The following is a 255,099-nucleotide window of genomic DNA, read 5'->3' as shown; positions in this document are numbered from 1 at the left end:
CCTTCATTTGAAGGTTTCTAAACAAATGCCTGACAGCTATATATCAGGACTGCTTGGATGGCGTCTTCCTGTCTGGCAGGGGGGCTAGACTGGTGGCTGACTTAATTTCAGGATAAATACAACTCTTACAATTATATGAAATAAGAATTTAGCATTTCTTAAATCCTTTGCATAATTACATTTAAGCAAATATATTTAATACATAACATAGGTAGCCTTTTAAAAGGAATAAGGCCTTTGTAAAGTAGAAAAGGAACTCAGTAAAAGGAACACAGTAAAAAACCGCTTTAAAAGAAGCCTCTTCAGTTTACACACACCCCCTTCAGCCAGCTGCTTTTCCCAACATTTATTGCCCTCTAACTCTCTCAGTTTAAGAAAGAAACAGCTTTTAAAAAGGACTTCCCAAAAATGCTCTCTTTCTGCCAGCTAAATGCTTCTCCATTTGGTCTTTAACCTTAGAAAGAAGATCTGGCTCATTTTACTGGGAGGCACATTGGTATTATTTTACTATTTACCAACTATTAATTATGTTTATCTCTGCCTTTTTTATCTTCTGTAACATGTAGGGTCAGTGTCCTCACTCAGTCTGTAATTCCAGCTTTTACGACTTTGAGAATTGTTTTCTGCTATAAATCAAGGGGCCCCTTGTCTAGGAGGAAAGCATTGCCTGTGTTCTTTAAACAGCTAGTCTTCTTGCCTGGCATGAAACATTTGAAAATCTAAGCCCATTTAATTTAGGAACCTGATCAAGATATAAGCCAATATAAGCCTTGATTAAAAATGCAGTCTATATTCAGATGCCACATTCCCCCCTTTCAAGCTCAAGGACCTTCATCCCAAGTGTCCTTGATAGCTTGACCTTCATCATATTCCTGAGGTAAAGCTCTGTATAGGGCCATGATATGAGGTAGAGTTTCATTCGAAATCATTTTGCTAATTGTACTTCTAAAACATGAAATGATACATGGCATCATACATAAAACCATTACCACTACTGTCAAGAAAAACAAGCAAGACAATAGTATCCCTTTGAGTCCTGTGACATTAGGTAACCAATTGGTGAGCCATCCCATATCCCATCCTTCCCATGTTTGTACTGGGACATGTGCTATATTCTCCATCTTTGTGGCCAACACACGGATTGCCTCACCATTATCTGAAATGTTAAAGCAACAGGCATTCCCTGTCAAGTTCAAGACTCCACATAGGCCTCCCTGCTTGGCAAGTACATAATCCATTCCCATTTTCAGCTGCAAAATGGCGGCTCTACTTTCATCCAACTGTTGTGCAATAAGTCTCAAACTCTGGGCCGTTGCATTGGTTACAAGTTCCACTACTGCTTGCAATCGAATTATTCTGTTTAGATTATAAATAGGATCCCGTGCCCCTTGTATGAGCTCACCAGGATTCCAGGAGGCGGGATCATAATAGGCTATAATGCGCTCTGGTGGCCAATCATCAGTATCGCTCCAACTTTGGGTACTTCCTCCTGCTATACGAGAAATATCAGCGTTTCTTCGTGTACGCTTGGCCAAATTAGTGGGCATAATCCACATTGGTGGTAATACCCATCCCAGGAAACAAGTCCCACTCCATTTGGAGGGGAGTTTCTTGTATGCCCATTCTCCACATATCCACCACAACCATCGGGTCCGAGGTTTTTGGTACGTGGAGTACAGAAGGCGAAATATCAAAAGAGGTAGAGAGTTCACAGTGCAGTATGTTAGATTGCCTTTTTCTGTCACAGTTATGTTCCATACCACTTTCCATGCATGAATAAAAGGAGGTGCACAGGGCAAGGTATTCCGAGTTCGATAGGTAGTACCGTGTGCCCAGGTATGACTATTCTTAATATAATCCCAAGTATAGTGACAATGAGAAGAGCCTATCATGGTAGAATCAGCTGCATCTGATGATTTATGTACACAGAATTCCCCTTGTACAGGTATAACTCGTAATGGTTTAGTTGAGTTCCATCCGGGGAAATTCTGTATTTCTGTTTGGTGTGGCATTTCGCTTACCATACCAATGGCATCTAATGGTATCGGTAATAAGGGCATACCTCCCTCTGAATCATCTGGCCCAAGAGAGCAAACAAGGCAATTGGTCCTATTTGCAACATTGGCTACCATTTCAGCTAAACCTACCCACATATTGTGGTCATGGCGGAATCCATATTTAGCAAATTTGGTCAGATTCAAGGACCCTTCCCCTTCCCAAGGGATCAGGATTAATAATAAAATCATGTTGATGTCTAGCATATGCATTCCTTCCACAAAAGATTACCTTATTGTGATAGCAAATAAATATTAGTCCCAATATAATTCCCCCAGTGACAGAAATGGGGAACCACCAAGACCAAAACATATATCCCGAGGATCCCCAATGAGTAATATCTCTGTTAATTGTTCCACAAGGGGGGGCAGTCAATTAATTGTATAAGAGAATCTTTCCTTTCACAATCGCTGGTTCAGATGCTCCTCAAGCTTCAGGCGTGCGCAGGTCAGCCAGCTTCCAGGTTGTGGCTGCAGCAGGCCGGTCGTCTAATGTTGCCCGTGACCTAGCCCGTTCCCGGTAGGGCTAGATACAGGGGTTTTTGGAGAGAGTCAGTTTAAGAGGATTAGAGGGGTCACCTTTGCACGTCCAACTGCCTTCGGACTTCTTCAAACGGGAGTGATGAATCCAGGGGGTCACCTCAGCTACCTTCACCGCTGTTGGAGTAGAGAGCAAGACGGTGTAAGGTCCACGCCACTTAGGTGCAAGTGGATCACGTTTCCACTCTTTCACCCATACGCTATCGCCAGCCTGGAACTGATGAATCGGCTCGGCAATGCTGCACGGCGTGCGCTCGAGGGCCCACCTGTTAAGAGAAACAAAAACACGGGAGAGAGATTGCACTTGTCCCTGTGTCACATGGTCTCCTATCTGTTTGAGATCAGCTGAAATATCCTGAACAAAGGAGGGCGGTCTCCCATACAGGAGCTCAAAAGGTGACAACTTAAGACTTTTTGTGGGTGCACACCGAACACGAAACAGTGTTATGGGTAACACATCTACCCATCCCAATCCCGTTTCCTGGGTTAATTTTGCCAATTGGGTTTTCAGAGTCCGATTCATTCTTTCAGTTTTCCCTGAACTCTGAGGCCTATAGGCTGCATGCAGTCTCCATTTCACTTGTAGGACTCGACATACTTCTTGTACTACTTGATCAATGAACGCTGGCCCATTATCACTTCCAATGCATCTAGGTAATCCAAACCTCGGGATCAATTCAGTGAGGAGTCTCTTAGTTACCTCTCGTGCCTTTTCAGTTCGGGTGGGAAAAGCTTCAACCCATCCGGTAAGAGTATCTACAAACACAAGGAGATACTTGAATCCCTTAGAAGGGACCAGCTCTGTGAAGTCCACAATTAGGCTTTCCATGGGGACATATCCCACATGTTGGATTCCAGGAGGTTGTACCGGTCCCTGCCTGGGATTATTTTTAGCACAAAGAACACATTTCTGTGAAATGCAAGTTGCTAATTGTGATAGATTAATAATATACAACTTCCGACTGAGACTCTCTCTGGTTGCAGTACCGCCAAGGTGAGTAGATTCATGATAATTTCTTACAATTGTGCCTGCTAGATGATGAGGTACATAAATCCTATTGTCCGGCAGGATCATCCAACCGTCCTTCACAACCGCTCCTTCCTGTTCAGCCCACTTCCTCTCTTCTGGGGTATAGTGAGGTTTAACTTCTTCTGGAACTACCTCTGGTATGAGGGCTGCTATAAATCCTCCCACAGGCTTTTGGGCTGCCTCTCGGGCTGCTTTGTCAGCAGCATGATTTCCTCTGGTTATTGGATCCCTTCCTCGTCCATGACCTTTGCAGTGCATTACAGCAATCTGTTCTGGAGCCCATACTGCTTCTAACAGGATTTCTACTTCAGGTCCATATTTCAAGGCCTTCCCATGGGCTCCTATTAGACCTCTTTCTTTCCATAGAGCACCATGTGCATGCAGGGTTAAGAAGGCATATTTAGAATCAGTATAGATGTTTGCCTTACATCCGGCTGCCAATTGCAGAGCTCTAGTTAAACCTATAAGTTCAGCTTTTTGTGCTGAGGTGCCAGCAGGCAAAGCTTCAGCTTCCACAACTTCCTCATTGGTGACCACAGCATATCCTGCTCGTCTGGCACCTTCATGCAGGTAACTGCTACCATCAGTATAATATACAACATCTGGATTTTTCAATGGTTCATCTTTCAGATCGGGTCTACTGGAATAAACTTCATCCATTACTTGGAGACAATCATGTGATTCCTCATCATCTACCTCTGGTAGGGGCAGCAAAGTCGCTGGATTGAGCATATTCACTACTCGTAGATGAATCCTGGGATTTTCACACAATAGGCCTTGGTACCTAGCCATCCTTGGGTTCGTTAGCCAATAACTACCCTTATATTCCATGAGCGTCAGAACAGCATGAGGTACATTCACATACATCGTCTGGCCGAAGGTAAATTTATCAGCTTCTTTGACAAGGCTTGCAGTGGCCGCTACTGCCCTTAGGCATGGAGGCCATCCTTTTGCTACTGAGTCCAATTGTTTTGACAAATAAGCTACTGGACGGTTCCAACTTCCTAATCTCTGGGTCAGGACTGCCGCTGCAATCCCATTCTGTTCATGTACATACAGCTAAAAGGGTTTTTCCGAATTAGGCAGTCCAAGGGCTGGGGCCTCCATAAGTCGTTGTTTGATAACTAAAAAGGCTTGTTGCTGCTCAGGTCCCCATACGAATGGGTCCTTTTCTGCACCTCGAGTGCTTTCATGTAAGGGCTTGGCCAGACTGCTGAAATCAGGTATCCATAGTCTACAAAACCCTGCTGTTCCCAGGAATCCTCTGAGTTGTTTCCTTGTGGTAGGTTCCTTGATAAGGCAAATAGCTTCTTTCCTCTCTGGCCTCAATGCTCATTGTTGGTGTGAGATGTCAAAGCCCAAATATTTGACCTTTTCTAAACATAACTGTGCCTTTTTCTGGGAAACTCGGTAGCCAGCTTCCCAGAGCAAGTGGAGCAGTTCCTCTGTCCCTTCTTTACAGGTATCAAAATCCTTTGCTGCTAGTATAAGGTCATCTACATATTGCAGAACCACCTTTTCTCCAGGTATTGAGGGGTAACTTGTTAGATCCTTCGCCAAGGCAGTGCCAAATAAAGTTGGGGAATTTTTGAATCCCTGGGGCAATCTCGTCCAGGTTAGCTGGCCTTTTGTTCCTGTTAAAGGGTCTTCCCACTGGAAGGCAAATATAGGTTGGCTCTGTGGTGCCAGCCGGCAACAGAAGAATGCATCTTTCAAGTCCAATACAGTAAAAAATGTTGCTTCTGGTGGGATCAAACTCAGCAAGGTATATGGGTTTGGTACATTTGGGTGCAAGGTCTCAATAGCCTGGTTTACGAGCCTCAAGTCCTGCACTGGCCTGTATTCATCTGTCCCAGGTTTTCGAACAGGCAATAGAGGTGTGTTCCATTCTGATTGGCAGGGCTTAAGCAGACCATATTTTAATAGGCGGTCCAAATGTTTCTGGATGCCCTCTGCTGCTCGCCGGGGTAAAGGATATTGCTTTACAGATACAGGGGTAGCCATAGGTTTTAAGGTTACTACAATTGGAGCTATATTCTTGGCCATTCCTGGTGGGCTATTTTCGGCCCATACTCCTGGTGGCACCTGTAGAGTTCGGAGGAGCTTGTTTAACTCTGTATCCAATGTGGGTTGGACTTGCAGGGCTGACATTAGGCGCCATGATTGTTCCTTAGGTACTGAGAGGGAAATTATTCCTGCTGCCTTTGATGGCAGTTTCATTTCTGGACCTCGAGGAGTGAAGGTGATTTGGGCCTGCAATTTGGACAGCATATCTCTACCTAAGAGAGGTATTGGACACTCAGGTATATACAAAAACTGATGGGTTAAACGATGTCCCCCAATCTGGCATTCCAAAGGTTGGAGGAAAGACCTCTTAGCTGACTGACCAGTGGCACTTTTAATGACTACACTTTTGGATGCCTTTTTCTGCAATAGTTCTGGGAGTACTGAGTATTCAGCCCCAGTATCAATCATAAAGTCTATTAAATGGCTTCCTAATTGAATCGTGACCGTGGGCTCCTGGAAGCCTAACTTTATGGAGTCCGGTCGTTCCTAGTCTTGGGTAAAATCCTCCTCTGCCAGTCCAATGACATTGTCCCTACTCCGTACTTGTCCAGGTCTCTGATATCTTCCATCTCGGATCATTCCCCGTCCCCGTCCCTGGTTTCTTGGGCCGGAGCCTGGGCCTGGGCCTGGGCCTGGGCGTACTTCTTCCAACCTCAGGGGTTCAGGACATTCCCGCTTCCAATGACCCTCCTTCTTGCAATTCGCACATTGATTCCTTCCCAGTGGTGGATTCCTTCCCCGCCCTCTTCCTCCATTTAAGGGGCGGTAGTCTTGCTTCACTGCTGTGGCTAGCATTACCATCTTTTCCTTCTGCCACTTCTTCTTCTCTTGCTTCTCAGCCTCATCCCTATTCCGATAAACTCGGCGTGCAATGGCCATAATTTGGCTCATCAGCATCCCTTCCCATCCTTCTGATTTCTGAATTTTCTTACGAATGTCAGAAGCGCACTGGGCCACAAATGTAGCAGTAATCATTCTGCTGTTTTCAGGGGCTTCAGGGTCAAAAGGAGTCCATATACGATAGACTTCTTGCAGCCTCTCTAAAAAGTCTCCTGGACTCTCATTTGGTTTCTGTTCTACTTCTGAGACTTTAGACATATTAGTGGGCTTCTGGCATGCCCTGCGGATACCTTGCACAAGCGTCTGGCGGTAGGTGGTAAGTCTGGCCAGGTGAATTGCATTGTTTGGATCCCAATTAGGATCTTCCAAGGGAAAGTTGTCTTGGAGATGACGGTCAATATTAAAAATATTTCCCACTCTGGCCTGCTCACGCAAATATATCTGTGCCTTTTCAATTATGTCTCTCCTTTCCTCAGTGGTGAACAGAGTATTCAGGAGCTGGCGGCAATCTGTCCAAGTAGGACTATGAGTATTTATTATTGAAGTCACCAAGTCCATCATAGCCTGAGGTTTTTCTGCGAAAGATGGGGTGTGTGTTTTCCAATTCATCAGATCCGTAGTTGTGAATGGAATGTACTGGAGGGTCGAAGTTCGAGGTGGCCGTGGTCCGAGTTGCCCGTTAACCAGCACAGGCTCCTCAAGTGCATCAAATACTCTTCTGAGAGGGGCTACTACGTGATCTTTCTCTTCGCTTTGCTCTAGGGGCCTCAAATCATAGGGGATGGTATTTGTCCCAAGGCGTTCTTTTAGCAGCCTTATACGCCTGGCTGTATTGCTTGCTGACCGATTAAGGTCTCCCTGTAACTTCTGTAATAATTCTCTAGGACTTGGATGTACAGGAGTTTGGGGTAGGCAATCAGTTGTTCCACTAAAAGAGACTGTAGATGGAGTTCTACTGGGACTCACAGGTGGAATAACCGCTTCTGCTTGGGCTTTATTATAGGCCTCCAATGCCTCCTGAAGATATTTATCATAATCTATCAAGGAATCAAGTTCTGTGACTCCAGCCCCATTATTCATTCCACTTTCTTGCCTTGGGGTTACAACTGGTGGAGTGTTTGGATTAGGCTCCCTTCGATGTGGAGCATAGGGTGGAGGTGGAAGCAGCTCTTCCTCTGGTCCCTCAAAAATGGGTTTGAGTTTATTTGGCAAGATTCCTTTCCTAGCTTCGGCTTTTACAGCCAATAATTTGCATCGTTGGACTTTGCATTCCCTTATCCATGGAGGATTTTTATTTAATGTGCTCAGCCAGGAATCTATATATGAAAATTGTTCTGGGCACCCTCCAGTTTCTTTGGCGATGTTAGACCAAAGTTTGCTTACTAAATTTATATCAAAGGTTCCTTGAGATGGCCATTCAGTATTTTGCTTCGGCCACTCTAATTCACATAACGTTCTCAGGCGCTCTGGCGTCATTTTGACTCCATACGCCCCTGAGAAGGCTTTCTTAAAATTATTTAACATACATTCAAGAGGTGTATTTTCCCCTTTTGAACCCCCAACTCCCATTGTATGGCCCTGTGAAGTATCCACTCAGTCACTCACACACACACTTCGTGGGTTTCCTTGCCTAGTGAAGTCGCCTTACTAGGAACCGAAGTACTGCCCACTCCACACTCAGGTCAGCTACAGATTGCTCTGTACTTTCTCACACATACAATGCGCTAGATACTTCACCACACACTACCTCCCATTCTTCCCTTTCCCTACACCAGATCACCATCTGATGTACCCAACCACCTAGCGTACTCAGTTCCCACTTACTGAGACGCAGAAGTTTGATCAAGACTTCTCTTCCTCCCAATTAATTGGAGGGCCAAAAATCCCTTTGTGCACTTACCCTTGGTTGGTTCCGTTTCCCCCCGGTCCGTCGCCGCCAGTGAGCAGGGTATCAGACAGACGAGACTTCTGCGTTCCCCCTGGAAAAATTTACCAGTGCGCGCTGGGTAAGCAGTTTAGAGATCCTCTCTCTTGTACCCTGCCCATTAGGGCGAAGGGGCTGCGTTCCAGCAGACCACTTATCCGAGTCACAGGAGCACCATAAAATGTAGCACCCTGCTTGTGGTTAACGCTTAGCTGGAATGAAATATTCAACGCAGCAATAGAGAAATTAAAATAATTATTTATTTGTCAGACAAATAAATGAGAGGCACAGTGGTATATGGTTACCAAGCTCTGGCCTGGCCTCCTGCCATGATGGCCAGCACTTATATTCCCTTAATCCAGCCCCCTTTGCTCCTCCTGTGGCTGCCTCTGTCCAATCAGCCTGGTTGGATTTCCTATTGGCTGATTGCTATAACCAATCCTAAAAGATACACCCATATCCTCCTGTCCTTATATGGAACACAAAGAGCTATATATTGTTACATCTATAAATGACAAATAAGTAGTAATATATCTTACATGTGTCTCAACAAGGAATCTTAATTACCAGCTCACCTCTTGCCCTCCTTGCCCTATTGCCTTCTAAAACAAATGGTTAATCTTAAATTTTTATCTTAAACATATGTCAAGGATCTTGAGTTTCACATCAACATTGAAAGATCTCCTTCATTTGAAGGTTTCTAAACAAATGCCTGACAGCTATATATCAGGACTGCTTGGATGGCGTCTTCCTGTCTGGCAGGGGGGCTAGACTGGTGGCTGACTTAATTTCAGGATAAATACAACTCTTACAATTATATGAAATAAGAATTTAGCATTTCTTAAATCCTTTGCATAATTACATTTAAGCAAATATATTTAATACATAACATAGGTAGCCTTTTAAAAGGAATAAGGCCTTTGTAAAGTAGAAAAGGAACTCAGTAAAAGGAACACAGTAAAAAACCGCTTTAAAAGAAGCCTCTTCAGTTTACACCCCCCCCCTTCAGCCAGCTGCTTTTCCCAACATTTATTGCCCTCTAACTCTCTCAGTTTAAGAAAGAAACAGCTTTTAAAAAGGACTTCCCAAAAATGCTCTCTTTCTGCCAGCTAAATGCTTCTCCATTTGGTCTTTAACCTTAGAAAGAAGATCTGGCTCATTTTACTGGGAGGCACATTGGTATTATTTTACTATTTACCAACTATTAATTATGTTTATCTCTGCCTTTTTTATCTTCTGTAACATGTAGGGTCAGTGTCCTCACTCAGTCTGTAATTCCAGCTTTTACGACTTTGAGAATTGTTTTCTGCTATAAATCAAGGGGCCCCTTGTCTAGGAGGAAAGCATTGCCTGTGTTCTTTAAACAGCTAGTCTTCTTGCCTGGCATGAAACATTTGAAAATCTAAGCCCATTTAATTTAGGAACCTGATCAAGATATAAGCCAATATAAGCCTTGATTAAAAATGCAGTCTATATTCAGATGCCACATTAGCATTGCCCAATTGTGGGGCCACTGCCAAAAAGGCTCTGGCCGATGTGTATGTCAGCTGAACTCCCTTTGCTGGTGGGCATCAGAACAAGGCTTTGGATACAGGTCTGGAGTTAGGGGCAGGCGTCTATGGATATAGGTGAGCCTTTAATTTCAAGGTCACTGCCAGTATTTAAAAATGGGCCCGAAAGTGCACCAGTAACCAGTGCAACTGGTACAATATTAGTGTAATATGCCTTGCCTGCCTGGTTCAGGGTATTAACTTGGTACTGCAGTATCTTCAAGTTAATGTTTTGGGGGGCGTATTTTTTGTTTTAAAACACCGTATTTACTTGAATGTCATGCACACCTTTTTTTTTTTTGCCAAATTACGTTGCGAAAATTAGGGTGCACATTAGATTTGATGGCACCAGCCAGCAAATACTTTTCTTGTTTCAAGGTTTTTGAAAATTCGATGGCGCGTTCAATTTGCGTAAATACAGTAGATGTGATTGGGTAGGATATGGAAGATCCATAAACTGGATTGTGTTCCACTGAAATACATAGACTAACAATCTTACGGTACATAATTGTAGAGTTTGAAGGGACCCTAAGGGTCATCCAGCCCACCCCACCCCCTGTAATACAGGAATCCTGCCTCCTGCTGTCCCTAGGTGAGCTCGAATTCAGTGGCGCTTGCTCCCAAGTAGGGATGGGGGAAGAAATTTGGTTCGGTTTCCATTCAAAGATGGATTTATCAAAATCACAGTTTCCGAAGCAATACAAAATGTATGCATTGTATTCAGGGAAACTGATTGCAAAAATGTGTGGCTTAGTCAAACCCACATAGGAACAAAAAGCGGTATTTTTAGGAGAAATTTGCACTAAAATACTTAAGTGTTTTGGTGTGGTTTCTTTTAAATAAAAAGTTGCTGTAGATATAAGGGGAACTGAAGATTGGGGAAATGGGCAATGGAGAGAATCGAAAGCGACAACCGAAATGGGCATGTCGTTCCATTCCTACATGGTTTTGCAGTTCGTGTTATGTTTAGTTCACCGTCTTTCGCTCTTCTCCCCATTGAAAACGCGTGGTTTTTGTCTAGGCAATGAATGGGCTGATATGCATGTCAGGCCTGTTTTAGAACAGCGAGAGCTGCGAGACAGAACAGTATTTTCAGTCCCCGGGGGGAAACGACGAAATAAAAAGCGAAGTATAAAGGGAATTTCACCCCGCAGCCTTGCGAGTGTGGGTCTCCCAGCCGCATTCCTTAAGGGCATTGCAGAGATCGCAATTTCATTACAAACGGCAGCTCATCACGATCCCGAAACCCGGGATTTTGGAGAGCAGCAAAATCTTTCAAGATCACCTTTCCAATCAACGGGGAGCAAATTACAGTACCGAGATTTCGGGTGGAAGAGCGAGAAGGGAAAAAATAAAAAAAATGTATCTTGGCAGCGGTGGGATTCGAACCCACGCCATCGAAATGACTGGAGCCTAAATCCAGCGCCTTAGACCACTCGGCCACGCTACCATCCGATTGCAGAGAGGCTCTGAACAGCATATAAGGGACGTCGGGAAATTCTTGCAGCGCTATTTCCGGTTTGCTTGCTTTTTTTCCCCTTCCCCGTTCATTGCAAAAGGGAAGGAGCTTCGCAGCAAATATTCCCCTGCAATTCTCTGTTGTTCGCCGCCGCCCTTCCTGCCAGATAAGATGGTTTCCCCGCTGCTCCGAGCAGAAAAAAAAGGAACCACCGTGCAGACTCATTGCACTGCCAGGCTGTGAATTTATTTAAATAAGTGAGCAAGGAAATAAAATGCGAGCTCTCCGACACGGTTTGCTCCCTGCTCCGAAAGATCTCCAGACTAGGATTGCTCTGCGTTAACTGCGCTCTAGAAGGCAACCCCAGACGCCCCAAACTGCAGTAAATAATGGCGTCCGTCGCACCGAACTGCAAACGTGGACCTGATTATTGCAAGGGTTGCTGTTGTTGCACATTGTGGGCACGGGGTGGCGCTGGTGCCCCAGCATTTTCCTCCCGGGTCGCAGAGTTAAGAGAAAAACGTCCACTTGAGACTTTGCTTCATCCTATTTTCTTGCCCTAGTTAGTTAACTTGCCACAAGTCCCAGAAGCTTTCATGCTGATTTCTAAAGGAAGCTGGCCGTGTGTAGATAAAGTGGGAACCGAGGAAAGGACAGTGCTGCTCTTATTTCCCCCCACCCTCTTCTCAAAATATGCAAGCAAGCGTATTGCAGTTTGCATTTGCTCCCATACAAATGAATAGGTCTTTATTCGTTTTTTCCCCCAAATAAATTTTTTCCTGGGGTGGATGAGGGTGAACAATTGAGGCTATATGTCATGGGTAGGCAAACTAAGGCCTGGGGGCCCGGATCCGGCCCAATCAACTTCTAAATCCGGCCTGCGGACGGTCCGGGAGTCAGCGAGTTTTTACATGAGTAGAATGTGTCCTTTTATTTAAAATGCATCTCTGGGTTATTTGTGGGGCATAGGAATTCGTTCATTTATTTCCCCCCCAAAATATAGTCTGCCCCCCCCAAGGTCTGAGGGACAGTGGACCGGCCCTTCTGAAAAGGTTTCCTGACCCTTGCTATATCTCCAGATAATAACAGTTGTACTAGCATGTATTAATAAATTGTTGGTTTGCTACAGTCACAGACCAACAGGATTAAATGCACAATTAAAACCATCCATCTCCTTAAAACAGTTTAAAACAGATATATGAAAATATGCTCGCTTGCTCTTTCTTAAATGAAGCCGGCAAGACAAAATTATCTTCATCTGCACTGAAGTCAGAAACTTATTTGTTTATTTATGGCAAACCTTAAGCAAAACAACACCGATCTACAGAATAAGATATGCCTGGGAGATTTCTTAATGGGGGAGAATCAGCACATTATACACTGAAAGCACTCAGAACCAAAAATACTGTAGAGTTGGAAGGGTCCCAATGGTCATCTAGTCCAACCCCCTGCAATGCTGGAATCACAGCTAAACAATTCCTGATAGATGATGGCCATTCAACTTCTGTTTAAAATCCTCCAATGAAACCCTTGCGCCCAACAATAAAATACTTCTGGGAACTGTAGGCTTTCTGGGTGCTGGAAATTGTAGCTCTGGGGAGGAGTAAACTACAGTTCCCTAGGATTCCTTGGGCGGGAATGTTTTTCAAAGGCACCTTTCTATACCCAAGTATTAAGGACATGGTCAACAGACTCTATTGCTCCACATTTGTAGCAAATTTGCTCCCTCAAATAATTCTGGGCGCTGTCGTTTGTTAAGGCTTGGTGAGGGGGGAAACTACAGTTCCCATAATTCTTTGAAAGAATGTGCTCTGAATGTGCTTTAAAGGTGTGGTGTATACACAACAACAGATAGGAAACGGACATTAGTCAATCAGAAGAGAGTGAGGGTGATAAAGGAAGAATATGACAGTTTAACTGGCAGATAGGGCCTGGTTAGCAAAAGAGCAAGAGGTGCTTAGGGGTCTGTCTGGCAGGATAAAGCTGTTTATAATTCCCTGAGGAAAATGACCTAGAGGCAAATTAACAGCAGATAGCCATTCTATTATTATTATTATTATTATTATTATTATTATTATTATTAATCATCTGTTTTCCCCTGACGGACTCAAAGCGGCTAGGAAGCAATAGATTTAACAGCAGCCGTTCAGTTGTGGGGAATTATAAGTGAAACTCTTGTTTAAACTCAAAACAGTGTTTCTGACAGAAAATGGCCACGCATTCACGAAACTATTTTTGGCCGCTATCTCATGAAGAACATCAAAGCGGTTTACAACAAAAGCACACGAAAACCGCACAGTAGAAAAAATATGTCTGAAAGTGTGTGTGGTGGGGGAAACCCACATCAGTCAACCATTGTGGAAAAGATGTACGTATCCTTAATTTCCTGACTAGGCCTGGTGGAATCATGCCTTTAAAAGTGAGGCTGTCTAGTTTTATCCCTCACCGGGTGTTAATAAAATACAATTGTCATAAAATAATCCATTTTTAAGGCAGTTCTTGTTGCCATCTGTGCCTCAGCTTCAATTTGCACCTGGTTCAAGGAATAAGTGGTCACTGGGAACTTCAACATCAAAGAATCTTCGCTGCGGATTTATAGCCTGCTCTACCACATAAACTTATTTAATAGTGTACATTTACGTCCCACCTTTCTTTCAGGGACCTCAAGGGGGCCTACATACTCCCCCCTCCCCGTTTGACCCTCACAACAGCCTTGTGAGGCATGGGCATAGCCAAAGGGGGGAGCAGGGGGCAGTTGCACCCCTAAATCAATACAAAGCAATGCAAATCTTAGGTTTCCCCCCCCCAAAAAAAAATCCTGGCTATGCCCCTGCTGTGAGGTAGGCTAGGCTGAGCTACAGTGACTGTCCCAAGGTTTCCCAAGCAAACATCACAGCCCAGCAGGGACTTGAACCAGGCCCAAGTCCAGCGCTCTAACCATTATGCCACACTGGAATCCTGTTTCTTGGTCGCTACAGACACAGTGTGGTGACCAGGGCTGCAACCAATGCCAGATTTATGTATAAACTAAACAAGCTATAGCTTAGGGCTCCACTCTGTTAGAATTCTTGCTCCATGATTGCAGTCATGGGATTGTTGTCTTTCACATGACAGTACAGTGGTACCTCGGGTTAAGTACAGTGGTACTTCAGGTTAAGTACTTAATTCGTTCCGGAGGTCCGTACTTAACCTGAAACTGTTCTTAACCTGAAGCACCACTTTAGCTAATGGGGCCTCCTGCTGCTGCCACACCGCCGGAGCACGATTTCTGTTCTCATCCTGAAGCAAAGTACTTAACCTGAAGCACTATTTCTGGGTTAGCGGAGTCTGTAACCTGAAGCGTATGTAACCCAAGGTACCACTGTATATGTTTTGACCCCACAGAGTGGGAAGTGACGGAGACAGGATGTTTGTGTTACTGTGTCCTTTGTTCTTTTTCTCTTTGCTGTCTGATGTTAGAGAGAGAGAGGGAGCCATGTTGCAGTGCTCCGTGTTTATATATAAATAAGTAGATTAGCCAAAATGCTGAGTTGCTGAGGTCTGTCACGCAAGGTGCGCAAACTCTGCGGATCCCTAAGTGTGTCGGTGTCGGTTGGCATTGGTCACTGTGATGTTTGGGCTGAAGAAAGCTTATGAAGCTCCCGAACGATCGACCAGGAAGGAGAGAACATGCCAGTCAGGCATGTGTCTCTGCCAGAGTCCTACTCGAGTGTAGGCTGAACTCCTGACACTCTCTTGGGAGCCCCCAAAAAATTTAAAGGGGAAAAAAACTGGATGTACATTTCCAAAATATAAGATAAAAAAACAAATAAAATAAAACCTACATACAGCAACAGTGTTTTGTGTTGTGTAATTAGGTCCATAAATTACTATATAGCATATATTCAACGCAAAAAAACATTTGATGTTGACAAAGGACAGCTGGACATATAAAGGGCCCCATTAACTTCAGTAGCTTAGGGCCTCATCAAATCTAAATCCGGCCCTGGCTGCAACCACCCTAGACTGTGCTGCCTGCTACCCAGCTCCGACAAGGAACCTCGTCTCGCACTTTAAACGCGCGCTCGATGCGCTTTAAACCCGGTCTGCATGCGGACGCCCAGAAGCCCCGCCTGGCTCTGCTTCTCGGCTTGGAGAGCCGCCTCTTCCCTCCCTCCTGCTCCAGCTCCTCCTCCTGCTCCAGCCCGGGGTGAGAACGAGGCGTGTCGTCGGATCCCTAGCTGCGTAGGGCGAGTTCAGCAGGGAGGCTGCAGGCGCCGCGCTCCGGAACGTGCTCGGTGCGCCCCAGTCCCGTCCCCGGGGGAAGCAGCAAAGCAGCAGCAGCCGGCGCGCGCGGCTCTTGTACGTCGCCTCTGCTCCTGGCACGCTTGCAAAAGCCTGGCCCGCCTCCCTGGAGGCGACTAGCTGGGCCGTCCTTCTGCAGAAAAGAGAGCGAGAGGGGTTGGCGAGGTGGAAAGCAAGCAGGGACCTTTGCTGTTTTGCAAAGGTGTGGATCTACGTGGAAAGGTAGGCCCGGGGCTTGCAACTGATCCTGTCGTTTGTTTGGGGCGAGCAAAGCAAGGGGAAGCATTGGCATTGGCCTCGTGTCTATTTGTGTGGGTTTAGGTCAGCTTGGGTGCATAGGGGACGGTTGTGTTTGCAAGGCCGCCTTAGCTGCCTTTGCAGACGGCCCAAAGCTCTGGCTAGCGGCAATCGTGGCAGCCCGGGGAGGTTTCTCTTCCTGCCCCTCCTTAGGAGCGGGTAGATGCAAGCAGCGCCCGGCCTGACCCTCCTGCCATCCTCCCCTCCCGCCTTCTTTCGCTGACACGTCTGAATTCGAGAGCTTTCCTGGGAGCGTCCGCGCTGCTGACCTCAGTGCTGGCGACTGGGGTGTAGGTAGGGTTGCATCAACACACAACTGTGCTCTGTGTGACTGTGGGGGTTGCGAGCGGCCGTGTGGACAGAAACAACCGTCTATTGTGTTCCTGGCTGCACAGTGGGCATTTTGTTTTATTTGCCTCTCGTGATTCGTTCTGTCAATCATCGGGATCAGGAAGGGTTTGGTGAGTTTGCGCATGTGTGGGTTGGGTTTTTTCATTTTCTCAAAACCAGGATCATGATCAGCTGAGTGTTTTTATGAACCGATCTCCAAATGCATTGTCATTTAATGAGAACAGATGGGGGGGGGGAGGACAGCTCCTCCAGAGTATCTGTTGGTTGAATATGTCTCCTGATTTGTTTGCAGGGAGGTTAGACGAAGTTGGCCGTTTGTTGAGGGTTTGTCCTCATCTGTTTGCGGGGAGGTCTGATGACAGTGCATCAAGCCTTATCCCACGCTTTCCAGTGAACCTAAAAAGCTGCCTTCTACTGAGTCTTTAGAAAATTGATCTATCTAGTTCAGTATTCTCTCCACTGACAGGCAAGGGATACCCCTTGCTCTCCTTATTGGAGAAACTAATCTTTTGGGGAAGCTGATTTCTCTTGTACGAGATCTCCATTTTTAATTGCACAATTCAAATTTGCTGCAAAGTGATTGAATTACACCCGAAAATAGCACGAGTTTGGAAACACCTTTGGTTGCATGTGTCCTTCTGTAGCGTTGTTGGGTTCTCTTTCCCTTTGGATCTGACTGAACACCATATTTGGGTGGCGGAAGGAATTCTGTCTCCGATTAGACCGCAGTCCTATGCACAACAACTAGGAAGTAAGACCCATCAAATTAGGAATTAGTTATATGATTGCCACTTTACAGCACAATCCTAGGCATGGCTACTTAAAAACAAGTCCCGGTGTGTTCAGTAGGGCTTAGTCCCAGGTAAGTGTGAGCAGGATTGCAGCCTTAGTTACTTTGTTTTGAAATTAATATACTGTATACTGCTTTATTCAACTATGGTTGACTGGTGATCCTCGACTACTTGTTCTGTTTAAAGGAAGGGATTTTCTCTTGTGGCAGAGAATGTGCTTTGCATATGGAAGGTCCCAAGATTTTACCCTCAGCCTTTCTAGGTAGGAATGGGAGTGAGCCTGGACAGCTGTTGGCAATTGGTTTAGACAGCACCGAGTTAGATGCAACCGTCTTCAGATTTGGTACCCTGGACTGATCTGTGAGGAAGGCTGATACTTTTCTTCAGGGATGGGCCCAGTTCTCACGTATCACCAAACCATGGCTAAGCGTGAACCGGTGAGTGTGTGAATGCACAAAGCAAAAACTGTTGCTGCTTTCAGTGTCTGCCTCCTGCCGCTGCTACACTACCTGTAGATAAGGCATGGTTTGGTATAGCGTTGTATGCAAACCTCGGCTTGTGGGTTGTCTCGCTCCCAACAAACCACAAACTCTGACCAAGATTTGTTCTTGGGGGAGACAAACCATGATCCTGGGTTTGCATGTAATCAATCATAAGCCAAACTATGGCTGAGTTCCACGTAATGCAGCAACAGCATCCCCGGGGGAGTGAAGCAGGCAGGATTTCTCCCAACTACGTGGGCGTTATCCCTCGTTCATGCCTGGCCATGTGTTGCGTTTCTGCTTCATGTGAACAGGGCTATGGACTCTCCATTTCCCCTTCGCTCTGTAACATCTGTGTTAAAACCACTGTGATGTTGACAGTCCCTAGCTGTAGCTGCAGCAAATTAGGAAAAGGCTGAGCAGGCAGAAAGTCATTTTGTTCAAGATTCAGCTATCCCAGTGTAAATGCTCCCAAAGGACAGGACATTTGGTGCCTAAATGATGGGGTAGCGTTCTGCTAGGGTGCTTTGCAATAAGGAAGCAGCCATGATCTTTTAAGGAACGATTCCCTTCATGCTGCTATTTTCCAAAAGTGCTGTGTTGTGAAGCCTTGTCTTCTAGTACAGACACTAACCAGCTTGGAAACTTGTTTCTGTGGGAGCACATTTGAAAGTACAGTGGTACCTCGGGTTACATACGCTTCAGGTTACAGACTCCGCTAACCCAGAAATAGTGCTTCAGGTTAAGAACTTTGCTTCAGGATAACAGAAATCGTGCTCCGACAGCGTGGCGGCAGCAGGAGGCCCCATTAGCTAAAGTGGTGCTTCAGGTTAAGAACAGTTTCAGGTTAAGAATGGACCTCCGGAACGAACGCACGTAGTTTTTAGAGGAGGAAAATCCGTAGGCATGCCACCCGCAGGCATTCCCTCCATAACACGCACAGACATTTCCCCTTACTTTTTAGGAGGAAAAAAGTGAGTGTTATGGTGCAAAAAATACGGTAAGTACTTAATCCTAGGTACCACTGTAATGGAGAACAAGAAGGCTTCATAATTGCTTGAGGAAGGAGAATGGGCGAAGGGTTTGGAGTTGTGCTGGAAATAAGGAGAATGAATGCTGGTATCCCCCACAATGCCAGCACCGTAAATTAACACAGAACATGGTTGGGAAACCCAAATGAGGCCTTCCAGGCCTCTCCCCCCACCCCCAGCCCTTGAAATTATCCCCAGGCCAAACTCCACATTTTTACCCCCATGTAACGTGTGTCAGTGGATTCTGGTGATGCCTCTTGCTTGTCTAGAGAGAGAATAGGGGAGCTAGCCTGCTGTTAGGCTGGCCAAATCAGGAACACTCCAGATCCCGAGATTTCAGAGTACAAACCTGAGACCTAGGGGTGGCCCTGGCCCCTGGTGATGTCAGAGGAGTAGGGCCTGGAGACAGAGGTTAATTGGGAGAAAGGAGTGGAGGAAGTGCTTGCGCTGCAATTTGCAGCTGACTCTTGGTGGGTTGAAGCTTGCAAGTTGCATCCACAATCTGATAGGTAAAGGTAAAGGGACCCCTGACCATTAGGTCCAATTGTGATCGACTCTGGGGTTGCAGCACTCATCTCGCTTTATTGGCCGAGGGAGCTGGCATACAGCTTCTGGGTCATGTGGCCAGCATGACTAAGCCGCTTCTGGAGAACCAGAGCAGCGCACGGAAACGCCGTTTACCTTCCCGCTGGAGCAGTACCTATTTATTTACTTGCACTTTAACATGCTTTCGAACTGCTAGGTGGGCAGGAGCAGGGACCGAGCAATGGGCGCTCACCCCGTCGTGGGGATTCGAACCGCTGACCTTCTGATCAGCAAGTCCTAGGCTCTGTGGTTTAACCCACAGCACCACCCGCATCCCATACACAATCTGATAGATGGGTAATTAAAGACACTCTGCTGGACCTGGAGATTTAAGCTTTCCACCTGGAGGGGGGCCAGGCAAACCTGGAGACATCAGGTCTGACCTGCAGGTCTGGCAACCCTGCTTACTGTACCAGGTTATTTGTCTGAGGGGCATCACTGTAGGACACCAGAGTGTGTCATTAGTATGGTGTTTGTGTAGTGGAAGAGCATTTTAGAAACTGCAGCATCATAGTCCTGTACATGTTTACTTGAAAATAAGTCTGGCTGAGCTTTCTCCCTGGTGAGTGTGTCCCACTGAACACACTGGGACTTCTCCTGTGAGTAAACATGCTTAAGCTCGCAGTGCGAAAGAGCATTTACAGTAGGACATTGCTGGGTTTTAATGCACCCAGTGTTACGTAATGGAATTAAACATTCTGTAGTAGAACAAAGGCAGGGATGATTCTGATACCCAGGAATAGCCATTTGTGTTTTTCCAAAAGTAGGCTTCTGCTCACCGGCATAAATGACAACGAGATTGCAGCCTGCTTCCTTTTCTAAGCAGAGAATGTTCCTGGACTGTTTGATTGCAGGTTGTTGATGTAATGTCATGGCAATCAAAGGCACTCAGTCAGCAGGTCTGCTTATTGACAAGCTTGGATATGTTCACATAGTTATGGGGATCTGAACATGGAACAGATGGAGGAAGAGGGTATACTTCCCCCCCCCAAAAAAAAATGGCTGCAGAACCAACCTCCTGCTCAGTTAAATGTTATGCAATCGTTGCCGTGCCAACGCACCAAAGTGTTGCAAAAATAAATTAGTAAATAAACATTTAACTCCATATGTAGATACCTGATCATGTCCCACATTACTTGATCAGATTATAGCTTCATTGGGACCGAATTAACATACCTATCTGGGTTTTAATTCAAAGAAAACCATACTGTGGGCTTACTAGTTATGACCTGCATCACATACAAAGATGAATACGAATTTGAATTTTCTGCATGGTTTGTGCAGAGTCTGCATTCAGATGCTGCATAATTCCTTCACTTTCTGGGTGATACAACCCAAGAAGAGATTGTTGTGTTTCCTAAAGCTCGTTGCACACTGGGTACAAGCCCTAAAGAAGAAGTAAAAATAAATTTCCAAGATACAAAATGGGTGGGGAATTGTTTCCGACAGTATTTGTTGGAATGCTGTGTAAAAATAACTGCTGCTGTTTTCAACATAAGGTAGCAGGCTCTGGAAACCTCGCGGGACAAAGACAGCGTTCTGACTTACACTGTGAGCGCAGGCAAGAAGAAATGGAAATGACGGCCATAATCATCATTATAATAATTGATTCTGTGGTTTGGGAGAGAAAGCAGTTGTTGTCTCTGCATATTTACTACTGAATAAATTTTGAAAGTAGCATTAAAAGTATACTGTAACGCTGTTTCCCTCCCTGCTAGTAATTCAATCAGTCAGTCAATCTTTATTATTACAAGTAATGATTATTTTGTTGCTATTGTAATGCTGAATTTAGAGCCCTGTTGCACTGTTCAGGGTGCAGATTTCTACACACCTAACCTGGGCACAAGCCCCTGAGTGCACAGGCAGAAGATAGCAGTCTTGCATGCTTTTCTGTACTCTGTTAGATAGGGGTGTTTTACTGCGTTGCATTCCTGCGTTGCTGGGGGTTGGAATAGATGGCTTTTGGGGGTCCCTTGCATTTCTTTAGCACAATTACAGCTTTGCAGCTCTGATCCTGGCAAGTAACAAAATGCACTTTCTAAATTCCATACTGAATCGGTAACCCATTGAGGCGGCAATCCTAGGCACCTTGGAGTAAGTCCTAGTGGACTCGATACAACTTTTTTTCCTGAGCAGACATGCCTAGGGTTGTCCCGAGCCGCTGGGTCTTGTGCCATTCCCAATTCTCAAGATCGCAGGCAACATTTGGAGATTACACAGTGTTCCCAGAGAGTGCTGAGAAACAGTTTTGGACAAGACAGTTCTGGGAACCAATGCTTCTGGTCGGGTGGGGGTTTTTAATATGTAGGCAAAAGGTGTTATTTTAATGCAGTGATGGTGAAGCCATGGCTATCCAGACATTATTGAACTCCAGATCCCTTCAGTTCTAGCCAGCATGACCAACAGTCATGGATGATGAGCCATGTTGTGTATGTTACATGTTGTATGATAGTCTACCATACATCTGGAAGACCATAGGTTCCTGTAATGTGTATGGGTTGCTCGTGCGTAAGTTGCCGCCTCTCCAGGCTTTGTTGCCTTGCTAAACCTTTCAGTCTGGGCAGCCCTTCACTTCGTGGCTGCCTCAGTCGCTAGCAGAATCTGTCAGTGGGCGTTTCTTAAATCTTTTCCAACATAAAAGTTGTTTGACACCCAGTCTCCTCCTACTCTCTCTGTGCGGAAGTCTTCTGCGCAGGGTGGGCGTGGGTAGCGGAGGACCCGTGCTCTCCCCCCTGGTGTCCAGTGAAGAGTCCTGGAGCCCTCTCGCCGATTCCCCCATCAGCCCCTCTATATCCCTGGTGTTGCGCTGATTTGCTTCCCCATCTGCGGAGCTGCCTCTCTCCCTGCTGGGCCCTTCTCCAGCATCATTTGAGAGCCTTCCCTCCGCCTCTAGCTCCGATGTCAGTTCCCTGACAGTTCCCTATGCTGATTCTAAAGAAATGTGGGTTTTGAGTTAGAGGAGAAGCTGCATAAATCCCACTTGCTTTCAGCCTGATCCCTAGATGTGTCTGGGTTTGTTTATATATATATATATATAAAATCATAGAGTTGGAAAGGTACCCCATGCAATACAGGAATCGCAGCTAAGGTTGTTTTGATTATGTTTATTGTAATTGGTTTTAGGATTTATGCTGTCTTTGTAAGTTGTATTGAGTCACTTCCATGAGTAAAGCGATGGGAAAAAAGATAGTCTCACCTTTGCTTATTTGGAAGTAGGAACGGGGTAGAATTCAGTTCACACTTACACGTATTTACAGGCAAAATTGTAACTCTGAAGGGTAAACTATGGAGCCCAGAATGACACCTGCAGAATGGCAAAAGCAGGAAGTGTACAATTTCCAAATATCATATCAGGAAACCTAGTTGTTGGTCATGGCCCTCAAAACCTAATTCGGGCTTATCAGCTGACAGTCTAGAGGACTTGTCCCAGAACACCTTCCTCAGTTCTGAGATGCAATTTGGCAAAAAAGTGGTATATAAATGTAGTCAGTAAATAAATAGGCTGTGTGTACACAACGGGCAGAAACTGATAACGGGAGCAGAAGTCAGCATTCTAAGAATTTCACCTTTTACTATTCAAGTTTCTAGTCCTTATGCTTTTTGAAATTCAGGAAAGGGACAAAAATGTTGCAAAAAGGAGACTATTCAGTTAAGTTTCATCTCTCATCTGTATCTCTTGGAGAATTCACAGAATTTGGGGGAAGCAGAATTTGGATTATCTTATTTTGCGGGACAAGGGAAGCACAGAATTATATACATAGCACCATGATGAAATATCAGGTTGACCATCAACAATAAGAACCTTCTTGGAGCTGCCAAAACAACTCCAGCTTGAGCACAGGGCAAGTTGCCATCCTTATAGATGAACCTTTTAAATAAAAGGTCTCTGGCACAAGGTAGTGAGACTGGCCTCATTGCACAGGCTCATTGAGGTCTCGAGCAGCAGAATGACGGGGGGTGGCAGGAAAAGAGTCTGCTCATTTGGCACCTGCACATGGCTGCCTCCTTAAAACAGAGAAAGCACAGGATGTTCTCCTGGAAGCAAACAGCTCTCTGCTCCTGCATGCCAGGAAGATAAGGCCAGGAATTGGATCTGTTTCAGAAGCATGTTCAGTACTGCTGATGGTGCAGCATTAGTGCTCAAGCTTAGAGCAGAAGAGAAGTGCATTTGAATACAGTGGTACCTCGGGTTACAGGCGCTTCAGGTTACAGATGCTTCAGGTTACAGACTCCGCTAACCCAGAAATAATACCTCGGGTTAAGAACTTTGCTTCAGGATGAGAACAAAAAACGCATGGTTGTGGTGCGGTGGCAGCGGGAGGCCCCATTAGCTAAAGTGGTGCTTCAGGTTAAGAACAGTTTCAGGTTAAGAACGGGCCTCCAGAACGAATTGAGTTCTTAACCCAAGGTACCACTGTATTCTCTGCATGAGATTTCCAGTTTTAAATAATAAAAATAAAAATATTGGTCTCCACAGTTGTTGTTGTTGGGGTGTGTGTGTGTGTTCTCCAAATCTTGTTTAGTCGTTTAATCGTGTCCGACTCTTTGTGACCCCATGGACCAGAGCATGCCAGGCACTCCTGTCTTCCACTGCCTCCCACAGCTTGGTCAGACTCATGCTGGTAGCTTCGACAACACTGTCCAACCATCTCGTCCTCTGTCGTCCCCTTCTCCTTGTGCCCTCCATCTTTCCCAGCAACAGGGTCTTTTCCAGGGAGTCTTCTCTTCTCATGAGGCGTCCAAAGTATTGGAGCCTCAGCTTCAGGATCTGTCCTTCCAGTGAGCACTCAGGGCTGATTTCCTTAAGAATGGAGAGGTTTGATCTTCTTGCAGTCCATGGGACTCTCAAGTGTCTCCTCCAGCACCATAATTCAAAAGGATCAATTCTTTGGCGATCAGCCTTCTTTATGATCCAGCTCTCACTTCCATACATCACTACTGGGAAAACCATATCTTTAATTATATGGACCTTTGACTGCAAAAAAAACCACCCCAAAAAAACCAACGCTCTGAAGAATTCTCGCCCTGGTTTTCGTAATCTTTCATCATTCATGTAGTTCTGTGGCTTGGTTTAAGGCCAGAAATCAAACCAAACAAACTTGTTCCTGTGGAAACAAGGAATGCCCAGAAAGTTACTTATTACTTTATTGTTTAGTGACAGTTACTTATTAGGGAATTCTGGCCCAGGCTTAAGGAGGTGCCATTTATACAATTAGCAATTGCATGGGCGATTTTTTAACAGTAAGCAGGGGAGGCTGGAAAGGATTAAAACCCCTTTGTGCTTCCCGCCCCTGCCAGGAACCTCCTGGTTAGTATTGGGCCCCGTGCCTGCTACTTATTTTGTAAAATGAAAAAGTAGTTGTGGTGTGAGAGCCAATATGGTGTAGTCATTAGCGTGTTGGACTAGGACCTGGGAGACCAGGGTTCGAATCCTCCCTCCGTCATGAAGCTCACTGGGTTACCTTGGGCCAGTCAGTCTCTCAGCCTAACCTACTTCACAGGGTTGTTTGTAAGGATAGGCCACCTTGAGCTCTTTGGCAGAAAGGTGGGGCAGAAATGAATAAATACATATAAATCCATCCATGCAATTGCTAATTGTCTTCTCTATGTGTTCAATGCTGCGGTCCTTCATTGGAGCAGGATCAGTCCAGCCCAGCCGTGGAGGCAAACAAGGCAGCTGTCTAGGTGGCTCCACGCTTTTAAGAAGTTGGCGGGGGGGAATACATTGGTGCCATCGGTTGTTTCTTTTAGCTTGATATTTTCTGCTCAGATTGAACAGCCTCATTGAAAGTTGTGCTGCTTTTCTGCAGAGAATCACATATGCACTTGCCTTTCACTGGGAAAATACCATTTCTAATTTTAGCTTGTGTCTTTAGAAGAGGTCAGAGGAGCATTGCACTGTGCCTGACGGTGAGATTTATGGCAGGCCAGCTCTTAGCAGTAGTGGTGGCTAACGGGGCATTTTTCTCCTTTACCTACAGGGTTATTGTTTTTACAACTGCTGGTACTTCTGTGTGGCCTTCTGCCCCACTCCATTCCTGCCACGTGAGGAGGCTTGCGTTCAACTTCTGCTGCCGGAAGTTGATCCACCATAGGTAAGTGCCTTTCCTTCTTATTGACTTTAACTGTAGGGTGAATTCACTGCGTGGATCTTCAGCAAATTAGTCTCTGTTCCTGCGTTTCCACATCTGAGATAAAACGGAAAGGTCTCTTTAAGGCAGTACCTTGCTTTTGCACCAAGCAACCTGAGAGTCATTGATGATTTGTTATTTAGTGTGGCAGCACTTTGGAACTCCCTGAGATCAAGCAGCGTCATTCACTGTGCTCTTTTTGGCGCCTCCTAAAAAAATTCTTGTAATTCTAATCTGTTTTAGTATTTTAACTTTTGTATGCCTTAAAGTATGGTTATGTGTGCAAGAGCATTAAGGTATAAGAACATAAAAATAAGATAATAATTAAGCAGAAGCAGTAAATAATTAAAGAACCAGAAGGGGAAGTTGAGGGAAGTCACGAGGGGGGGGGCGCTTCTTTTTTCTTTTATATGATAAATGTTACATTGTGTTATCTGATTGAATATAAAACTGCAAACATTCAGTAAAATTTCATAAAAAAATAAAATAAATTATGGTTGTGGATTTTTCTCCCTGTTACCACTTTATCTTTTTGTAAACCATTTTTAGGTTGTTGTTTTTTTACATCCGAGCACTGTGTAAATGTTACAAAGCAAGTTAGTAAACAGATAGATTAGAAGAATGAATAATTCCGCCTTTCATTTCTAGAAGAAATACCAATTGCTAATCAAAGACGCAGTATAGAATCAGTTTGAGGCTGTGTCTTTGTTGTTTGTTCAGATATGTTTCATATGTTGAGTACTGATGGCCTTCAACAAAATGTGCTTCTGTAGCCAGCCAGCCAGCTATAACCCCCTCCACAATACTCCATTGATTCCATTCCCTTTTCCACCTAGTGTTCCATTCACCACTCAAGACAGTTTTCTGTACCCACTGAGCATGATCAGCCCTCATCCGACAGTTTGGGGAAGTCACCCTCCTGTTAGATTCCTCCCCTACCTCCCCCCCCCCGGCTAAGAATTTATTGTACTTCTGAAAATCTTGGGGTTCCCACCTAGGGGTTCTTTTATGTCTGTAGGTGGTGGCATTTTGGCTGTGCAAATTTTGGCATGTGCAGCCTGGGCATGGGAAATAGAGGGAGCGATTTACCCTCAGTCTAGGTTTGATGAGCTTGAAATGTCTTGGATAAACACCCACCAAAGTGCTGGCACTAATTGGACCAGTGGCTCAGCTGGAAAGTGTTGCGGCGAGATCCCTTCCCAAGAGAGTTGGATTGGGAAATTTCTGGATGCATTGCACAATTTAGCCTTTTGCAAGTAAGCGTTTAAGCTCCACCCGCCCACCCCAAATCTTCCCCTACATTTTTACAAATGAGTCCCGCTCAGAAAGAAAGATGATGAGATGTATTATTTACCAGGTGCCATACAGAAGGTAGAATTACATCGCCCTGCCCTCAGGCTTGCAATCTCATAAAAGGAGAGTGAAATAAAGGCATGGAACCGGAGGGAGAGGAAAGCAGATCAAAAGTTAGCTGGAAAATAGGCTAAGGGAACTCTCGTGTTTTTAAACGATGGAAGCACGCCTCTACGGTATATGTGGAATTCATCTAAGACACGACTATAGCCATAGAGAAGGATTGTGGCTCAGCCGTGGGTCATTGCTTTTGTACCAGGAAGTCCCAGGTATGTCCAGTTAAGGGGCTGGGAGAGGATCCTGCCTGATGCCCTGGAAAGCCACTACCAGATGGTGTGTAGAGCATGGGTAGGCAAACTAAGACCCAGGGGCTGGATCCTGCCCAATTGCCTTCTAAATCCGGCCTGCGGACGGTCCAGGAATCAGCATGTTTTTACATGAGTAGAATGTGTGCTCTTATTTAAAATGCATCTCTGGGTTATTTGTGGGGCCTGCCTGGTATTTTTACAGGTAAGCAGCCACCGGGGCTCATCCGGTGCTGTGGAGAAGGGAGGGGAGAGTCGGTTGAGGGGGTGGCTTACAGTCCGGCCCCCCACAAGGTCTGAGGGACAGTGGATCAGCCCTCTGCTGAAAAAGTGTGCTGACCCCTGCTTTAGGGGAAGCTGTGACAGTTTAAAGTCGTATAACACTGCTTTAAATTAATAATGTGGGTGTGGCCAGGGTGCTATTTTCAAGCCAGGAGGTAGGAGACAAATTCCATGCATACGGCCTGCATCGTCTCTGGTTGGTGGGTGAGGCAAGGCATGTCTTCTCCATTGCTGAGAAGACCTCTGCTTCAGCCTTCTCTGCCTCCCAGGAAGGTGAACTGCTACTCCACCTGGGAATACAGGCCTCAACAAGAAGACACTTCATATTTATCCAGGATCTGGCATATTTCTCCAGGTTAGGATGGAGCGCCACAAGCCTGAGCTTGCAGGTAACTTCACCTGTTCTCCCCCACATCATGAATGAAGAAACGGCAGCAAAGAGAAACGAGAGATCTCCGTTGGCTCAGGAACTGCACTCTGCGATAAAAGCAACATTCAAACCGTCTCATCGTTTTATTAACCACCACGGGAACCGCCCAAATCTTTAAAGGAACGCCACAAACAGAATGCAGCTGTTTTCACACACTAGGCTGATTTCACTAACTCCTGTCCTCAGCGTAATTTTTAAAAGGCATATATTGATTTTTTTTTTTTGCAAACCGCTTTCAGGTTTATTCAGGGTTTGTTTTGTTTTTACAACCAAGCGGCATGTAACTTTTATTAAATGAACAAATGTAAAGCCTAAAGATTCCTACATACTGACCCATCCCCCCCCCCCGTTAATTCAGATATTGATCTCCCGCCTTTCTTTTCTTTAGGTTCCTTCATTTGTAATACTGGCTACTTCAACCCCCACACGAGCAAAGCCACTCTCCCACCAGTATGGCGGAAGAAGACCTTATCTTTCACATGGAATGCTTCGATAACAGCAAGCCAGCGAAAGCAGCCTCTGGGAATTACCACGACACCGATAGCGAGGATGAAGATAATTACTATATCTGCCCGATAACAGATGACCCTGTTGCAAACAAGGCAGCTGGTGACAAAGTCAGCAACTATTACACCAACTTGATGAAAAATGAGCTGTATTCATCCAGCGTTTCTCCTAGGAGTTCTTTTGACATCAAGGTTAGTCCACACCAGTCTCTCTCTTTCCTGGCTTTTCCTGGGCTGGCATGAGGTCAAAACTTTCTTCCCCTGCTTTGTTTCTTGTAACTAACTACCGTGATGTACAACTTGCGTGCATTTTGCCCAGAACTGTAGCTGCTCTCAGGACAATGGCCCACCCCTTTAGACCAATTTGCAGTTTGCTCATTTCCTGTGCGTAGACCGAAGTGTGAAGCCGTAAACATTCGGCACAGAGCTGGCTTGTGTGTTTGTAAATACGCAGAAGACACAGGTTGTGGAGCTGCAAATGATCATGGCCACAAATGTTGGCAAAGTCTGTTAAATAACCCAGACGGAGTCCAAAGAGAAAATAAATCCTGGTAGTACTTTGCTGAGGAAACTGAATGGAAGGCAATGTATAATTTGAAGAGAAAGGAACAGACATGTGCTGTCTTTCTCTCTCTCCAGGCCTTGTACATAGCAGGGAGGCGTCCAAGCAAGCATACAAAGGAAAACTCCCTCAGAACTACACAGCTTATCAAGGCTGTGTGCCACCTCAGCAAAACATCATTCCGCCTGAACTGCAGCCCTTGTTGAGCTGTCTTTGGTCCTAAGGCCTCCATCATTATAATAATTATTGGCAACTCTCCATTTTCAATTATAATTACTTTCTGTGATAGCAATGTATTACGTACTCTTCAGCCATTGCTCTCTGTGTGGAATGCGAGACAACAAAAAGCTACAAGATTCACAATAAATAAAAGCATAACTAGTTGCAGCAAGCTGTTTCATAAAAGCAGCATAAACGAAAGGTAGAGCCAAAAGATATTGGCAGGTAAAATGGGTTTTCACCTGGTGCACCTGGCAAACCTCTCAGGGAAGCTGTTTTCCCAGCTAGGGTGCCATAGCTGAAAAGGCCCTGCCTCCCTCCACCATCTCTCTTCCTTCTGATGTCAAAGGGACATGGACAAATTTAGTGTGTTTACCTCTGAATGACACCACTCTGTGTGCAGCAAACATAATTGCCGTGTGACTCATTTGAAAACTCTGGCCCTTGCCGTTAGCTTCCATATATGGGATGTTGTCACTGATGTTTCTTAAGAAGTATCACTCTGGGCCAGAAGTTAGATGTCTGTCAGTGAAAGGCTGTTGGGAAGCAGAGGAGAGGAACACCAGTTGAAAGAGAAGTGAGCAGGACTGTATTCTAGATGATCATAGAATTGTAGAGTTGGAATGGATTCCAAAGGTCATCTGGTCACAATCCCCTGCAGTGCAGGAAAGCATAGAAAAACTGGCTTTCAAAAACGTTCACCAAGCACAATGGATGTGTTGATTGTCTTGAAAAGTGACTTTCATTTAAATGCTATTTTGCTCTGTTCTACGTGTCTTCTGCTTAATTGTTTCTCATGTATGTCCTTTAGAATGGCACTCAGCAGCATTCTAGGCATGGCTCTGCTGTTGACCATAGCCGGGTAGGTCAAAAATGAATGCGGCAACATTTTAAAATAAATTTCTTGTTTGAGGTGGGCAAGTGGTTTAAAACCCAGATCCCACCATTTCCAGAAAAATCATATGCAGTTTTGTGCACACTTCTCTTAATAAACACAGTTTTGTATGCAGTTTCCCCTCACATAAGCATTTTCACTAATACGCACATTTTGTGCACAGGATTGGGCTGAGTGTCTTGGAGAATGAAACAGCCATTTGTCTGGAGTTGTAATATTCATCTGCATCCTTTACATACTAACATGCCTTTTGCTGGGATTTTTGGTTCATTTTCAAGCGGCTTTTGCTTCTCAGTTTGATTATATGTAGCTTGTTTTGTGTGTTCCCCCCTTACTTTTTCCTCAAGAGCATGTTTGAGTTTGACTGTATCACTGGGACATTAAAAAATAAGAAGAGGAATGCATGAGCAGATCCAAAGAAAGAATACGTCTGGCTGAGATTAGCGGTCAAGGGGCTCCCACCAGCTGAGACAGGGACGTACTCCCAAAATATTTTGTTGTAAAAGAAAATAACTCTGCTTTAAAAGAAAAACACGAGTTCAGTCTTGGCTCTCGTGTTGATTATCATTTGTTGAGCAAATTAAGTTAATTTGGATAGGCAGAAAATATTAAAAATACATTTAAGGAACCACACAAAGAGGGGGAAGGAAGTCAAGTTTTGAAATGTTGAAAGGACTGTAAAATTATTGAAATTTATAAAATTGAAAATCATAAATAAAATATGTTTTTTAAAAAGAAAATTTTAAAAGCAAAATGCATCCAGCGGAGGGCCGGTGGCCTGAACCAGTAAATCCTTACACATATTTACCTCCCCACTCCTTGATGATATATACATACATATATATATATATACATACATATATATATATATATATATATATATATATATGGTGTCAGTGTAGTGCAGGTAGGTGTGGTTTTTCCAAAACAGGTCCAAATGTAGAGGCAGGCCCACGAGACTTGTGTCCGCAGACAAATATCCTTTATCCTGCACTGTTTTCGGGCTCTCTCTGTGTGCTTCCCTTTGCAAGACTGAGGTCCAAAAGTACGATGGGAGATCAGTGATTGTGCATTATCTCTGACGGCCTTTTGTGAATAACTCGACACTTTCCAACTTCTGCAGCAAGCCTGGAAGCACGCCATTGAGAAAGCCAAGCACATGCCTGACCCATGGGCAGAATTTCATCTGGAGGACATTGAAACGGAAAACGCAACACGTTACAGGTTTGTAGGCACTTCTGCTTCTAGTACTGATGTTCCATATGTGTCCCTCTGGGCTTAGGTGAGGGGCAGGGGCACATCCACCAATGGTGGCACAGATTTCATACAAGATCTTGCCTATTTTGGGTGAGATCTTGCCCCAAATCCCATGAGATTTATTTTTATTTTTTTGCTCTACAAAATTTTGTGCGATTTCGGGCAAGATCTTGCCCCAAACGGGCACAATGTTGCCCGAAATTGGTGCCGATTTGCAGCATCACTTCTCTGCTGTTGGCAGAGGTCGCAGGCCAGGCGGGAGACCTGCAGGCGGGCAGCCTGAGGCAGTGACTTCATCCTGCCCAACGGCTGAGCCGGCACTGGCAGGGCAGGGCAGGGCTATGTGTCAAAGGGGTTTGTTTCTTTTTCAAAATAGTCCATCTTGAAGCAGAGGCAAATATTAATCTCTCTCTCTCCCCCTGAATATGGACTTTTTAGTGGCACCCTAGGAGGAAAAATATGTGATCAGGAAGATGTTAAGAGGCTTGCTGCTGATTGATGTGCAAATAGGTTAAACAAAATGGGCAATAACCACATTACTCCTTTTAATTAGTTGTTGTATTTATGGCTCTTGCCTGTATGCCCTGATAGGTTCTTGCTTCCGGGTGTTCTGTTCTATTTCACCTATTAACTTCCATTGCAGGTTTTTAAAATAAATACCAACCAACAATTTAGGTAACCTTTATCTGAACCGGAGTTAAGCTGGTAATCCAGAGTCCGTGTGGCTTGTCCATTACTGCCCTCTGCCTCGCCCCTTGTAAACATGTCTTGCACGTATCCTGATTTTTGATTCTCTTTCTCTTCTTTGTCGCAAGCTACAATTGTGAGCTCATTGGCGTTGTCTTAGGAATTAAATCTTCATAAGGAAGAAAGCTTCCAACATGCTTTTATGCAAAGCTATAAATAGTTGGGCCTCTTAGAAACGCGCTGTGCCGTTCTTAAAATAGTGTTTGCTTTCTCTCGGGTGTGCGTGCTCCTCTGCTACGCACAGCCAGAATGTAAACCTTTAAAAAAGGACCGGTGCAGGCGTGCGCAGAGCACAACTGACCTCTGACTTGTGTGCGTTCCTGCTGGGCAGACAAGCTCATCGGAACATGCTGTACATGATGCACATCTGAAGTGTGCATTCGCTGGGTGTGAAATGAGTTCAGCTAAGCATCTTATGGCAGGATTACATGAGGAAAGGTGGAAGAAAACTGACAGAAATAGATTGTTGCCCAACACATTTCAATTATTACAGTGGTACCTCGGGTTAAGAACTTAATTCGTTCTGAAGGTCTGTTCTTAACCTGAAACTGTTCTTAACTTGAAGCACCACTTTAGCTAACGGGGCCTGCTGCTGCACGATTTCTGTTCTCATCCCGAAGCAAAGTTCTTAACCCGAGGTAATATTTCTGGGTTAGCAGAGTCTGTAACCTGAAGTGTATGTAACCTGAAGCGTATGTAACCCGAGGTACCACTCTCTTTTCCTATTAAAAAGATCTTGAATCGCAGTCTCTGCAGAAAAAGACAGATAACATTTGAAATACATTGACTGATAAATGGTCTCCTGTGCGACTTTTAAGGGAAATGTTGGACACACCCTTCTTCCCAGGTCATGTCAGTCCTTTGCTTAATCTGAAACCCCCTTTCCATTATAAACAAAAACCTCAGGAAAACCAGTCATGGAGCTATATGGAAATCTGTAATTCCTCCATAAAATATTTTAACAACATGAAAACACTTTTGTTTCGACAAGGTTTTCCAGCTGGATGAAAAAGTATCCATCTTAGGTGTTTATTCTGAATTGTTTTTCAAACTTCCATTGTTTCATACTGTATTTTAAACTACTTTATGTTGCAGCCCTCAATGCCACCTCCCCTGCTGCCACCAAATGCTGTCCCAAGATTTTCCCCAAACCTTGGATCAGATTTGGGAATGGGGGCAAGGGCTGTGGAAGGAAGGGGGAATAATAGAAAATTGCCTCCTAGTGCCCCTTCATGGAGGCCTCCACAGGATCAAGGAGCTTCTATGAATGGTTGCAATTGGGGGGGATGGCTAAAATGTTTTGATTTGAAAGACAGTTAAATTGATCTTTTAATCGACGGTACCTGATGGGTGCTTATTTTTATATGTTTTATTACAAATATTGTGCATGTGTGTTTTAAATTCTATTTTCCTTCTCTGGTATTTGGGGGGTTGTTGTTCTTGGGTTGTTCTTGCTTTTATTTTGATTATATGTTTTGTGTTTTTATATTGTGATTTTACCCTGTGAACCTCCATGAGACCTGTGGGCATGGGGCGGTATATAAATGTTAATAATAATAAATTTGTGGTATGAGACTCACATGAAAGGCAATTCACAAGATAATGACACAGACCAGTTCTTCCAGTTTCACATGAGCTTCATGTGTGTTGCATACCATGTAGTGATAAACAACATGTGAATCCACATGTACAGAATTGCACATAAGCCAGATTGTGGCTGCCTCCACACCATACATTTAAAAGCTAATTTAAAGCGCGCGCACGCGCACACACACATCCTTGAAACTATAGTTTTTACCCTTCACAGAGCTACAATTCTCAGCTCCCTTAACAAACCAGTTTCCAGGATTCTTAAGGGGGTGGGAATGTGCTGTGAATGTGCTCATAGATGCCTAGTCTCAGCATGTCTGATGGTGTTTGCTGTGCTGATCCTTTAAAGGAAAAAATAATCCACATTCTTGTACTTACAAGGGAAAGTAGAAACTATTTCAAGTATTGTGTAGTGCGCGCTCCCAAACCCTTATGCACAGTCACATGTGGCTCTGCAGAAATTTTAAGGACAGAAAGAGACAGCATTTCTCCCTAGCTGGTGCCAAAGATATGCAGATGATGGCTATCTGTCTCTGGCAACTTGCTGTTTCAGCTGAAAGTAAAACCCGCAGTGAAACAATCACACAACTAAAGCAAGGATGTTGTTCTCCCCTTCACAGTCGGAGGGAAGGTGGGGGGGGGGAGGGAACTCCTAAAACCTTTGTTTCTTGTTCAGCCAAACAGTGATTAAGGGTATTGAAACTGGGCAGTGGTTTGTATAGCCAAATATTGTTTTCTCTCTCAGCTTCCATCCGTTGAATTTTATTTCACTGAGAGGAAAACAGAATTGCATTCTTCCCTTCAGAGTTGTTGTTACATATATTTAGTAGCTGATTTACTCGCAAAAATGAGTCAAATTGATTTACAAACACAACAAGAATACTAAAACCAATTATGATAAACAGAATCAACAAAAATCTAACAAACACGTCTATTTGTTTTATCCTGTTCCAACCAAAGAGGCCACAAATACTTACAAATGCCTCAAACGAGGGGGTGGAAACCTGGGTAAAACTCCCCCCCCCCGCTCCTAAAACTAGCTAAAGAGGGTTCAAGGCAAACCCCGGTGGGGGGTGGCATTCCACAAGCAGGGAGCCACCACCGAGAAGCCCCTTCTTGTGTTGCCATAAATCTCCTTTGAAGGGGGAACATGGAGAAGGGCCTCAAATGATGATCACAAATATTTTTCTGTCACTTTAAAAAAACTGATGTTTTTCATTTTTAATGTTGTGTATGTGTGTGTTTAAATTGCTTAATGTTGTTTCTGTGAGGCTCCTTGAAAGGGCTTGTTTTTTGTCTTGAAATAGAGCGTAAGTGTATCGTAATAAACAAACTGTGAACGATTCGTTATTACTTCTACTTTGACCCCTACCTCCAGAAGGTTATCTTCCAAAGTATATATGTATATATTAATACGTAAACACGCATAACTCCCTTGGGTGGGGTACACAGATAATATCCCAATAGGCCAAACGACTTGGTAGGAAGTGAAATAGCAGTTTTGCTAGGCAGCCTGCCAAGGAAAAATTGCTGCTCCTGCCCTTAAAACAGTGGCATGTGGCTGTACCTAAGGACATGTCTGAATTATTTGCCCCTTGTATACTTAGTCCCATTTTCATTTGTCCCTCTTTGTTTCTGTACTGGTCTTGCTTATTCACACTAGCAGGCCAGCCGCCAGCAGACAACACTCTCAGGGAATTGCTAGGACTCCAGCCACTAGGCTAACCCACTGCTGACTCATGTCTTTAGCATTCTTTTCTCTCTCCCAGACCTTCCAGCCAGCTTTGTTTGGGAGACGTGAGACAAGAGCAGGGACATTTCTCTTCCACTCTCTGTGGGTTTCCCAAGAAGTGTCTGGCTGGACACTGTAGAAAGTAGGATACCGGATTCTGTCAGCCATCAATCAGACCCATGAGGGCTCTTCTTGTGTTCTTAATTTTTGTTGACTACTGTAATTCGCTCTACGTGGGGCTGCCCTTGAAACTGTCCCACAAACTCCAGCGGGTGCAGAATGCTGCAGCGAGGCTCCTCACGGGGTCCCTGCCATGGGAGCATATTCACCCAGTGCTTTACCAGTTGCACTGGCTCCCGGTGGAGTATAGGGTCAGGTTCAAGGTGCTGGTCTTGACCTTTAAAGCCTTTTGTGGCTTAGGGCCCTCGTATCTACGGGACCGCCTCTCCTGGTATGCCCCGCAGAGGACCTTAAGATCCATGAATAACCATAGTTTAGAGGTCCCGGGTCCTAAGGAAGTCAGACTATCCTCCACCAGGGCCAGGGCCTTTTCAGTGATGGCTCCGACCTGGTGGAATGCTCAGTCCCCTTAGACTAGGGCCCTTCAGGATTTAACCTCCTTCCGTCAGGCCTGTAAGACAGAGCTATTCCGCCTGGCCTTTAATTTGAATTCAGCCTGATCTTTTATTTCCCTTCTCTTCCCTCCCCCTCCTCTTTTATGAAGATCACCCACTCTGAGACCCCACAGCTAATTCTCCACTGACCTCCTCGCTGGCCCAAGTAGGACCAATTCAGCCAGCTAGCCCTGGGGATTATCTAATTGATTTTTGATTTTTATTGTTATTCATGTTTTTATACCCTATTTTATGCTGCTTTTAGAATTAAGTGTTTTAAAGTGTTTTAAATTTGTTGTTAGCGACCCTAGCCCGGTTTTTGAACTGGGAAGGGCGGAGTATAAATAAAAATTTATTATTATTATTATTATTATTATTATTATTATTATTATTATTATTATTATTATTATTATTAATTTCCCACAATGCCCCTGATGTGGCATCACACTGGGGCACTGTGGGAAATTCAAAAGCGAAAAGCAGACCTTCTCCATTTAAAGCCTGGCAGTGTGGTTAAAATAAATAATAGTTTCTTTTTCTTCCTTGGTGATTTTTAACTATCAGACCCATGTTGTTTCTTACTTGGCAGATACAATGCTGTTACTGGAGAGTGGGTCGAGGATGAGGTTCTGATCAAAATGGCTTCACAGGTGAGGACTTTGCGAATTCTTGGCTTCCGGTCCCACCTGCCTTAATGGAGGCAGCCCCAAGACGGGGGATTGTCGGCGAGTTTATTTATTTATGGCATTTTAAAAGTCCTGCTCTTCCTCCAGGATACATATTAGCCCCCCTGCTTTATCCTCAAAACAGCCCTGCAAGGTTAGATTGGGCGAAGAGTTAGTGATTGGCCCAAGGTTACCTGGTGAGCATTACGGCTGAGTGAAGACACATGGCTGAGTCTCCCCTACTCCTTTTCTAGCCATTTAACCTCCACAGTGTTGTGTAATGGTTAGAGTGTTGGACTAGGATCAGGGAGACCCAGGTTCGAATTCCCTCTTGGCCATACGGAGCTTGGGCCAGTCACTATCTCTTAGCTAGCTCACAGGGTTGTGAGGATAACATGGGAAGGAAGAGAAATGTGTATACCGCTTTGAGCTCCTTGGAGGAAAAGTGTGGAATAAATCCAATAAATAAATAAATGGGAGTTTGTACTGAGCCTGTTGTTGCTTCAGACTGCTCCATTCTGAAAATACTTTCCCACAGAAAACATTTATATTCAACAGGGAGTTTGCCCCTTTTTGGCCGGGGAGGGCAGTAGTCTCCTGTCTCTCACCTGCCAAGTCTATTTCAGAGTCTCAGTACTGAATCTGCACATTACCTGTTTTGACTGGGATGCTTAACCCTTCCCACACCGGCTAATTTTCTCAAGCAAATAAATGCCTTCCCATGATTTTTCCTCTCAGATCATCTTCCCATCTCAGAGCCCAGTTAAGGGTGAAAGTGAATTAATCACATCTGGGAATTAATAGCATCTTGAAGGGGAAACTTGCTGAGAAGAATTGGATGGGGGACACTCATTGCTTCCTTCCCACCAATTCTAGCCTGCAGCTCAACCTCCAAAGCAATTATAAAGCTTCTGTTTGTGAGCTATGATAAAAAATAAGTGTACCCCTTCTAGGGCTTAACTCACACTTAAGATAAAAGGCGCTGTCTACATATTACAGAATGCTATGAAAAGAGGCCATTAACTCCCACTTTAGCTTTTTCTCGCCCTCTCAGTAAATTTAAAATACAGTAAAGTAACCTAGTTCCTGGTTTTTTTCCCCGCTTGATGAGCGTGTTTTAACATCGTTTGATTTTTATATTGCTCTTTAATTATGAGCTGGGCTGTTCTTTACTGTTGCAAATGGCCGCTCTGAGTAATATGAGTGCATTAGAGGGCAAGAATCAGGATATAAATATTTGAATACACATGTAAGGAAAACATGGACTTGGAGAGCGTATTTCCAGTACGGATGCTTTAGCTGTTGTGACAGTTCTCCGCATTCTCAAAAGGATGCCTGCAGCTCGTAGGATTTTCTTTCAGTTACTGGGAGTACAGGCAGAATTTTTCAAATACAAATAACCTTTGGATGAGTAACGATTGATCATATTTATATTGATTTTCAGCCTTTTGGCCGTGGAGCAATGCGGGAATGCTTCAGAACGTAAGTGTATCTCTGCTTATAAATATTCTTGGGCTGTATTTTGCAGGATGGGAGATTGAGCCTAAAAGCCATGAAAAGAAAACAATCAGGGCCAGAGAGAGAGAGAGAGAGTGAGATGTGGGGCCACATTTGGCCCTAGATCTGAGATTCCGCATTCTTGCCCTACAGGCTATGGGGTGAGAACCCAACAAATATAATAATGTCCCCATATTGCAGAAATTATCCTGGCTCCCATGCTATCATGTTTTCAAAGAGCATTAAGTTCAATTTCCCCCCCCCCCCTATTCCTTGTTCTCTCTTGGTCTTTGGTCTTGCAGGAAAAAGTTATCTAATTTTTTACACACTCATAACTGGAAAGGTGCCTTCAACTATGTTGCCAAGAGATACATAGAAACCGTCAACCGGGATGTCTACTTTGAGGACGTGCGACTCCAAATGGAGGCCAAGCTGTGGGGAGAAGAGTATAACCGTCACAAGCCCCCCAAGCAGGTACCTTGTTCTAAGTCGGTGAGCAAAACACCACCCCCACCACTCAGGGGAGGCAAAGAGTTCATTGAGTTTCTGAATTAATGTCGGTTTATTACGACGAATAAATCCATGACCATTTCACTGGCAGCTTAATGTAAGTTGAATTCTGTGGCGATCACACAGGGCCCCCGGACGTTTGACGGTCTATTGACCCTGTGCCGCCACTGCGATTGCTTTTTCCGCTGCCACCACCCCATATCTCACGGGGACACACGGAGTCCAGTCAGTTGTTAACATAAACAAATAATCAAGTTTATTTTTAGATGCAGGAACAAGCTTATGGTTTCAGTTAGTTTTTCTTGACAGTTTCTTCATCTTAGTTCCTAACAACTCCAAACTGATTATTCCATCTACCTATCTGACTCCACCTAATAATTCCTCTCACACTCTCACAATACAACTCTACCAACCCACTTCCTATTCCTCCCTCTTCCTTCTTCAACACCCAAACCTCAACTCTCAACTCAACTAACCCAACTGACTCAACTGACTTTCAAAACCTCCCACTCTAACTTTTATTCCCCCCTTGCATTCTCACTGGCCAATCACATCACACCTATTTTAACCCTTTCCTTATGACCCATCCAAGGAGGCAAACACCTCAAATTCCAAAAAATGCAGTCAGTGGAACTTGCTGTGATTCGTCTTACACAATGGAGTGTGTAACACGGGCAACGTTCCTGATGGACTGGGCGCAAAGAGTAATTTATAACTGGCTGCAATTTCCTCTGTTCTTTAAATAGAAACTTGAATTGTTTTTAAGTGAAGGCACTTAGCTGTGTGTCACGCCCTTCTGCCCAAATGCCATGAAGCACACCAGCAATTCTAGTCTGATTTCAGGAAACGGATCCTCAGCATTTACCTGCATACGTTTATTCTGGGAACTATAAGTCCCGTCAGGGGAAAAGGCAGGGTATAAATAAATACCGGTATATAATAACAACAACAACAACAACAACAACAACAACAACAACAACAATAATAGCAAGTTTGCCCCTCACAGAACTACAGTTCCCAACACCCACAACAAACTTCAGTTCCTACAATTCTTGGGGGGGGGGGAGTGTGCTTTGAATATACTTTGGAAATATGGTTTGTATGTTGCAGCCCGTGTTCCTTTATAGGCTCCTTTTTTGGTCAGAGTTTACCATTTGACGGGAATTGTGTGGGGAGGGGCACCCTCACTGTTTCTTCTAAACTCCCTTGCTTGCTTCCTCAGGTGGACATAGTCCAGACCTGTATCATTGAAATGAAGAACAGACCTGGCAAGCCCCTGTTCCACCTGGAACATTACATCGAGGGCAAATACATCAAGTACAACTCAAACTCAGGATTTGTGCGAGACGACAACATCCGCCTCACCCCGCAGGTGAGACTTTCTTGATAACTGGATTAGTTTTAGTGAGCTAGCTGCGGGCCTTTCCGGCCTGAGCTGGCTGTCACCAGAGGCAGTCCAGAAGCAGACGCCCCAAGTGCCCAGGCAGGGGGTCAAGATTTGAGGCAGTGATTGGAAAAGTTGAGCAGCAGCTTAGGCTCTGTCCTCAAAAAAGAAGACCAATGTCACTCTGAGATAAGGGCTTTACAGGGACCAAAGGACAGGGATTGGCCACACTGAGGTCACCTCACTGAGTGACCCGGCAAGCTGCTCCTACAGCGTAGATGGCGCTCACACTTTTATGGCTATCCCTGCTTTGACTTCCTGTCTCTGAACTGGAGACTATCTACATGAACACTCCCTGATGCTTGATAGGCCTGGGAGTTGGGGCTCTGTGACATTGCTGCCCTTGTAATGTTTCTTTGCTGAGTTATTCTAGCTTGCCAATCTAATGCCCCTTAAGCTTTTATGGTTCGAGCTTTCAAGGTTCCGTTACTTTTTAGTTAGGAAAAGCGAAAGTAGAGAGAGAACACCTACACTGTAGGAGCAGCTTGCCGGGTCACTCAGTGAGGTGACCTCTGAATTCCTGCAGAGCCCCCTCTATTCACCATAGATTAGGTGTTCCCAAACAGAGGTCCACAGACAAGCTTCATTCAGGTGGTTCACGGCGTGTCCGTGAATTTGTGGCTGAAGGCGGGAAACAGCGCATCCATCCCTTGAAATATTCCTCTTAGCTTCCAATTGCATTTTTATTGCTCCTTCTGTTTCCTGTATTGTATCTTACTGTATTTCAATTTGCGTTCTGCAGAACCCAAATTGAAACACAGTAAAATGCAATGCGTGAGAAATAAACGAAGCAATGAAAATGCAATTACAAATCACATGGCATCTAGCACAGAGCATTGCAATTGCTGCAGCCAGGCAGAAAATCAGTAAGTGGTCCATCAAGAACCTCCGTGATTCTCAAGTGGTTGGGGGGGGGTGCGTGTGTGGAAGTGGGAACTTTGAGAACACCTGGGGTAGACAATGCTGAACTAAATGGACCAGTTGGTCTGACTAGATATAAGGCAGCTTCCTATGTTGCTAAGCTTACAATTTCCTGCAGGCTTTTAGCCATTTCACGTTTGAACGCTCGGGACACCAGCTGATTGTCGTTGACATCCAAGGAGTCGGAGATCTTTACACAGACCCTCAGATCCACACAGAGAGTGGCACAGACTTTGGCGATGGCAACCTAGGTAAAACCTGGCCTGTCGTTTTTGTAGCCTTGGTAGTTCGTTAGTGAAGCGATTCATAGAATCATGGAATCGTAGATTTGGAAGGGATCCTGAGGGTCATCTAGTCCAACCCCGAAGTGCTGACGGGCTTTGGGGCCAATGCCGAGGCAAACTGCCCCTTACGTTGCAGCCATTGGTCAAGGAGCCCTAATAATGTGGTTCCTTGTGGCATATTTCCCTTAAATAAAATACCATAACCCTGTTTAAACGTGGCATTATTCATGTGCAACATTTTGAAGTCCCAAGGTGTTTTGACAACAGTGAGAGATGCCTGTTTCTGCACAATATCAGGGGGAGGATTTAGAACTTTGCGTGCTGAAATTCTTCTTTTGGTACCCTCAGGTGTGCGAGGGATGGCCTTGTTCTTTCATTCTCATTCCTGCAACAAGATTTGCAAAAGCATGGGACTGACACCTTTTGACCTCTCCACCAAAGAGAAAGATGCCTTATTTCGAAGTAATAAATTGCTTGTAAGTGCTCCCTCTTGTACCGCTAAACTGTGACCCATTTTGCTATCATATCCAGGTCTGCTTCTACATCTAAACAGCTAAGCAGCATCTAATCACTGCTGTTCCATTTGAGCTGGAAATGGAGCGTATAAATTAAAATGATGCCTCTGGTTATTCAAGAAGCAGTTTTGTTCCCCCCCCCCCCCGCCTCTGCCATGGTCCTGGCTCTGCTGTTCGCATTGGAAGGAAAGATCTCGTTTCCACCAGTGCAGTCTTTCTTCCCAAAGCATATAGCACCCAACTGAGATTGGGACAATTTTACCCCTTTGTCCTTAAGGGGTAAAATTCCTCTTACTCCAGGCACAGAACTTGCTATTTTCTATTTTCTAACCCATTCTCACAATTTCTAATTGAATAAATGACATCCACATCATATGTGGCTTTCCCAAAATAATCCCCAAACACTGTGGTTTGTTAAAGGTGCTGGGAATCCTAGCTCCGTGGGAAAGGAACTACAGCTCCCAGGATTCTTTTGGGGGGAACCATGTGTTTTAAGTATATTGTGTGGATGTAACGCATCGAGTCTAGTTTGGACCCTGGGTCTGTTTCAGATGTTTTCCTTCATTGTCCCCAGTCTACATCTTCCCTTGAAATGGCTGGTGAAGACAGGGCAGCTCTTTATGACTGCATAACAGCAGCATTTCCCATTCTGACTGGGGCTGATGGGAGTTGTAGTCCACAATACCCAGAGGGCACCAAGTTGGAAAAGGCTGCATCGGGCCCGCCATGCCTGGAACGTGTCACTGGATTGTGGCTTGTCTCTTCAAATGCTGTGAAGAGAAAACGGGAACCTGATATCTGAGGCACTTCATGTGGAGTTTTGTTTTGTTTTGCCAAGGAAAATGCTCAGACCGTTCTGCGAGGCACAGAAGAAAAATGTGGCAGCAGCCGTGTCAGAACCGTCTCTGGCAGCCGGCCTCCTCTGCTTTTCCGTTTGTCCGAAAACTCTGGAGATGAGAGCATGAGTGATGTGGCCTTCGACTCGTTGCCCTCTTCACCTTCTTCAGCGACACCCCACAGCCACAAAACTGAACATCTGCGTAAGTGATATATAGGGTTGTCGGAGGATTCTGGCTCACTCGGCATATAGGGATGGGCCTGCCCATTTTGGCCACCCCAGACCATGCACAGATCGGAACAAATGCATGTGGATTTCCCCCCTATATTCTACGAACTGATACATGCATGTGTTGCAAAAACACAACTGATATACCTACAAGCTGTGCTTCCTTTATTTTTAAAACATTTTACAGCTGCTTGGAGCAGTTGGTAGCTTCAGTGTATTCACATGGTAAAACAATCTTTTATAATGCTCCCAGGAAGGCAGTGTATGTCTTAAACAAAGGGAAGGTTCTATATTTCATAGAATCATAGAACTGTAGAATTCAAAGGGCCATCTAGTCCAAACCTGCAATGCAGGAATCTCTTTTTTTAGACACCTTGCTGCTGATTTTCCCTCACTTTACTTTTTAATTTGTATTTTATTATGTATTTCCAACTGTTCTAATTGTATTTATGTAAGTTTTTTGTTTTTACCTTGTGCAGATAGCATTGATATTTGTGTTCGGTGTTGTAAACTGCAGGCTCTTCCACACTTGAGTTTGCCCTGCTGCTTCCCTGCAGAAACCCACAATTTAGTGCTGAATCGGAATAAACCTGCAAGCAGGTTTTCCACAGAAAATAGTTGGTTTTCTGAGGGTGAGCAGCGGGGCAAAGGCAGAACCGCCCAGCTCTGTGCTTTCTAGGCATGGGACAAGCAGAAGTGCGGTCTTTTGACAAATGGCAGTATATAATTTTTTAAAATTTATTTCTAAAGTGCAGGGGAAGTGTATGAAGAAAAAGATGGCTGCCCTCTGTGTACCTTTGGGGGCTGACATCTTTTTCCCCCTGTACCAGATCCCTGGTAGCCTTATTGGAACACTGAAAATGAAAAAACACCACCACCAATGACTGCTCCTTTTTGTGGGGAGTTTAATTTGAGCCTAAACAGGCTTTGTGCATATTCCCTTTTCCATCGGTGATGCACAGCGCAGGTTGCCAATCAGTTGTACCTTGGTCCTGTTTTAGGTCTAGTTGTTCTGGCCCTGAGATATTTTGTGAATCGAGACTATTGCCATTGAGTTAATGCGTAACATTTTGCCCCCTAGACTGGCCGGTATTCAATGAAGTGGATAACTTGGTTCATGATGGCCTTGACAATCAGCGGGTAAGTGCCAAAGTAGATGTGATTGTGGCAGTTGTGTGTGTGTGTTTAAGTTTAAGTGTGGAACGTCACATAGACACCTTGTGGGCCTCTATGAGACCAGGATGCTGGTTTAGATAGGCTTTTGAACTGATCTAGCAGGGATGCTCTGATGTGCTTAAGAGCTGCCCCAGCCACACAGAAAGATTGAGATAGGAATCTGATTTTAAAAGCAAACAGGCCTGTACCTGAGGAGTGCAGTATCCTCATCTCACCTTTCATTTTGTCCCCCCAGCTCCTCTCCCCAAGTGCTTTTCTTCCAACCAGAGCTACTGTTTCTGTGGCAGTTAATTTCACTGCTGGAGACAGTAGAAACAATGTATCTCCTCTTATGCTACCTGTCAACACGATCCAAGCACTGTCAATAAACGTCTCACCAAAACGTCGGACCTTCTAGCAGCCCGTTCCCAGGGTCCGAGCGGTGGTGTTTTACCTCTCTTGGTCTCTTCCGCAGGCAAACTCAGTGCACAACTTCCCTTCCCCCTCTTCTCCTGCCTCCAAGGGGGGGGGGGATTATATTCTTTACTTATGGAAATTTAGTCTTTTACAAAAGGCTTTCCAAGACTTCAGCTTGCAGCCTCAATTGCTTCAATCTATTTACAAAAGGGGAAGGCGGACTTCCTGTATTGAACCTTCCCCGTTTCGATACCAAATTAGACGTTTTTTTAAAAAAAATCCAATTTTCCCAATTAAGCTCTACTCACGGGTAGTTACTTTAGAGTCAAATTGTCCACAGGAAAAAGTCAGCGCTCTCCGACAACAGCTATGCAGCTTCGTTCCATGGAAGAAGCAGATGATTCGAAGCACCGCGCCGCTCACCCCACGTTGCTCCGGATCCCCGAAACTGGGTTTCCCCGCGAGTGGGGGAGGCGCAAAGGGTGCCCGCCGAATCCCACGCTCACAAGCTTCTCCTGCCTGTGATTTTTAACGGGTCTCCGCCTTCGCCGTGGCGGCCAGACCCAGATTTCCATGGAGCTGATTCCTCCTGATCAGAGGAATCCAGCCGTTGCCGGAGGCGCCTCCCCGGAAGTCCAGTGTGGAATGGAAAATAAAGCCATCTTGCATCCCTGCTCTAGAGCAAACATCGTATCTCTGGTGGGCATTCATTTCAGTATAGACTTAGCAATCTATAGTATAGACAAGCAGGATCTTTATTACCTGCTGCTGCTTCTACACAAACACACACTTTCCCAGTAATCTTGATTTTCCATCATTGTGCCACTAGTTCCGTGAGCTAGTTAGGAATAATCTTTTCATGTCTAGTTTGTTGTGTTGAGAAAACAAGGTACAAAGCTGCTATGTGACTGTCCTGGAAGGAAATACAGTGGTACCTTGGGTTAAGTACTTTATTCGTTCCGGAGGTCCATACTTAACCTGAAACTGTTCTTAACCTGAAGCACCACTTAGCTAATGGGGCCTCCTGCTGCTGCCGCGCCGCCGGAGGACGATTTCTGTTCTCATCCTGAAGCAATGTTCTTAACCCAAGGTACTATTTCTGGGTTAGCGGAGTCTGTAACCTGAAGTGTATGTAACCTGAAGCGTATGTAACCTGAGGTACCACTGTAGCTGAATTTATAAAGCAGGGGTATTTGTACTGCCTTTGCACATTGAGAGTTCAGAGAAAGTACTGGCATTGTATCCTGTTTTTTCTCCGTAGGACTCTGAAAATGGAGGTGACAGTGGATACCCCAGCGAAAAGAGGAGTGAACAAGAAGACATGGATCACCGAGAAAAAGTAACGCCTTTTCCCTCCAGAGTGAATAAGCCTTCCCCTTGCCCCCTCATTTTTGTATTATATAACCCATATATAATTTGCTGCTTGTTTTTCATTCTATGAATTTGAATTGTGAGCAGAAGCTCACAGCAGGCAACTGGGAGGGTATCAAGCTGTAATGTAAGGGCACCGTGACTTGTAGGTCTGGAAAAGGTAAACTGAAGTTCCCAGGATTCTTTGTGGGAAGTCAAGTGTGTTTAAATGCATAGTGTGATTGCAGCCTACATGAAAGAAACGCCATGTTGTGACAGGTGCCTGTCTCCTCTATCCACCTCTCTTTTTCCTGACCTTAACATCAGAGGAAAGAGGACAGGAGGAGTGTGGCAAAAAGGAGGGGGCAGACTTCTCTGCTCACCTATGGGCAACTGCTAGTCACCCCAGGTGAGGTAGGAAGGGACACACTTCATGTCTCTTCCAGCTATCGTTATAAGAACCAGTGCTTTCCCCCCTAGAAAAATAGGTCAGTACCATGAAGTTGTTACAGTAAGTGCCCCACTTTTTAACAACATAAAAGAGGTGCCAGTACTTCATACCCTTGAGTAACCCCTGAAAAAAAGCACTGATAAGAACTTAACATCATTTTTACTCATTTTCTGCTTCCATATTTGAAATATTTAACTTTACTCATATTGAAATGAATGCATCACTCCAAAATCTTGGGAAAGGGGATTGTTTCCTAACGCTGCAAAGGTTCCTAGCAAAATGTGAGTCATATTCTGCACCTTTCTTTTCTTTTAACATCAATGTAGGGGCATTCCAATTGCAACCGGAGACATGAACCTGACGAAGACAGTTTGGGCAGCTCTGCACGGGTAAGTACAACGTAAAATGTCTTCAGGCAATAGCTGATTGCTGTGGTTTGGTCCTTAAATATCATATGCATATTAATGCACTTAGCTTTTCTTGGAGTAATATTTCACCCTGACTTTTTAATTTCTTTTCCTCCCTAATTAGAGAAATGCTGTTGTAAATAAATCCTCTGTGACCACTAAAACCAGTCTTCAGAGCAAACTGGTGATTCTGCATGAATATTTCAGTTACATGCTGTTATTTGCTTTAACTTTTCCCCCTCTGTTTGGTTTTGTTTTCATTCTGTTCTGCTGTTGCTGCTCTGTCCACACTATTTGAATGTTTCTCTACAAAAGGCTCCAGATCTTGGAGTACTCAAAAATCTCTCATTACTGCTGCTCTTTTTATTCCATATTTCCTTCTATTATTATTGTTAATTCAAATGAAACTTCTTTTGATGCGTTCATTCATTCATTCATTCATACTTACTCATGATTTTCAACAGCAATTTTTAAAACAACCTACCAGCTCATTCTAAACTAGAAGAAAGATAAGCTAGCTGAAGCCTAGGGTTGCCATATTTCAAAAAGTACATTTCCTGACACCCGCAAAGTTTTTAGCTTTTGGGGGGGAACCTCCCCCCAAAATAGTGATTTTAAGAGTCTGGAACTGTTTCTGCTGCTTTTTTCCATCACGTTGCCATACTTCTGGGTTTTCCCTGACATTTTGCTGATTTGGCGAAATTCTCCCATGACATCATTTATACACCCCCTAACAAGGACGTGTCAGGAATTTTCCTGACGTATAGCAAGCCTAGCTGAAGAGTTCTTGTTAGCTGCAAATCTCTCTGAAACAAAGGTATTGTTTCTAGCTGTACGAAGCAGCTAGAGGATGCTAGCAAAAGAGAAGTCTTAATTAAAATACAGATTCGTTTGTTTTTAACTGCCAGAAGAATTGTGAACAACTTAAAATGGCTGAAAATAGGCATTTGCAATTCATTGGCGGAAGTTTCCAGGCATCTGTACTGATGGGGACAGATGGACACATTGAAATTACCATGTTATTGCCAAGCCGCAGTCTGAGACTTGAAGAGAACAGCATGCTGTTATCTAGCCTGCCTGTGCCTACTTATCTGTAGCATTTCAAGAGAGATTGTTTCAATTGTTACTGTCCTGTTTCTGCTTTCCTCAACCTGGTTCCCTTCAGGTGCTTTTGACTGCAATTTCCACCAGCCCTAGGCAGCATGGCCTTCAATGGTGGCGGTTGTATTCCAAAACATCCAGAGGGTGGGAACGTTTGGGGAAGGCTGATCAGAGGGCTTAAGCATGTGCCTTGGTGTGTCCTCTCAAATTTCTACATAATGCATTTCCTGCATTGCAGGGTATTGGTCTAGATGACGCTTGGGATCTCTTCCTGGAAATGGTTCCTTGCCTTTCAGGCTGCTGTGGTTTTAAGGCTATTATTTATTCCAATTATTATTATTTATTTCTCACTATTCCTGACCCAGGACGTGGGTGGCACTGTGGGTTAAACCACAGAGCCTAGGACTTGCCAATCAGAAGGTCGGCGGTTCGAATCCCCGTGACGGGGTGAGCTCCCGTTGCTCGGTCCCTGCTCCTGCCAACCTAGTAGTTCGAAAGCACACCAGTGCAAGTAGATAAATAGGTACTGCTCCAGCGGGAAGGTAAACGGCATTTCCGTGTGCTGCTCTGGTTCACCAGAAGCGGCTTAGTCATGCTGGCCACATGACCCAGAAGCTGTACACTGGCTCCCTTGGCCAATAAAGCGATATGAGCGCCACAACCCCAGAGTCAGTCACGACTGGACCTAATGGTCAGGGGTCCCTTTACCTTTTTTATTCCTGAGCCACCTGTGTTTTAGTCGGTTTTCACTAGGGACCGAGCCTTTAATGAGGCAAACCCTGCATTCTTGAACTCCCTGCTAGTGAAGCTTGGCAGGAACCATCCCTCCCATCCTTTAGACATCTTTTGGAAACTTTTTTGTGCGCAGACAGGCATTTACAACATTTTTTCTTTCAACCAATCAGTATATTTTTAATGCTGTTGAACCGCCCTGAAATCTATGGATGGAGGGCAGTAGACAAATCCAAACAACAACAATAAAAATAGAGATAATTATTTATTTTATTTTATTTTAAAAAAAGATTCTTAATGGCTCTTTTGTTGATACTATCCTTGTACATAACCTTGCAACGCTTTTATGCAAGTGTGGGTTATGAATTCAGAAAGAAGAAAGACCACAAAGTTGCCTAGGGTACTGGTGGCGAAAGCTTCTCAGGACACTTTCCAGGCCTCTGATTGTGTAGTGCAGCATTAAACCAGGAGTTTGTGGGTGTGACCTGCCTGTTCTCCAAAGTAGCCTGAAATTCTGGTTGTGGGCAGAGAGTTGGGTGTTGATGTTGTTTTCACCCCTTTGCTGCTGTTCACATTTCTGTTTTGAAAAAGCCCAACTATAAAGATTTGCTGATCCAAACTCATGGCACAAGAGGGATATATCCGTTGGCACTGTTTGTTTAGACAAGGCAGCCCGCTCTCTCTCTTTTTCCTTTTCTTTTTCTTCCTTCTTTTTCTTTTTACGTTTCAAACTCAAGTCACGATGCATTCGCCCTGTTCTAGGTCAGTGTGGAGAAATGGAATCTCTACAACGCTTCCAGAGTTCACATTCACAGACCCTCCTGTGTGGCGGTGGAAGTGCAGAGACTCAATGCCTTGGAGCTTGAGAAGAAAATTGGGAAGTCCATCCTTGGGAAGGTTTGATCACCACACAGTCTCTTGCATCCGGCAGGCACCAAGTATCACCTGAGCCCGATGGCTCACTCTGCAGAAAGAACGAGGGTTTTCACATAAATTGCTTGTCTCCTTAAGTAAAGAGGACCAGCCTGGTTCTAGGGCCAGAAAAAGGAATAAACTTGTAGTCTGTGCATCAACTAATACTTAATTTTCCATTGACAATGCATTTAAACTTACTGGGTGACTATGGAGTTGTCAGCGTTGCCAGGGATAGGACAATTTAGATTAGAGAAAGGGCATCAGAGAAAGGAGTTAAACACCTCCCTCTTAGAGCCGCAGTCTTCCAAACTGCTCAGTGAGACTAAAGATTTGTAAAGCAAAACAAAAAAAAGTTTATTTTGGCCTTAATTTCAGGGATGAGCTGCTGATATTTCCTCAGGGGCAGCAAATGGCTAGGAGATTTATTTTTCCCCTGGGGAGTGCTTCATAGTACCGTATTCTTTGCTCTATAAGACTCACTTTTTCCCTCCTAAAAAGTAAGGGAAAATGTGTGCGCGTCTTATGGAGCGAATGCAGGCTGCGCAGCTATCCCAGAAGCCAGAACAGCAAGAGGGATTGCTGCTTTCACTGTGCAGTGATCCCTCTTGCTGTTCTGGCTTCTGAGATTCAGAATATTTTTTCTTGTTTTCCTCCTCCAAAAACTAGGTGCGTCTTGTGGTCTGGTGCGTCTTATAGAGCGAAAAATGCGGTATTTTTGAGGAGGCTTAGTATTGGCACCCGGCACCCATGGGCAGCTGTTTATCCATATTACAGCCTTTTGAGGACTGCATTCAAGGGGACCCGCAAGAGGATCTGTGCAGGGCACCATGAAGCCGTGTCTGTCCGTACAGCCTCAGTTACAGTGCAGAAGTGACTTTGAAAGCATTCAAAATGTGCTGTTCCTTCCTCTGGTTAGCATGGGTGTTCCTCTGAGACAAGCTAAATACATGGTGGCGTTAGGTGAGATAGAGCATGCATTTGGAGCCCGCTCCACACATCACTCTTTTCTCCAGCTTGAATAGGAGGGAGGGGGGAAACATTATCCCAGGCAGTACTAAGATAGTCCTGTGAATCCACTTCCAGGAATTTCCCTTGCTGGCTTTTAAGGTTAAGAAATTGCTTCAGGGTTTCACGGAACAATGCCCAGTGTTCGTTCTAGGTGCTTCTGGTGTGGCGGCATTGCTAACACTAAACATGGTGTGGATGTGCTCAGCCCCCTAGATGGGAGACCACTATCAGTTCCATGTAAGAGCAGACATAACGTACATAATCATAAAATGATTCCTTGAAAATGTTTTGCAGAACTGAACAGGCCATCGGGCTATTCTTCATTGGGCCATCTTCCTTTCTGATTTCTTCCGTTCTCTTGATGTCTCTCTGTCTCACAGGTGCACTTGGCCATGGTTCGTTATCACGAAGCGGGCCGTTTCTGTGAGAAAGACCAGGAGTGGGATGAGGAATCGGCCATTTTTCACCTGGAGCATGCAGCTGACTGTGGAGAGCTGGAAGCCATTGTTGGCTTAGGGCTCATGTACTCCCAGCTGCCCCATCACATTCTCTCTGAGGTCACACTAGAGGTAAGCAAGGCAGTGCTTAAAGTTGCCAAAACCTGGAGAGGAAACGGGGCTCCTGCATGACCATTCCCGCACCTCTGGATTCGTGTTTGAACACAGAAACAAGTCAGGGATGTTGGCTATTGTAGCAGCGGATTTTTGTAGCAGGGGATTGAAGCAGATCACCTTTGGGGACGCTTCTGACTCTTGTGAATCACATTTGTCTGTACACTTTAAAATGTGAAGTGTTAATGAGACCAACACACGTACTGTGGTACATTTGAGTGAATGAATGAATTTTATTATTACGGTCGCAGACCAGTTCTGCCTCACTGACAATATCAGGAAAATCATAAAACACAACAGGAATACATTGAATTGCAACTGGGTATAACAGAGACAATTCAGATCTAGTGACAGTTAAAAATATATATTAAATCTTGATCACTAAAATATAACCTAAAATTATCATTTAAAACCTTAATCATGATGATAGCACAGCTTGTTCCCTAAGTTTTATAGCAATTGCACATATTTTGGCCACCCTTAGCATGATCTCTAGATCCTTGTCCTCTACCAGGAATTTTAGAATTGAAGTTCAGACCCATTTAGAGATTTTTGTATAACACGAGTGATAAATACAGTGGTTCCTCGCAAGACGAAATTAATACATTCCGCGAGTCTCTTTGTCTTGCGGTTTTTTCGTCTTGCGAAGCACGGCTATTAGCGGCTTAGCGGCTATTAACGGCTTAGCGGCTTTAAGAAAAAGGAAACAAACTCGCAAGACGTTTCGTCTTGCGAAGCAAGCCCATAGGGAAATTCGTCTTGCAGAACGACTAAAAAAACGGAAAACTCTTTCGTCTAGCGAGTTTTTTGTCTTGCGAGGCATTCGTCTTGCGGGGCAGCACTATACCAAGGGTATATCCCCATAGAAACAGCAGCGTAAAAAGACATGAGAGACAGTTTCTACCTCCATCAAGCCGCAGGGACAGACTCGTTCCACATATGGTTTACCCTCGAATCTGCCCTGTAATAAGGCAGATGACGGCACGTTGAATCTAGCGAGGGTAAATGACCGTCTGTGGTAATTTTAGAGGATCTAAAGAGGGGAGGGGCTCTTTAGATGCTAATGTATCCTACTGCATTTATTTCAAAATATTGTTGAGGGGACCCTTGTGCTCATTCTGTTGAGCTGGGCTCTGGACGTTGCTCTAGAGTCTGACCCTGGCAGAGGCACTGCCCATGTATCTTACAAATATTGTTGTTGAGCCCTGATTTGCTGCCCAGGAGGCAGTTTGCTCTGCATTGTGTGCGGAAGGCTCCCTGTCCCCTTGAAAGGGAACGATGCCAACATCTTTCCTCACGTTAGCTGTCACATTCAGCATTCCACAAATGCAGCATCTCTTCCTGGCAACCTGATAGCCAGCTGCAGTACAGTAAGACAGACCCCCCTCCCCAAATCTCTTATTTATCTGTGGTACACACAGAGGACATTTGGTGAGGTGGGGCTTGAGCTGGGAAGAGGGCTTGTGGGGAGGAGCTAGGAGTAAGAAACTGGTTGAGCTTTTCCCTGAGCCTTCTGCACGTTCCTACCACTCCAGGGTGGAGAAAACTTTATGGGCTCCTGACCTTACAGGTCCTGCAGTTGCCCACTCTGTCCCTTCACCACCCATCCGTTCTATATCTTTAATTAAGATGATAATACACAAAGTTCCAAGGGATGCGGGTGGCGCTTTGGGTTAAACCACAGAGCCTAGGACTTGCCGATCAAAAGGTAGGCAGTTCGAATCCCCGCAACGGGGTGAGCTCCCATTGCTCGGTCCCTGCTCCTGCCAACCTAGCAGTTCAAAAGCACGTCAACACGTAAGTAGATAAATAGGTACCGCTCCAGCGGGAAGGTAAACGGCATTTCTGTGCGCTGCTCTGGTTCGCCAGAAGTGGCTTAGTCGTGCTGGCCACATGACCCGGAAGCTGTACGCAGGCTCCCTTGGCCAGTAAAGCGAGATGAGCGCCACAACCCCAGAGTCGGCCACGACTAGACCTTATGGTCAGGCGTCCCTTTACCTTACACAATGTTCCAGTAGATTAAGATCCCATACAAAAATCTCTTGACCCTAGTTCAGCTTTTTCTACAAGCAGATATGACAACTATGATAATTGCTGGTTATCCTCTTTTTGCTTTTACAGGACATCAAGGAAAATAGAAGCAAAGGGTTTGATTATTTACGCAGAGCATCAGAAGCAGGAGACCGTCCTTCCATGATTCTTGTTGCTAGAGCATTCGATACAGGCATGAACCTTCCTCCTGACAGGTACTATTTTGTTAAGGGTCTCTGACAAGTGGCAGGTAGGTGTGTGTGTGTGTGTGTGTGTGTGTGTGTGTGTGTGTGTGTGTGTGTTGATTCTTAAATCACTTTAGGAATTGTAGCTTTTAAGGGGAATAGTGGTCTCCTAACAACTCTCAGCACCCTTAACAAACTACAGGTCCCATCATTCTTTGGGGGAAGCCATGACAGTTTAAAGTGGTACCATAGTGCTTTAAATGTATGCTGCCATTTCTTTTCTCACTCTCATTCTGCCACGTTTTTCTCCTTTTGGCCACCGCTTATTTTCCGTCTCTCTTATTGCCACATTCCTCCCTTTCTCTCTGTGCCATCTCCGTTTTAACCCACATGAAATAGGCCGAAGCCTGCATGAAATTAGGGCACTTTCCTGTGGCCAGATTGCCCACCCCTGTTGCAGAGTTTGACGGATCGAATAACAAGACTCAGCAGGATGCAAGATCAAATCTTTAAGCAGCTCCAAATGTATACCCCCCCCCCAATTATCCTTGGAGTTTTCCATGATTGATTTGTTGTTTAATTACTCAGATGCCGGGACTGGAAGGAAGCCATACATTGGTACAATTCGGCATTGAACATGACAGATTACGACGAAGGAGGGGAATACGATGGGACCCAGGATGAGCCCCGGTATCTACTCCTGGCAAGGGAAGCCGAGATGTTGATGACTGGAGGGTTTCATCTAGACAAGGACCCACAGAAATCAGGTACAGTTCTGGCTTTCTTTTTTTCTTTTTTAACTTTCTGTGTTTCCTCTGTGCGTGCCTTTATTTTTATAAGCTGCCTTGAATCCAATCGTTCAAGACTTACACTTCTCTGAATTCTGCACTGCAATTCTCCAGTGAGGGAATGTGTACAAAAATTGCATATACTGGGGAGGCGTTTGCATGGAAATGCACATGTCAGTGAAAATGATATACAAAAATGCTTTCGTATTTGTTTTGTAAAAATGTGTGTGTTAGGCAAAATTGCATGCATGTGAACATTAGGAGAAATTTGCATTCATTTGCATTCATTCCAATTTCAAGAGGATTTTTGTTAAAATCATGAACTGATGTGGAAACGGAGAGAAGAAAGCTTCGGATTGAAAAAAATGAAAAACAGAGACAACCCGTAACTGACAGATCCATGCATTCCTATTTGGAACTGCCTTTCATGTGATCCTTCATCCTGTTTTCTTTAAAAATAATAATTTTATAATAGTACAGAAGGAACATTAAAACAAACAAACTGATATAAACATACAAAACAAAGATCACATTGAGAAAAAATACACAGGTGAACCACACATCCTCATTACACACTTTGAAAAGTGTACATTTATAAATGCCAAATGTGTAGCATCAATTGCAACAGTGAAGTTAACAACAACCTTCTTTAAACCTTGGAGAAATTCTGGGACGTGATATCTAAATAAAGAAAATCTAGAGTTTTGAGATAACATACCTCTCTGAAAAGAAAAGTGAACAGGAGGTTCTTCTGTTGAGGAATTAATGAAAGAAATAGAAACCACTCATCATAAAATTTATCTCAGCTACAGTTGTCTCTGACTACTCAGCAATGTGGTGTTAATTTGCCTACAAGCGCAGCCTTCCAAAGCCTATCATACCAGTTTTGCATAGTTAACAAACGATGGCTTCTCCATAACAGTGGGATCTCCACCTAGGCTCCTTCCAGGAAACACATTATTGATGACTTAAATTGACAGATCCATCCATCTCTTAACTGGAGACATCCTTCATGTGATCCTCCATCCATTTTTCTTAGGTGAGCTGTTTACTGAAGCTGCGGAAGCTGCTATGCAAGCCATGAAGGGAAGATTGGCCAACAAGTACTACCAGAAAGCAGAAGAGGCCTGGGCCATGATGGAGGAATGAAACTTGAACCAAGGCTGTTTCCGTGTGTGTGTGTGTGTGCGCGCGTGCATATCAGTATAGATGCTTTTTTAAAAGACTCTTATTTTGTGCAAGGTGCACGGGGGGTGGGAGGAAATTTCAAAAAAGGTTTTTTTATGTGGTGTTAACTGATAATTGTGTTTTTCATATGACGATTTTTCTAACTCTGTTGGAACAGAAATACAAAGCAGGGGCGGTGAAATGTACTGTTACTGACATTCAGAGATGCAATATCAGTTGCTGTCGATAATTTTGTACAAATGGTCCAACCAGGGAAGCCTGTCTCTTCATTTGGAAGAAATAAAGCAGACATCCACTTTTATGGTAGGCACAATAGAAAGTTGCTTCATGTTTTACTTCCCTCTTCTGTCTCTGCCTCCCTCTATTAGGAAATGCAGATATTTTTGCATTTGGGTCTCTTTTGTTAGAAATGCATGCTTGTTATTGGTTCAAGATTTGATCCTCCAGTCTAGGACATAATAGATGTGAGGAACTGGGGAAGGTGGACCTTCTATCCCCACAGTTCTTGACTCTATGGTGATGGGCAGGAAAGCAGTCTGGAACCTCCTACCTTTGAACTTGGAAGAAGCTGTAAATTAGGAATACATCCAAGGGTGATACTTTCTTCATCGTACAACCACTGTTGCCTGTTAATCATGGAGCCAGGATGGTGGTAGACTCCTTGCCACAGGGAGCAAACCTTTCCCAATTTCCTGCAGTCTGCTGATTTTGTCCCCCCCCCCCTCTCAAGCTTTTAAAATTCTTTGAAAAGAAAAACCCTGATAAGTGATTCTCTCCAATCTCATCCTGTTCTGTGGTTTAGGAGCCAATTCAAATATTCAAGAGGTCTGTGAGGAACAGTCCTCTTACAGAAATGTTCCACCTCAGTGTTTACATTTGAAAGTGCTGTGTAAGTCTCCCTGCAAACTGAGCTAGAAGCTTTCAGCCTGGTTCATAATCCTTTCATGACTTTGAAGAGTAAGGAGATTTTGATGTGATGTTTTGATCAATTAGGCAAATTATATTCCACATTTTGTTTTGAGGTAATGCAGCCTTGTGAGAGAGAACCTGTACCATATGCCTTTCTGTATGTTTGAATAAGTTCTTAATGAACAATGGAAAGACACTGAAGAACTGGAAGGAGAAACAAAATTCTGCTCATGACATGTTGTTGCCAGATTGCTGTTTTTGTTCATTGTAATAACTCATCTATTGTGAGAAAGGGACCTGGTAAAAATGAAATCCTGGGGTTTCATGCCTTAGTGCAATTTAACACAATGGCTTTCTTGACTCTCAGCCTTTACATTAAAACTGGGATACTGTTCAAGTCAAGCTGTCCAAAAAAACAAACTTTGATGGCAGGTGTCGCCTAATAATCCTTGGAGGTATACAGTGCAGAAAAGAACTGATGCCTCCTTATATTCCTCAATTGGCTTTCCAGCACAGATGACAAGGACACCAAAATAAAGTAGATATAAATCAAGGGTGGGAAACCTTTTCAGACCAAGGGCTTCCATTTCCTCATGGGCAACCTTTGGGTGTCTGCATGGCAGTGCTGGGCAGAGTCAGAGGTGAAAGTGGGAGTAGCAACAGGTGTGGCACTTACCTGTTGTACAGGAGACTACATTTCAGCCACACAAAATCCAGCTATATACATAGACACACACACACACCCCCAAACACATTTCTCCATCCAGGCAAGCAAGGCACATATTATCACAGTTGAAGGACACATTCTAGCAAGGCAAAAGCACTAAATGGTGTGGAGAAGAACATGAGGTGGGTGTATCCTGGGGGGTGAGAGAATTCAGAGGACCAGGCAAAGCAATCCAGATGGTCACATTTGGCCCCTAGTTCCAGGATTCCCCACTCCTGATATAAATGAATGCAATGGTAGAAAATAAGGGGCTATTTTTGCATATCCTGATGGAAATGAAAGTGTACGGACATGGTTCCTCATTAGAGCCCTTTCAGGGGAATTGCTTTTCTACAATTAGCTGGAAGTGAAAAGGAGATCCAGTACAGTGGTACCTCGGGTTAAGTACTTGGTTAATGCCGGAGGACCGTTCTTAACCTGAAACTGTTCTTAACCTGAAGCACCACTTTAGCTAATGGGGCCTCCTTCTGTCACGCCGCCGGAGCACGATTTCTGTTCTCATCCTGAAGCAAAGTTCTTAACCTGAGGTACTATTTCTGGGTTAGCGGAGTCTGTAACCTGAAGCGTATGTAACCCGAGGTACCACTGTATAGCAATTAATAAGCACTATTATTGTATAGCAATGTCCTTCTCCATAGTCAAGAGCCACCTAATGTTTACTCACAAGTGAGTCCCTTTTCAGCAAAAGGCCTTCTGAAGTGTTAATTAAAAGCTCTTCACAGGTTTAGCCCATCTTACTGCTTCATATTCCGTGAACAGGAATTAGTAATGAATTTCCCCTTTAATCAGCTTCTCTGGGAGTGAGCTTCAATTAATAGTTTTCTCCTATTTTGTGTGTGATTTTATAGCATAATAGCACTTTAATATCAATGAGATCACTTTGCTATGTTAGCTACCACTGCCACCCTCCACAGAACACATCTGGCTAAATGAGGAACAATGGGGTACAGTTCGTTACTAATCCATCAGTTGTGCTGAACAGGATGTAATAAAACAGGCAGAGCCTGCACAACTTCCAGTTAAATACACATTTGTCCTTAAAATGCATTGCTTGTGCACACTTGGACAGGGTTTTATTAGTAATATATATCTCAAAAACAGTAAATACAGTGAACTCCCCATGAAAAAGTAAGTGAAGAAGGGATGGCTATTTCAGAGAAAAGTTTGGAAGCAACCAAAAATGATCCTAATGTCTCCAAGATTGCAATTTTATGTGGGCTTTCTTGGAAGTAAACCCCACTGAACTTGGAGGGATTTACTTCCCAGTAAGCATAGACGCGGGTGGCACTGCGGTCTAAACCACAGAGCCTAGGGCTTGCCGATCAGAAGGTTGGTGGTTTGAATCCCCGTGACGGGGTGAGCTCCCGTTGTTCGGTCCCAGCTCCTGCCCACCTAGCAGTTCGAAAGCACATCAAAGTGCAAGTAGATAAATAGATACCACTCTGGTGGGAAGGTAAACGGTGTTTCTGTGTGCTGCTCTGGTTCGCCAGAAGTGGCTTAGTCATGCTGGCCACATGAACCAGAAGCTGTCTGTGGATGAACGCTGGCTCCCTCGGCCTATAGACCACACTGCAGTACAGTCCTTGCTTATTTGTCTATGCAAATAATGGTTTTGTGCTTTCTTCCATGGTAGCATCACTTTTCCTGCCTGCTTCATTATAATTAGTGACATCTCCATTCCCAGTGAAGTTCCCAGAAGCCTCTAGCCTAATTCTGAAACGCAGCAGATTTGATGGTGAATCTCTATCTAGACTACATGCTTTAATGTTCATGCATTTATTTATTTTTTAAAAAACCCCTACATATAGAAAACTAGATATCAGGGAGAAGGCTAGAACTAGGACCTAGCATCTAGATTTCTACATGCAGAGTAATTTTTTATTTTGTATAGAGGAGCACTCAGTCATGTGATCCCGCACCTGCAATCCAAAGTTGCAGACTCCTTACTGCATCTACTGCATGTAACTATTGGGCCTCTGACTCCCCATTCCTTAAGAAAACACTTTTGATGTGACAGCCAGACTTTCAATTAAGTAGCAGACTGTTAATCATTAGTTAATTAACTTCGTCGCCTTTGTACTAAGCCACTTAAGAGATGAAAGCAATTTCTAATAACATCTGCTACTTCACTGCAGAAATATAAGACCTATTAGTAAGTCCCTTACAATGTTCATTCATCTCAGATTTTCATTACGCACCTTAATTTGCCATGTCCACTCTCTTTGGAGATTTCACTTGTTTCCTGAATCACTAACCTAAAAATCCTGAAATCACCTTCCAGCTGCCACCAGCGCTTCACTTTTGAGATATTCTCCTTCTGGGTTTGATCTTCTTTGGGGCATATTCCACAGCAAGAGGGTACTTGATGGTTACAGACAAGTACTCAGAACTTGTTAAAGATTTTGCTGAGCTTGTTGCTAAAGATAAGAGGCTTGAGTTCCTGTATCATGTTTACATTGCCTGACGGAAAGGAAGAAGCACAAAAATGTTGTGATAGGTACATTTTCAATAAATTTATGAGGAAGAATCTTATCCAAAGCTTGTGTCTTTATTTCGGGACTCTTGTGTCAGGAATGTCGACTTCATTATTGATCCCATGTGTAATTGAATATACACAATAAAAACCATATAAGGATTTGAAATTACGGACCATCAGCTATCTATTACAGAAAATATTTTTATTGTCCTCATTATGGCATGGAAAAGTTTTCAGCAAACATTTAAAGGTGAATATGGAAGGTGCCTGCTGTATCACTTAACCGGAAGAGCATTCTACAAGACTGGGCCAAAGAAATGAAAGGTTGGTGTTGCCAAATGAACCTCATCAACTCAAAAAAAAAATCAGTGATGCTCCTGCAAATGATCTTGATGGCTGTGCTGGGATATTTGGGTTCAGATGGTGCCTAACGTACTTCTGTCGTTCAGGGTTTTGTAAACCTTGAACCTTGCTTAGGGGTAAATGGATAGCCACTGTAGATGTTTCAACAAAGGTGTTGGCCGTGTGCCTCCATCAGCAGTCTGGCTTCCACATTCTGCACCAGCTAGAGCTTCTGGACCAGGTCCAAGGGCAGCTCCATGTAGAGTGCATGGCAGTGCGATGCTCATGCCCTCCGTGAGTTTTCCCACAGGAATCTGGTTGGCTTTTGTGAGAAGAGAATGCTGGACACAACAGTCCATTGAATTGCCCCAGCAGGGTGCTATTTCATTCATTCAAGTTAGTATATTTCTAATCTGCCAGTTTCTGGGCAGGATACAATATAGTTAAAAACCACAGGATATTGTTGTGGGGTGGCTAGGAGTTGGGGAGAAGTTAGAGTAAGGCAAACATACCAAATCCTTGCTTTCCAAAACAACACAAACTAAAACGGCCATCCTTTGAAGTTTGCACTTCACTGAATTCTGCAATGCAGTTCTCCAGCCAAATAATGTGTACAAAAATGCTTATACTGGAGTAAAGTATAGCATTACTGGTTTAACTTCTTCATCCTTGGTACAAGAAAGAAGATTCCACCTAAACATTAGGAAGAACTTCTTGACAGTAAGAGCTGTTCGACAGTGGAATTTGCTGCCAAGGAGTGTGGTGGAGTCTCCTTCTTTGGAGGTCTTTAAGCAGAGGCTTGACAACCATATGTCAGGAGTGCTCTCATGGTGTTTCCTGCTTGGCAGGGGGTTGGACTCGATGGCCCTTGTGGTCTCTTCCAACTCTATGATTCTATGAAAGTGTCCATAAAAATGCATATAAGAAATGTACAAAAGTGCATTGTATTAGGGGAAATTCCTTTGCCAAAAATTGAATATATGAGAAGAAATTAGCACTAACGTTTGCATTTTCATGTGGACTTTTAAAAATTGTAAACTTCCATGGAAATGTGGAGAACTGAAAACCGTAAAAAAAAGAGAACAAAATTGGCAGATTAACCCATCCTTAAGGTCCCCTAAAAGGCCCTGTCACGGGTCTCTGCCAACTGGGCAGCCCTGGTGGTAGCACAACCAAGGCCTCACCTGTTGTTGTTGTTGTATGTGTATAATGCCCCATAATTCCAGGATTCAGGAAAGAAACACTTCGACCGTTCCAACCTACTTTGTCATCTCGCTTGAGCAATAAATGCAAGTCACTATGTAGCATGGATTTTCATTTGTCAACCCTTCATCAAATCAAATGAACTGGGCTGCCACAGGGCTGAAAGCACTTTCTGAAGAAAACGTGATCTTCATGCTTCGAATCATAGAATTGTAGAGTTGGAAGGGACCCCAAGGGTCATCTAGACCAGTGTTTCCCAACCGGTGTTCCGCGGCACACGAGTGTGCCGTGAGACATCGGCTGGTGTGCCGCGAGATGCCTGGAGGGAGGCGGGCGAGTCGGGCGGCGAGAGGCGGGGCGGCGAGGAGAGGCCGCGCCTCCTGCTGCTGCCTGGCGCTCCTCCTCGCAGCCGGCAGCGCTGCCTGGGCGCCTCCGTGCGACTCTGCCTCGCTGGGTTTGGTCTCCCAGCAGAGACGGGTCACACGCGCACCTTCCTCCCTCCCTCAGCCTGCGCGGAGGGAGAGCCAGAGAGAGGCATCGCTCCTGCGCGGCGGGAGAGGGAGCAGCCGGAGCGATGCCCCAAACGAAGGCATGGGACCGGAGGGGAAATCCTCTCCGAGGAGGATTGAGCGCAGCTGAGAGAAGCCTTTCGAGGAGCTGCCGTGTCCCCTGGAAACCCCCTTCCCAGCTCTGCCTGCCTGCCTGCCCAAAGCTTGGAGGTTCCCCGGCAAGGGGGAGGGGAAAAACTTTCACTTTTGTGCGTCCCTCCCGGCGTGACGCTGCGCGCTGACGTCACGGGGCGGGGCTTTAATGGTGGTGTGCCGCGAGATTTTTTTTCAGTAAACAGGTGTGCCGTTGCCCAAAAACGTTTGGGAAACACTGATCTAGACCAACCCCCAGCAATGTAGAAATCTCAGCTAAAGCAGTCATGACAAATGGCATGTACCCAGATGAAATGCGCCCAGAATCTTTTACAATTTTCTAGAAATTAACATTTTAAAATTGTGTGAGAACCCTGGAAATTATTTATTTATTAGACTTTTAAAGTCGCTAGTTACCTGAAGTTCTTCAAGCAACTAACAACACATTAAAAATATAAATATGCTAAACCAGGGGCCAGCAAACTTTTTCAGCAGGGGGCCAGTCCACTGTCCCTCAGACCTTGTGAGGGGCCGGACTATATTTTGGCGGGGGGGGGGGGCTGAACAAATTCCTATGCCCCACAAATAACCCAGAGATGCATTTTAAATAAAAGGGCACATTCTACTCCTGTAAAAACACGCTGATTCCCGGACCATCCGTGGGCTGGATTTAGAAGGCGATTGGGCCTTAGTTTGCTAAAAAACCATCAAAACAAAAATTACCCTGTAACAGCTGTTATAAGAATTTTAAGGTCTTATATAGCTATAAAGAAGGGAGCAGGTGGCGCTGTGGGTAAAACCTCAGTGCCTAGGACTTGCTGATCGTAAGGTCGGCGGTTCGAATCCCCGCAGCGGGGTGAGCTCCCGTCGTTCGGTCCCAGCTCCTGCCCACCTAGCAGTTCGAAAGCACCCCTAAGTGCAAGTAGATAAATAGGTACCGCTTTATAGCGGGAAGGTAAACGGCGTTTCCGTGTGCGGCACTGGTGCTGGCTCGCCATTTGCAGCTTCGTCACGCTGGCCACGTGACCCGGAAGTGTCTTCGGATGGCGCCAGCTCCCGGCCTCTTGAGCGAGATGAGCGCGCAACCCTAGAGTCGGTCACGACTGGCCCGTACGGGCAGGGGTACCTTTACCTTTACTATAGATATAAAATAGATGTTCATAAATGTACCAAGCAAACACATACAAATATGTAAACCACATGTCTGAAACCCACAGAAAAGTCCTGAAACCATTTTCTCTCTCCCAAAATAACCTCAAATATTTCTTTGCAAGGTCCAAGGAAATGGGGAAAAACCTCCCCATTGTCTCTGCGCTCACCAAATCCTGCCTTAAGGGCACATTTAAGGTGTGAATAGGGTGAACCTGTGACCTGGATTCAGGAATTAAGGAGTTATAATAGCAAGAGAGTGGCCAAAACCCAGATACAGTACTGCAATCAGGTAACCTGCCAGGCAGGAGATAAAACAACACACTCAGGATTCTGTTTTAGAGGACCGCCTCCTGTGATGTATGATACATTGGAGGAGGTGGTGAGAGCCAGTGTGGTGTAGTGGTTAAGAGCTGTAGTCTCGTAATCTGGGGAACCAGGTTCGCGTCTCCGCTCCTCCACATGCAGCTGCTGGGTGACCTTGGGCCAGTCACACTTCTTTGAAGTCTCTCAGCCCCACTCACCTCACAGAGTGTTTGTTGTGGGGGAGGAAGGGAAAGGAGAATGTGAGCCGCTTTGAGACTCCTTAAAGGGAGTGAAAGGCGGGATATCAAATCCAAACTCCTCCTCCTCCTCCTCTTCTTCTTCTTCTTCTTCTTCTTCTTCTTCTTCTTCTCTTCTGTGATGTATGTATGATGTTTCTGGGGGTGGTCCAGAGTTTGAGGGTGGGCAATTAAAAAAGTCTATATAAGGGTGGGCACACCTATGTTTTGGGTTCCTCCTCCTTTCCTGTGTGTGAGGGGAGCACCCTGTTGCAACAGTTCAATAAAGATCAGGCTTACTAGCTGCTTTGCTTCTCAATATTCTCTGGTTAGTCTCTGTTATTTTATCCTACAGATAGGGAACCTACAAAAGGACTCTACTGTATATGGGTTCTTGGGTACCCCATAAGGGAAAAGGAGCAGTTTTTTTCTCATAACACAGCCATGGGAAGTTTGGGCAGCACCCTAGTAACAAAACATCATAACTGTAGTCTATCGAAAGCCTGGTGAAAACGTTAAGTCTTTTACCTGGTGCTGAAAAGATGTCAACAAAGGCACTAGGCACACACTGCTGTAAGATTTATGGCTCAAAAAATATTTTTTGCCTGGCATTGAACCAATGGAATTAATTCTTTGTTCAGAACTCATACATTTCTGCTGTCTCATGGCCCAGAAGTCATGTTTTCTCAGTATGCTTGCACAACACCAGGCCACAATATCTTTCCTCAATGTTCTGAAAGTCTGCTAACCTTGCCGTTTTATTTTTTCCTGCACTTATGTGTAATTTTCTGCACAATCTGCAGCCTCTCTCTGTTTCACAGGGCTGTAGCCATAAAGAAACAAGGCAGAATCCTGGCTCCCTCAGAGATTCTCTAGGCCTCCTTGAAGAATTTTCAGCTTTCAGTGTTAAAATAGCATGTTTTTAGATCTTTTACCTGAGAGGTATAAGAGAAACCATGTGCACAGTATTCTATGTGATCCCTCATTAAGATAGGGGTGGATAATGTTTTTGTCAAACAGAGGGCCGCATTCCCTTTTGGCAACCTGCTGAGGGCCACATGGCTGTAGCCAGTGGAGCAACAAATGAAAATTTCTACACACAGACCTTTTTATCTTCCATTCAATACCCAGGGCGGAGAAGCAAAGCAGTGAGGCAGAGGAGGAGATGACTTGGGGAACATTCTGAGAGCCAAGTAGAGGGGCCTGGAGGGCCGCTTTTGTTAAGTTGTGGGTGAACATATCAGACAACACATCGATTCTTCAAACAGCTCTTATTTATTCACAGGCCAGAACAGAACTGAACTGAAGGGTTCAGCCAGCCTGCTTATATAGAGCTCCAGTACAACGTAACTGTAACAACTTTCTGTAACTATCCAATCACTGAACGTCACTTTTGATCCCTTATTTGCATATGTGGACCTGAACTATCTACAGTATCCCCCTGCTAGCCCAGGGTGAGAACTTCAGTACATAACAGCTTTCGGTCCCTCGGCCTGAGAATCCCCCAGGCTCCACTAAGTAGCAATCCTTCCATGTCTACTTAGAAATAGGTCCCATTCATTTCAATGGAGATTACGCCCTGGTACCTGGGCATAGGATTGCAGCCTTTAAAGACCTTTAAACATTTTAGGTTAACTGTTATTGAAATACTCACTGTTCTTTAGTCACACCTTCTCCCTTAAGCTGGCCCTCACCGCAACATGGAGACTACGGCCTTCTTGCGTCTCTATGACAACAGTGGCGGACAGGATCTTCCCCATCTGTAGAAACAAAATTGTGGGGGTTTGTTTTTTTTAGACATGGAGTGAGGCGTGCAGGATCCCCTCTGCACCTTAATTCCCTGAAATCACTCTCCTTAGTGCTTTTCTTCTGAGCCAAACTGCAAACCAAGGAGTGATGTTGGCTGATGGGGCAAAAAAAGCTTGCAGAGAGGGGCTGTGGCATTGCCAGATTGCCAAATAGGCAGAATAGGCACCAGTCTATGGGTCCCATGCCTTTTAGGGGCCCCGCAACAACGGACCAAAATAATATTGATTTGATCTTGAAATAAAATTACAATCATGCTTTCTTAGTTCACTGTTATCCCACTAGAGCATCACCCCCCCCCCCCAGATTTCGACTGCCATGGGGCCTCCACAGGGTTTAACCCGGGACTGGGCTGTGGCGAGAAAAAAAGTGGCATAGGGAGGTGCCTAGAGAATACCGGGAACTATAGTTTACCCCCTCACAGAGCTACATTCCACAGCACCCTCAGCAAACTACAGTTCCCAGAATTCTTTGGAGTATTCCAAAGAATCCTGGGATTCAATGTGCATTTAAAGCCAATGTGCATTTAAAACCTTTCTGGCAACCAGATGTTCCCCAGGAAGACCCTCAAGGTGAGGATGAAGACAAGATATTTGCTCCCACCGTCAACTGGTATTCCAAGGTACGCTGCCTCTGAATCTGCAGGTTCTATTTAGCGACCGGGCTGATGAGAACATTGGGTGCTGGGTCAGAGCCGAGGACCAGCTGAGTCAGGATCCTGCCTCTCACAAATGCCTTTGGGAAGTCCACACAAGCAGGGGAATGAAGGCAATTGTTGCTCTCCTCATCAACTGGTATTCAGAGATATACTGCCTCTGAATATGGACGCTTCATTTAGCCTTCATGATGAATAATTGGCAGAATCTTTCCCCAAAGAGTTAGCTGGTAGCCTAATTCTGATTATAGAGTTGCTTTCCCTCCTGCAAGCTGACCAGCCACACAAAATAATAATAATAATAACAATAATAATAATAATAGATTTCCATAGCATAACCGTTAATTTCAATGCACCTATTGTTATTTCATGCACTGTGCTATCTGCACAAATACAGCTCTGTCTCGTTTCAGACCTTGATGGGGAAGGATAATAAAATAATAATAATAATAATAATAATAATAATAATTATTATTATTATTATTATTTAAACAGGGCCAGGTAAGATATGGAAGGTGAACTTGGGATCTGGATGGAGAAGGAAAATTAAATTACAGTATTAAGGTAAAGGTAAAGGGACCCTGACCAGTATGATAATTATGATGGCAATTATTTAAACAGGGATGTCTAAAGCATGGAAGGTTGACAGATCTTGATGGGAGAAATAAAAGTATGATTATTCTTAAAACAGGGCCAAGTATATGGAAGGCCGACTCAGATTCTAATGGGGAAGAAAAATTAAATCAAAGCATTAGTATTATGGTGATTATTGTCATTTAAACAGGGAAGAATAAAATATGGAAAGTCGAGCTGTACACCTTGATGGAGAAGGAAAACAAAGCCATAAACTTTTAGTATTATTCAAACAGGGATGAGTAAGAAGATATGGAAGCCGGTTTCTCCCATCTCGGTAGCGTGGCCGAGCGGTCTAAGGCGCTGGATTAAGGCTCCAGTCTCTTCGGGGGCGTGGGTTCGAATCCCACCGCTGCCAGTACGCTTTTGCTCGCTTCCTTTTATTCAAGGGAGCCTCTCTGTGACGAGGCGGCGGCGGCGGCGAAGAAGCCTGCGCACATAGCGCCCCCTGGCTCCCGCGTCCTAGCAGGCCGCTTCCCCGGCGAGCATTATGGGTAATAGGAGGAGCCGAGGTGTGTTTCCCCACCCCTCCCACGTGCCTGCCGGAGTTACACCAACATGGCTGCTGGCTGAGATTTCCCCCCGCCGGACCTGCAGGCACGTTGCCGCGAGGAGGAGGAGGAGGGGGCCGGGAAAGGCAGCCTCTCCCCTCCACCCCTTGGAGCCACGAGGTAGGAGAAACAGCAGCGGCGGCGAATTGCCTCCCCGTTCCCGGACTTTTGCAAGCTTCTGGTGTTGGTTGCATGCTGCTCTTTTTTGCAAGGCCCGGGTCGTGTGGATCCTCCTCCCCCCACCTCTCTCTCTCTCCCTGTTGCAAATCTTGGGAGTGGGGGGAGCAGGAGGGGAAAGTAAGGGGGAGGGAAGACACGCGCCAGCCCCGCAATCTTTGCCTAGCAAAGTGGGTGGGCCCTATAATCTAAGGGGGCATTTCAAGGGGGGGGGTGAATTGCATATGTGGCGAGGGAGCCTTCACGCTCCTTTTCCTTCTCTCCAGCAAAAGTTACAAGGCCAGGGGTTCGAGATCCGAGCGCTCCCCATCTCTCTCCGCACCCCCCCCAACCCCCTCCCAAAAAGCAACCTCCCTGAATATGTGTGAGCTCTGCAAAGCTTTCCCGTTGCTGCATAGTTACATCAGCCACGCTCCTTCCCGGCAAGGAGCCTTCAGGAAAATATAAAATAAAATAAATAATGAATGCTTTGAGTGAGTTTTTCAGGCTCTCCTTCCTGAAGTCTTCCCTGGGAATATTCTCTCCTGATCAGGGAGAGAGTTGCTTCGGCTGGGGCAAAAATCCGTTTCCTCTTTCTCTGCTGTATGGTTACATCAGGGTGACTTGACTTGGGAGGTTTAGTCACTGCCAAGAAAAGGAGTTTGTTTTGGTTTTTTTATATGAGCAGGTGCCAATGGACACCTTGCTTCTTTTCCCCAGACCAGCGGGGTGGGGGGAGTTATTAGTAAAATAGAATAACCTCAGTTTCCCTCAGCCACAAGTTCTATCTTACATTGCAAACTTATTGAGATCTCCTGATAGCTCTGAGAGAAAATAATTGTCGTCCAGTTCAGCTTGAGCTTTGCAGTCATGGCAGGTGATTTATATATGTGGAAGGGTTCTTAGATAAATGACATTGGGGTGGCTGTTCTTCATCTTATCCTTGGCTGCTGCTCTTTTACCTTTAGGAGTTGAATGTGGGTTTTGAGTGTTCAATGCTAAATTACTTTAGAGCAGGGAGTGGCACTCTGTACTTGGGCCCAGCCTTGCAAAGCAGTTGCACTGACAATGAATGAGCTTTACCAGGGAGTTCTTGGTGACTCACTGACCACCTGACCTGCCCTGCCTCCTGAGTTGGCTTCTATTTATTACGCTGCCCTAACACAATATTGGATGATGGCTGTCCAAATAGATTCCTCTGCTAGGGTTGCCAACTCTCCCCACCCCTTACAGTCCCTGGTTGCTTCTGTGCCTGTAGCAGCACTTCGCTCAGCAGAGCTTTGTGGGCATTAACATTTCACAGGCTGCTGCCAAGAAATTAATCCACTCTGAATTCTGCAGATTGAGCAGCTGACCTTAGCAGGTAATTAATACACACACACACACACACACACATTATTTTCATAAGAATACAAGGACTGAATAAAAAACAACAGCCCTGTCCCTACCGATGTGTCTTACCTCAACCTAATAATATTTATTATTTTTTATGCGTTTATCCCACCTTTTCTCCAGGTGGTATCCATGGTTCTCTTCCTAATTTATCCCACAACAACCCTGTGAGGTTGGTTAGGCTGCGAAACTGTGACTGGTCCAAGGTCACCCAATGGGTTTCATGGCTGTGCAGACATTTGAACCCTAGTCTCCCAGGTCCAACACTCTAACCACTACACCACTTTGCCAGGGGTTGGGGGAGGTGTTGCTGGGTAGTCTGCCATGTTCATATACATGAAAAAAAAACCCCATTCCTCTCCCCAAGTCATTGTCCTATCCTCTTGCATCTCTGAACTGACTTCTCAGTTCTTCTGCTGTGACAGCTCATTAGCAGGTAAATATTGTTATCATTTGTTTACATCATGGAGACAAACTTTACCACTCATGAAGTTCTGCACATCAAGCTGCTGTTATGCCAAGTTTGCTAACAAATGAGAAAAGAGAGTCCTGGCTTAACCAAATTTTGTTGATTTCTCTTTCTTTTCTAGTTCTCTCGAAACAATACTAGCAACACCACTTTTCTTTCCATGCTACTATGGCAAATGAAGAAGATGACCCAATTATACAGGAGGTAAATAGATACATGTCTTCCATTTGCATTGGCTTCAGGACAGATTAAAGAGCATTGTATGTGTAAGGGTACCAGGGGGTTGCTGGAGAGCAATCAGGCAAATGCCTCCCTGGTCGGCTGTAAAGCCTTGTTATTGGTGCCAAAAAAAACCCCTCACCATGCAGAGCGCCACTATTCCGTGGCTGGCTCATTCACTGGCAGAATCTGAGAGTGGGCGGTCCTTAAACCTTCCCCAGCAGAGTAGTTTCTTGACACCCAGCCTGCGCTTCCCCTCTCTGCGCGGAAGCCTAATGCGCAAGAATGGCGTGGGTAACGGAGGACCTCTCTCTTCCCTGCTTTGCCCAGGCAAGGTGTCCTGGCACCGCCTCGCCTCCTCCGAGCCCTGCAGCTCCTCTCCGCTGGAGGCCTGGTTACTCTCCTCCGCTGAGGAGGTGCTGCTTCCCACGATCTTTGGGGGCTCTCTCTAATCCATCCGGCTTTTCCCCTCTCGCCCCTGAGCTGATGGCAGTTCCCTGACAGTATGTTTTGGGGTTTTCAGCTTTGTGGTAGTTTTGGCCATGGAAATCGGTGGCGAGTAATTGGTTCAGGTTGGGCTCCATGATGAAGCACTCTAAATATGGTGCTGAGCCTGAGTGGCTGCCAGAGAGGGTTGTATCGTTCTTTGGGATGATTTTGTAAACTTCTGTGTGCTAAATATAATGTCTTTTTTTTAACCCCCCCTCCTCCTTTTGTTAGATTGATGTGTACCTGGCCAAAAGTCTGTCAGAGAAGCTGTATCTGTTCCAGGTATGTTAGTTGTCGAATTAACCTGTTTAAAGGGGAAATGAACTAAAGCAGGGGGCAAGGAATCTGTTCTCCTTCAGGGCTGCCTCATTGGGGGGCAGAGGCAGTGGTGTCTTCCCAGCAACAGCAGTGCTGGATTTGCTAGGATGGAGCGAGGCGAGGCAGCAGCGTTGAAGTCAGGGGAACTTCAGGGCAGTAGCCTCACAGGTGCGCAGACATCTGTGGGAGCCCCGGTGACAGCCTGGAGCTTCCCCAAGCTTCCTGTGACTTTACCTGACCTCCACTTACCCCCACACAGTGAGTCACTCCTGACTCCCAACCCTTGTCACTTGTCCAAGCATGGCCAAGTGATCAGAGTCGAGTTGTAATTCAACATCTGGAGAGTGAGAGATACAGGTGGGGTCCGGGCAGCAAGACCAAATACTCCCAACTAAAGATATAAAGGCTAGTTTCTAACAGTGAGGAGAAGGGTGCCAGCACATCTCAAATCCTACAAATATAGGGTTGTACCCATTGTGGCTGTTGTGCTCACTCAACAGGACTTCTCCCTCTGCTCATCTTCCATGCAGGCAAAATTTGCTCCAGAAGGTCAAGGGGAACCCCCAAAACGAAATTAGTGAGAGAATGGGGAAGCCCCCTTATGAAGCATTGGATTTCAGCTGGAAATCAGGGTTCACTGGGCGGAGGCTGCATCTTCTCACCCCCACCCCCATGTGAATGTCCCCAGTGACAGGTTTCCCCCATTCTTGCACCAAAAGTGGTGGTTTGTTTTAGCCTTAACAGCAGCAACATCTTTGTGTTTTCATAGTATCCCGTTCGCCCAGCTTCGATGACATATGATGACGTAACTCATCTTTCGGCAAAGATAAAACCAAAGCAGCAAAAGGTTTGGGCCTATTCTCTTTTTTTGGAAATAGTTGTTTAATAACCATATTGAGTTATTTTCAAAAGGTTATGGCTTAGTAGAGCCACTGCAGTCACTGTAGCAGACCTAGGACAGCCGGGGTGGGGCATCACTGGGTAAGGCTGGGGACATTCTTTATCCTCAACCCTGGAAGGCTGCTGCCAGTAAATGGAGACTGTGTTGGGCTAGCTGTACAAAGTGGTCTGGCTATTTATTTCTTATTTCATAGAATTTGTGTACCTCTTGGTCATAGGAAAAAACCTCAAAGCGATCTACGAAAAGGATAAAGCAGTAAAATGATCACTAAAATATTTGCAGCGATAATGAAGAGCACAATAAACCACAGTAGAATAGACTTAAAACAAATTACAAACTTCCTAAGCACCTGAGAAGGGTTGTCTAAATAGAAATGGGTTCAGCAGGCGCCAGAAATAATACGGTGACAGCGCCTGCCTAGTATCAATAAGCAGGGAGTTCCGAAGTGTTGGTGCTGCCACACTAAACAACTGAGTTGCTACAGATGCAGTGAGAGCACTGGCAGAGGAAGAGGCGTGCGGGGGGAGCACACCGCAGCACGATCCTGGCAGGGTGCCATCGCGGCTGCCCCCCTGCCCACGCTGGGCGCCACGCCCCCAGGACACACGTCAGCTCCGCCCCCCAGGGCCAGAGCATGAAGCTCTGCCACTAAGTGAGAGTATTATGTGGCACCTGTAAATGTGCCAGTTCCACCGATCGAAACCGTCAGCCATTCCCATCAGGCTTGTTTTCCAGACCCTCGATCATCTTGGTTACCCTCCTCTGCACACGTTCCAGCTTGCCAACATCCTTCTTAAATTGTGGTACCCAGAATTGGACACAGTATTCCAGGTGTGGTCTGACCTGGGCAGAATAGAGCGGTACACTTAACGTATTTTTCCGTCTATAAGACGGGGGAACTCAGATTTAAGAAAATGGGGGGAGATGGCCCCATGTATAAGACACCCCCTAATTTTTGACATTTTTAAGGTTAAAAATCCTAGTCTTATACATGGAAAAATACGGTACTTCCGTTGAACTGGACACTATACTTCGGCTGATGCAGCCTAGAATAGCATTAGCTTTTGTATGTTGTCGCTCTTGAAAACCTAATGCATTTTTCAAAAAAGGAGAAAAAAAAGATTTAAACACTTTTTTTTCTTTTCCTTTTTTTTTAAAAAAAGATCCCTCACTCCTAATTACAGGCTAACAGTTACTGTTACAGATTTTAATCAGACACTTTGCGTTTTGGTTCATCTTTCCCTAATTATTCTATTCTCCTTATTAATTGTCAATGTACTGTTGATCTACCGGTGCTTAGGTTGAGCTGGAAATGGCCATTGACACTTTGAACCCCAATTACTGCCGCAGCAAAGGAGAGCAGATTGCGCTCAACGTCGATGGCACGTGTACAGATGAAACCAGCACGTATTCCTCGTAAGTACCGTTTTTGCTATAGATCAAGGAACTGGGTTTTGACTCCACTATTTCTTGGCCAGCAGAGTGAGGCAGTGGAGATGTGCTGGGCCTGTAACCGAGACCCCAAAGCCCTAAAGCGTCCATCGCTGGCATCTCCTAGGAGAGACTCCTTGTCTGCAAAACCTGGGCACCAGTTGCATGCCAGTGTTGGTGATATTGAGGTAGATGAACCCCTGGGTCTGGCTTTTGGCATAAAGCTGCTTCCTGAATATAAGATCCTGAGTGTTCTGCGGGACGGCAGAGGATCTGCTTTGCAGGTGCAATCCCTGGTGCCTCCAGAGAAGGTTGTGGAGAGCTCCTGCCTGAAACCCTGGAGAGTGGCTGCCAGTCAGAGTAGACAACACTGAGCTGTATGGACCAATGGCCTGACCCATACTAAGGCTGATTTCCGTGTTAAAATCGAAATATGCATATAGCCTGAAAGCTGAGCAATGGAGCAATTTGTGTTTCAGCTGCTCAACCTGTGGCTCTTTTATCACGTCTAAAAATATACGCCTGTGTTCTTTCCCTCTTCTGAACACAGACCATCCTTCCACCCATTCTACACATCATTGTTTTCTCTAGTAGAGTTGCTTTCAATTGTCATCCTCTACTTGAATCTTTGGATCCAAACTTAATTACTTAAACGTAGGTCTCTCTTTCTCCTCCTCTTCCCTTTTCTCTCTCTGTCTTGGGAGTGCATTTCCATAGTAGACATACTAGTTTAGCGCCCATCCCTCTTCCCTAAAAGAACTCTTCTTATTGTTTGTGTATGTGTGATAGAGATCCCCAAATGGCAGCTGGCATTGACAACCCCCCAGATTTCAAGGGTGGAGAAGCCAGGTTTAGATATAAAGATCTTGATTGTGTCTGCTCTCCCTTGTCCCCGAACTTGACTTCATATTCTGGTTTGAAGTTGGGAATTTAAACCACAGTTTCTTGGTTCAAGTTTCAATGTAAACGATGGATTGAGAAACTGAGGAAGCATAGAATTGCGATACTCGGGGAGAAAGTCCATGGGCCAATGCTCATTCCCAATCTGAAAGACCATGGCTTATCGGTTATGTCAGAGCTTTCCAAACTTTTCATGTCAGCGACACACTTTTTAGGTGTACATCATTTTGTGACACAGTAATTCAGTTTTACTAGCAAACTAACCCCTTTCCAGCCACGGGAGGGGAATGGGTTCACGTGACACAGCTACACACTGCAGCCATCACACTAATGTGTGGCGACACACAGTTTGGAAAGCTCTGAGTTATATACAGTGGTACCTTGGGTTACATACGCTTCAGGTTACAGACTCCGCTAACCCAGAAATAGTGCTTCAGGTTAAGAACTTTGCTTCAGGATGAGAACAGAAATCGGGCTCTGGCGGCGCAGTGGCAGCTGGAGGCCCCATTAGCTAAAGTGGTGCTTCAGGTTAAGAACAGTTTCAGGTTAAGTACAGACCTCCGGAAGAAATTAAATACTTAACCCGAGGTACCACTGTAATTTACAGGTTGTTATAACATCTGAACTGGGCCTTGGATTACAATCCTGCGCATGTTTTGGGGACAGATTCCGCAGGCCTTCCTTCTGAGCAGACATGCAGTGCATAACTAGAATGTATACATTTGTACTGCGGGCATTTCCCCTGTTTCTCCTAAAAAAGCAGTGAATGGGGTCTGATCCTGGGCTGTGACCTGCTAGTAGAATACCACTGCTCTGGTAGATATAATTGAGGCAACTTCCTGTCCTTACAGGAAGATGATGGACAAGCAAACGTTCTCCTCCTCACAGACGACCAGTAACATATCGCGATACGCTGCTGCAATCTACAGAAAAGGTTACTTTTTACATTTACCTTTTCTTAAGTATTTTCTTGTGTAACAAACAAACAAAAAAAGAAAAGTAGAAAAGGTGACACTTGAAATCTCAAGACTTGTACCAATTTTGGTAGAAGGGATGGGGAACCTGTGGCCTTCCAAGTGGTTTGTTCGACTCTAAAATGCTATTAGCTTCAGCCAGCCTGGCCATGATGGGAGTTTGCCAGTGAGCTTCCAGCCCCAATTCAAGGTGTTTGTAAAGGTAAAGGTACCCCTGCCCGTATGGGCCAGTCGTGTCCGACTCTAGGGTTGTGTGCTCATCTCACTTAAGAGGCCGGGAGCCAGCGCTGTCCGGAGACACTTCCGGGTCACGTGGCCAGCGTGACGAAGCTGCTCTGGCGAGCAGCACACGGAAATGCCGTTTACCTTCCCGCTGTAAAGCGGTAGTTATTTATCTATTTGCACTTAAGCGTGCTTTCGAACTGCTAGGTGGGCAGGAGCTGGGACCGAAAGACGGGAGCTCACCCCGCCGCGGGGATTCGAACCGCCGACCATGCGATCGGCAAGTCCTAGGTGCTGAGGTTTTACCCACAGCGCCACCCGCGTCCCCTATCAAGGTGTTTGTACTAGCATGCAAAGCCCTATATGGCTTGGGATCCAAGTATTTAAAAGAGCGCTTTCCTCAGTATCAACCATCTTGATACTACAGTTGGCAGGTGAGGCCTTGTTGGTGGTGGCACCATTGGTTGAACTGTGGCAGGGCTTTTTCAGTGGTGGCTCCCCAATCATGGAATGCCCTCCCTAGTGAGGTGCATCTGCCTACATTAGCTTTCAGTAGGCATTTGAAAATCCTTCCTGTTGATGCAGGCATTGGGTGGCTGAAGTATATTGTTCCTGGCAAATCCGAGATCACCGGATGTTTTTAACTATGGCTGCTTTTATTTTATTTTTAAAAGATTTTTATTGGTTTGGCATATGCTTTTAGAATCTTTTAAAACTGTGATTGTTCTTAGAATGTTTACGGTTTCTGTTTTTCAGTTGCGAATCTGCCCTTGTCTCCTTTTAGGAAGGAGGGCGTGATATGAACAAACAAATTTACTAAATGATTGAAATAAAGAAATTCACTGAATAAATACTGGTCCAGATGCCCCTGAAGGGCCACAGATTCCTCACCATTCCTTTAACAATTCAAATACTTGAGCACTCATTCATATATATATATATATATATATATATATATATATATGGATTTTTAAAATGTCGGGATTCTGTTAATGAGATGATTGGCGGCAGTATTTCCATCATCCCGCCTGCATGCTCGGGTGTGGCTCTGCCTGCTTGTTTCTTCCCTGGAAAGTGAAAATGGCTGTGAAAATGCCCATCTTGTTCCTCCAGGTGAGCTCCACCTTACGCCTCTCCATGGAATCCTGCAAATGAGGCCCAGTTTCACCTACTTGGACAAAGCAGATGCCAAATACAGAGAGCGAGAAGCTGCTAATGAGCGTGAGTGGCTTGCTAGGCTTTCTCTGTCGACTGGCTAGTCAGACTATGAGCCTTTCTCAGCGGTGGCTGCCAGCCGAGATGGCTTTAAAAGGAGGATCAGAAAAATTGGTGGAGGAGAGAGAGGGCTCGTCGACAGCTACTAGCCATGATGGCTGTTCCTCCTCCACAGTCGGGTGGCAGCTGTGCTTCTGAATACCAGTTGCTGGAAGCTGCAGGGGCAGAGGGTGCTGTGTTCGAATCCTGCTTGCTGGTTTCCCCGCAAGGAGTCAAATAGTTGGCTCCTGGGAGAACAGGATGCTGGAACAAATGGGCCATTGGTCTGATACAGCAGGCTCCTCTTTTAGGGTGCAAACGGCTACAGTCTTGGACGGCTCCAAAAGTGTGTTTGTGGGGGATCATCCTATCAAGAGAAAACTCAGTGATGAATCTATATTGCACACAGAGCCGGATGCTATATACGAAAGAACAAATTGTCGTTATCATTGTTATTAACGTTTATATTGTGTCCTTGCTCTCAAAGGAGGGTGGGTGGCTATTGCTTTTGTGTTAATAATAATAATAATAATAATAATAATAATAATAATAATAATAATAATAATAATAATAATAATAATTTATTTGTACCCCGCCCATCTGGCTGAGTTTCCCCAGCCACTCTGGGCGGCCTCCAACAAAGATTAAAAATACATTAAAACGTCACACATTAAAAACTTCCCTGAACAGGGCTGCCTTCAGATGTCTTCTAAATGTTAGGTAGTTGTTTTTCTCTTTGACATCTGGTGGGAGGGCGTTCCACAGGGCAGGCACCACTACCGAGAAGGCCCTCTGCCTGGTTCCCTGTAGCTTTGCTTCTCGCAATGGGGGAACCGCCAGAAGGCCCTCGGCGTTGGACCTCAGCGTCCGGGCAGAACGATGGGGGTGGAGACGCTCCTTCAGGTATACTGCTTTTGGATCTCCCAGAAACAGCAAATCAATCCCTATAGGGAAGCAAAAACACTAGATTAGATAGGCCTGTGGTCTGATCCAAGAGGGCTCTTTTATTAGGGGTGGGTGTCCTCAGACTCGGGGGCCAGTTGCGGCGCTGTATGCCTCTATACCTGGCTCTCAAGATTCGCCTCAGGCCTCACACGCCCCTGCTTCGAACCCCCAAGTATATTTGTCTGGTTGGGACATATACCGGCTTGTTGGGGTGGAAGATGTGAGGAGGGATGTGTGAATGTGTGTTGCCTACTATGTACCAAAGTCAACATTTACATTTGCTGCTTTGCCTCTTCTTGGCCTCTGATCCTTCCCACCACCAGCATGTGGCCCTCAGGAGGCCATTCAGAATGGAAAGCGGCCCTCGGGCTGAAACAAGTCCTCCCACCCCTGTCGTGAGGTTCCCCTGGCAACTCCAGAAAATGTAATGGCATCTATATTGGAGATCACACATCCCTGCCTGGAGAAATGTTGGCTGTCAAGGCATTTTAGTAGTGATTTTCACGCTCCCTTCCCCCTTGTTAACAGCTGGCGATTCTTCCCAGGATGAAGCAGAAGAAGACGTCAAGCAGATCACGGTAGGCCCAAACTCCCTGTTTAGCAGCATTCAGAACCTGTAGCCTAGAAATGTATGCAGGAAGCTGCTTTGTACCAGCTTGGACTATTTGTTTATCAAACCCAGTAATGCCTTGTCTGACTGGCAGCTTCTTTAACAGGAGAAGCTGGGGACTGAACCTGCGACATTCTGCCACAGAGCGAAGGCCTCTGTCTCCTTAAACTCCCTGTGTTTCTTTAACCAAGAGTGGCAAAACTACAACTCTTCCAGATGTAAGGAACATAGGAACCTGCCTTATGCCATGTCAGGCCATTGGTTCATCAAGCTCAGTAGTGCCTACATTGACTACAACTCCCATAATCCCTGGCCCTTGGGCCATGCTCTCTGGGACCGAGTCCACTAGTGACTGGAGGCTACAGCTTCCTTGCTTTAAGGCTGTGCTTCTCAAATTTGGGTCCTCAGCTGTTATTGGACTACAACTCCCACTATCCCAAGCTAGCCGGACCAGTGGTCAGGGATGATGGGGGTTGTAGTCAACACAGCTAGGAGACCCAAGTTTGAGAAAAGCTGCTAAGGAATGCAGTTGGCCGGGGGGGGGGGGTGGCATTAAACCCAACCTTTCAAACCTATTTCCTTGATTAGTTGAGTCTCGTCTTCCCTTTACTATCAGTCTCATCCCTTTTTCTAACTTCCTGGCCTGCCACAAGTCGTCTTCTGCCTCTTCCTTCGCCATCTTGAGTATGCTAGGACAGTGTCCTTCTAGTCCAGCCTTTCTCAACCTGTGGGTCCCCATATGTTGTTGAACTACAACTCCCACCACCCCTAGCTAGCAAGGCCAGAGCTCAGTGATGATGAGAGTTGTAGTCCAACAACATCTGGGTGCCCACAGGTTGAGAACCGCTGTTCTAGACCATGTTCTTCAGCACCATCCCCAGATGTTGTTGGACTATGACTCCCATCGTCCACAGCAATTGTAGCCAACAGCCAGGGATCATGGAAGTTGTCCCAACAGCACTTGTGGACGCAACGTTGAAGAACGCTGGTCTAGGAAACCTCCTTGGGCTCCTCTCCTCCAGCTGTGTGCTTCCTAACATGTGCATGCCCACATACATGCACAGAGAGACTTCTCCATCCCCTCTGCTTCCTTATCCCCTCCACACTCGAGCATATAGTCCAGTATCTCTGGGCGTCACCGCTTCAGACAAGGAAGCGAGGGATCTCGTAATGCTGCTCGGTGCCTTTCGCCCTGCACATAGAAAACTTAGTGTGATGCCTCGGTCTGCATAAAAGGACTGTGAAAGAATCTGGAAATACCATATTTTTCGCTCTATAAGACGCACCTAGTTTTTGGAGGAGGAAAACAAGAAAAAAAATATTCTGAATCTCAGAAGCCAGAACAGCAAGAGGGATCGCTGTGCAGTGAAAGCAGAAATCCCTCTTGCTGTTCTGGCTTCTGGGATAGCTGCGCAGCCTGCATTCGCTCTATAAGATGCACACACACATTTCCAGAGAGCCAGTGTGGTGTAGTGATTAAGAGCAGTAGTCTCCTAATCTGGGGAACCGGGTTCGCTTCCCCGCTCCTCCACATGCAGCTGCTGGGTGACCTTGGGCCAGTCACACCTCTTTGAAGTCTCTCAGCCCCACTCACCTCACAGAGTGTTTGTTGTGGGGGAGGAAGGGAAAGGAGACTGTTAGCCACTTTGAGATTCCTTAAAGGGAGTGAAAGGCGGGATATCAAATCCAAACTCTTCTTACTTATTAGGAGGGGAAAAGTGAGTCTTATAGAGCAAAAAATACGGTAATTCATAGGTGAGAACAGCGTAGGAAAGTAGAGGCAAGTCGCGTCCATATCAGCCATGAGGACTAGGAACCCTTTTCCTTCCGGAAAACGGGAGTGAGAACAGGTGGAGCTGTGAAAAAGTGCAAGCAGTGGCTCCAGCCGCAGCTGCAATGCCAGTAATTTTGGTTGGCGTTCTTATTTTTTTAATTGTATGTTCTTTATTGAAGAATAAAAATCACAGAATTACAAGTGCACAGAGTAAGTGAAGACACAAAGAAGAAGAAACAAGAAATAGTGCCCATGTAGAAAACAAAACAGAATGAAAAAGAAAAAATATATTGTATACATTACAAAAAAGGGGGAGAATTGCTATTGTAGTTAACCAGACCCCATGGTATTTATGAAAATGAATTTCAAATATTGTTTAAAGTCATGTTGATTGTCTCTATCACCTTCTGCCAGAATTTTTTTGATGTAGGACATTGTACAAATAAATGTTTTAGGGAAGAATTATCCCAGTCGCATCTCCAGCAGCTTGATGTCTTAGAGACATTCCTTTCAAAAACAAGCTTTCTGGCTTCAGTACATTTTTAATTCCTTGCGTACCACTGTGGACTCAGAGAGGATTTCCATACATGGGATTGGGGGGTTGGACTAGGTTTCTTCTGTCCGACATTTTTGGTGCTTGGATCCTGTGGCTAACTGTGGGGAAATGACACCTTTTCCAGGTGAGGTTTTCCCGCCCCGAGTCGGAACAGGCCCGGCAACGTCGGGTTCAGTCCTACGAGTTCCTGCAGAAGAGGCAGGCAGAGGAGCACTGGACTCACTTGCATTACTACGGTTTAAAGGTAGGCGTTTAGGCACATCTACTTGTGTTTCTGCTGCAAAAGTGGATATGCTAAATACGCTTGAGTGTTTGCACAGTGAGTTTTACATTTTACACTGCCCCCTTTGCAATAAACGGAGAGCTGCAGTTGCATTCAGTCGGGTCTCAGGCCTCAATTGATTGCAGGCCGCTGGAGTAGACTAACTCTCAGGGTCCCTGTGATACTAGCAGCCTGTTCCTGTGAAAGTTTACTTCTCTATATGGGGCAGCTGCATATTCCTGCATTGCAGAGGGTTGGACTAAATGACTCTCAGGCTCCCTTCCAACTCTATGATTATGTTGTCTTTTCGGCACCCGCTAAAGATGTCCTCCTTTCAACAAACCACCTAAGGTCTTTATCCCAGCTGGTATCTGTCTCAGACTTGAGCTGGCTTTACATAGGCGCTGTCGTCATTTTAAATTGTTTTTATATATGCAAGTGTTTTAGCTGCTTTTATTTATTTTTTCCCCAGTTCTAAATTTATTTATTTATTCAAAGATGTATAAAAATACACATCCATTGCAAAGTATATATTTTTTTATAACATGCTGAGATAAAACAGCTACTTAGTCTAAAAGGGAACAAAGTCAGAAGGAGGAAAAGGAAAGTTTAAAGCTAAAGAAAGAGAAAGCGAGAGAAAAGGAAAAGAGAAAAAAAAACTAAAGAAAGATAAAGAAGAATGTTATACTGTAACTGTTTTATGTTGTGACATGGATTGCTTCAAGATGGGAAGCCATTAATAAGTGAAATAAATATAAAAATAGTGCGTATTTTTTAATACATTAGAGATTAGTTCCAAGTAAGCCTAAGTAATACTTGTACAGTGTTTTTTCCCCTCTCCCCCTTTTTATACTCCCTTTTGGTCGTGATTTGGGGAGAGGGGACTGAAGACTGGGTGGCCAGGGCAGTGCTTCTCACACTATATTATGTGATGGACTGACATCCCCCCCCCCCCAGTTGTGCCAAGGGACCAGTTCACTTGGTAGACCATGAGACTCTTAATCTCTGGGTTGCGGGTTTGAGCCCCACGTTGGGCAAAACCATTCCTGCATTGCAGGGGCTTGGACTATATTACCCTCCCTTCCAGCTCTACAATTCTATGATTTCCATGATCTTTGAAACATTCCACCAAACCTGGACTGCGGTGGAGTTACTGCAACCAAAAGCCGGCGGCTCATGGACCAGCACTGGAGTAAGAGTTGTGTGACACAGGAAGTGTCCATATACTTCTGGTTTTCTCAGTGCATCCAACAGGACTTGAAATTTGTAGGGGATGTGGGGGAAAGCTTTGCTTTCAAAACCCTTACAAGTCGTATCTTACAGCAATTTGAGGGGAATGCCAGCTATTCTGTTTCATATTATACGGGAGAAATGTGCAGATTAAGCACAGTGGGGATCTGAGCCGTTGTTCACAGAGTAGCCCTTAAGCCTCTAAGCATTGCTTGGAATCTGTACCCCATCATGAATCTTGGGCTTCTAACCCCTTCTTTCCTAGGACAGCCGTTCTGAACACGAGCGACAGTATTTGTTTAGTCAAGGTCATGGCATGGCTGGGAACACGGAATTAATTAAATCTCCAAGGTAAAGGTCTTTCTTTTAATTCCTCAAATTGTTTCGTTGGGGGCAGTTCTGAAGTCGGGGGCTCACAAGCGCACTTTTAATGCATTTTTTATTAGCATGGGAAATGGCCTGACAAAAAGCTTGCATACGTAGACTTTCTGCCAGCTTTTCCACCTCTGCAAAGTTAAATGGCCAATTCACAACGCCTTGGGCCTCATTCTGCCACTGCTACCGTCTCCCCAGATGATGTTTGCTGCTGTTGCTTTCTCACAGCTGTTCCCCTAGGCCTCAAATGCGTTGTGCTGGCAGGTTTCGTGTTCCTTGTGTGTGGGAAGGCAAAATGGGAGATGAGTTTCTTTTTTAAAAAATGTATTTTTATTAAAAGTTTTCTTGATTTACAAAGGTATGTGCAATGTCTCTCGGGAGACGAGTTTCTGAATGAAGATTCCCTAAACTCGGGGGGGGCGGAGGGGCTAGTCAACCTGGCGCCCTTCAGATATTTCTGACCACAATTCCCATCAGCCCTCATCATCGACCACCCCAGCAAGGGATCATGGGAGTTGTTGTCCAGGCTGCCATGTTGGCTATCCCTTCTCTAGGCAAGCAATGTGACCTACTCTTTCTCTTTCCCGCAGTGAGTACTTGATGATGCTGGTGCCTCCGAGTGTGGAAGATGAAAAGTAAGTAAGCCAAGGGCCACATTCTATTCTGACCCATCTTCCAGGGGCCGCATGCCAGTAGAGTGCAGGGCCTGGGGCAAAAGTGGGTGGGGCAGCAAATGTAAATTTTGCCTTGTGCAAGTGCCTGCTTTCTACCCAGGCATTCTTCACATCCAGGGGAGCAAGAGGCGTTGGAGTTTTCAGGGACACTTTCTAGGCAGGAGGGACGCGGGTGGTGCTGTGGGTTAAACCACAGAGCCTAAAACCTGCCGATCAGAAGGTCGGCAGTTCAAATCCCCGTGACGGGGTGAGCTCCCGTTGCTCAGTCCCTGCTCCTGCCCACCTAGCAGTTCGAAAGCACGTCAGAGTGCAAGTAGATAAATAGGTACCGCTCTGGTGGGAAGGTAAATGGCGTTTCTGTGTGCTGCTCTGGTTCGCCAGAAGCGGCTTAGTCATGCTGGCCACATGACCCAGAAGCTGTATGCCAGCTCCCTCGGCCAATAAAGCGAGATGAGCGCTGCAACCCCAGAGTCGGTCACAACTGGACCTAATGGTCAGGGGTCCCTTTACCTTTACCTTCTAGGCAGGCAAAACAAATCAAGCAAAGGGGGCATTTTCTGTGAAGCTGACCTGTTCCCATTTGTAATAACCATGGTCGCATCTCCTGCTCCCACGTCCCGTCCCCCCCAATCTGTGCTGATTGGTTTCTCCCAAGCCAATATGGTGTAGTTGTTAAGAGTGGGGGACCAGGGTTCAAGTCCCCACTTGGCCATGCAGCTAACTGGGTAACCTGTAACCAATTGCTCAGCATCACCTACTTTGCAGGGTTGTTGCTGTTAGGATATTTCCGTTCCACCTTAAAAGGGAGCAGGATGTTTGTGTCACAGCCTGCGTATTTCCTGTTCACAGGATGTTTCTGTTGTGTCTTTGCTTTCGTTTTCTCTCTGTGCCTGAGACACCGAAGCAGGCAGTCATGTTTTCTTTGTTCTGACCAACGCTGAATAAACTTGTAAATAATGCTCTCCTGAGTGCATCTTTCGCTGTGCATTATCTGCTGATTGAGCGTGCATCAGCTCTGGAATGTGGCAAGCTATTTCTGGAGCTTGTGTCGCTAATTGCTGATACTGTATCTACGGGAGATCAATGGATCGTCCGGAGGCGACGTGGAGTCATGATGGACTTTGTCTCCCTGGCAGTATCCCAACAGTTGTGAGGGTAGAAAGGGAAGGGTGAGAGCCACGTATGTCGCCTTGCACTCCTTGGAATATAAATGAAATAAAACTCTTGCTGAAATGGGGAGGGCAGCTTTCCATAAATCGCCAAACCTCAGTTCTCTGTGGTGGTTTCCCAAATGGTAACCTTTCTTTCCTTACGTAGGGACAAGCCTGTAGCCCCAAGTAATGTGCTTTCCATGGCTCAGCTGAGGACTCTGCCCCTTGCGGACCAGATCAAGATCTTGATGAAAAATGGTATGCTGTTCGACATTACGCAACTCACACGGCCTCTGTGAACTCTTTTGACTTCCTGCGTTACCAGCCCCTCCTGCTCCCGCTTCCTGGTTAATGGATACAGCCTGCCATATTAAACAGGGAGACACCGGGCCCCACCTTAAATACCTGTTTAAAGCAGTATCTTGCCGCTAGAAGCAGTCATGGCTCCCCTCCCACAGCAAAGAATCTTGGGAACTGTAGTTTGTTAAGGGTGCTGAGAGTTGCTAGGAGACTCGAATTCCCTGAGTGGTTTGACAGTCCGTCCCTCTTCCCAGGAATTGTTGCTCTGTGAAGGGGAATAAGGGTCTCCCAACAACTCTCAGCATTCTTGACAAACTACAGCTCCCAGGATTCATTGGGGGAAGCTTGGGCAGTAAGAGTATGAGACTCTTCTCAGGGCTGTGGGTTCGAGCCCCATGCTGGGCAAATTATTTCTGCATTACCTGGGGTTCTTCAACTCTTCAGGTCTATGATTCTGGGATGGTTTAAAGTGGTATGATGACGCTTTAAATGTACTAGGGCAGATGGGCCATATTTCACTGCTTGCAATTATTTGCTCTCTTATCCTACGAACTTCTAACTTCAGTCAGAGATTGGAAAGCCTGCAGACATCCAGATAATTGCTAGACTCCAGCTCCCATCAGCCCCAGCTGGCATGGCCAAGGACAATGGGATTTGCAGTCCAGCAACGTCTGGAAGGCCACCGGGACTCCATCCTTGACTTAGGTATTTGAATCTCTAAGGAGTATTTGCATTTTCTGCTTTCCCCCCTTCTGCAGTGAAGGTCATCGCTTTTGCAAACCTGATGAGCCTCTTGGCTTCTGGGACGGATCCTACGGCAGCCTTGCGGTGCATACAGCAGGTGGCGCTGTTGGTGCAGGGAAACTGGGTTGTGAAAAGGTAAAAATGCCTTTTGTTCTGGAGGGACTCACCCCTTACAAAGAATGCCAGTCCGTTGTTCGAATTATGGCAGCTCTTATTCTTGTTGCTGTTGCATATTTTTTCAGCAACAGACACAATAGCACACAATGCAAAGCATGACAGTTTGTTAATGCGAGACAAGGGCGTATGGCCTGTGTTCCCATTGCATATTTTCAAGCTGGCTCCTTGTTGGATACAAACTATGCACCTGAGCCGTGCAGGATCATAAACAGTGACTCCCGACACCCAAAGATCTCAGGGATCAGGCAAGGATATAAGTAATCAGGTGACCCTTGAAGTATCCTGGACCAAAGTTATTAATGGCCTTGTAAGTGAATGCAAGAATCTTGGAACCTCATGCAAGAGTTTTGCAATTATATAAGTTCAGAATTCTCCTTGGGAGTTTCTGATTAGAGGGAACCGCTTGTACGTACACCTGTAGAACCATTTTTTCTTCCTCCTTCTCCTTTTCTTTTAAAATGTACTGTATTTTTCGCTCTATTAAGACGCACCAGACCACAAGACGCACCTAGTTTTTGGAGGAGGAAAACAAGAAAAAAAATTCTGAATCTCAGAAGCCAGAACAGCAAGAGGGATCATTGTGCAGTGAAAGCAGCAATCCCTCTTGCTGTTCTGGTTTCTGGGATAGCTGCGCAGCCTGCATTCGCTCCATAAGACGCACACACATTTCCCCTTTTTAGGAGGGAAAAAGAGTCTTATAGAGCAAAAAATGCGGTAGTTTTGAAGTTATTTACTACACCGTCATTGTACACACCTGCATTGCACACACCTTTCTGGTTCTTTCAAAACCCTGCCAAATAGAAACCGGTCGTGTCACATGCAGTTCTATGTAGCTTTCACTATTGTGAAATTCTTTCTGGCTTTAATATATACAAAGCGTTTTGGTTTCTCCTTGGAATGCCTTTAGCTGGTGGCTTGCAATCCCAGGCAACGTTTCAAGGTGCCATTGGATGGGTGCCCGGAATTTCTGTACATGTGTTATTACTGGGTCGCACTGTGGGGTCCTGCGGCTAATAAATGGTTTGTCTTCAACAGCGATGTCCTCTATCCAAAAGATACCTCCAGCCCGCACAGTGGCGTCCCGGCGGAAGTGCTCTGCAGAGGAAGGGATTTTGTTGTGAGTATCAAAAAATAAAAAACAAGAAAGTCAAATAATCCTTTCGCTGCAACAGCATTGCAAAGAAGTTTAGGAAATCCGTTTGCCCACTTAAACAAACTTTTCAAGTCCAGAAACCCTTGGAAGCCACCCAACACAAAATGTGTGTTCTCTACCAACCCTGCCCTTGTTTTGTTTTGTTTTGTTTTGTTTTGTTTTGTTTTGTTTTTTAAGTGTTCAGAAGCGTTGGGGGAGTGGGCAGGGGTTTGTTGGTCCCTCCCAGACCTCCATACAAGGCTGACTCCTTGTCCAACTTTCACTCGGCACTTTGGCAGGTGCTCACCAGATTGAAATGTGTGTTTGCACACCTGTGGGTTCTTGCTTGTGTTAATCATTTGAGGTTTAAAATTGGAGGGGGGGGAGAGCTTAGGATGGAATCCAGCACAGCAAGGCCATTGTTCTGTCAGCACAAGGATTTCTGCTTGTTCAACAGAACATTTGCCCCCTCTCTCTTGTTGGTGTGTCCCCTTCAGTCTTATCTGTCCAAGGATTTTCCTCAACCCTCTGGAACATCATTGGGTGGGAGGCAGGTGTCTTGTTGCGTAAGAGGAAATCCTTAAATTGGTGGGACTGGTTAGTAGAATAATGCCCTTTTCCTTAACCGTTTTTTGCCCAGAGGAGGCCTTTACTTGCTTCCAGACTGGAGATTCAGTACATTAGGTTCAACAGCAGTTCCCTCATAGTAACAGTTGTGCTTTTTTAAGATTGCGGCTGTGTTCACACTGGAGAACGGCCTCTTTTTAATACGATGGTGTCCTTCTCTCCCCTTCCCAGATGTGGAAGTTTACACAAGACCGCTGGGTAGTTCGGAAGGAAGTAGCGACAGTTACAAAAGTGAGCTCCTTTTATAATTCTTTTGCTTCGTTCGGGACACTCATCTTGGTTCAACCTTCTGTTTTCAATCCAGGGCTTCGATAACTTCTTTCAAACCATTCAGTATATGGTGAGCCTCCTGCCCCACAGCAGAGTGGCGAAAGGGGCCTACAGTTTTATAAGGGAGGTGGCTATAAAGAATTGGGCCTTGCTGATTTCCCCCTTGCTATGATGTAGCCTTCTAAAGGTAGAGGCCCAATGTGCTTCCCTTCAGCTCGCCGGTCTGAGGACAAAGCTGTTCTCTGGGTCTTGAACCTCCTTGCCAAGACGTCTCCCCCAGAAAAGGAACAAAAAAATCCACAGAAAATTTGCAGCCGTGACAAATCACACAGATCACGCACGCTTGTTGCTAAAGCGTTTTGTCATGCACTCTCACGTACGCAGCATTGTTATTATTTTTAAATCATCAGGCCTAGGCAAACTCGGCCCTCCAGATGTTTTGGGACTACAATTCCCATCATCCCTGACCACTGGTCCTGTTAGCTAGGGATGATGGGAGTTGTAGTCCCAAAACATCTGGAGGGCCGAGTTTGCCTATGCCTGATTCAAAACAATCTGCTGCATCTTTTGGGACTGTGTCATCAGGGTTGACCCTTCCAAAACATCAACTTCGCTGCTAAGGGTAAATATCCAGTTAATGGTTTAAAAGGAACAGTTGGGTTTTCCCCTTGCAATGAATTCAACAGGGCTAGCTCACCTGACATTTGCAGGCACTCATTTTGCAGATCTCTATAAAGGTGGAATCCCAAAATACGGAGGAGTCTTTGTCATGTCCCTACCACAGGAGTGCAGGAAGAGTCCCTTAATTTTGAACGCACACACCACAACACCATGGGGTAGGAATCGGATTAATATGTATGAGGCTTAGAGGAGCATGTTTCTACTTCTGAATAGTTTCCAGTGCATTTTCGTTATTTATTTAATTTTTATTGGAATTTTATTTACAACATAACACAACCACCACCCCCAACACACTGATCAACCCTCATTAAACGTGAACATAACATACAGTGGACATAACATACAACAATACAAACAACCAAATAAAAGACTTCCTTTATCCTGTACCTGGCCTCCTTATTTACTTCTTATAAACTGTTTCCTTTATGAATAATTATTAAGATTTTTCTAACTATAACTTAAATATCCACAAAGTCTCCTGCATTTTCCTTAAATGAAGCGGCAATTGCTTTGTAGGGGAATTTTGCCTTTTCATTTGTATATGCGCTAGTTTTACGCCCTAAGCATAGGGATTGCACAGGCAAGTTGGAGCTGGTTTATCTATCGGACTTAATGCCTTCTCTGAGTTTCGGCTTCTTGGAGGTGCAGTTTAGCCTCCCATGTTTTTCTTGCGGGGCCACACCCTGGCGCTTTGTGTGGCCGCCGATCTTGTTTAAAAAGGGTTTTGGTTTCTCCTAAGCAGCTGGTTACATATATCTATTGCTTTCTTTGTGCAGCTCGGCCCAGAAGATGTGAAGGATTTCTTGGAGCACATGTCTTTCCTGAGGATAAACAAGGGCTGGGAATTCAAGCTCCGTTATGACGAGGATTTTGTCCAGAAGCACCCAGATGTGGTCCAGAGGCAGCAGATGCTCTGGATGGGCATCCAGGCCAAGTAAATGGTTTGCTTTTCCTTGGGGGTGGGAACAAAGCTGAGATGGGAAAGAAAAAAATGTTGGTTTCTCCCTTGCATCTTCACGCTACCTGTTGCAGTACAGTTACGTAAATGGAGGCCGGTTGCTTAGACTGATTTAAGGGTTTATTTTCTGGGTCCTATTACATACGCCTGCTTGGGCCCAATCTTATTTACAGCACATGGTGCCAGCAAAAAACCTCAGGAACTTGTAAGACCATCTGCGCACACCCCAAGTTACATTCAGAGATTCATAGTGTTAATGCCAAAAGAGAATAGGCCAAATTGCACATGGTATACTCATCGATCTTTGAATTGGAAGGATTGGTCCAGTATACCTGAAAGTACCCCCATTGTTCAGCCCGGACACTTAAGGTCCAGCACCGAGGGCCTTCTGGCGGTTCCCTCCCTGCGAGAAGTGAGGTTACAGGGAACCAGGCAGAAGGCCTTCTCGATAGTGGTGCCCACCCTGTGGAATGCCCTCCCATCAGATGTCAAAGAGAAGAACTAACACAAGACTTTTAGAAGACATCTGAAGGTAGTCCTGTTTAGGGAAGCTTTTAATGTTTAACAGACCAGTGTATTTTAATACTTTGTTGGAAGCCGCCCAGATTGGCTGGGGAAACCCAGCCAGATGGGCAGGGTATAAATAAATTATTATTATTATTATTATTATTATTATTATTATTATTATTATTATTATTATTATTATTATTATTATTATTATTATTTGCTGAGCAACACAGCTGGGTTGGCCAGACTTTCTGTGACATCACAGCAGCTAAGCCAGTGGCAACTCTCAAGAGCCATGGCACTTTCACCTTACCAAACCCCATTGGTGAACATTCTGAGCAGATTAAACCAGTGGTATTAGGAGAAGCAAGACAGGCAGAGATGTCGGGCCTTGCAAGACCTCAAGGACCATCTCCCCCCCCCCCCGAACCAACCTGGAACCTGTGATTGTTGTTTGAGGCTCTCTTTCCAGTGCCTTTCCAGTGGTGGCTTCCTCCTTGTGCAATGTTCTCCTGCGGAAGGCAAGCCTGGTACCATCCCTCCTATATTTTTAAGTGCCAGACAAAAACATGTCTTTTCACTAATGCTTTGTGGTCCTTAATTAGGAGGGCATTAGGTATACCTGTGTCCTCCCCCCCCCCTTTTACTGGGGTGGCTTGTGTTAGACCCACCTTTTTATATACATTATGGATGTGTTTTTAGATTCTGTTTCATTTTGGTTTTAATGTTTGCACCGTTTTTCAAATCACTTTTGGTATCTTCCTGTGAAAAAAGTGGTTCTAATAAACGCAAGAAACATAAGCAGCAATAACCAGGTTGGATTCCACGAATACAGATGCTCGCCTTCCTTTCCACATCATTGCCAGTCTTCGCAGTTTGCAAAATGTGGTGCCAGAGGCCTCTTTGGCTTTGTTGACCTGGACACCAGGTCAATGCAGTCTGCTCTAGCACAGCTTGGCTGTTCCCTTACTTGAAAGGCTACTACATTTGCAAAGCTAAGCAGGGGCCGGTATGGTGTCAAATTGGATGGGGGACCATATGTTGATTCCTGCATTACAGGGGGTTGGACTAGATGGCCCTCGTGGTCCCTTCTGACGCTGTGATTCTGTGTGGTTCTTTCTGGACTCCACTGCTGAGAATGATAGAATTTTAGAGTTGGGAGGAGTCTTGACATTCACCCAGTCCACTGTGCTGCTCAAGCAAGAATCTGCCACATTGCTGACAGATGCTTGAATACCTCCAGCAGGAGAGAGCCGACCGCCTCCTGTGGCAGACTCTTCCGCTGGCCGGCGGATCTTACCGTGTTAAGAAATCCCACCTAATCTTGAGCTGCAATCTGCTTCCCGGCAATTTCCACCCATTGACTCCAGACCTGCCCTCTGGAGCAACAGAAAACAAGTCTCCACCAACGTGGCAAACCCTTTGGTTTTCTTTGCTCCAAGCTAAGCAACTCCTTCAGGCTGCAAAAGTATGATCGGTTTTTAAATGCATCCCTCCATTCGTATTCTCCCCCACATGTAGAAAGCTAGCACATCAGTGCTGGGCTTGAAACCTTTCTTCCTAGACCCGTTTTTGCAGGCTGATGTGGTTCTGTGCAGGAAGGAACCTTGCTGTGTGGCTTGGCTATATGTCACAGCTCCACAAAGGAGTATTTCATTTGGGTGCTTGGCATTTCCTGGGTTTTTCCTTGAACTGTATGGTGGCGGGATAAGTTGTTAATGTTGATGATCTGGGTGTAGCTATTCGCAAGGCACTGAAATGCTCCTCCCACCCAATTTCAGGTTGGAGAAAGTCTACAGCTTGGCCAAGGAACACGTAGCACCAAAGAAACAAGCTGCGCAAGCAGGTGAGCCAACTTGACTGTTTTTATTTTATTGCATTTATATCCCCACTTTTTCACCCAAGGAGATCAGGGTGGCGTCTTTGCTTCTCCACCCCCCTCATGCAGTCTTCACAACAGTTCTGTGAGGTAGGATAGGCTGAGAGTGAGTGACTGGCCCGTGGTCACCCAGTGAGGGGGGATTTGAACTCTGGTCTCCCAGGTCCCAGTCCAACCATAATGCCACACTGGGAACCAGAGGGTTTGATGCAGATTTTGTAGGTTGGTCGATAAGTTCTGTGGACATCTAATGGCTTTTCTGTAAAAGGTGATATGCTCTGGTCCCCCTCCCCCACTTTTCCCCTTAACATTAGGGCTAGGTGATGTCTGGTTTTCAACATCACAATATATCACCAGCCCAAACATTGTGATATATTGATATATCATCATGTCTGAAATAAGGATGGAAGTATGTGGAGGTGAACGTGGGCTTGAATTCTCCAAAGGACCGTGTGTTTGTGTGTATGTGTGTGTGAATGATTAATTCTGTTTTTTAAATCAAATTTATACCCCACCCTTCCAAACAAGTGATAAAACAATAAACATATTTTTTGGGGGGTGGGTTGGGGAACCAATCTAAAGAAAGCATCTGAAAAAAATCCTATAGAGATCGAGACTGAGAGAGATTTCAGCTTTAAAGGCTTGTTGAAAGACGCAAAAGAGACAGCGAGGACAGCTCCTGTCTAATATTCAAGGGGAGCGCATTCTAAGGGGCAGGTGCCACCACACTAAAAGCCCAACTTCTGCATTGTGCAGAGCAGACTCCTGATAAGGTGGCATCTGCAGGAGGTCCTCACATGTGCTCGATTGGGTATATAAAGGGTTAGATAATCTTTCAGATACAGTGGTACCTTGGTTCTTGAACAACTTAGTTGACAAACAAATCGGCTCCCAAATGCCAAAAACCTGGAAGTAAGTGTTTTCTAACGCTTTTCGGAAGCCCAACATCCGGCTATTGGTTCTGGGGCGCCTGCGCCAGTCAGAAGCCGCGCCTTGGTTTTTGAACGTTTTGGGAGTTGAACGGACTTCCAGAACGGATTAAGTTCGAGAACCAAGCTTCCACCGTATTACGTTCCCAAGCTCTGTAGGGCTTTATGCAGCAGAACCAGCAGGACTCTACATATATTGTACGCTAGAAACTGACTCTTCTTCCACCAATCCCTTCCCAGGTGTTTTCTTGGTGTAATCGAACTTGCGCCCTAGACACCCTACCTTGCTTTTCTTTCTCAGGAACTCTTGTGTGGTCTGCCTCCTTCTCACATGTGCTTAATACAAGGATGGGGAACCTGTGGCTTGGCACATGTTGTTGTCTTCCATCTCCCAGCAGCCCCTGCCAACATGGCCTATGGTCAGGGATGGTGGATGAGAGCCAAGGATTACTCAAACCACGGTTTACTCTCACACCCCTTCCGCTTGTTTTTTTGTAGCTGCCCCCTTGCTGGTTTCTGGAGAGCAGCGGGTCAGTCTGGCGAAAGCAAGAGTCAAGCAGACCTATGGGCAGTTGGAGCAGGACTTCCAGAAGCTGAAAGCGGAGGGCAAAGCCAGCCAGGGCACTTGCCCGGTGGACATACTTGGCGTCCGTATAAAAGAGGAGCCCGTGAGCGATGAGGAGCCTATGGACACCTCTGTCTGCGACGGCCTCAATAATGGACTGGCCAACGGCATCCATTCGGAAGAGAACTCTGTGGACTCCATGAACGGCATCTTGCCGGTCCAAGAGAGAGTCACGCAAGAACTCAGAGCCTTTGTGGTGGCGACGTTTAAGAAACAGTATGTGCTAACCCTGAACGAGCTCAAACGGTTATTTAATCTCCACGTGGCTAGTCTGCCTCCTGGGAATCTCCTGTTCAGCGGCATTTCCGACAAAATGTTACAGGACATGGTGTTGGACATGGGCTGCAAACAAATTATGGTGCCTGTAAGTCATTTTTCTGCTCCTTTTTTTGTTTATAAGTTCCTTTGCAGGCTGTGAGTGGCAGGTTCAATTGATGTGGCAGGGGGCTGGTGCAAGAGGTGGGGTCATGGTATTTCTGTCCATTGGCTTGGCTGCTGTGATGTCATGGAGGTGCTAGGCAGCCATGGTTTGGAAGGGCCCTCATGAGACCTGGTAGCTGGAATTCTACTTCTGTTTTAATGTGCTGCTGAAGTATTATCCGCAGGCCTCTGGATGCAGATCAGTTGTGCAGTTCTAGAGCCTTTTAATGCAAGCTATTGGAGGGGCAATACCTGGTGTTAGAGCAACTGCTTTGCATGCAAAAGATCCCATGTACAGTCTCTGGTATCTCCCTGTTTAAAAGGATCAGTTGTTGTTGGCATCAGTCTTGAGAGACAATGGCGTGCACATCTGGGGGTGAAGTCAAACCATTATGTTATCAACACTAAAGTGACCTACGTGGGGTGCACTCCCGGGCAGGTGGGTATGGAGGTCCTGGGCTGCTCATGCAACAAACCCTCCCTTTTGGCCTCACTGATGTGGTCCAAAGGAAAGCAGAACAATACCATGTTTTTTTGCTCCATAAGACACACTTTTTCCCTCCTAAAAAGTAAGGGGAAATGTACAGTCGTGCCTTGCAAGACGAAATTAATTCGTTCCGCAAGTTATTTCTTCTTGCGAGTTTTTTGTCTTGCGAAGCACGGTTTCCCATAGGAATGCATTGAAAATCAATCAATGCGTTCCTATGGAGACCGTCCGGGGACTGAGGGGAAGCGCCGCTCTGTCCCTTCTTTTGAAGCAAGGGGCTGCGGGGAGAAGATAGCTTCTCCCCGCCGCCCCTTGTTTCAAAAGAGGTCCGGGGACAGCGGGAAGCGCTTCCCGCTGTCCCCGGACCTGGGGCTGCGGGGAGAGGATCGCTTCTCCCCGCAGCCCCTTGCTTCAAAAGAGGTCCGGGGACAGCGGGGAAGACCCGCTGTCCCCGGAGCTTGCAGGGCAAGCTTCGTTTTGCGAAGCAAGCCCATAGGGAAATTCGTTTTGCGAGTTTTTCGTCTTGCGAGGCGTTCGTCTTGCGGGGCACCACTGTATGCGTCTTATGGAGCGAATGCAGGCGGGAGACTCTGCTCAGCGCTCCCTTTCATGAGCCGCGTGGAGCGTGTGTGCGGCTCTTGGGGGCTTTTCCCCAAGGTGGGAGAAGGGACTGACGGGCTGCCCTCTGTCCCTTCCCACACCTCCCGGAAAAGCCAGCAAGAGCCGCTTCCAGGCTCTGCTCAGTGCTCCCTTGTAAGGGCTCCCTTTTGTCCCTCATCCCGCTTTGCTGGGAAGCCAGCCGAAGAAGAGGCGCTGCGCAGCTATGGCTCTTGCTCTGCTGGCTTCTCAGCGAAGCGGGAGGAGGGACGGAAGGCTTTAAAGCAAGAAAAGCGAGAGCCGCTTACATGGTCTGCGCAGAATATTTTTTTTCTTGCTTTCCCCCTCTAAAAACTAGGTGCATCTTATGGTCAGGTGCATCCTATGGAGTGAAAAATACGGTGCATTTGGCGCCAGCTTGGCTGCAGGAGTTTCCGGAAGGAGGCATACAAGGCATCATCCAACTATCTCGGGGACTCCATTCCGGATTCGCGCAGGGTTTACTCCTTAGGCCTTTCTTCTCCCAAAAGTATACCACAAAGCAGCGGAGGCTGAGGACCACAATTTTTTTTCTCCTAGTTAGGCAAAAACTCCATAAAATAGTTTTTAAAATGGCTCAGAAATCTCAAAATCCTTCAAGCATTAAGTCCTTTTAGGCCAGGGGCCGGGAAGCTCTGGCCCACCAAATGTTGGACTCCCAATTCCCCTCGGCCCCATCCAGCATTGTCAGTACTTTGGGATGATGGTTGTTGTCGTCCAGTGATATCTGGGAGGCCAGCGGTTCCCCAGCCCTGCTTGAGGCAAAGACTGCTCAGAATAGGTGAGTTCTGAAGGCCCACGTAACATCCATATTGTAGCAGCCATACGTAATTCAGTTGGGAGGGAGTGCCATAACAGAGGGGCCACCACTGAGAATGCCCCGTCTCTCATGACTGCTGCCCTAAGTGATGCTTCTGATGAGCACGGAAGCAGGGCCTCCAAAGTCAAAGGATGCTACTCTGTACATAAACACTCTCTCCATCAAAAACTAGCTTAATAGCTTTTTTAAATGGCCTAGTTTTTACAGAGGTGGCAAATTCCATGGGCTTACCCTTTCAGGCTGCAGGTGAGCTCTCATACAAAGGAATGCTTCTCCATGCCACCACCCCCCACACAAAAAAATGCCTCCCTGATATGCTAGTTTTCTGTGTGCAGGGAATATTAATTAATTAATTAATTAATTAATTAATTAATTAAGGAGTATTCCAGTATCTGAGGTCCCCACAGACTTTTAAATCCACCTTTGAAAAAGGCAGGGTTCTCCACTTTTTTAGTTGCATACCCAGTACTCCCTCCTGTACTTGCGTGTTGTAATTAAAAAATATGCAGAGTTCCTGGACTCGTTTCATTTGATCTGTAAGGAAGAAGGCGGCGCCCGTGATACATAACTGCAGGTAGCTAACTGGAGTGGAACAAATGCCATCTTGTCACAAGGAAGGGTAGCTGATTTGACTGTGTATATCTGTGTCTATAACAGTAATTTAAGGAAGTTACTTGTCTAGCTGGAATAAAACGATCATGGCTTAAAGGCGCTGGCATGTTGGAAGGGAGTGACTATTTCATCGGTCTTTGTTAGTCAGAGCTTTGAGGCATATGCACTTTAAGCTGGGAGAGTTTTATGATGTTCCCTGTGAATGAGATTAATGCTGTTGCCTCTGGATCGCAAGGCACTTCCGCAGCCACAGATGTGATTAAAAAAAAATCCCACTGAGTAAACTTTGAAGAAAGCCAGACTCTCTTCTCCGCTTGCAAAGCGACAAACAAGTATTGACAGTTACAAGTATTGAAAGTTGCCTCTTTTCCCATGACCTCCAGGAGCAGGGCTTTTGGCAAGCTAAACCATGGTTCTAAGAAACCAGCCAACCCTGGTTATCACTAAGGTCTAAAATGTTATGTCTGCACAGGGCCCTTCTTGGACTATTTTAAACCAGGATAAAGGACTAGCACATCCCTTTTAAAACATAGGTTTCTGATCTGCCACACTGTCCCTTTCCAATCCTTCTATCTCTGCATGCTCTTTGCTCCTTGTGTTCTTTATCTCTTTCCCTCTCTTAGGATTGTGAGCTGCCTGGGCAGTGGGCAGGATAGGCTTCACTTTGTTAAACAGCTCATATGTGTAAGGGACCGTATAACCATTGGAATTGGAGAGGACAAGGTTTCAGTTATCCCACTAAACCATGGGACATTTAAGGAATGTCATTTATGGTTTACTGTGATGTCACGTCAAGCTAGGGTTTTTTGTAGACCGCAAACCAGCATCAGGATGGTATTATTATTATTTGTATTATTATTATTTATACCCCATCCATCTGGCAGGGTTGCCCCAGTAACTTGGGCAGCTTCCAACATAATATAAAAACACAACTAAACATCAAGCAATTAATGCTAACCACGGTTTGGTGTGACTGCTGAGCCATAGTTATGGTTCCAACCCCTCTTCCTAGAGGTACCCACATCCTAGAAATGAGAGTGAAGGGAAGATGGAAAGACACAAACTATTCTAAACCATTGTTATATCTCAAACACTCCACATATAACAGCAAAGATTGGTTTGTACTAAGCATAGTTTAGGTTCAGGCCAAAAGTGCAAACAAGTAACAGTTTGCATGGTTTTCCCCCTTCCTCAAAAAATCCCTACGTACTGTCCCAAGTAGTGGGCTTGGTGGATGGAGCAATGACCCAAACCATGATTTGTTGGCTAAGATGTAACTCCCAATTACAGTTTACCCAAGCTCTTGTTTATAAGAGCTTGCTCCACTTCCCAGCTTGGTGGCCACCTGCGTGCCATAATTAGTCATGCAGTTTTGATTCATACATTGCAGCAAGCCATAGTTTGATGTTGCACCCGAATCATCTTGGAGGCCTGATTCAGGCCTCATGCAAATCTGTAATGGTGGGGAAACAGATAATGCACAGTTCCTGTTCCTATTAGCCCCTGGGGGGGGATGATTTGAATTGTTGTCCCAATAACATCTGGAAGGCCACAGGTTCTGTGCCTGTCCTCCCCACCCGAGTTGGAAAGCTTTTTAAGCAAACCAAAGTTCCCTGGGCCATCTGAACCCCTGGAACTGTGGCTTGTTTAAAATTGGAAGTGAATTCTAGTCTCCTCTTGCTGGCATGGGAAAGGGGAAGCCCAAAGCTTGCTGTGGCTTGTTGAACCTGTTCTAGGTTAAAAATCTAGGAGTGAGGCACAGAAACCTAAAATGAAAAGAAACTTGTTCTGAAAAATACCAACTAGGTGGATTAACTGCAGCTCGCTGTGTTCCTTTAGGAGGAATCTAAAACTTCCAAATTATGTAGGACAGAGTGAAGCATCTTGCACAGTTATTGCTGCCCATCTTGGCACCATTTGAGATGGCTCCTGAAGAAAGGAACTCAGGTTCCAAAAGGCATTGGGCTGTAATGAATCTTTGCAGATGGCACTTTGGAGGAACAGCATTCTTTCCTACTTGAAGCAAGCCAGTATATTTTGGCGTGGTGTCTGAATTGAACCCAAACTGAGCTTGTTTCAAATGCAGGAAGTGAGAAACAAAGGAAGTGGTGCAGTCAAGAGTGTGGTCCTTTCTTTTAGGAGACCGGCGAATTAGATTTATCGCATGTCTGCAAAACTGTTGCTATGAATGGTGTTTGTTTTTAACAAGTAAGGGTGGACTCCTCCAGAAAGGCAATAAAACTGATTCACATCATAGCATACAACAGCTCTGGGCACTGCTTGGCATGGAAACCCATCTTTTTGCCAGTGCACTGTTCATAGGGAATGAATTCATCTTCTCGTTGCCATGAAAGCGGCTCTAAATGTTTTAAGTGCGCAAATTGCCGCTCCTAGTTCCTGGTGTCTGAGCACAGGTGTAATTCTGGGAGCTGTAGCTTCTTTAGAGTGCTTAGAGTTGATAGGAGACCCCTGTTCCCTTCGCAGAACTACAATTCTGAAGGCAGCCCTGTTTAGGGAAGTTTTTAATGACTGATGTCTTAATGTATTTTTAATCTCCTGCTGGAAGCTGCCCAGAATGGCTGGGGAAATCCACCCAGAGGGGCGGGGTATAAGTAAATAATAATAATAGCAATATTAGCAATAATTGTTATTACAGTGGTACCTCAGGTTAAGTACTTAATTCGTTCCGGAGGTCCGTACTTAACCTGAAACTGTTCTTAACCTAAAGACCACTTTAGCTAATGGGGTCTTCTGCTGCTGCCGCGCTGCTGAAGCACGATTTCTGTTCTCATCCTGAAGCAAAGTTCTTAACCTGAAGCACTATTTCTGGGTTAGCGGAGTCTGTAACCTGAAGCGTATGTAACCTAAGGTACCACTGTATTGCTATTATTATTATTATTATTATGACAATTCCCAGAATGGTTTAATTCCTCTTCACAAAAACTCCAAGAATTGTAGTTCTGTGAAGGGGAATACAGACCTCATAAGAACCCTTAAGAAACTACAGCGCCCAAAATTCTTTGGGGGAAGGCGTGACACACCAAGGTTGCAGGTTCAGTCCCCACATGGGACAGCTACATAGTCCTGTTTTGCAGGAATCAGACTTGGTGATCCGCAGGGTCCCTTCCAACTCTACAATTCTATGATTCTATGGCTGTATAAAGTGGTATGATACGGATTTAAATGCAGAGTTCAGATGGGAGTAGTGAGAGCCAGCAATAACTGTCTGAGCAACTGCGAAAGGGACTCCCGCTTACTGACAGCGGTGACACAGTGCTAGCAACAGGGTTGGGGTTATTTTATATTTGGCCTCTAGAGTTAACGTATGTGGTTAATGTGACTTGCTGGAATATTACAGCTAGGTAAACATACAGGGTTGCAGGCAGCCAGCTTAAGTTCTGCTCAGAGTAAATCCATTAAAATTAACAGACTTAAATTAGTCATGCCCGTTTGTTTGAGTAGGTCTTCTCCGAGTAGGACTAGCGTTGAATCCAACCCATAATCTCTCCATCAGACTGTGTATAGAAATCATTAGCTATGAAAGAACAGAGGTATTCAAAATCTTCACAGCAAAACGTTTTGGCTTCTGGCTTCTGGTGCTCATCACCAGAGCTGAAGGTGGGTACCAAAACGTTTTGCTTCCAGATTTTGAATACCTGTTCATTAGTCACTGTAATAAAGTATATGGTGTTGTTGGTGCTTAATTACGTCCTTCCAGGACCCAGAGCAAACCTGTCTGAAGTGTGATGATGCTTTTTAAAAACTGTGTTGTTGTGTGTCATGCGTAACATTTGACTCCAAAAAGACTGACAACCTGACTTCCGGGGGCAGCGCGAAACTGTAATGGCGGTCCTCTTCGTTCTCTGAAGAGGGGCTCCGCGGAAAAGGGTCGTTCGCTGCGGCATAGCGACGACCCATCAAGATAAACCACGGGTAGAGTGAGCCCGTGGCCGTGGGACTCGGCGGGCACCAGAAGCTGCTCTGAAAACACAGAAGGGACCCCGTAAGGAGACCCGGAGTGAAGGAGGGGTAGCGGTGCTGTGAGTTCATCGCTCTTTCCGCGGAAGTGAAGCCGCGCGGCTGTTACAGATGAGCGCTGATCCTTCTTCCTAAAATCAACACCAAACTGCAAGTAACATACCCGTGAGTAAAGGGGTTTAAAATTTGGCAAAGAATTTCGTAAATTCGGCTGAAAGCGGGAGACGAGAAAAGGGAAGTCCGTCTTCCGACATTGCTGACAAGATCAAAGCAAAGCTTTAAAAAGCGGAAAGCGCTTGAAACGGGACTGTGGGAAGCTTTAACTTCTTCGTGCTATCAGATCTGCTTGTTCTTTTAAACTGAAGGTGGAAATGGACATTGACTAAAAGAAGTAGTAAATGGGGACTTTCCTCCTATCTTTTTTCTTCTTCGGGCTGTATTTTTAAGGAGCCAGATCGTCGGGCTGCCAGAGAGGGAGACTGTGTCAAACTGCGGAAACAGTTGTAAAAACTTTGCTGGAACGTAACTGTTACATTTGAGCAGAAAAGATTGGATGGGATACTGTTGCAAGCACCTCTTGTGAAACTTTGTTGAACTATAAAAGGTGCTTTGGGAAACTTTGAGTTTCTGAAGGGACTGTTGGACTATTGGATTTACTGATTTGAAATAATTTGGAACTTTAATGGCGGATTACTTCCTTCTTTGTCTTTGAAACCTGGTGGCACTCCCCCTACAGGGCTTTCGGATTATAAAATCCTGGGAACTGACTTTTGTTTTGAATTCCACTTCACTGGTTGTTTACTTCTGAATTTGTCTCTCCCATGGAACAACAGACAATCTGACCTTGAACACTGACAGATGTGTAATGAGTGGTGCAGGGAGAACAAGAGCATCTAAAGCTAAGGAATCTAAAGAGGCTAAGGAAAAAGAAAAAGAAAGAAAACCAACACAATTTGTACAAACAACACTGACCCAAGGACGCCGATCGTCGGTTCCAGCTGTACTGGTGTCTCAGAGGGAAGGGGAAATAACCGAGAAGTCCACTGAAGAAGATATGGCAGCAGGTGGGTCAGATACATTATTAAAACAAATATTGGAGCAACTATCAAGTTTAAACCAGAAAGTGGACGACCAGTCTTTGAAAATAGATAAAGCGACCTCTTCGATTCAAAAATTGACTGAACAAGTTTCCCAGCACACGCAAGCTATAGAGAATTTGCAAGGAGCAACAGCGGAAAATCGGGAATTAGCTGGAGAAGCAATTCAGAAAGTGGGAGCTTTACAAAAAGAAGTTGAAGAAATTAAAGGAGAAGTCAAGCCCCTGCACAAACAGGTGGGTGAACAACAAATTTATCTGTCAATGGTGGAACTGAAAAATCGCGAGAGCAACATCAAATTGAGAGGCATCCCGGAACTCGAGCAAGGAGACCTGATTGGATACTTGACGCAGGAATTCACGAAGTTCTGGGGTTTAAAGGAGGATACAGATTTCAGGATTGTCTCGGCATATAGACTGGGAAGATTGGTAAGGAAAGACAGATCCAGGGACTGCTTGATAATTTTAAGATCAAAGGAAGAGAGAGATAAGATCCTAGGTCTTCACTTCAAAAAAGCAATTGAAATTCAAGATAAAAGGGTGGAAATTTACAGAGATATTCCGAGACAGTTGTTGGACCTCAGAGCCACCTATACAGAACTAGCAAAATTGCTGAGACACAATGCAATTCCCTATAGGTGGGAGTTTCCACAAGGATTATCCTTCACCTACAAAGAAAGGAAGGTCAAAATTAGAACATCTGAAGATAACCAAAAGTTCCTTCACGACCACGGAGAAGATCTCCAAAAAGGAACAGATTGGCTTCCAACCCTACCAACACCAATACTGCCTGGAGGCGGGCCAACGCCTGCACCCTCGGGATCTGAGCAAAAGGAAGGCACCTCACCCTAAGAACATCTTAATTAGAACAGGATGTCTCTGCAGCTACTTAGTTGGAATATAAATGGCGGGAATTCTCCGGAAAAAAGAAGGAGGATATTTCATATCCTAAAAAAAGAACAATTGGACGTAATATGCCTCCAAGAAACACATGTGACTAGGCTCCACAGGAAAGTATTAATCAATAAAAGACTTGGCCAAGAATTTATTTCATCTGACAAAGTTAAAAAAAGAGGCGTTGTAATTTATGCAAAGGAGAACCTGTCACCAAAATTTCTATTTAAAGATGATCATGGAAGAACTCTCGCAATTGAAATTCAAACACAAGGAGAGAAGATTTTGATATTAGGAATTTATGCGCCAAATGATGGAAAATCAGAATTCTACAAGAAGCTGCATGAGACAATGATGGACTATCTGGATTATTCTAACATTATTGTGATGGGAGATATGAATGGGGTGGTGTCAACAAATATGGACAAATCCCAAAATCAAAACTTAACAACAGACGGCAGACTTCCTAAAACCTTTTTTGAAATGACAGACAATATGGACTTGATTGACATTTGGAGGACAAGGAACCCCTTGGGTAAAGAAGGAACCTTCTTCTCTGAGGCCCATCTGTCATGGACACGAATCGACCAAATTTGGATATCCAAAAAGACTGACAACCTGCTCTTTCCTTTCCCTAATTACAGTGCTCTGGAGGCATTACGGCAGCATTATGCTTTTTAGGCTTTTTAGACCATGCCCCAGGTTGAAGCAGAGCTGTAGGCAATCTAAAGCAAATAAATAGGGTGTTTTGTCTCAAGGGGTGTAGGAAAACCTCCCCAGTTTGGCGCTAAGAGTCCTGTTGAGCCCCCACCAGACTGGTTCAAAAGTTCTGTATTTGTCACCTGCCACCATCTAAGCACATGTCTGACGCGCATGTGCCCAGGCATGAATGAAGGTGACGTAGAAAAGCTTAGACCTCTTCGTCTCCAAGTGCTGGCAAACCTATTTGCTTGGATCCAAGTGGCAGTAATACGATCAGAATTGTGGGGGGGGGGGGGTTTCCTGTGAAAATGATCAGGCACTAGATGCTAAAGCTTTGTGGTGTTTGTTGGGCAGGCTGCCATTGACCGCCCTTTGCTTTAAACACACAGAAGCAAAGTTTGCTATGTAAACAAGTTTTAAGTCCTCCTTATGTCCTCAAGATAGTCTTACAGGCTTTCCGCTCAACTGCTCTCTTGCCAGGGGATACCGAGTTGTTGTTCTTCCTGCATTAAGTTGAAGCTTAAGATTGTAGCCTCTGCGTTCTGTCCCCCCGGGTGCAAAATCCTAATTGAATTATTCTTTTTTCCAATCCTGTCTTTAAATACCCTAAAGCCAATAATCCTAACCAGCGCAACCTGTTTGATTTATTTCTTTATTTTAGTTTCCCCCGCAGACGACTGCATTGCTGGATGAACAAAAGGTCTTTGCACTTTGGGAAGCTGGTGACATGTACGATCAGGTAAGCTGGTAATTGGAGCTGTTGCTCCAGCAGAGTCCTGCCTAGAGCAAGGGACATTGGCACCCGGCAGCGTTTACGCATTTGCTCATCCTTCGTCCAGTCAGCAGCAGCGCACTTTCAGCTCATTAGGAAAAAAGGCTGGTCCAAGAGGCGGTTTTATCCTCTGGGGCTCAGTGTACCATCCACCCTTGATGATGTGCTGCTTTGATCGTATAATTCCTCCTGCCTTAAATGATATTTTTAGGTTATATTTTAGTGACTTAAGTTTTAATTTATATATTTTTAAACTGTTGCTATATCTGTATTGTCCGTGTTATAAAGGTAAAGGGTAAAGGGACCCCTGACCATTAGGTCCAGTCATGGACGACTCTGGGGTTGCAGCACTCATCTCACTTTATCGACCAAGGAAGCCGGCATACAGCTTCCGGGTCATGTGGCCAGCATGACTAAGCCGCTTCTGGCGAACCAGAGCAGCGCACGGAAACGCCGTTTACCTTCCCGCCGGAGTGGTACCTATTTATCTACTTGCACGTTGACGTGCTTTCGAACTGCTAGGTGGGCAGGAGCTGGGACCGAGCAACGGGAACTCACCCCATCATGGGGATTTGAACTGCCAACCTTCTGATCGGCAAGTCCTAGGCTCTGTGGTTTAACCCACAGTGCCATCCACGTCCCTGTTATACCCAGTTGCAAATTCAAATGTATCCCTATCATGTTTTATGACTTCCTTGATATTGTATGTGGGCTGGAACTGGCCTTTGACCGAAATAATAAATTCATTCATTCATTCCTCCTGCATAGAAAATATTCGCTTTGCCTCCTGCAAGCAGATAGTCATGCGGAAGGGCTGTGACTCACGGGTAGAGCGTATTCAAAATCGTAATCTGCTTTGCATGCAGAAGGTTTCGGGTTCAGGCGTATAACACAGCTCAGTTGGTTAGAGTGTGGTGTTGGTAACACCAAGGTCGCAGGTTCAATTCCCATCTGGGACAGCTGCACGTTCCTGCCTTGCAGGGGGCTGGGCTAGAAGATCTCCAAGGTCCCTTCCAACTCTGCAATTCTAAGATTATAATCCCAGGCATCTCCAGGCAGGGCTGGGAGAGAACCCGGCATGAAATCCTGGAGAGGAGACAATACTCAGCTAGAGGGGCAGTGGTCTGGCTCGGTTAAGGCAGCTTCCTGTGTAAGGTCCTAGTTTCAACCCTGGCATTTCCAGTTAAAAGAGCCGGGTGGTGGGTGTTGGAAAAGACCTGAAGGACCCCTGCCAGTCAGGCAGGACGCAGGGAGGCTGCAGTCTGACTTGGGAGAGGGGGGCAGTAGTCTGTGAGGATCTGTGCAAGCCAGGAGGCAAGAATCAGCGGCAGGGGAAGAGTCAGACCTGGAGGAAGAGGAGGAGGAAAAGGCAGGCAAGGCAAGTGCTTCTCCACTCTCCCCTGCACCACTGTCTCCCAGACCCAGGAGAGAATTGAAGTGGGAAGAGCAGAAACAGCTTCCCTGCAGGCGTCATGTCTTGCAGTGTGAATGCAGCCCATCAGGGGAAGAAGGACCATAAACTGGTACAGGGGAGAGGTCCCCAGTTGCTGCAACCGCTCCATAAAGCATGGACCTGAAAATAGCTGCCTAGATGCTATTGTTCCAGAGCAGTAGAAGCGACTTGGTTCCCTTTGACAATGAAGAATTAACACTCTGCCGTGTGCATTCCTTGGTTGGGAAGTGCCAAGGATGGTCATACACCCTGGTTGAGCCCTATGGACATTGCATTACTTCACAGTTGGCACAAACCAGGATCTACTTTGAGCCGGACTTCCCAATTCTGACTTTCCAGCTGGTTTCAAATCGTGGTTTGTCCACTTAGGCACCAGTCAAGCCTTGCTGTGAATTTCTGAACTGAACCGCTCTAAAATTAGTGCACTTAAGTTGTTGTTTTTCCCGATCTTGCTCTTCTGATCAGTGCAGTGGGATGAATCCCTTGCAGCAGGCTGAGACTTGGCTAAGTCAGTTGTTTTGCATGATGCACTGAACACAGCAATCAGTTTCTCGATGCTGATAGACCATCCTGCTGGTCCGGGATTGATTAGAAGGAATCTGCTGAGAGGAGCTGTTTCTATTCCTAAGTCATCAAAGAGTGGTGCAAATTATACTTAAGCCTCTAGGTTTTGTTTTATGCTGACACGAGCTTTTTCTTTCTTGTTTCCCTCTTTTACTAACTTGAAGTTCACTCATTCTCTCTCTTTCTCAAAGCACCGGCAAATTTTGCTCGAAATCTTTTCCAAAAACTACAGAGTGCGCAGAAACGTCATCCAGAATCGGCTGGCCCGGGAATACGGAGAGGAACTAGATAAACAGGAGATCGATAAAATCTTGAAGGTATATATTGAATGGGAATGCGTGCAAGCAGTTTTAAAAGGAGACAGTCAACGGGCCCCCTGTTAATAGGATCAGTCCCTCTCTAACCCAGGGATGGTAACCTTCCAGGCTTAACTGGACTACGATTCCCATCATCCCTGCCCATTGGCTTTGCAAGCTGGAGCTGATGGGAGTTGAGAGTCCTGCAGCATCTAGAGGTCACCACCCTTGCTCTTAATTCATTTTGCAAATAGAGCTAGAGAGGGAGTAGACAGAAGAGAGGTGGTTGGTATTAGGGGTCTGAACGTAACATTTGATAGCTGACTTCTGCAGAGTCAAACCATTGGTTCATCTAGTAGCTTGGTATTATCTAGGCCATGGATAGGCAAACTAAGTCCTGGAGGCCAATCGCCTTCTAAATTCAGCCTGCGGACAGTCTGGGAATCAGTGTGTTTTTACATGAGTAGAATGTGTCCTTTTATTTAAAATGCATCTCTGGGTTATTTGTGGGGCCTGCCTGGTGTTTATACATGAGCAGAATGTGTGCTTTTATTTAAAATGCATCTCTGGGTTATTAGTGGGGCATAGAAATTTGTTTTTGGTTTGTTTTCAAAGTATAGTCCGGCCCTCCACAAGGTCTGAGGGACAGTGGACCGGCCCTCTGCTGAAAAAGTTTGTTGACCCCTGATCTAGGCTGATGGGCAGCTGCTGTCCAAAGTGTCCCACTTGTTTCTGGAAATGCCAGGGATTGAACTCGTGTGCAATGCATGTGCTCTACTATTCAGATGCAGCCGCTCCCTAAGTATCTCTTCAGAACCTGTCCATTCCCGATTGTAGAGAACAGACCACTACCTACTCTTTAGATGCAAATTTCTAATGATTTGCTAGAACGTGTTTACACACATGTGTGTCCAGCTACTTGCAGATACATTGATGTCTGGGTGATAACACACTTAGCTTTATTACTGGATTGCTTTGCTCAAGGCGATTCCCAAAGGCCGCTGCCTTTTAAGTTTACTTTTAATCCATCGCCCTAATTGCATTGCATAACTGACTTACAGCAGGTCTCTACCTGGGGCATCTATATTGCTTAAGCTTTAATTAAAATCACCTTTAAAGATTATTTATTAGATTGGCCAATTAAGCAGCCGAGCAAGGGCCAGCTGTGGTATTGAGGCTGGAAGGTAGTGTTTGAAGCCCTGCAAAGCTTTGAAGTCCCCTTTTTCTCGAGCTGTGACCCTCTTTGCAGAGTGGCTGCTATAGGTGCAGTCAGTTGTGAAATGCTGTTTTATAACAAACTATAAATAGCTACTGTTGGGTGGGAAGAAATAATAATAATAATATTATGTATTATTTGTACCCAGCCCCTCTGGCTGGGTTTCCCCAGCCACTCTGGGCGGCTTCCAACAGAGACCAAAAATACACTAAAATGTCACACATTAAAAACTTCCCTGAGCAGGGCTGCCTTCAGATGTCTTCTAAATATCAGGTAGTTGTTGTTCTCTTTGACATCTGATGGGAGGGCGTTCCACAGGGCGGGTGCCACTACCGAGAAGGCCCTCTGCCTGGTTTCCTGTAGCTTTGCTTCTCGCAATGAGGGAACCGCCAGAAGGCTCTCGGCGCTGGACGTCAGTGTCTGGGCAGAATGATGGGGGTGGAGATGCTCCTTCAGGTATACTGGGCCGAGGCCGTTTAGGGCTTTAAAGGTCAACACCAAAACTTTGAATTGTGCTCGGAAACTTCCGATATTGCAGATTTTTAGTGTATGGTTCTTGGTTTCACGAATTCTTTGAAATCTTGCTGTTCCCATCCTTAGGTAGGCTTTTAATAACCCTGGAGGGTGGGGTCCCATTGATGCCCTCACACCTGTAGAATATTCTTGGAGTTCAGGGACCATTTTCAACCCAAGGACCACATACACTGCTCTGCAACCTTGGGCCACATACCAATGGTGGGCAGCGCCAAGGGCAAAAGTAGGTGGAGCAACAAATGTAAATTACCTTCACTGTCCTTTGTACCTTCTTTCCAGGCAAGCAAGAGGTATTGGAATTCAAGGTCACATTCCAGCCAGGCAAAAACAGAGCAAACAGGGAGAGGCCAGAGGGCCAGATAGAGAGCCCTGGAGGGCCACATTTGGCCCTCAGGTCCAAAGTTGCCTAGCCATATTCCCCCTCACTTCCAAACTTCAGAGGTGAATACCAGTCCTCATATAACCAGAATGGGATATTCCATGGATGTATGAGCAGGCTTTGGGGGAAACCCCTAAGGCTTGCACAAATAAGGATCCCCCATCGGCAGAAGCTGAAAGGGCATGCTCAGTGAATGGTCATGCTATGCTGGGCAGGTGGAACGGCATATTCCCAAAAAGGTACAGCTAGCTGGGGGGATTCCTTAACTGGGGTGTGCTATACACTGCAATGTTTTGTTTCAGATCCCAATCTAGTGTCTTAATCTGACCGGTTTTGTTCTCTAGATTTGGGAGCTGTATATAGCACGGGTTGGTGGGGAAGTTGAAAAGGAGACAGGCCAGATGGCTGGATGAGAACTCTGGGAGTGCATGCGCTCTCGCTCTCTTTAATCTGCATTCAGACGGCTAATTAGCTAATTGCACCAATTAGCGGATTCATGCTTTCTGGTCTCTAATAGCGCTTCCAGCCAGGTAACGAGTTGCAATGCTGTGTTGTGATTGTTTCTGTAGGAGGTGGGAAAGGGGTGCCAAATGATTCCCATTGGAAGTGTTACCAGGGCAGGTTGCATTCTCTGAGGATCCTTCTAGTTGCCTAGATTGTATCAACAGAAGTTGGCTGCAGGCACCAAAGCAGTTGCTTTTTCCAGCCAACAGCTCTTCTCTGTGGCTCCCCTGGGTTGCTGCCTCACTTGAAGCTGCCGCCCTGTTCACCTCATGGGGAGCAATGAGGGAAGGTCCTTGGAGTTGTGCAGTTTAGAGGAGCTTGGCAAATAGCAAGGGTGGCAGTGAATTACACACACACACACACACACACACACACACACACACACACACACACACACACCATACCTTTTTTTTAACTGCTCAGGGCTGTTGAGAATAATGGCTTCTTTTAGTTTCTCAAAAGTACGTGTTGGAGGCACATGTTGAGAATCCTGGGTTCGTTGAATGAGCATTGACAATCTAGTTAAACCCCACCATTCCTAATCTTCTGGGGTCCACAGATCCACTTGCAGTGGGTGGGGGGCTGATTTCCTTCGGGTGACTGTGTCAAGCACAGAAAGGACAACCTCCATTTCTCCTCTAAGGGTGTAGAGCTGGGGAAAAGCAGGTATCAAACCCACAGACTAGCCCTCCACTTGAGTTTTAGAGCTGGAAAAGCAGCAGGCAGCTTGAAGGTGCTCAGAAGTCCCCCTGATGTTGTGCTGGACAGGGACAGGGCTCAGGTGACCACAGTTTTTGTTGGCTCCCAACATCCGGCAGTTGCTGCCTCTTTACCTATTTTGCATTCCTCCATCCTTGTGAAGTGTGCAAATGGTAAAGCTTTATAAATAAGTTGACACACTTTATTTAAAAAAAATGCTATGCAGTGTAGAGTTTGTAATGAAAATGGTAAGAATTACTGTATTCCTTCCCGCACGTTCTTGGTATTCTCAACTTGGAGAGGACAATGGCTGCCTGTTCACTCTTCCCTCACCCCTCCACCCCACCTCACTGACCTTAATTCTGGTGGTATGCAATTGGGGGCAGAAATCTTCTGTTGCGAGTCTACTTTAGAAGATTATAACAATACTTCTCAACAGCTTTCCCCTTTCTTCCAGGACTGCTGTGTAAGCCAGGGTGGCATGTGGTATCTTAAAGGGACAGTACAGCAACCGGCATCTTGACGAAAGGGGTTTTGCTTTAATCACATCGGATGAACTCCAGGACTGAAGCGGAAAAGGTGGAACAGGCAGGAAAGCAAAATGATGAGGGGCAGAGCCTGTTCTCCTCACAGCCCTATGGATGGATGAAGTTATGGACACGGAGCTGCTCATTTACATGTCTGCATGGCATCCAAAATGCCACCGTTCAACACAAAGAGAAAAAATGGATCTTTGCGAGTTGTTAGGTTAATTTGGGATTCCTAATAAATTAACTTCTCATCACAAAAAAGGAAAAAAAGCCCACCTACTGACCCAGATGTGATCATGATCTAATGTTTTATTTTGTAACTAATGCCAATAAATTGCAAGTTTACACTTAGATAGTGGGAAATTATTTTTTAAAATACCAAATGTTCTTACTTCTAGTTCACCCCCATCCCTTCCTTTTTTGGAAAGCAAGGAACAACCCTACCTCTGGTTCTAGGGAAGAGTTGTTTTACTAAATACTGTCTCGTGTATGAAGCTGCCAATTGTTTCTGGAAATAGGAAGATACATTATGGTTGGGGTGTGTGTTCTCTTTTGCATAGCTAGCAAATGGTGCCTCGGCTATGTGCAGTTTGAATCACCATACTTGGTGCCAGTACAGAGCCTCCATTGCTTCAGATAAAATTTTACCTTGAAGGTTGACAATAGCATTAGCTTGAGCACCACCACTTTCTACCTTTGCCAAATGTGAGGATTTCTCTGCTGCTAGTTGGGAAATCTGTTGAGATTTATTCCAGAACAAGTGGGCTTGTTAGCAGCTACGTATTTCATTTTAAATGTATAGGGTCGTTGCTAGTCATCTTTCATACAACAGGTACACTCTGTAGTTGTGATTTTAATGATCAATGATAACACAGCTCATCAACCTCCAAAAAAGACAATGCAGGTGGAGAGACTTTATTCTTTTAAACAGACATGTGCCTAATACAGCAGCAATGCCAAGTATACCAGTGATAGACTGAGGCTGCCCAGAATATCCTTTCCCACCCCCATAGTTCTAAAGGTATTGAAAAAAGCATTAAGTGGTTTTTCTACATGCTTCCAAGCACCTAGTTAGTAATCAACTGGCAAATCTCACTTAAACACAGACATGCACACACAAACTTCAGAAGCTTATTTGTTGAAGGGATTTATTTGTGATGGGATTAAAAAAACAAACCAATATTCAGAATAGCTTACAAATCTTTAAATAAGCTTAAATACAGTTTGGTGGAGTGTGTCCATATCCAGGAAAAACATGTAACTCAAGAACAAGAAGCCATTCCCATTTTATACTGTACATAAGGCAGAGATGTTTGCAGTAGCAGCAACCAAGTTAAAGCTGCGATATCCCTTAAGCCGCACATGTTCAGTTTAACTAGTGATGTAATCACAACACTACTGTTGACAGGTACAGTACCTTTTACTCTTGAAAAAACATGCCATCTTATGCAGTACTGGTAAACCCTTCTAAATCCTCAGCTCTGTTACTTATCATCTTTGTGTATTTGAGAGCAACTTTAGGGAACAGAGGTCTGTTCTTAGAGCTATGTGCTCAGTAATATAAAAGCACTGCAATAAGATTTGCTTTCAAGTTCAACTTGCAATCGCAGAAGATTCTTTTGGGAATAGTTTTGTACAGCCTAGAAAATATGCATAGTAACACCTACCCATTCCTTTTACAGCTTGTTCAAGGTTTTCTAGGCTACATGAAGCCATCCTCCATGTTAAATACAATATTCTTAAGACAAGTGAACAATTACATGCACGTGGTCTTGGCAACAAATGCCATTATTAGCAGCAGAACAGTGTGTTGAACCCATAACCTTCTGCCATAAGACAACACTCTATACATTAAATAAACCTCAAAAATACCCCCATCACACTGTAGTCCTTTTTACATACAGAACGTTTGCTACTCCAATGACAACTCCATGCATAAGAGGCATGGTCACTGGTTTAGGCAGCTATAATGGGGCCCATCTGATACTCAAAGCATTAATGTTCAAAATCTTACCAATTTAGTCTTAAACTAGATATGTAATAGGGGTGAAAGATCCAGGAAGAGAAGCTTAAGCTGCCAATTCATGTGAAATCAAGGTCCTGCCTGAAGAATTCTCTGGCATTTTTCCTTTGATGTGACATTATAATCACTGTACCTCATATAAAGTAAGCATTCAGCTCAAGCCTTGTTGAGTTCAAAGTACTTAATGTTTATGCAGTGAGAAATCCTGCCAATAGAATAGCCCAGGCTTCCTCAACCTCGGCCCTCCAGATGTTTTGAGACTACAATTCCCATCATCCCTGACCACGCCAGCTAGGGATAATGGGCGTTGTAGGCCAAAAACATCTGGAGGGCCGAGGTTGAGGAAGCCTGGAATAGCCGGACCTATTTGAGATGTTCAGTGAAAAAGACTGCCCATATTTCACATAACAGTGGAAGCAATCTTTGCTCATCTTTTCAGGGGATGAAAGCTTCCAAAACTCCCAGCTAGTCACTGAAAGATTGCTTGCTTCCAGGAGCAATTTGAAGTAGCATACACATAGAACGGATACAGAATGCTTGTTACCCAAATGTATCACACTCGGCAATGGCCACTTCTCTGTTCCAATCATTCCTATAGCAACAATTTCTTCTCAAGACAGCAACTGTACTTTATTTCCAGAAGAACCAATGTCCATCTACTCAAGCAAATTAAACCAGTGCTTGATCTCTGCATGGACATTTCTTGTTAAATTTATTACTTTAAATCACAGGTCTGACAAAAACAAAAAAATCTTTGGAGTCAAATATTAAATGCAAGGAGGTTGCCTTTTAAAAATGTACCAGACTTGCAATTTAATTTCATGCCATGTTTAATAGCCGAATTGCCATTGCTGAAGAGAAACACAACACTACAGAAGAATTTCAACTTTCCAACTCAGGACCGCAGAAAGAATCCAAAAACTAGACCTCCATAAGTGACAACTCTTTACATGCAGCCACTGGGTGGTTTCCAATTCTCCAAAATACAACTTTTATTACCAGGCATTAGGTGCAGTTAGCAGAGTCACGTAACCATTTCATCTGCCAATTTAGCATAATCTGCAATGTTCTGAGCAAATCAGTGGCAACAACTGTCTCAAACACACACCCCCCCCAAAACAAGCGGACCCAACCCATCCTACAAGTTCAAAAAGTCAACCTACATATACTCTAGCAGAACAGACATGCAGCAATGTCTCAAATGAAACATTCAGACAGCTACTTCTCAAGAACAACGGTTTTCTAAGGTAGTAGTGATGTACAGAAAGTTTGTTAAGGCTGAGAAGGAAAGGATTTATACTTTGCTCGGTGTTCATCTATTTCCTGTTTGGTTTTCTTGATACAACTAAAGATTTCCTTAAAGAGAAGCTTGTATTCGGGTGGCGGGTTTGAAGGCAAGCTGGCTGGGGCTGGGTCAGCATTTGGGGGTTCAGCTTCTCCAACACACATGTCCGAGGATTTATTCCCCACTCTGACATCTTTGGAATACTGTTTAGAAGTTTGTACAGCTTTGTGTTTCAATGACTCCTCGTCTAGTTGACACTTCTTCAGGAGGTCTTCATACTTGACCTTCAAAGCGTTATACTGTGCATCAACCTCGTTAAGCAGAGAGATGCCCCTTTGCTTTACAGCTTCTGCCCGCCGGATACAGGTTTCTTCATGGCCCTTTATTAGAAGATCCCCACCTGCAACACTGCCAAGGAAGGTCTCACTGGTGCTTCTTTTGAGTGCCCTTCTGTCGGGTTCTGGGACAGTTAAAAGAACCCCATCAGAAGAGCTCCAATCTGAAGGGCTCTGACTCAGATCTCTCTCTAAAGAATCTTTGAAGGAAATAAAAAAAGACTCTGGAACAAGCTTTTCCACCCCGTTAGCAAAGGTGCTTTCAGACTGAAATATCTGCTTCATTTCAGCCACTTCAAACTCAAGCTCTTCAGCTCTGGCTCGGTATAGATCGACATCCACCAACCTCTGCTCAAGATCACAGTTCTCCTTCAGCATGAGATTGTACTCTTCCTCCATCGTCATCCTCTTCTCTTTTTCCATGCTGAGCTGTGCTTGCAAAAGAGTCATTGCCTTTTTTAGCCTCTGGTTTTCTTCCTCCAGAGGACTCAGTTGGCTATCCACAGAAGTAATTTTTTCCGCAAAAACATGGTCATAAACAAAATACCTAGACACAAACAACAAGAGCCAATGAAAAGCATTAGTTCGCTCTTCCCAATAACTCGCTTTTTTGTATACAAAGGGTAACTTGATTATGGATGAATAAAGCACAGCAGTGTGTGCCAGTTTCTAGACATGAACCCTAAAGTGAAAGAGCTGCCTGTATTAGGTCTCTACAAAAACTAGAGATTGTACCTTGCCTTTGTAAAAGGCTAGAAATACCTAGGTAAGCATTGTAGAGTTAAATCAACAACTTAGATAAATTTCTTCAGAAAGAGGATCTGGGTTGGACAATTTTACGGTTTCTACTGTCCTGAAATTCAGAGAACGCACATCTATTTCAAAACTTGTAACAGTCACCATCAAGTCTCCATCCCTATGACTCTCTACCAACCTTCTGAAAGCCATACTGTTCATAAGGATACAATACCAGTTCTGACATAACCTTAATGGTTGACCTTAAAGAAAAAGGTCTGTCACTAGTTGGCCTGAAGAGAACAGGAAACAGGCTGATTTAGAGACCTTTGAAGGGCTAATGAAAGAGACCTAGATTTCCCAGGAACTTCCTTTACAAAAATTCCCAACATCGTTTTCAACTAAAGTGCAGAAATCAGCCCAAAGTTATCCAGAGCGTCAAAAAGGTCAGAAAAATATACACACATGGCTGTATATGACAGGTTCACTTAAGAGCTGATGAGGACAGGTCTTCAATAATCTTTGTTTAATCTTTGTTTAATCATATGCCATCACTAAACTTGACACATTTCCTAATCAGAATATGCTTGACTTTTTTTTTTTACTTCTCTACCAAAACTGAACAACATTAAATAACTTTTCCACAGAAAAAGACTGCTTTTAAAATGAACTTGAAACTTACTTGCGAAGGTCATACAATTCCTTCAGACATGCAAAACTATGAACAGATCTTGGATGCTCACACCGTTCACGATTCGCGTACCCTTGCCCAGAATTCTTCAACTCTTCCACTTGTCTCTGGAGATCATCAATATGTGCTTGAAGACTTTCAATAGTCTCAGTAAGGCTGGAAAAAATTTTTCACACACAGAAGTACACAAATTTGTCAGCATAAGTCAAGTTTGACACATCTACAACTGTTTAAACTGCGAGAGATGTTTGTGTTCCAGGATATTGACTCTGGGAGTCAGAAACTCTGTCTTTTGGTTATTACTTGACCCCCAAAGTATCATTGGGAGAAGGCATCAGGGTTCATTCTTTTTCCACCACCATCCTGAGGAGGAAAAGCTAACAAGTACCTCCAAAGGCTCCATGTCACTTTAACAGACGTCTGCCCTCACCCAAATAAAGACTCTGCTTTTCTAGTGGATTCCATTTTGCAAGATTAGAAAGAAGCTACCGTATTTTTTGCACCATAACACTCACTTTTTTCCTCCTAGAAAGTAAGGGGAAATGTCTGTGCGTGTTATGGAGGAAATGCCTACGGGTGGCATGCCTACGGATTTTCCTCCTCTAAAAACTATGTGCGTGTTATGGTCGGGTGCGTGTTATAGAGCGAAAAATACGGGTATATTCAAACAAGGACGGAATCTTTCAGTTCAGCTGTTATCTTAATGAAAGTGGTGGCGGGAGGGATATAGGGGGACACAGGGAGAAAGGTCGGTCCCTACTCCCAACCTCAGCCCAGGCAGAATCCAGGAGGGTCAAGCAACAATTGAATTATACAGACATTGTTGGAGTAAAATATGCAATATATATACGGTGCAAGTTAAGGAAGGGAAACAAAGTGCCATATTTGGTAAGCATATTACCTTATTATCTTTTGCATATTACCTTATTATCTTTTGCTGTGAGGCTCTACTGTCAAAAACTAGCTTTTGATTAGCATCTTCCAGTTCTCTGGCAGTGACATCAAGCTGTTCGTAAACTTTGGCATGTTGATCATTCATTTGACGCAGAAGTTCCACCTGCTTTGTAAGATACTACAAAATAATGTACAGTTAATGTTGCAAATGTAATTAAAGAGGGGTTCCTTAACCAGCGGCTGAAATTACATTATTTTTGCTGCTTTCCTTGCAATCTCAAGCAATGATAGTTAAGAAGATTAGCAGGACGATACTGAAGTACATACGCCTTCTTCTTACCCCAAATGAGAGGCACTATACAACTAACCTTTTTCAAACAACTCAGGCCAGAGTAATCCCTCAGACTGCTAAAGGCCTCTGCAGGAGTAAACACAGAGCTCTCCCATTTTACTCTCCAAGCACCCAAGTCATGGTAAAGTTACGTAACAAGGAAGATAAAATTAGGCCTAGGATTCAACATAGTTTAAGTACATGGCCCAACAGGCTTTCTGTCTCAAACATGACCCCCACCCCTCTCCACCATGGCAAATCACTTTGGATAATGAGTTCCTACTTTCCCCGTTATAAATTGAGTTACTCTTGCAATCCCCGTCAAGGGGCTCCTGTTTTAAATCTATATTAAATGTTTAGTGCAAGCCTCTTTATTCAAGAAATATAACAGGTTGTTTATTTTTAAAGCTGTGAAAACTACTTTCAGAAAGCCTTGGCTAAGAGGTGTCCGGCATAAGAATACTAAACCACTAACTTTAAGCTGCTTTGCAAGAGAGGCAAACTCTGGATTTCCGCCTCAAACACTATTCAATCGCATGTTCCCAACTATGAGAAACAGAAATGCAGTAAAATGACTTGAGATAACTGGTGAGAACAGTTCCATTTAGCATATTTCAAGCCAATCAATATGCCAAAGAAGTTGCACAGGAAGAATTATGATAACTGAATGCTGGAATTTTGTACACATTGCTAATACATGAATCTTTCACATAACCTGAAGTTTAAAGCCACTACTCTAAGTAGCCGAGTAGCCAATTGATTATATAATCAAATCTTCTGTGCTGGAATCTTTTTATTTCCCTCATTAAAATGATTGATAGGCTTACATTTTGAGAAGTCTAAAGCAGGATTACAAGTTAATCTAGTACCACCTGCAACCTTTACCCTATTAGAATCAATTAGACATATTACCTGTTGCAATTTATAGTCAGCCTGTGAGCAACACAGGGTTTAGCCAAGGTTAGCATTAACCTGAATCTCAGTGTAAACATGAACCAGATTAATTTTGTCTGCTATTCTGAAAGCAAGCTGAAGATCTTGTTATAATAAAGCACTGCCAGCTAAAATGGCATCTACAATGTCATGTTATCAGAAACATGGAGAGGAAGCTTTCAAATTGATCAGAGCCCACTTGTAGTTGAGAGTGCAACTAGCAATGCAATCTTGTCTATTTTTGCTTAGAAGATAGCCCCACTGAAATCAATATGAGTTATTCCCAGGTAAACTGGCAAGGTTGCAACCAAAACCATTTAAAACATGTTTTATGTACAACTTCAAATGAAGTACACATAGATGCGCCACACCAGCTTTCCTCAACCTTTTGCCTTCCACATGTTTTGGACTTACATTCCCATCAGCTCTGACCAGTGGTCAGAGACGATAGTTGTGGTCCAGCAACATCTAGAAGGCACCAGTTTGGAACTTTATTCCGTACTCTTCTCATTCTGCAAACTTCCATACTCTAGAGGAGCCACATACTCCTTCAGCAGAAGCAGATTTGCACCCTTGGTTGGAAGATACAAAAAGCTGAATCCATGTAATTGAACAGAAAACACCACCCTCAATTGCAAAGCCTTTTACTGGGGGAACAGGCAAACTGCTGTGTTTATTTGGTACATTCATATTCTATTTTTATTTTTTAATTTTTTAACTATTATTATTATTATTAATTGAATTTATATACCGCCCTATAACTGGAGGTCTCAGGCCAGTTCACAGAATAAAATCAAAATATAAAACCACAAAATACATAATCAAAATAAAAACAACCACCCAATACCCCCCCAAAACCCCACATTTTAAAAGAGCATTCTACCCATTAGTTCTACAATTCCCATGCCAGCTTGTAATACAAAAGTTAAACATAAAAACCAAATTGATAGGCACTGAACACTACAGCTAACTTCAATAGCTGGTGTCCTTTATATTTATCTGTTTTTAAAAATACATTCATACACCAATATGTTATTTCTCCCCTAGAGCTAGAAAAAAGGAAGGAAAAGGAAAATCCTCAGTGCCTTGTACACATCGAGCCTAAGATTAGCAATATTAAATATTTGGCTTTCATGTGTTCAAACATTTCACTTCCATTATCTTGCAGTAATTCTAACCATGACCCCATAAGGAGTAACCTAATATTGCAGGTAGGTAATGGGGCCATGTGAAAGATAGCTTGCCTGGGCCATCTGTGAGTTCATGACTGAAGATTCAAATAGAGAACGTTCTGGTCTGAAGTACAGTCACTGCTCTAGGCCAGAATAATGGGCATATAGCCTTTGGGCTGTACATTATGCTCACTTGCCCCCAATGTGCAGTTGTTACCTCTATCTCCTGCAGTTGCTCTTGATTGGTGGAATACATCTGCTGCAGGGATGTCTCCAACTCTGTGTTTCGATCCAAGAGTGTCTTCCCAAGCTCAGCAGCAAGATGGAGATCTAAAATGAGTTGTGTGTATTTAAACTGGTGCAAATGCTATTGTGTTTTTCAAGGACAAACTTTGGTAACAATGGTTATGGCACATTTTAAAAAAACACACCCTACAATTCCTAAGAACAACTAATCACAGCTCACATTTTTCCAGTTTTGTTTTTTTGTGTACTTTATGGATGTTAGAGTTCTGTCCATCTCTTATTTTGACTCTCTCTAATACATCCTCATTGCAACGGACGTAGAGAGAAATTAGTGATGCCCTTCTAGGACTTGCCTACTTCAATCAAGTCATACAGTTTGAAAAGCAGATGCTTCAAGTACTCTACCCAATTTCCTACCCGTGTTCTAGTGCACTAAGGTGCCACCTGACCACTAAGTTTTCAAGTTCAGGTATAGAGCTGTAGTGATGACTAGGTATCAGAGAATGCATGTTATTTAAAAACAGGTCAACTTCTGATGATACCAAAGGCTGAAATTCAACAGATTCTTAAAACCTGCACACCCTAAATACTATCATGAGAAGTCGGTAAAATCAAAATCTGTCATTTTAGCCATTTATGAAGATCAAGAGCACTCCCTGGCCATCAGCACCTCCTTTTCTAACTGTGAGAGCTTACATATATTCATGCTGCCTGTGATGTGTCAAGAACCTGGTATAACCCTTAAAGATGAGTTTTGCTTAGATATCATGCTATTTGTCAACATGACATTTCTCCAATTCATTTTTGGAGCGGTGCTCCCTTGAACAGCATCACCTACGCCCACAATTTGTACTATTTCATACACATTTTTATCCTTTTTTGTTTCTAGTTTTAAAAAACATTTAATAACTAATATGCACCTTTTAAGAAGAGACTTCTCCTAGCAGTATTTGCAAGACTTAAAAGCAGATAATTTGCAACTGACTGAACAAGTTATTCTGGTTACCAAGTGCTTAGAATACACAATTTTATTTAATGCTTTTCCTTCACAGCTACATAGATCAGCATCTTAAAATATATCAGGAAGAACTCACAGACTTGACAAGTTGCCTCCTCCTATGCCAAGTTAGCTTTTTAAGTAACAAGTGACCATTTTTTCTCTCTACGCCAAAGTTAAACTAAAATATACCCAAACTAGAATTCAATACAATCCTCTAACAATCTCTGGAACTGCCATGAAGACAGCTGTTATCAGGTTTGGAGGAGAAAATGAAGAAAAATGCAGAACCTCTGTTTAAATGCCACCCAGAAGAGTGGCAATACAAGAAAACTTGGTTAATACTTGAGACACAACCTTCCTAATCCATTACTCAACCATAAAATGCATTTGCCTATGCTTAACAGTTCAAAGTTCAGTTACTCCATCACTAACAATTTCCTGAACGTGGTATTAGATTCCCTACGAAGCTGCATTCAAAATTTAAACAGCAACAGGACAACAATCCCATTTCAACTCTCATTTTCTACATCCATCGTACTGCTAGACCTATGACAACACCGCCACACATATGCATAGTGTAAGCAAGTGCACAATCACTGTCACACCCAGGCAGAGCCAGTGTCGTGAAGTGGTGAGAGTGCTGGACTAGAATATGGGAGTCCAGAGTTCAAAACCCCATTCAGCCATGAAGCTCACCAGGTGCCTTGAGCCAGTCACTCTTTTTCAGTCTATCCTACCTCACAGAACTGTTGTGAGGATAAGATGGAGAGGGTGGGGGGAAACAACCATGTATGCTACCTTGAGTGATTTGGAAGAGAGAAGGAACAGAAATGTAGTTTTTAAAATGGACACTGGGGATGTAACTGTTAAAAGTTTAGATTTGGAGCAGCGACTGGGAATCTGTGACCCTCCAGGTTTGTTTAGTTCATGAAATTCATATACCTTTCTATATGCTTCTTAAGATTCTCCCTAGGCCTTGCCCCCTCACCTTCCTCAAATGCTTTTTTTGCCTGGGTAGAATATGCCCTTGAATGTCTCATGCCTGCCTGGACAGGTAGGTGTATGTGTGTAGAAACCTCTGATTTCTGTATAGCTGGAATGTGAAGTTAAGAGTAACCTACTGCTTCACTCACTTTCCTCTCTGTCCCAACAGTGGCAAGCAGCCCCCCCAGAAGGTCCCCCATGGGGGAATGTGGTACTCTGGCTGAAAAAGGTTTCCCACTCCCGTTCTGAATGCTTGATAAAATGATATCATTAATAACGATTCCATCACAACAGATGTTATACCAGCTGGCCTGCAGTTCCCTTGATTTCTTTTAAAAAATCAGTGTTCTATTGGCTGCTTTCCAGTCCTCTAGTACAGAGGTCAACCTTAGGGACACGTTACATATTTTTGCTAAACAGTCAGCAATTTCATATTTGAGTTCTTTAACTCTAGATGCCAGACAGACAGACAGACTTGTTAATTTTTAATTTGTCCATGACATCAAAGAACTTCGTCTCGTCACCACTGTTCACTTGAATTCTCCACACGCTCCGCCTGGAAAACTAAGTTCAGGCATCTACATCTTCTGCAATCATAGTAAGGAAGCCATCAGTGAGACTAAACAAGGAATGCTTCTGCAAATTAAAGTCTCCTTGCAAGTTTATATTTCTCCACCAACATCTTTAGTGCCCGGAGAATTACCAGTTTTGCAATTTGTCATCCAACTAGATTAAACAGTCTTGAAGTAGCAAGGCACAGTATGCTGCCTGAGGCTGCAAAATGAATCATAAATGCCACATTCCAAATATTGAAATGCATTAGCAGTATAAAAGAGGGGAGACTGAAGCTATTCAAGACAACTGCTTAGATAATGAGACATTATAAATCATTTGTCCACATGGTGCAAGACAAAAATTACAAAGCTTAAGGCAAAGTTATACATGTTTATTGAAATCTTCCATTGGAGAGACAAAAGCATATATTCTAACTTTAAAAAAAATACTTTGAACTGGAAATTTCAACCAATGAAAAATCATTTAAGTGTCTCAGAAACTTAACACTTTGGGTGGGTGGGTGTGTTTTCTAAATCACACCTTCCCTTTTCCACAACTTGAAAATGCCAATTTAAAATTGAATGTTGGCAGAAGAATGGTTAGTTGACTGCAATAATGCAATAAAGTTGGACTGTCAATGCAAGAATAACAAAGATCAAGCTGACTTATTAAAGGAGCTACATATTCAAGCAGTTGTATAACAATGCAGTGAGCAAGAGCTTTGACTATATAAACACATCTCAGACGTGCCTTTGACTGTCCCCATTTCCTGGCTATTTCGAGGTTTTTAAACTGGGTAAGACAAGTCCTAGATACTATTTGAAGAAAGAGCTCTATTTTTAAACACACTGCAGTTTATTGGCTTATGTAGAAGTAATGCCTGTTGAAGTTACTGAAACTACAAGAAATGCTATTACATGAGCAAGAATACCTATATCACATCAGCTTCTGCACAAACCAATATAACACAGAACAAAAAAATAAAATAAAAATTGGAGAATTTCAAGTTACACTTCCAGCATCCAAAGGTGAATTATGTGACACCCTCAGCTTCCTAGATACATGTCAGAGTCTTAATTCTTGGTCCTTGAAAAAACCAAGCAGAGCTGTACTGTAAAATATTGGCTGCTTTTACCATAAGAAAGGCACTCTTTCTACCCCTGTACCCCACAAGCCTCCTCCAGACTGCATACCAAACTCATTTTTCTTCTATACATACCTTACTCAGCAGCACAATTATGTTGTTGCCAGCTTTATGGCACATCTTATAGCACAACCTGCCTTATTCCTTGAAAAGCTATTTATTCTAAATATGAATACATGGGCACCTGTAGTTTTTAATATTTAGGGTGCAAGAACAGGGTCTGAATCTTTCTATGGCTTACTTAGTCTCATTGAAGTAAGTAGTGCTAGAGTAAAATCTTGAAGGTCTTCCACCAACTGAATTTCTCCAGTTTAATTTATATTTGTTAACCTAGAATAACTCATACCCCAGTTTGATCATGAATTCAGACTAGAACCAGTGCTTCTTGCAAATGTGCATTAAATGGTGGGGAAACTGCATGTTTAATTTCACCAGTCTGTAAAGAGCTTTCCAGAAATCTAATTACATACTGTACATGTTTATTTGGCAGTTAAATTTCACCATGTTCAAAGGGCTTACTTATGAGCCTTTCAAGCACCTTCACTCTTGAGAAAGTCCCACTGAAGTCTGAAGGATTCAATTTCCAAATAAAACTTGTAAGGAATTAGCCTGTACCTCTATCTTTAGCAGAATCTAAACAGATTTAAATGCCCCTGAACACACATAAGATACAGATACTTTTTTATGCGACCACAGACCCAAACAAAATAAAACCAACAACTGTTTAGCCTGGAGAAGAGGAGGTTAAGGGGTGATATGATAGCCATGTTCAAATATATAAAAGGATGTCACATAGAGGAGGTAGAAAGGTTGTTTTCTGCTGCTCCAGAGAAGCGGACACGGAGCAATGGATCCAAACTACAAGAAAGAAGATTCCACCTAAACATTAGGAAGAACTTCCTGACAGTAAGAGCTGTTCGACAGTGGAATTTGCTGCCAAGGAGTGTGGTGGAGTCTCCTTCTTTGGAGGTCTTTAAGCAGAGGCTTGACAACCATATGTCAGGAGTGCTCTGATGGTGTTTCCTGCTTGGCAGGGAGTTGGACTCGATGGCCCTTGTGGTCTCTTCCAACTCTATGATTCTATGTACAAGTAAAATACAATTGCATACAAAATCCATTAAAGTGGTTTGCAATGTTGGGCATGCATTTTGAGAACCATGCCTTCCTGACCTTCCATGGTCCTCTCCCCTCATCATGCATCCTCAATGCGTCTTCCACAAGTTCTCTTGTCACAATTCCAGTTCCTCCCCCCACAAATAGCATCATAACTGGTGTCCCCAAATCCCCATTACTCTTCCCCAGACTACCCTCAAGTAACTTCTCTCTACCTAAGTGTTCTTCCCACTGGACTTCGGTCACCCTCAAGCCACTCATACCTCATAGCATACTACCTCCCAAGCCTCTACCCCTACATCCCTGTTTTTGTTACTTTCTCCCCATAAGTCCTCATTACTTCTTCCCCCTCTCTCCTTCTCTAGCCCCTTTGGTGTGCTTTTATTATGCCACAAATCACATTTTGGGGTCTAAATGACTAGGGATACTCACTTATGGTGGAGATAAATAATTAAAGCTGAATATAAAATGTGCTTTGACAATGACAAAAGATATGACGGGCGGGGGAACTAAACCCATTAAGCTGATGGGTGAGGGATGGGGTGACAAAGAACTAAGCCTGTGATCCTAACCATGTGTACTCAGAAGTCCTAATGAATTCAGTGGGGCTTATTCCCTAAATCACGAAAAGGTGCAGGTGAAAAGCTTGAGATGAATGATGAGGGATACACCCTAGAGATGAGCTAGTTGGGCGGGAGAAAAAGCCATGAGCAGGTGAGCATGAAAGGCATGATATAAATACTTATCTGATACCAAAATAAAAGAAAACAAGAAGAGATAAACTATGACTGTGTGAAATAAAGGGAAGACAAGCAGGGACCTACTGCTGCCAATATCCATTAATTGCCCTTTGCTATTGAGAGGCAGCTTGGTGTAGTGGTTGAAGTCCAAGCTTTCTCCAAGTTGGGTCTCTAGAGGTTGCTGGACAACAGTTCCCATCATTCCCAGCCAGCATGGCCAGTGGTCGGGGTGATGGGTGAAGAACATCTGGGGACCCATGGTTGAGAAAAGCCGAGTTGGACTGCTGGACCAGAACCAGGGAGAAAGGGATTTGTTATCCCCACTCAGCCATGAAGCTTCCTGGGAAACCCTGAGCCAGTCACTCGCTCTCAACCTAACCTACCTCACAGGATTGTTGTGAGCAGTGCTTTTTTCTGAGGCGACATTTTCCAAGTTTGGCCTCATTGAGAGGCATTCTTTCAATAGGAGTAGGAAAATGAGTGTACCCCTCAACGTTTATTTATTTATTTGAAAAAAGCACTGGTTGTGAGAATGAAATGGAGAGGAGGAAAACTATGTACATTACCACCATTTCATGTTTATTCATATCCCACCAAAGCGCCTAACCGCTAAAATAGAAACGTAGAATGCAATCTTTTTTTAAAAAATAATGTATATCACCTTCGGCTCTTTGAAGGAAAAGCGGGATACAGTACTGTATAAAGAAAGAAAGGGGCGGACACAGGCTGTGCTTTTTACATCCCGCTGCCCTTTAACGCCTGCCTTCGCTCTTCTTTCGCCTGGGCGCCCGGCGTCTTCTCCACACGGGCGTGCCCCACGCGCATCTACCTGCGACACGTGAGGATGGATCTCCGTGCTTCTGAAACCCGCTAGTCCTCAGTAAGGCGCCGCGAGGCTCTTCACTTATTCGAAAAATTAAAGAAAAAACCCCAACCGCCTCACTTTCCTCTCCTCGACCGTTTCATGGTCTCTCTCCTCTCTTTCCCGCAGTTTCCACCTCGGCTCCCCTCAGCCATTGTCTCCCCCCCTCCTCCATTGTCCCAGTCCCACCTTCTTCCCTCTCCGACGGCTTCTCCTCGCCGCCTCTTTCCCAGCCCCCTGACCCACCCGCAGCCCCTCAGGACCCTTGGCCGACCCGCTCCTCCTCCGCCGCCGCCCTCACCTTGCTGCAGGTCCTGCTGGTCGTACCACGGCTCATCCTCGCGGATCTCGAACTCCTCCACCAAACTGTCGGTGAGCATCGCGGAGCCGCCTTCGCTTCCCAACCCGAGAAGCAGCGCCGCGAGCCTCCCGGGACCGACGCCCGCTCCCCGCCGCGCCTCTTTATCCCCTGCCCGCCCGCGCTTCGCCTCAGCAGAGCGCTCCGCTCGCCGCCGTTTAAACCCGCTCCCGAACTTTCCCGAGCGCTTCCGGACTGCGCCGAACACCCCTCCCGACCAAGCCCGGCATCACCGCCGAAGGGGAAAGCGGGGGGGGGGGGGGAGGAAGGACGCCAAACAAGGAGACGGGCGGCTGTTAGCAGAGCAACGTGGCAAGAGGCTGGGGCGGTAGCGATTCAAAACACGGAGTCAGCCGGAGCCCACCCTGAGAAGAGCCAATGGCGGGCCGGCGTCCGCGGCTCCTCTGGCTTATCCCGTGCGGGCCGCTCCCGGTTTGACCAATGGGGTGGAAAGGGAGGGGCCAGGCTCGAAGGCGAAGACCCGCCCTCCGAGTATTTCTGAGCGGCCCAAGCGCGAAGGCTTGGTTAGTATACGCGGGTCGGAGGGGGGAGGGGGGCCGGGTTGGGGTGGTTGCTAAGAGGCGTGCGCGAAGCGGGTTGCTAGGGAGGACGGGCAGGCGGGGTCCGGGCGCGGTGGGCTTGAGGGGGGGGGCGATGCTGTGCACCCTTACCTGCGAGTAAACCGCGTGCACCACGGTGGGGCTTACCGTCGGGTAAGGATTTCGCCTGGTTTTCAAGAGCTGTGGGGGAAATAGACGCCTTTGGTCGGGCTCCGGAGTAGGGCTCTCTATCAAATACCGTTGAGGAGGAAATAAGCCTTGCAACCCCCCCCCCAAAAAAAACCCCCAACAACCTCGTCATATTATATCTTTGGAGAGGTCTTAACTAAAGTTGCATTATAATATCTTGAGGATATGTGGTGTCCTCTTGTACCTGTTTAGTCGGAAAGTCCCAGTAGGGCTTTACACCCTCTTAAATTAAGATTTAAATAAATACATTTAGGGCCTAGTCGTCACAACAAAATTCTCAAAGCCTGTTAACAAAACAGCAGCTTAAGAACAAGGCCAGAGGAGCTCTGTTTAAAAATGTTCATAGAGGTTTTAAAGCAACTCAGCACTGGAGCTTCAGAAATGGAAGAAAAACAAGAGTGTTGTATTTTCAGAAACAAACAGCCTTATGATAGAAATACAAAATAGATTGCTTTCGTTGAAGTAGCCGGATAATGCTGTTTTGAATTGTGAGTGCCTGGTTCTCCTAAATTCCTGAGTTTGATAGGTGTTAGAACTTAATCAGTGCTTGAAGTGTTAAAAAGGCTGACAGACACTGGAGTTAGCAATATTAAAATACAGGCCCAAACCAGCTTCCAGGTCAGGAAACCACCTGGGAAATTACTTAAAGACAAAGGAAAGGCAACAGCCATTAGAAATGTAAGAGACACAAGATTCTGGGCCAGCCAGCAAACAGGCAGAGCCACACCCAGAACTCCGAGATAGTTAGCTGAGACAGAATAGTTGCAGTCTGTAAAGTGTGGCAAGATGGAGAAAGGGCGAGCCTTGGCAGGTGTCTTTTTTAATCCTAGGCTGTTGTGGCTATGGGAGAAGCAATAACCTCTTGGAGTGTAATGCTGGGAGCCCTCCATTGCAGGCTCAGGTTGTAAAGGTAAAGGTACAGACCGTATGGGCCAGTCTTGCCAGACTCTAGGGTTGTGCGCTCATCTCACTCTATAGGCCGGGAGCCAGCGCTGTCCACAGACACTTCCGGGTCACGTGGCCAGCGTGACAAGCTGCATCTGGCGAGCCAGCGCAGCACACGGAATGCCGTTTACCTTCCCGCTAGTAAGCAGTCCCTATCTACTTGCACCCGGGGGGTGCTTTCGATCTGCTAGGTTGGCAGGCGCTGGGACCGAACGACAGGAGCGCACCCCGCCGCGGGGATTCGAACCGCCGACCATGCGATCGGCAAGTCCTAGGCGCTGAGGTTTTACCCACAGCGCCACCCGCGTCCCATAGGCTCAGGTTGTATATACGTATAAATAAACCATATAAAGACACCACAGTCCCTGCTTTTCCTCATTTCCAGACCCTGGAACCCTTGGGATCTCGCACAGCTTGGAGATTGGGGCGGTGTGTAACGATGCAATTACTGTAATTGCTTTTTGAAATGGACTGTCAAGTCCCACTTGTAGATCACAAATAGATTTTAAGTTACAGAAATTAAAGAGTTGGTGTAGTGAACAGTTCTGCAAATGGAGAAAATGGAGTCTCTTTAGGATGGGTATCGGGACTTGTGTTTTTCTAATTTATTCATAAACAAACTATAGAGTTAGGAGGGCGCAGTGAAGCTGCTACGTTTGCTGATAAGGTGTTTAGGGTCTTCCCACAGGCATCTGGTGGGCTACTGTGAGAAACAGGATTCTGACACAGCAGTTCTTATGTTCACTGCTGCTACAATAAATGTTAAGTTTTAAGGTACTGTGAGACTCATAAAACAACTGTCCCTTTTGTTAGAGACAGCTTGTGAATCAGGGTAGCCATATTAAAGGAGAAGGAGAGAGGGGCCTCCTGTATCTTTGATAATTGAGTACAGTAGAACAGGAAATCATGTCAGGACAAGCTGCACCTGTCAAGCTTTCCTCTTGTATGCAGCTATTAATGGGCTACCTTTGTACCTTCAGGTGTTGTTTGATTACAGTTCCCATAATTCCTAACCATAAGCTGTGCTGGTTGGGGCTGATAGAGGAGCTGGAGTCCCAACAGTTTCTGAAGGACCGCAGCTCCTGCCGCCCCTGTATTTAAAGGTTAACGGCAACCTTTTCATTCGGGGGGAGGGGCAGCCACGCCTCCTTACAGCAGAAACAGCAACAAAAAATTGGCATTTCAAAAGCTGGGGAATGTGTTTGTGAATCATAAGTTTTTACTGGATTAGAGGTCACCTTCAAATAATTGCATTCTTCAATTTTTATATTTTAATTGCTTTTTCCTGATGAAATTATTTGAGCTATTCAGGGCTTTTCTGCCGTATGTAAATAGCTTCCTTCATCTTTCCAGTGACATTGGAGGCTTCTGCTATTCATACTTTTAATACAAGCCCTTGTTTTATACAATACATACTGTGGCATCATCAACAGACAGAGTTGGAGTATAATGGAGGTTACAGAGAAAACCTGACTAGTGCTCACTGTTCCTTGTGTTGATTATAATGCCATTCATGCTTACCTCAGGCATCTGTTTAAATGGAGGAATCGATTTACTTTAATCAATGTCATTATATGTCTACTTCATCTGTTGGAGCTAAATATTGATAAAGGTCACCTTTGCCATCTGATTATCTGTTTTTAGATTACTGTTTCACCATTCTATTCAAGCGTTTCTAACAATTTGGTTTATGGTTCAGGTGGATTCAGTATCCTAATTTTTGTTACAGTATCCTAAATATATATATATTCTTACTCCATCTTCTCCCCCACCCACTGCCCCAGATAGGTGGTGTGAGAGAGAAGGAGAGGTGTTCCCCATTTAGTTTTCCCTTCTCTCTCTCTCTCTCTCTCTCTCTCTCTCTCTCTCTCTCTCTCACACACACACACACACACACACACACACATATATATACATATATATATATTTTTACTGGGCGACATTACTGAAGAGACTACCACCAGAAAGCATTTAACTACACAGATGTGGGATAGAAGGGTTTGATCCTGTTCTTGTCAATTGTAAAGTGGAAGCTGTGAGGGCTAAATATTTATCACAGTGTGAGACAAGGATAAATAGATGAGAAAATGTAGCCCTCTAGTGGATCATGCGAAGCCACTAATCGTACATAGATTTATGTCCTCTGACAATATTCATTTTGACCCATGGAAGGCATTTTGCATTTATGGATATTAATAAAATAAAAATAGTTCTTTTTACTAGATTTGGAGTGTTAATTATTGTAACTTTCAAAATATTCAAATTCTGGCAACTGCAAAAAACCAAATAAATGTAAAGCTTAAGATTTTAAAAATACTACATATATATTCCATCACTTTAATTTTGCCTTGTACCTTCCTTCTGCTCACTCCTTGTGTGCAGGCATATACACATCCATCTCATGACAGAATTATTCCTAAAGGGCATTTCTTATTTTTTACAAAATTGTGGTTAATAAACTCAAAATATGAATCATATCTAACTGTGACTTCCCTCTTAAAGCTGCATTGGAAATTTGGTAATGCTCACAGTTAAATTTGCAAATAAAAATTGAAAACTCTCTTCCATACAGCAGCAGATCACACAAAAATGTTTCAGTTTATTAGGTGCAACTATTCATCAGCAGAACTTACTCCAATGGACTGTCCTTCATTGGACGTATTCAAGTAGAACAGGAATAGACTCTCCACAAGTTTGTTTGACTACTCCCAATTGCTTTAGCTGGCAGGACCATGGTCAAGGATAATGAGAGGAGTTCTCTAACATCTTGAGGTCCTTGGGTCCTCTATCCCTGAAGCAGAGCTATTTGTCTGTGACGCTATAGTTAAACTGAACAAAAGAGCCCTGCTGGATCAGACCAAAGGCCCGTTTAGTCCAGCATCTTGTTCTCACAGTGGCCAACCAAATGTCTCTGGGAAGCTTCCAAAGAGGACTTGAATACAGCAGTTCTCTTCCCCACTTGGGATTCCCGGCACATTGTCACATAGAGACAATGGAGGTAGCACATAGCCTGTAGTTACCCATAGGTTTATCTGCTATGGATTTGTCTAATTCCCTTTTCAAGTCATTTAAGATGAGCAGCGAGCTTGAGGTATATGATCTCCAAGCTGATTTCCAACTCTAAAATTCTGTTGTTCTATGTAAATGCTTTAGATAACCTGCAATTTGCCTTTCTGTTTCCTATAATAAAGTGTCCAGTCATGTGCCATATACTGGTACTGTAGTGTTACTTCCAGTATTGTGATTTCGTTGTTTGCTGTTTTCCTCCTCACAGTCCTACAAACATTGCACAGATAGGCAAATGCCACAAAATTACCCAATTTTTCATTGGAACGAAACTACAAAAATCTATACAGTATCTGAAGGTAAAAACTCTCCATTGGAACTGTAACAGCCTGTAACTGTTTTATCATATTACTATTTACCTCCTAGGGGCAGAAAAAAACCACCGTGGAAAAATGAAGTTTTTTTCAAGAATTCATCCAAATGCCCTGGCATACTCAATGACGACTTTAGGTGCTGGGATGATGAACAGCATCTTTAATTTTTATTATGTTAAACTCTTTTTAAACAAATACAAGATATCTGAATCAGCATTCCATCAAGCACAGGTACAGTCAATGCCAACATTAGTTTTTCTGTTGTTTTTGGGCGTTGCCCTGGTCATTATTTTGAATGCAGAATTAGCAGTGTCTTTCATTTAATGTAAGCAATTTCTATACTGCTTTTCAAGTCCTCCCAAGGCAGCATGCAGTAAAAAAGTCACAGCAAAACAATGAAGTCCTTAATAATTACCAGCACAATTGAAATGAATATGTTCTTTTAATCAATAAAAACAAACCAGCAGCAGATTAAACCATATAAAACAATACTGTCTGCTCCCTCATTGCCAGCTCAGGATACTAGCTATCCTAATTTGACTAAATGAAAAGCTGGTTGGAAAATAAAAGTTTTATGGCTTTCCTAAAAGAAATCAAGGACACTACTGTAATTCATTACTGCTTGTATGGTTATGTGTTAGTTTGTGTTATGTATTCAGTGGTGGTGGCCTCGTCAGCTGAGAGTTGTTGATATGCCTTGTTGAGGGTGCGCTTAAGGGAAATGACAATTGGGGTCTCCCATCAAGTGTGCAGAACGGGCTCGAGGAGCCCTTGTTCAATGAGGCGATCCAGCTCTGAATCAATCTTGGGCTTCAGGGTGAATGGCACCCGCCAAGCCTTCATGCAGATTGGTATTACAGCCGGGTTGAGTCTCAGTGCAACCGGTGGATCCTGAAATGTTCTGTGATTGTATATCATGTATCGAATCAGAACACAGGGGCTCATAATCCTGTGCAAACACAGATCACTGAATACATAACACCTTGTATATATGTTTATGATTAAAAAATATACAAACGATTACCGACATTGCCTTGCGATATATGAGGAATGTGGTTAATAAATTATAAATTTTAGTTAGAATTTTATTTAATGCTGCTGTTTTAGGTACTGTATTTTTTGCTCTATAAAACTCACTTTTTCCCTCCTAAAAAAGTAAGGGGAAATGTGTGTGCATCTTATGGAGCGAATGCAGGCTGCGCAGCTATCCCAGAAGCCAGAACAGCAAGAGGGATTGCTGCTTTCGCTGCGCAGTGATCCCTCTTGCTGTTCTGGCTTCTGGGATTCGGAATATTTTTTTATTGTTTTCCTCCTCCAAAAACTAGGTGTGTCTTATGGTCTGGTGTGTCTTGTAGAGCAAAAAATTCGGTAATTGTATTTTTATATAGTTATATATGTACCTTTGAAAGATACATGCAAATATTTTCATTGCACAGTGGTACCTCGGGTTAAGTACTAAATTCGTTCCAGAGGTCTGTTCTTAACCTGAAACTGTTCTTAATCTGAAGCACCACTTTAGCTAATGGGGCCTCCTGCTGCTGCCACACTGCCAGAACACGATTTCTGTTCTCATCCTGAAGCAAAGTTCTTAACCTGAGGTAATATTTCTGGGTTAGCAGAGTCTGTAACCTGAAGCGTATGTAACCCGAGGTACCACTGTATTTCCTCGTGTACCACTGGTACATTTTCCAGTGGGTTTTCCAGAGTCAAGAAAACACCACCGACATATGCTGTTAGCTTGTAATTTTGTTGGCCCGCTCTTATGCCCCTTATTTTATCATTATTCCTTATCTTTTGTGCGAATACCTTCAAAAGCAAAATAAACAGTAACGGAGACAACAGGCATCCTTGTATGCTTCCTTTCATAACCCTACACACCCATCAGTTGTTGTGTTATTTACAATAATATTTGCACGTTGTTCAGTATATATTGCTTCTATGGCCTTTAGGAAGGTTTCCCTTAGGTCCACCTCCCTCAAAACGCTTTTCATAAATAGCCAAGTCATGTTGTCAAACGCTTTCTCCGTATCTAAGAATATCAACGCTGTCTGTTTTTCGTTATGGACTTCTAAGTATTCTATTATGTTAATTATATTTCTAACATTCTCTTTTAACCGTCTGCCAGGAAGAAAGACTCCTTGGTCCTCATGTATTAGATCGCTCATAACTTTTTTAAGCCTGTTGGCCAATATTGCTGCAAATATTTTATAATTGCAGTTTAGTAATGAAATTGGGCGAAATTTTTTAGGTTTGTCGTGTTTAGGTATCAAGGTGATATAGGCCCCTTTCCAAGTTTCTGGTACTTTTCCTATTTCCAATACTTTATTCATAATGTATTTCAATGTAAATTAGAGACATGGGAGAGGGCCTTCTTAGTGGCTTCTCCCAGACTTTAAAACTCCCTCCCTAGAGAAGTTAGACTGGCTCTCTCTTTCCTGTTCCAGCATGTTTTTGCAAATCGACTGCTTTTAATGAAAGGGCTGTTTTTATTGTACTTAATTGTACAGTGGGTGCGTGGGGATGTCTCTCTGTGCAGCATTTGAAACTCCCATTATTCCAGGCACGTTTTGCGACAGAATTTCATTAATGTGAGCAGTTTCTGAGCTCTAGGCACAGTACTGCGCCCAAGAGTTCAGATTAAAACTGCCACTGCTGGAAGGAAAGGAGGACCTTTTTTCTGCCTTCCCACTTCCAGCCACTCTGAAGACTGCAGAAGGGACTCTCTCATAAGACTATAAGGGGGGTGGGCAGGAGAAATATGGCTTTTTTCTTTTCTTTTTTTCAGTCTTAAGATGAGGACTAGACCATGTGAAAAATGAATTTAAGATTTTAGCTGCAGTTCATTCATTTTCAGCTTCGTATTCTTCTTACTAAAAAAGTTCGCCTAGACACTCCATTGCAGTGCCCATAACCTAGGTTTAAGGTGCCATTTAGCTCCTAGATTTCATATCTTAGTTTCTAACGCTGTCTCTATCTGTATAGGTGCATTGATAGTTGTTTTTCTACGTTTTTAGTTCTTATTTTTATCTATAAGCCACCTTGAGTCCATGTCAAGGAAAAAGGTGGGGTATAAATAAATTAATAATAATAATGTATAGAATTGGTGTTTTTAATTATATGTGCAAATGCAGCAAACAGGATGGCACACACCCACACCCACAGCTTGATTTTTGTGGAAGTTCTCCTTGGCAGCTGCCATCAGCACAGACACTAGAAAATTATTTTCTTAGGCATCCCTAAGCCCCAGTTTCCCATCTCTACTCAATTCAAGAATAAAGCTCATTTGGTGATCTTGGACCAGCCATTATCTCTTAACCTAAGTTAGGCTTGTAGTAAAGGCAAAAGGAGTGAGGGATAGCCAAGCTTCTTGCATGAAGGTTAAGAGACAAATAGAATGAGTGCAACATTTTCTCCTGAGTTTTAAATCGCCCCCGTTCCAATAGCGTTTTCTTTTCTTTACGTTACTAGTGTTGATTTGTCATTTATTTACTGATTTTAAACTTTTTCATTTTATAATCCGTTATATTTTTATTGATACGATACGTTTTCAGTTGTACAAGCTACTATGTGATTTCTGCTGAGCCATGAAAAGTGGTGCAAATAAATAAACTGGTGTTCTTTTTTATTTTATTTTTACTCAGGTTGTTTTTATGATCTGGAATGCCATTAACGACCCTCTCTTTGGCTATATTCAAGACAACTCCAAAGTGCCATGCTGCTCCAGGCGTCAGTTTTCCATTTTGTATGGAGCTCCCTTGTATGCTTTGGCCTTTCTTCTTCCTTGGTTTCCTTGGAAACAATATGAAGAAGGTGACTGGCTTAGCGGACTTCATCTTATCGTTGCTTTGTGCGCTTTCGATGGCCTGCTTACGTTTGTCTTGCTAGCACAGTGTGCCCTCTTTGCGGAAATTTCAACTAGACACGAAAATAGGCTCCAGCTTATTAAGTATAATCAAGTGGCAACCTTGGTTGGCTCCACCAGCATCCTTTTCTGCGGCTTAATTTCAGATAACATGGAGAACTTCACCTATTTTCAAGCATTTGCTGTTCTGGTAGGAGCAGTTGCCACTGCTTGCATGTGCTACACTGGAATGTATAGCACCACTCAGTATGAACAAAAAGAAACTCTAATGGAAGAATTTGATGAAAATGCTGAGAGCTCTCTCTCTTGGTCCTCTGTGATTTTGTTGACAAAACAGATCATGACTCAGAAAAACTTTTTGCTTTTTGTGACCATGAACTTCTTTCAAGTCTTCCACTTGGCCTTCTGCAACAATTTCATGATGATCTTTGCAGATAACCTCATCCCTAAGGGCGTTCTATCATCATCTATCAGAAGTATCATGTATGGGGCAGGTTTTATTTGTCCTCAGGTAGGCAGAGAAACCTTTTGTTCTTTTCTCTTTAAGGCGAAAATATGCTGGTTCTCAGCAGATTTATTTGCTTACACTGATTGCCAAGAATAATTATGCATTACCTTGCAGAAAACCTTTATACTGCAAAACTAACCTTTGGTGCTACTGATGTCTCCCAAAGGAATTCAACTGATGCACATACGGTTTGACTAAAGGGGGAGCTGGCTCTTCACTGTGTGTTTGTATGCTTTTTGGTACTTTTGTTTAAAAAAAAAGTTGGTAAAAACCTCTAAGAACAAGTATGGGATTAAAAATTGTGAGGGATCACATTTTCTGAAAGCCAGGTAAATCTATGGTGTTGAACCTGGAGCAGTAGTTCTCAAATTATAAGGCTGGCCTCTCGAGGGTAGGGGAATTTAATAACAAATGGCCTCTTTACTATTCAGGTTAGAGGGCAACATACTTTACTTAGTGATTTCCTTTCATTTTTTCCTATTCATTAGTACTGTTTTTTCCTCTATTCTTCTCTTCCACATTTTCCCCTCACTAAATTCGGAGATTCCCTATACAGTCATACCTCGGGTTAAAGTAGTTTCGGGTTAAATATTTTCAGGTTGCGTCCCACAGCGACCTGGAAGTAACGGAATGGGTTACTTCCGGGTTTCGTCGCATGCGCAGACGCTCAAAATGATGTCATGCGCAGAAGCGGCGAATCGCGACCCACAGACGGAGGTTGCGTTCTGCTCAGGATGTGAACAGGGCTCCGGAACGGATCCTGTTCACATCCAGAGGTACCACTGTACTTTGAAAATGTGAATAGGAGAGCTGCATCTATTTTATAGGGAAGGGAGGATAAAGTGTGGCACAGTAGTAGTTGGAGGAGAAAACCACAGGGATGAGGGGGAATTAAGAGACACAAGGGGTTCATGAGCCACATTAAGCTGAGGCGCATAGATGGGCCCTTAGCATGTTACACTGGATACACGAATAAGCTGTTTAGCTAGTACAATAGCTATGTATTTGAAAGTGACATTTTGATGTGGGTTTATACCGTATTTTTCGCCCTATAGGACACACTTTTTCCCCTCCAAAAATGAAGGGGAAATCTGTGCGTCCTATGGGGCGAATGCAGGCTTTTGCTGAAGCTTGGAGAGTGAGAGGGGTCGGTGCGCACCGACCCCTCTCGCTCTCCAGGCTTCAGGAAGATATCTGTAGCCTAGGGAGCCCTGCGGGAGTTCCCGCAGGGCTCCCTAGGCTGCGAATAGCAGCCTGCCGCCCGGAGCGCTGTGCTCTCTGAAGCAGAGTGCCCCGCGCCTCGGGAAAATATCCTTTTCTCCTCTAAAAACTACAGTAGGTGCGTTTTTAAAAGCTCGGGCTTCCCCCGCGTCTGGGGGGGGGAAATAATTTTTTTTTCTTTATTTCCCCCCCCCCAAAAAAAATTAGGTGCGTTCTATGGGCCGGTGCGTCCTATAGGGCGAAAAATACGGTAATTATTAAAATCCAGACAATGCAACACAGTATATATATATATATGGCTCGATCTAAAATGCCACTTTATTTTTATTGCTATTTTCAGAATGCAAATAGAACAACAAGAAAGGAACAGCATCGGCTCCCGTTAACAATTTAAAAATCCGTCAGTCCTTTGGAGAGTCATTTGTCCAAATAGATATCCAAACGAGATTGGCTGTTATAAGGCATATGTTCAAATGTTGGTGATGTAATGCTGATGTTGCCTTTTTGAAGGATTGGACGGTCAGGGTATCCTGTGGTGCTTTCTTTCTGGTTAGAAATAATTCTATCTTTGACAGGGTTTCAATACTGTATTAATGTAGCTTAATATTTCTGTTATATTTCAGTGCCTTGTGCTAATCAGTCAAGCTTTGTTGAAGAAATTTGGTTACTATAAGGTGGTCTTATTTTCCTTCTACTTGGAAGCAATAGCTGCTGCTATCATGCTGCTTGTAGGTCCAGAACACTACTACTTATTGGCTATTTATCTTACGGCAAACATGTAAGTAACTTTAGTTTTAAGAGCATGGCAATTTTGACCAGGATTCACAAAGATCTACTTCACGTGTGGCCCAGGGGTGGGGGGTAGAGGAGAGAGGGGAAGGCAAGATACCCCTCAGTAGGATCTCCATGTATTATGGATGGAATCAATAGCGGTGGCTTGTTCACATCTGTGCTGTTCTGGGCCCAAGACAAGCCTTTTGATCCTCCCTTTCTTCCCCTACACACCAACCATGTCAGCCCTAGGACCTAGCACCACTGTTTTAATTCCCCCACTATTCTGTCATAGCATTGTAGAGTTATAAAATGGTCGTGCCTGAGCACTGGGGGAGGTAAATCATATTAAAGGAGCCAAGGTCCTGACGTAGTGTGGGTCATGGAGGAACCACACTAGGTCTCGTTGCAGAGGTCCTCTTACGTTTAGGTGCATGCGGGGGGTTTCATTCCTAGCCCCAGTGTGCGTTGCTGGAGCATGCATAACCCCATTACACCCCCATTACTCCTTCCAGGTCCAAAATGACCGTCAGTGGTCCGTATCAATTGGACTCCCAAAAATGGTCACTGTCTGTACAAGCAGTAATGTCATTAATCAGGAAAGTGACTGGTAGTTCTTTGGGGATTCTTTAAGGCAGATGGGGTCACAGATGATTTGGAACTGATTACATTTTTTATAAGTAATGGCAATTGTCCTAAAGTGGAGACTATTGGGAACCACTTATTCTAGTTTCCCAAATCTGGAATGTATTATTTTATTTACTTATTTATTTAAATGATTTATATGCTGCTTAATTCCCCCCAAATCTCTTAAGTGTTATTAGACAAATGAGACAAGTTAACAGACAGTGAGATCTTTGGGAGGAAAGCCAAGATTAAGTTTTCAACAGAAGTGGACTTTATTCATTGATTTCTAGAACCCTTATTATTCTGGGTCCTCATATCCTATTTTCAACTTTGCTGTTTTATTAATGTATTTGTGTAGTAGTTCACTATACTGAACAAATATTTTATGATACTAAAAATATCCAAATTTAATTTTTCTTTGTCCAAGGCAATTCAAATCTAAGTCACTTCTCTATTTATTTAGGGTCATTGTTCAAGCTTCTTTCAGTCTGTTTAACTTGCCTTTGGCCGATATTGTTGATGCAGATTTAAAGAAACATAAACGGAGGTAAGCATGGTTTGTTTACTTTTTATGATATGCAAACTTTCATTGTAGATAATAAATGTTAAATTGTGTTTCAGTTATTATTGGAAAGTCTCAATTCAGCATGCTCATTACACTACATAGAATTATTCTATAACACTTTTCAGTGTATGGAGTACTTTACCCCCCCCCCCCAAATACCCAAACAATTTGTCAGTGGCCTTGAGTTGAGCAGTTTGGAGCCTGATTTTCCTCAATTTATTAAATTATCCCTATAAATTGCATACAAAAATACATATATTAGGAGAAATTCACACTAAAATGTTGATGGATTTTCATAAGGACTTTTAAACAACAAAAAGGCGCAGTTAAAGTATAGAAAATGAATTTTAAGATTGGAAAAATGAGAAACTGAGGAAAGCTGAAGTTGACAGATTCTTAGTATTACTATTTGAAGAACTGAGGATACAGTCATACCTCGGGTTAAAGTTGCTTCAGGTTGAGCATTTTCAGGTTATACTCCGTGGTGACCCGGAAATAACTGAATGTGTTACTTCCCGGTTTCGCCGCATGCGCAGATGCTCAAAATGATGTCACGCGCATGCGCAGAAGCAACCCGCAGGTGCGGGATGCATTCTCTTCAGGATATGAACAGGGCTCCGGAACAGATCCCGTTCGCATCCAGAAGTACCATCCAGAAGTGTTTGAATATAACTTTCTGCTGAAGTACAGTGGTATCTCGGGTTACATACGCTTCAGGTTACAGACTCCGCTAACCCAGAAATAGTACCTCGGGTTAAGAACTTTGCTTCAGGATGAGAACAGAAATTGTGCTCCAGCTGCGCGGCAGCAGCAGGAGGCCCCATTAGCTAATGTGGTACCTCAGGTTAAGAACAGTTTCAGGTTAAGAACGGACCTCCAGAACAAATTAAGTACTTAACTCGAGGTACCACTGTATTCAATTTGCAATTTAAATAATAACTTGCAGTCTATTGAAATAATTGTTTAACATTTCAGATTACCACTTTCCTCCATGGTTTTTGGAACAAATGCCTTGTTTACAAAACCAGCCCAGTCTTTAGCCCCTATGCTTGTGGTTACCATACTAAATCAATTTGGTTATGCAAATCTGAATGGGAAAGTTGTTCATCTTGACCCAAGGTAAGTAAGAGACAATTAATTGCCACAGTGATGTTTTAATCTGATGAACCCTTTGGTCTATTTGGCTATTACAGCTTTCTTTTTTTATTCTGAAATTAAATTGTTGGAATTTGTGTTCTGAAACATGTTATCTGGAAAGTTGCAATGGTTGAAGGTAATTTTTGTTTTACTATATTCACAAAGAATTTCTCTTAAGTGCGTTGCAGTTTTCACTTGTGCTTCTTGAACATGAAAGCTTGCAAGTTTGTCCAGATAAAGCTTTCCCATGCAATCAGTCTAGTCCAGGCACCCCCAACCTGCAGCCCTCCAGATGTTTTGGCCTACAACTCCCATGATCCCTAGCTAACAGGACCAGTTGTCAGGGATGATGGGAATTGTAGTCCAAAACATCTGGAGGGCTGAAGGTTCCTGGTCTAGTCTGTACTTGGTTAGATCTTCATTTGAGTATAGCAACAGTGTTTCCTGTGTTTGCAGAAGCGGGATGAACATACCTGACAGATCACATAGGTCCAGTTCGCATGACACGCAAAACTGTTCTTAAACCATGGTTTATTGAACAAACCACCCTTAAACCAAAGAACATTCTGCAGACTATCAAAGTAACTGGTTTGTGTTGTCATCCTCCATCCCGCCTAGTTCCAACCCACAACTGTCTCTCCATCTGACACCCTTCAAGCTTTTGTGGCAACGGCTGGCATTTCCTCACCATGTCACTTTCCATTGGTCAGGTGTGGTAATCTTTGTGCTGATCTTCTGCAGCAGTCCTCAAGGAACCACTTTCCTCCCTTCCTCAGAAAAAAAATGTCTGTATAGCTTTGCAGCTTATAAAAAACAATTTTGTAACAGCTGTTTTTATATTCACAACTGACAACCACTGTTTACTGTACATTTATGCTTTTAGATTAGTAATCAGAACCTGTGTTGGAGCCACCTTATTACTACCGTATTTTTCTCTCTATAACACGCAGATTTTTTCTCCTAAAAAGGAAGGGGAAATGTCTGTGCGTGTTATTGAGCAAATGTGTGGTCCCTGGAGCCGAAAAATCAGGCAAAAATCAAATTGCGCAGTCACGGAGAAGGGAAACCTGAAAAGAGGAAGCTGCTGCTTTCCTGCATTCTGCCTCAGGGTCTTACTGCCCACCCTTTTCTGTTTCGTTGCTGTGTTTGCTCAAACAGAACAAAGAGCAGGGAAAGCCCCTCCCCTCCAGGCAAGCAGAGGGGAAAGCAGAGTGTCGTTCCTTCCTCTCTGTGCTCCGGTGCTGCTGAAAACATGCAGGTGGGAGAGAGAGAGAGAGAGAGAGAGAGAGAGAGCGTGAGCTGGCTGGCTTGGGTGCTTGGGTGGGGGGAAACTTTTGCCTTCCTTTCCTCCCTCCCGTTATATCCCTCTCCTGCATTCTTAGCCAGCTGCTTCTCTGCACACCCCTCTCGTGCTCCTTGTCCCTTCTGTGTTTTTCCTTCCCTCCCCACTTAAAATGTGGTTACAAAGCATGGATCCACATGGATCCTCAGGATCTTTGCATTGGGTCACCCCAAATTCACCATCAGAGCACATAGCATGTCCATGGCTACAGCCTGCCCCCCAAAAATCATGCACCCACTGTTGCCTGGGGCTGCAATGGTGCAAAAATGTGGTTAAAAAGCATGGATCCACATGGATTCTCAGGATTTTTGCATTGGGTCACCCCAAATTCACCATCAGATCACATGTCTGTGGCCACAGCATGAAGCACAAAAATGATACATCCACTGTTTCATTCAGAATGTTTTTTCCCTTGTTTTCCTCCTCTAAAAACGATGTGCGTGTTATGGTCAGGTGCGTGTTATAGAGCGAAAAATACGGTACTTCCCTATCTCTCATAGGAGGTTTGAAAAACTTGCTTTTACTAATGTACACTTAAATATTTTCATTTGTGAGTTCTAGTCACTGTCAGGAACAGAAGCTCATTTTGAAGCCCCTCTCACTCAACACCTGCTCTGTTTCAAAACAGCATTTCATTCATACTCCCATAAAAACAGTCCTTAATGTTTTTATTTCGGTGTGTTAAAATGCAAATCTTTTCCATCTCCAAAACTTTTTAAAGAATTAATATTTGCTGCCTGTGATTTTCCTTGAAAAGTTGACAAGATTTATTGAAGGTAATGAATAGATGCCGACTGAGTAACACGACCCCCCTTGGAAACCTAAGTCCTGTTTATTTGTGTAACTTTGGATTTATTATTTTTCTTTTTAAAAATCCAGATTAATTTTTTTTATATAAAAGCTGACCAAATCTATCATTCATTCACTTACCAACCAATAACAGTTAATCGCCTGCAGTCAAAACATCTGCAAAGCAATAGTTTAAAGAGATTGCTTTTAAGTGTTCAACTCTCCAGTTCAGACTGCTGCTATGAAGGGGGTACAGGGTAGAGTTGGGAAAGGAAGAGGATCCTGTTACCAGACAAAATGTGCAGCAGCAGCAGCTTCAGGAAATGCACCAGTGAGAGCAGCTGAGTACTCAGGGCAGCTTGCCTACTGTCTCTGTTGTTTGGTGGGTGATGACAAAACAAATTATGCTTAAACTTTAATTAAGTATGTGCCCATGTTTTCAGGTAACACTAAGCCATAATTAAGGCAATAAGCCAACAAACAAACAATCTGAACAGACTATAGTTCAGACACTGCTGGGTTCAGATGTACAGCTAAGGCATGGTTTGTTAACTAAGGTTTATTTAAACCCTCGTTTAACATATACAGTGGTACCTCGGGTTACATACGCTTCAGGTTACAGACTCCACTAACCAAGAAATAGTGCTTCAGGTTAAGAACTTTGCTTCAGTATGAGAACAGAAATCATGCTCCGGTGGCAGCAGGAGGCCCCATTAGCTAAAGTGGTGCTTCAGGTTAAGTACAGTTTCAGGTTAAGTACGGACCTCCGGAACGAATTACCGTATTTTTCGCTCTATAACACGCACCCGACCATAACACACACATAGTTTTTAGAGGAGGAAAACAAGAAAAAAAATATTCTAAACGAAACAGTGGATGTATGATTTTTGTGGTTCATGCTGTGGCCACAGACATGTGATCTGACAGTAAGTTTGGGGTAGCCCAATGCAAAAATCCTGAGGATCCATGTGGATCCATGCTTTGTAACCACGTTTTTGCGGCCCCAGGCAACAGTGGGTGCGTGATTTTTTTGGTGCAAGCTGTAGCCATGGACATGCTATGTGATCTGATGGTGAATTTGGGGTGACCCAGTGCAAAAATCCTGAGCATCCATGTGGATCCGTGCTTTGTAACCAGGCTCTCTGTCATCTCTTCTCCCCATTCAAAGCGAGCCACGGAGGAGGGAAGGAAGGGGAACCATGGATCCTCTGCTGACGACTGCAGCAGATCCCCCTGCCATCTGTAGGCATTCGCTCCATAATACGCACAGACATTTCCCCTTACTTTCTAGGAGGGAAAAAGTGAGTGTTATGGAGCAAAAAATACAGTAAATACTTAACCTGAGGTACCACTGTAGTGCAAACTGGGTTATAGAGAAAGTAGTATCTTTTTCTCTTTTTTTGTAAACCGCTTTGCTGAAGTAGCCCTAAATATAGTTGCATCAGCCTTAGATGTCCAGAAACCTCCACAGAATACCATACAGCCTGTCTGAAATATTGTTAAAATGAACAAGACCGTTCACAACACGTGCTAGTTTTCAGGCCCCTTCTGGGTACCCCAGCATATAAACAGAATGGTAAAATGCTTCTGTAAAATAGGGTCTAAATGGCATTGTTCAATAAATTCGCATTCAACACCACTGATTTCTCATAATCAGATAAAACAAGTTAAATTTTATATAGTATTGGTATTCCACTTAATTTATGTATACAAATGGGGATAGATGATTTCCTAATTTGAATTAAGCATGATCTTGTTGAAGTGCTGGAACACAACACTGATAAATATATACTGCAATGAGTTTTGTTTTGTAGTAATTGCTGAAAAAACTGAACATTTAAAAAAAAACCCTTCTCTTCCAGTTTGTTTCTAGGTCTCCACGATGCCATGTTCTACATGATCTGTCTGGTTCCTCTTTGCATTGCAGTTATACAGATTCTGACATGGACACCCTTTTCCATTCAGAATAGCCACCTTTCACTTTGAAATTGAATTGCAAATGTGTGGATCAGGAACACAACTGGTTTTTTTTTACAGAGGTCAGATGAACAAGAACATTGGACTTCCTTGACTCAGGGGGATCATCTGCAGCCTGAGCCAGTAAATTCTTTTCTGTTATATCTGTAAATCTTGTGTGTGCCTTATCATCATGCCATATTTCTTTCTAGTTCAACTGTACGCAAGTTAGAGATACCACATAGACTTACTGAGTACACCAAAATGCCACTACCTCACTGGATGCCTAAGAGATGAATGCATAATGGTGTGGTGTGATTCTGTGAATAAACCTGACACTCTTTTTAGAAGAACTAAGGGCCCATGATAAATCATAAGAAGCTGCATTTGAGCACCCTCTCTCATAAAATGTGAAATGCTACCTCTTTGCTGCAAGCAAAACAAGGTCATTTCCCCCCATGGAATATTGGAAAATGTATGTTAGATTTCTCTCCCCCAAACTGGTATATGGTCTGCAAAACACAACATGGTTTCTCTACATGGGATACCTTAGCTTTGCAGGGGTTGGAAAGTAGGGCAATGACAGCATTGGATCACATTGGATAAATTTGTACGGACTGTTCAGCAAAGAAAGCTTTGGCAGTATTTAGAGGGGGAGGCATGCATATCTGCGCTGTGGAGAGAACGTGAACTGATGTTTATGTTTACATACTCATGACTACACAAGTAGTGCTGAAGATTGTCATTGGCAACGGAAAAGGGGGAGACAGATGGGGAACCGTATAGTTGATGCAGCATAGTGGGAAACCCAATTAATCCACATGGTGGAGATGCAGGTGGCTGCCTGAAGTGGAAGGCAGAGGAGCTTGCACAGAAGCCTGTGGCTTGTGATGGGAAAACTTGATAATGAAAGAAAAAGTGTTTGGGCGTCTCCAAAGCATAATAAATGTGATTAAATCAAACTGCTGGGTTTATGGGACTGTGGGAAAAATAAATTTGCTGGGTGGTAGGCTCGTAAGCTTTGGATTTCTTGGCTGCTTGATGCCATGCAAAGAGGGATAATCATATGTAAAACTACTATAGCCCTTGGAACTTGCATTAAAATATACTATTTGAAATTGTCTGTCACATTTCCTTTATTGTCAAGTAGCTAAATGCAGCATTTTGGATTTGCCCCTGTTAAAGCCTTTTCCATTTTTCATCTTTTGAAAAGATGGCGATTAAAGAGCAACTAATGCTACTTGATATGTTACAAAGTCCGAATTATGCCATAATAAATCCTACCATCCTGTTCTTTATCCAGTAGATTATATATAGTAGCACTTTTATTTCTCATAAAGCAGTCTTTTATTTTATTAAGCCAATTCTTTATAGCTCAGTTCTTAATTCAACATTGGAGGAACAGACTTCTTAGCCTGTTTAAGGTGGGTTTTTTTTTTTGCTCTTTCCCAGGTTGTTTTCTTGTAGAAAAGAGAATTGTATCATTTTCTAGCCTATTTCTTACCCCATTCATTAGCTACTGTAACCGATAGTGCAGGGATCTCTAATTCTACCTCTCTCCCACCCTGTACATTTATCTAAGGCTGCAATCCTGATGTGGGTAGGAGGGAATCTGAAGGCAGTTTAACTGCCAAATCTAGTGCTGGAGCCAGCAGGCTGGAAGTGAGAAGGTAAGAATGCTGCCCCTGTTGCTGTGAATCTTCCCCAGCCCTACCTGGCGATGCCAAGGATTGAAACGGACCTTCTGCATTCAAAGTAGATGCTGTACCACTAAGCCAGGGGTAGGCAACCTAAGGCCCGTGGGCCAGATGCGGCCCAATCGCCTTCTCAAGCCAGCCCAGGGATGGTCCGGGAATCAGCGTGTTTTTACATGAGTAGAATGTGTCCTTTTATTTAAAATGCATCTCTGGCTTATTTGTGGGGCCTGCCTGGTGTTTTTACATGAGCAGAATGTGTCCTTTTATTTAAAATGCATCTCTGGCTTATTTGTGGGGCCTGCCTGGTGTTTTTACATGAGCAGAATGTGTCCTTTTATTTAAAATGCATCTCTGGGCTATTTGTGGGGCATAGGAATTGGTTCATTTCCCCACCAAAAAATATAGTCCGGCCCCCACATGGTCTGAGGGACAGTGGACCAGCCCACAGCTGAAAAAGGTTGCTGACCCCTGCACTAAGCAATAACCCTTCCCCAGCCATAATGAAGTGACTGAACATAATGCAGTGCAATTCCCCTCACATTTTCTTGCTACTCTTCTGAAGTAGCTGTTTTATTTGAGCCAGGGTTCCCAAGATCTCGGTAGGAAGGCTGGGTCCTCTTAGGTGAAAAAATAATGGGTGAGGGAGCTCTCTTGAGCATGTACAGACCACACACTCATACAGATTAGAAACAGCCCAGTTCTACCCCTACACATTTGGAATTTGAGCAAACGGGGCTTGGAAATCAGTGAGCGTCGGAAAAGCGGGCAGAACAGGCAAAATTCATGGGAGGAGGGAGATTTCTCAATGGCAGTTGCCCACCATACCTAAATAGAACTGCAAAGGCCACAGGAGAGCCACCACCTTCTCAAAGAGGCCAGTTTGGCCACTGGGGGGAAAGGATGCTGGACTAGATCGATCTTGTCAGCCTCCTCTTGTATTCTTGGTATATTCTTGTCACTCCTGCTTATTAGACTGAAGACGATAGCAGACGGGCCACCACCTTCCTTGCCTGTTTTGTGGGATTCCCAGGGACGTGTTCTTGGCCACTGGGGGAAACGGGATGCCTAACGAAATGGTGCGCTGGTCCCAATCCGTGGGCGCTACGTTCCTGCCTTCCTGGGTGCGAAATCTGGGCTTTTATTTACCCACCCCCACGACCCCCTTTAGTCCTCTGCACCCCTTATTCCTGTACAATCGGCCATTCCCGTTCTGCACTGGTTGTCACAGCCGTGCCGCAGGGGGCGTCCTCGCCCACCCTCCCGCCTCCGAGTGAGCGCAGCCTCCGTGTCGAGGAAAGGCCGCCTTGGGAAGTGGAGGCGCCTTCCTCCTCCTCGACTCCCTCCTTCCCCTCCCTCTGCGCATGCGCCCCGCAGCGGCGGCCATTGTGCCGCCTCTCGTTTTGAAAGCAGCGCCCCCAGAGGCGCTGCCCTGCGCCGCGCCCTGATTGGCCGAGAGGGCGGACAGAAAGGCTGGGCGCCCGCCCGCCCACCGGCCCGCGCGCGAGCGAGCGAGGCGTCCTCTCGTGCGGGCGGGTTGGGTTGGTTGGTGTCTCCGGCCATCCCGTCCGGCCTGGGCCCTCCTCCCTGGGCTCTCGGGTTCCGGCCTCGCATGTATGCATGTGTGTCTGTAATGTATGTGTGTGCGTGGATGTGCGGGCACTGAATGGGGAGCTCCGCGCTGGCCGCCGCCGCCGCCGTTGCTGCAGCCATGGAGAAAGGAGGCGGTGGTTGCGGGAGGGGGTGATTGAGCGCCCCTTTCTTCCCTCTCCCACCCACCCCCCACAACCCCACCCCACCCTCATGAGACTCTGCCTGGTCTGGCTGGGCTGCTACACCTTGTCTCTGTGGGTGCTGAGGAAGAGGATGTGGTCTGGGCCTGCCAGGTACCTGAGGAGCCCTTTATCCAGGTCTCTCTACATGAATATGATGGGCAGCCACAGCCAGCCAGCCCCGGGCATCAAGGAAAACCACCAGGTATGGACCCACCAGCAGGAGGAGCAGTACTTCTAAGCCCCCCACCCAAAAACCATTTTGTGAGGGGGGAGGGGCGGCAGGAGGAAGAAGGGGGAGGGGTGTGTTTTGAATGGGCCCCACATCCATCGCCTTCCCCCCAAATAGGGAAGAATTTCAGGGTTTGGGGTGTAGGGTAGCTTCTCTTTTATATTCATCTCTCACTTCTTTTGGAAGCGTGTGATTTGAGGTGAGATATGATGTTGTTTGGGGGGGAGAGAAGAATAAAAAAAGCTCCTTGAGGAGAGTTAACCTCTGCCCCACTGAATACACTCCATTCCCCGCACAACACACACACACAAAAAGAGGATTGGAAGAATCTCTCCATACTTGGCCTAAGAGACAGAGAGAGAATATGGACACATCCGGGTGAGAGATCAGGAGAAAGATTTGTGTGTGTTGTGCTTTGTGCATTTAGTCTGTGCACAAAATAAAGGAGGAGAGGAATAAATCTCTTATGGGACATCCTTTGGTTGTCGGGAAGATCAGCGAGCTTCTGCTATTTCTGTGGGTAACAAGACTGGCTCCTTTGCCCCCCTTTGAGTGCAGGGCAGGAGACTTCGGAAGAGCACATGCTACTGGTGAAAGGTGGGGATACAGGGGTGGGGGGAGGCGAAGCTGAAAAGTTGCAAGGAGGAGATGAGGATTTACTTGGAACCTGATGGGACAGGGAACAGGAAACTTAATGTAGTATAATTGTTCTCTTCCTTTCTCTGCCTCAAAATGTTCTGAAGTGCAATCGGGTGAATTTGTGCTGAATGTGCAAATATAAAATAGCGGGGAGGAAACACGATCTGTGTTCAAAAACAATAGTTCTGGCCATGAGGCAGCTTTGTGGCTTTTGTAAGTATGAGCTAAGCAGGCATGGGGAGTTGCTAGGGAAAACAAGGCACAACCCAATTTTTGTATGCTTGTACCTGTATAGACAAGACTTCTGCACACACTTAGAGCTGAAAATTCCAGCAGTGCTGATTGCTGTGCTGTTGCAACTTCCGCTGTCTCATCTTTGATATGTGATAACGATTCTCCTTTGTGTCCATTGACAGTATGGGATGGATAATTTAGCAGTCAATCCCCAAATGCTGCCCTTTATTCAGAACTCACAATAGGACTCCCAAAGTTTGTTTTCTTCTCCCAAATCCAATACATTTGTTATCACTTTGTGTTCTTTTCCTTACCCTTGTGACCTGAAGGACTGGAAACTCGTTTGCAAAACCTGTGTGCACCCAACTCATCAATCCAGTTTACTGAACATGACACCTGCCTATCCATATTTCTGTCATTGCTTCCTTCCATCCTGACCATATATTTATTTATAAATAAATTTTTAGCCTGACATTCATCACATGATCCCCAGGGCATTTTACGACCCGATTAAAAATACATCAGTTTGAAACAGTTAAGAGCAGAGAAAAACACAGTGCTAAAATTCCATGAAGAGTTTAGTCACAAATTGCATTAGCCAGCCTCCCATAACACCTGGGTAAATAAACTGGCCTTTGCATGGCACTGAAATGCCATAAGCATCAGCACTAGACGTGCTTCCAGGGGAGAGATGTTCCATGGAGTGCCACCACAGAGAAGGCCTCAGACCTGTCAATCTTTCTCCTCTCAGCGTTTTTTCATCTGAACAATCACAGATCTAGCCACTGAAGTTATCTCCCAACCTATACCTGCCTCTCATTCCCACCTCTAATAAGGCCCTCACGTTTCCTTCCTTCCCCAAGGACATATGTTCTGCTTTGAATTGATGCATGTGGCCTCACCCACCTCTTTCCGCTGCTAGCAAAGTGCAGTGCAGTGATACTGAATAATGTTGCAGTTTGACCTCCAAAACAGAAAATGTGAACTTGCATAGTGAGGTTGAAATACTCTGAAATGTATGCAAAGAGAACAGGAATCAGTGAAGCAACAAGATTAAAGGAGCTGTGGAGTGGTCGTGTGCAACAAGTTAGGTACATGTTTGTAATGTATTATGCATGGCTGGAAAGCTCCCAGGCATGCTTCTGGAAACTTAACACCACCTTCCGAAATCTGCAATATTTTTCCAGTAATGTGGTTGTAGGTAGCTTTGGGCTCTCTGTTGGCATAAATTGATGACTTCAGGGAAGGAATGCTAGTTTGATATGCTGGCATTCAACCTGGAACACTGCGTACAGACCACTGTGCTTAATATCTTAAAAGCCAACTGGAAAGAATGGATTTGTGTATTAAAATACCCAAACCATTTTAGATTCTTCCTTTTAGCTCTTTTGGTAGAGTAGGGTAGCAAGATTGAGAGTTGTATAGAGCTCATTTCAAAGCACAAGATTTGAATTGTTTGAGATATAAATATAAATTGTGTGTTAATAGTGCCAGTAGGCATTTATATGCATAAGTATTTTGAGGCCTTGAACAGGGAACGGCAAATGCTGGAATGTTGAAGTTTGAGCTGCGAGAGCTTTGTAGATACCACTGTCACACCGATTAGATATTATTCTGAACACAGTTGATTTTAGGTGAATTTAGCAGTCAAAAGCCAAATAGTTGATTGGGCCAAGAGTGTCTTAAGAGCTGTCTGCTTCTGTACAAGCCTGTCTGACCCTTAGGGGAGGTCCTTCTTTGTGTACTCCCAACTTGAGGCAAGGCAAGTGGTGAGTGAGGATGGGACACTATCTGTTATTGGCACCCCAACTGTAGAATACCGTCCCCAGCTAAGGCCAATCTCATGATGCCAGTTCCTGTGAGCTGTAGTTTACTGCTTACATAGTACAATTTTCAGCACCCCTAACTAACTACAGTTCCCCAGATTCTTTGGAGGAAGTCATGTATGGTGTAAATATGACCTGAAAGACATTGACACTCAGGGTCACAGCCGGAGGTCCTCATCACCTGATTCTTCTGTTTGCAAAACATGTGCTTTTCAACTAAGCTGCCACCCCTCCCCAATCCGAAGACAGTGTTAGAAATTGAGATATGAAAGCTAGGAGCTAAATGGCACCTTAAACCTAGGTTATGGGTGTAACAATGAAATGTCTAGGTGAGCCTTTTTATAACAAGAATACAAAGCTGAAAATGAATGAACTGAATCTAACTGAATCATTTTTCATATGGTCTAGTCCTTCCACTGCCCACCCCCCTAATATTCTTAAGAGAGTGGCTGGAAGTGGGGAGGCAGAAAAAGGTCTTCCTTTCCTTCCACTCTGCAGTTTTAATGTGAAATCTTAGGCGCAGTACTGCACCCAGAGCTCAAAAACTGCTCACACTAATGGAATTCCCTATCGCAAAATGTGCCTAGAACAATGGGAGTTTCGAATACTGTCCAAAGATCGTTCTCCTTTGCTTAAGCCTGGTTTGGCAGTGCCGACTAGGGCTGGGCGATGTTAGATTTTGAACATCATGATCTGTCCCCAGCCAGATAATCATGGTTTGGTGATGTTGAAACAAGCTGCATTTGGCCCCAGCCATCTAGACACAGGGTGAAACGGCCGCTGCTCTCACCGCTGGACCTGGGGCCCTTACACCCCAGTGCTTTGCAGGCTAGGGCCAATGCAGCTGAGCAAGCCCTGACACCTCAGCAACATCGGGGTTCGCTCAGTTGTGGCGTAGAAGAAGTCTTCCCCACCCCATCTGATGGGATGGGGGGAGACTTCTTCCAGCCCCCAATCTGAGCGATCTGACACCACAGCAGCATTGGGCTTTTCACAGCTGGGGCATAGAAGAAGCTTCCCACCCACCCCAGCTGAGCGATCTGATGCTGCTGAGGCCTCGGGGTTGCTCAGATGGGGGGGTGCAGTTTCACAGAGCCCCCACCCCGCTGTCAGCTTGGGCAAGCTAGCGCAGACTAGGGGCTCTGTTAAACGCTTGGCTGAAGGGAGCAGCAACTGGGTGCCCATCAGTTGAGCAGTTCAAAGATGCAGAAGGGAGGAACAAGCACCTTGCCGATACAGCTTCTTCCTCCCTCTGCGCCATATGAGGGCAAACCGCAACATTGGTTTCACTCAACGGTATATTGCTGGTGAAACCTCCGTGCTTCCGAACCCCTCTGCTAGCAGCATCTCCTGGATGAAGCTGTGCTGCTAGCAGAGGGACTCAGAAGCGGAGCAGTTTCACCAGCGATATACCGCTGAGTGAAACCAGCATCACGGTCTGCTCCTCATACCGGTCCTGGGCAATAGGTCGCTATATTGCCCAGGCCTAGTGCCGACATGTGAATAATGATTCTTGTCCCTTTTCCTCCCTCTGCAGTGGTACGTGTGCAATACAGAGCAGCTGTGTGAATCTCTTCAGCCTATCTTTGTCCAGAGTTACCTTGACCAAGGAACACAGATCTTCTTAAATAACAGTATTGAGAAATCGGGCTGGCTGTTCATTCAACTCTATCACTCCTTCGTGTCCTCTGTTTTTAGCCTGTTTATGTCCAGGACGTCTATCAATGGGTAAGTGCCAAGTGGAAAGTGGCGAGGGGGAGGGTGTGTAGGTCTCACGCTCAAACAGAAACACCCTTGCTTCTCTTGTGCGGCTTGACTTTTGCACTAGGGAAGTCCACTTCCAGATCCTAGTTAAATGAAGTGTTTTCCTAAGTGGTGTCTTACGAGATGACTCGGGGGCAGCTATGCCACGTGATTGCCCTGGTTTTTGGAGGGGAGCAGGAATTGTCGCTTTGACAGTGCAGCGACAACTTTTCCACGAAGAATGAGCATGCATCTTCTGATGTGTCCATCTCATTCAGTATCCTGCTTCCTGTATCTTGTTTCCAGATGCCTCTTGGGAAGCCCACAAGGAGGACATGAGTCCCTCAGAGACTGATATTCTGAGAGCATACCGTTGCCATGGCTAATTGCCATTGACGGCTGGTCCTAACAGCCATCATACCTTGTAGCATTCGGGATAGCTCAGTTAATATTGCCTCCTGGTATCTTGCTCAAGACCGAGGCTGTTTTTCAGCCAGAGCTCTCAGGAACACAATTCCAGCACCTCTCAGTTGGGCGCCATTTCCATTCTAAGAGAGTGAGGGAGGTGTTCGTGGTGGGATCCTGCACCTCTTTTCTGAAAAAATAGCATGATTATGACATTTCTAGCAGGTGCAGCTGGCGAAGAGGGACATTGTCATATACCTGGCCTCCTAGCACTAGTGCTGCTGCAGCTTACCTAGGGGGGAGAAGCAAAGAGGCAGGAAGGTGGGCTCTGTGTGGATGTACCAGTGCGAGTGCTGCATTGCCTCTGCCAGCGCATCTCCCCACCCATCCCCTCACCCCCATCTTTCTCTCCACGCTAGTGCCGGGGAGCCACTTCTGATTTCTAGAATTCCCCCACAGGTAGCAGCTCTGCATGAAACATTTAAGTGCCTGCTTAAGACATTTTTGTTCAGGAAAGCCTTCCTGGAGATGTAGAACGCTGAAATGTACTTTAATCTCTTTTTGCTTGCTGTTTGATTTTGATTGTTTTAAACAGCACTTTTAATAATTGATCATTTTAATCCTGTTGTGTGTTTTTTTGTAAACAGCTTAGAGGTGTTGTTCCAGTTGTGAGTGGTATATCAAAGTTGTGAAATAAATAAAATAAAAAATCCCATTTGAGCCGGAGCATTTCAACTGGAGCAGTTCTCTTTGCTTCCAAACTCAAGAGGAGCGTGGTGTAAAGCTTTTGCTCTCAACTTCTATATATCATTGTGTACAGATGGAAGCAGGGAGAGTGGTATTCGATCAATAATCAAATGGTTCTCCATTCTCTTTAGCCTAGGTAGACTGAAGATAGCAAAATACAGAATGGAGTTGCTTGTCTTGGAAGGGTCTGTTCAAACTGGTTTTTCACAGGAAACTTGGAGCAGATACTCAGCATGGAGAGAGCTGCCCTTTAGTGTCCTTTGAAAAAACACAACGCCAGTTCATTTCTACACATTAAGGCCACCTCCTCTGCTTTGCCTGAGCTGACAAATTGAACTAATATGCAACTGGAGCCCTCAACCAAATTTTTCACTGTAGCAAATTTCCTTAGAAATGAGCCCATAACTAAGCATTCAAGCTGGGTGAAGACCTAAAAGCTGCTTTATTGGGGGAGGGTCTCCAAATTCAATCAGAACAGTTATACTGAGGAAGAGACCTACCACTACCCAATCAGTATTCTTGAAATTACACGTACACACTAATAATACCTTTATTGTTAATGTACAACCTGTGTAAAATGAAATTAACCGAGCCTCCCCCCCTCACTCAATCCCATTGCACTTTGTGTGCTTGTCGCACAACACACCAACCCCGAAAATCAGTTGCACTATATTATTTTCTGTTCAGCAGCCTAACAGCCCACGGATAGAAACTGTTTTTTAGCCTGTTGGTACGGCGCTGTGGGTTAAACCACAGAGCCTAGGACTTGCCGATCAGAAGGTCAGCGGTTCGAATCCCTGTGATGGGGTGAGCTCCCGTTGCTTGGTCCCTGCTCCTGCCAACCTAGCAGTTCGAAAGCACATCATAGTGCAAGTAGATAAATAGGTACCACTCTGGTGGGAAGGTAAACAGCGTTTCCGTGTGCTTCTCTGGTTCGCCAGAAGCAGCTTAGTCATGCTGGCCACATGACCCGGAAGCTGTATGCCGGCTCCCTCAGCCAATAAAGCGAGATGAGCACTGCAACCCCAGAGTCGGCCACGACTGGACCTAATGGTCAGGGGTCCCTTTACCTTTCACAACTGATTATACTTCTACATCGCTCTCCTAAGGCAACGATCCCTTGCGATGTCGTCTAGCAGGCTCAGGGGACAGCCCATGATATCATGTGCTGTGTTCCCCACCCTCTGTAAAGACTTTATGTCTGTGACTGTCAAGTCAACGTACCACACTGTGATACAATATGAGAGGACACTTTCTATTGTGGTCATCAAGAAGGAGGTCATCAATTGTTGTTCAACATTGTTCTTTTGCAAGACCCTGAGGAAATGGAGTCTCTGTTGGGCCTTCCTAGCCACCTGAGTTATATTTGGGGAGACGTGTGTTACACCTGCCAGGGTGGTGTGTCTTGCCAAGCACCACCTTCAGTAATATGCTAGCAGACAGCTGCTTGAGAGCTATGCATCCTGCATCCCAGTCATAGATGCAACCCTGGCATTTGCACCCAGCTGCTCAGTTTCCTTTAGTGCCAGGCCCTCCAAAGGACTCTAGGTTTTATGTTTTCCTTTGATGCATGCTTGACTCTACATCCTCTTTAGCTGAGTGAAGGAAATACCACAACTTTTTTTTTTAAAATACACCCTTTTACACGTTATCCTGCTATACAGTTTGATCATGATCATCATATTTCTCAGCTAGACGTTTCCTGTGGGGTGCACAGTCGACTGCAGTGCCTCGCTGTATCCCCTTGTATCCTCACTGTTTTTGCTCCAGTCCAAAAGGTTTCTGTTGCTTTGAATGCCTTCTTGCGGTGTCTTTAGGAATAATGCCCTTGAGCCAATTTATGTGAGGGATGCTCAGATGTACTGCCAGGGGGTTGGTCTTTGAAAAGGGAATGCCACTTGCTTTCATGTTTTTCTTCCAATGCCCGTTATAAAAATGGCAGTTCCCTCCGGACCATTCCATTCCACGCGCATTGGTACGTTTTTACTTTTCCCACTTTTTATCTGCTCTCATTGTCTTCACCAGCCGTTCTCTCTCCTTCCCGTGTCCTCTCTCTTGATCATGATTCTGCTCTTTGCAGCTGGGACTCGCTGGCACAGATCACCTTTTTACCCTTCGGCTTGGGCTCCTTCCTGTGGTTGACCTGACTAATGCATTGCTTTCCTCTTGTGTCTCTTGCTAACCAATTATTTTCTTTCCCCCCCTGGATTCTTCCACTCCTTATTCTTTCATTCACTTGCACCTCTGGCACAACTACTGTAATCTTACAATATAGACTTCAAAGTGGGACAAGCAGAGATGCCATTGATACAATCCACAGAGACCCCAATTGTCCCTGCTGCAGATTCCTTAATGAATGGCTCATTTGCCATTCCACGTTCTTTTCTATCGCACAAGGAAGCTTCGGATACCTACTGTGGTCTTTGCTGCTAGTTTATACCGTTTTAAAATATTAATCTCCTTTCCCACTGCTCTAACGATGTCATCTTCAGCATCTCTTTCAGTCTGTTTCTTCTTCTATTCTTTTACATCTTCCTTGTCACTCTTGTCTTTTTAAAGCTAACCTTTTTTGAGTCCTCTTCTCCTCTAATGCCTTTGAATCTAAAGTCAGCATGTAAGGCAGGCAAGTCCAAAGTCCGCCGGTTGGTTTAATCTGGTGCCTGTGGCAGTTTATTTCCTGGGGTAAAATAGTCAGCCCTCACACATGTTCACTTCATCAAATCTGCCCCTCTGAAAAAAGTTTGGACACCCCAATAAGGCTTCATGGCATTGCAAGTTGGATGTCGAGTAGGTGGAATGTTGTCTCTCTTACTGGGCCAGGCAGCTTGTTGTAAAATACTGCAGTTCTTCATTAGGCGACTTTAAATGCTGGTTAAGGGCCAACCCAGGTCAAGCCCTATCTGCACTATTCATTTAAAGCAGTATCGTACCACTTTAAACAGTCATGGCCTCCCCTAAAGAAACCTAGGAACTGTAGATGTTAACGGTGCTAACAATGGTTAGGAAAACCCATAGGGACTGAATGTTAAACCACTCTGGAAACGGTTAAAAGGTTTCCCATCGCTATGTCCATACTTGTTTGAAATGAAAGAAATGTTGTCTCCACTTCCTAAAGTTGCCCACTTTGTTCATAAACAAATAAAACCTTGTCGTCTTTTAACATTTCAGGTTACTGGGAAGAGGTTCCATGTTTGTGTTTTCACCCGAACAATTTCAGAGACTGCTTAAAATAAATCCAGACTGGAAATCCCGCCGGCTTCTCGATTTAGGAGCAGGAGATGGAGAAGTCACAAAAGTCATGAGTCCTCACTTTGAAGAAACCTATGCTACCGAGTTGTCTGAAACTATGATTTGGCAGCTTCAGAAGAAGAAATACAGGTATATTGCTTGCTAAGTGGGCTGTGTGCTACGTCAGTGATACTATGTTAGCTATCTTCTCTCCCACCCCTGCCATGGTCTATCAAAGCATATAGGCGGTTACAAGATTTCTATCTGATAACTATAATTATTTCTGCAAATTAGGGAAGATACAATCTGTTTGCTTTTAAAAAAAAATCTCATTAGGATTTACAGTCATACATTGGAAGTCAAACAGAATCCGTTCTGGAAGTCCATTTGACTTCCAAAATATTCAGAAACCAAAACACGGCTTCTGAAGCTCTTGCAGCCAAGCGGAAGCTGCGCCAGACGTTCGACTTCCAAAAATTGTTAGAAAACTAGAACACTCACTTCCGGTTTTTGATCAGGAGTCGAAACATACGAGTTCCAAGACGTTTGGCAACAAGGTACAACTGTATATCCTTTCTGCAAAATATCCAAGGTGGTTTTTCAGACATGGAGCAGTGGGGTAATGTGTGCATTACCCTTGTGCTTGCTGAAAGGAGGAAAGCTGAGCAATAGCCGTGTTGTAGTTGTAGTAAAAAAGGTAAGGTAGATAAAGGACCCAGTTAATCCAGTCAAAGGCTACTATGAGGTGCGGCACTCATCTCACTTTTCAGGCCGAGGGAGCCAGCGTTTGTCCACAGACAGCTTTCCGGGTCCTGTGGTCAGCATGACTAAACCACTTCTGGAGCAGTGGAACACTGTGACAGAAACCAGAGCGCCTGGAAACACCATTTACCTTCCCGCCGCAGTGGTACCTTTTTATCTGCTTGCACTGGTATGCTTTTGAACTGCTAGGTTGGCAGAAGCTGGGACAGAGCAATGGGAGCTCACCCCATCGCGGGGATTCAAACTGCTGACCTTCCAATCAGCAAGCCCAGAGGCTCGGTGGTTTAGACCACAGCACCACGCCGCTTCCTTTGTAGTTGTAGTAGTCCAGCTGGAACCTTGGTGCCATGAGGCCAGTAGCAATCAAGACTCTTGAGTCACAGGCTGCAGAATCTCCAGCTAAGGAGCCAAACAAGGAACCAGGCCAGCTTTAGGGCTCTAAGTCTGTTGGTGGAGACCAGGAGTCCACTAGGCCAGAGGTCCAGAGCCAGGACCCTCACAGGTATCAGAGCCTGAGAAAACAAAGGCTTCCCACAGTACCTCACCAGTCCATTGGTACAGAGAGCTAACAAGGCAAGAGGCTATGGAGAAGTGCCAGACGGTTGGTCCTCTAAGAATCCTAAGGTTATCCACAAGGGGTGGAGCCTTCAGACGTAGTCTAGTGGCAGAGGCTTAAAGATGTTCTGTCTGCTCTCAACCTTCATCAGAGCAAGTTGCTCACCTGGAGCTATCTGTGGTTCTGCAGCGCCTGACCTGCCTTGCTGCTTTGAGATCCAGCTTCAAACCACAACAAGACACAGGGGCTGTTGACTTACAGCAAAGATCTCTAGTGTCCAATTTAGCCTGAATTACATTTGTGGGTCTCTTAACTTAGAACTCTTGAAATGTTTTGTTCCTCCTTCCTTTCTCTCTCCTGCCCCTCTGCCCCCTCCCAGAATTAAATACGGTGCCTGCAGTTGGACAGAAGCTATAGCTTGTGTTTTGCAGGATGACTGTACCATGATTATTTCTTTTCTTTTTTAAAATAGCCCATTCTTATTTTTCTGAATGAATATAACGAAAACCCAAGCAAGCATTTGGAGGCCCATTTCTTAAACCTTCACCATATATTTGCATTGTAGTAGTGCTCCTGCTGTGACCCACTTTGGATCAGGCCACGACTCACCAGGGCAGGCATGGCCAAACTCGGCCCTCCAGATGTTTTGGGACTACAACTCCCATCATCCCTAGCTAACAGGGCCAGTGGTCAGGGAAGATGGGAATTGTAGTCCCAAAACATCTGGAGGGCCGAGTTTGGCCATGCCTGCACTAGGGGGTTCCGACCCACCAGTTGAAGACCAGTGGTTTAGAGCACATTAGAAGTATGCCCATCAGAATGCATCAAGCAGGTTTCCTTTCAGATACTTTGGACCAGGGGTCAGCAGACTTTTTCAGCAAGGAGCCGGTCCACTATCCCTCAGACCTTGTGGGGGGCTAGACTATATTTCTTGGGGGGGGGGGATGAACGAATTCCTATGCCCCACAAATAACCCAAATTATCTGAAGGACTGCAGATTGGGTAATGCTGATTAACATGTGCAAAGACCTGTTTGGCTTAGGTGAGTTTCTGGCAAAAAGATGCTTATGACTCTGGGAAGTTGTAAGCCACACTCCCTTTTCTTTACAAATGAGAGAAATTCATCTCGTTTTGATTGTCCCCTGACGAAGGCTTCTATTATGTGTCAGCTTCTCCAGCCCCATTATTTGCCAAGTTCTGCTGTATCAGCTGTGGCTGGTATAACCTCTTAAAGTTTTCTAGTGTCTGGCGATTTCAAGACAAGCTGCAGCTAACAGAGCTAATACAAGCCCTTCGTATAAAATTGTCATTTTAGAGTTATTGCAAACAGATTATAATGCTAACACTGGCTCTGATGGAATTATTGACTGTATTACATCTGTGATCGGGACAGACACTCTAGGCTGCAACCGTTCTGCAAACTGACAAGTTCCTCTGCGGAGAATATAAAGGTCCTGTCTGTTTATTCCCTCTTCAGCATGTACCCAGCAAATTGCTGTTCGTGTGATGAAATCTTATTGGAGTAAGACATATAATGTTGATTTGCAGATCTCCCACTGCAAAATAGATGCTAACGCTATAAAGCCCACACTCCACTCATCTGCATAGTGACCTAGACTTAATGAGCAGAGGTTAACCCATTATTTGCTTACTTTGCCTCACATCATTGTAGGCAGAAAGAGAACAATCTCTCCTTGTCTGGTTGTAACCCTCAACACTTCCCCCCTCTACCTATACAGAGTGCTCGGCATCAACGAATGGCAGAGCACAGGGTTCCAGTACGATGTCATCAGCTGCTTGAATCTGCTCGATCGCTGTGATCAGCCATTGACTGTATTAAAAGATATTAGAAGTGTACTGGAGCCTACGAGAGGCAGAGTCATCCTGGCATTGGTTCTGCCCTTTCATCCATATGTGGAGAATGGTAAGTGTTTAACAGCTGATTGATGGGGGTTGGGAGGGAAGGAAAGGGGGACTTCCTCACTCCTGCAATTGCATGAGAATTTGTTCTGCAGGGGTTTCCCAAGAGCTGTTTGCAATTGCAGACAGCCTGCCTAGAATCCATGGGCGCTTTATGTCTTGCTTGGAGTGACATGGCTGGCCTCACTTCCACAGTTGCTCTGAAATGTTTAACATGTACACCAACAAGTGCAACCAAACCACATTCCCAGAGCTGTATGGAAGCAACAATGGCTCCATGTATGTAAAGTGCCTCTTAGGAGGACTTATTTAGAGGCTTCAGCCAGTCATAGCCTGTAGTCAGAATAGAAGGCTGGACCAAGTTAATTTTTTAAGGGGCAATACCTGGTTGAGGTTATGTCTCCGCACCGAAAGGACTCTGGTTGTAGTTGCAAAGGAACTACTCCACCCATGCTCCAAGTTGACTTTTATAATAGTTCATTTTTTCCAATATTCTCTCTTTCTGTGTGTGTGTGTGTGTGTGTGTGTGTGTGTGTGTGTGTGTGTGGTTCTGAGTTTTTGTTTGTTTTGTTCTGAGTGGTTTTTTTAAAGGTTTATTTAGTCTTAACTAAGTACAAAAACTCACATATCCAGCATTTTGGTCAATAATGCCCACTGTACAAAGCAAATTTAAAATAACCAAAGGAAGGAAACTAAGCTTACAGCCTATTTGTCATGCACAAAAGCTACAAAGACAAATCTTAATTTGCAGGGAGTCTGTTCTTCCGTGGAACTAGATACCCATACGTCAGCATCATACAGATGACAAATTGCAAGAAAGTACTTTGCATACATTCAAATTTTGGCAGTCATGTTTTGCTGGGGGTGGGGGGAGTTAACATGCAAGAAAACGAGAAATGAGGTGAGAAAAGACTTGTTCTGGCTTTGAAATCCAGTCTTTCTTCTTTGCAAGTTCAGTTTCTGCATTACCTTCTATTCCCACCCTTTGTTCATCCACTCATGAAAAGTGGGAAGGATGTGTTGTCTCTCTTTCTGTCTTTCTTAAAAGAAATATGTAAGCTTATAAATCATCATTTGTGGCAATAATATATCTTGTGAGGAAGAGGTAGTTCCAAACTGGTTTGCAAGAAAAGCACAAACCAAAGGTTCCTGGTTCAGACAAAGTGCCAAACTATAGTTTGCAACAAACCAGGTTCTGTGGTTGGGAGCTGATGGCGCATGGCAGGGGAAAGGGCACAGTCCAGAGACCCCTTTCTGCACGCTATCGTTTGGGATTCCATTTGAACCACCGCAACAGATCTCTTAGCTTTTGTACTGTTTTGAACTACATACCGTATTTTTCGCTCTATAGGACGCACACCCCCCCGAAATTAAGGGGAAATGTGTGTGCGTCCTATAGAGCGAATACAGGCTGCGCGGCTAAGCCCAAAGCCAGAACAGGGAGACGGAGCACTGCGGAGCACTCCATCTCGCTCTTCTAGCTTGGGGTTAGCTGCGCAAAGCCTCTGCAGGGCAGCGGGGTGCCTTCACCCCGCTGCCCTGCAGAGGCTAGAAAGGCTGTCGCCGAAGCCTGAAACCTTTGGAGCGCAGCGGGAACTCGCGCTGCACTCCAAAGGCTTCAGGGATCTTTGAGGCTGGCGGTGGGGGAAAGCAGCGCTTCCCCCCACCGCCAGCCCCAAAAGCTCGGGGGCAGCGGCAAGGCTGCGCGCAACCTTTGCTCTGTTCCCCGACCTGCTCTTTGGGGCTGGCGGTGGGGGAAAGCAGCGCTCCCCCCCCCGCCAGCCCCAAAGAGCAGGTCGAAAGGAACCTGAAGCCTCCAGAGCCCAGAGGGAACTCCCGCACCTTGAACGCACCTTGTTTTAGAGGGGGAAAATTTTTTCCCTGTTCTCCCTCTCCTATGGTCCGGTGCGTCCTATAGAGCGAAAAATACGGTATGTGTTAAAGTAGAAACATTTGACTTCCCATTAATTTTGATAAAATGCCATGTTGACAAAGAACTTTTCCCCCCGTCTTGCTTGAGCACTACTGAGGAGTGCACACAATTGTTGTTGTTGTTGTTGTTGTTGTTAGTATTTATATCCCATCTTTCTTGCAAATTAGGATTCTGGGTGGCTTACAACATTTAAAACGGCATTATAAAATACAAAGCGATAAAAACAAACTAGTTAAAAACAATAATTAAAATACAGCAGAACACATTCAAAACCAAAAATTAAAACCCACTTTGCCCTGACCACAGCCCAGTTTCTGCACCTCCGTTTTCAAAGGCCTAGGAAGGCCTTAGCCTGCCAGTGGAAGGATAACAAACAGGGTTTTTTTGTTTAGTCGTGTCCAACTCTTCGTGACCCCATGGACCAGAGCACGTCAGGCACTCCTGTCTTCCAAATAGGGAGCCAGTCTTAACATCTCTTGGGAGGAAATTACACAATGTGGGAGCAGCCACAGCAAAAGTGCTCTCTTGTGTCACCACCAACTGTGTCACTGATGTCGATGGGACTGAGAGAAGGTGCTCACCTGAGGATGTTAGCACCCAGGTAGGTTCATGTAGGGAATTACGATATTTCCTGTAACCAGGGCTCAAGCATATAGGGCTTTATAGGATACAGCCAGCACTTTGAATTGTACCCAGAAACGAACCGGTAGCCCGTGAAGTTGTTTTAATGACAGAGTAACATAATAATAATAATGCTCTCTGCTACCGGTACCAGTCAGCAGTTTGGCCCAGAATTCTGAACCAGCTAAAGCTTCCAAATACAGTGGTACCTCAGGTTAAGAACTTAATTCGTTCTGGAGGTCTGTTCTTAACCTGAAACTGTTCTTAACCTGAGGTACCACTTTAGCTAATGGGGCCTCCCGCCACCGTGTGATTTCTGTTCTCATCGTGAAGCAAAGTTCTTAACCTGAGGTACTATTTCTGGGTTAGCGGAGTCTGTAACCTGAAGCGTATGTAACCTGAAGTGTCAGTAAACCGAGGTACCACTGTACTTCTCAAAGGCAGCCACACATAGATCACGTTACAGTAGTCCAACTGGGGCGCATCTAAGTCACGCATCACAGTGGCCAGATCCGATAAGGAATGGGTGCAGTTGGTGCCTGAGTTGCAATTGTGTAAATGCCCTTCTGGTCACTGCAGCACCCATGTTCGGGGCAGAATCCCAGGAGTACAGTTGTATGCCTGGAGATGCTTCTTAACCTCAGGTGTGTTGCCAGTTTTGAGGGGACCTTGGGCAAGGTGCCCTTGCAGGGGGAAGACAACACCGCCCTGGTTGCTCTTCTCCTTTCCTGCCTTGCCCTGGCTGCTTCCCTACTTCCTTCCCACAAAGCCCTTCCCTGGTTGCTCTCCCACTTCCTGCTTTCTCCTCTACTGCTCCCTGCTCTGTGTGTTTAAGAGGCAGCAGCAGGAAGTGGTCTCTTAAAGGGAGAAGAAGAAAAAAGCAGAACTGGGGAAATTAAGATGTTTGGTGCAGCTTGAACCTTAGCAGGTCTTTTCCTGCATAGCAAACCCACTCAGCAACTGTCATCAGCCCCAGTATGTGCCCTGGACTGGTTGTTCACACCATTCTCCACCATGGACCAGTGCTGCTGTTCCTGGTCCATTTAGGTGGAGCCCCCATAATGTAACATGCAAGACCTAGGCCCCAGAACCTGTGCTTTAGCTGGCCTGATTTGTGAAATTGTCGTCGTCCTTGCATTTTCCGTATCTTACTTTGCAATTCTACAGTTCTGTTTCTCTCTCTGGGCTTGTAACTTCTCAGGATTTCCAGGGTGTTGCTGTTTCTCTCCCACACCTTTATGTCCAGGATCCTGTTTGGTAACTGTACAATAAAACTTAACGCAACTTCCTGGCAAGGCAACCAAGCACATATTGGCATTTGTTTCCTCATGGTTCAAAGTGTTTGCTTTGAGATCAGGATGCTAGATATGTGGGCCTCTGAAGTACAAGATGGGCTCGCCTTTTGAAGAGGCACAGGCAGCTCTAAAGCTAAGCAAAGAAGGGTGAGGGTGGGCGAGAGAATGTGGGGAAGATGGAAATCAATGAAGGGAAAAGGAAGGAACACCACTAAAAACTCAAGGACATTTCTGATTAAATAGGTTGTATTCCCTGTTAGCCCCCGCTCAAAGTAAAGCCACTGAAATTAATTCCAGTTCTAGGCAGCTCCTGGCATATGTGTAAATGCTACATTTTCATTTAACATTCTGGGTTAACTGTATTTCAAAAAGTAAAAACCAAGACACCCTGAAAGTTGTTGAGCTTTTCTTTTCTTTTCTTTTTTTTACAAAAACGCCAAGAAAAAGTGATTTTTCAATTGACTGCCTTTCAAAAATCCCCCCCTGGACGTCAGTTCTGCCTTTGAGATCCCGGTGATGTCCGGGAAAATCCAGACGTATGGCAGCCCTAGCTTAGTATGACACAATAGGAGCTTTTTGCTATATGAAGCTCACTTTTTCCCCTTCGGATGTTTAATGTGTGACTCACATTTCCAGTTCTACTGAACCCATGCAAGTGCATCTGCTATGATAATTCATCCATTTTGTGGCTTTTATCCAAATGTCCCTGCAAGAAAAGAAAAGAAGCATGTTCAGTAGTTTGCTAGTGTGCAATAAAACCCCAAAATACTTGATCCCAAAGAGTCATGTTCACTGCCATGGTGCACCGCACTTCTCTGTCTCTTGTTTTTTTTAAAAAAAATCACACACATATATATATCTATCCATATACCAGCAGAAGAAAACGGCTGAATCATAAGCTTCCCAAACAACTGCAAATTCTCCGAGAGCTTACTCAGTGAAGGGAACTCTATACCATACTGGCATCCATTGGCAAGCTCAAAAGGATTAGCTTTCTATGAAATATTATTCTGTCCGGAATCTTTATGTGTAAGACTGGGTTGTTTGTTTTTTAAGCCTACTTTCTGTAGCTTGTTTTTCATTGCGACATTCCCATTTATACAAGATACATTTTTGTGTGAGTTGCAGGAAGAATTACGCCATTCTCAGAACAGCTATGCTACCTTCTCCAGGTTGAAATGGATAAGGAAGGATGGGTGCCAAATCACAGCACAGACAAGACAATAATAATAATTCTTTTTGCATTCATTGCTAAACTTAGAATGCTGGAGCAACATTGGCATAGCAGCATAGCCTATAACCCGGCCTCTGTGCTGCCGCCCAATTGGTTCCTTTCCCCTTCTGTCATCGATGCCCTGCGATTGCCCGTATGAACACAGTTCCTGCCCCCTTTCAATGCTCCTGGCTACTTACATGCCTCCGCTGCCTGTTGCGCTTCTTTTTGCCAAACTCCTTTGCGATCGCTCGACAAACGGCTACTTTGCTTCCCCCACCCTGGAAATTTAAAAGAGACTTTGAACACTTGTCCTCACCTAGCAGTGTGGGGCACATTGGGGTGTTGTTGTTTTTAAAACAGAAACTGAGAAAATGACCCCTTCTGACACTGCCGATGTGACAGGAAACATGACTGTTACTAACAGTTGTGGGGTGGGGTATTTATCAGCTATAGGACCGTAGCCTTATACAGAACCAGATCAGACCATCCCAACCATCCCTCTCTTCCTTGCTGTTATATTATGGAAGGGAGCACAAGTTGGTCAGTGTGCCCTGGCAAATAGCAGCAAGGCTATTATTATTATTATTATTATTATTATTATTATTATTATTATTATTATTATTATTATTACTATTATATTGCTCAGTGCCCAAATAGATTTCCAAGCAATCTCCAAGTATGAAAACCAGTTACACAAACCTTAAAATGCAAACGTTCATAATTAACTACAGAGCCGTGTACGTTAATGGCACAAAATAACTAAATAATAAACTTGAAATATGCAATCAAAAGTACCGTTTGGAATACCAACGCCTGTAGTTATATCATGCAATGAAAACAATCCCATTTAAACATGGCAGCAATTAAAAGAGGAAATGTGGGTCGAGGTGCCTCTGAAAGAGAAGGGGCGGCAGCTTTCGCCAAGCAGAAGCCCAGGCCTCTTCCTTGCATTGCTTCGTTCCCTGCTGGTCCCTCTCTCGCTTTTGTTTTGGTCTAGCCAGGTTCCCATCTCCACAAATGCAGCACACCTGAGTGTCAGGTGCAGCCCTGTGCCCATCACCTGCCTGTTCCCCATGGAACTCTGCCACTAGGCGGTTACAAAGGCAGACACAACAAGGAAGGGGCGTTGCTGTTCCTATTGCTAGCCATGCAAGCTGGCTACTTCTAGAGCCGCCCACTCAGCATGTGCTCCCTTTCTCTTTCATGTAACACCACAAGAGGAAGGAGGAGGAGGAAGCAACCCTAGCAGAATTCTGTGTTTCCATCTCAGCCTAAAGTGGTGCATTGTGATGCACTTACTTTTCTGGCCCTCCTTTCTAAAGTAGAAATGGATTAGGGGAAAACTTTTGCGTCCTGGATGTTGTCGGACTCCAACTCCCAGCTTCCCTGAATACTGGCCATGCTGGCTAGGACCGATAGGAGTTGGAGTCCAGCAGCATTCAAATTGACCACAGTTTCCCCACCTCTGTTCCAGATTGGCAGCAGGCATAGTCTGGCTCCATTTCCCCAGCTGGAGAAATTCAGTCAGGAGATGAGGCTGCGCACATCTGTTTTCAGGTGTCATATGCAGCAGCAACGGTTCCCTGCAGGCTTTGGATTAACTCGCCATAGATAACCAAACTGTTGTGTAGCCTACAAACTTTGTGATCTTCCAGCTGCTAAGTGTGTATAAGATTGCAGGGGTTTTTTTTAAGGCTTGCCATATGCCAGCCCACTGCAGATTTGAAATGCAACAGGCTGGACATGCAGCCAAGTGTTGCCACGTGGAAGGCTCCTATTAAGGGTTCCAGCCAGCCATGTCTCATTTCAGGATAATCCCTCTTCCCCCAGTTTTCTAAGGGGGTTTCTCTCTCAAGGGTGGCTACTGAGCATGCTTAGGCATCACTGAGTAGCTTGGAAGGGTGTCTCTCTTAAGAACTGGGGTTTTAACTAAAGTTTTTTGTCCCTCTGTAGGCCTCAGGGTTCCCCCAAGCTTGCTGATACCTCCCTCCTTTGCGTGGGTAGTTCCTTTTCCTGCTCATATAAAGATTCACCCTTGGAGAATGCATTAGCTACCTTGTGTACAGGATTGCAAACACTTACGCAAACATTGACATGCCTCTCTGTTTTCTTGAGTTTAGGCTGTGGAAACAAAGGTGAACAATGCATTTTAGCAAAGGGGATTGGTACCTCTCTTTTTTTTTTTTAAGCAAACATTACACAGATTGGGGATGATGTGGTAATGGGTATTTTTGCTGTTGCGTTCAAGGAATCATAGTGATGGGAGCCACCTGTCACATGGAGAAGTAAAATGTTTGGGAGGTTAAATTGAAGAGCGGGTCATGTGGGGTGAAAAATGGAGATAGCAGAAGCCCTGTGCACAGGGTAGAGTGTGGGATTTAAACTGTGGCGTCCCAGGTTCAAGTCACTGCATGGGCAGGAAGCTCTCTGAGTAATTTGGGCAAACTGCATGCTCTGTTAACCTAACCCACCTCCCGAAGTGATGATTGCGAAGATACAGGTCACATCCACACCACGCAATTAAAAACACATGGCTTCCTGCAAAGAATCCTGGGAACTGTAGTTTACCCCTCACAGAGCTACAAATGCACCCTTAACAAACTGCATATGGTGTGGATGTAACTGCAGTGTACTCAGGGGTGGGTGGGGAATATAAGCCACCCTGAGTTCTTTAGTGGATACAAGGGTATTGCATAAAATTGATTGATTGATCGGATTATTAAGAATATTTATATTCTGCCTTTTCAAAAGTGGCGAACAAACACTGAATACATCAGTGTGCCAACACATTTTAAAACTGCCCCCCCAATCATATACAGTGGTACCTCAGGTTACAGACTCTTCAGGTTACAGACTCCGCTAACCTAGAAATAGTACCTCGGGTTAAGAACTTTGCTTCAGGATGAGAACAGAAATCGTGGTGGCACGGCAGCAGCGGGAGGCCCCATTAGGTAAAGTGGTGCTTCAAGTTAAGAACAGTTTCAGGTTAAGAACGGCCCTCTGGAACAAATTAAGTACATAACCAGAGGTACCACTGTACAAATGAAATAAGCGTAGTACCATAAAAAATTCTAGCACTAAATGATATATGCAAGCAGCAGAAAACATCCAGTTAAAAGTGGCCAACTGCTAGACCAAAAGCCAGGCCCAAAAAAGAGGATTTTGTCATCTAGACAGAATGCCATCAAAGAGGGGGCTATGCAGACCTTCCAAGAGAGAAAATTCCAATGCTTGGGTGCAGCCACTAAAAAGGCCCCCCTCTTGTGTCCCTACTAAACACACCTCAAACTGGGCAGGAGAAAGAGAAGAGGTTCACCTGATACAAGTTCGTATTGGGGCAGGTATCCCTTGAGGTACCCTGGTCCTCAGCTGTTTGAAGCTTTGAAGGCTGAGGCGAGCACTTTGAATTGGGGTTGGAAGTGAATCAGTAGGTCAACGAGTTGTTGTAACGAGAGAGTCACACGCTCCCTATAACCTGCTCCATTCAGCAACCACTGCAAATTCAGGCCAGCTGCAGTTTCCATAACTTTGTAAAGGCAGCCTTACGTAAGGACTATTGCAATAGTCCAAATCAGAAGATTCACCAATTGTATGATTCAGCATAAGGCAGCTTCCTATGTATATTCCCAGTTTTGGGGTGTTTTGTTTTTTAAGAAGTGGATGTGGCTGACATCATATCTAGCTTGGCAGCAACCGAATTTGCAGAAGTGGCGAGGGTGTCATAATCACATGCCCTCTTTTTTCTTTTATAAAAAAATATTTTCACAGCATGCAAATAGACTTCCATCCCAAGGCTGGTCTTGGGTTTCCTTCATTGAAAGCATTGGAAAGCTACTAGGATCTGGTATGGGAGAGAGATTGAGAGAGAGGAGACACAGAGAGAGACGAACATACCTTAGTGAATAACTTAAAAACTGCCAACAAGGCAACAAGGTAGAGGAACAGCACAACTGAAATGGCCAGCATGCTGTACTCAACTCCTCGGCTGTATGTTCCACTCTCTTTTTTAAAATAAGAACAACAAAAAGAATATCGTTAGTTTAGTTTCAGTTTGCATTATTGACATAGTACGAATGGTGATTTTCTTGCGCTTTTTAATGATTTCATTAATCAAAAGGAACAAGTAACAATCAGCGGAGACCTAAAAAGAGTGATAACACCGCATAAAGTAAGGAAACCACCGGCTCTTCTATGTAAGGAAGGGGATGGGAAGGAGAGAAAAAGTAGGTGTGGAGGAAGAAAAGGGAGAATCTAGACCTGGGTGGCAAGAGGTCGCCATGTAATCCAGTTGAAGACCCAAAGGCACAAAACAGGTTGTGCAAGTTGTTTGTCTATAGAGACCTATGTAGATGTCACAAAGAGTTCCATATAAAGTTATATTTTGCAGGTACAATGTTCAAATGGGAACGATTATTAGCGTATGTCCTAAAAGTCCACAAAAGAGCTGCAGAGTCCCCAGGTTCTGCGGTTCTAGTTTCTTGTTCTGATTCCACCTTGAGGAGTCTAGACCATCAGAGCATAAGAAGAGCCTGCTGGGCCAGTTGAGATGTAACTGTTCCAGCTTTATATGCCGCTGTTTATAAAACCGGTCAGTTCTCCAAGCTCCTCCCCTTACTCCTTCCCCGAAACACCAGCTTCAGCACTTCAGTCAGGTTCAAAGCAAATCACCATTTCCCATTACACTCAAACCTTGCTGCTTAGGGCTGGTTTCCTAACCAGGATCTTAAACTAAGATCAAACCATGGTTTTAGAAACCTGTTTATCAAACAGACATTAAAACTTAGTTTTCTGTTTCTGTTTTTTGTTTTTTTAAAAGATATTTATTACTTAGTTTTCTGTTTCTGAGATAGCAATACACTCTTCAAATTGGGCTGAAGCACCAAAACAAGGGAGGAACACGCAGGACAAAAGCCCGTTCCCAGCTTTGTAAACCATAGTTTATCACTTAAACTATGGTTTAAGAACAAAATTAGTTGGTCTCTAAGGTGCTACTGGACAATTTTTTTTTTTACATAGTTTATCATGTGTGATAAGGTTGTCACGTGTGTGTGAATCAACCAACTGAGTTAGAGAGAGTTAGGCTTGCTTTGTATCTCTCTGGTTCTGATTAGTTTGAATATATGAAAATCCTTATGCAGAGCCAGAGCATTAGTCCAGCAAACCTTGGGAGTGTCTACCCTGCCTGGCTACCCTGCCTTAGCACTTTTGCTTTACAGTTTATTAAAATAATATTCGTAGGGTGCAGTCTTTGACCTGCAAGTGAGATATAAACAGTGGTTTTTTTCCTGGGGGGACGCAGGGGTACACATACCCCTAAACATTTTGTGAATCTAAGTCTGGTCTCGTTGAGGGGCAGTATTTCAACATGAGTAGGAAAATGAGAGTACCTCTAAACATTTTTTTTAGAGGAAAAAAAAGCACTGGATATAAATCTCCCTAAAATAATAGAAGAGTTTGGATTTGATATCCCACCTTTCACTCCCTTTAAGGAGTCTCAAAGCGGCTCACATTCTCCTTTCCCTTCCTCCCCCACAACAAACACTCTGTGAGGTGAGTGGGGCTGAGAGACTTCAGAGAAGTGTGACTGGCCCAAGGTCACCCAGCAGCTGCATGTGGAGGAGCGGAGACGCGAACCCGGTTCCCCAGATTACGAGACTACCGCTCTTAACCACTACACCACACTGGCTCTCCCAGTGAGAACCCTTCCCCCTCAAAAAATAAAAAAATAAAGTAGCAACCAACCTCTTATCACTAACACTGTTCCGCTTCCAGTTTGCTTGGAGGTGGAGGAATTTGAACTTGAAATTGCTACCCCACAAAAATAAATTGCGCTGTCTTCTTCATTGATTTCGTTGATCCCAAGGTGAGCCTGGTTCTTAGATGTTAAGTGAGACACTTTGAACTTTGTGCTGTTTATGCAGTTGGGAGTGCACAAGGCTTCGTGGGTATGTGCAAGATATCGAAACCACAGAATGGTCGGAGTGGATGTGGGGCATCCCTGAGCAGAAAAAGTACACGGTATAGCAATATATTTTGATGCAGGGTAGCCTTCCATGAGTGGAGGTTGAGATACTGTCACTTTGCAAAGGTTGGCACCTATTGAGGAGGATTAAACATACCCTGATGAGAAAGTCAATCGAAAAAGGGTGAGGAGTCGGTTCTCTGCATATTACAGTTTAGGAGCTTGCTGTTACCTGTTAATTGCAGTTTCCACAAGCTATTTGAAGGCTCCAGTCATCACCTCCACTGGTGTGACTTACAACCCAATCCTGTGCATTATTCTGCAGAGATAGAGGAGGATTAGCTTCCCTTCCCCCTGCCCCGGCTGTTTTTTTGGCAATTTGCCTCACCTCACCCCTGCCCGAGTTTTTCTCAAATAAATCTGCTTCTGATGTTTTCTGCAAGAGCTGTTATTTTTAAAGCTTGATGACAACAGAAAGGATTAAGAGAGAGAGAATTCCTTACCTGCATAATATGTCACCCAGGTAAATTGCAGCACCAGAATCAGAACCCATTGCTTGAACGTTGCCATTTTGCCTGCAAAGTTTCCTCTGAAAGGGTTTCAGCTCAAGAAAGTGGAACTGAGGGGAGCCTGAAGTGGAAACGGAATGGGAAGCCCTTGTCAGTTACAGTTCTTCATATTGCACAACTGAGGAAGTTCCTAACTCTGTATTTGCATGATGTGAAATAAAGCACAGGGTGTCTCTCTGTGCAACTGTTTTCAGCTTATTTGCTGGGTTCTGTTTAGTAGCTACCCCTCAGGAACCTTTAAAAATGGAGGGGAAAGAATTCTTTAACTAAAGTTAAAAGTAAAGGACCCCTGGACGGTTAAGTCCAGTCAAAGGCGACTATGGGGTTGCAGTGCTCATCTATCTTTCAGGCCGAGGGAGCCGGCGTTTGTCTGCAGACAGCTTTCCGGGTCATGTGGCCAGCATGACTAAACCGCTTCTGGCACAACGGAACAAACACCGTGATGGAAACCAGAGTGCGCAGAAATGCACTTTACTTTCCCACCGCAGTGGTACCTATTTATCTACTTGCACTGGCATGCTTTCGAACTGCTAGGTTGGCAGGAATTGGGACGGAGCAACGGGAGCTCACTCCGTTGCGGGGATTCAAACCACTGACCTTCCGATTGGCAAGCCCAAGAGGCTCAGTGCTTTAGACCATAGTGCCACCCGCGTCCCAAATTATCCTTTCCTGAAAACAGCAGATTCCTATTGTTACCTCTGGTTCAAGCAAATGGGAAAGACACTCACAGAGTTGACAGATTATATCATTATGCTTTCTATCCCATCTTTCCTTCAAGGAGTGTGCACAGTTCCAACTACACCTTGGTTTCTCTTGCCCTTCACAGGAAGCCCACCCAGGGCCCCAGTGGTGCAAGGCAGTGCAGTACTATGGAGAGGGCCGTGTGAGCAACAGAGCTTAGGGTCACATCCACACCAGGCATCGAAAGCGCATGGCTCCCCCCCCCCCCCCGTTTTTCCTCTCTGTCTCTCATAGCACTAGAATCTGAGAACATCCAGCAAAGCTGAATGTTGAAAGATGGAATTTGCAGTGGTGGTCGCCAAGCTGCATGGCTTTTTAAAAATGGATTAGACAATCCTACTCTTATCAGTACCAATGCCAATTTTAATTTTGAGCTGGGAAAGAGGAGTACATGGTTCACACCCGCTCCTCAGTTAATCTCTGCAAAGATCCTATGAGGTAGGTAAAGAGGCTGTGACTGTCCCAAGGTCATCCAGTAAGCTCCATGACGGAGTGGGGATTTGAACCCTGATCTCCTAGGTTCTAGTCTGACACTCTAAACCACTACACCACACTGGCTTCCTAGAGTTCTTCTGCTATGGGGCAGCTATATATATTAAGCAGGTAAATATATGTGGAAAGCAATATGTCTGAAATACTTAAGGCCCCCAACCCTATAGTTATAATTGTGGGTAGCCATCTGAGTTTATTTTGATTTTAATCTGATTTTAATCTGTATTTCAGTCAATTGCTGAATTTATATTTTAATGTATTATATGTTAGCCGCCCTGAGCCCAGTTGTGGCCGGAGAGGGCATGATATAAATAAAATTATTTTTTTTTACTACTACTACTACTACTACTACTACTACTACTACTACTACTTAAAGCTTGAATTTGTTTTATTCTGGATTGTTTTATTTGATGTCTTAATGTGTTATAAACTGCTTTGAGATATTTTCTTTAAAATATAAAGCGGTATAGAAATGAGATTAATCATCACTATATTAAAAAAAAAAGGGACCTAGACATCCCATTGTGGCAACCATAACCTAGGTTTAAGGAGTCATTTGGCAATTAGCTTATCTTTCTGTGTTTATAACACTTGAGTTTCTTTGGGCTGCAAAAGTTTTACCGCCCCTGTCTTAAGTGTTCACATGGTGGCTCATATGGTCCCCACACTTCCTTTCTCTTGAAGATTGGGAATGAGGTTGCTCTCACCTAAACTGCTTTGCCACTTCCCTCACAGAAACCACACTGTGTGGTGATGAAAGAGCACTTTGAACATTGGCAATACTGGAGCAAATTAGACTGAGGCAGGCAATAGTTTTCAAGGGCCTTGAAAGTGGTTTGAGACAGGTATCACTTCCCACGGTTTATGTGCTCATTGTGTCCCACAATTTGAAAATAAACGTTTTGGAGTTTTGAATTTACATATATATTTAAATGCAGAAGCACACACATAAAAGGAAATAAATTCAAGCAATGGGGAATAACTCGCCTACCTATTGTTACCAGAAAGTAGAATAATTTGGAAGAAACCAAATGGTTAAAATTATCTGGTACTTATTACAATAACCACTAAAATAAAGGAGAAGTATATATATATATATTTTTTATTGCTTTTCATTATAGACAAAATGCAGTGCTCATGACATCAAACAAAACCACACCAAACACCCAACACCCCCCCCCCAGTTACATTCATTAAAGAAATATGGAGAATAGTAATAATAAGATTTCAGGGAGACACACTGTTTAATTAATCAGTCTTGCAGTATTGGGATAAAGAAAAACACAGACAAGTGCATAAATGGTAGAAAGGGGGGGGACCTCATCATGAGTTTCAAACTGAGGCAGATTGCAGTGGGGAATTAATATCACTATCTTTAAGTAATTTGTAAATTGGAAAGGCAAACCAGGTTTTAATAAATTTATCTGTTTTAGAAATTCCATCAAGTACTCTCAGTTTGTGCACAAGTTTTTCCATATACCCATCAATGTTTCAGCGAGGGGAATTTGCATTTCTTGACCTAATAGGGAAAGGAGGTTTCTTTCCCTTTTTCCCGGTTTTTAGAAGATGGATTAAGATTATTCTCTTTCACCTTTGGATGCTGTCTGGCTGTTTGGGAAGAGCTTGCTCTGGGCTTTATGGCTATGGCTCTCGGCTGCTCATAGGATTTGTCCATTATTGTCCTTGATTCGTTGTTGTAATTTCTGCCTTTCCTAATGGATTCGCAGCCTGCCTTGTTCGAGTCATTAGGCCAAAAAGCAGGATAAGTGAAACAGATTTAGATAAAGATAAATATCTAACACGAACCCCATGTGCTTTTTCAGTAGGTGGCAAGTGGGATAAACCTTCCGAAGTTTTGGAAATCAAAGGACAGACGTGGGAGGAACAGGTGAACAGCTTGCCAGAGGTTTTCAGGAAAGCTGGCTTTGTCATAGAGGCGTTCACCAGACTGCCATACTTATGTGAAGGTGACATGTATAATGACTACTACGTCTTAGATGATGCTGTCTTCGTCCTCAAACCAGTGTAAATGTGTCTTCTGAGTCAAACCCAAGAAGCAGTCTGTGAATGAAGCATTTTGATTTTGGGGTTTTTTCTCGGTTTTTATTAATTGCAGGATGGGAGGAAAAACTATTGTGGTTATCCATTCTAAATCGACATCATGTATGAAGTCTAAAGGTCAAAATACTAATTTCTTTGTAGTATGTTTTGGAAGGGGGGGAAAAGGAACTCTTTCTTTAAAAAAAAAAAGAACTCTTCTGTTGATGATTTCTTAACCCCCACGATGCACCTGCAATCCAACAATAAATCGAAGATATTTTTATACCTAACTATGGATAAGGATCATGATCCAGCCATAGCCAGGAAGCTACATAAACTGATCCAGTGCAGCTGGTTTTTCAAGGACATGCGAGAATACTGGCAATAAAGCTGTCCGTCCAGTAGAAAAACTGGATTGATTATCAAGTGTTGGGATGGATTTTCTTCCATGTTGATGAAGTTATTTTATCTGTTGGTCTTCAGCACATGTTTTTAATCATGCTAATAAAACTTTTTTTGAGATGACTCATGTATCCAATCTTCATTTATGCAAACGGAGTCTTGTTTAGCCTTAGATAACTTGGGTGCGTGCATGTAAACATAGGAAGTTGCCTTGTGGTCCGCATCATTCAGCACTGTAAACCCTTAACTTGCAACAACCTGGGATGAACTCTTTTCCAGCTGCCTACAATCCTTTAACACAGGTGGGGGACCTGTGGCCCTCCAGGTGCTGTTGGACTCCAACTCCCATCAGCCCCAGTCTGCTTGGCCAATGGTCAGGGGTTATGAGGATTGTAGTTCAGAAACCACAGGTTCCCCACCTCTTTCCTTAGCAGGAAGTGCTGGAGACATAAACCTCACTAGTCTGCAAAGCTTGGCTGCTCTGCCTGCGGAGTTAAAGCATATGAACAAACGACACTGCCTTATTCAGAATCAGATCGTAGGCTCAGTAGCGTCTATTCTGACATGCAACAGCAAACCAAGGTAGCATGTAGGTGCTTTCCAGCCCAGTAATAATAATTTTATTATTTGTACCGCGCCCCTCTGATTGGGTTGCCACAGCCCATCTGGAGATGTCAGGAATTAAACCCAGGGTGTTTATACCCACAAAACATGTGTACTGCTATGGCCAAGGTTCTTGTTGCTATGCAGTGAGAAACGCACACCTAAGATGCTGATTCATCACAAACCGATGTGGAGAACTGATTGCAAGCTTGGAAACATGAGAAGCTGGCATTGCAGAGATTCATCCATCCCTGCATGCAAAGCTGGAAATTTCCCTGTTTTCCATTTATGATTAAAAGACCTTGTTGGTTTCGTTGTTCATTTGTTAGAAGTACATGTCCTGTTAAGCGTTGTTCTCATTAGTCCTGTTGCCATGTGTTCTCATCGTCATGGACTGCTTGGCATGGTTTGGCAGCTCCAGGCAGAGGAGGAGCAGATGGTGAGGAGCTAGAGGGCTGGCAACCAGAGATGATGTCCGAGAGAGGGAATCAGATCTGTTGGTTCTCTCTATTTCCCTTCCTACCCAGAGTGCAGAGCCTCATCAGGAAGTAGGAAGGACTCTAACCAGGCAGAGGTGTCTGTGCAAATTGCTGTTTTTTGGGGTTCCTTTTTCAGTCTGCAGACTCTCCCAGCAAGTCTTCCAGAATCATTTTTCTCAGTTTAGCTCATCTGTTGGTGAATTCCCATGTGGGAATAAACACCTCACACATTCCAGTTCTGCTTAAGTTATTTACTGAAGAATTAACATTACAACTTATACAACTGCTGGTCTAAGGAAAATAAAGTAAAACTATGTACAGAGACTCATTCCTCCCCTCTGGACAGAGCAACAGCCCATTCCTTTCTTCCTGAGCATGTCAAATAAGTCTGTTGCTGGGGAAGACCTATTGCTGGGAGAAAACCTGTTGCTAGGGGCAAAACTATGCAAGGATCATTTCAAGTCTATTTATAGATTACACTAACAAGAGGGAGAGGCCGAACAATAGGAGGTGGCAGAGGGGCAGGGCATAGTCATGCCATCAAAAGCCCGGCACCAAATTCATAGGTGAAGTCAGATGCATCTGCCCAGACAGATCACATGTAAGGGGAGGGAGCATATCAATGGGAGAAGAAGGCTGGAAACTTTCTCCATAACATCTAGTATTATCTCTATGAAGATTTTCCCCCTTATGAACCTCCAAACTACCTTGCAGTCTGAAATGGTACAAAACATGGACAGGTTTACTATCTCAGTGAGGCCAGCTCCCATCAGATGTCAAGGAAATAAGCAACTATCTTACTTTTTAAAAGGCATCTGAAGGCAGCCCTGTTTAGGGAAGTTTTTAATGTTTAATGCTGTATTGTGTTTTTAATATTTGATTGGGAGCCGCCCAGAGTGGCTGGGGAAACCCAGCCAGATGGGTGGGGTATAAATAAATAATTATTTTTTAAAATTTATTTGGCCTGAAATGACTCAGTAGCTGCTAAGGATACAAGACAATTGGGCTCCTTTGAACTCTTACAACCTGTGAGAGGTCTGTTTTGGGAACTATTTAGGGATCCATTCTTTCAGAATTGGACATTCCTTTCATATTATTCTCTAGTTGCTTCTCTCCAAAGAACATAAGGCAGCATAATCCTTTGAATTTTCACTCAGAGGTAAGCTCCACTGTGCTCCATGGAGTTTCCTCTCAGATGTGCATTGGACTGCAGCCTATTATTCTATGAATCGGTTAACCAGGAGCGGGGAAGCAAAAAAAGCCTAATGTTGAAGGGAATCTTGTTGTTGTTCCCCTTCCTTCTACCTAGATGGCAGTGCAACTCATACTTTCTTTCTTTTTTATAATAGTTTTTTTATTTGCTTTTTTCCAGGGTAAAAATACAGCATCAATGACACAACAAAAGCGATTTTACAGAAAGGAAAAGAAATTATAAAGAGAAAAAAGAAATTCACTTTTTCAAATCAATTTTCATGATCAACCAGACTTCCCCACGTCCTCCACCCCCTGCTTTCTTTACAATAAGAATAAACAGCAAATTAATACCTTATTTCAATTGTTTTTGTGTTTTCATTTAGTTATATAATCCATAATTTATGCATTTCTAAATCTTAAACTTAATTTCTATCATTTACCAATTTCAATACTGAAGCATGTTTTTCCAGAGCACTTAGCAAACTCTCAGCATTCATATAACTTATAATGTTTTTGTAAATAGTCCTTAAATTTTTTCCAGTCCTCTTCCACTGCGTCTTCTCCCAGATCTCGGATTCTGCCTGTCATTTCGGCTAATTCCATGTAATCGATCAGCTGCGAATGCCATTCTTCCAGCGTAGGTAGTCCAGTATTTAGCTATAAGGATCCTTGCTGCTGTGGTTGCATATAAAAAAAAAGTTCTATCTTTTTTTAACACTCTCTGGCCCACGATGCCCAGGAGGAAGGCCTCTGGTTTCTGATCTTTGTTCCCTGAAGGTTTTGTTTTCCTGTATTTCAAACATCAATAATTCCTTTTCATATATGTGATAATCTCTAAGGAGAGAATTCGAAGAAGGGTGGTTGTCATAAATAAAGGGGGAAGCATTCTTAAACTGAACAGGAGTAAAAGACTCTGCGTTTTCCGCATTTCAACAAAATAGTTTGAAAAGAATGAAAACTTATATTATTTTGGCTGCCAGAACCTGTGAATTTGTACTTCAGTCTTGTAATAAGACACGCAAACACTCCAGGTTGTAGCTACAGGTAGGGTGGGAGAATCCAGACTATGGGTGCTTGAGAAAGTCATTCGCTACGCATTTTGGAGCAAACTGATCTGATCTCCTCATCACGGATCTCTGTATGTGGTTTTGTGGCGCAGTCTCCAGTTCTCTGGACTTTTCTGCTGAATGTTTCCATTGCTTACAGTTTTAAAAACGTTTTCCCAGGGGTGACGTTCAAGTTTTCATAGGTAGCAACAGCTGCTCTAAGTGGAAAGAAAGCACAGCAAATACAAGCTGGCAGCTCATTCTCTCAGGAACTTGGATGAAACAAACAAACAAACAAAAAAAAGATGGCTGCCACAGGCTACTTCAAGGAACTGTTTTACCTGAGGCAGGTGGATGAGAATGTCAAATCTGAAAGGCAGCCCTTGAACTACCTTGTGAACCTGTAATGAGTTTTCTTTTCTTTTTTTCTTTTTTTTTTGTTTTGTTTACAAAATTCTCAGCTTGCAGGACAGCAAAGACCCAAAAGCGATGCCATACCCTCCAACATTTCTCCGATGAAAATAGGGACGTCCCATTCCATAATGATAATTTACTATTTATACCACACACATCTTATTGGGTTGCCCCAGCACTCTGGGCAGCTTCAAACATACATAAAAACATAATACAGTGATACCTCGGGTTAAGTACTTAATTCGTTCTGGAGGTCCGTTCTTAACCTGAAACTGTTCTTAACCTGAAGCACCACTTTAGCTAATGGGGCCTCCCACTGCCGACGGAGCACAATTTCTGTTCTCATCCTGAAGCAAAGTTCTTAACCTGAGGCAATATTTCTGGGTTAGCGGAGTTTGTAACCTGAAGCGTATGTAACCTGAAGCGTATGTAACCCGAGGTACCACTGTAAAACATTAAACATTCTCTTAAAAAACTTCCCTATACACAATTGCCTTCAGACGGCTCGGGGGATTGGATAACTCTGTACCCTCCAACATTTTTTCAATGAAAATAGGGACATCCTAAGGAAAAGAGGGACATTCTAGGATCAAATCAGAAACTGGGACGACTTTTCTAAATTAGGGGTGTCCCTGGAAAATAGGGACACTTGGAGAGTCTGTGATGCTGACATCGAACAGAAATTGGTTTTCATTCATCCCTAGCCAGAAACCCTCAGAGACAATATTGGCCTCCCCATTATATTTTCAATTGTCCTGCAACACTGGTCCTGAGAGATCTGCATTGGCTCCCAGTACATTTCCGAGCACAATTCAAAGTGTTGGTGCTGACCTTTAAAGCCTTAAACAGCCTTGGACCTGTATACCTGAAGGAGCGTCTCCACCCCCATCATCCAGCCCGGACACTGAGGTCCAGCGCTGAGGGCCTTCTGGCGGTTCCCTCACAATGAGAAGCGAAGTTACAGGGAACCAGGCAGAGGGCCTTTTCGGTGGTGGCGCCTGCCCTGTGGAACGCCCTCCCATCAGATGCCAAGGAAATAAACAACTATCTGACTTTTAGAAGACATCTGAAGGCAGCCCTGTTTAGGGAATTTTAATGTTTAATGCTGTATTGTGTTTTTAATATTCGGTTGGGAGCCGCCCAGAGTGTCTGGGGAAACCCAGCCAGATGGGCGGAGTATAAATATTATTTATTATTATTATTATTAAACATATGAGGAAAATATCTGTAAAAGTAGTGTAAGGGTTCTCATGGGCATCTAGTTCACCACAGCAAGAACAGGACGCTGAGCTATATGGGCCACTGGACTGATCCATCAAGTTCTTACGTTCCTGTGCTCCCCTCACACAATTGTTAATAGCTTGGAAGCGATCACCTGAAGTCTGCAACATCCCCACACGCAGACAAGCCAACAAATTCTCAGAAGAAGAACAAAAATCATCAAAAAAATATGTCCATACAAATAATTTACAGAGGGGCATTCCTTACTAGTACCGATTCCATTACTCATGCTACTTTGCTCAGCAATTTTAAGTCCCCATCTGGATACTTTGTTCAGGCCTGGGCCTCCCATTTGAACTTTGAAAGGGTTAAGAGAAAAGAAAACTTACAAAAATGACGAGATTTTGAAGAGAAAGACTGAGGGAACTCAGGATATTTACCTCATAGGAAATAAACAGATGGGAGTTGTGAGTGGAGAGAGGAAAGGCATATTGGCAATTCCCCAAATTTTGGAAATGCTACCAGAAAGCAAATGGAGAGGAAAACATTCATTTATACAGGACAGCTCCATGTGAGATTATATTTGTGTGTATTGCTCAGCTGAATGGATCTTACACCCAAATAAATATCCATATGTGTCTACTCAGAGGTAAGGCTCATTGAGTTCAATGGAGCATAGTGCCAGGCAAATGAGTATCATATAGAATTGCAGCCTTAAATACTCAGTTAAAAATCATTAAGGGTGTTAAACTATTTCTAAACCTCATTTAGAAGTAGTAAAATGGAATTATAATGCTTAGCTCTCAACTTTACACTAGGGTTGCCATATTTCAAAAAGCTGTGTGTGTGTGTGTGTGTGTGTGTGTGTGTGTGTGTGTTGTTGCACCTGTGCAATAAGGTGGCTTGCCTACTCATTAGTGCCAAAAGTTGCCCTTTGCTGTTGAAAACCAAACACCATAACCAGCTTTGATACTACAGCTTTGTAAATACAGAATACCTATTAACTCTTTTTAATGTGCCCTTTCAAAATAAGTTTATAAAAGTATATGTTGTTGATGGAAACTGTTAGGGCACTTCCTGGCAATTTGATATTGTGAGCGGGCTTTCTGGGTTAGCATTGCCCCCAAATCTCTTTAACCTTAAATGCAGAGAGTACCGTATTTTGCGCCCCATAAGACGCTCCGGCCCATAAGACGCACCTAGTTTTTTTGGGGGGAAATAAAGGGAAAAAATTATTTCCCCCCCAGGCGCGGGGCTGGGGCAGCCCGAGCTTCCCCCGACCCCAGCCCGCAAACAGGCAGCTCTCTGCAAGCCGTGGGAGCCCAGCGGTGGTTCCCGCTGCTTGCGGAGAGATCCGCGAAGCCTGCACGCGCTGGGATCAGCGCGGGCAGGCTTCGGGATGCCTGCAACTCTCCCCAAGCAGCGGGACCGTTCCCGCTGCTTGCGGAGAGATCCGCGAAGCCTGCAGGCGCTGGGATCAGCGCGGGCAGGCTTCGGGATGCCTGCAACTCTCCCCAAGCAGCGGGAACGTTCCCGCTGCTTGCGGAGAGATCCGCGAAGCCTGCAGGCGCTGGGATCAGCGCGCGCAGGCTTCGGGATGCCTGCAACTCTCCCCAAGCAGCGGGAACGTTCCCGCTGCTTGCGGAGAGATCCGCGAAGCCTGCAGGCGCTGGGATCAGCGCGCGCAGGCTTCGGGATGCCGGCAACTCTCCCCAAGCAGCGGGAGCGTTCCCGCTGCTTGAGGAGAGATCCGCGAAGCCTGCAGGCGCTGGGATCAGCGCGCGCAGGCTTCGGGATGCCGGCAACTCTCCCCAAGCAGCGGGAGCATTCCCGCTGCTTGGGGAGAGGTCCGCGAAGCCTGGAGAGCGAGAGGGGTTGGTGCGCACCTACCGCTCTCGCTCTCCAGGCTTCAGCGAAAGCCTGCATTCGCCCCATAAGACGCACCCACATTTCCCCTTCATTTTTGGAGGAGGAAAAGTGCGTCTTATAGGGCGAAAAATACGGTAGTACTTGTGAATATTTTTGCCCCTGTTTGTAGGGCAGTCCTTTTCCATCTCTCAGGTGACCGACTGCCTTGCTTGGAAGCTACCAGGACACTGAGCTGCAAGCCCCAAAGGAACAGCAGACAAACAGAGTCAGGTCAGTTTTCTTGTTTCAAGTCACTTTTTCTTTGACATCCAACCCCTCTCATGTTCTTTCCCTTTTTCTCTCTTTTTGTAGCCTCTCAGCTGCCTTTTGACTTTCTCTTCTGTTCTTCTGTATACCTGAGCCTCTTTCCCAGTCTCCTTGTCTGTCTTCACCTTCCAAGGTGCAGAACTGGCGTTTCGTAGCAATCTCTTTTCCCCAAAAGTAAACCTCTTAGAATTCGTGGTGGAGCTGAGAAAAATAGCTACTTGCGATTCTCAGAACTTGACCTTCAGAGAGTTTGCATAAGGTAAGTCACAATGTGAAGTTTACCTTTTCATTCCACTACCATTTTTTAAATGCTTGCAAATAATATTTGGTTTGTTGTTTGGTCTTCTTTATTGCTTTGATTTCTTTCAGTCAAAGTTTCTGAAGTAAAACAAGGTGTTGCTGAGCTGCTCAAAAGGAACAGAATCAAATCCTTCCGTTTCCCATTCTTTTAATTTTTATTTTGACATTTGGCATCAAAGAAATAAGGGGCTTTCTAACATACAAGGACATAAGTTGTGTGACATAAATGAATATAATTCCAAGTGGTATTCATTTGCCAGAGATGATGGAAACAAAACCTGTGGTTGGGGAGAGAAATCAGGAACACATGATATATTTTCTGGGAATGCTTATAATCCAGAAATTCAGCTAACAAACTTTCAAACTGGCTCAGTACATAGGGTGGCCCTGTGCCCTGCTTTATGGAGGACAGCCCTCTATTTGCAGGTATCATTTATTTATCGGTTTGTTTATTATTTATTTGTAGCATTTTTAGCCCACCTTTTTCTCCAATGAGCTCAAGGTGATGTACATGGTACTCGCCTCTCCTCATTTAATCCTCACAGCAACCCTGTGAGGTAGGATAGGCCTAGAGGCAGTGTCTGGCCTAAGGCCTCCTAGTAAGCTTCATGGCTGGTTGAACACTCTAACCACTACACCACACTGCCTCTGTTTGAGGGTTGCCCAGTCCAAGCCTGGCTTGAAACTAAGGAATCATACAAAGGAGAAGGAACCCTCGTAATTGTCTATCTACAGCCAGCAGACTGAGTACGCAAGCCGCCTGGTGCCTTTTCCACTCAGATGAGATGCACTGTACTTAAATTATAGAAATTATTAGTTTGCAATATGCATATACAAATTTCATGCAGATTGATGCTCTATTTTTTTGGTGAAACAAACCCTCTTTTCCATCCCTGGGTGTCAAGCCACCTTATCATCACCACATAGGACAGCGATGGCACAGGTTCCCTTCCCAGCTCTCTCTCTCTCTTGCATTCCCTAGCACAGCAGTTCCCAAACGGTGACCCATGGGTGGTCTGCAAGCATCATTCAGACGCCCCATGGCGTGTCTGTGGTTTTGTTGCTGGCGACAGGCTGGACAGCACGTCAGTCGCATTAAATACTCATATTTATATTTTTCATTATATTTTTTATTGCTCCTTTCGGTTCTTCCAGGTTGCGTTTAATTGCATTGCAGTTTGGATTCTAATGCAGCAATACACAATGTGTAAGAAATAAAAGTAGCGCAGTTCATCGCAATTGCTACAACAAGCAGGAAAATCGTTCTGTGTGCAGGGCAAGACCTGCAGCAATTTTCAGGTGGTCCGTGGTGGATGGGGAATTTTGGGAAACATTGCCCTGGCACAGATATATGGGTGGGACAACCATGGCTGCAAAGCAGAATTGCTACTAGTAAGTACAGCAAGTAGCCCTCTCAACTGATCTCTCCCCCCACCCTCCACTCCCTCCACCACCCCAGCCCTGCAGAATTTTGAGAGCTCCTTCTCACTGGCAATCACATCTGGGAGATGCTGAGGACAGGTATCTCTCTCTGTGTACACCTTTATCGTTGCTTCTGGGTTGTAATGCCAACTGGAGATCAGTGCAAAGGCTTCCACCAGGGCACTGTTTCACTCAAACAATCCAGCGATAAGGCTAGGAATTCATTCCCACTGCTGCTTTGAACTCAAAAGGCAAATAAAAGCTTGCAGTAGTTTTACCTTCTTTGTTTCAGGATCTGCTATCAAAATAATCGCCGAGAAGAAACCTGATAGGTCTTCTGAGTACAAGTTGGATTGTGTGTGGTGCTTTTTTCCCTTCCTTTGTTTAAAAAAAGAAATTCCCCTGTGTATTCTGTGATTTGGAACAGCCTCGGGATTTCTTCTTTGATGCACAGTTTTAAAACAAAACAAGATTCTAGTCCTCACTGTTGCAAAAGCAAAAGAAATAAGTGTGCAAATGGGGAGCAATGCCTGCCGAAATCTTAGAGGTGTCAATTGTTTGTTTGTTTGTGACATTCAGTGCCACCCCCATAACATAAAGTTTTCTGGATGGCTTACAACTACCGGTATTTGTCTCCCACTGTTGTGCCAATAGAAGCTTTCATTCTAATGCAAACAGCAGGCTTGGAGAGGAGTCAAAAGTGGGTTTGAAACCCCATCAAGAGGCAAAGGGTTAAAGCTCCCTCTCCCAGTTCAGGGACTATTTACTATAATAAATTTTAAAAATGCTAATTGTAGGAATTGTGTCACATCAACAACCCTAACAATTATATTTCAAGCCCATTATTTATTTATTGTCGCTGGAAATTTTATACAATGAAATATAAAGGAAAACAGTAGGAGTGAACAAGGGAGGCTACAATCCCAGGCTTGCTTACTTGGAAGTAAGTCTCTTTGGACTCAGTGGAACTTATAAACATGAATAATAATAATAATAATAATAATAATAATAATAATAATAATAATAATATTTATACCCCGCCCATCTGGCTGAGTTTCCCCAGCCACTCTGGGCGGCTCCCAATCAGTGTTAAAAACAGTACAGCGTTACATATTAAAAACTTCCCTGAACAGGGCTGCCTTAAGATGTCTTCTGAATGTCAGGTCATTATTTATCTCTTTGACATCTGATGGGAGGTCGTTCCACAGGGCGGGCGCCACTACCGAGAAGGCCCTCTGTCTGGTTCCCTGTAGCCTCACTTCTCGCAATGAGGGAACCGCCAGAAGGCCCTCGGCGCTGGATCTCAGTGTCCGGGCTGAACGATGGGGGTGGAGACGCTCCTTCAGGTATACAGGACCTGAAGCATGCATAAGTAAGCATGCAGCATGCATAGGATTGCAGGATTGCTTTGAAAGATGAGTCCACTCTGACCACTTTGATCTGCAGAATTGGCACTTTTACGAGCACCATGTATGTTTGTTCTACCCTTGAGAGGTATCAGTCATTTAATGTGGCAGTACTTATTCTCTGGAGCTCCCAGTCTATTGATATTAGCCTTCATTGCACCATTTTTGACATCCGCTCAAAACCTTTTGGTTTAGGCAAGCCTACACTGGCATGCCACTTTTACGAAGCACATTTGCTTCCAATTGTGTTGATTTTATCCATATTTCGATAACGTCTAAAAGCAAGTCTGGTGATTCTACTGGTATTTTCTTCTGAATACTTTATATTATTTCATGTAAACTACTTAGAGTGCTATTGTTGTTTTATTAAGTGGTATATAAATCTGGTTAAATAAAAATTTAAAATGCAGAAAAGCAGGAAAGGCAGAGGACTGAATCTGTCAGTGGAGGACTGGATTTGCAAGCCGTGCCATGCAAATTAATAGGGCAAAGGCAGAAACAAGTACAACTGAGTTCATTGTAAGGGAAACTGAATACCTATGAATGACACAGATGTACTGGAGAACTCCCCATGGACTAGTGGAAAGGGGAGTACAGGTAGCTTTTCCACACAGCGAAGATGGATGGGTCTAATAAATCAAGCTGGTTCCCAAGATCAGATGCTCATAATCTTCAATCACACTATTGTTGAAGTTATTTTATGCTCCATGATGCATGGGACGCGGGTGGCGCTGTGGTCTAAACCACTGAGCCTTGCTGATCAGAAGCTTAGTGGTTCGAATCCCCGCCACAAGGTGAGCTCCCATTACTCTGTCCCAGCTCCTGCCAACTTAGCAGTTTGAAAACACACCAGTGCAAGTAGATAAATAGGTGCAGCTGCAGCGGGAAGGTAAATGACATTTCCATGTGCTCTGGCTTCCGTCACGGTGTCCCGTTGCTCCAGATGCGGTTTAGTCATGCTGCCCACATGACCTGGAAAGCTGTCTGTGAAGAAACGCTGGCTCCCTCTGCCTGAAAGCAAGATGAGTGCCACAACCCCATAGTCACCTTTGACTGGACTTAACCATCCAGGGGTCCTTTACCTTTAAGCTCCATGATATTTTTGATCCTGTTCAGGTTGGCTTGCAGGAAATGGTAAAACTGTCTTATTCAGCTGTTTAATTTTTTATGATGGGTGGATGGATGGATCGATCGATAGATAGATAGATAAACTTTCCTGGGCAATTTGTTTGAAGAGTAGTGGCAGTAATTTATGTAATAAACAAATAACAGGGCCAGCCCACATTTGGAAAAAATGATCAAGCCAGGTGAATTTGGTTTAGCCTGGGATCTTACACGTACAAAGCCAGGGGCAGGTCCTTGAAACACAATTAACTCACAAAGAAAGCTGCGCTGGAAGTTGATCCTCATATCTTTTTTCTTTTTTTTAGTTGTAGACTGAGCCAGCCCACATATGAGGCGAGGTGAGGCAACTGCCTCAGGCAGCATGATACACAGAGGCAGCAGATCCTGATGTGGATCATCATTCGCCAATTGTTCCAGACATATATTTTCACTCACTCCTCCTTCCCTGGCAGGGAGAGAGGTACCATTTTGTGGTTCACCCCAGGTGCCAAAATGTTTTCGGCTGGCCCTGGTCGTGGTAATACAAACCCTTGTTGCACGTGGCCAGGACCATTTTAGGAGAGACATTCCCTCCAGTTTGAGAGAGAAAGGGGTCGTAGTGGCTGGTGCCCACCGAGGCTAGTAGGACGAGAAGAGGGACCGGTTGTTAAACCGCTCTGGGGATTAGAGCTCTGTGGGCGGAAAGGGGGTCTCCAGACAATGGCCGGCACCTTTAACAAACTACAGTTCCCAGGATTCTGTGGGGAAGCCGTGACTATTGAAAGTGGTACGATACCGCGTTAAATGTATTGTGCAGATGGAGCCTGAGTAACATATGCTAACATCAAGCATCGAAAGAAAAAACTGTGTGTGTCCAAGCTCTTAAATTTGCTGCAATTAAAAAAAAACAACAACTACCAAAATTTTACAATCAGGCAACACTACAATGGCAACAAGGAATGCAGATATTATTTTGTTCAAATCACAAAGCTGGGCGAAACCTCTTTCTTCCTCTTTCTTTTGGCTATCTCAACACCATAAGGCAACAGGGAAAATGACCCCAACCCTGAGGATATTTTTCTTCTTGATGTTAACAAATCCTATAGAGGCTTCGAGTCATCAGAACATCAGTCAAGGTAAGATGAAATACTTTTGTGTGTCACAGGGAGATACTGTCGGTGAAGAAATTTACGGCCTATTAAAGTGGAATCCAGTAATACTGAGGAAAATGAAGCAAGTTTCCTACTAAAATAAGGGCAGTGCAATCCTATTCATGAAGTAGGAGACAGACAAACAAATAAATGGCGGCAATTCCACTGAATAGACTGAGGGTTGAACTGCCCTCATTGAAAAGGCTGGATAGTGTTTAAGAGATGAGATGTTCTTTTGAGCAGGAACATTTAAATGTGTAAATTATATGTCTTTTTCACAGAGCTAATTTTCATAAAGCGGTAGTTTTCAAAAGAATTATTTCCTGCCAGCTAGAAGTTACTGGCACTGCACAGTAATTTGTAGAAACCCCAAAATACTGTGGCTTTTTTATCAGTATAATTTGTGGGTTTGGACCCATCATGCCAAAAATCAGGCAAAGTCACACCAACGTCACATTTTGGTCTGCCATTGTCAGGGGTGCTGGTGGTTGCTCACGAGTAAACAGCCAGGACTCCGACCTGCTTTTTACAGGTTTCATTTAGTGCAAACTATGTACAGTGCAGAAACCCAAAGTTCATGTCTGTCTCAGTCACTTGCAGATTCCGGGAGTGGCTCCTTCCTGTCCCGTCCCCCCAGCATAAGAACTTAGATACCCCAAATCTCCACCTCCTTTCTTTACGTTTGTCCCCCTTGCAAAAACTAGGCGACAAAAGCGGCATGTCTGTTTCCCGACCATCTTGACTAGGCGAGGTGCTAGGGCTCCACAGTAACCTCTGTGAACCTTTGCCTCACTTCGCCCCTCCTTTCTACCTCCGCTTCACCAGAGGCCTCACTCTTTCCACTCCCTGACGAAGTGTTACTGCTCAGCAACGGTGGAGGCTCCCTGTACACTTCTGCCCCCCTTTCCCCTTTCGATGGCAGTACCTTGGCAGCCATCTTGATTTAAAATGGCGCCCGGCATGCAAGGAACAATGAAGACTGCCACCCCTGCCTTGTGAATCCTCATGCTGAGTTTGGCAACGATATCCAGAGAGCCAGTCAATGGGAGAAAGCATACTGAATTCGCATTTCAAAATAGCACCGGGTGCCCAAATGGTAACAGTCCACCTTCCCCATATCAGGAGTCATTGTGGCAAGTCTGGTGATTATATATTGAGAGGCAGACAAACTTCTAGAGGACAGGAAGACAGACAAACTACTTTCCAAAATATATATAGTAGATTGGGTGTTCTTTTTCTATCATTAAATAGTTTTCAATTTCACTGTTCCGCAAGGGACAATGACAATAAAGATATCGTATCGTATCGTATTAAAAAAATATGCAGAATCTTTTGCAAAATGATCTAATTTCTCTGGCCACCCTTAGACTCCTTCCCAAACCTTTACTTGAATTGCATTATACCGTATTGGCCCGAATATAAGCCGCACCTGCAAATAAGCTGCACCTATAAAATTCGGCGGCTTGGGGGGAATTTGGAAAAAAAGTGCGGCTTATATTTGGGCCAATACAGTATTAGCAGATATCACTAATATATACAATGTTCATGATGTCTTAGTTTCTGTGTTTCTGGCAGCGCAGTTCTATGCCTGTCTACTCAGAAGTACGCTCCATTGAGTTTCATGGGACTTGCTCCCAGGTCAGTATGCGTACAGCAGTGCAGTCAAAGCAGTTTCTATTAACATTTTTTTGTACTGTTTCCTCCTTCAGATCTGCCTCCACAGCTGCAAAGAACCGTGGTCAGTATTTTTACGGTACTTGATATTTTTAGCTACATTCCACAATCCTTGTTATTGCATGCATTTTGTCCTCTTCTATCTCTTTTTTTAAGGAAGAAGTCATAGCTGGAAAGTATCTAAATGGTAATTGCGGACTATATTTGCATTTATTTTTAAAAATCCACTTTATAATATGAAAGAGAGTATTAACATTTTGGATTGTTTCCCCCCTTTTTAGCTCTCCTTGATATACTTCACTTTCAAAGGTAATATCTGATTAGTGTTCTTTACTGTATGGTAGAATAGTGGAGAGTGTCTTGGGCTACCTGGGAATTTGTAGAAACAAAAAAAAAATGTGGTATTTACTGTATTTTTCCGTGTATAAGACTATATTTCCCCCAAAGAAATTGTTTAAAATTGGGGGTCGTCTTATACACGGAATGTTGCAATTATTTATTTTGGGCTCAAAAAATAGGGGTCGTCTTATACATGGGAAAATACGGTAAATGGATAGTGAGATTTGTGAGTTTGGCCCAGTTTGGCCTCAAATGGGGCAAAGTCACACCAAAAACATGTTTTGGCCCATCACCTGGATTCATAATGACACTTGACATCCAAACATCAATGCTGTTAAAGGTAAATAGTACCTAGTAATGCAAACTATAGAGCTATGTTAGTATGAGGATGTACTAGTTATAGAAACATTACAATTTCAGAACAAATTATTGAATATACTTTTTTTGCTTCTGTTTTCTTCTATAGCACTAACATGTGGACAACTGACCTGCTTGACCAAATCATGGCAAGTCTCCATGCTCAGGATATTGAAATTACTTCTAGCAGCCTACAGGTTTGTATCACTCTAATATCTCTGCTACTAGAATATTTCAGTAAGGTTTGGTAGGCTGCTGCTGGTGGTGGTGAGTGGTGGAATAAAAATAAATAAACATTCCTAAACTCCAAACCTCAGCGTTGGGCAAATACCTATATGACGACGGATGACAACGTCACAAATTTGTAGGAAGCTTTTGAGTTCTTCAGAGCTCTTCATTGGAAGAACTCACAGCATAACAAGGAGGGTAGCCAGCTACTTTATACTGAGACAGACCATTGACCTATCTAACTCAGGGCTGTCTACAATACCTGGCAGTAGTTCTTCAGGATTTTAGAGAGGGGTCTCTCCCAGCCCTACCTAGAGATTGCATGCAAATTCAGAATGCTTGTCAGGATTTTGTGACAATTGGCTGGACTTTTGGAACATAACTACCTTTGTTTTGGATGTACATTTAGGAATGAAAAATTGTTGAGTTAGCTATAGAGATGGGGAAGAAATTATATTAATTTCATGTTAAAAGCCAAATCTATTGAATCTGCTCTTTCCAAACGCATTATCGCAATTCAAGGATAGATACCAGGCAGGCAAAAGCAATCAAAGGAGGGCACAGAGCAGGGCTGGTGATGGCTCCCAAGGGCCACCCAGAGATGCCTAGAGGGCCATATTTGGCCCATAGGCCCACAGGACTGAGGTTCCCCACCCCTAAGGATTTCATTGGGTTTTGAGCCTCAGTTGATGTGGTCCTCAGCCCAATTTAAAATGCCAATGAGATGACAACGAATTTAAGGTAAATTGGAAGGACTTTATTGCATATATACAGAAGCAATGTACACAGGTTAATACATTAGCAGGGTTTAGAAAATACTTGTAATTTAATTATGAATGGACCATAAGCAATTCAAATGATTTATAGCTTTTCAATGGACACATACAATGATAAACAATGGAACCAAGGAAGGGACTAGGGGGAAGTCAATTTGTTTTGTTTTGTTTTCATATTGTTATTGTTACTGCTTTTATTTTTGTTATTGTTGAAAATTAATAAAATGTTATACACAGCATAATTTCAAATGCATGGCAAGGAGAGAGAAATTGGATGAAAGTGGGTGGCAGAGAGAGAGAGAGAGAGAGAGAGAGAGAGAGAGAGAGAGAGAGAGGACTGCAGAAAAAGAGAAAAAATGAAGGAGTGCCCTGCCCACTTTTAGCTCTAGTATGTAGCCCTTGACAGATCTGGACCTGGGCCTTGGCAGAAAAAAATTGATCCTCGCCCCGATCTATGACTGTGTCACTCTTCAGTGTGCAAGTTCATAAAAAACCCCAAGGTGAATCATATTTGAATGAGTTATATCCATCCTCTCTACCCTGTTTTTCAGGTGTCTGTAAAAAATTACCTGGGCAACCTCTTATACCACCCCAAAGTGCTGCTGTCAGAGTTTCGACAGATGAATCATCCACATTTTCAAACAGCAATGAAGTATCTCTTCAGCAGCAAGCAGGAACATTTGGTAAATCGGTTTTGGTTAAAGCATGCTGCAAACTGGAGTAGTCTTGGCCTAGATTCTCTTTTACATACGCTGGTGCCATCACCGGGTGCTCCCCTTGTGACTCTACATGTCAGAGATGGAGGTCCCAGCTCCCTCCTCTGCCCCTCCAGCAGAGAGCAGAGCCTCATCATGGAAGGAGGAGGGCTTTGACCAGCCAGAAGGAGGTCTGAAAAGGAGTAGTTGGCAGCAGAGCTGAAGGCAGGGAGACTGAGATGCAGGCACAGCCTTTGGATGTGGGATCAGGTGCATCTGCCCAGAAGGAGTGCAGGTGTGCACCTGGAGTAGACCCATAGGCGAGAGAGTCCCGTGAATGAGCTCACTCCACAGGCCTTTAAAAGCTTGGCTGGAGGGGACGTGTCATCTGTTGGGACATCTTTGTAGCTTCCATTCAGTTATGAACTTCCTGGCTTGCTCATATACCTCAGAATCTTGACTTCTGGACCTTGTGCTTGCTGCTGAACCTGTGCCATTATTAGCCTGACCTCTTCCTTACTTGCAAGTCAGTGTTTATGTCATTGTGGTTTTTTGGTGGCAGCCTCATCATTACCAGTACACCAGTGCAAGTAGATAAATAGGTACCACTGTGGCGGGGAGGTAAACGGCGTTTCCGTGTACTCTGGTTTCTGTCACAGTGTTCCATTATGCCAGAAGCAGTTTAGTCCTGCTGGCCACATGACCCGGAAAGCTGTCTGTGGACAAACGCCGGCTCCCTTGGCCTGAAACCGAGATGAGCGCCGCAACCCCAGAGTCATCTTTGCCTGGGCTTAACCGTCCAGGGGTCCTTTACCTTTTTAACCCATCTAAAGAGGTGTGTGTGGCAAAAGATCTTGACTAGCTGGAACACCTGCAATGGTTTGTTGCATGACCACGTCCTATGACCAATAGCCATTGATACAGCTGCACTCTTTGATTTCAGGAGTTGGGAAATATTGTTATCGATCTGGCCGGCATAAGAGAGAGGATTTTCCAAAGTCCAGCAGGAAACAGGACATTGTTCCTCATTACTCTGGAAAGGTGCTTCCTGATGCTGAACGCTGTGGAATGTGTGGACATATTAAGCCAGGTCCTTCAGGCATCATCAATGACCTACCTGCAACGCCACACCATAGCAAGGCTCCCAAACGATCTGCAAGAAGATGCTTTTCGAAACCTGTAAGTTACTTTTCCGGCTGTAAATAATTTAAGGTAGCAAGTGGTTTTATTTTATAACATTGGTATAGAAATAACCTATATGAATAGCAAGTTATATGAATATGAATGCTTATGAATACCAACATCAGTATAGAAATAACCTATATGAATAGCAAGTCAACCAAAGCAATCCCTCAATCCTATAAAAATGTGCTGGGTGATTTAATTCACAAATATAGAATATTTTGACTAAGGGTGAGAGCAGGGTGGGGAGGGAGGGAGAATTTTGGCTGACAGGCTAATGAAAGGAAAGTCAGTCAAATCCATCCATTGTGTGCTGCTTTTCTCTTTCAGATCAACTGTGTTCAGAGACCTGTATGACAGAACAGGAGCAAATGCACAAAGGGCTCTATACGATTGGATGACACAAATCCTACAAAAATCCTACAATACCAGTGGTAGGTTGAATACCAGCAACCAACAGGGGCCATATACATCCCTTAAGGCAGTGGTTCCCAAGTGGTGGTCGGAGGACCACAGGGGTTTTGTGTAACCCACCCAGGCAGTCCGTGGCACCATTCACATAACAAAAACTACCAGAGAGATAGAAACATTTTCAAAAGTAGGAGGTCCGTGGCTTGACTCTTGAAAAACAGGGGTTCCACAGTACTTAACTAATTGGGACCTACTGCTTTAAGGGCTTACCAATGTGGCACCCATATGCCCCAATGTACTCACCTGTTCCTCATATGGTGCTTTCAAAAATCACAGGAAATACCCCTTCAAAAATTTATAATGCACAGGTGACTGCTGCTGAGTTTCTGATTGCATTGGCCCTGCCTCTTCTGCATTGACACCCCCCACCCTGCTTAAACATGCTCAAATTTCATTGGATGTCAAGTTTGGCCACCCTCCCACTCTCTCTCTCTGAACAAAGGAGGGATGAAAAGAGCTTCTCGCCAGGAGTGAATGTGCTATATTGGAACTGATCTAGGTGCCTTTTCCCCATCTGAAATATACTCGGAGTCCTGCAGTGGTTTCATGCTCTTTACTGCAGCTTGTAAAACAGTGACTGACTTTCCCCCCAAATCTCAGGCTTTTATGTACATTATTTACACAATGAATCCCGTCTGATTGGCTGATTCTGCTTCCCTCCTGGAGCCTGATTGGTCTTCTCCTGCAGGCCAATCAGTTGTTGCATTCTACGATCCTACCAGCCTAATAGGCTGGTTAACGTCCTCCTGGAGCCTGATTGGTCTTCTCCTGCAAGCCAATCAGTTGTTGCATTCTAGGATCCTACCTGCCTATTGTTCTAGGATCCAAGCTTAGTACATAACACCATCAATGGGGATTGACTAGAGGGCATTTTGTCTCTGCTCTTTTAGATACAACAGCCATTTTGTCCCCTGAACCTGAAGACTTCGCCCTAGCCTCTCACTCTCTAGGGTTTAGCTGTCTCCCATTCAGCCATCAATAGGGTTGCTGGGTCAGGAGCACCCCAGACCCTGAGATTTCAGAGCCCAAACCTGAAACCTAAGAGCAGCCTCTGGGGATGCCACAGGGGATAGCCCCCAGTGATGTCACGGTGAGCAGGCAGTTCCTGGTGATGTCATTAAGCATGACACTTGGAGCTAAGCATCAACCACAGTCTCTGAGAGCATGTCAGTGACCCTAGATACCGTAAGTCTATGCAATAATTTTCAGCCAGCTCCTTGCAAGCTGCATGCACAGTCTTCTTAATCATTCTTTTTAAAGGCACTATTGCCCACTTGGTGATTCAAGCCCTCCCTCTGCCATGAAGCAGGTGGTGGGGGAGCAGCAAATCTGGAGAATTCAGGTCAGCCCTGGCAGCCCTAGCAATCAACTGCACTCCACACATTCCATGCACTCCACGCACCCTGCTCCAGGCTACATCGGGTGTAGTGCATACCTTCTATATTTCTCTGATGAAAATAGGGATGTCCTATTCCATTATTATTATTATTATATTTTATTTTATTTATACCCCACCCATCTGACTGAGTTGCCCCAGCCACTCTGGGCAGCTTCCCACATATATAAAAATATTAAAGGTAAAGGTGCCCCTGACCGTTAGGTCCAGTTGCGGATGACTTGGGTTGCGGTGCTCATCTCGCTCTATGGGCCGAGGGAGCCAGCGTTTTCCACAGACAGCTTCCGGGTCATGTGGCCAGCATGACTAAGCCGCTTCTGGTGAACCAGAGGAGCGCACGGAAACGCCGTTTACCTTCCCGCTGGAGCAGTACCTATTTATCTATTTGCACTTTTTGGGTGTGCTTTCGAACTGCTAGGTAGGCAGGAGCTGGGACCAAGCAACAGGAGCTCACCCCGTCATGGGGATTTGAACCGCCGACCTTCTGATCGACAAATCCTAGACTCAGTGGTTAAATATTATTTTTAAAACTTCCCTGTACAGGGCTGCCTTCAGGTGTCTTCTAAAGGTTGTATAGTTACTTATCTCCTTGGCTCAGGGGTCACATAACTCCATACCCTCCAACATTTCTCTGATGAAAATAGAGATGCCCTAAGGAAAAGTGGGACATTCTGGGATCAAATCAGAAACCAGGACGGCTTCTGTAAATCTGGGACTATCCCTGGAAAATAAGGACATTTGGAGGGTCTGGTAGCTTCCCTTTGGTGTGTGTAGCCAAATGATGGCAAATGGACCTCCCTCTGCTCAAAATCCTTACTCTGACCTCTGCATGCCTCTCCTCTTCCGGCTGCTCAGAGAAAAATCCTCTTGTTTATCTTTCTGGGGGAATAACCGTGTCTTTCACGCCATGGTTTATTGTAGGCAATTGTCTAAGAATTACAAGATTGCAATGAGGTAGAAGATAATCTGTTATTGGGAAATATGTTTCCCAATGGACATATGGATTCTGGACACTGTTTCCTGGGACGGATCAATACAACAGTCTACACAGCATATCTAGATCAATGCTAGGAGCTATGGCAGGAAGAACTGCACATGAATCCAGCAGAGGGCTCCAGAGCAAAAGCTATAGATCACTGCTGGTTGAAATCTGCCCTTGGAATCAATCACCCTGCCTCCAAAGAAATGAGGAGATCTGCTCAGTTGGATTACTGTAATCCTGTGGGACTGCCTTTGAAGGAAGTTCAAAATGCAGCTGCCCAAGTTTTGACTTTAGGTTGCATATTCTGTATACTAATAGTGAACTAATTATCTAAGGGTTGTTCCTTACGTTGCCAAAATGATACCATCCCCATCAGTGCCAGGTTTATGTATAAGCTAAACAAGCTATAGCTTAGGGCCCCACTCTCTTGGGGGCCCCCCAAGAAAATTTAAAGGAAAAAAACCTAGATGTACATTTCCAAAATATAAAATAAAAAACAAATAAAATAAAACCTACATTCAGCAGCAGTGTTTTGTGTTGTGTAGGCTCCTATGATGTAAGTAATGGGCACTCAATCATTTTAAGTTAGAGCTTAATAATTATTTCACTATTAATATACTTCTTAATTGTATTTCAGTTGAACAATTACTTTGATAAAATGCATATTTTGTTATGTGCAAATGGCTTTAGATACCTATTAGGCCCATAAATTACCATATAGCATATATTCAACACACACAAAAGCGGCAATTTGTTGTTGACAAAGGACAGCTGGACATATAAAGGGCTCCACTACCTTCAGTAGCTTAGGGCTTCACCAGACCTAATTCCGGCCCTGATCCCCATGCACAAGAGTGCCTGGCGGGTATCAGCAGGCTTGTTGTGGGAGTGGGGACCCCAAGGTTTGCAAATGTACAATAAATTTTCTCCCCCCAACAAATCAGAGGGAAACTGAATACAGTGGTGCCTCGCAAGACGAAAAGAATCCGTTCTGTGATTCTCTTCGTCTAGCGGTTTTTTCGTCTTGCGAAGCAAGCCCATTGACGGATTAGCGGATTAGCGCTATTAGCGGCTTATCAGCTTATCGGAGCAGCTGATAAGCGGCTTAGCGGCTTAGAAAAAAGGGGGGGAGGAAAAGAAACCCGCAGGAACTTGCAAGACATTTTCCTCTTGCGAAGCAAGCCCATAGGAGATTCGTTTTGCGAAGCACCTCCAAAATGGAAAACTCTTTCGTCTAGCGAGTTTTCCGTCTTGCGAGGCATTTGTCTTGCGGGGCACCACTGTAGGTCATGCACAGCAGTTGCAGAATGTTTACTGACAGCTGGCCAGAAAACTGGGAGGAGAGGGCACTGAAAATGGCATGACTGGCTGGCTGGCTAGAGCCCTGAATAGAAGCACTTTTCACCGTAACATTTTGTTGCAAGGCCAACTTGTTCGTTTATAGTAGTAACAATGCTCACTTGGCTATGAGCATTTTTCTTTTGTGGTGTCCCCAGAACCGGAGAATTCTACTTCGTGGGTCAGTGCAGACAACCTGTGGATTCTAGGAAGATATATGGTTCACCTTCCACTGGAAGAAATCACAAAAATTAACCCTAATGAAGTAAGTAATGATGAAGTACTCACCTGAATATTGGTTTTGGAATATATAAGGCACGGTTGGTGTCATTCTTATGGCTCCAAGTACTACTCTGGATTTCAATCACAGTACCAGTTTGAGTTCTGAGTACACACACAGAGAGAGAAAGAGAGAGAAATATAGATATATCACTCATGAAAGAAAGCAAGATTCTAGCAGTAATCAAATCCACAGAACTGTAATGATCTTCACTTTTTAAAAAACAGTTCCTGAAGTTATAATAGGTCAAAACTGGCTCTCACACACTTTTATTGTTTAATAAAACAAACATTGAACAAAAGTAAGATCTCCTTAGGAAAACAAAATATAAATGTAGATATTTTATTTTATTATTAAAAACAGTGTTCTGTTTAGAACACATAAGTTGTTAAATCCAATTAGCCAAGGCAACAGGTCTTATCAAGAGCATTCTAAAATGCAAGACTCTTCTTTGCTGGGCAGAGATTGAGGGAAATGGGAGCAGTGGAGGGGATGTAGATAGGTATCATATGGAATATGAACATTTAGTGTATACTGCTGAGTTCAGTCCTGATAACACACCTTTAATCTCTCTTCTAATTAGATGAGATTGTTCATCAGTTATGACAATGCAACAAAACAGCTTGATACCGTGTATGATATCACACCGGATCTTTCGCTGGCTTTCTTGGAAAGAATAAATGCATCAGGATTTGATATGAGAAACACCTCAACGCTCTATAGGCAAGTCATATTTCTCAAGGTTGTATTTTTTGAAAGTTGAGCATGGTGGTGAGGAGGAGAGAGATGAGGCTAAGTGTTTCAAGGATTGTTATCAAGTCATGGGAAAACTGTTCTCTTCTGGACCCCACAGTGCTATATGATGGGTCCTCTTATTTTTATTTTATTTCATAAAATCTCTACACTGCTTGACTGTAAACAACAACAGCAGCAACCTCAACATATTTTACAAAAAAAAGAAAACAAGAAAAAAAATAAAAAAATGCAACAGTACTTTCAAACATACAAAAGTTAAAATACTAAGAATATAATTACCTCAACTTTCTAAGCACCTGGGTAGGGTTGTCTAAAGAAGAATTTGTTTTTAGCAAGTGCCGAAAAGAGTACAGTGGTACCTCGGGTTACATACGCTTCAGGTTACATACGCTTCAGGTTACACACTCCGCGAACCCAGAAATAGTGCTTCAGGTAAAGAACTTTGCTTCAGGATAAGAACAGAAATCAGGCTCCGGCGGTGCAGCAGCAGCAGGAGGCCCCATTAGCTAAAGTGGTGCTTCAGGTTAAGAACAGTTTCAGGTTAAGAACAGACCTCCGGAATGAATTAAGTACTTAACCTGAGGTACCACTGTACAGTGAAGGCACCTGGTTGATATCAATAGGGCTTTTCAAGTGTAGGTGCTGCCACACTAAATGATTGAGTTCTTACAAATGTGGAGTGGGTATTATGTGGTATCTGTAGTGGTGTCAGTTCTTCTGCTCAAAGAGATCAAGTGGCCGCATGTGGGGTAAGGTCATTTCATAGGTAAACTGGTCCTAAGTTGTCAAGGGCTTTGTATAATAATGTGGGAGAGCATTCAACCAGCCAATTGTCCCCTGCTATATGTCCTGAAGTGGTACAGTCCCAGAAGGGCTGTGTCATGTGATTTTTCTGGACATGTAATTTGATTCAAAATAATTTGCTTTGATTGGTTGCCCGATATAACAGTACCACTTATATACAGTGCGCTTAGAGTATGGAAGGCACGTTGTGTGTATTATACCCTCTTATGAGCCTTAAAGGTAAAGGTAAAGGTACTGCTGACTGGTAGGTCCAGTCGCGGACAACTCTGGGGTTGCGGCGCTCATATCCCTCTATAGGCCAAGAGAGCCGGCGTTTGTCCACAGACAGTTTCCGGGTCATGTGTCCAGCATGACTAAGCTGCTTCTGGTGAACCAGAGCAGTGCACGGAAATGCCTCTTACCTTCCCGCTGGAGCGGTACCTATTTATCTACTTGCACTTTGACATGCTTTTGAACTGCTAGGTTGGCAGGAGCAGGGACCGAGCAACGGGAGCTCACCCCATCGTGGGGATTCGAACCGCTGACCTTCTGATCGGCAAGCCCTAGGCTCAGTGGTTTAGACCACAGTGCCACCCGCTGTTGTATGAGCCTTACAACAACTCTAAAAGTGGGGGCAGCATTATTAACCCCCTAGGACTTTCTGGTTTATAACTCAGTTTCTTAACCACTGCCCTATGCTACCCAGCTGCACTGTAGTGATGGGCATTCAGTAGGGGAAGGCTGCCAACTCACTTCCACATTCTTTCATGCAGGTTAGGCTTGCTGGTTTGTTTTTACAATAGCCTGGAACAGATGGATGCCAATGTGGCCCGGGTACTGCTTCATCAAATGATTAAATGTAACCAGCTGAGGGGTTTCCAGGCTGATGTTCAGAAGGTGGGTATAGACTTTATTCTTGCTAGAATGATTGCATCACTATGGAAGGACTTTGGAAGTGACAGAAATTTGAGTTTAGTGTCATGTCATGATAGCCAGCCTGCTGGTCATTTGGTTCTGTAAAAGACTGTCCGCCCGTGCACCTGAGAACTTTGGTGGCACAGGGTTCCGAAGGACATGGAGCACCATGCCCAGACATGATAGCTGCCGGCAAACCAAGAATCCGCCCAACAAACTGCCTAGGTTGTTACATCTCTTTCCAATTCCCTCTTGGATTTAGAATAGTATATCCTTGGATATTGTCACAGATCTTCCCCTACCAGGTGGGCACAGAACATTCCTGGTAGTGGTGGACTTGCTTGCAAAAACGGCCCATTTCATATCTTGCATCCTGTCCACCAAGTAAATAGCTCACTTGTTTATCAAGCATGTATTCCACCTACATAGGCTGTCAGAAAGTATTGTGTCTGATTGAGGTTCCCAGTTTACTACACGGTTCTGGCATAGCTGATTCCATTCTACTGGATGTAGATCTTCTGCTCTCCATAGCATATCACCAACAAACCAATGGCCAGACCGAATGTACCAACACTACTCTGGAGCAAGATCTCTGCTGCTCCATTAATTACTAGCAAGACAACTGGGTAGATCTATTCTCACTTGTGTAGTTTGACTACAAGAACGCCTAGCACTCTTCCACACGGCAAACATTCTTTTTTGCTAACTACAGCTGCTGTGGTTCAATGTGGTGTGCAATCCAGGCCTTTATGTGTTTACACCTGTTGAGAATGTCTGTTTAGCAAACGTTGCTATTGATCAGAGAAACAAAGGAAAGTTAGCCTCAGAAAGCATACATGTTTTAGCTTCTGATCAGTTCTTTAACACACTTTTAAAAAAACTGTTTCAGCTCAAATCCCAACTTCTTGACATTGCCATGCAAAATCAGACGTTGAACGACACTCTTGGGTCACTCTCGGACGCAGTTGTGGGACTAACTATCAGCCAGTTGGAGTCTCTCTCACCTGAGGCTGTGCACAATGCTATTCCAACCTTAAACCAAGTCTCTGGATGGGCCAAAAGCCAGATCATGATTTTATCCAGCAAATACCTGATGTATGAAAAGGTACTTTGGGGGATGTTGTTGTAAAATGAATCTAAAATGAACTATTCAGAACTGCTCTGCATTGTACCCAGGCAATGCCAGGTAAAAGACTGCTAGTACAATATAAAGTGCAAGTGGCTCAAAAGCCTTCTGCCCACGATGTGCAAAAACAACCTTGGAGATTTTACATATAACCTATGCATACTGTCCAAATGCAGTCTTATACTCTGTTAATCGGCTGCTGTGCATTTATTTTGTTCTTCATGCAGGCTTTGTCGTTTCATAATATAAGTCAAATGGGTGCTTTGGCGACTGGGATCAGCACCCAGGCGTTCCACAACATGAGTCCCAAAGAGCTCTCTCAGGTTGTCAGAGGCGCACTGGCGCAACGTGCATCAGATTTGTCACCAGCACAGCACCAAGGGATCCTCCGGAAGGTATTTGCAGATCTTTGTGTGGGAGGAGTAGAGTTGGGGGAGAAATCCAGATCACTTGACATTTCGCACATGGGTTCGCACTTTCCAAAACGATACACCATGGGTAGGCAAACTAAGGCCCGGCGGCCGGATGCGGCCCAATCGCCTTCTAAATCCAGCCCACGGACGGTCCAGGAATCAGTGTGTTTTTACATGAGTAGAATGTGTCCTTTTATTTAAAATGCATCTCTGGGTTATTTGTGGAGCATAGGAATTCGTTCATTATTCCCCCCCCAAAAAAAAATATAGTCCGGCCCCCCACAAGGTCTGAGGGGCAGTGGACTGGCCCCCTGCTGAAAAAGTTTGCTGAGCCTTCATACACAAACAGAAACACGGGTATCCTTTCTGTCTGAATTTTGTGATGCAGTTCTCTAACCCAAAAAAGGGAATAAAATTATTGTTGTTTTTCGTTGTTGAATTTATATACTGTCCTACCTCCTGAGGGAACAAACATATCCACATTATTATTATTATTATTATTATTATTATTATTATTATTATTATTATTATTATTATTATTATTATTATTTATTATTATTATTAAAATCTAAAACAGGTAAAACATTCCATAAACAGTTTCAATTAAAGTTCTCAAGACTTTATCAGCGAGGAGCTTATCAGTGAGAATCCTATAGGCCTCCAGATGTTGTTGACTTCCACCTCACAGCCAGCATGATGTCAGTTGTAGTCCAGAACATCTTGAGATTCCTCACCCCTGGCACAGAGCATGGCTACAGGTTGTGGCCAGGTGAAAGAATGCAAACATTTCCTACTATTCAGGACAAGCTTTTGGATTAATAAAGCTGTGCAGGTTTGCTGCACAGGTAATTGACATTTTGGTTCTCTTGTTTGGAATGTGTGCATTTTTAAAAGAAATGTGTTGATTTTTCTGTCTTTTGATAATTTGATTATGTATACCCGTAATAACTCCCAGCACCCTTAACAAAGCCAGTGTGGTGTAGTGGTTAGGAGCGGTAGACTCGTAATCTGGTGAACTGGGTTCGCTTCCCTGCTCCTCCACATGCAGCTGCTGGGTGACCTTGAGCCAGCCACACTTCTCTGAAGTCTCTCAGCCTCACTCACCTCACAGAATGTTTGTTGTGGGGGAGAAAGGGAAAAGGAGATTGTTAACCGCTTTGAGACTCCTTCAGGTAGTGATAAAGCTGGATATCAAATCCAAACTCTTCTTCTCTTCTTCTTCTGCTATTCCCAGGATTCTTTGGTGGAAAACACGACTGTTTAAAATGGTACGATATTGCTGTAATTATATATTTGCAGATGGGGCTTAGGTCCCACTGAGCTCAGTCAGAAGAACTTCCAAATAAGCTATACCTTGTACTGTTGCCTTTGGGTTTGGGGCAAACTCTGAGGGAGCTGCAGCTGTTCAGTTAAAGCAAGTGATGTAAACTGGGATAAGACACTGTGGAGAATTTGCCACCGCAAGAAAATGGCCACCATCTTGGATGGCTTTAAAAGAAGTTTTGAGGCTTCATAAAGTTATCAAAGGCAACTAGCCATGGTGGCTATGTTCTACCTCCACTTTTGGAGGTAGTAACACTTCTGAACACCACTTGTTGGTGGGCAGAGCACTGGTGTGCTTTTGGGCTTCCCACAGGCATCTGGTTGGCCATTGTGAGAACATGATGCTGGACTGGAACAGCCATTGGCCTGATTCATCAGGACTCTTCTTAGCATTGCCTCTTGTGCTTCTTCTGTAGATGATCGAATCCACAGAGCCGATATCAGTGATTGCCGATATGCAAGGGGCCTTTTTTAAAGAGGTGTCACTTGTTACTTTGTGGATGGAGGAAGGACTGAACTCTTCACTGGTGAAAGACAAAGAATTAAGGCCAAGTCAGGTAACTAACAACACAAATATCTCTCAGGTATCCCCAGGGCCGGATTTAGGTTTGATGAGGCCCTAAGCTAATGACGGTAGCCCTTTATATGTCCAGCTGTCCTTTGTCAACAACAAATTGTCGCTCTTTTTTGTGTTGAATATATGCTATATGGTAGGCATAGGCAAACTCCGGCCCTCCAGATGTTTGGGACTACAATTCCCATCATCCCTGACCACTGGTCCTGTTAGCTAGGAATGATGGGAATTGTAGTCCCAAACATCTGGAGGGTCAGAGTTTGCCTATCCCTGCTATATGGTAATCTATGGGCCTAATAGGTATCTAAAGCCATTTGTACATGTTGTCATGCAACCAGTCCATGCAGAATGTAGGCACCCTATATATAGAAATGAGCAAACCAGTGATATTTTAGGGAGCAGGCTAGCAGGCAGGGCCCATTACTTACTTCATAGGAGCCTACACAACACAAAGCACTGTTGTTGAATGTAGGTTTTATTTTATTTGTTTTTTATCTTATTTTTTTGAAATGTACATCCAGGTTTTTTCCCTTTAAATTTTTTGGGGTCCCTAAGCTATAGCCTGTTTAGCTTATACGTAAATCCAGCACTGGGTATTCTTAAGTGCAGACCAGGTATGCAGAAAAATCCCAAAGCAGCCTGGCAAAAACCTGCAAGCTTCTGGGAGGTACTGAATGTCACGATGTCAGCTAAGTATAGCAAGGGAAGAAAACTGAAGTTGGGAGAGGAGACTGAAGTGATGAAAATGAGCATTCCTTTAGGGACTGGGGTTGCCCTGCAGCTAATTTGATTTCAGTACTTTCATTTCAATTTATAATTTCATTTCAGGCCTTGTTTCTGTATGAATTGTTGTCAAAGAAAACCCCTCCTCCCAACCTCTTAAGGTATGAGTGCAAATTTCACACTGACCCTTACCTTTCCATCCTTATGGTGCCACAATTGCAAGTATTATTATTGCTCTTTTGAGGTTCAGATGCCTGAAATTTCTATAGGCAGAGCATCACCATGGAAGTAACAGCACGCAGGAAGCAATTTTTCCTTTGTTCGTCCCACACCATTCAAGTGCATTTAACTGTTAATTTCCAAACTACAAAAAAGTCCAATTTTTAAAAAGTGGTTTTGTTGAGTTGGGCAACTGAGCACTTTAATGTATTTTAATCAGTGCTTTTTTCTGGGGGTACACAGGGGTATGCATACCTCTAAATATTTTGTGAATCTAAGTTTGGCCTCATTGAGGGGCAGTATTTCAATATGAGTAGGAAAATGAGAGTTCCTCTAAACATTTTTTTTAGAAAAAAGCACTAATTTTAATTACCCAACCTAAATTTACACTATGTACTTTAGTTCCACCTACAAAATAAAGATGGTCTGGATACACTTCTCAGCACACTTCCTGATCGTTATGGGACTTACATATGAGTAGACATACATAGAATTGCACTGTAAAAGGTGCCAAGTCATGTTTGGTCATATAATTACTTAACTATCTATGCTTTCTTCAAATCAGCATCAGCCAATTGGTCAAAGGAGTAACATGCAGTCAGCTTGAGAGTATGAGCACAGTCTCTTTTTTAAACACATTCAAAGTTTTTGAAAAGAATCTTCATCTGCTGTCGCCATATCAGGTAAAATGTGAAAGCACCGTAATGATTATTCTGTGTTCAACAGAAGCTAGCGCCAGGGTGGGTGGGTAAATTTCAGGCCAACACCAGCTTCTAAAGCTTTTACCATAATTTTGATACGTTTCTGCATTACTCTGAGATTTATTTATTTTTTTAATGCCCTCAAAATATTGTTTATATGTTTGCCTTCTTTCAAAATATATTTGAATATGGAATTCAAATAGATTTTGAAAGAAGTACACAATTTGGTGTGCTTAAACGGACAGGAATCGTGTTGCAACAATAAAAGGAATGCAAAAATCTGGTGGATAGCCAAATTTGGGTTTTGCACACTAGTCTAATTGTGCTTCCAAGTGGGACTTAATTTGCAAGTGAGTCATTGAGAAATTGCAAACCAGTCATTGGCCACAGTTTGTATATGGATGTGTGACTTTGGCTGGTATGTTATGTGGATGTGGTGTCATGTTATATTATGGGGATCTGGTGTTATGACCCACATCTTCATAGCAGCACATCTACACATATGTGGATGTTGTGTTATGTGCTGCTATGTTATGTGGATGTCATTAAGTGCTGTTATGTTATGTTGCATGAAGGTGTGGTATGGATAGGTACATCTGGATATTGTCCGGAAGTTATGAGCAACAAACCTATCAAGGATTATAGCTGCTGCTGCTTTTTCCATTGCTCCTCGACAATCACATATAGCTAAAAATGATTTAAGGATGTCTTTTTTGCAGATCAATTGTCTGGCTTGGAAATTTTGGATACTCTCCAATGCATCTGTGCCTCCCTATCTCTTATCAGTGCTTCCGTAAGTTCTCTCTCATGCACACCTATTTTAATAAAAAGCAAATGTACCCTTGTTGGTCCATTAAAAAGCAAAAACACAGGGTTGTTGTGGGGGATTAAATGAGGTGCGGGAGAGCCATGTATGCCACCTTGAGATTCTAGAGGGGAAAGTTGGGATATAAATGGACCACAAGCTTAACATGAGTCAACGGTGTGATGCAACAGTAAAAAAAAAGCTAACACTATTCTAGGCTGCATCAATAGAAGTATAGTGTCCAGATCAAGGGAGGTAATAGTACCACTCTATTCTGCCTTGGTCAGACCACACCTGGAGTCCTGTGTCCAGTTCTGGTTGCCACAATTTAAGAAGGATGTTGACAAGCTGGAAGGTGTGTAGAGCAGGGCAAACAAGATGATCAGGGGTCTGGAAACTAAGCCTTATGAGGAACACTTGAAGGAGCTGGGTATGTTTAGCCAGGAATAGAGGAGATATGATAGGCATCTTCAAATATCTTAAGGGCTGTCATATGGAAGAGAAAGTGTGCTTGTTTTCTCCTGCTCTTGAGGGTAGTACTTGAGGCAACTGCTTCAAGTTAAAAGAAAGGAGATTCTGACTACACATTCAGAAAAACTTTCTGACAGTAAGAGCTCTTTGGCAGTGGAACAGACTCCCACGAGAGGTGGTGAACTCTCCTTCCTTGGGGGTTTTTAAGCAGAGGTGGATGGTCATCTGCCATGGATGCTTTGGCTGACATTCCTGCCTTGCAGGGGGTTGGACTAGATGACCTTTGGGGGTACCTTCCAACTCTACAGTTCTGTGTAGAGTTCTATGAAATGCAATAAATGAATGAATGATAAATAGTTCCAAGATGGCAATGGCAGACTGAAAGAAAATACCTCTCAGATGCTATAGATTTCAGGTTACACTCATAGGATTCTGGGATAAAGAAGAAATGGCTGCTCTACATCTATAAGAGAGTGTAAGCTTTGCTTGTCACTCAGATCTGTCCCACACATTAAAGAAACACAAAGGCTCCTGGATAGACAGAGAACAGAAATAAAGATTTCTGCTGCCTGCTGTGAAGCCACAATCCTATATATCTACGTACACACCAGGGTAGGGAAAACCTGTTGCCCTCCATGTGTTGCTGGACTCCATCTCCCATCATGCCCAGTCAGCATCACCAATGGCTAAGATTGATGGGAGATGCAGTCCAACAACATCTGGTGGAACCAGACATTCTTCATCTCTGGGCCATAAGAACCCAATGTATGTCATACAGTGCCCTTCAAGGGAAAAGTGGGATACACTGCTAAATGAATTTTAGTATGTAGTGCTCTAAAGATCCTAGTTTCTTCTTCCCCAAAACTGATATTTTAAATCTTTCCTCTAGTGCTGAGTATCTGGAATCCATTTCAGGACCTCTCTGTGCCCCTTTTGTGACCAGCCTGGGGAAGCTTGAACTTGACCGTCTTGTTTCAAATAGGCAGAAGAAACAAGCAATTCTGCAAAAAGTGCAAGACTGCCTGGTAAGAATATGACACTATTTTGTTTCGTTAAAATGTGTATGTCCCACTTTGGGGTCTGCACAGGCTCTCCAAGTCTTTTATGGGCAACCCCATACAAAATAACAATTTAAAAAACATAATATAGTGGTACCTCAGGTTACATATACTTCAGGTTACATACGCTTCAGGTTACACACTCCGCTAACCCAGAAATAGTGCTTCAGGTTAAGAACTTTGCTTCAGGATGAGAACAGAAATCGTGCTCCAGCGGCACGGCAGCAGCAGGAGGCCCCATTACCAAAAGTGGTGCTTCAGGTTAAGAACAGTTTCAGGTTAAGTACGGACCTCCGGAACAAATTAAGTACTTAACCCGAGGTACCACTATATACAAAACAACCCAAACTAGCTCATTGAAGCAGCAGCAAGCCAAACAACAAAGAAAACCAGGAATGAAACTGGGGAAAAGGAACTCAACATAATACCCAGAGGAAATAAACCCTTAGGTTTTCTTAACTGTTTTTAATGGTTGTTTTCTCTATGTTTTTAGCGGTTCTTCAGAACTCATTCCATCTTTTGCTTGATCAAAATCGCACACACAAACCCCAGCACTGGCTTCTTTATTTCAGAACGGCTCGGCCATCGATGAATATGACATCGACTTGCTTGGAAATCTCATTTGCCATCTACCCCCAGAGTTTATTTGTGAGGGAATCTCGCAGGAAGCGATGGCAACAGCCCTTCACCAGTTCGGACTATGCCATCATCTCAGCGATGATCAGAAGACAGAAATCAAGCGCAGACTTATTGAATTGCATGGGTAAGAGAATAATCTGCGAGGGTTTTGCTCTGAATCTTCGTGTAAAGGTAAAGGGATCCCTGACCATTAGGTCCAGTCGTGACCGACTCTGGGGTTGCGGCACTCATCTCGCTTTATTGGCCGAGGGAGCCGGCGTACAGCTTCCGGGTCATGTGGCCAGCATGACTAAGCCGCTTCTGGCGAACCAGAGCAGCGCACGGAAACGCCGTTTACCTTCCCGCCGGAGCGGTACCTATTTATCTACTTGCACTTAGGGGTGCTTTTGAACTGCTAGGTTGGCAGGAGCTGGGACTGAGCAACGGGAGCTCACCCCATTGCGGGGATTCAAACTGTCAACCTTCTGATCGGCAAGTCCTAGGCTCTGTGGTTTAACTCACAGTGCCACCCGCGTCCCAAATCTTTGTGTAGCAACATGGAAATCAGTCTGACACTTAAAAAAAATTAATTCTGTTGTATTCATTTAACAACACACAGTATATAACCATTAATGACAAAGGACTTTCACCTTAAAGTTGATCACTTTCTTCAATCAGGACTCAGGAGAATCTCACAATTTACAGTAGAGGCATGCGGGGAAGTGGTGTCCATAGAACACATGTCTAAATAATAATTTTAAAAGATCTTATGTAAAGAAAGCAACAAAAGGGCATTTTTGCATAGCTATTGGCTGTGTTCCAGCATATGGATTTTATTGGTACATTTGCTACATCATTTATTTCGGCATTGTGGCACGCTCTGAGATTTCTTTGTTCACATCATATTCCAAAATGTATTTCCAAGTTCCCCAAGAAACTGGACAGCTGAAACCACGCGGGACGTTGGATCATTCATAGCCCTTTTGCCAAAAGCTGAATTAAACATCCTCGTGGAAAAGGTACTGTCAGAATTCTTGCTGGGGTGTGTGTGGAGTGCTTCTGTTCTCAATTCCAGCTGGCCAGTGCTGACCTTTTCCGGGATATGCCATTCCATTCCCCCTCCCCTCTACGTTTCATCCCCTTCCCCAACAGACAGTGTTCTATAGCCACTGAGCAAGTTCTGTCCTCACTGGGCTGTTTGAGTCCCACCCCCTGTACTTCTGAAAACCTTGGGGTTTCACCCAAGGCTGCTACTTCCTTTGACACACACTTGTGTTTCAATTGTGCCATTTTGGCTTCTGAAGGACCCACACTCAGGTGAGTTCACTTAATAGTATATATAGAGTCCTTGCAAGATGCAACATTTGCCTTGAAAATAATAAATACTTGCCTTTTCATTGTAATAAAATGATACATAGTGCAGAGAGAGTGGATAGAGGTACTGTATTTTTTGCTCTATAAGACTCACTTTTCCCTCCTAAAAAGTAAGGGGAAATGTGTGTGTGTCTTATGGAGTGAATGCAGGCTGCGCAGCTATCCCAGAAGCCAGAACAGAAGAGGGATTGCTGCTTTCCCTGGTTCTGGCTTCTGAGATTCAGAATTTTTTTTTCTTGTTTTCCTCCTCCAAAAACTAGGTGCGTCTTGTGGTCTGGTGTGTCTTATAGAGCGAAAAATACGGTAGTTCTCTCTCTCTCTCTCTCTCTCTCTCTCTCTCTCTCTCTCTCTCTCTCCCTCTTGAACTGCATTAGAACTTGTGGGGGATTAACTAACAAAATGAGTGGGCAATGGATTTGGGATTGACAGTAAGGAGTTCCTGCTTCCTATAGCACATCATTTATTTGTGGAATTCACTGGATTTGGATGTAGCGATGGCGGCTGACTTAGATGGTTTTAAAAGGGGGTCAGACAAGTTCATGGCTATTAATCATGACAAGCTGGACCTGCAACAAAATGTTGCAGTGTATTGCTATCTAGGGTGGCCCAATGCAAAAGAAGACAGGGCTCCTTCACCTTTCATAGTTGGCAGAATATGTTGTTTCAGCCAGTGCACCTTGTATGATAATAATAACCATCTTTATTTTGTCCCTCCCTCTCCTTAAAGTTTCCTGATATCATCTCAGAAATAGCATCAAAGATGACTGGGCCAGTTCTGCCAACTGAGGAGCTGCTCTTGGCTCAATTTGAATCTATCCACAACTCCAGCATCCCAGGGACAACACCTGATTTGACTTCTGGTAGGTAGAATGCACTCCTGGCTTTGTATAGCAGGAAAAAAATGCTGCTGAGTTTGGCTTTGTTTGTCTATTGTCTCAAATGAATATTTATACAGTGGTACCTTGGTTCTCAAACTTAATCCATTTTGGAAGTCCGTTCCAAAACCAAAGTGTTCCAAAACCAAGGCACACTTTCCCATAGAAAGTAATGCAAAAAACAACCCCTAAAACAGCAATTTAACATGGATTTTACTATCTAATAAGACCATCAATCCATAAAATGAAAGCAATGTACTGCAGTCACACAATCAAGCAATCAGTAGCTGAACTGGGTGCCACACAGCCACAAAAACAAAAAAAAGAGCAGCACAAATAAAAACGCACAATAAATAGCAAAAACAGACCTCAGCGTAACATTCAAAACAGAAGTGTGGCACTCAGAACAGAAGCATAACACTCAAAATGGAGCACGTTCGGCTTCCAAAAAAAGTTCACAAACTGGAACACTTACTTCCGGGTTTGCAGTGTTTGGGTTCCAAGTTGTTTGAGTACCAAGGCATTTGAGAACCAAGGTACCACTGTACTAGGTTTCATAAAGAAAAACAGAAAGCAAGGAGAAGTGGCTCACCAGGTGGGGTGAAGCTGCAGTATTGGCCTCCCAGCAGGTGGGGCGCTGTTGCTTACTGAGAGGGGTGAGACAGCAGGCAGGTCAGTGAGAAACCAACACTGACAAATTTGTCCATCCTTGCCTCTTCATGCATATTGTTTACATCAAAGAGAGAGGATGTGGAGTAAACCCCCTTTAGCTTCTAAAAATGTGAAGCTATTCCAGTTTGACAGATGATGAATGGATTTTTGCTAGTACGACATCAGATTTACTGTTTGTTTATTATTGACCCTTCCTCCATTGGCCCAGCAGACACAATCTTGTTAGAATGTTTTGCTGGCTTCTGTAGTTCTGTTTGATTGAAGCAAATCCTTCCTTTTGCTTCCGTTCCAAGTACAAATCTCTTTGGTACATCCTCGCTGTAATTTGCTTAGTGGGGGAAAACTCGGCTCCTAATCAGCATCTGTGATGTTCTACTTTATTACAGATAGCCCAATGCAAAGTTGCTTTCTTTTTTAGTTAAAATTGCAAAGCCACACTTTTCTAAGGGCTCGGACAGATGTTAACCGATTTTTTTTTTAAGATGTTGGCTGATGTATCCCAGTAAGTGCTAGTGCTTGGAAGCTTTTTAAGTTCAAGGGCCACATTCCCTTAAGGGCAAGCTTCTGGGGGCCATATACAAGTGGTGGGTGAGACCAGAGGCAAAAGTGAGTGGAGAAAGGAATGCAAATTGTACCTTTTTACAGTAGCCCAGTTTTTACACACACACACACACACACACACACACACACTTCTTTATCTTCCATGCATGCAAGCATTATCAGAGTATAAGGACACGTTTCCAGCCAGGCAAAAATATTGAAGTACATTACAAAGCTGGACCACCGAAGGGTGTGGCTTGGAGAGAGGGTGTATTGCAGTTACTAATATTGCACTTTTGGAAGCATTAGGATAAATGAAAACTGACTCTCCTTGAAATACGTAAAAATTGTCCAGTCTAAAAAAATATGGTTCAAAAGCTTTACTAACGGAACTTGTTCCAAAACACTCAAAATGACGTCACATCCAAATAGTTGCATCATATCATGTGCTTGTCCAAGCACAGGTACAGCATCTTTGAAATATGAAATTACTTCATCCAGAACTGAAAAACCAAAGCTCTGTCCCTCTGCACACAGCCTGCATTCCAGCCTGAGGCTGTGTTCCTGGAGAGGGAGTCATTAGCACAGAACAAAGACTGACTTTAGATCAAATGAGAAAGATATTCAGTTGCAAATCTCCATTTTGTGTGAGTTGAACACCTCATGACAGAGGAGCAGAGATAGGTACATTCTTAGTTAATTATCAGTTGTAAGGGTCTCTGCTGCCCTTGCTTAGCTTCAATCACTCGTGCCGCCTTGCCCCTGTGGTTGAGGGGGCCAGGGTTGAGCCGGATCAGCATGCCATGCGTTCACCCCCTCTAAGCATGCACGCATGACATTAGCATGCCCTGCAGTGCGCTCGCATACCCCATTGCGTGCTGATGTCCCTTGCGCATGACGCAGTGTCACTTGTGCACAGCTACCACAGAACCTTGAGGGGGCCCAGCCCCTTATTTAAATTTTTCAGGGGGCTGGCCCCCTAGCTCCCCTCCTGCTTAGCATGCCTGGCTTCAATGGACTTTTACAATGTTACACCTTGTTGCAAAACACATACAAAGTTATTTTCCATTTCAATGTACTGTACAATTACAGTGGTACCTCAGGTTACATACGCTTCAGGTTACATACGCTTTGGGTTACAGACTCCACTAACCCAGAAATAGTGCTTCAGGTTAAGAACTTTGCTTCAGGATGAGAACAGAAATCGTGCTCTGGCGGCGCGGCAGCAGCAGGAGGCCCCATTAGCTAAAGTGGTGCTTCAGGTTAAGAACAGTTTCAGGTTAAGTACGGACCTCCAGAACGAATTAAGTACTTAACCCGAGGTACCACTGTATACTTAATGGTTTGGTCTGGGGAGAGTCCCAAGGGCCAGGCAGGGAAGCCTGGAGGGCCAAATTTCCCCCCAGGCCAGAGGTCTCCCATTCCTGGCCTAAGCTATCTCAGCCTAACTTATTCAATGTAGGCAATAGCTGAAATCCAAATGCGCTTGGGATATCCAAGGTAAAAACTCTCGCACATGGAGCCCTGTAAGACGAAGTTTAAGGTGATCCTCTCTCCCCCCAGAGAAATAGAAGTGTCAAATGAAACATCTGCACTGTGGTAGTAACCTGCCTTGTAATGGAAGTTGTTGCTGCCCCCCACCCTGCCCAACATGGCAGTAATCTTGCAAAAGATTAGCATTACGATCTAATTACCGCTTAGCATTACAGTCAATGAGTTTTGGTCGGTGATTAACCTCTCTGCGAATATATCTTCTTCAGTACCAGATTGCGCAGACGTCATGGCACCTTCCTCAGAGGAGATTATGAAATTATCAGAAGCCAACATGTTCTGGTCAGCCCAAGAGCTGGCCTGCATGGATCCGGGCACTTTCGCCAAGACTGTGGAATTCCTTGGCTCTGTGGTCCGTTTCGACACCTCTCAGCTTGCTGCGCTGAAAGAGAAAGCTAAGGAGGTACCTATGAAGCGTTTTTTTTTTTTTTTACCAAACTTCCTTAGATGTGCATTTACTTGAGCTTGAGGGTGGTTAGTGGGGTCAAGTGATTCCCGCTTTGAGCAGCAGATGTATAATAAAATACTGTTATATAAAATACTCCCAATCTCTGCTGAGCAGCAGCAAGATTCCACAGGGGTTCCTGGCGCTAACCCAGGGTTGTGTTTCAATGGGAAAATTGAGGCACACCAGAATCTAGCATCTTTAGGAAATATGATTTATTGGGCACATATTTACGCCTAAACCTTTCAATAGAGGGAGGGTGCAATGGCGCATCGGCCCTCTCTCTCCCTAGGTTCACTGTGCCAGGCCTCTGTTTCCCTTTCTCTTAGGTGAAATCCCCAGTGGAGAATGAATCACGAGTGACATTGGGTTTTTCTTTTGGGGAAAAAGGTTGCAAACAAACTTTATTATAACAGATGTAAGCAAGGAGTTTTGCTTCTTCTTCTTCCACAGAAATGTAACAAACAGTGCTGTTGCTTTTTGTTAAAACGTATACTGTATCAAGTTACAGATAGGTAGCCGTGTTGGTCTGCCATAGTCAAAATAAATTTTTTCCCCCTTCCAGTAGCACCTTAAAGACCAACTAAGTTAGTTCTTGGTATGAGCTTTCGTGTGCATGCACACTTCTTCAGATACACTGAAACAGAAGTTGCCAGATCCTTCTATATAGAGAGAAGGTGGGGAGGGGTATTACTCAGAAGGGTGGTGGGAATGGGAGATTGGCAGATAGCTGAGATGAGCCTGTTGACGACTCTTAACGACTGCAATAGGTTTTAATTTTTTATTTTGTCTCAAGTTATACGCTCTCTGCTGTTCAGGCTTAAGGTTACTTTCTTTTACACATCTTCCATAGATCAGACTTCTCCACACACACTTCAGGAACTTAGGTTTTTAACTGGTCTGTTTCCCTTACAGACCTCCAAATCCTCCTTGGCCTCAGAATCACTACTACCCCTTTCCTATCAGAGTATTCCCTCTGAGGATCCTTTTTCCTGTGAACATCGTGTGGGGCTGTGTCTTGTCTATTTTTAACAGTGTTCTGTGATTCAGAACCTTAGAGCATATACTGAGAGTTCTCGGCTCTCCTTAGCTCTACCACCTGTCAGAACAAACCCTCTTGACAGAACCCCCCTCACAAACCCCATGAATCTCTCCCACAGTCTCTCACTCCCCTCCAAGATTCATGGGGTCCATAGCAGCAGCCAGCCATCGCTCCCAGTCTCTCGGTGCAGCCTCCTCCAGCCAGTGCCAAGATGGTTCTGCCTCCTTCCTCCTTGTTGCCAGAACACCTTTACATTTCAAAAAGGACAATTTTTCCTGTTACATCACATCCCCCATCACCTTGGCAGCCTCCCAAACCTCCTGTCTCTGTCCACTCCTCGCAGCAGGCAGGGAATGATAGCTTTTTGCATTGCCAATTGCCCTTAATGGCTCTCCGTTGATCCTTAATGGTTTTTCAGTTAGCTAGCCTGGTCTGGAATTTCTTGTCTGGCACTGTTCTGCTGCTTGTATTGTCCCTTCATATCCCAAATATTATCTGAATACCACCGTTTATTCATTTCTGCCATTCCCTAACAGACTCTGGTATCCTAGATCTATGACTTAAGGCCAAACTAGGGCTGAATCTACACACGGGGGGAAAGCACACAATAGATGTCATAAATTAAATCGTTATAACAAAAGAAAAAGAAAAACTCTATGTAAAATCGTATAGACAAAGTTTTGTGCTCTACAGCGCCATCTGGTATTGCATGTTTATAACACAGTTATAGCATAACATGAATAATGTAGCTGAGTCCTAGATGGGGAAGGGCTGTAGCTCAGTGGTAGAACATCTGCCTTGCATGCAGAAGGTCACAAGTTCAATCCCCGGCATCTCCAACAGTTTTAAAAATATTTGTTTCAAAACAGATTACACTCCCATGTGAATTTGGAGTTGCATGTGTAGGAGAAATTTGCACTAAAATGCTGGTGACTTTTCATGAGGATTTTAAAAGATCACAAATTAACATGGAAATGTGGAGAGCTGGATTTAAGGTTGGAAAGATGAGAAACTGAGAGAAACCAACACTGACATATTCACCCATCTCTAACTGGCAGTGTGAAGGTCCTAGATGGGGTGTCCTAATCTTCCTCCTCCGAGGAAACCACAGATTCCCAGGGCTGCACAGTGCTTACAATCTGACAGTTTCCGCTCCCACCCCAATGAAAGAAAAGAAAAAAGCCAGTGGCTGCCACAATTTACATGCGGGGAGGAATGCTGCAACCATAGAACAAGCCAAAGCCACTTCAATCTTAACAGCAAGATTGATCCGATGATTTGCTGTCATGAGTCAAAAGCTGCTTGCTGAGGTTTTTTTTGAAAAAAATTCCTTAGAGGGAGATCTCTCCAGCCCATAGAAATTACCATCAAGATTAGCATGCGCCAGCTGTGCTCAGCTGGAAGATACGTGCTTACTTCTGTAATGTACTAAACCATGCATAATCCTTCAGGCAGCAGGTATTTTTAGCAAAACTACATTGTTAAGCTCAAACCAAAAGACAGCCATAGCTCTGAAATAATTTTTGCAGGAGGAGAACTTGTTTTGTGTTTCTAAATTTATTATTACAGTTTAATATATATATATAATACAAAAACAATTATACATGCACACCTCCCCAAATATCAAATAAAAGGGGCATGTGTGCAAAATTGACATGTTAAATTCTTAGTACTTTTCATCGAATATTTCAAAAGAGGTAGATTTCTTGTTATATTCTTAGAATAAATTCCATTAATGTACCATATGTCAACCCAGCAGATAGGAGTAACCGTTGTTTTTATTTTATTTTATTTAATTTTATTTAATAAAAACTAATGTTACTTGTTTTACCCCTTATGTGTGGCTGTGATCTTTGTTTACTTTATGCCGCATTATTGATTTTAAATGATTATTTGTTTTTTAAAAGTTATCTTTCAAAAAAGTGAGGTGTCACACCTTCTGTCCTTGGAGAATTCCTGGCTAACCCCAATATATTGTTGTTGTTGTTTTAAAGTCTTGGGGCCCCCTGACAAGCTGGAAGAGCTACCACATAGTTTCCCTTGGGCACATTGCTGCAGTGCTAAATGAGACTGAAATTGGAATGCTGGATTTGGGTTCTATTGATACCGTTGTGGCACTCAGCCAGCAAACAGAATGGAGCCCTACGCAGGTGAGTGTGTCCAATTGGTGAATCCACTGTAGGGTGGTTGCCATCAGTGATTGATTTATGTGTAAGCTAAACAAGCTATAGCAGGGGTCAGCAAACTTTTTCAGCAGGGGGCCGGTCCACTGTCCCTCAGACCTTGTGGGGGCCCGGACTATATTTTGAAGGGGGGGGGGGAAATATGAACGAATTCCTATGCCCCACAAATAACCCAGAGATGCATTTTAAATAAAAGCACACATTCTACTCTTGTAAAAACACCAGGCAGGCCCCACAAATAACCCAGAGATGCATTTTAAATAAAAGGACACATTCTACTCATGTAAAAACATGCTGATTCCTGGACCACGGGCCGGATTTAGAAGGTGATGGGCCGGATCTGGACCCGGGCCTTAGTTTGCCTACCCATGAGCTATAGCTTAGGGCCCCACTCTCTTGGCGGGGCCCAAAATAAAACCTACCTACAGCAACAGTGTTTTGTTTTGTATAGGCTCCTATAATGCAATTAATGGGCCCCGCCTGCTAGCCTGCTCCCTAAAATATCACTGGTTTGCTCATTTATGTATATAGGGTGCCTACATTCTGAATGGACTGGTTGCATGGCAATATGTGCAAATGGCTTTAGATACCTATTAGGTCCATAAATTACCACAGGACAAATATTCAACACAAAAAACAGTGACGATTTGTTTTTGACTAAGGACAGCTGGACATATAACGGGCCCCATTACCTTCAGTACAGTAGCTTAGGGCCTCATCAAACCTAAATCTGGCCCTGGTTGCCATGTAGAAAAACTGGCAGCAGATTGGGAACGTGCAGGGGCAGGTTGGCTTCTCCTTTGTTGAGCCAGAGATGTTAGCACATTCCTAGCTAGTGGCTCTTCCCACTCTACAGCAGCTCCATGTGGCAGAAAGGGCTGGGAAGGGCGACATTGCAAAATCCCCCACCGCATCCCAAAGGTTCCAGCTTCTAGATCACTTGTTTCATTTTATTGCTTTGATTTAAGAAAGTGTATATACCACATAAAACAACAGAAACTCCCCAAGCAGTTTATAAAGAACAGTGTACAAATGTGAATTCCCCCAAGTGTCAGAAAAGGTTATTTATGTGTGAAACAACTGCGGCCCGCGTTTTGTTAGCCCCAAAATGGAAACCGAGCGAGGTCCTAACCAAAGAAGAATGGCAACTTAAGTTGACAGAAAATGCACAACTTGCAGGCTTCACATATAGAATAAGAGAACGAGAAGAACATACGTTTAGAGAGGGTTGCAAAATGTTTATTGAATATATGGAAAATAGTTGTCTTAACGCTGGCAGCGTTAAGATAAATTCAACAGTGTGAATATGTTTTGATGGATGTAATAATGGAAAACTGATTGGTATAGTTTTTGTAAAATATGCAGGGATATAAGATATGTAAAGTGAGCCATGGAAAGAGAAGAAGGGAAGTCATTGATATCTTAAGTATGTAAAATGTTTATTTGAAATTGAAAAACAAGCTTACATTTGAAATCTATCAAAATTTAAATAAAACCAGCCATTTTAGAAATAGTAGCACATAATAAAACAACATAATAGAATGCATGTTAAAATTCCGTGCCTAGGTAGGCATTTAAATGGGCACCGAAAATGATACAATGAAGGTGCCTTATGCATATAAATGGGCAAGAAGTTCCAGTGTGTAGATTCTGCTGCATCGAAGAATTGATTCCTTGCAAGTTCGGAATGACCATTATGTGAAACTTGTAAAAGTGCCAGTTCCGCAGATCAAAGGGGTCAAGAAACTATATATTTGGTAAGGCAATTCTTCAAATAAAGTGGTCCCAGACCTCTGGGACTAGCTTAAAAAGATCCTTTAAGTACGGTAAACTGCTTCTTTGCCACGGTGACATCCTATAATTTGATTCATGGACAATATTTGACTAGAACATGCATTGTCAGTTAAAAGAAGTTCTTTTTCACTTTCAATGTAAAGCCACTTTTATCATTATTTTGTGTGCAAGCATCCTGATTCCATGATAATCAGTTGCATTATAGCTTCCTGGAGTGCAGAGTCTTGTTACCTTCTAATTTAACTGCTTTTAACTGAGTTAGATCTTCGTTGTGTTTGTTTTTCAGGCCAGGTTGATTTTACAGGGCTTTCTGGAAGACTCAGGTCAAGGAATGGACACCCTGAAAAGCTTTGATTTGGCTGGACTAGGCCATAATCTTTGTGCTCTGAACTCCACAGAGATCGAATCTATAAATGCAGTTGAGTTCAGGTACAGCACCACAATTCTTCCATTAACAATGCACTTACTAAAGATAAATTAGAAAAAAGTTAATGTTGCATGGCTTTTATTGTTATCTCTGATTTTATTTTGCATGTTGAGCTAATTTTAAAAAAAAGTTGCTTAGAGACTCTTCATGTAGCAAGCAACTAATAAACTGAATAAATAAATAATAATATTAACAGTAAAAGCCATAAACTTTTTTTGAGAAATGTTCCTTACCAATAAATAAATAAATAAATAAATAACCAACCCCCAGGCTTACAATAAAGAGTACTAAAACAGAATGCAGTTAAAACCAATGTGTGAAATACTAATAGTATTAGCAACAGTAGTAAAAGCATATTAGCTCGAAAGCTAGCAGCTCCGAGGGCCTTCTGGCGGTTCCCTCACTGTGAGAAGTGAGGTTACAGGGAACCAGGCAGAGGGTCTTCTCGGTAGTGGCGCCTGACCTGTGGAACGCCCTCCCATCAGATGTCAAGGAAATAATCAACTATCTGACTTTTAGAAGACGTCTGAAAGCAGCCCTGTTTAGGGAAGTTTTTAATGTTTGGTGGTGTTTTGAATATTCTGTTGGGAGCTGCCCAGAGTGGCTGGGTAAACCCAGCCAGATGAGCGGGGTATGTATGTATGTATGTATGTATGTATGTATGTATGTATAAATAAATAAATAAATAAATAAATAAATAAATAAATATATCATCATTAAGAATCCCTGACAATTAAATATTAAAAGCCTGCTGAGACTAAAAGGTCTTGGGACTACTAGAAATACGTATGTTGTGTGCACCCTGAAGTTCAGGAGAGGACCTCTTCACGCAACAGAGAACTGAATTATGGAATTCGCTCCAACAACAAGCAGTGATGGCCACCAACTTGGATAACTTTAAAAGATGATTTGACAAATCCATGGAGGACAAGGCTAACAGCCATGATGTGTATTGTTCTACCTCTATTGTGGCAGGCAGTCTGCCTCCCATTGCCAGTTTCTGCAAATCACAAGCGAGGGAGAGGACTGTGGCACTCAAGTCTTGCTTATGAGCTTCCCACTGAGGCATCTGACTGACCACCGTGAGAGCAGGGATGCTGGACTAGATAGGCCATTGGCCTGACCCAACAGGGCTAGGGTTGCCAGACCTCCAGTCTCGCCTGAAGTCTCCAGGTTTGGCTGGTCCCCTCCAAGTGATGGATGGCGAGCCTGAATCTACAGGTGCGCAAGATTCCCTTCGAAGCTTCAGCCCAGCAGGGGTTGGCTGCAAATGATAGCATAGGTACATTTTGGGGTGTCTGCCTTCCTCTGCTCCCTTTTCTCAATTAACCTCCATCTCATGGGGTTGCCCTATGACGTCACCGAGGAATGCCTTCATGACATCATCACCAGGGGCCACCCCAAAGTCCCAGGTTTGGGCCCTGCAATCTCAGGGTCTGCGATACTCCTGACCTGAGAACCCTAAGCAGGGCTTTTCTTACGTTAAGCTATGAATCATGAACTAGTGCCAGATGCTAGCCCACTCAAAAAGAAATAAAGAAAGTACAAATTATTGCCTTTATCAACATATTAAATATTATTTGCTATCTCATCTTTTTTCATTTGATATGCAGCTCATGCACAGAGCAGCTTCACACATGGCTTCTTCCGCCGCCCCACGAGTGTCAAAATTTTCAGGTGATAATTGCACATGTATATATGGAAGCCGTGGGAAGCAGCAAAATAGATACTCATCGTGCAAACGAACGTGATGTTATTATGATTCCTTACAGCTGTCTAGGAAGAATCTCATGCATGAAGCGCCACTAAGTCTACTTTAATATTCAGGCTTTTCCAACTGTGTAAAATTACAGTCCCCTCTTTGCCCTTTCTGCAGTGCTGTTGTTTCAAGAATTGGCTCTCTGCCATGCAGCGCAAACGTTCTGAAAGAGTTTAAGAAGAAGGCAGAGTCTGTGTTTGGAATTGCTACAGGGTGGGACAGATCTATCCTGCAGGAGATTGGCAACATTGCAGGTAAGGAGGCTCGCATCCATATCAAGGATGTTCTGAGCGATGTGGTCCACCTCGTACCCTATATCTCTGAATCAGAAGATGGAAGGGGAAATAGGGAAAAGATGAACCCTGTATCTGGTCACCATTAACCTTAGATCCAATATTGGTGGGATGTTGTGGTGGCCTACAAGGTAACCAATTTAGGAGCAATTAACCCCATTGAAATAAAAGAGTTTTAAAGTGCAATCCTATGCATGTCTGCCTGAAATATGTTCCATTGTGTTCAGGGTGAGTATGGGATGTATCCAACTAAGTTTACTCAGCTGTGATAGCTCAGTCGGTAGAGCATGAGACTCTTAATCTCAGGGTCATGGGTTTGAGCCCAACATTGGGCAAAATATTCCTGCATTGCAGGGGGTTGGACTAGATGACCCCCGTTGTCCCTTCGAACTCTACAAATTCTATTATTCTGAGTAGACCCACCGAAATGAATGAACCTAACTTAGTCACATATATTAATTTCAGTGTGTCTGCTCTCAGTTGGACTGCTGTTGGATACAACCCTATGGGTTGTGTCATTCCTTCTGAATAGACCCATTGAAATGAATGGGCAGGACTCACTCGTGTTCATTAACTTCAGTAGGCCTACTCTGAGAATGGCTAACTGGCAACTATGCTATGGCGGATTGTGCAGTGTTGGCTTATAATATGTGTGGCACAGCTTATTTATATGTTTGTTATATGGATGTTTTGGGAGATGGGAAAGAACACAAGCAGAAATGGCAACTTTTGCCCTTAAAACAGAAACAAAAGGAAAAAGAAAATTGGATTAATAAGGTGCACTTTTACAAGGGCTGCACATCGAACTTTTCATTTAACTGCAGAGAAGTGCCTTGTTTTCTTAAAGGCCTGATTTCCCAGAGGTGTCTGAAAACATTTTAGAATCAAATATTGATCAGCTAAAGCATACAGAGGCTCTGAAATGTACGTTTGCCCCAAATTCAGCCTAATCCACCGTGGTGTGAACTAAGTAAGCTGCATTCTGATCTCTTTTTCTCACTCTCTCAATCTTTTCCTCTCTCTCTAGCTGGCTTAAATGGGGAAGAATTAAAAGCTCTTGATAAAGAATTGATGCCCTATTTCCATCCAACAGCAATAAAATATATCCCTGATGAAATCTTCAAAGTAAGTGTTGTGGATGTTTTGATTCTTTCCCCATTTACTTCTGCTTTGTTATAAACGGTGACGTGAATGCGTATCTTCGTTCGGAGAACACTTTAAAGGGCTTCTTCTTAAGTCTCTAGAAATATTAAAGTAGGATGTAGTGGCAGGGGTGGGGAAGCTTTGGCCCTCCAGATGCTGCTGCACTACAACTCCCATCACCCCTGGGTATTGGCCATGCTTGCTGGGGCTGATGGGAGTTGTAGTCCAACAACACCGGGGGGGGGGCAAAGGTTCCATACACCTGGTTAGAGTTTCAGGAGACTAGGGTCCAAATCCCCATATTGCCACGAAGCTTACTGTGCGACCTCGGGCCAATTATTACCTCTTAGCCCAACCTACCTGACAGGGTTGTTCTGACAGTAAAAGAGCAGTGTAAACAAATAGTCAATAATAGGTAACAATGGCCATGTTCTAGCAAAGCTGATATCTCTCTATATAATTGCATTTATTCCGTGGTGAAGCTAAGGACATAAAAGAGTTCCCGTGGGGTTTGCTGCATACAGCTTGTGCATGCTAGATTTTTTAAGTCTAGTGGATGATAGCAATGTGTTATGCACATAACATGAAGTAGAGATTGAGGAGATTTTCATTTACTCTGCGTTAGAAAAGCGAACCCAATGTAATTTGAAATTCCTGGACTTATACACAGGTCAGAAAGCGGTTAAGCAGGATCCACAGGTAAGTCGCAAGGCCATCCCAGCTGGGTCACAGCAAAGCTGTTGCCACCATATTGGTCTCTAGCTAAGGCTCATCAGACCACTGATAGTCCATTAATCCCGTCATTGGGGTTCCATATATGTAGCAGAGCTATTTCACTAAACATTGGCGTCACCCCCTCTCCACCATGTTGCTTGTTGATTTTTTAACCAAAGAGAAATAGCTTTGTGATGCAACCTCTGCTGCAAGGGTTGTTGTTTGAGAAAGTCCAAAAAAAGCTCCTTTCCTCTTGATGAAAGTCAATTTCTGGGCTCTTTCATCCTTTTTATTTTTGTAAAACCTAAATGGGGAAAGAGAATTTTTTTGAAAGATGAAGAACGTTCTACAAAATCAAGGAGAACTCAGAGGTGCTATTATAGGTGTCAGTCGCACAAATTGCCATCTTTGTTCTACGTGGAAAGATAATTACTGTGCAATTATAACAGTAGCCGGTTTTCAAAGAAGGCTTAATAATATGGCCTCACTCGACAGATTATTTTGCACCTGAAGAAAAGATCCAACAGCCGAGGCAGTCGATGACATCTCTTCGGTTTTGTGGATCACATTGATTGCATCATTGTTTTTCCAGTGTAACATTTTGCAAGCACAAATGAAGACAGACGGTTGACTCCGAAGCTGCTGATGTGAAACGATGGAGCAGAAACCACTAGGAGGATAAATTGTCATATATGGGAGATTGCTTGGTGCAGGTGTATTGTCTTCTCCAGCTCCTGCATCTGGTTTCCCATCACACACCAGCAAGATACACAACCTTCTATGTTGTATAGATGAAAATACAGATACTCCTGGATTCTTGTGATCATACACACGATAGATAGATAGATAGATAGATAGATAGATAAATGATAGATCGATAGATAGATAGATAGATAGATAGATAGATAGATAGATAGATAGATGATAGATAGATAGATAATAGATAGATAGATAGATACAGGGGCGCTGACTTATAAAAAAATTGGGGGAGCCCGCGAAAGCTCATGAATAATAAATAAGCTCATGAATATGCAGATAAAGTGGCGCCGCCTCCTCGTGAGCGAATAGGGGAGAGCGTGCTGCGCCTATTAATCAGCTCCAAAGGAAATTGGGTGGAGCTTTTGCTCGGGAGGAAGGGCGGGAGGCATGCAGCCCGACCCTGTGCATTTTGGGCTGGGGGAGGGGCGGCGGTGGCGCTCTGCTGGAGGGGCGCCTGAGATTATTGGGGGGGCGGAGCCCCCCCAAACGAATTTTTGAGGGGGCTCGGGCCCCCTCAGGCCCCATGGAGTCGGCGCCTATGGATAGATAGATAGATAGATAGATAGGAAGGATTTTCAGGAATAATTAAATACATAAGCAGAGGATGTTATCTGTTCAATAAAGTATATTGATATAACTGCATTACACTGTTATATTTCCCTCACTCAACAAACAAACAAACACAGAACCACTAACAAATTAACTAAATGAGACAAACTAAATCTCCCCAATGTTGGTCATGTCCATTTATTTCAATGGGTCTACTTTGAGTAGGGCTAATACTAGTTTCAATTCTTCCTCCAGGTTGTTCAAGGTAGCATACCAGCTTCACCCCCTCTCCATTTTATCTACTTCAGCACATGAACCGCTACCCCACACTGGCTCCTATGTCTGTATACTGAATGCATTTACTCTGCAATGCCCTGTGTGCTGCTCACTTTTCCTGGTGCTCCTGTACAGGAAAATCCTTCACGAGTGCTGATGTGGCGTAGTGGTCAGCGTGCTGGACTAGGACTTGGCAGACCAGGGTTCAAATCCCCACTCAGCCATGAAGTTCACTGTGTGACCTCAGGCCAGTCACTGCCTCTCAGCCTAACCTCCCTCACAGGGTTGTTGTGGGGGGTTAAATGAGGAGGGGGAGAACCATGCACACTAGCTCCTTGGAGAACAAGGTTGAGATAGAAACACAATAAATAAACAACATGAAAATCTGGTTTTGCTTTGTCCAGGAGCTGTCCCCAGAACAAATAGCAAACCTTGGTCCTGAAAATGCTGCTGTAGTGACAGAGTTGCAGCGTCAGCATCTCAATGGATTGCAGCTTCAGAGTCTTCTGCTGGCGATGGATGGAGCCAGAACAAGCATCCAGGAGCTTCCGCTCCATGAGAGCACGGTCAGACCGACATACACATCAGTTCAGAACAGTGAGTTAAAAATAATAACAACTCTCAGGCCATATTCATATTGTTGCATGTATCCCAGTCACTGAGCACTGAGAGGGGTTCCAGCACTATGTTTGGTTTCCTTGGAATGAAGGTCAGTGGAGACAGTGTTGTCTTTAGGATATATGGGTTTCTTTACACAAATATGCAACCTGAGCATAGGATGGAGGGGCTCACAACATTAGCACTCCATCATGCTTCGCATCCCCTTTAGGTTCTCAGCAAGATCATCAAACCATAGCTTAAGGTCCAGCACAGAGCAAGACAAACCTCTGTGTCCCCAGCTTCCAGCAGTAGCCAAAACTTACACACAAAAAGTCCTGCTCGCTCTATTGTTCTTCATCCTAGAATGGCATGTCATCCAGCCAGGTGAGGTGGCAAAAGGCCCACCCGTTCGTCTTTATGGCAACAGGACGACCTCTTTGGATAGGTAAATGGCAGTACTTAACTGGACAGCTAAGGCTATGGCTTCCAACTCACTGGATGCAGAATCACAGGCCCAGAAGGGACCCACAGGTGTCACCCAGACTGAAGCCCCACAAAAAGCCCTATAACATTAAGTTACATCCTTGGTCCACTGACATCTACTTTCTTTGACACTAAGAAAAGGAGCAGGCCAAAGGCCCATCTAGTCTAGCATTCTGTTTCCAACCAGTACCAGACCACAGAAGAACAGGCAAACTGCAGCAATTTCTGTTTTCTTTTCTGTTTTTGTCTGAATTTTCTGAAATCCATAGCACAGAGTTCTGCTCAAGGTATCTGGAAAAAACACAAAGCTCTACATAAACACAAAAGGATGCTTTCCTTTCTGTAGTATCATGCAGCCCGCTCTATACAGCACCAGAGTGCTATCCTCTCCTTGTTGCATGCATCTCATTATGTAGGACCCATATGGTAGCAACACCCTTTAATTAACACAATGGCAGCTGTAGCTTATCACCAGAAAGCAAAATTCCAGTAAGAACAATTGCTGGATGATAATTCCTTTGGTGGAGACCATGGTTTCTTAGCCCTACGTAACTTAGCATACCAATTTCTTCTTCTATTTTAAAACATTGCCCCCTCCCCAAAAAGTGTAAAACATAATGGTGTGAAACAGATTGCAGTTTAATAAGTGATGTTTCTTTTGATTATAAAAGTTACAGGGAACCAGGCAGAGGGCCTTCTCAGTAGTGGCACCCACGCTGTGGAATGTCCTCCCATCAGATGTCAAGGATTTAAATAACTTTACAACTTTTAGAAGACATCTGAAGGCAGCCTTGCATAGGGAAGTTTTTAATGTTTGGTGTTTTATTGGAAGCTGCCCAGAGTGACTGGGGCAACCCACTCAGATGGGTGAGGTACAAATAATAAAATTATCATCACAACCATGACAAAAGCAATCAAGGATGGAGGAGCTCTGCAGCCAGGATGGCTGAGCAGTTTAAAGCACTGCAAACAGGTCGCAGTCTCCCCTGGAGGTAGAGGTTTGAATCCCACTTCTGGCCAGGCTACGTTTTGAGGAAGGGCCATAGCTCAGTGGCTGAGCACCTATTTTGCATGCGGAAGGTCACAGATTAAATCCCTGGCACTCCTTTGTGAAACCCTGGAGATCCACTGCCAGTCAGAGAAGACAGTACTGGTCTGGATGCAACCATGTTCCTCAGGGGAAGGGCCCTGGCTCAGTGGTAGAAGATCTGCCGTGCATGCAGAAATCCCTAGCATTTCCAGATAGGGTTGGGAGAAGCTCCTGTCTGAAACCCTGGAGAGTCTCTGCCCGCCAGAGTAGACAGCAATGAGCTACGGTATATTGACCAATGGTCTGACTCAGCATAAGCCAACTTCCTATTGCTACAAAAGTTGGGTGCCACCTCCACTCTCTGCTGAGCAGTAGCAAAATTCCAGGTTGTTCCAGGTGCTCACCCAAGGCCTATGCTTCTTTGGAGAATTGAAGACCAGGGCGGAGACTGTTGTAGTTTTATGATTTATTCAGATATTTACACCTAGATTTGGATGGAGGGAGTCCAGCTCTTACAGAATGGTAATCTCAAGAAGGGCTTGTTCCCCACAACAGTGCAACACTGGAGTCAAAGGCATCTTTCCCATCCTGCCTTTAGCCAGCATGCCCAAGATGAATCTCTGTCTTTCTTCTCTCCCTCCTTCTTCCCAGCACACCTTGCAAAATACATGGTCACCTGTCTCTCTCTCTCTCTCTCTCTCTCTCTCTCTCACACACACACACACACACACACATACCCACTCACTTTGGCAACCTCTGTCTGCGCAGACCCAAGATTCCTCTTAGATGGGCCACCAACACCTTTTGTCAATTTAACACCTCTATCCTGGCTTAGAAAGGAAGCTTAGCCTGTATTTTTCCACTGGCTAGCAATTTGCCCTTTAACACTCCAAAAAATCAAAATTCTACCATTTATTAATTTCTGAGGTCTAGGGCCCCCCCAACCTCACAACACTATGTTCCTATGTTAACTCAGTATAAAGCAGCTTTCCAGTTATGGGATCCGTAGGACCTCAATGGTTCATCCCAATATTTCTTTATTTTTCAATGACAACTTTGGCAACATCATCCCTGTCTGTGACATCATGCGTTGCGACAGGTGACCACTATTCCCCTAGCTTGGTACAAACAGAGTAAATCAAATTTCCTTGTACTCACTGGCTCGTTGATTCTTCAGGGATAATCTCTCAAGAGAGCACAGATGCTGCTACCAGTATTCTCCCTCTGGGTTTTGGTGGAGCAAAAACAGCTGTCAGCTGACAGTGGAACTTCATTATCTCTCCTTCATGGAGGCACTGAAGAAGTTCCCATTTCCCAAATGATCTGGCAATGTTCCTTTTATGTCTGCTGTATCTTCTCAAAGGATCCTAGTCATTTCCTGCTCTTTAACCACACACTGCAGCTGGTTTGTCCTTTCTTATAGTTGTTTTGATTTTGTTATAGTTGTTTTGATTTTGTGTGGAGTGCCCTACCTGGGTGGATGGAGCAGCCAAGTAATTTCGTTGTCCCCGAGAGGGGGCAATGACAATAAAGATATTATTATTATTATTATTCTACCTATGTAGTGTAGATAAGGCACATATTGCTCGTGACATCACAAAGCTCAGTAGTCTAAAACACTACGCCCCCCCCCCCGGAATTCATATTACATTATACATGTCCCCCAAAACCTCTAGTAAGAGGTGTGGATGTAATGCTCTAATGCTTTGCCTATACTCCATAATATTTTTCTTGGTACTTCATACTCTCAGCAGCACTGCAGTTCATTTACTTCCTGTATTGTGTAAATTATAGTTTGTTATTCCACCCAAACCAGGAAACTCTGGTTGCATTTGCAAAACAACTTTCAATGTGGCTTGAACGTGGTTTCCATTTCTGATTTGGAAGGTAATCACAAACCATTGTTTATTTTGTTCCGATGTAATAGCAAACTATGGTTTGTATTGAACAGGAAGCAAGTCGACTGGAGCAAAGTGCGTACTGCTGGGAGAGTCCCCTGGAGCAAAGAGATGACTGCTATAGCTAGCAGCATGCATCACCAATAGGCCAATTTCAGTCGAGAGAATGACCTCTCTGAATCCTTCCCCTGTGTTTTCTCAGATAGCTGAATTCACTAAGGTATATGTGCAAGTTAGAGATGCTGTTAATTCACAATACAGTGGTGCCTCGCAAGACGAAAATAATCCATTCCTCGAGTCTCTTCGTCTAGCGGTTTTTTCATCTTGCGAAGCAACCCTATTAGCGGCTTAGCGGATTAGCGCTATTAGCGGTTTAGCGGCTATTAAAGGCTTAGCGGCTTAGTGGCTAAAAGGCTATTAGCTGCTTAGCGGCTTAGAAAAAGGGGGGAAGCGGAAAAAATCGCAAGACTCGCAAGACGTTTTCGTCTTGTGAAGCAAGCCCATAGGGAAATTCGTCTTGCGAAGCGCATCGAAAAACGGAAAACCCTTTCGTCTAACGGGTTTTTAGTCTTGCGAGGCATTCGTCTTGCGGGGCACCACTGTACAATATTCTCTTTGCAGGTGCTCCAATTTCCTGCAGTTTAAGTCTTTGGGTGTTTACTGCATTCATCCTGCATCCTGTTTCCTGAATCAAGTTATCACTGTTAAGAGTTTATGGTAAGCATGCTCTTTTCAATCTTTCTTTCTTTCTTTCTTTCTTTCTTTCTTTCTTTCTTTTTAAAAACAAAACCTTGTACACTAAGGGTGCTTGATACCATGATAGCAGCTTATTAACTGTTGAAAAAATAAGATCTATAAAATAATAAAAAGATGCCCTTAATTGCTACTTTGACTGCTTAGAAATGTGCAGTGTAACTCTATGCATGTTTACTCAGAAGTAAGTCCCATTAAGTTCAATGGAACTTGCTCCCAGAGAAGTGTGTAAATGATTTAAATCTAAGGCTCCCTAGGAACAAGTCCCATTGAACTCAATGGGGATTAGGTTTGAACAGCCATCTAAAGGATTGTGCTGTAAGAATGCTATGTCAGGCACTAATTTTTCTGTATATTATTTCTTCCCTCCCAATATCACTCTACCTTGATGCAATTTTCAGACGGCTACAGCTCACCTGGGTGGATACAGAAACGGTCTTTTGGAAAGCCTACTGATGTAGAGAAAATAAAAACATTGCAGCTCTTTAAGAAGTATGGTAGCTGTGAGTCTTAGGAATCCATTCAAGTGATGTTTTCCATCTTCCCTTAACTATGGCCATAAGAAGTAGCAATGGCCATTGATTGCCATTGAGGCACTACAAAACCAGATGTAATGTTTGTAGAATAATAGCCATAGCTTTTAGAATGAATCACCAGGAGAACACACTCATGTTGAAATCCTTCAGTTGCTAGGTGTTGGGACGTGAGCCAATGGGAGACAGAACACCCATTTAGTGTCTGTTGAATGATGATTAAAATGTACAGATATTGGCTGCTGGAAACAAGATGTTCACTATCCAGACCGCTGGCTCCATCACCCAGGTGCAAATGCTCTTAATATACGAAAACTCCATGATGTATTATGTAGAACAGAAGTGGGGAATCATTTGTGGGCCCATGTGCAGTGAGCTCCCAGGAGCCAGGAAGGTTTGGTAAAACATAAGAATAAACTGACACAACAATGTTGTGGAGTTGAAAATCTCCACAACTTTATTGATTACAGACATCTGTATGCTTTGACGTTGGGTATCTGTCCTTGGTCAGCTGCCTGATGGATGCCTTATCCTCCACAAATTTGCCAATCCTCTTTTAAAGCCAATCTAATTGGTGGTTATGGCTACAGCGGGTAGTGGAGAACTCCATAGTGTAAAGAAATGCTTCCTCTTGTTGGTTCTGCATCTCCCACCATTCAGGTTCAGTAGATAACACCAAGTTCTGACCTTCTGATCGGCAAGCCCAAGAGACTCAGTGGTTTAGACCACAGCGCCACCCGATCAGAAGGTCGGCGGTACGAATCCCCACAATGGGGTGAGCTCCCATTGCTCTGCCCCAGCTCCTGCCAACCTAGCAGTTCGAAAGCATGTCCAAGTGCAAGTAGAGAAACAGGTACCGCTGTGGCGGGAAGATAAACAGCATTTCCGTGAACTCTGGTTTCCGTCACAGTGTCCCATTGTGCCAGAAGCGGTTTAGTCAGCTGGCCACATGACCCCATAGTTGCCTTTGACTGGGCTTAACTGTCCAGGGGTCCTTTACCTTTTACAGCCTATAGTCCAGCACCATAGTCCAGAAAAGACAACCATGTGGTTTTTCTGTGTTTTAATTGTTCCCCCCTTCTTTATTAAGAGTCAGGGCACACTATTTTTAAAGGTGACCTGTAGTTAGATATAATCTTTTAATCTCTGAGTCAATTACTTTAATTGCAAAAAATGGAGATTATGCTTAAATATGATCAGCATTTGATAACATATATCCTATCTATATGATACTTCAAAAGGAAGCAAGCAGGTGGTACAGTACTTTCTCCAAGAAGCCAAAATGCCTCATTGAAATATGGATTACAGTATGTTCATTATGCTAAGTGATCAATTAACACGTTGCAAGACTGTTGTGTTTTTTTAAAGAAAAATCTTTGTTCACCCTCTCTTTTTTGGATGAGCAGTTGAAACCTAATGTTAGAAATGCTGTGAAAATTCCATTTGTTTTGTTATGGCAAAAGTTCTTGTGGAACCAAAATGAATTACCATGCTTACAAAGTAAATGTTTCAACTGCAATTTGGTTGTCAGGGATGAAACCTTGTGTGGTCTACAAAGTGTTTTTAATTATTTGTGTGCTATTCTAAAATTAAAAAATCCTCCAGAATTACCTTTTCCCATAATTTTGTATTGAATTGTATTTTGCAAATATAAGTTGGTGAGGGGTGATTACTTATAACAACCTTATAAGCTTATTTGGATTAGTTTATCATAGAATGTAGAGTTGGAAGGGACCCCGAGGGTCATCTAGTCTAACCCCCTGCAGTGCAGGATTTCTTTGCCCAATTTGGGGCTCAAAGCCATGACCCTGAGATTAAGAGTCTCATGCTGTACTGACTGAGCTGAAAAAAAGAATTAAAATAATTAAAATTGCTGGAAAACCTTCCAGCTTTTCTGGTATGGTAAATAATACATTTGTTGCTTCTGTTCCAGAAGATTAAATGGTACAGGATGTTGTTTTAATTCATTTACTGATACAAGCCCCTTTATTTACTTCGGAACATGTTTCCTTTGATCCTGGATGCTGTTCTTTTGAACTCAAGATTGAGGATTCATAAAGAGTTGATTAAACTGAGGATGATTCTGCCTTTGCTCATTTCAAATTTTGAGAGAGCACTGCAGGCACCATAGCTGTCAACTTTCAGATTTGAAAGTAAGGGATCAGCAGCCTCGAAAATAAGGGATCAGCAGCCTCACCTGTCCCGGGGACAGTCTACAGGATATCTAACAATCTGGGATAGCAGCAGGAAGCAGCTGGAAACGGTGAATAAGGGAATTTCCCACAAAAATGGGGAAGGTTGGCAGCTATGGCAGGCACTAGTCCCAGAATAGCTGCTATAGGAGAAGGGCATAACACAAAATGGCTGTCATAGGGAGTGTGGCATAACACAAGAGAGACAGCCATCCTTAACAACCTTAGGCCTGCCAAAGGAAATCAGCTATGTCCTGCTGGTCCTTATTGTGGAGGTCACACAATATTGATCACACACACACGTACGTTACTGTTGAATAGGCCGGCCCAAGACATTTTGATACCTGAGGCGAACTACAAAATGACACCCCACTCCCTGCCAGGGAAGGAGTGGGGGAGTGGAGATTGACACCAGGAGCAAAGGGGGAATAAAGAGATCTGCATCAGGATCTGCTGCCCCTGTGGATCCTGTTGTCTGAGGCAGTTGTCTCACCTTGCTTCATGGGTGAGCCGGCCTTACTGTCTAATAGTAGCAGGGCGCAATTCTCAAACCCGGCGGGGGAGGGGAATACACAAGGCGACCACATCATACCCACTCTCATTTCACAGAAATTGCTTAGAAGGTTCTTGCACATTTTGCCTTATAATTTACTTTCTAGTGGGGATAAGACACCTCCGGTGAAAGCCCTGCACACACCATGGTGCTTGTGGGCACTGGGTTGGCAACAGGGCTGTCTTTAGCAAAATGCACCACTGGCCCAGCGCCCCCAAATTTAGTTTAGTTGCCCCAAATTAACTTTTATTGAGCTTTTTTTGGAAGGGGGGAAGCCAATGTTGTTTTTAGGGGGGTGAACTCAAAGTTATTGAGCTTTTTTGGGGGGGATTACTCACCTGTAACGACAATGCAGCGGAAAAAACTGCTTTTGTTTCCTGACTCGTCGGTAATATTTCATGCTATGGAGTAACAGAGCGACAGAGGAGGGGGGAAGGGACTTTCGCTCCATTGCTTTTCACTGCCGCCAATCAAGAGGGACCGGTATACAGTAGGTATACATTTGGCGCCCCCCAGAATTTGACGCCCAGGTGCCCCGCATCCCTTGCACCCCCGGGTAAAGACGGCCCTGGTTGGCAATCCCTGCTTTATACCCTTTGTATTTGCTCCTTCCACTAAACTAGAATGCCTAGTTTAGAACTATGGATTGCTTGGTGTTTGCTTGTTTTTTAAAAAAAACATTATATAGATTTATGTTTCACATCTGTTGTGGAGACACTGTTGGAATCGGGAAAATAAAAATTGGACAGGTGCTGCTTTTTCCCCGCCTGTTGCTAATCTCCTTGCATTCCTGTCATTTACCATCCACCACCACTCAAGGCTTGTTGCTAGGAGCTGCAGCGCATGTTGCAGAGAGACAGAATAAGGAGGGAGCGGAGAATGGTTAATAATCATGGATGGTGACATGTTTCCTCCAGGTTCAGAGATTGTGTTGTTGTTGGCATCCATCTGTCTGTATACCTCTCTGTGAATACCATTCATCGGGGAACATCCGGAGGAAAAGGCTAATGCTCTCTTCTCCGGGTTTTTCCAAAAGAACATGAGAATATAAACCGTCCCCCCACGTGATAACCAATTTCGGGTTGCCATATTTTGAAGAGCAAAGAAGAGGATGCTATGACGACTCTCATTTTAAATACCCCGACTATATGCAGGCAATAGAAGTTGTGATATATTGCTGGGGGGTAGGCAGGAAAAGAGAAGAGGAAAGCAAGTCTTTAACCACCAGTTATGTCTATGTCTCATCCGGACAGTATAGCCAGTGACATTTTGGCAATTTTTTAAAAAAATCCACCTGGAAAGAAATTTTACACCTGAAAAAGAGGATGCGTCCTGGAAAAAGAGGACACATGGCAACCCTACCTTCCCCTGTTGAGGCTTCATTGCACTTTAAACCCTGCTCTCTTGGGTGTTTTGGTAAAAGGCTTTTCCCTCCTTGCACTGAGACTCCAGCTGCTGAGAGCCCTCCCTGGAGCATGGACACTTAACAAATGAGTTTGTCCCATTACGACTGATAGACTGCACAGTAAATTCCTCTTCCCAGGAAATTCTGGAGAGCGTAGCTCTATGAACAGGGATAGGAGCCTCCTAACAAGATGCAGTACCTGTTATAAACTACAGTTCTCCGGATTCCTTGGGGAAAGCCATGACTGTTTAATGTAGTATAATACAGTTTTAACTGCACTGTGCAGATGGGGCCTTAAATAAAAACACAGCAATTCATAACAAAAGCACTACATAGCATGGACATAGCTTGCTTGGGAGGTGCAGGGGGAACAGCTGCCCCCCCTAAATCAAGTAAATAAATAAAAATACTTAACTAACTGTCCAACTGCATCACAGATACCTTGGTTTTGCCCCCCCCCCCATAAATCCTGGCTACTCCCATGCTACATAGCAATTACTAATGGCAGCAGACAGACAAAGTAAATTTTATTGTCTAATCAGGCCTCCCCTCCAAACACTTGCGGAAAAACCTGTGTCTTAATCAGTTACCTGGAAGTATGAAGAGATTGGGCCAGACGTGCCCAATTTATTTATTTAAATCCATACAACAGGCAACAACAGTTTAGCACGGTGTGTGTGTGTGTGTGTGTGCATTCCTGACCCCTGTGCGCATCAGTGGAGCGCATGTTAAGTTTGCTCCACCCTGTTCCCTCCCTGCCCCGTCCCCACCCCCTGTTCCAGCCACTTCTGGGGTCAGCATTATGCACGTGCACACTCCTAAAACAGTTGCTGCCTGCTCACAATAAGATAAATAAAAATAAACAACCCTACTTTAAAACAAACAAAACTTATTAATTCTAAAACAGATCAAAATTACCTCAACTTTCTAAACGACGTCAAGGCAGAACTTTGGGGCAAATGCAACAGTAGTAGATTATCAGTTTGAAGGAATTGAAATGTGGAAAGGACAGCAACCAATATGATCAAGGGTCTGGAAACCAAGCCTTACGAGGAACAGTTGAGGGAGTTGGGTACGTTTATCCTGGAAAAGAGGAGACTGAGACGAGATGATAATCCATCTTCAAATATCTACAGGGCTGTCACAGGGAAGACAGAGCAAGCTTGTTTTCTTCTGCTCTGGAGGGTGGGATCTGAACCAACAGATTCAAGTTACAAAACGAGATTCCAACTAAACATCAGGAAGAACTCTCTGATGGTAAGAGCTGTTTGACAGGGGAATGGACTTCCCCAGAAGGTGGTGGCCTCTCTTTCCTTGGAGGTTTTTAAACAGAGGTTGGATGGCTGTCTGTCATGGAAGCTTTAGTTGAGATTCCTGCATTTCAAGGGGTTTGGACTAGATGACCCTTGGGGTTCCTTCCAACTCTACAGTTCTAGGATTCTAGTTAATATAAGTTACACTAATGATCTACTTAGATAATTTATATTGTGCTTTGTGTGGAAAGTGACAAATATATATTTATCATTGAATGGGTACTTTATAGTTGAGCTAATATGTGCACCATAATAACTCGACCCTGGGCAATTCTTTTTTGTTTTCTTTTCTGAACTGCAGAAAAACTTTGCTACTCTAAAGTCGATTTTGTTGTGCAGTCATCTTGTCAACAGTTACAATGTAACTGAATAATTATAGTAAAAATAACAGCAGGCCTGAGCCGCTTCGGATGCTGTTGCCCAGAAAAGCAGCTTTTAAAAAAGTTTTAAAAACATATTTGCACACCACTTTTTCTATATAAAAAACACACTCAACGCAATTTCGACTTCAGCCTAAAACAATGCCCGAGCGCTCATAACGCATTAAAGCGCCAGGCCAGAGCAATGCCACTCGATCAAAAACATATGTGAGTTTAGCAACCGATATCAGACGCGGCAGCACGTCTGGAACCGACTTTTTAAAACCCGCTATTGTGGCCAACGGGCGAAACGGCGCAGGCGCACTCGCGCCCCCCGCTACACGCCTTCCAGAATTCTTGCTCCTCCATACAGCGCAAGCGCAGCTCCACCTTCTAAGGACGGAACGGCAGAGGGCGAGTCTTGTGTTGCGGTGTGGGAGATATGCGCGCGTGCGCAGAAGAAGAAAAAAAACCCGTCGTGCGCCCTTTCCGAGGATGCTGGGGGGGGGGGAGGGAGAATGTGCGCGTGCGTATGAAAGGATCCCTCACGAGCCCCGCCCATCGGCTGTGAGGGAAAGAAGGGGGCGTGGCTTTTCCTCCCCGCCTTCTCCGCTTTCCTTCCCCCACTCCCCCCCACTTCTCCCGGCGTGCACCGCGCCCGCGCTGGCTGTCTCTGGCCACGTCCCCGGGCCACGTCGCTCGGTGTCCGCTGCGCTCTCGCCATCTTCGGTCCGGTCGCCGGCTCCTCTCCCCGCTTCTCCTCCTCCTCCTCCTCTTCCTCCAGCGCGGCCGCCGGCGCCATGAACGTCTTCCGCCTCACCGGGGACCTCTCCCACCTGGCGGCCATCATCATCCTCCTCCTCAAGATCTGGAAGACCCGCTCGTGCGCTGGTGCGTCGGGCTCGGCGGGCGGTTGGCGAGGCTGAGGCGGCGCGAGGGACGTCGACCCCCGGCCATGGGGGGGGGAGGGACCGGCCTCGGCCCCTCGCCTCAGGGGGGGGAAGTGGGGGGGACTGGTGGTCCTGCCCCCTCGTCACACTGCGAAACGAGCGGGGAAATTTGGGGGTGCAGATTTTTTGGGGGGTGTGATTCTCTCCTCCCTATGGGGTTTCCTTTCAGAGACTTTGGTGTGGGGAGTGGGGAGGGTGCGTCCCTCTTGCCACCCCCCTTTTTATGCTTGCCTTCAGTGGAGGGGGGATTTGGATGGGGTGCTCCCCATGCCCTCTTCTTTTATGGGGGTAGTTCGCCTCCTTCTGTTGCGGTGGAGCCTGACTGAGGAGGGAGTGCCTACTTTGGGGGTGGTGCCCCCATATTCTCCTCTGTGTGTGTTGGCGGAGCAAGCTTGGCTGATTATGGGATGTTGAGGTGGAGCGATTTCCAACCCTCCCCCCCACAAAAAAATGCTGTCTCCTGTGTGTCGAGTTGGGCAAGAACGTCAGATGGGCAATTTTGGGGGTGTGGAGGTGGGTGGGTGGTGATGGGGTGGAGATTTCTTGTAAGAGAGGAGCTTATGGGAGGCTGGAGCAGGTTAGGAATTTGGGGCTACTCATTTGGGGAGGGAGTGATGGGTTCCTCCACTTACTCTTGTATTTGGTGAGGGTTTGGTGTAATTGTGGAAGCTCATGGAATGCTTGCGGGGGGGGGGGGGTTGTGATGCTGATTTGGGGATCGTATTCCTGCCATGCCATGCCTCCTACCTCTAAAGCAGGAGATCTGAGAAGTGACTTCTTTTAAAGGTTATGGGATGTTGCATTAAGTGGAGTTGTCTGCTAGAGAAAACTTGTGGGGTACTGCAGAGTGGGGCCAGTGTAGTTCAGTGCTAGAGTGTTGAATTAGGGCCAGGTACACCCAGGTTCAAATTCCTGGTGGAGGTTGTCAGGTGACCTTAGACCTCTCTGAACTGTAACTGCCTTCACAGGGTTGTTGCTAGGGTAAGGATGTGGGAGATCATGTGTTTTGCTCCTGAGTTCCTTGGAGGAAGAATGTAATATGCGATAAAATATATTGATTGGGGGTCACTCCTGCAGTTGCATCAAAGAAAGAGTTGGTAAGCCTTTACAGCACTGGAAAATGTGATTTCTAGAGAGTAGAGGTTACGGTCAATATTTTTCAAAAGGGAGGGTAGGACAACACTATGAATATCTTTGAAAGGGTATCCTGAAAACAGGGCTTTATGTTCACTATACGTATTCTGTATGGGATATATTTGTTGATGAAGATCCCATCGGAGTGAACTAAGTGCAGAAATGGTTTGGGGTTTTCTTTTTCTTTTAATAGTGTTGTAGGTAGAGAGATTTCATAGTGCTAGTGAAATTGAAGCAAAGTCAGTAGAGACTTGCAATGAGTCTAAATCTAGGCAACCTGATTTGCTAACTCCTCCATAATGATGAATATTCAGGGCAAATAACTTTGTCATCTCTTTCTTGCTTCAAGAAGAGCACAGTAATATAAATGAGATGAATGAACAGATTAAGTGCCTTCTTAGCACACAATGATGTAGTAGGTGAAAGAAAATTCCTGGTGCAGCATTCAAGCCCAAGCAAAATCATGGTACAGTGTGAAGGGAGCTGCAGGAAGTATGACTTTCTCTCTCTCCGTCCTACCATTCAGACATCGTATTTATTTTGAGGCAGTTGTGCACAAATAGAATGAATGGACTTAAAGCAAAGGGGATGGTAGTTCGCTTTCCTGAGGCTAGAACTTCCCTTTCAGATTCTGGACTTGCAGGAAAAAATGAGTTTTACCATCCTAATCAAGATGCATTGTCTTTTTGCAGTAGTTCTGAAATCGAAGACATATGACACAGCCTAAATTGTGCTTTTTCTGAGTGCTTTGCAGAAACAGCAAGTTTTTTATGCAAGTTCCAAGGTTGTTCTTCTGAATCCTGGAACCTCTGCTTATAGATTTTCATGCTAGACCCTTTATTTATTTGTAACTGAAGGGGTTAACCTGTGATCCGACTTGATCTGAGAGCTTGGCAAGCTCTTTTACTTGCATTGCCAGCTGCATTTGAAAATTGGAAGCAAATGACTGAATCAAGGCTTGGGAGAATAGGCTCTCAATTGGGATTCCTGGCCTAGTCTGTCTGACGTGGCAGCTAACAGAAGGTGTGGTGAACAGAGCTGCCTGGAAGAGAGAGATCAGTTGTATTCTTGCTGCACCCCTATGTCATTTCCTCAATAGAAACTTATTCAACTGAAGAAATCCCTGGTTATGTTGCAAAACAAAACTTGTTCCTAAAAGGGCTGTTTTAATCTCTTATTTTGAAGATAGATTTTTGTTATTCTAACCTAGAAATGCGAAATTACTCACTCTGATGCTTCTGTGTGCCTGTTTGTTTACAGCATTTACACCCTGATTTTAGGCTCAGAATAGATTTTTGTAAGTTGCTTTAAGATGGCACACCCTTAGGCTCACAGTCTAAAAAGACAAGACATGACAGCTGAGGGAAAAGGAAGGGAGGAAAGGAAAGCAAACTCAGTCACAAGTTTTTTAAGCCGCTGAAGCTATTCAGTACATTTCACTTAGACGCACAGTCCTTGTTTATCCTGCATTGATGGTTTGACTTTGAACTGTGTTCTTATGTCTAAATACTATTCTATTTTTTTTTTTTTTTATAAAATTTTTATTGGTTTTACGAAATTTTTAAAAAAACAAACAAACACTTAAGAAAACAAACATACACGTATAATTTCATAACATATTTTCATAAACCTCTTTTCTAAGACTTCCCCATACCCCCCCTTTCTGCATCCCAATGTCCATAATTTTATAGCAACTCCCAATTGTTACTTTCCAACCTTAATCATCTTAGTCATCTCTATATTCTAACCTTATGTCACTGTATCCCTTTGTTCCTAAAAACCAAAACACTCTAACATTCATTAAGTTTATAATAGTCCTTAAGATATCTTTTGAATTTTCTCCATTCTTCTTCCGCTGTCTCTTTTCCTTGATCACGGATTCTGCCTGTCATCTCTGCCAATGTCATATAGTCCATCACTTTCATCTGCCATTCTTCCAGAGTGGGTAGATCTTGTGTCTTCCAGTACTTTGCGATGAGTATTCTTGCTGCTGTTGTAGCGTACATGAAAAAAGCTCTGTCCTTCTTTGGCACCAATTGGCCGACAATGCCCAAGAGAAAGGCCTCTGGTTTTTTAGGAAAAGTACATTTAAGTACCTTTTTCATTTCATTATAAATCATTTCCCAGAAAGCCTTAATCTTCGGGCATGTCCACCAAAGGTGGTAGAAGGTACCTTCAGTCTCTTTGCATTTCCAACATTTGTTATCGGGCAAATGATAAATTTTTGCCAGCTTGACTGGGGTCATGTACCACCTGTATACCATTTTCATAATGTTTTCCTTTAAGGCATTACATGCCGTAAATTTGATACCGGTGTTCCATAACCATTCCCAGTCGTCTGACATAATGTTATGACCAACATCCTGTGCCCACTTAATCATGGCTGATTTGACTGTTTCCTCCTCTGTATTCCACTTCAGCAACAAGTTATACATTCTAGATAAATTCTTAGTGGTAGGTTCTAGCAATTCGGTTTCTAATTTTGATTTTTCCACCTGGAAGCCGACTTTCCTGTCCTGTTTAAAAAATTCCATTATTTGACGGTATTGAAACCAATTTTCCACTTTATGTTTCAATTTTTCCTGGCTTTGTAATTTAAACTTATCTCCATCCTGTTCTAAGATTTCCCAATACTTCGGCCATCCGACCTCCATATTGAGTTTTTTCACAGCATTAGCCTCCACTGGTGACACCCATCTAGGGGTTTTATTTTCCAATAGATCTTTATATCTTATCCAAACATTAAACAATGCTTTTCTAACAATGTGATTTTTGAAGGCACTGTTAACTTTATCATACCAAAGATATGCATGCCAACCAAAAGCATTGTTGAAACCTTCCAGATCCAAAATGTCTGTATTCTCGAGGAGCATCCATTCTTTGAGCCAGCAAAAAGCTGCTGCCTCATAGTACAATTTTAGGTCCGGCAGGGCAAAACCCCCTCTTTCTTTAGCATCTGTCAGTATTTTAAATTTAATTCGGGGCTTTTTGCCCTGCCAGACAAATTTCGAAATATCTTTATGCCACCTCTTAAAACATTCCATCTTGTCAATAATCTGTAAGGTCTGAAACAAAAATAGCATTCTAGGCAATACATTCATTTTAATTACTGCAATTCGGCCTAACATTGACAGTTTCAAATTTGACCATATTTCTAAGTCTTTTTTGATTTCTGACCAACATTTCTCATAGTTATCCTTATACAAATTCTGATTCTTGGATGTTAGATAAACCCCTAGATATTTGACCTTTTTGACCACAGTCAAACCTGTTTCTAAATACTATTCTAGACTGATTCTGTGTTGGTAATTTTGTTTGTAGTCTTTATGATCAAGCCAAGTAGATTTTGAACTGTGAACTTTGTAAGGCAGAGGAAATGCTATCTGGTGGCAAAATGCATCACTCACAGTTGACTAATTCCTGGGAATTTAATAGAGCTCTTTTTAAAGCTGCAGACTGGTGTTATTGTAGAAAAGTAGCCAGAGTTTGAATAAACCATGAGTCCCCTCATATGCAGAACTTTTTAGAGTTAGAATTCATTAACTTTATATATATTTCTGTTTTGTAACCAAGCAGTCTTATTATCCCTACAGCTTGACGCTATGGCATGCTTACGTAAAAGTAAGGCTAGTGGACTACAGGGCGGCTTAGTCCTTAGTAAGCTTATATAAACTTATATAAATATCGTAAACTGGCTGCAATCATGTATACATGTGTGCTCGGGAGCAAACCTCAATGAACTGAAACTTCACTTTTTGAAAAGGATTGAGCATAGGATTTACATATGCAAAGGCACCTGTTTTAATAGCATGTTAATAGCTATTAAATTAAATAGCTATTAGAGTGTGACCCATTCATTGTTCCATGTACTATCCTAGCCTGCATACAGCTTATTGTATATTTATTTTGAATGCCTATAACACTACGTATTCATAGTGTATTCAACACTAGCAAGCCCATAAGGAGCACGTGATATCGGGTAGTTGGGAGACAGCTTCTTGTGCCTTTGAGCAAAGCATCATTGGGACAATTGGTTGTACCCTTTCTGACTACTATTTTGCCCCAGAGCAGGGATAACCAGTGTGGTGTCATCCAGAAGTTGTTTGGACCACAGCTCCCATCAACCTCAGGCAGCATAGGCAATGGTCAGAAATGATGGGAGTTGGAAATCCAGCAACATCTGAAGGGCACCATGTTGACTACCCCTGCCTCAAGGTGTCCTTGCAAAGGGGGAAGGTTGGTGGAAGCTAGCAGAGTATATGTAGTGAGGTCATGTTTGGGTAGGGATCCTTTGCAAATCAATTACCAATTCAAAAACATTCATAACCAGAATAGTTTATTCTTCTAGGGCAGTGTTTCCCAACCGGTGTTCCCCGGCACACGAGTGTGCCGTGAGACACCGGCTGGTGTGCCGCGAGATGCCTGGAGGGAGTCGGGCGAGTCGGGCGGCGAGAGGCGGGGCGGGGGCGGCGAGGAGAGGCCGCGCCTCCTGCTGCTGCCTGGCGCTCCTCCTCGCAGCCGGCAGCGCTGCCTGGGCGCCTCCGTGCGACTCTGCCTCGCTGGGTTTGGTCTCCCAGCAGAGACGGGTCACACGCGCCCCTCCCTCCCTCCCTCAGCCTGCGCGGAGGGAGAGCCAGAGAGAGGCATCGCTCCTGCGCTCCGAGGCGGATTGAGCGCAGCTGAGAGGAGCTGCCGAGGGAAAAAACGTTCACTTTTGTGCGTCCCTCCCGGCGTGACGCTGCGCGCTGACGTCACGGGGCGGGGCTTTAATGGTGGTGTGCCGCGAGATTTTTTTTTAGTACACAGGTGTGCCGTTGCCCAAAAACGTTTGGGAAACACTGTTCTAGGGGCTTAGTGTTATCACTTCCTAAGACTGACAAGAAAAAATTGTTTAGCACCAGCATTGTTAGTGTAATGTGAAATAGTTACATTGAGTCTAAGTGTGTTACTTCTGCTGGCAACCAGCAGAGATACGCAGCCTCCCAAATTTAAGCCTTTAAAAGCTAATGTTCAAAACAAAGATATTTGCTTATTCTTTAACACAATTTCTTTTTGAATAAACAATGTTGATCGACAGAAAACAATTGCATCAAGATGAGAGAGGAAGAGTAGATGACATTCTGACATTTCACAGGAAAGTGGTTAAGAAAAACAATTATAACAGGGAATATTATTACCATCTACTTCCCTTTTGAATAAAAGACATCTGATATTGTAATGAATTAAAATGATACAAATATGAACTGTCATGGGGCTACTGAAATAAAAGGTAATGTATCTGGCACTAAGAGTACTTGTAAGCAACAAGAGGGCTCTAAGAGTACAGTTGTACCTCCGCTTACGTATCCCTCTGGATACGTAATCTTCGGGATGTGAACGCGGCAAACCCGGAAGTATTTTTCTGGGTTTTGCCGCATGCGCAGAAGTGGTCCTCTGGTTGCAAATTCCTCGGGATGCAGCTGGACCTCTGGAACAGATACCGTTTGCAACCAGAGGTACCACTGTAACTTAAAAATTGGGACCTGTAGTAAGTTTTTGGTTGTTGAACACTTCTTCCTTAGTATTGGACATCTAATTCTCATGCTTCCATCAGCACCCTTTCTCATCAGAGGGAAAAACAAGAGACTGCAAGGTCAGTTAGCTCAGCCAGCACCAGTTGCTGTTTGACTCCTTCCACCTCAGAACTTTCTCCCTTGGTGGCCATTGAGTCTGGTCATTACAACAATTACATGACACTCTGTGCCTGGTTTTCATTCCCTTTTCCATTTGTAACAAGTATATTGGATTGTATACCATTTTTTGAATGCATTGGCAGAAAGGTGGTCTCTAAACAGTTGCCTTGACAAAATAGCACGACAGAACAGGCTGAGTCATAGAGTGCATCCATGCTTTTGTTTTATGTTGCTGAAAAATGCAACCTCTGTTGCTTGCTTTGTTCACATTGAGCTGAATGGAGCAGAGCTAATAAATAGGCACGTGCTGCCACATTATGACAATGTAATGAGGCATGTATTGTAATCAACACCTATTTTACATGAAGTGAGACAATCTTTACAAAAATGTGGTCTCTGAACTTACTGTAGTGAGTTTTTTTTTAATGACTTGCCCATCAGAGTTTCAGTTATAGACACACTTCAGTGGGAGATAGGAAGCATGTAAATGTGCTCAAGATTGATGTCTAGTGTTGTGTTATCACCCACTGTGTCCTGCCTGAGGGACTCTCAATGCAGATGGTTCTTCAGGTATAGGGCATGGAAGATGTCTCAGTGGGAATTTCTCACAGTTTGGGATCAGATCTGGTAGTGGGCCCTGCCTAGGTTAGATAGCCTCATTGTGACCATGATGGGAGTTGGGTAGAATGAAGACCCTAGGAACTGGGCTGGGATGGTAATTGACTGTATACTTATTTAATATCAGAAGGGTTTGAGTGAAAGGTGGGGGTCCAAGTGATGATATGGCATCTTCCATTAGTTTGGGAGTGGAATTGAGTCTTATGAACGCAGAGGCTGATACAGACCCAACTGCTTTCTTTAGTCACTTACCTGGAAGAGAGGATCTCACATCTTTCCAGCCATAGTTTAGGTTTCCAAGGCTGCTAAGGACACAGCACTGGGATACCCTCTCTCTGGCTGACATAAAAATAATAAACTGAAATGGCATACATGTGCCATACACCTGGATTTTCCCAGACATTACTGGGATTTCAAATGCGGAATTGACATTGAAAGGTCCAATAATATTGTAATATTGTGGTTTGTGCAAAAAAAAAAGCTCAACAATTTACGGAGTAGGCAAAATGCCCACAACCAGCTGATGGTCAGCTTTGATACACAGTGATTCCTGATCAGTGCTACTGAACCATTTCTGGGGCAGAACATAGAAAGACATTCTGTGAGTGACAGTGGTCCATAGGACTATCCCTAGTTCTCTTCATTGTTGCATTTTGTTGTTGTTGCTCTCCAGTGACTAGTATTCAGTGAACCTAGCTTCTTTTCTGATAAATCTTCCTTTTGCTCTTATGCAGAGGGTTTATGATTTGACCTGTTCAGTATGGTGCCTGGTACATTGTTGGTTATGAATAAAAAGCTGAATAGTAGCAAAAGAGGTAAGTAGCAGAAAATTGCTAGCAATAGATGGTAATATATGAAACTTCTGGGTTTTGAATCTGGAGCTCAGATTACCATAAGGTTCTGTTGCAATGCAGCGGTGGGTGTGCAGTGAATCTTGGTGTTTGAACTAAGATAATTCACATGGCTTGGGTTTTTAAATACCCTTTCTCACATGACTTCTTTTTATTCCTTTAGGTATATCTGGGAAAAGCCAGCTTCTCTTTGCACTGGTGTTCACCACTCGTTACCTGGATCTCTTCACTTCATTCATTTCTTTTTATAACACTTCTATGAAGGTATGATACATTCAATATGCAAGAGGGGCTACTGAATTTTCTCCACATACCTCTTAATGAATTCGCCTCCATGGTAATTTCGAGTAAAGGCTGAAAGAAAATTCAAATGTGCTTCTCCCTGTTCATGTTAAAGTTAACTTGAGTCTGCTGATTAAAAAAACAACAACCACTGTGTTGCAGCCGTAGGGAAGAAGCAGGTTTGCAAATGCCACAATAAATTACCTTTGTATTGCCAGTCATCTGCAGTGTCTTGAGTCATACGAGTTTCACTTCTGGATGACAGCTTTCTCTGTTTTACACATGGATAAACTGTTTTGCCTGAAAGGGTTGAAGTCAGCTCTTGAGGCAGTTTGCTGCATTGCCTGATGGTCACAACTTAGTTTGTCCTCCAATAGCTTGATCAGGTTCCCCCAATTTTATTATCACTATGACTATGTTCTTTAAAATTCCTACAAATTATCTGACCAGCAACAAAGCCAGGGACTATTTTGTGTCCCTGGAGTATGCCCGACTCTGGGGCTGATGCAGCCCTTAGGTGGGGTGAGGCTGCAGCCTCAGGCAGTGGGAGCCACCACGGCAGTGTCCCTACAGATGCCTCACCTACCCCACCACAACCAGCACTGGTGCTGGTTTGGGGCAAGATCAAAATGGTGTGAGATCTTGCAGAGCATGCAAGATCTCACCCAATATTGGCGTGGAGGTGGTGAGGCAGGCAGTGCAAGGTGGCAGTGACAGGGCAGAGTGGCACTTCACATTTTGCCTTAAGTGGCGAAATGGGATGTGCCACCCCTGTCTGACTTCACCTTCTGAGGACTCTGTGCCTTACTTGAGGGGTTTCTTAGTTTTGGAGCAGAAGAACCAGGTGTGTATATATGTGATCATCCCAGTGCCTTTGGAAAAAGAAAAGGTTCATGAAATGTATATGGTCCTCAGACAGAGTGCCTTGCTAATTAGTATCTATTTGCTTTGCAAAACTGGCTTTAGGTTTCTTTTCAAGAAATGAAAGAAGACTAAAGGTGATGGGGATGACAGTCAAGTTAGAGGGGAGTGGGAACGGTGTTCGGAACAGCAATAGAACTCTGCCTTGTGTCTCCTGGAAGCACTCCTTATTCCCCCCCCCCCCCCCGTTATACTTTTAAAATGGAAACTGAAATTCTTAAGATGGTAAAATCTGTGTTGTAGTAGGGATGTCTTGAATGTATGGCAACGTGCTCAAACGGACCTGCCTTAATTGGATGCACATGACCTTTTTACAGCTCTCTTAGTCAACTTCCATAAGTTCAGTACACCAGCTGCTCCACAAGCAGGCATTCAGCAATCCTGACTTGGAAGCTTTGCTGGGAGAGCGTGGTGGAGAAAGCCAACCTTGAGCCAAACCCACTTTCAAGGCTGGGTTTCTGGTGGACTTCCATTTTGATATTAATGTGAATGTTTGCTTCTGCAATTCTGACTACAAATACATGAAGGGGATGAGTATTGGTTGGGCTCGAGGATGAATATATATGCTCTCTCAAGCAGCTGAATTTTTATTGGATTCCAATGTATGCTGGTTGTGTTATGAAATATTTATATGAATTGTGAGCTAAGTAAAATGACTTGGTGTGAAGAGTTACACCTGTAATACAAAAAGATAAAAAAGCAGGTCCAATGAGGGGTATGGAAGCACTTGGTGCTGCAGAACCACTGGTGCTAAACAGATGTGTAGATCTGATTTGTCCCCTGGTTTTGGGATCACCCCATATGAAAGGATGATAGAATAAAAACGTGATTAGAAGCTTGTCTCAAACTGTCATTGAATGCTTGTTGCTACTAATGAGGAGTGCTTATCTGTACTTAATTCGTTAGAACTGTCAAAAATTCCCTGTCTAGTCAGGGAAACACAATGGTCATAATTGCATCTTGTTCACACAGCTTTCTTCATGTCTGTGAGCCCTAGAATAAGGGCTGATCCTCTATCTGATTCTAGTTTTAATTTGGTCTACCAGAAAACTGTTTGCCCAGCTTTTTTTCTATTCATGATGTGCAAAGGATCCACAAATCCTTCAACTTTAATTACTTTGAAGTAAATGATACTGAAATGTTTATGGAGCCGTGCTTAGTCACAACCAGACTATTTCCGAATGTTCGTTCAAATCTCTTGCTATTAGCCAGTTGTGTAGTCTGTAAAGACAAAAATATGAACCTGCCATTTTACTGATGAAAGGTTGGCTTCAAACTTAGAATTGTTAGAGTAGACCCATCAATGGGACAAGCTTGTCGTGACTAACATAAGCTCCATTGATTCCCGTGTGTCTACTCCAAGCATGACTAAGTCTGGATCCAACCCCAAATAATTATCCTCTTTTGATTCTTTGGCGGAGTAGAACCACCATAATGACAGGAGAAGGTAAAGAAGATCCAATGTCTACCCTATTTATGATGGGGATGCAGCTTGAAATCCTGGGAGGCTATGGAATTGGCAGTGCCATTTTTTATATAGCCTGCCCTTTTCTCATCTGTGGACCCAGGGACAGGGGGAGTGACACCCAGATATCTGTGTGTGCTTTGCTTGCTTATGCAAGTGTATGTGCAAATGCCAAAAGGAGGCACAAGAGAATTGGCAAGGAACAACCTTGGCAACCCCAGGAGGTTCAGTTTGCTTCCTTGTTTGTAGCTTTTGCTGTAGTCTGAAGCCTCTTTTATCCAAGTGTTTGCAAGTAACCAAATTGATCAGGCCCTGATGCACTGTTACTGTCGCTTGAAATTCTATTTTTGTTCTGTAGCAATTTTAATGTTTGGATTTTAATATTGCGTTCTTTTATTATTATAATTCATTGTATTTTTGTATGAAGCTATTGTGTGCCATCCTACAATCATTTCAATGAAAGGCAGCTAGCAAATCCAGTGAAGAAATTGGTTTAACCTAAGGGTGGGATCAAGGGACGCGGGTGGCGCTGTGGGTAAAACCTCAGCGCCTAGGACTTGCCAATCGTCAGGTCGGCGGTTCGAATCCCCGCGGCGGGGTGCGCTCCCGTCGTTCGGTCCCAGCGCCTGCCAACCTAGCAGTTCGAAAGCACCTTCGGGTGCAAGTAGATAAATAGGGACCGCTTACCAGCGGGAAGGTAAACGGCGTTCCGTGTGCTGCGCTGGCTCGCCAGATGCAGCTTGTCACACTGGCCACGTGACCTGGAAGTGTCTGCGGACAGCGCTGGCTCCCGGCCTATAGAGTGAGATGAGCGCACAACCCTAGAGTCTGGCAAGACTGGCCCGTACGGGCAGGGGTACCTTTACCTTTAAGGGTGGGATCTTGTGGCCCTCTAAATGTTGAGGACACCCACTCCCATCAGGCCCACTAAACATCAAATTGACTACAGAACCCCATTGCCTGAGCAGGCCCGTCACCTGTAAAATTAACCAGCATCTCTTAATTTTCTTCTAGTCAGACTGCTTTGAATTTATGTCTTTTCCCCCAAGTGTAACTTTATCCAAACCATGTTTATTTTTTATCTTAATAATCATAACCAGTTATTATTGGTGAGTTTTCTGCAGGCTAGCCCTGGCTTTTGCACTTTCCAGATGTTATTGTTGTTGGCATCCTGGCCACTGCTTTCTAGGGATTTTTCTGTGACTCATTGGCTACTTGAATACCACCTCAGGGATGGTGACTCATGCTGTCCTTTCTGTGTGCTACAGTGCATGGAAACTAGGTTCCACTTGTTGAAGTATTCTAAGTATTAGTTCCCTGAGAATATGCTTACAGATGGTGAGCGGAGAACCTTGAACATTTCGCCTGGGGTTGCTGTGGCCTAGTTAGTTAGTCAGTGACCTGGATTCCACATTTGACACAATTTTGTGTGACCTTCAGCAAGTCATTTAATTTTTATTAGCCTCAGCCTTCTCCACTTGATAATTAAGTCTGTGTACAGTATTTTTATCATGAACGTAATGAAGCCCAGTTTCCTCAAGGTAACCTCTTCTGGATGAAGCCCTGAAAACAGAAGCTGGGAGCTGCCCCTTTAACTGTAGGCTCATTAACTACGTTGGATGCCTCTTGTGTTAACAAACCCACTACCAATGAAGTACCGTATTTTTCGCCCTATAGGACACACTTTCCCCCCTCCAAAAATGAAGGGAAAATGTGTGTGCGTCTATGGGGCGAATGCAGGCTTTCGCTGAAGCTATCCGCAAGCATGCGGAGCCCGGCGGGAATCCATCCCGCTTGCTGTCATGGCTTCTTTGCTCTTTGGGGCTCGGGGGGGGGGAATAATTTTTTTCTTTATTCCCCCCCCCCCAAAAAAGTGCGCCCTATGGGCCGGTGCGCCCTATAGGGCGAAAAATACGGTACTCTTCAAATATACTAAAGCAGAATATGTGTATAATTCAGATAGTGATCTGAACCCACTTCCAATCTAATCTATGCATGTCACCTGGAAGAACCAGGAGCTGCAGGCTGCCCAGCTGAAGTGGTGCCTGTCCCTGAGAGACCATGACATCTGCTGCTACCTGGCCCTGGTTGCCAGGCCATTATTTCAGATTGGTTGCTATTCTCCTCAGCAGTCATAAAGAGAGCAGCATCAGTTAAAATATTCACTACAGTGGTGTAATGAAACTCCTGAGAGTGGACACTTTATACCAGGGGTCAGCAAACTTTTTCAGCAGGGGGCCGGTCCACTGTTCCTCAGATCTTGTGGGGGGCCGGACTATATTTATTTGGGGGGGAATGAACAAATTCCTATGCCCCACAAATAACTCAGAGATACATTTTAAATAAAAGCACACATTCTACTCATATAAAAACACGCTGATTCCCAGTCCGTCCGCAGGCCAGATTTAGAAGGCGATTAGGCCGGATCTGGCCCCCGGGTCCTAGTTTGCCTACCCATGCTTTATACCAACGGTTCCTAAAATTTCCCCTTCCATGGACCACTTGAAAATCCCAAGGGTCTGACTTGGCAGACCACAATGCTTTTTGGGGGTGGGGCTGCTGTAGCTATTGTAATGTGCTGTGCAGATGTTGTATGGTTTTAAATTTATTTTTAATCCATTTATTTAGAGTATTTGTACCCCAGGCTTTAGCCGAAAAGACTCTCGGAGTGCTTGACATACAATCAATTAAAACAAGGCATTTCCTGCCCTGTCAGCTTACAATCTAAAGAACAAGGGGAAAGGGACAGGGAGTGAAGAGGAAAAGCACAAACTCAAGCACCAATTCTTAAATGGTAGTTCTTCTAATGGCCAGCTAGCACAAAAACAGCTCAGGAGCAGGAAGCAGGAGATGGAATCCAGGCATAGGCAAACTCGGCCCTCCAGATGTTTTGGGACTGCAACTCCCATGATCCTTAGCTAACAGGACCAGTGGTCAGGGATGATGGGAGTTGTAGTCCCAAAAAATCTGGAGGGCCAAGTTTGCCTATGCCTGGAATAGGCACTGCTTCCTGTTGCTCCCAGTAAGTAGAAAGGTTACAAACTGCAATACAATAAAATGTGATGTAAGAAATAAAAGTTGCAATAAAAATCAATATGAATATTTAATACAATAGATGTGCCACCGTACATCCACAACAACTCCACAGATATATCACAGATCAATCTGAATGAATCACTGGTGGCCCACAGACCACAGCTTTAAATTTTAAAGTAACAGGCATTTATAAACTCCATGTGGCAATCACTATTTTAGGGTAAAATGTTTCTAAGAAGTGGTTCTTGCTTCAGAACTGTCACTTTTACTCATATGCAGATTTAATAAATGATTGATTTCCTCAGGCGATGGCCATAACGTTTTAACTTTCCAGACTTTCCATGTTGGTGACACACTTTTTAGACGTGCATCATTTCATGACATAGTAATTCAGTTTTAGTTAGTAAACGAACCCCTTTCCAGCCCCAGGAGGAACACAGGGATCGTTCGCACAACATACCTACATACTGCAGCCAACACACCAACATATCACGACACACAGTTTGGAATGCCCTGTATTATTATTGTTTCTTTATCAATGACTGGTTTTGGAACCTATAGAAAATTGCAGAAAGATTGTATGGGAAAAGCCACTGCAGTAAAGCGAGCGCATGTTGCAGGTTTACTGTAGTTGCACCTTTTCTCACACAAATGCTCCAGCTGCAGTAAGTAGGGGGACAGAATCAATGAGATTTTACAACTTAAGCATCTATAGTTGAAGCTGCAGCATTAGAATTGACAAGATTTATGTTGCTTTCAAGCCATTAAAACTTGAGGCAAAGATCCCACTTTCCTTAAACTTCTGAAGGAACCCAAATCAATCAGTTGGTAGGTATGGGAGGGGGTGGGAACTGTACTTCCTTATGTTCCGGGTAACCGTTTTCTATGTTAAAAAAGAGCTGGTCCCCAGAAAATGAATAATAGCTTTCCTGTTGTAGACGGTGCAATATGTTGATGAATGTAACTGAGCAAATGGGAGCAGGAAGGGGGAACATGCTTCAATGGTCAACATTGTTCCTTGTTGTATGTATAAAATGCTTTTTATGGAGGAAACAGACTAAAAGCCTGATAACTCATTTGGGTCTTTTCCTTTCAGCTTATCTACGTTGCCTGCTCGTATGCCACAGTCTACCTGATCTACATGAAATTTAAGGCTACCTATGATGGAAACCACGATACATTCAGAGTGGAGTTCCTTGTGGTTCCAGTTGGTGGGCTGTCTTTTCTTGTCAATCATGACTTCTCTCCCCTGGAGGTTAGTTTATTCATAAAGCATTGGCTTCTGAAACAATGTAAAGAGAACTAGAGAACTTGGGTAACTGTGAAGTAAACTTTGTTCTTTATGCTGCATCGTAAGCTTGATGTTTCACTCAAAGCTGCACAGTTTGTTTGATATAGTATTTGTGCATGTTCCAGTGGCTTAAAAGAGCTGGTCTAGTTGTTTGGCTGGCTTAGATTTTGCTTTGGTGGGCTGCTCCCATGTAGTGCTGAAAAATCCCAACCAGGGTTAAAAACAAAATTCTTTAGGAATTTTGAAATCAACTTCTTGTAAAACCTTGCTTGTAAAATGTCATTATCAAAATCTGTGTGTGATTCGGTGCAAATTGCTTATCTGTATTTAGGCAAGGATTTTTGTTTAATGAGTCCATGGGCTCCAAAATTATTCACGTGAAAGCTCACTGGCACCTCTGTGCTGGTAGAATTAGGTTTAGTACGCCACAGAGAGCTCAGTGGGCAGGTACATGAAGAATCTGGGATAGTTCAGTCGGTGGAGCACAAAACTCTTAATTTCAGAACTGAAGGTTCGAGCCCCATGTTGGGCAAAAAGATTCTTTCATTGCAGGGTGTGGACTTGAATGACCGTCATGGTTCCTTCCAACTCAGGAGAGCCTGATTGATTTCAGCCAACCATAGTGGAGAGCAGATGTATAGGTACATGCTAAAATTCAAGCCCGGTTTGATCTTCAGGCACAAATGGGTGTTAATCCCGAGTGCAGGAGAAGGTGGCTCCACCATCGCTTCTGCCATCTTAAACCAAAGCAATACAGGGATTGGGGTTAGAAGTACATCCAGTGATCCCAGTTCATACCATTGTGTGTTGGTGGACTTACTTTATATCTGAGGAACAACGCAGTGACCATAATCCTAACTATGTAAACGTAATTAGTTATTCAAATATTTGTGGTGTGTTCAGTGCACTAAACAAAAACATTGAAAAATTGGTCTGGCTCTTATGACCTTCACTTCATGTAATTTAAGTTCCTCAAATAGAAGTTGAGAAGTCTTTGGTGCCATCTGGATAATTTAAGGAGAACTACAATTATGTAAAGGGTGTGTTAAAAAGTAGGGAAAATGGAAAATATGGGCAACAATATACATCTTATATTTTAGCTGATCCATGAAATGCACAGGAAAACTTTCATATATCAGTACTACCCACCTTATTTCCTACTACATTTTTATTCTGCTTTCCTTTAGAGGAAAACCTCTAATTTCCTACCTTATTTCCTACTACATTTTTTTTCTGCTTTCCTTTAGAGGAAAGCCTTCTAATAAAAGTATCCCTACATACCATTTCAGGATAGTACACTTAAAACATGGACAAAATCCCATAGAGATATTGCTTTGGTTTTTACTATTTCAAGCCACTACTAATTTCCCCCCAGTATATAAGTCACTGCGCTATCATATTACATACCAGACTTTCCTGCACCTGCCATCAGTTTATAGAGGTTTTAGATTCTTCTTGTTTACCTATGAATATCCATTATTTTGCTAAGAAGCTACTCTCCAGGACAATATGATTCAGTCTTTTCCCAAATATGTTTTAAAATTACATGTGTGGGGTTTGCAGGTGAGAACTCGTTATTACCAAAGTTATTCCCATCATCTCTCTCAAAATTCATAAATTTAAAATTTAAAGTAAGTCCATCATGTGACATATCATATTAAAGCCTGTGAAGTTCTGAAGAGATTTTTGTTTTTAGGTTTGAGGTATCTCAGTTCTGGGTTGAGCTTTTAAGGTTTTTATGTAGGGCAAAATTGACAATTTATTGAAATTTCAACCCCTCATAACTCACAAATGGGATGAGATAAAAAAATAAAATTTTAGATTTAAACCTAGTTTTGATCATTCAACAAGTGCACAGAATATTAAGATAATTGGATGGCATGAGGTAAAAGAATTGGAACACTTGATATGGATTGACCCATACTAGACGTGGAAGCTGCGAAGTGATTGTATCACTTTAACATTTTTGTCTTGCTCTTTCAGATCTTGTGGACCTTCTCCATCTACTTGGAGTCCGTTGCTATTCTCCCCCAACTTTTTATGATCAGTAAAACTGGGGAGGCAGAAACCATCACTACTCACTATCTTTTCTTCTTGGGCTTGTACCGTGCCTTGTACCTTATCAACTGGATTTGGCGCTACTACTTTGAGGGATTCTTTGACCTTATAGCTGTCGTTGCTGGTGTGGTCCAGACTATTCTGTACTGTGACTTCTTCTATTTGTATGTTACAAAAGGTAAGGAGCGAGCCATGGCCTTCCTGTTCTGTAGACCTAAAGATTTTATGTATTCTAGATCCCTTGCACATGCTTTCTGCAGTGTATTAATGCTGTGTATAATATTGTAGCTCTATCACTCTTCCAAATAAGCACAGCTCTTCAGTACTTTGGAGGTTGTGGGTGTGCTCTGGGATTTCCCACTGTTGCATAACACTAGAGTCAAATGCAGCCAAGATCTGAGTATATTTATAACAAAGCATTATCTGCGAAACAACATGAGAACGGATTGAAATGTGGTTTTTAGTCCTGGTTTGCAGGGCAAGCAAAAGCCATAGTTAGGCACAAGTGACGTGCAAACACAGTGGCTGAGTGGCAAGCTGAGCTTTGCTGCAAACCAGAAAAGGGTGGAATTGTTACACACAAGGGGAGAGTAAGTGAACCCAGTGGTCCTTCAAAGCTCAGTCCTGTATGAATGTTGCGCAGTTCATCCAGTATTGTCACCTCTTCCTTATTTTGACCCGGCTCAGCAGTCTGCATTACCAGCCCAATATAAGCAAAGCAAATGTATTCTAAGTTTGCTTTGGAATTCTTCTACAGTGGTACTTCCAGTTACGAACTTAATTTGTTCCAGAGGTCCGTTCTTAAGCCAAAACCACTTGTAATATGAGGCGTGCTTTCACTAATGGCGCCTCCCACTGCTGCGCGACTTCCGCTTGCATCCCAGGGCAAAGTTCGCAACTTGGAGCATCTACAGTATGTAACACAGGGTTCCACTGCATTGAATATCAGAGTTTAAACATTATAACATATCAGAGGTAGCACCTCTTCCCATATAGGCCTGCCGCAGTGTTGAGATTTGCAGGGAAGGTCCTCTTTGTGGATCTGCTGCCACATGTAGTTTGTTGGGCAGCAGTGCATGAGAAAGACTTTTCAGTGGTGGCCCCCGACATGCCCTCCGAGGTCTGTTTCGCCTTGTCACGTTTTTGCATATGTTTTTGGGTTGCAAAATGTGACATGGTTTAATTGTATTGAGCTGTATATAACCAGCTTTGGGATTGCATGGTGAAATGCAGGCCACAAATGCCTATAAAATAATAAAAGGCTAGAGATTAATTTTCACAAATTCTACTAATATTAAAAGTCACTGTTTCTCACCATATCTCCTCCTTTACCTTTTTGTTTCCTTGGGGTAGCAAGCTTCCTTTTTTGTTTATTTCATTAAATATTTATAAATTGCATAAAAATGCAAGGTGGAATACATCAAAGAAGATGGTACAGTGGTACCTCGGTTTAAAAACAGTCCGGTTTAAGAACAATTTGGTTTACAAACTCCGCAAAACTGGAAAGAGTGTCTTGGTTTGAGAACTTTACCTCGGTCTAAGAACGGAATCCGAACGGTGGAAGGGCACCGGTGGTGGGAGACCTCATTAGGGAAAGCACGCCTTGGTTTGAGAACTTAAGAACGTACTTCCGGAATGGATTAAGTTCATAACCCGAGGTACCACTGTATATGCTTTGTTCATATTATTCCATAAAACCCTCTGAATTTGTATCCAAGTGCATCATACTTTGAATAGACCTCTTTGCTTCAGTGGGGCTTTTCTGAATATGACTTACTTGGGTGCAACCCAGTGTATCTTGGTGATGCATGACAGAATAACATTATTTTTTTGGTGATTGATAATTAGATGCATGCATACATTTAACAATGCCTTGTTTTGTCTTTTTTTTTAGTACTCAAGGGAAAGAAGCTCAGTTTGCCAGCGTAAGTGCCAAAACTAACCGCCAGCATCTGTCATCCTGGATGCTTAGACAGAACAATCCTTACCACAAGCGAAAGGTGAAGATGCTTGAAACAGACAGTCTCCCACGTCTCTTGCAAGAATCATTGGTGGGCTGTATAGGACCAGAGAACAACCAGCTGACTTCTGTTTGATGCATCTTGCCTTTATCTTTTTTTATTACTATGTATAAAGATTTTTTACATAAAGAAACTTAATACTGTGTGAATTTAATTCAGTGTGTAGTTTCAATTGGAATAGTTCCAAAAGTGAGGTTTTGTGGGGTTGTTTATGACCAGGAATAAGTGCAAACACTTCTTATTTTCAAATGATTCTTTTTGAATTACTGACTTGTTTCGGTGCACACAGGTGTGTGCTGACTGATGGATGGTAACCGTTCTTCTCTCTTGATTTCAAATTTCATCCCACTGTATTTATTTACCCCCTAAAAAGTTGAACATAGTGTGTCAACTGAAATCAAACTACAAATGACAAAATTCTCACGGTAGGATGTCACCATTTCATGAATGTCCTTAGTTATAATTACTCCATTTTAAAGTAAGAATCATTCTCCTATAGTGTCTGCCAGTGCATATTGTCTGATACCTCTCTTAACCTTCTGAATACATCAGCTTGAGAGTATTTGGTGCCAATGCAGGTTTTTTAATATAGATTTCTTTGCTTTTGTGGTTTAGCAGCAGACAATTTTTATTTCATTTTTTCATTCAGGATAAAATGGTTCCTCATTTTTTGAGTGCATAAAGTTCTACTTTCATTCACAGCAGCCTTAGTGTTGCAGCTGTAAGGATGAACCTGTGATAGTTGTCCAATTGAAGTAATCTTTAGGTGGCAATTTTTAACTGTCTACAACTTTTTTTAATACAAATACTTTTACAAGTAATGTCCATGTTCAGCTTTCAAGCAGTTCTAGATGTACCAGTTTTGGACAATGAGTGTGATTTTTTATAAACTTATTCCTGAATCAGCAGCACCAAGTACTATACTTCATCAACTTTACATGATTCCCTTTTTTACTGAGCTGTTGCATGACTTATCCTGTGTTACCATCCTAAATAAACATTTTATGAAGTGGTATACATTGTGGTGGTGTTCTGGAACTAAGTCTCTACAACTTTTCTTTAAGATTGGTTGTAGCAATGTAATTCTTTAAAAATAATTTGATTGTGCTGACTTATAAAAACAAAAGAGCTTTATCTGCAGATTAGGCATGGCTTCTAAAGACACAAATTCCCTCAAATCTTGACAGTTACGAGTATTTCACTGCATTAGTAAGAGCCACAAAAGAGAAATTAGTGTAACAAAGGTGTGAACATAACATATTTAACTGGCACTTTGAAGACTGAAAAAAGTAATTCCTGAGAAATATATCATACAAGCCATTTCATCTACATTGTTAATTACCAGCCTATTTAAATATGTACATGATTACCTGTAATCACCAGTTTTTAAAGCACAGAATTCCCTAATAAATGAGACATTTGGATTTGGGCGTAGTTAGCCAAATGGGGTTTCCTACCTACTCAGGTGCTGGAGAAGTCTGAACAAACTGTTGAGACTTATTTCTCTCTTCCCTCCCCAACTTTGCTCATTAATTCTTTCCCCAATACTTCTCCAAAATGGGGAAGGCAATTATTGGAAGTGGTTAAAGATGGGGGGCAAATGCTGCAAAGACGGTCATCCAGAAACGTGAAAGCTTCAATCATACCTGGAAACTAATCTGGAAAAATGCAGTGCCCAAGTCTCAAACCTCACTCATGTATATGTCCAATTTCTGTTACAAATATATTTTCTCACTACACTGTTGTGTTGCATTTATTAAATGTATGGTTTGGGTAGAA

At 44.0% G+C, this 255,099-nt stretch overlaps 8 protein-coding genes and 2 long non-coding RNA genes across 17 annotated transcripts; 7 read left to right on the top strand and 3 right to left on the bottom strand.

The window, feature by feature from the left end:
* The first annotated feature begins 15,748 nt into the window (after positions 1-15,748).
* Positions 15,749-55,468, top strand: EEF2K (eukaryotic elongation factor 2 kinase). Of its 2 annotated transcripts, XM_081169505.1 has the most exons (19): positions 15,753-15,970; positions 25,267-25,380; positions 28,175-28,484; positions 31,092-31,192; positions 36,498-36,558; positions 38,018-38,055; positions 38,373-38,544; positions 39,803-39,952; positions 41,064-41,196; positions 41,578-41,705; positions 42,583-42,784; positions 43,892-43,950; positions 45,644-45,721; positions 46,510-46,572; positions 49,186-49,320; positions 50,727-50,915; positions 53,079-53,203; positions 53,762-53,940; positions 55,001-55,468. In XM_081169505.1, exons 3-19 carry the CDS (start codon positions 28,239-28,241, stop codon positions 55,108-55,110), a joined length of 2,169 nt encoding a protein of 722 aa, XP_081025631.1. In that variant the 5' UTR covers positions 15,753-15,970; positions 25,267-25,380; positions 28,175-28,238; the 3' UTR covers positions 55,111-55,468. The 2 variants fall into 2 exon arrangements, with proteins under 2 accessions (XP_081025632.1, XP_081025631.1); XM_081169506.1 differs by lacking the exon at positions 49,186-49,320 and having other exon boundaries at positions 15,749-15,970.
* Positions 55,469-66,767: 11,299 nt separating this feature from the next.
* POLR3E (RNA polymerase III subunit E) lies at positions 66,768-108,857 on the top strand. Of its 2 annotated transcripts, XM_081169519.1 has the most exons (21): positions 66,768-66,903; positions 68,922-69,004; positions 69,740-69,790; positions 70,596-70,673; positions 72,028-72,143; positions 73,910-73,992; positions 75,368-75,475; positions 76,982-77,031; positions 79,518-79,637; positions 81,151-81,236; positions 81,851-81,895; positions 83,252-83,343; positions 84,144-84,264; positions 85,342-85,423; positions 86,237-86,296; positions 87,793-87,950; positions 90,263-90,327; positions 91,788-92,278; positions 102,221-102,298; positions 104,540-104,665; positions 108,434-108,857. In XM_081169519.1, the coding sequence occupies exons 2-21, from the start codon at positions 68,969-68,971 to the stop codon at positions 108,497-108,499; spliced, it is 2,112 nt and encodes a 703-aa protein (XP_081025645.1). In that variant the 5' UTR covers positions 66,768-66,903; positions 68,922-68,968; the 3' UTR covers positions 108,500-108,857. The 2 variants fall into 2 exon arrangements, with proteins under 2 accessions (XP_081025645.1, XP_081025646.1); XM_081169520.1 differs by lacking the exons at positions 66,768-66,903; positions 68,922-69,004; positions 69,740-69,790; positions 70,596-70,673 and having other exon boundaries at positions 72,026-72,147; positions 73,914-73,992.
* A 780-nt stretch (positions 108,858-109,637) lies between these two features.
* Positions 109,638-124,052, bottom strand: CDR2 (cerebellar degeneration related protein 2). The gene is made up of 5 exons (XM_081169608.1): positions 123,851-124,052; positions 117,123-117,235; positions 114,499-114,647; positions 113,567-113,731; positions 109,638-112,696 (listed from the first exon to the last, which is right to left on the bottom strand). Exons 1-5 carry the CDS (start codon positions 123,927-123,929, stop codon positions 111,802-111,804), a joined length of 1,401 nt encoding a protein of 466 aa, XP_081025734.1. The 5' UTR covers positions 123,930-124,052; the 3' UTR covers positions 109,638-111,801.
* Positions 124,053-124,324: 272 nt separating this feature from the next.
* Positions 124,325-142,877, top strand: LOC308572988 (transmembrane protein 180-like). 2 transcript variants are annotated; one of them, XM_081169609.1, is made up of 7 exons: positions 124,325-124,431; positions 129,034-129,212; positions 132,623-133,354; positions 135,196-135,350; positions 136,434-136,517; positions 137,511-137,654; positions 141,666-142,877. In XM_081169609.1, exons 2-7 carry the CDS (start codon positions 129,060-129,062, stop codon positions 141,787-141,789), a joined length of 1,392 nt encoding a protein of 463 aa, XP_081025735.1. In that variant the 5' UTR covers positions 124,325-124,431; positions 129,034-129,059; the 3' UTR covers positions 141,790-142,877. The 2 variants fall into 2 exon arrangements, with proteins under 2 accessions (XP_081025735.1, XP_081025736.1); XM_081169610.1 differs by lacking the exon at positions 124,325-124,431 and adding an exon at positions 124,492-124,620.
* A 2,091-nt stretch (positions 142,878-144,968) lies between these two features.
* METTL9 (methyltransferase 9, His-X-His N1(pi)-histidine) lies at positions 144,969-172,911 on the top strand. The gene is made up of 5 exons (XM_081169668.1): positions 144,969-145,430; positions 149,694-149,884; positions 154,220-154,429; positions 157,337-157,521; positions 172,170-172,911. Exons 1-5 carry the CDS (start codon positions 145,074-145,076, stop codon positions 172,373-172,375), a joined length of 1,149 nt encoding a protein of 382 aa, XP_081025794.1. The 5' UTR covers positions 144,969-145,073; the 3' UTR covers positions 172,376-172,911.
* On the bottom strand, positions 159,526-195,048 carry IGSF6 (immunoglobulin superfamily member 6). 5 transcript variants are annotated; one of them, XM_081169752.1, is made up of 7 exons: positions 169,048-169,180; positions 168,777-168,863; positions 168,325-168,678; positions 166,477-166,583; positions 164,665-164,703; positions 162,780-162,860; positions 159,526-162,072 (listed from the first exon to the last, which is right to left on the bottom strand). In XM_081169752.1, exons 3-7 carry the CDS (start codon positions 168,635-168,637, stop codon positions 162,031-162,033), a joined length of 582 nt encoding a protein of 193 aa, XP_081025878.1. In that variant the 5' UTR covers positions 168,638-168,678; positions 168,777-168,863; positions 169,048-169,180; the 3' UTR covers positions 159,526-162,030. The 5 variants fall into 5 exon arrangements, with proteins under 5 accessions (XP_081025878.1, XP_081025877.1, XP_081025876.1 ...); XM_081169751.1 differs by lacking the exon at positions 168,777-168,863 and having other exon boundaries at positions 169,048-170,638; XM_081169750.1 differs by lacking the exons at positions 159,526-162,072; positions 162,780-162,860; positions 168,777-168,863 and adding an exon at positions 195,030-195,048 and having other exon boundaries at positions 162,867-164,703; positions 169,048-169,174.
* Positions 166,594-168,402, top strand: LOC308573135. Its single transcript, XR_014001951.1, has 3 exons — positions 166,594-167,385; positions 167,433-168,034; positions 168,281-168,402. It is a non-coding gene; the product is annotated as an uncharacterized lncRNA (long non-coding RNA).
* On the top strand, positions 183,033-227,158 carry OTOA (otoancorin). Its single transcript, XM_081169811.1, has 29 exons — positions 183,033-185,288; positions 187,013-187,041; positions 187,134-187,164; positions 187,259-187,286; positions 187,783-187,870; positions 189,229-189,360; positions 190,316-190,551; positions 190,885-190,988; positions 194,900-195,006; positions 195,605-195,744; positions 197,334-197,457; positions 198,365-198,580; positions 198,829-198,996; positions 200,754-200,894; positions 201,740-201,795; positions 202,419-202,536; positions 203,274-203,347; positions 204,720-204,855; positions 205,461-205,651; positions 206,432-206,525; positions 207,608-207,740; positions 210,734-210,921; positions 214,000-214,155; positions 216,269-216,411; positions 218,286-218,422; positions 219,489-219,586; positions 222,307-222,499; positions 226,535-226,630; positions 227,068-227,158. Exons 1-28 carry the CDS (start codon positions 185,099-185,101, stop codon positions 226,600-226,602), a joined length of 3,519 nt encoding a protein of 1,172 aa, XP_081025937.1. The 5' UTR covers positions 183,033-185,098; the 3' UTR covers positions 226,603-226,630; positions 227,068-227,158.
* LOC308573145 lies at positions 223,200-225,416 on the bottom strand. The gene is made up of 2 exons (XR_014001961.1): positions 225,174-225,416; positions 223,200-223,276 (listed from the first exon to the last, which is right to left on the bottom strand). It is a non-coding gene; the product is annotated as an uncharacterized lncRNA (long non-coding RNA).
* Positions 227,159-233,652: 6,494 nt separating the features above from the next.
* KDELR2 (KDEL endoplasmic reticulum protein retention receptor 2) lies at positions 233,653-254,335 on the top strand. The gene is made up of 5 exons (XM_081170975.1): positions 233,653-233,912; positions 242,410-242,510; positions 249,047-249,205; positions 251,225-251,477; positions 253,194-254,335. The coding sequence occupies exons 1-5, from the start codon at positions 233,822-233,824 to the stop codon at positions 253,226-253,228; spliced, it is 639 nt and encodes a 212-aa protein (XP_081027101.1). The 5' UTR covers positions 233,653-233,821; the 3' UTR covers positions 253,229-254,335.
* Positions 254,336-255,099: the final 764 nt, after the last annotated feature.

This window comes from Podarcis bocagei (assembly GCF_964188305.1).
Source record: "Podarcis bocagei genome assembly, chromosome: 14".
Taxonomy (NCBI): Eukaryota; Metazoa; Chordata; class Lepidosauria; order Squamata; family Lacertidae; genus Podarcis; species Podarcis bocagei.
The sequence above is the reverse complement of the archived record's forward strand: the minus strand, read 5'-3'. Positions and strand labels throughout refer to the sequence as shown.

Bases quoted from the DNA above. Each gene is read 5' to 3' on its own strand.
- EEF2K (XM_081169505.1), top strand. From the start codon at position 28,239: ATGGCGGAAGAAGACCTTATCTTTCACATGGAATGCTTCGATAACAGC. The intron at 53,204-53,761 runs GTACTATTTTGT...TTAATTACTCAG, and splicing joins ATGAACCTTCCTCCTGACAG to ATGCCGGGACTGGAAGGAAG. The intron at 53,941-55,000 runs GTACAGTTCTGG...CATTTTTCTTAG, and splicing joins CAAGGACCCACAGAAATCAG to GTGAGCTGTTTACTGAAGCT.
- POLR3E (XM_081169519.1), top strand. From the start codon at position 68,969: ATGGCAAATGAAGAAGATGACCCAATTATACAGGAG. The intron at 69,005-69,739 runs GTAAATAGATAC...TCCTTTTGTTAG, and splicing joins ATGACCCAATTATACAGGAG to ATTGATGTGTACCTGGCCAA. The intron at 73,993-75,367 runs GTTACTTTTTAC...TTGTTCCTCCAG, and splicing joins TGCTGCAATCTACAGAAAAG to GTGAGCTCCACCTTACGCCT.
- CDR2 (XM_081169608.1), bottom strand. From the start codon at position 123,929: ATGCTCACCGACAGTTTGGTGGAGGAGTTCGAGATCCGCGAGGATGAG. The intron at 114,648-117,122 runs GTAACAACTGCA...ATTATTTTGTAG, and splicing joins AGCAACTGCAGGAGATAGAG to TATCTTACAAAGCAGGTGGA. The intron at 112,697-113,566 runs GTAAGTTTCAAG...GTTTGTGTCTAG, and splicing joins GAATTGTATGACCTTCGCAA to GTATTTTGTTTATGACCATG.
- LOC308572988 (XM_081169609.1), top strand. From the start codon at position 129,060: ATGAAGTTTTTTTCAAGAATTCATCCAAATGCCCTGGCATACTCAATG. The intron at 129,213-132,622 runs GTACAGTCAATG...ATTTTTACTCAG, and splicing joins CAGCATTCCATCAAGCACAG to GTTGTTTTTATGATCTGGAA. The intron at 136,518-137,510 runs GTAAGCATGGTT...TTAACATTTCAG, and splicing joins TTAAAGAAACATAAACGGAG to ATTACCACTTTCCTCCATGG.
- METTL9 (XM_081169668.1), top strand. From the start codon at position 145,074: ATGTGTGTCTGTAATGTATGTGTGTGCGTGGATGTGCGGGCACTGAAT. The intron at 145,431-149,693 runs GTATGGACCCAC...CTCCCTCTGCAG, and splicing joins GCATCAAGGAAAACCACCAG to TGGTACGTGTGCAATACAGA. The intron at 149,885-154,219 runs GTAAGTGCCAAG...TTAACATTTCAG, and splicing joins TCCAGGACGTCTATCAATGG to GTTACTGGGAAGAGGTTCCA.
- IGSF6 (XM_081169750.1), bottom strand. From the start codon at position 169,114: ATGGCAACGTTCAAGCAATGGGTTCTGATTCTGGTGCTGCAATTTACC. The intron at 168,679-169,047 runs GTAAGGAATTCT...CCTCCTCAATAG, and splicing joins CTGGGTGACATATTATGCAG to GTGCCAACCTTTGCAAAGTG. The intron at 164,704-166,476 runs GTATGTTCGTCT...TTGTTTCCACAG, and splicing joins TTTTTAAGTTATTCACTAAG to CCTAAACTCAAGAAAACAGA.
- OTOA (XM_081169811.1), top strand. From the start codon at position 185,099: ATGGCAACAAGGAATGCAGATATTATTTTGTTCAAATCACAAAGCTGG. The intron at 195,745-197,333 runs GCAAGTCATATT...TCTTTCATGCAG, and splicing joins AACACCTCAACGCTCTATAG to GTTAGGCTTGCTGGTTTGTT. The intron at 219,587-222,306 runs GTAAGTGTTGTG...TGCTTTGTCCAG, and splicing joins TCCCTGATGAAATCTTCAAA to GAGCTGTCCCCAGAACAAAT.
- KDELR2 (XM_081170975.1), top strand. From the start codon at position 233,822: ATGAACGTCTTCCGCCTCACCGGGGACCTCTCCCACCTGGCGGCCATC. The intron at 242,511-249,046 runs GTATGATACATT...TTTTCCTTTCAG, and splicing joins TTTATAACACTTCTATGAAG to CTTATCTACGTTGCCTGCTC. The intron at 251,478-253,193 runs GTAAGGAGCGAG...CTTTTTTTTTAG, and splicing joins CTATTTGTATGTTACAAAAG to TACTCAAGGGAAAGAAGCTC.